Here is a 280,149-nt window from a genome sequence, read left to right as displayed (position 1 = left end):
TTACGATAAGAAATTAAAAATTATTTATATCTATGATGTTATAAGAAAATATAAATAAACTGATTTGAAAATAAATCTTGTGTCTAAATATGCAAATAGAAATAAAGTATGTACTTGATCATTTATTCGATATATCATCTAGAAGGAAGAAGACAAATGTATCAAAATGATATATTTTTTTGTAGGTACAATCTTCGACTATGATGAACTAGATTTTTTTTTGTTCGTGCTGTGTGTTGAAATATAATTATAAAGGTCACTTTCCCTAAAAAGGCCATAAAAAGGTCACTTAGGTCATGATTACTAATTTTTTTGTTGTTGTTAAATTAAATGTAGCTACAAATTTTCATGTGTATCAGTCAATGAATTGGGTTGTAGTAGGCTAAAGAAATAAAAAAAGGCTCATGAGCTAAATTTTAATCAACTTCAATTGACGTTATTTTGAACATATATATATTATCTTTTTTGGAATCGTTATTAATTATCTTTTATTGTAAATTTAGTAAGCTAAATTTATTGTTTTTACAAAAAAAAAACCACTTTAATTTTAGGCATATGGACAGTATTTAAGCAAATAATCAGTTTTTTCTTCAAAAAATGTAAATTTTCAAAACTTTCGGCCCGTTAAGCTACCTCTAAATATTTTGTGGTCCCCCTAATGCAGGACTGACCTGGACCGACTATGGCAATTTGAAGAATTTTTGGGAGGAGAGTAGCTTAGCTGTTAAGCTGTGTGTAGCTGTGAAGTCGTTTCATAAAATCAGCTACAATCATCTGTAACAAAAATAAACAAGGACATTGGCAAGAATGAGTCCGATGTCTATCCTCAATTCTACTCTGAGATCAATAAGGACTTGCAATTTTTACTTGGATGGAGTAGGAAAGGACTTAATTTTTTTTATTGCACACATCCCTTCTTTTAGTATAACTTATTACTTCATTTACTTATGGAAAAAATTAAATAGCCATGGCGTATCAAGTAAGACAATGGAATCATCGACAGATTACAACAAAATACAGAGGGTATTTGTGTGCTAGCAAGGTAATGCCGTGACAAATGAATTTTCCCCACATGTTTTCTGTTTAGAAGTTTCTTAATTGACTCAAATTTAATTCTAGTTATTTTTTCCTGCCCCTTCTGTGCTCCACTTTGCAAGTAAAAGAAAATTTCTCTTTATTTATTTAGAGTAATTTAGTGTTTTTTCTCTGCCATTTTTTGTCCCTTGGCCCTTTTATTTTAAGGATTTGGAGCTGGAGAGTGTTGCATACACTTTTAATAGCTACCAATTCTTCCTCCGTTGAAATTTATTTGTCAAACAATGTTTGAAAATTTTTTCGACACTGACTAATTATATATTTTTGGGACAAAGATGTGCCGGTAGTAAGTCTTCATCTTTGAGTCCAAATTAATAGCTTTGGAGCAGATGAATGGCTTTAATTGAATATTTTGGAGAGGAAAGTCGAAGGATTCTACGGTCGCATGAGGTTTTCTTTTAGTCACATTTTGGCTAATGAACTTTTTATAATCCTGATCATTCATTCTTGCAATTGTAGGGATCATAACATGTGTATTGGGTTAACCAGTCAAGTTCTATATTGCACTAGGACTAATTAAATTTAAGTAAATTCCCAATTGTATCTTTTTGAGATTAAATTTTACTTAAGGTTTAAAATTATATGGATCTCTAATCGACCCAATTCTACTCTGAATCCATCAAGTACTTAATAATAAAACACCCCGAAACATGATTAGTATGATTTTATGGGCATAAGCATTTTATAATTTTATACTTTCCAGAATAGCTAGAGTTCTTTAAGATATGATATTTTTTTCTAGTTGATTTTATTTAACAAAGCTAACAATCCACATATGAGTCATCAGGGGCGTCTTTTTTTTGGGGGGCTGAATTTTTTTGGAAAAAAATTCAAAGATTTAATTTCTTTGTATTTTTTTTTAAAATCCAAAGCTATACATAAAAAATTTCAAAAATTAAATTTTTTGGAAAAAATTTCAAATATTTAATTTTTTCGAAAAAAATTCAAAATCTTTTTTTAGCTATTAACAAAACAAAAATTTCCAAAATCCACAGCTGTTTAAAAAAATTAATTTTTTGGAAAAAAGTTCAAAAACTAAATTTCAACTATGAAATTTATTGGAAAAAATTTCAAAAATCTACATTTATTTATAAAAATTCAAAGCAATTCCAAGAAAATTATCCTCTGCTGCATAATTCGTACGAATGATATTTTTTTAAGAAAATAAATATTTTAAACCTTATAACTCTATGGATGGGATCTTTCCTGGTAAATGATGTAAGTATGTAGCAAATAGAATGAGAACCCCTAATTTAAAATAATCTGTCATGAAAATAGACGGTATATCAGTTGAACAAACATTTTTTTTTGTAATTTCTTCTTGAGTAAATCAAATTATTTCTGTTTTTTTTTCTAGTACATAATATAATTTTTTCATCAAAATAGATTTTTTATAAAAATCATAATTTATAGAGCATTTCATAAAAATTGAAATAGTAAACTTTCATAAGCATAGAAACTTATAATAATAAAAAGTTCAAATAAACATTTCTTAGCAAGCCATCTGCTTGTAAAACAATTTGTATCCAATCACACCAGATGGATCTAACTTTGTTTCCTTAACGTTTGCACCTCCAGCGGCCCTGCAATTTAAATTATGTAGGGTTTTTCTTTTAAAAAGTACTTTAGTCAAATACTTACAGTGCCTCAGTGGTGTCCGTAACGAATCTGAATCTGAAGGGCAATGAAAATGAACAAACCGTTGTGGTTGCTTTTAAATTTCGTTTAGTATTAAGGAAACGACCACAGTTTCGGAAAGCCGTATTGGCAGGAAGAGTTGCCAACGTTAGATCCGTTTCTCTAACTCCAGCTGGAATCTAAAAGATCAAATTAGGATGTGAGTATACTATTTGTGCATAGGGCGAACTAAGTAAAAGTTATTGTCTGTCTTACTTCAATGAAATCTGTTGAACAATCCGTATTGGTTCCACTTTTTGCTTGGGCAGCGTCTGTGGAAATACTCAAACCAAATGTTTCAATATCCACACCTTCATTCACGGTAGAGTAACAGATCCTACAATTTCCAGGAGCTCTTCTGAAGCACACGTTGTAATCCTGATCTGCTAAGTGCACTGCGGTTGCTGAAAAAGAGAAGGAAATCAAATCAATGGTTAAATGGGAGCTCTGATATAAGCCCTAGAAATGTTAATGAGGATGTCGTACTTCTTGTGTTGTAGTTAAAGCTCTGTACGAAGCCTGAAGTACTTGTCAGATATTGAAGACATCCTGGTGGTCCACCAAATTCATCTCCACATTCATATTGAGTTACATTAATGCTCCAAGTCCTTGTGACACCTGCAGTATTGTCTCCAATGTTAAAGAATGCTGTGTTACATGTATCTTGAGCTTCGACAATCACTGAAAAAATATGCTTAAGTTTATTGACATATAGCTTTATATTTTTCCTTATACTCACTATGTTGCCCAGTATTAAATCCACAGATAACTGGAGAACCTCCTTGATTTCCAGAGACTGTAAAGCTATCAGTATTACAGTTACCATAGGAATTTGGGTTGTCATCAGCCATTTCAGGACCATTAATTACAAAATTCTAGGTAAAGCGAAAATAAATTACTAATAGGAGATGGATTCAACTGTTGGGCCCTTACCAAGAAGTCCAATCGAATTCGACAAACGTTTGTACTACATCTACAAATTGTGTAAGCACAATCAGTGGTTCGGGAAGTGACTTCCAAATATGTTGAATTTTCGGATGTAGTTCCTCCACAACCAAGTGAGACTTTATGTGAGAAAAAAAGACTCATATTAAGTATTTTACAAAATTATAGATCTTTCAGGATATAGTCTTACAGACGCAGCATGTTCCATATCCTGAAGCACAGGATCCTCCGGCTGTTCCTCCTCTTGAAGAGCATTCCTCACTAGGTTTATTGTCGCATATTAATATTACAAGATTTGGGGACTATGAGGATTATATGAGGGTTCTTACCTTGTATAGCAGGTTCCAACCATGCTACCTGTTCCACAAGGGTCATTCTCAAACTTGATAATATTGAAAATCAACCGAGCTGAATTGAGTAACGGAAAATGCATGTGATAAAAGAATATATGTATTTGTAAAAAAACACCATAAAGGATGATTACCTCTATTAGGTGGTGAAAGGTCCACCTCATTTGGAAGAGCCTCAAGCCCTGGGATATCTGCCATGGTCCCAATGTACAAAATCAAAACCAGGATTCCTAAAAGGAAATTACAGAGACAAATATTTCATGTTCAGTAAGAAATTTGAAAAGCTACCTTCTCTCATCTTGTATGCCATTCACAAGTCTGCAGCTTGACTAATAATTTCCAACTAACCTTCAATCCTGGGAGTTATACCTACTTTATTAAATCATTCCTTAAAAATTTGACATTATTATTATTATTTTTTTTTTTTTTGATTACATTGCTTTTTTACATACAATACAGTTTCTCTATTTCATTGGGAATATTTATGTATGTATGTTAACTCAAACCAGTTTGGGCCTATAAAACTGCTGTGTAACTTTTTCCTCGTCATTTTGTCGGTTCCAATGGATACAAAAAAAAGAAGAAGAATAAAACCAAAAATTTCATTTTTTGTAATATCAAAATAAGGACAATTTCATTCAAAATGCTAAGATGCATCCAACTAATATATGAGTATGTACGGAATAACAGCGTAATAATTCAAGGACAAATTTTTACAAAATTAAAGATTAAATATAATTTCACTTTTAAATAGAAATAGATGCTCTGAGAACCTAGGCTGACAGTGACCTTTTCAACAAAACCCCAGACGTAGCAAATATAAAATTTAAGGCTACAAGAATATAAAAAATAATGAGTTATTTTTTTTCCAGTTGAGCACCTTTTTAAAAATTACAGGGAATGCCCCACTTCAGTTTCCATCGGAGCCTTCATTGCCTCGTTATTTTCTGTCTTTTCTCATATAAATCTTGATAATATTTATATATTAATAAGTAAAGGTGGATTGGGCTAGAAAATATGGGGCTTTGGACTAAGTCAGGCTACAAGGTGTCAGTTTTCAGGCCATCTTCCCGGCAAAAATATGAGAATCCACATATACAATTAAAGTATTCCAATATATACTTATAAGAACTAAATATATTTAAAACATTAGAATGTAATAACTAATTGATGAAGGCAAATATCACAAAACAGGGGCGTCCGGTGGGTTATATTTGGGGTAGGAGCTTGCTTAAAATTTTCTGCCCTGTTGCAAAATTCAGTTTCGTAAGAAAATTAATCCATAAAATATTTTTTTCATTCATATATTCTCATTAAATTTAGATAATGAGCTACCTTCCAAAGAGTGGTCCTGAGATTATAAATTGTAATTCTGTGGGAGTGCCGCACAGCAACCACAAGAAGACAATACTTGACTTCTTCTATCAAGAGTAATGCAATATATACAAAAAAGATCAAATTTGAACGTGAAAGCATGAGAATAATGGTTCAAGCTTACACTGGTCACTGGCCTTTTTTGGCCCACCTCTGCAAACGGAAGAATACTAGTCATAGGTGCGTTGTTTATGTCGAAGAGCCACAAAGTGCAGACCACCCCATCAATAGATGTTCCACTTTCTCGTATGAAAGACGATCAAACAATGCAAAAAGAAGACGAAGAATTTCGTATTATAAAATTTATGAAATGTGCAAGGATAAAAAAATTATTGAAAATAACTATAGCATCAAATAAGTTTAAGAAACTGCTATAGTAGCTTCCCATCTTTGTGCGGTCCTGATCATTGCCTTATGCTTGTATTGTTTTATTACAGTGCGTATGTAGCTCTGTGGTAAACAGCAATCAATTATTTAACTAACTATTTATCATTAATTTTTGTCTTCCAAACGAAAAAATATTCTATTACAAAACAAAAAACTCTTCCAGCTTGATAAAATGAGGTTCGAATTGCGGTGGGTCGGGCTCGGGCGGAGACAGAATCTCTCCATTACTAGAGATTTTTATATTACGTCACTTTGTTACTTTTCTGAAAGAGATAGACGGGGATATTGTTTAATGAGGGATGATTGATGAAGCACGCCTTACACTCTATTATTGCTACGAGGAAATAAGAAATTATGTTATTCTTTAATTTTTCATTTTTTGAAGATCCCACCAAGGAGAAGAGGAGTTTTCCGCTACATATTTATGATTTATTACTTGTTATTATAATAATTAATAGTATAATTATACATGTATAATTTAAGATACAATGGTCAATTATTGTGAGAGGGGGAAGTTGGACTCCATAGTTTAATTATAAAATATATATGTTTTTACAATAATCATATATGAAAAAATAACGCAGAATAAACATCATCAACTTTGATCTCGAATAAATATACTAGTGGATTAACAAAACTCTATATTGTAAAAATATTCTCTAGCTATGCTAAAGCCCTCTTCCAGACCTCAAATGAGCATCTTCTAAAAAGTAAAATGTAGTAGATACCATCATCCTAACTCCTAATTATATCTGCAAATAATGACTAAACAGTACATTTTTCAGCTATGGATCACGTGGGTCCTTGTTTCACTACTTGGTTTAAGGCTTTAGTCGTTATATATTCAAAATTAATTCATGTTTCTTACTTTAAAAGATAAAGTTATAATTGAATATCCATTGGTTGGTTTTTGTTTAAGTGATACGTTGGGCATCATTTTATGATAACGCATGGTATTTGAACTGAAGGATAAATAGGTAAAATCTTTATCTCAAGTGTATTCAACTTTTCATCGACAGAATTAAATAGAGGTGTCTTATATTATGAAATAGTCAACTGATATGTTTACCCGGGAATATTTTTTCCTCGGCAATTTTTCGTAGATATAAAATCCTGAGAAATCAATCCCGTGAGAGAAACACTACTAAAACAAATAAACCCTCGATAAAAATGATATTGATCAATTATTAATTTAATATAATGGGTACTTAGAGTTTTAAGGGGTAATTTTTTCGTCTGTAGCAACACATATTTTATTGAGAGTAGAGTTGGATGATCGGTTCTAAGACTGTTTCCCTTATGAGTCTCTTTTTTCTTCCTCTTTATTTGGCTCTTGTAATTGCTATAAATAACCAATAAGGACAGGCCTTTATGACTGCCAAATTTTATAAGGACTGGACTGATAAAATTGCAGTCTTTTCAGTTTTTTTTATTAGACTGATCCAACACTAATTGGGATGATCGAAAGAAAAAAATATTTTTAAAATTACAAACCAATTTAAAAGATATAGTTCCGATTTCAAAATGAAAATATAAGCATTTTGGATAAATATTGACCATTCGTCAGAGCATTAGTTCGCTCAATAAATCCTGAGCGCCCTTCCTCTTATTTTTTAGGTGCATTTAAATTTGACAACTCTTTATGATTGCAATTAAACTCAACATATTGCATGTTCAAGTGTGCCGCACGATTTGTGACAACCATACATTAGTTGCAACGGCTTATAATAATCCAAATGAATGAATGAATTAAATATTCTTTGTGAAGGAATTTTTATTTGTCTTTTGGGAACCATTGTCTTACGAGGTTTCGTGCTGCACTTTCACTCAGTTAAGCCTCATAATTAGATTGAACTTGAACAAAGGCTTCTCAAGTTTTTGAACTTATCCTTCAGTTTGAGATCATATGTCAATTATCTTCATAAAATATAAGGAAATTGTATTTCAGTTTAGAAAGTTGGTTTAGAAAGAATAAAGATTTTGGTATCTACAGACAAAAAGCAGCCGAGTATATTTCTGAGGGAATCGATATCTGAGTCTTCTTAGAGTGGCCAGCTACATGAAGGCAAACTCATCAACCGAAACAGCCGAGAGTCACAGATACATCATTGGAACTGTATATTCTTGCAAGCTTTAAAATTGTTATGTATCTCTCAAATTTAAATTATCTTATTTCATAGGACTTAGACAACAGAAAATGTAATGCAAACTTACATAAAGGAGCGATTTTAACGCTCTTTTAAAGTGATGAGCGTGCTCCCACGCGTTATTTAAAACAATGAGCGCGCTCCCCTCGTTATTCAAAACAATGGGCGTGATTCTACTCGCGAATTTATAAAGATCAAACTTTGTAGTCTGTAATGTTGAATCAAAATTCACAAAATATTAAAATAAGATCTACCATTTGTATGGATGGAATTCTCTAAAGCTGTTTGAATGATCTGAAGGTTTATATTTATAGATCAATTTTTTGTTTTGCTATTCTGTAATGGTTCAATGAATCTAAAAAAAAGTGGAGATCGATTAGCACGTGAAAATACTTATTTTAAAATGTCGGCTAGGGGCATTAAGGGCATCTTGAATTAATCTATAACTAACAAAGCAACCCCAAAATAAATTCAGTGATGGGTACATTTAATTTTAAGTGACGTCAGTGAATATGTCGAGAATAATTTTTTTACATCACCAACTCAATTTGAACAGCGTAGTTGGCGTTTTGTTTAAGAAAAGTAGGGCAAATAAGCTTCTGAACATACATTTTTCAGAAATCCTGATTCATCGAATTTCTCATAAATTGACGGTGCCAAATGAAAAAAAAAAAACACAAAAAAAACAAACCTTTAATATCTGTAACAGATAATACTGATCTCATAATCAATTATTATAAGTATTCCTAGTAAAAAGGTAAGGATATGAGCATAGAATGGGTCTGAATAGCTTATAATTAGGGATACAGTTTTTGTAAAGAAAAAACTACGTTTAGAAATTAGAAAAGAAAAAACTTCTCCCCGATCTTTGGTCTAAACTGATTTAAAAATGGATACTATAATATACGTTATTTAATTATAATTACAATATATTCCCTACACTAAAGCTATCCTAAATGTAGAAGGTTCATCTCTTTAAAGCAGTAATTCATTTTCTCCTCCTTAAATCATATAACAGCCACCTGATACTAACAAAAATCTTAATTCAGGTGTATCTTATGTCTCGCTCTCGCCTTTTCCTCAATCAATTCCAAAAAGTGACATCCCCAGTTTTAATATGTCTTTGGTTGGTGAGAAGAGATCATTGAGTAACTCTTCAATGCAATAATCGTAAAAACCTGACATAATAATGATGGAATTACCTTTACCTTACCGTGTTACAAAATGTATATTAGGACCTTTTCAAAATATTCAATTTATCGGCCTGTACTGTACATTTGTACTTTATATTTATCCATACACCCAGTTTACCCATACACATATCAGAAACCTGTAAGCGAAAGCTCAAGCGCACCTGCTACAAATGGGGTAGAATAACTGAGAATTTCCTCCTTCAGCAACTCCCTCATAGGCCTCTCTGGAACTTCCAGCTCTCTTGATAGCCTCCCGGTTGACTGCAAAGAGTTTTCTTTAATCAGAGTTGGGCCTCCTTAATCTTGGCTATCTCGACGAGGATAGATTATAAATAAATTCATGCAATTCTGAAAAATTTCAAGTATGTATCTTAACTCAAAACCAAGCTATGAGTAGGTAAAGTCATATCCGCCGAATTTTCATGCACCCTGCAGTTATGGCGAATATTGCCATGCCACCTAATTAAAAATGGGTACTTGAGACAGATTTGTACCATTAATTGTTTATGTAATCAGGCATATAAGCGTTTAGCTATTTAGGGGTTCTGTTCAACTTTCTATTTCGTTCAGCGTTCCCTCATTATTTCTGTGCCGCGTTCCAGCCATAATGTAGTACCATATACACTCTACGAGAGCAGATCACAATTTTCACTATGATAGCGTCAGGGATAAATTATTTGAGAAATTGGATTCCAATTTTTATAACAGTTCCCAGCCTCCACGAGGATACTGAGAATCGTTGCATCAGACTGGAAGAGGATGCCCCCGTATTGGTTCCCGAAAGGCCTGAAAATCTGGGCCAAAGAGTACCAGGACGTCCTCAAAGAGGTGGTCTGGCCTTGGGGGGAGTCCGACTATCCAGAGGGGAAACTTTGTGTCCCAGCAGGACTCTTCAGGGCCACACTACCAGGAGCACGTAGAAATGACTAGAGAAGAATTTTTCTGATTTCCAGAAACCCGATTTATGGCCTCCCTCCTCACTCGACATGATTCCTCTCGACTATGGTATCTTGAGCTATGTCGAAAGTAGTGCCAGTGCTGTCCCCATCCAGCGTCGACGCACTAAAGACCTCCGGTGAGATGTCGTGGGATTCCATTTCCGAGAGAGACGTCGTCAAGGTATGCCTCCCCTCTGCTACTGCCCCACAAAAAAATCTCCTAAGCGTTCGTCTTTACTTCAGCATCCCTTTAAATTATATATTTAGAAAATGTGAAAAAAATATTAACTTTGATTTCTTCAATTTTTTGTAAGTTCCATAGGAACAGAAAGCTAAAATTTCACTTTTAGCGTTAAACAAAACAAAAAAACAAACGTTCCATTCAGCGTTCCGTTCACAAGTATATTTTTATCTAAAAGGAACTTAAAATTTTATCACTTCATAATACGTAAAAATATTGTATTTCTGTATTCAAATAAGTTTATATGATATGTTAGATTTTTATAATTTTTTTAAAAATACATATTTTTCTGTGTGCGGGGCACCTACTTTGAGAAAGGATCATTGTAAATCCCAAAAACGGTTTCTATAAACAGAAAATATTTATAGATTAAATCCTTGATAACCGACAAAAAATATATATACCTTTTGAAAGTAATGTGTTTATGGGGCTCGAAACATAAACATCGTTTATCTTCCCCATCCTCATTTTCTTTTAATATTTTTTTTAACTTACTAAAAGTGTGTTCATTTAAACATTGGTTCTACCTTTACTTGTGTATAAGATGTACCTACATAAAAGTACATCCTTCTCCCAACTTTTTTTTCCAAAATTTTGAAAAATTGAGAAGGAAGACTGCTCATTCACCATTTTAATTTTCGTTGAAGGGAAATTTTTCATGGGAAAAAATAAACAAAGTCAAAGTAAAGTGTTTTTACGTGACGTCAAAATTTTACAGGAGGTTGAAGATCAAAACCATTTTTTTCATAAATGCCAAGGAAAATAATTAACCTAATGATGCCAAAATGGAACCAACAAGTTTATTACACTTAAAGAAATGCTCTCAGCTCGAGTTTTGATTGAAATTTTTACAATAATGAGCTTGCAGTATACTCTAATAATCATTTGCAACAGTTTTTATTTATTAATATTGGCTGTATCTTCAAAGACGACAAAGTGGAAGCCAAAATATTTCTTGTGCTGGAAATACTCAGGCGCCGGAAGACCCCAACCAATATTGCCAACGACTTTAGGATCAGCCAAACGGCTGTATAGCATTGAAAATCGATTTGAAACCCAAGGAACAGTCGCCAAAAAGTCTAGACAAGGTTGTAAAGGAACAGTAAGAACAAAGGCCATGATTATGCGTATCAAAAATCGCCTTGCTAGAAATTCTGTGGGGTACAATTTGCGGTATGGACGAGAGGATAAATGTGAGTGAGATTACACTCCATAGGATCATTAAATATGACTTGGGAGAAAAGTTAAGAAACACTTTATTAGTACGGGCAAAAAAAGAGGAAGATGTTGTCCAGAGGCAAGGTTCTTTTGATTGTATTCACGAGCATGTTGCTTCCCAGCTCCTCTGATCTTAATCCTATGGATTATTCCATCCTGGAAAAGATCGTGGGAACTACTTGCAACAAGCCTCACGGATCTGTGAGATCCTTAGAGTCAGACATCAATCCTGCATGGGCTGACTTGGGCAGAAAAATACATTTATAAGGTTTGTGTGGCCTTCAGGGAGAGTGTGGAGACTTTCATTCCATAATGAATAAAACAATATTGATTTCATTTATTATTCACTGGAAATAGACTTAATATTGTTCTCACTGCCTTCAAGAACCAGTTTTTAATAAAGTTTGAAAAATAATCTCCAGTGTAAAATTAAATATGACGCTTTGAGTACAAAGGCTAAATCCCTTACGGTCTATAATTTTTTATCGATCAATTCCCTTGTTTTATTATGTATATATCCCTGAATGAAATGTTTCAAAAATATGTTATTACATCGTTATACAATCTTATTCCCTGGGTGTGTTCACATCTCCCTCTAAAAGAAGAATATTCGCCTATTTTTGTTGTAAATTGATTTAAAAATGCCTCATAAGATAAATATATATGAATTTAAATATAGTTTTAATTTTTTTCCGTGCGCAAATGCTATTTGAAATGTAGAAATTTCTCCTCTTTAAAGCATTAATTCAGTCTCTCCCCTAAAATCATAAAACAGGCATCTGATATATTAACAATGGAATGGTCTGAATTTTGTGGTACCATACGTCTCGTTTGTATATTCTCTTCCCCTCTTGCATAAATCCCATATCTACATATACATTAAGAATATTTCCTTACCTGGGAATAACCAAAATGCAAACCTACGCACAGAGTTCAAAGGAATAATTTCTTCCAAGTGTGTTGTCCATTGAGCTACGTCACTCCATTTCCATTTCTTTAAATCAATTCAATCTCTTTTTATAAAAGAACTTTACAATCCTGATTATTCATAGTAGCATCTACACTTACGTCCTTCAATTTAAAAGGATGTTTCATAAAGGAGATTAGAGACATTTTATCTTGAGACCATACAATATAATTTGAATTTTCAGTGGGTTAATAAAATTTGACTGAACTGCGTGAAACATCTGTTCTTCTGCGAAAAATCTACTAACTGTCGTAAAAAAGTCTTTAAACAGTAAAATGATTCAACTGTATACAGTGCTCCTGGATTCATATACCAATAAAGTAAAATAAGGGAGTATAATATACAAGGAACAATGGATAAAATAAATTTAATCTCGTAGGCGTTCAATTATTAGTAAAAAAGAAGAAAAAAAAAACGGAAGTACTTTATATAGATTAAAAAAAAAATGAATATGACTTCAGGTGAGGGTTAGAAACGACCTAAACTACTACCTGGCTCATCAAATCATATGTATAATTTTTTTTTCAATCTGTTATTCTTATTATTATTGAGGAGATAATGTCTAAGTATTGAGTGAGTAGCTAAGTGTGAGTGTGTTCATAAAAAAACAGAAGGTAGCACCAAGGATTTGTTGGGAATTCATTTGATAACAAAGAAAAATCAAAAATGAATACATTGTTTTTTTCCGTTAACCACTTTAGAGTCTTCAATTAAAAAAAAAAGTATGTTTTTAAAAATACATTATCATTTTTAGGCCCCTTCTATTATGACTTATATATACAATGACTCCATCAAAGTAGGAGTATCTAAAGTTTTCTCATCGAAAAAAGTAAAAAAAAAACAAAGTTTTTTTCATCTACACTACTTAACTTAAGTTTCAGAGCAAAATAAGTCCTATGCCTTCTTATTATTTATGAATAAACTAATGTCTTTCAAAAATGAAATAAAAACTCGGGGGAAAAATTATAATTTATTATAAACTAAAACCATTATGGAACTACAGTTATAATCCTTGTTTACACTCACACAACACACACGAACACACTTAGGTATATACATGTGTAAAACATGATATTTCTGTCAAAATGTAGGAATGTACGTACCTTACTTTATTTCTTATCAGGTAAATTCCAGAAGTACTCTTAGAAATTTATATGAAAAGTTGACTTTACAAAATGTGTTTTTTTTTTCCCCTTAAATAAAAGCATTTAATTTTTATTCTTTACAAGAAAAGTATATAAAATATATTTACTTCATAAATATTTCTTTATAGAGAAATATTTACTTAGTCCAGTGAATTTCTTTACAAAGAAATATTTATTAAATACACATATTTTGAATCAATGATTTGAATCCCAGGGGCGTCTACAGTGGGTGGGCTAGAGGGGATGTAGTTCTCTCCAAATTAAGGAATGTTTTCTTTTTATTAGAAAATTTAATATAATTTTTCTACAAAAAAAAAAAAATAATAATTTTTCAAAATTATTTCCACAAAATTTTCTTTTCTGTAAATCGCTATGGATTTTTGAACTTCTCCTTGCAAGAATAAAATATTTAGAAACAAATTTCAAAAATTTATATAATTGATATTTAATCTTTAAAATATTTTACAAAAAGTTTATTTTTTATGAATAGCTGTGGATATTTGAAATTTGTTTCCAAAAATTTTAACTTTTTTTGAAAAGGTCTGGATTTTTGTTATTTTTTATCGAAATTTTTTATTTTTTGAAAATATTTATGAATTTTTGAAATTTTTATCCCAAAAATTTAATTATTCATTTTTTTCCAAAAAATTTTATATATAAAATCTATAATATATATCAATTCTTAAGAATATATAAATTGAAAAATTTATATTCATCCCTGAAAAGATTTATACGATACCATCATTATGTCCAAACTTTATCATTTTACGGCCTATCTAATAGTAACTGGATTTCTTTTCATTAATTCCTTCACTTTTGAAGGTTAAATATAAGACACATTGTTATCTTTACAAGTCCTATAGTCGTTAAATTAGCCACTAGCCAATAAGGCTTGTCATTTTTTTCTAATAGGCCTGTGAAAAAACTACTATCCCAGAATACTTCAAATTGTTGATCATTTTTAGACTAGTATAGAAGTATTTATCTTATAAAATTTTTTAAGTTTTAGAAGTACAAAAAGAAAGTAATATATTTTCTGCGAAACATAATTTATAATTGATAAAAAGTACAACTACAAATTGCCCATTTGTCCAATCCAAAACTAAGAAAGCAAACACTCTAACCAAACAGGTTAAAGAAAAACCCGCCAACACTTTAAAAAGCATGTAGGCCCCCTCCAAATACTTCAAAATGAACTCAGAGGAAATGGGTCGTATAAGACTACGGCAGGGGGCACTATTTACGTTGAAAAACTCCACCACCACCACTTTTCAAAGCATTTAGACCCCTTTCAAAAGCTTTAAAATAAACCCTGGACCCATGGGTTGATTAAGACTACGACAAAGAGCTGGTTAAAAAAAACCCCGCTAACACTTCAAAATGCATTAAGATTCCCTCCAAATACACCCAAGTGAAATGAAGGTTCATGGTTCTAACCTACTTGATTTCTTTGCTGTAGCCTTTATCAAAACATTGGCCTGGGTTTATTTTGAAGAATTTGGAGAGGGGGTTTAATGATTTGTCATGTATTGGTGTTGACTTTTAACCTGCTTGGGGGCACTGACATAGTCTTAATGAGCCCATGGGCCGAAGTCTTAAACAACCTCTAGCCTTTGGGTTCATTTGGAAGTATTTGGAGGGAGCTTAAAGGCTTTGTGAAGTGGCAACATTTGTTTTTAACCTACTTTGTGTCTCTGCCGTTGAACAAAACAATTTTTGGGTCAAGATATTTTGATATTGTTTGTAAACGAGGGGAATTTTTTCCAGTGAACATTTTCTATGTCTATTTGACGTAGAAGACGTTGCCACAAGTTGTACTTATGAATGATTTGAACCCAAAATTGTCTTATTATATAAGGTACGCTATTACGCAGCCAAAAGGGGTAGATATAGGCCACCCTGAAATATCCCAACTGTTTTTTTACTATCCACAGACTAGTGTGTCTATCATACCCTGCCTTATTGTACTTATCAACTGGTGTTGTGACTCGGTCAGCACCGAATTGTTTTTTTCCGTCTGGTCTTAAGTGATTTTTTCTAGACGGATTTTTCGATTTCACTTTATGTACTATTACCATCTCTGATTACTATGTTCAAAATTAATTTAACATATGAAAGGTGATGCAATAATATTTTACTTATTATCAAAATCATGGTAAATAATCTACTTTGCTGTGTTGAGGAGAAAAAAAATGCCTATGGGGCTCTTTTATTATTTTTTTTTTACTCTAACAAATCTTATGATCGTACTTCTTGTATAATAAATTATGTAATTATAAATAAGTATAGTAGAAGAAATCAATTATAATATTGGACTCTCTAATAAAAACATAATATGACTCCGTCACAGGAATTTTGAAAAAAACAATTATCCATGATGTGCACGGAATCAAAAAGTTCAAACTTTAAAATGTAAATATTCATTGGTAAGGTATATAAGTGTTTATTCAATAAACACGTGGGCCTTTTTTCATATAACTATAATCTCGCCCATTCCCTCCATGTGGATTTAGGTGTTTTTTTACTTCTCTCATTCTCAAAAGCCACGTGTTTTTTTTTGTTACCACATATAAATATTTATTTTTAAACTGACCTTTTTTGTTCTTTGGCATATCGGCCCAGTGTTCGTATATAGGGACCTTCATGGCATGATGTTTTCATGGCTATGAGCAAATGCCCTGGAATCTAAACGTAGCCAGAAGGCGTTATGGAGATGGCATCGGGTGAATACGGGTTTATATTTCTTTTGGACAGATATCGATGTTATTGCTCAACCATTATTGAGCAGCTTTGGAAATGTAAACAAGAGTTTTAATATTTTTGCAGGACGACATTTTATCACATGGGAAGTCAACCCGGGCCTACGGAAGGAAGTAAACCTTCAGATTTCATTTCCTGCATCAATAAGCGTGCGTATCTACATACATGGGAGAATCAAGTTCAGACATATATTCTTAGTAATTGTTTAGGTTAAAAACCACCATCACTACTTTTCAAAGCATTTAGACCCTTTTCAAAAGCTTTAAAATAGACCCTTGGCCCATGGGTTGATTAATTCTACGGCAATGAGCTGGTTAAAAAAAACTGCCAAGACTTCAATATGCATTTTTACATTTAGAAAATGTTTATTTGTGAATCATTATCCACCTTATTATTGATCGAATATCTCGAAAAGATTTAAAATATCCTAATTTTGAAAAATATTATATGATTTATTTAGTGTTCGGAGCTATGTTTTTATGACGGCTAAGGTATTTGTTTGTGTATGTTGTTCTATCCTTTTATTAAATCATATTGTATATTTGATAAAGCAATAGTCTGCTATAAGGTATTTTTTATCAGTTTGGGAAATGATATTTACCCAGTATACTTGTATATACATAAATTAAAAATAATAGTTATATTGCAGTCAATAGCTATACTTAGGGATGCCCTTTTTGCAAAGAAAGAGTGAGTGGAAGTAGTCACTGATGCATAATTTATATCCCGCCGGTATGTAAAAATAAAATAAACCCAAAATGGACATAGCCAATTTTGAAACATGTTTGGGAGGTGAGCGGCATAGCTGTTATGACGTTTTTTCAGATAAGCTGCAAGCAACCGTGAGAGGAAGGCAATAAACACTCTCCATTATATCAAGGATATTTAGGTTTGAATGACTCCGATGTCGATTTTCAATTATACTCCGAGTCCCACAAAGGCTTAGACTTATAACATAGTTACTCATCACGATCATAAGGACTAGTTATTGCCAGAGTTGACGTTTTTGTAAGAAAAAAATAAAAAAAAACAGCATGAGGGAAGTCTAAACTGTTCTAGTAATGTAAAATCGTGTGTATTTCTTAGCGTCCCGTTTTTTTTTTATTTAGAATTGTTAGTCTGAATAATGAATTTTCTTTTCCTTAGCTGTTGTCATTATTATTTAACTCCTGAGTAGTGAACATCCTTACCTACTACATTACATTATATTCAAAATCTGATTGAACATTCGTCTGTGCTCACAAATGACAAAGAATAATCTTTTAGATCTCTTGTAGATTTATAATAGTAAATCCTTGTTAAACACAGAGTAGAGTTGAGGATCGAGATCAGAGTCTTTCTTACCAATGCCCTGGTTTATTTCCTTCTCCCCTCCTCCCTCACCACAGCTGCTTGTAGCTAAAAAAAAACAATTACAAATTTACTGCAAAAGTATTCAAGGATAGCTTCTTCTGATTTCTGATAAGGCGGAAATGATTACTTGATTTTGGTAGTGAGTGTGATGTATCTCGGGTATAGCGGACTTCAAGATAGAGCCGTTGTAGTTTTATACTCCCTTCTATGTCAGCTCGGAGATATTTGTCTATTGGATCAACCAAAGTAAACAGACGGCCATATTTGTTTTGCGAGCTACTCTAACATTCGCAATTTCTTTATCTAGCCTTCTTTGATTTTTATGTTTGTTTTCTTCTAATGTTAGCATAACTGTGGATATTCACCCGCCTTTCATGGCCAGCATTCTATAGTTCCTAAAAGACCCAAACGATCTTTTATCAATTAAATCTGCTGATATGGTCTTGACTTGTGATGATGATACATCATCTATGTTGCTTAGCTTCGCGTCTGTAAAGTTCATAGTAGATTAAGTTTATGCTGCATTCTACCCTTAAACTACAGGTCCTTTTTCTAAATTTTGTGGTTCATAGTAATGAATGTGTGTTTAGCAGACTCGTCATATTCACAAAAGCCATAAATGTCACCTTTCTTCTTTTAAAATCTCTTGGCAATGATACAATAAGTATCATCTAAAGTAGTTTAAGCTTAAATGCACTTGCTAAGTCAAGTAAAGTATTGCAACTTTCTTCTTAATATTTTCAGTTATGGAACCTTTCCTAGGAAACAAACTTGAATGTGGGTTCCTCTGGTTGTAGTAAAAGTTATGAATTTATATCATTTCATAATTCCTTTTGTATGTTTTGGAGTTGTTACATGCAATGATAGTCAAAGAAATGAAAGGCTCAACCAGATTTAGTCCAATGAGACAAAACAGCCTGCACAAAACAAACCCGTCAGGAATTCTAAGTTGATAAAGCAGGTATGATTATTGGTGACATCTCCATACTTAAGAAGAAAATATGCAATATCTTCTATATGGTACAGAGCAATAGCACATGCCAATGTCAGATGATTGAATTGTTCATCCTTGAGACTAACTAAGATATTTAATTATGGTCAAATTTGGATATCAAATTATTAAGACTTGTGATTAAAAACCATATTTATTAAGCAAACTAAATATTGTAAGACACGTTCATTGGCATTTGATGTTGTCTCATTAAATAATAAATAGGAATATATTGAACCTCTACCAAGCGATCTATCTATCTCAGGGTCACATTCTGATCTTAAACAATTGGCTACCGATTCATCCATATTGAAGTTGAGAGCTGTCTGATCTTTTAAGACAAATTCAAATTTGTGAAATAGTAATTTGATTCCTCCCATGTAATACCTAAATGTACAGAAGAGGTTAGAGGCCAGGAGGGGCTGTAGATCCCCCTTTAAATATAATCCTGTGGATACCCCTGGGTTGGGAGAGGGAAATATATTAGAAGAAAAGTATAGGCTGAGAAATCAACTGTAATTGAAAAAAGATTTGGGAGAGGCAAAACTTGGGAGGGCATGTCGATCCAAAAAAAAAATTACATATTTACAAGCACAGGTCATATTTTATGGGGAACCTGAGCTGTCAAAATGAAATTTTGTGAAATAATACCCCCTATACCGTAGGAGACGGTAAGGAAAAGGAAAAATTACGCACTTCCCTACCATATGATATACTTAGTAATACTAGGGCAACTAATTTGCTATATATTATGTCATTATAATGTTTTTTTACCTGCCAAATAATTTTCCAAGGTTAATATCAATACATGGTTATACCAAAATGCTTTGACGATATGATAATTAAAACTCTGTATATTCATTCAATCCAATTAGGAATGATAATCCGGCTTCAATTTCAATAATTTGTCACACAAATAGTAATGTAGATTCCATTGTGAGGGTTTAACCCAAAAGTTAATTAATTTGTTGAATAAATATGAATACTTATTTAATGAGTACAGAAACGGCTCTAAAAAAATTATTAAACACTTCATCCTATTACTTAATTTGGTTAATTGCGTTATGTATGATTGGGAACCACTCTCTGAAAAGGTTCCAGAGTCCAGACTCTTGAAGATCTCAAGTGTTTTTATTATTCTTAAAGGTATTGTATTTAAGACGTTGGGTTTCCTTACTCAAGCAACTGTGAAACTCTTTTATCTATCTAAGTACCTTTCAATTACTGAAAATACAATCTTGTTATTTATATTGATCATGAGCAATACTATTCCATTTCTGCTGATATGGAGCATCCCAAAAAATTATCAAAAACCCTTAAAATGTCGTTTTATCAATAAAATGATTACATCATATATTTATTTATGGGATCTGGACGTTCAAAAAAGTATGATGTCACTTTTTAAATGTCAAATTTGGGAATGTACCCCTGCTTTAGGATAAACCAAGGGTGTCCACAAGGGGTGTGCTGTAGGGGCGGTAGCCCCTCCCCCAATTAAGGAATTTTTGCTTTTTACTAGAAAATGTAATATTTGAAATATAGTTTAATTTTTCAATTTTTATTACTATAAAATTTAATTTTTCAATTTTTTTGAAAAAATTTAAATTTATGAGAAAATCTTTGGATTTTGAAATTTTTTTTTCAAAAAATTTAATATTTGAAATTTAATTTTTTAATTTGTTTCCAAAAAAATTCAATTTTTTTGACCAGCTGGGATTTTTGATTTTTTTTCTCCAAAAAAATTTAATATTTGAAATTTGATTTTTCATTTTATTTCCAAAAAAATTGATTTTCTTTAAAAAGCTATGGGTTTTTTAAATTTCTTTCTAAAAAATTTAATATTTTCAAATTTTTTTCCCAAAATTTTTTTTTTTGAACAGATATGAATTTTTGAATTTTTTTTCGGGATAGCTGTGGATTTTTGAGTCAAAAAAATAATAATATTCGAAATTTAAGCTTAAATTAATTCTAAATTTGATTTTTTTTGCATATATAGTAGATTCGCTACCAACATTTGACTGTTATTAGGGGTGTATTTTTTAAAGCACATTTACAGGTTTTTGATTAATAATATTCTAAATTTACTAATTCGTACTTTGGATCGAATTTAATTTAACTGTCTACTCAATTTAACTTATTTATTGAATATTTACAATTGCAGATTTCTAAATGGTGTGATTTCACACTCAAATACCTATATGCAAAACATGTTGAGGGTTCAAACCTACATTGTACATTTAGATTTTTTGAATATTATACAGATTTGTGAGAATTATTTCTTAAAAGTCTTGCTGGCAGAATTTCAAGACTAGGCTCTTTATATCAAATTAAGAATACTTTAAAATAACTTATAAATTATTAAGAGTCATTATGACTTTTGCAAGAGAAATGTTAAAAACTCAGTTACATGCAATAAGATTATACAGGGTCAACCAGATAAAATGGGAAAATATTTAAAGGCTTGTAACGAGTGAAGTAGCAACCTCGTGCGGATTAACGGTATGGATGGAGTAACCAAAGAAAGAAATTACACCTTCCAACAAGAAGGCACACCGCCCTACAAGTCCAAAAAATTGCAGGATGTCTTCACCATAAAATGTCCCCACTTTTGGAGCTCGTATTTTTGGCCTGAAAACATCCCAAATTTTTGGACTGTAAACAGTCCGGACCGTAACCCATACAATTTCTTTTGGAGGAGGGGGATTTTACAAAAGGCTTCAAGTCTGTCTTTGAGATCAACTTACATTATCATTGACATAGATGAAAATAAAATTATCCGCCTGTATGTTAATAAAACAAACAAAAAACCTACAAATTAACATGGTGAGTAGCCGCACTGACAATTTGATTAATGTTTGGTAGAGGACATTATTGCTATGATTGCATTTCATAAAATTTGTAGCGAGCGGCTATGAGATGAGCGAAATAAAAATATTCAAGTCAAACAATTACTTATACTTATAACTTATCAAAAAAGTATGAGTGTTTCATTTTTCCTTTACTCAAAAGTGATTACATGATACAGATATTTAAATCAAATTTCAGTAAAATAATCTAGAAATGCTCCATCATAAGTTTTTATAAACTTATTATTTAGACTCCGTAGCACCAGGCATTATCCGGAGTTATTAGGCGCCGACGAAGAGACAAACATGGCTTTAATTTATATATAATATACTCTCCAAGAAATTATCAACTATTATTCTCCATTTTTCGTGAGCACCCTCACATATATTTACTCATTAGATGTTCTCACCTTAAGAATAATAATAACAGCTTGAAATATTTTTTTAAATATGAATTGATGACTCAAGAAGTACTTTAGTCTCTATAGCCCTCTCTGGCAGAACTTTAGCTACACAAGATTGTTTCTAGCGCTAAGCTAAAGTAATATTTATTAATCATTGCTTTTTCCTTCTTCGTTAATTTGATCTATAGCTATCTCCGCTCATAGTTAAAAATGTGATGTAAATGCAGTAAATTTTTTAGCTGGTTTAGAGGTTGCGAGATACAATAAAGGCAACTACGTTACATACAAAGGGTTGATGTTATAGATATATTATTGTGATGTAGATTGTACATATAAAGTAAATGTATATATTTAGTGGGGAAATAGTTTTTTTATTTTTATAGTTGATAAGAAAAAGTAAAAACACATTTAAAGATACGACCATCCAGGTAAAACAAGTGAAAACAAAGAAAACATAAATACAATTAAGAACAATTTATAGTGAGAGTCAAATATAGGTAAAACGCTCATGCCCAATGTATATACTTTAATCAGAGAGAAAGGCAGAAAACAAATTTTCAAGGTCATATTAATGAGTACATTTATTAAATCATATTAATGCACATTAAAAATAGGTAGAGCATATTTATAATGAGTAGGTTGTCCCCGGTTCAGATTCAACTGTTCTATCTGTCTTGGTTCTTTCATTTCAACAGTTTTGGTCTAGGTTCTTGTTTATACAGGCTCAATTTCGTAAGAGGGACTTAAAACAAGGGGGTCGCTAAAAAAATTCGGGCCCAGAAAAAACTGAAGTTGCTCAAGACAATGGGTTTGAGAGTGGGGGCAATGAGACGAAACGTTTTTTCAGTTTCTTTTTGGTGGAACGGTTGCGTGATAATATAAAGGTAACGACGTGTTTCATTTACATAAAATTTTGTAGATGGAACATTAAAAAGTTATAAATATACCAAAAAATACATCAAACAAAAATAAGCACAAGAACCGGGACCGATATGAGCAATATATTGCTGGCTTGGTTCGACTTTGGTGGTTGAATCGCTTGAACCGTTAGAACTGCTAAACCGATAAAGGCACAACCTTGATAATGACATTCATAAATAAAGTTAAAATATTTATCTCCCCAAGAATGAAATGAAATAGAGAAGACCATTTAAACTAAAACATATTTATAAGACATTTGGAAAAACCAAATCAATCTTTATTAGCTGCTTCCACTACTCCGCGAATCGAAATAGAAGACTAAGTAAATACATATCAAAGAGGAATGAAGATTTTCTCATAGATGCCGTAACAAAACTAATATCATTGCTCCGAAAATCCTCTCTTTATTTATGAGAAATTAATATGTTACAGAAAAGAGGGATCATGTTAAACAAAGTGACTTTGATAAGAAAGAGTATGGTAACTGACCAAACAATCATATCAAAATTGAACGCTACATTGTAGTATATTAAATATCAGGCTAATATTATTTAATAAAATATTTTCCATGAATGTTATTTTGTCAGGTTTTTTTCTGTCATTTATATTTCAAAAATACTTATCCACCTTCTTATTGATCTAGTTTCTCCAAAAGTTTTCATAATATCCCAATTTCGTAAAAAACTGTACCATTTATTTAATGCACTATGACGACCAAAGCATTATTGAGCGGCGCTCAACATTCTTGAGCGAGAGTGGGAATGCACTCGTTGTTTTGGATAACGATAGGGAGCGGATTCGCCATTTTAGAAGAACGATAAAATCGCTCTAATTTTTGATTATTGATATAAATATTTATTTCTTTTTCTGTTTCTACCTCATGCGGCACAAAATCAAACTAAGAAAAAGAAAAGAGAGTGGAAGAATAATTATATCAATTTAATAATTGTTATCAAAAGTAATTTGAATATTTGGTCGAATTGCCGTTAGATCTAGTCAAGCAAGAATGTTATCGACTAATTTTACACTACTGTGCTCAGCTACCGTTGAGACAGTATTTTCAAAAGGTAGTCAATTACACTATCCAACAAAATCACATTTTTTTTAATACACAAGAACAACATATGCTCAACGTAGTCCCAATTTGATCGCCTGATTCCAAATATGGCCTAATGTCTTCTCTCATAGCCTCGTGGCCTTCAGGAAAAGCCATATATTTTTTGTTATTTTGGGCTAAATTTAAGGTTCAAAGCTGTTTTACGCCCTCGGTGTTGAAGATAAGGATGAATTATGGAAATAACCGAATTCGGTAAGCCGAATGTTAAAAATATATTATCACAATTTATCCCTATCTTTAACACCAAGGGCTTAAAACAGCTTGGAACCTTAAAAATAGACAACAAAAAATGTATGGTGTTTTTCTGAAGGCCACCAGGCTATGAGAGAAAAAATAAGGGCATATTTGGAATCAATGGGATCAAATTGTACTAAATTGGGCATATACTGTTTTTGACTATTTTGGCTCTTGGACAGTGTTATTTAAGAATTAATGTCAAAGTTTAAAAGATAAAGCTTTGAAAAAATAAAAATTACTTTTCTCAATGAATCAAATGTTTCATAGTATCCTCTCTTCTCCTCCACCCACCCAAGCAAACAGTAGTGCCCTACGACTCCAGCTCAAAAACGAGAGTCAGGAAGCCTTGGACCTCAAGACTTTTGGGGAAGAAGAGGCACTAACTATTAACGACCCTATGATAAGTTATCACTGGAAACATTACTGTTGGGATTTATACTAATTAAATTCCCGAAATTGGCACTTTTTAAGGTGGAAGCGACTGAAGGCAGAGGCCTTGATATTAAGGCTAGCCTCGAAATGTGAATTTTTCATAGGTATCATACGCTGAGCAATAGTTCAGTCTCCTACTGCCTTACCCCAAAGGCTAATGTTATCAAATCAGTAATTGAAGTAATCAACGTATTTAGGATCAAAGGAGTTCTTGAACAATGAAGAGACTTCTGGGCCTATTGAACAAACTACTTGCATCCTCAAACATGGAACAGATGACATTACTCTTCAAGAAACCTAACAGAAGGAGATTTACACCTTGTCTTCTCTCTGTTTGTCTTACGTACCAAAATGTTAGTACGCCCCTCTATGATCAAATCTTCAAGTCGAATTGCCATACGGTTCCATTTCCCAAATATCTTAGAACTCTGTCTATTGCAGTTAATGTAAAGACTGGACTACCGTCATCTATAGTTAAATAAATTGGAACAAGGATCAAACACCTTAACAGCAGAGAGTTTATAAGGTTATTACGTCAACCTTATAATCGATAAGGTCTACTCAACTAAAACGGTCCTTACATTTATGATCAAATCCGTTGGAGGAAACTACATGGATGTGGTTGCATTTTTACCGGTTGCCAAAGTAAACGCTGAATTCTGTACATCAAATATACTCTAATTATAAAAACCCTCCATCAAATTTGATTTTCGTTGTGGCTGTATTAGTTGATAACCTTCCAATCAACAGGAAGTTCTTTACTCATTTTCTTTGTGGTAGTGAACTCCAGACTTCAATTACTCACCTGCAAAAATATCAACAATAGAAAAGTGCATCTCATCTTCGTCCCTGTCCACAATTTAAAAAATATTTTTGACTACTCCCAAAGGCAAGAATACTTCAGCAATCCCCATGAACCGTCTTAGGAGTTAAATCATCATTACACCCTAACTTTGTTCATATCAAAGAAATTCATCATAAAGAGCTCAGAAACTACAATCGAAGCAATCTGTGTGTGATAAAGGTCAGAAATGGTAAGCAATCTTGGCAAGATTTCACAAATTCACTTGAACGTCATGGACATAAATTTGGTTTCAAATCTAGAAAGGTTACCAAACTTCAATATGATAATGTTAAAGTAATGAACATTAATTTTTCTGGTGTGTCCATATATTTTTGAAATAATTAATGTAAATTATATTGGTGAAATATTGCATTTTATTTAGTCTTTAATTCTTATTAATTGCCCTATTATGTATCGTTTTGAATATTTATAGATCTTAACTCATACAATCTGTATTAATACATTTTTATTAAAAAAATAAAATATTTGTGAAATTCTTCTAAGTCAATCCTTGGAGCACGCATTTTCTAGTGTGTTCTCCAGGTGCTCGAGAAATCCATGCCACAGCCCCATATATATAATTAAAGTTAATAGAAATACAAGGTTAGAACATTATGTAATTGGGCTTGCTAGAAATTTCAATCTGATGTATTCTACCGTATTGTACCGACTGCTGGACAAAACATGTACATTTTGACAAAATACGCAAACACTCATAGTCTTTGACGTCACTATTGCTAGAAATTTCAATTTAATTTATTGTACCAACTGCTGGGTAAGAAAAACAGATATTAAACAAAACATGCAACCACTCATCTACTATGAGTTATGACCTTAATATTAAAAGCGTGGTGGAAGTCAAACATTAGTGGTGCACGCGTTATTGTATAACATTGTATTTCTATTAACCTTGTATATAATCAAAATTATTCGTTTGGTTTATTTGGCTGGAATTTCATCCACTTCCAATTGAACGATCAAGAAAAAAAATACAGATTAAAACTCCCTACAACTTCTGTTTTGAAGCTCAAAAGCAATGCAAGCGAAGCTTGTCTCGTATGATAACTACCAGAGTAGGCTTTAACTAGTAACAAAAATTATTAATTTAGTTAATGCAAAGATTCAAGATTTAAGTTTATTTATTCTTACTCTTTTTGCCGCAAAGGTCAGATATATTTGAGTGATGTCCGGTAGTTTTATTAAATACTTTGTCTCTGTTTTGAATTCAATGCATAGTCAGATTTTGTTAGTGTATCCCAGGGGTCGGCAACCTATGGTATACGGAGGCATATTCACAGGACGTACAAATTAGAACATATTCCTGTAGCTTGTGTGTGTGTTTTACCATTATTGTTGATAATGGCAGACTCATTGATTAGAAATGTTGAAGTTGGCAATCCATGTCTCAAAAGTTGCCTATCCCTGGTGTATGCATTGACATTTTGGGGCATGATTCCATAATTTTCAACGGGGAAAACCATTTTTTAAGCTTTATAGTAATACACATAACATATTTTGATTAAATAATTTCTAAAGGAACATCAATTTGAACCAAAAATAACAAAAACAATCCATAAATCTCATTTATTAATACATAAAGGCGAAATATCCTTATGGCAAAATTACTTAGCGCCATATTTGAGATAGTATAAAAATTATTTTCATACCATCTCAAATGAGAATTGTTAGGTAATGTTTTCTTGGACTCCGCTGAGGTATGCATATTTTATAGAAAGATGAAATGGCAAGAGCAGCACAAAATTGCTTAAATTTGCATACATTAATATATTTTGCATTTTTAATTATTTGTATCATTAAAGAGAGATTATAATTTTCTTTAATTAATCCACTCTGATGCTTATAAATTCATACATATACTTGTATACGTTGAGAGCCATAATTTAATATAATATTATAATTTGTCTACTCACCCAACTCCCATTATTGCTGCTTTTACTCATTATTTCAAGAATAATACATATAAATTATATATACAAATCAATTTAGAAATGTTATATCATGATTCATATATGTATATAAACTATTAAGTAATTGAAATTTGCATTATGTTACTTGGAAAAAACCTTTTCAGAGTGATTCAAACTAATACATTCAATTCATCATTAAAGTAAAAAGTGCATGCAAGCAACTAAGGAACTAATTAATTAAAAAAATTGCATGCGAATATATGCATGATGAGTCATTTTAAGTCAACACCAAAAGGGAAAAGAAAGAGAAATAAATCATTTGATTTCAAACGAAATGAGAAAGTTATTGATTCTAATACGTTAAGAAATAGAAATAACAATGATCTCATCAAAAAAGCATGAGGCTTATGTTCCATGCATCTAGTGGCATATGCAAATGAAACCAAATGAAGACACAAATGCAATTAAAAACTTGCAATATTAATAAATTATAATAGAATGTGACTTATTTTCATATGTATGTTCCTATGATGTAACGGAACATTTCTATAAATATCTAACAAACCTCTCTGAATGAATGATTTCCTTTAGTCACAACGCTCTTTTTGAAATAAACTCAGATAGTGTATTTTTCATTGAGATAAAATCACAATAATAACTGGACACACAAGAAAAGGAGAGTCAACCGTTAGCTGATATTTTATCATATATCTATGTAATAAAAACCCAACATAGAAATAGTATTTATGTTGTAGTCAACAGCTAAAAGATTCTATTCTGTATTCAATAGGTTGTGCTAAAGGACTCTAGGGAATCAGTGGTCAAGGGAAAAATAAACAATTCAATATAAAAACAAGGAAGACTATGTTCCTAACACCGACTTATAAAATTGTGTTATTGTTGTGACGTAGTCGCCCTTATTCTTCTTTTTTCGCTAGGGGGAGACGGCTTGTTCAAACTGGATGCGTGCCTGGAGGAACATGTAACAACTTCTAATTTTAAGCCAATCAGAATCGAGAATTACTAAATCCTATTTTCCTTGCCTTGAGTCCTTTAGGTTCTGCATCCAGTTATTATATAGGTCGGTGAATAAAATACATAGAGTGATTCTCAGAAATATACAAAATAAAACCAATATTTTTTAAATTCCCAGAGTGATGATACTGAACCATAGCAAGGAAAATTATCTGACGAAGCGACAGCAGACGAGAGAAAAAGACCAAAACAATCGAAAACATTGTATTTATAACTATAAGCTCCAACTAATACTATTTTTTATTCTATTAATAAAGCTGTAAGAAAAAATATCGGCTTTAAGAATAAAAAATAAGTATTTCAAAATGTTATGCAGGCATAAAATTATATCCTTGTAGAAAAAAATGAAAGTGAGATGATTCAAGGTACCAAAGTTTAGAGCGTCATCACAATTCTTACTCAATTTAAGAATAATTAATTATTTATTCTTAAATTGGATTATAAGCAGAATAATCTCACAAATCCATCATTAATATTTTTAAAGACTAAATGAGATTATATTTCAATTAAAAAAATGGAATAAATATTAATATATATATTTCATAAAATGATCGTTTTAAAAATACTTTATTAACCTTTTGACATCTCTCTATTATGGTAACACATTGTTAAATTACATTAAACATTGAAAAAATAAAAACATTTGAAGCGTCCTCTATGTTTTTAACAAATGATAGTATAATAATGATTGTTCATCCTCTTTTCGCAAGGTTTTACACAAAAAGGGAAGAATCAATGTTTTGTGACGTGATCGAAATGGTAAATTTTGTTCATTTAATATAATATCCATGTGCACGGACAATGTGCAAAATGCCCAACAGAGCGGGCAATGTGCAAAATGCCATGGCAATTTGATCATTACGGATTTAACTGAGAGCCAATTTCATTGCAAGCAATTTGATAATCTAGTGAATTTTCATTTAAATTTATATTGTATTTAGATAATCAAACTATTGTATGATAAGAAATTGTCAAAAGAGACTCCATTTTATTTTACAAGATATATCAAGGCCAACAGGTTGTGCAGGTGTATAGCTGGTTCCTCAAGGGGATCAAAACGTATCGGCACCATTATCTTGAGTATCAAGGACCCATTCTAATATATTATAATACACCCCAGCCTTCGGTTACGCAAGTGAACCATTTGTCCACAAGGGGGATCCAAACATATCGCCGCCGTCGCTATCCTCAGTATCAAGAACCCCTTCTAATATCCTATGATACAATCCGGTCCTCGGGTTGTGCAAGTGAACCACTGGTCCAAAGTGTAGATAATTACACATTATCACCGCTTCCCTGAGCATCAAGGACCCCTTTGATATCCTATAATTAAGGGTGATAATTTTGGTAAGAATAGAAAAGCGTGCGAGGAGAAGAGAAGAAATACTTATGGCATCATTGATTAAATAATATACATCTTCTTCTATCTATCATGAACGTTATCATTCCGCCTTTATTATTCAATATTAATGTAATAATATTAGATGGGGATAGTCGATAGAGAACTGAATAAAATAACGTCGCCTTCTGTCTGGATTTCTGAAAATGGAGGCCTAGGAATTTGGAAAATACTTACTGGATGAGAAACAGATGGTTTGTCAGATTTGTCGATATAAATGTGCCTTTAGTCCCCTGTCTAGAATTACACGCCACTCATTATCCTCATCTCATAACAAGAGTATGGATATTCATCTATAAAATCAATTTAACGATGAATACATCAAGTCAGACTTTAACTTTGATCTCACAACGATGCTTATTGCATGTAATATAACCTTATCCATTGCTAATCATCTACGTTCAAAAAATTTATGGAGAAATACAAGGGTAAACATATCCCTTCCCGAGGAACCATCATTAAATTAATGGAGGTTGTTGTTACTGATGTCATTTATAGAAATACATATAAAATGTTTTGAGTCATCCACACCAAATGACGATCAAGTTATCAGTAAAAAGTATTTACGAATATCGAAATGGAACTCTGAATTTTGTACTATCTCACAGTAAGTATTCAATTTTTTTTAAATCTAGCCATAAAATATGATTCTATTTTAGCTAAACATATCAAGAATTATGAAACACAACTCAGTAAAGGGCAAAAACAACTGCTTAAATGGTCACAACAACGGGGGTAGTAGCTTTGGATGGTTTGCAACTAGTTTGTCTGAGACTACTTACTTCGCTTTAAGACTTGGGTATGATAATTAGGTTTTCCAATATTACATAGTCAATAAATATTACTTTTTTATCACTAAAGGCTTAGCTATGGTTGATGGGCTCCAAGAAGTGGTGTTCAGAAAACTCATAAAAGGCAAAAACAACTGTTTAAATGGTCACAACAACGAGGGTAGTTACATTGGGTGTTGCATTATAATTAACAATTGTGTATATCCTTCATGATAACAGTATGTTGTTATATAAGCATACCTAAATAACGGGGGAAAATCTTTTTTGATGCTCTTAATAGGGAGTAATATCGCCGGACATTACTACATAATTAGCTTTTGCTCTAAATCTTTACGATTAATTTATTTCTAACATTTTTTTATTAATATATTTATTGTCTAATTTTATGATTTTGACATTTACTTTATTATTAATAATTAGTTAGATCTCATCGGTAGAGATATATCTATCCTGTGCACAATTGGATATAGAAACTTCCACATGAAGAAGAGGGGTGATTATCTTTTTGATTAAACTCCACGTCTCGCTTGTGTATTGTAGCCTAAAGTTATGACATATTTAACTGAATTCCGATGTTAGAACAAGAAAAAATTATCTGGATCAATCTATTATTTCAATATTCTGTATTTATTATTATTAATAGTTATATGATTTTAATTGTTTAATTTTGTATATTTAACTTAAATGTTTAATGGTTTATTTTTTAGTATGTAGATTATATTTAATTAAATCCTTCTTTTTTAAACTTTGAGCTTCAAATATATTTCAAATACTCTACTTTGTCGTTTCATTAGCTATTATTCTGAGAATAAGGTTCATAATGAATTACAATTTCATGGAGTGTGACGTTTTCAAATCTACTGAAACGGATAAAAAACGTCAAAGTCAATTATACGTAGTATATCTTCATTAAACATTTTGCTAATAAATACATTCGTTATACCCTCAAAAATCATAATAAAGCAGGCAGATGATAATCACATCAGTATTTTAAACAATGATACCATATGTCTTTTTTCCCCCTTCTCCTTGCACGCGTTTTCTCTACAATATTATCAACTATACCTATAATACACCTCAGCCACGGATAGTGTAAAAGAGTCAAAGGTTCAAGAGTATATTACAGGATATTAAAACAAATCTTTAATATCCTATATTACTATAAGTCAGTCAGTCTTTTTATTACAAATTGATCACACAGTCAACTGTAGGATTATGACATTTTCAAAAGTAACTTTCCATTTCTTTACAAAATTCCAAGAATTCTCCTCAGGACTGCAAGATACCTCCTTGAGATCTAGACACAATCCATGAACTTGCATGTACGAGTTGATCAGAATCTAAATATTTTGTCGTTGTACCGAGACTTGGAAATCCTTTATAAAGTTTATTTGCCACAAATCCAGTGATATAAGGGTATGCTTATTTTTCACATTCCTTTGATGGATCCAGTAGTTTATCATTTTGGATTTTTTTACCCTCATCTTCTAAAATATCATCAACGCCCTTATCTTCATTGTCACATAAGTATTAGGTCTTCAGCTATCATTTCACCTTCTTCAAACAGCAATTGTATATCATTTTGTATATCAATATCCTCTTCATCACAGTTATTTTCTCCTAGTTCATCTTCCAGAGAAATTTCATAGAGGGTACTTTTCCAAAATAAAGGAGTCATATGATGCAGTTTCTAACAACGGTGGGTGAAACAGCTAATTGTGATGAATTGGATATAACTAGTATACGAAATCGATCCATAAATGTCACAGAGTTAGGATGCTGGTGAAATCTACCAATTCCTCTCGGATACGTGATAATTTTTTTTGAATGATATCTTGATTACATCGAGCCGAAAAAATATATTCAATGGTGGTATTTTGGGAAGTAAGATCACCATTCAAATTCATAAAATACTTGGATGATATGATAACTACTTTAGATACGGTTTTATTTTGGTTTTGGTTGGCCACGAAAAAACTTTTTTCCTCACAATATTTCACTTTTGAGTTACCAGAGATATCTTGCACCTTGTTATTTTCCTCCCGGTTTATGCAATGATTTCTTCCATTCTCATAATTTACTTTTGAACTCATGGGGGTCCTAGACCATTTTTTTTGTCTTCAATCTATAGACCAATTTTCTCGCCTATTCTGAGCTGCACAAATATTATTTATGGGACACATTTAATTTCATATGACATTCATTTTATTCTAAATTAGCTTGGTCCCATAAAAATCCTGACAGTCTCAAAGAAATATTCCCTTTTCAGACCGACACCCAACTCTAGTAAATATACAATATAATAAGTAATACTATTTGCAACTTTAGAGAGCGTTCTTCTTGAGCGTTACTATACACTTCCTACTTGAAACAGCAGGTATCTCGTCTCTTGAAAGATGTTATGTTGAAAAGTTGAAAGGACATAGTTAGTAATAACGTAATTTCAGCTGTTTTAATTACATTAAATGACCGATAAGAACTGGTTCTAGGACTGACAAATTGTATTTGTAGCCTATTCATAGAACTTCAGTCTTGAATAGGTTTTTGGAGCGATCCAACCTACGTCATATTTTCTATTCACTATTCAATAAATATGTTGAATATTATTCGGTTAATAGGATAGAAGTACGTTATACAACGTGGAATTACAAAAATGTAAGATCCATAAAGTAAAAACCAAAATTATGTACACTAAAACATCAAGCAAGTACTTAAAGGACATCCAGTAATTATATTTTTTGCATCAATAATAATTTATTTCTATAACTATTTAGACAAAAAGTCCCTGATAGTCATGAAACCTATTAGTCTGCTGCTATGAGAAATGTTCAAGGTACCAAACACTATTATAAATATAGCGTTTGTAGATTTTTGTTACTCTCATATACTTATATTTTTATTAAATAATAGTATCATTCAGGCAGTTGTATTATTTTGCAGCAAGACTGTACCGCATTGACAAGTCGGAAATGATTCTTAGCATTCCCCATTTTTCTAAACAGGTAATTTAAACAAGCTACAGAAAACCACACCACTTTGTGGATGATATATATTTTTTAGCTTACTCAGGCCCAATTGTATGACATATAAAATTCCTATCAAGGGATTACCTTTCTAACAACATAAATCAAGACATTTTTGTAATTTACTAGAAAGTTTAACATTTGATTTTTTTAAAATATTTGAAGTGTAATTTAAATTAAATTTTTTAAATTTAAAAAAAATGTCTAATATTTGAAATTTTATTTTTCCATTTTAAAGGAAAAAAAAATAATTTCTGAAATTTTTTGTGAAAAGCCCTGCTTTTTGAATTTTCTTCTAAAAAGTTAAATTTTTTGAGAATAACTATGGATTTTTGAATTTTTTTCAAAAAATTTAATTATTTGTGAATAGCTGTTGTTTTTGGTTTTTTTTTTTCAAAAAACTAATATTTAAAATGTTTTTTCCAAAAAATTAATATTTGTAATAAAAAAAAAAATTATATTTGTAAGTTTTTTTCAAAAATTTAATATTTGTAATATTTTTTCAAATAATTAAATTTTTTGTGGAAAACTGTGGATTTAGAATTTTTTTTCTAAAAAGTTTAATTTTATGATAATAACTATGGATTTTTGATTTTTTTTCCACAAAATTAAATTACTTGTGAATAGCTGTAGATTTTGTATTTTTTTTCTAAAAAATTAATATTTGAAATTTAATTTCTGGATTAAAAAAAATAAATCACAAAAACCAAAAATTTATAATTCTGCGGACGCTCTTGGGGTATTTGGTTGTCAGTTGTCGATGCTTCTGTTTTTTTCTCCTAACCAGTGGTTGACTTTGAATTGGCTTTTATAAAACTAATAACAATTCCAGACAATTATTAAATAGTAATTCCATAGTAGGGAAAAATTGGGCAAATGCTAACTGATTTTGGCCCTATGTTATGCTTCTTTTGGGATGAAAGGTTGCGTGATGTCTTTGGAAATAATCAAATATGTAATTATTATGAACATAAGCTACCTGTGGATGTAGTTTGTATTAAAGGACTCTAGGGAAAGATCGGTCAAGGGAAAAATAAACAATTCAATCTTAAAAGAGGCAAGACGATGTCCCTAACACCGACCAATAATAACGTATTGTTGTTGTGACGTAGTCACCCTTATTATTCTCTTTTCACTAGGAACATGTAGTAGCTTCAAATTTTAAGCTAATCAGAATTGAGAACTACTAAATCCTACCTTCCTTCCATTGAGTCTCCACTCTTTGCCTTGAGTCCTTTAGTTTGTAGTATCCCCTATAACAATAGTCCAATAAGTTATTTGATTAAAACTTATTTAAGATATAACATAAACTTATTGATTTTCTCTTTTTACACCATTAATGAGTAATTTCTGGGATATGTTCAAACTACAAAAAAAAAAAAAAAAAAAAAAAAAATCCCATTTTCACCAATCGTTTGCTCAATACGAGGCCTAAAGGATTTCCAGGCCTTGACCACGTAAGTGGGGAGACTTTGTCTCACTCCTTGATGATGGATGCCTTTTAAGAGTAAATCCAATTTTGTGAATTGGCAGACTCCTAATAAACTCTCTCTAACTCCCCCCTAAAAGATGTAATCCATGGGATTCATATATGGGGAGTTAGAGGCCTAGGTGTGACGGTGTCTCTTCTTTAAGCAAGTTTTGAGTTTTGTTGAAACAGTAAGTCTACACTAATGACCTTAGCTTTCATTTAAGGTATCCTTTGGTTAGACAGGAGTTCACAGTACCTATCGGCGCTCACCCTCTCCTCTGACTCAAAGAAAAAGGGGGCATGCCACTTTCTCCAAATGACCCCAAGGGGCATGATGCTGCCCGGAAACTTGGTTCTAAAGACATGGGGCACAATAGGTCTTATTGTGGCCATCTTCATGTCGTTCTGGATGTTGTGGGATCTGTCGAATGTGCATTGTTTCTCATTCGAATAAAAGATGATATGTCTTTTGTAGAGGTGGTATGACTTCATCTTGAGGGCATTGTTTATTACACTGGAGACTGTTGCACTGCATACTGGGAGCTTTTTGGCAAGAACGTTAATTGGAGTGATAGGATATGCCTTCACGGACCGTTTTAGAACTACGATGAATCTGGAAGTGTGTCATTTATTTTAGCTTGTGGGGGTTTCACATATATCCCCCTCTTCCTTCCAGGGGTTGTAGACGTCATAGTTTGTGCTCTTTGGATAACCTAGCATCTTCTTAATATACACTGGACTGTTTTCCACGCAAGCAAATTTGATGATGGTGTTTCTCCGGTTCTTATACATCGTAAATACTTGTTTTGAATTAAAAGTTGCACTTTAACTTAACGCTAGGGATGAACCACTCACTTTAAACTTAAAATAACCGAGTTAAACGCTTTTCTTACTTCAGGATGTAGTTAAATACGGTCAGTATTTACCTCAACAACCCTGTATTTTTTTTTGAATAAAATCATTTTTCCTAAATAGCGAGAGGACAGCTATAGAGCTTTTTCACGTGACTAACCAAGTTTTAAAATAATGGAAACTCCTTTTTCATTAATATTAAAGAAAATACTTAACCATTGGATGTCAAAATGGGACCAACCAATATAAAGACCTTGTTGTCCATCAAAATTTTATCACTCCATTACCTTATTTATTATATATCCTGCCCTAAAATGTATTAAAAATATCTTACTACATCGTTATACGATGTGATTTCTTTTTTGTAGATATACGTACAAATGAACTTTTATTATAATGGAAAAATAAAATATTTTTCTCTTCCTTTTCTAGATCAAGAATAAAAAAGAAATGACTAATCTAGCCAATTTTAGAAAATTACAGTGAATAGTACTTTGACTTAATTTAAATATCACTGTTTATCATTTGGCAGTAAGTACAGTATTCAATACATGTAGTAAGTCTTTTTTTATTCATAATCCAATAATTCAATATTGGAAAATTTCAACTTTATGTTGTAAAAATATCAACTTTGAGCCCCCGCAATGGCATCTCTTTCAATTATGATGCAATTTATGATGTACATATATGAAAATACTTTAATAACGGATAAGATGATATGAGGGGCTTAAAAAATCAAGTTTGATAGTTATTTTCCGTACATATTACATTGATTTAATTCAAATATCACTGTTTACCATTGACATAAAATAGTTTTCAATTCAAATGCCATGTTATTTTATATTCTTAAAGTCATTTGGTAAAGTGTCATCAATAATTATTGGAAATGAGTCCATTTGATGTAGTAAAAATATCAACTTGGAGTCCCCAAGATGGCGTCTCCTTAAATTATGATGAAGGGAGCCCTAGCCTGTATAATCCTGCAAACGGCCCTGATGAAGCAATTTATGACGTCAGTGAAAATACTCTATATAATTCCATATTCTAAGAAATATGATAAAAAAATTAATGAATACCATTCAATTTTCTGTTTGAATGATTGGAAATTAGTTCTCTCATCTTTTATTTCCTCATTGATAAGAAGACATTATAAAATGTAGTTTAAAAAATGTGTTCAATTTACATAATTCGTCAAAAATATATATAATCTATCTATCAACAATTTCATAGAGTCAACAAAGAAACAAATCAAAGGAATGAACAAACAAACCCCACCCGCGTCCCATACAACATCTTTTCAAAAGATATATGTATCATTCAAATAAATTTTGAATATTTTATTGATATAGATTATATATGAATTTTTATTAGATAATTATATGAGTAATTATCAATTGATAAATAATAATTAGTTAATTAATATTAATGATTAACAACGGAAAAGTAAGAAAGTGTCCTGACACGGCTTGGGTAGAGTTGATGAAGAGTGATGAAACACTTGGGAACGAGCTTTTAAGCTTCATATTCCTCTTCTTCGATGAAGTAGTCCTTGGAAGAGGATATCTTTCCACAGTGAACGACCTGAACTCGTTTATTCGAGGAGTAGTTATATCGCAGATCTGGAGAGTTTTGGGACGAATTGCAAAGGAGTGATGTGCCAAGACTCTCTGAGCGAGCTTCTCGCAGCCTGTTGAGCTGTGATTGTAGCTGAGAGTATTCCTTAAGGAATGTCTTAATTTTGGGGTGACCAATGTCCTCAGTGACAGAATATCGTCGTGGTGAATGATTGCTGTCCTCATTGTAGGAGTTGGATCCTGATGATCGTCTCCCATCTAGAGTGTGGGATCGATGAGGTGATTGGAGATTTCCAAGGAGGTGTTGATCCTCTCCTTCATTTTCAGCCAGCTCAGTTCTGTATGAGAGTAGAGCTCTCTGAGGATATGCCTTTTTTGCCACCACAGTACTCACACCACGTATTTCAGTTTCACGTGCTGTTGCCAAAAGCTCAGATTTCATCACAGGTTCGATTTCAACATAGCAGTCATTGGAAGATTTGGGAAGGGAAGGGTCGAGTAAACTCTTTTCATTGTCCTCATATCCTTCGTTGTACTTAATTAGATCTGGAGATACTCTACAAGACTCATCCTCTTTGGATGATCTTGTTGTTGTGGTAGATGTTTTGAGCATGTTTTGAAGTTCTATGGAGTTGGCCTGTTGTTGCTGCAGTAACGTCTGAGATGTTTTATGAGTGTGACCGTTTGTAGCAGCAGAGCCATTAGTATAGGTCACTGTGGTTTTAGCCATTTCTGGCATAGGTCTTGAGCGTTGATGAACTCCATAGATGCAGCATGCTCCAAAAAGACACACAAAAAGTAATGATCCTACGGACAAAGATACTAAGATAAAATAGAAATTATCTCTTGAAGATCTCTTTCGAAGAGTAGTGACCGGAGTTCCTCCAAGGATGGAATGGGCATCAGTTAAACGAATTGATTCCTCCACATGTCCAGCTGCATTCTTTCCGGAGCAACGATAAGTACCCAGTTCCAAATCTTTGTTGAGTATCGTCAAGTTCGATATTCGAATATATGATTTTGTAGCACTACCCTCTTTGAGGATGTATTTCTTTGAGGTGGATCTGTTGTTTGAAAAGGACCCGGCTAGATCCACGGGACTTCCCTCCCAAAACCAGTTAACGTCTACAAGAGGATCACCACGTATTCGGCATGTTAATGTAACATTATCTGTAAAATAATAATAGATAAATTATTTACATGTGGAAATATACTTATGGGTATCAGATAATGTGATTAGAGGTGTTTGAATTTCAACTTTTTTCGAATTTCGATGACGGCAAGTGGAGAAAATTTGTCATAATTTAAACTGACAAAAGTGCATTGTGCTCAAAGTCATCTTTAGGTCGTATATCTCGATTAAGTTATGAAAAAGGCAAAAACTTTTTACTTAGTTAGTATAGATTCTAAGAAAACATTTTTAGTTATATTGCAAAAATTATTTTGATAGACATTTGTTCAATCTATAAATAGTGCTTTATAAGTTTTTTTCAGAAAATTGTCTTTTCGAACAAAAAAAGAAAAAAAAGTCAGGAAAATTTGAAGATCCACGTTTAAGGATGGATTCAAATTTTTTTTAAATATTATTCTTTTTTTTTGCTCCATAGGATGACTTTTAGAATTACACTTTATAAATATTTTTTTAGGTTATTTTAATGTCTATCATAATTAACAAAATACTGATTAATTATGTATTTTTATCTTAATTGACGAAATAAATAACTTTTGTCTCCTTTCAAACTTTGAAGTGCAACCTAAAGATGCCATCCTAGGAAGATGAAATTTTTTATAGATTATTTTCTTAACATAAAACAACATTTCCTAACTAGCTGTAATCGAAATTCGAAAAATGTTGAAAAACAAACCATCCTACTGTACATATATCTAAGTCTGTTGCCTTGGGAAATAAGGTTATGCATATTTATAAACCATGACTAATGGGTTCAACTCATGTTCCATAATTATGAAAGAAAGCTAAGCCGGGGAAGTTCTTTTCCTTCCTTAGAAATAATCTTGCTAACTAAGCAGTGAAACAAAATTATAATTCATCTTTTGCATATACAATATGAATACATAAATATGTAATGAGGCTACTTGATACTTGTATCAATCAAATGTCTAAGGTAGAAGTACCAACATATGTATGTATACTGCTTATCATATTTAGGATTACAGTTGAGAAATATATGCTCTGCGCATCACGGACGTCAGGGACCTAATGTTTTGTCCCTGGCGTCGGTCTCATTTTCAAAAGGGAAGTCAGAATAAAAAAAAACGAGGAAAAAAAAAAGAAGAAGGAAAAGAGAGAGATATAAATTTTTTTTTTGATTTTATCTGCAACAAAACCGATTCAAATCTAACTGAGTTGTTCTTTTTGTATTTTGAACACATACACTCAGACACAAGTACAAGGAGATTAAAAACTTGTTTTTTTTTATCACTCGGTATATGTATTGTCGGGCTTCAAATAGGCTGTGACGTCCCTAATGTCTGAGCTTTCCCTGTATGCTAAAAAAATATCGGAAAAATAACATGGTCACCCTAATAATTTAATTAATTATTTGAATGGAGAGTAGCTAAGCTGCCATTATGTTGGATTAGATTAGCGACTGGGTCAGATATACATAACGTCCTCCTAAAAATCCCAAAAAATTAGTTCTAGGAAGATTGTCTGTAAACATGTTCGCATTGTATAATAATAACATACTAGAATGGACACTCGGTTGAGCTCAAAATCTCCACCTAAAATCAAACTGAGTTATGTATCTCAATTTTTTTTTTTTTCAAATTTAGGGTCGATTATGACTTTTTTGGAATTGATTTTACACTGAACTTGACCTCTCAAAGTTTAATAACTTCTTACTGTGACCATAAATGTATAATCTTCATACTAAATTTTCATCAAAATCTATCTGTAACTCTGGGCCTTAATCCTGAGAACTAATTAACAAGCAGAAGAAAATACATTTCCACTTGCGAATTCTTCAAAATATTATTTAATGCCATGCCCATGGCACATTAAGATGGTCCCCTTGACTTTGATACAGCTGTGAATGGACTATGGGAGCTGCATAGTAAGCGTTTGGGCCTCTCTATGGGTTGGAAAAGAAAAATAATATCTTCTCTGAGGTGAATAAATGATGATAAAAAGTTTACCGTGCAGTTACAAATCTCCAAAGATTATATTAAATATACTAGGCCGTACAAGGACTGTGTAAAACTATATCATAACACACTTCATGGGTTTGTGGACTTCCCTTCCGTCTATATCCTTAAATATTTTGTATTTATAAATGTAAAAGGGCTGACGAATGGGGAATAAAAATATGTCAGAGGTCTTGTTCTTTTTGGAATTTCAAAGAAGAAGGATGGAGCTTCTGAGGTAACAAGGGGTCTTGATTTTGTAAATCTTAATTGTAAAGCCCTCATCGCCAGCCGACTAACTAACTATCAGCCTATTCGGGAGGATGAGTTGAGAGGTATCATCTTGGCGGCTTTAGTCTGCTATGTCTCTCTTACAATGAAAATTCCTAAATCAGGATGTGAGTCATGGAAATCCGGTACCTTCCATCAACTTCACGGAATCATAAAAGTATTTTAAAAAGGGGTTGAGAAATTTTAACAAATATTTATCATGATTGTTAATTTGCATGTTTTTTCCTGTTTTTTTAAAGATTGATTTTTAGAAAATATTAGTTGAAATTCTATCCCGGAGGATGAAGCATAAACTATAATGTTTATTTATGTACTTTTTATGCAATTAAACTGGTTTATTCATATATGTATATTCTATATAATATATAAACCAAATAAAGAATGTTGAAAAAAAACCAATATAACTTCCGATCAACTTCGTTCACGGAGGTAATAATAGATCTATTCCTGGGTCCCTTTCTATAATAGTTCAACATTTAGTAACAAAATTTTGATAAAATGAAGGCTAGAATATATTCAACTACCCTTGTGGATAGATTTATACCAATGTATGTTTGTTAAGACCTTTAGCATGTGTTTCCCTTTGCCCCGGGAGTTAACTACGTTGCGATCATTGGAGTTGATTATATGTATGAACAAACTCATTTCTTTATAGCACTTATCCATCTTTTTATTAAAGTGAGGATTTTGGATCTTAACGAATGGAAGAAAGACATGATTTCAAGACCCTTTCCAAAAACATCATCTTTATTAGTAATTGATAGGTTTTGATAGCTTAGTATTATTATGTACAGAGTTGATCTTATCTAGAGGTACAGATTTTATTATTTTCAATCCAATTTCAATTTTCAATTTTCGGGACAAGTTTTGCTTTTTTTTAAATGTATAATTATTCATTGTTTATGTCACAGTGAATAAGCAGAGCAAATGCTACCCCACAACCAAACATCCATACAATGCATCAGCTTAGTAAGACATGTCTTCAAAACAAAACATCCAGCCAGGACCTTGGTCTTGAGCGTTACGTAGTCTGCCCTCCCATTTTTGTGGAGAGGAAGGAACGGTTCAATACAGATGCTTACATCGTACTTCTGGATAAGAAAGTGCAACCTTGGTCCAGAGAAAATTTCCGCGACAACCTTGCTTTTACTCAAGACGGATCTCCGTGTGTTCACACTGCTAAAACTTAGGCCTTCCTGAGAGACAACTTTTCCGACTTTTGGGACCACAACATGTGGCGACATCCTGTCCCGAGGCAAACCCCTTGGACTACTCTATCTAGGAGCTACTGGAGGAGAGGGTGTCTGCTATTCCCCACAGGAGTGTCCAGCCTCTAGAGGTTTCCACCAAGAAGGAGTGGACCAAACTCGAGTCTGACTACATAGTCTACAAGGGATTTAGGTCTCGTATTGATGTAATATTAGAGCTGAGTACTCATATAGTGAATAAAAGTTGTGCCAAACACTATTTTCAGATGATTTTATTAAATAAATGTCCTCACAAAACCTCTCGTTTAAATTTTACTCTTGAAAATAATAAAATGTATACCGGTAGATAAGATCAATCCTATATATTCTGTGTACAAGTTGTGATGTCTGTATAAGTTGCAACTTGTATGATTCAATTATGGAATTATCCTCATCCCAAGTACTGTAAATCTTTGATTTTAAATTCTAACTTGTACATTTTCTTTATATAACTTACAACTAGTACAAAATTGCAACTTGTACACTACTACGTATTATACAGAGGAACAATTGGGGGGGGGGATTTGTACAAATGAATTAAAGACAATGATAGAATTTATCTATGAGTGCAGAATCCAAAACTGATTTCTATTTTTCTCTAAATCTGAAATGTCTGGGATTATAGCCTATTTCGAAGTATTATCGTTCAGAGGTATTTTTTACCTTTAAGGCAATCACCAAATTAAAAGTAGGATAAAACAAACTTATGTAAAAGTGTTTTTATGATTATATTTTGCTTTTATTGATTCTGTATCTCGTTCTAAACTCGATATATTTCCACTTATTGGTGGGGAAATTATGAAAACTACACCCTTCTTTAGACCCTTATAACTTATTCATATACATTGTTATGAGAAATATCATAGCTTAAATTATAGAAGATATTCAATGAATCTTTCTTAAAAATAGATCTACTTAAAAAATATGCATGTCCAAAGATCTTTGTTCTATTTTGTACGACAAGAGAAGAATTTATCTGAGAAAAACTACCAAACCTCATAAGGGAGTCTTTTTTTGTGAATGTGAGGTCAGGATTCAAACAAAAAAGCGATAAAATGAGTAGTTGACTTCCAAATATGATCGCTTAAAAAATAAAAAAGTGAAGAAAAATTCTTTGAGCTGCATATTTATCAAATATATCTTTCAAAAAAAATTATAAATTTAACATATTTCTATTATATTTATGTTTTAAGGGTAAAAAATGACTCTGAACGATAATACTCCCGAATTTCTGTAAACCCAGATATTTCAGACTTCAGATGACTGAGAGAAAAACTGAGATCAGTTTTGAATTCATTTGTACAAAATGAGTGTTTCTATTTACTTTCTATCTTTCTTATTTTAGTATATCGATTGTAATGTGTCGATTAAAAAAAGTTGTGAAATCATTCACAAAGCTGATATTATATAAAACCAATAGTTCTTTTTTAGGTATACCATAAAAGTCTAATTTTGTGGGTTCCAATAAATTATATTGATAATCATCATCTTTAAATTATTACAAAAATTGTCATAAGGTAATAATGACAAGGTATTTCAAATCACTTAATTCATGTCAATCTTAAGTATTAAATCAATTGTACAATGAGCATTTTCCTTTTGGTTTAAATTCTTTCAAATCGTGTAGGGTAACAATGACTGCTGAGGACAATGACTGAGATATAAGTCTTATTTAGTGAATAATTAATTATGTAAGTAGATATTCATACATATCTCTTGCTGGCTTTTTGACAAAGAACGAGTTGGTTAATACATATAATCAAGTCAAAAAATCGCAAGATAATTAACTCACGAGGCGCAGGGAAGTGCAAGGGAAGAGTCGATAAAAAATGTACTTTGATACAAATCTACCTACAAACGTAGTTGAATAAATACTTTTTAAGGGGTTAAATTACTATTTGTTAATAACAATAAAGGTGAGTTACCCCACATCTATCATGTGTCTACGCGTCTAAGTGTACAGAGTACGACAGGGAAATTTTCGGTGCCATTATTTTTTTTTGGACTAATTAAGGTTTTAGGTGACATCTCTATCAACATTCTGATATATATATGGATTTTTCTTGCACTTTGTTTTAATTTGGTCAAAATCGGACGAAAAATGAGTGAACAAAAATAAAAAAGGCAAAGGGTTAGGAACATATCTACGCGGATGTTGATCCAAAAAGAATTCTAGACATTGTTGGCGTGACCGTGAGGACAGTTTTGAACATCAGGGTGGACAAGAAAAATGGGAAAGGAGTCAAAAGGAAGCGGAATAAATGGTTTGAAGTGAGATCAAACATTATTCAAATCCCTGGAGTCCAAGATCAACGAAAATCCACCAGCATCAATACGCTGCTTGGTTGAAAAGTTCAACGTGGACAACATCACCACCAGGACAACATTTCATGATGACTTTGACCTTAAGAGCTTTACCAGGACTCCAAGACATCTCCTCACCGGCAGGATGAAGTTTTAGCTTTAGGGCTTGAGAGATGCAAAAAAGTACTTAATTACTTGAGCAGTTATCCATTGACTGTGAGTCCTAAAACTGATAAAGTTCTTTTTGAATCAGTACTGACAGTTCAAACGACAAACGGTTTACCTATGGACTGATCCCAAGGACTAATGGGATCGACCCTAAGACTGGCCTGGACCAAATAAATAAGGACTGACAGAGCAATAGTCCTATATGTATTACCGTAAGTTGTATTTATAGGATGAAAATAGGAACAGATCCTACTCAGCATTTAGAAAGGACATAAAATTAAAATTAAAACTTTCCAAAAAATCATGAGTGTTACTCTATGTCATTCATGAGCAGATGCTCTATTTATTATTTTAGACTTAAATGATCTATCCTGAAAAACAATAATAATAGCGTTTGAAAGCAAAAAACAAAAAAAGCACTATGAAGATGGGCAACTATTAAAATTTTTACACACAAATAAGGCCATATATTTTATAACTCTACGTATAATCCCTTACCTGATCTAGATGATGCAAGCAACACAATAACTGGCGAGCAGGCAAAGTCCCGCTCACGTAAGGAACTCCATGATTTGTGTCTGAGTCGTGATGGAGAAGCACACACCGGCGGAATACTTGGAGGTACATTAGCTGTCCGAATCCACTCAAGCGTGGGTCGAAGAGCACAGGAACAGTTCCATGGATTAGAGTGCAAATCAATTCCATAGAGAGAATTTCTAAGAGGATACCAAACAGCGGGATTCAACTCTGCCAACCGATTTCCATCTATCTTGAGTCGACGTAGGGTCTCAAGTCCATTGAACGCGTAAGGTTCAATCCAAGTAAGCTGACAGTCGCTGATCTCCAACTTGACGAGCTGACTCAACGCAGAGAATGCATAGTTTTTGATTTTTCGTATAGGATTCCCTGAGATGGAGAGCTCCCGAAGTTGCGTTACACTATTGAGGGATTTCTCTGGTACAGAAACAATAGAGTTTTTGCTTAGATCCAAACGAACAAGATTAATCAAATCTCTGAAAGCATTCGGCTCTATCTTTCCTATTGAGCATGAGGATAAGTACAGTTCTTGAAGATTTAGGAGATTTTTATCAATAAAGATATCGTTTCGGAGGATTTTGAGGGGATTTCCTGGAAAATCCAAAACCTAGGAAGACCATAGAAAAGGAAAAGATGAAAAAGATTTATGATATTGAATCAAATACAATAAACTAATTTATGAATGATTAATATTTATGTGAAATAGACCTGAAAGGCTTGGCCAATATCAGATTGTCATCTTGACACATACCTATTTTTGCCATATAAAGATATTAACTAATTTAATAATATATGTATATATTAATAGATCTGATTTTAAATACTCGGGAAACCGGGATTGATTGTTATATTCATAAATATATTGTTCATTTGTAGGTATATGCTAAAAATGTCACTGCTTAGTTCAAAAATTGATTTGATGAACATATGTACAAGTACATTATACACCAATAAAATCACTCAAATGTTCTTTAGTTGATGTAAATATTTGTGAGATAAAACGTGATACGTATACTCTCAAAGTTTATTAGTTTTATATATTTGTTATTTATATGAAATAAGAATTAATCAATTATTTTTCCTCCTTTATCATCCAATGAAGAGTATATAGATTTGATTAACTTCAATAGTGATACTCCTGAGAATAATGCAGATTAATTAATGTATATTAGTATGGGGTTGAGTCTAATAGAAAGTAATGCCCCATAAATTATATTCAAATATAGGTGTTTTAATCCTATGTATTTTTAGACTCTAACATAAAGGGTGGTTCATCTGAACGTTCGCAAGCCGAGGAAAAAAAAAATCAAAACACTTCTGTGACTTTATTTCTAAAGCGATCTTATACAAAATTTCACAAAAATCAACATTATATTATAAATTTGACAGTAAGTAAATATACTAGCCGTTAGCAAGGACCACATGGGCACAACGTACCCAGAAAGGTGCCACTCCTTTCTTGAACGTCCCACTGGGGTAAGGCCTGAAGTTTTCCTTATCCCAGCTCTCAGGGATCTTGTGATGCTCTCGACAATTAAATTGTAAACCAGTTCGACATTTTCTAAGACAAATGAGTCTAAACGGCTCCATTCCCGCGAGTTAAGAGGCCAATAACTCGACAGGACGTACCTCACATTCTCAGAATCAATAAAATCGAGTGTTCTTTTGCTTGTGTGACAGGGTGCCCCATCTTGCTGCCAGATCCAAGGTTGGTCTTTCATGATGCTGCAGATCTAGGGAAAAACTTTGGTACGCAGAATGATGTTGACCTTCAGGTACTGCTTGAAGATGAAGGGTGTCATAACGTCACCTTCGCTGCTAATAACGGTAAGAACCACAACTTGATATATCCACCTCGCTTCACAATCCTAGGAACGTTATAAGGACTTTTTGCCAACCATATATTGTTCTTTGAGTTATACTTTGGGGGTTTGACAGACATGTTTCTCATCTGAGAAGAAACAGACGAGATCTTTTACGGGAGGCTTATTTATTAACTTGATTAAAGCCAAGGTTCGGGTGACCCTTTTCTCCCTGTTTGACAGTGTTGGAAGCTGTCCACTTGCAATGCTTATAGCTGTGGCACCGTAAGTCTTCATTCATGACAACATTGACAGTTGAACGGGATGCTATGTCGATATTATCAGTCATCGTACACATCGATTGGCCGGGATTTCTTATTTATTTTCCGCAACTGAGAAGGGCTTCGGAAGATTTTGGCCGCTTTATGGTTACAATGCTTTAGGAAAATCATTGGCAGTGGATCCTCACCCTCCTGCTACAGACGTTTTCTCAATTTTTGGACGAACCGAGTTTTGTACAGGACTGCTTTAGCCCAAAATGAGTTGTCTATTTTACCATTAAAATAGCACAAATATACAAAAGTGCACAACGTTTTTGTTCTTGATTAAAAGAAGACGGGGTATGTTGTTGTATGGATGTATAATGAGCAACTAATGTGGTAATGGGACATTCGTACCTGACTTATTTTCTATTAGTGTATGCTTGTAATAAAAGCAGGTTATAGGATGATGGGATGAGGCATAAGAAAAGTGCAAACATTTAAAAGAACTACCCTTTATATGACATCATTTCTTGGTGAGAGTCAGAGCACCTGAATAAACAGAACACATTTTATATATTTGTAGTAATTACTTGAATGTTGACAAAACCATTTTGTCAAAGCTTAGAATGAGGTAAAAGGTGTTTGAATAAAAGGATATTTAATGTATGTATATGTGTTATATAAAAGCTTTCCTCACGACATTTTCTTTTGAGAAAAATATATTTTGCAATGTTGCTAATGTAACAAAACAACTACAGAAGTATGATTGGGCTGAATTGGCGCAATGGTTGAGGAATTATGGAGCAAATGGTTTATGACATTAAAAGGTAAATTAGTTATCATCGTAATTAATAGATGTTTGAGGCGGATTGTAAATCATGATCCATGAATCAAATTTATATTCATTAAGTATTTTTTGACGAATTTTGTTCTGCCTAAATATAATTTTGAAAATTGTTTGCGTAGAATAATAAAAATGTTTAACATGTGGATCTTACGCCCCAAGTAATTTATATCTATATTAAACTTTGCAAGACATTAGTTTGGCCTGAGGGCAGTCTTCTATGAAATTCAAGAAATTCACTTTTCCAAGGAAATTAATTACCTTTAAAGTTTAAAAAAAGTTGATATTTTTCCTTTTAAAAATAGAATAATATTAGTGTTCGATTCTTCTGACTTCTGACAAATTTAATAACTTCATTTATTATTTGAACAACTCTGGTAATGAGTAATTATTAAAGATGTACCGATACTAAAATTTCAACCGATTCCGATACCATCTGTATGAACAATTCGGATTCCTTTTACGTGTAAAGGAATTATATAAACAAATAAGAAAATAATTTACTTTTTTTAATGTTTAACTTTTTAATTTAATTAATTGAGGCTTGACAAAAAAAGACAAATATATAAATCATCTTTATATTTATTTTTTGTTGATAATTGTAAATTAATTTTTTTAAAGTTAGTTCATCTTTTGCCCAGGAGTCAATTTATTCCTGGTTGGCTCATATATATTGCCCACACTTCTGAATAGTTTTTCCTTTTCACCTTAATTTTGTTATACATGTCATTTATTCCTGCGGTTGTTATATATTAAAAGTAAAGAAAAAATGATTTTATCTGGGCCCCCTACAGGTAAGAGCCCATAGTATTAAATCTAAGTTAGTATATACTATGATCCTTACTTCTTTTTATAGATTGACCATTTGAAATAATCAAATTATTGTTTTTTGCTTAATAATGTGTATAGTAAGCACAAGTATAGATGGAATCGACATTATTGACCCAATAACCGATTGCAATACTTTAAAAAAGGCATATTCTTGCGAATTACGATACCAATTCCAATGCATCTGGTACACTCCTACTTATTATATATATTATTTTGAAAAAATAACCCTAATTATATAAAATAGGAATCATAAACATTGAGAGGCCACTTTTCAGAATAATGCGCCTTATCACTTTTATAGAGTAATGAAGTTGGTGTAAACCAATTCTATAAATCAAATTGCGAAACTAATACAATGTGATCAATATTTATTCAAACAATGACAAAACTCTCTGAAAGTTTTTTAAGTACAAAATATTATCCTTCTAGCACCCCCTAGCGTAAACCGATTGCACTTATTTAACGCAAGATACACATTACTGAAGCCATCTACTGGAAATATAATGGATTTCATTTTACTGCACATATTGCAAAAGGAACATGTATCATTAGGAAATTTCCATTGCATCATTAAAATGTAAAAAAAAGAAGAAGAAGATAATTCAACAGAACCTCTCTTTATCATGTAAATACATGTATGCATGTTATATTTAATTAATTCCCCGTTTATTCTTTATTATTATTTTATTTTACGTTATCAAATGTAAATTTAATTACACTTTCTAATGGGTCCTCATTAACTAGATGGAATATAAACCTCTTTTTTCTCCTTATCAGCTATAAAAAATAATTATTTGTAATATTTTTACAGCCTCCAACGTGTGTAGTTATGTACATTGTGTGCATAGTATATACACACTTAAAGGCATCTAAAAAAAGACCACGCCAATGAATCACAAATCATATTTGATAAAAAAATCCAAATATTAAATTTTTTTCGTCAATTTATAATATAAGTTTTTTCCCTCCATTTTTCTTTGTCTTGAATATCATTATGATTATACATACACAGCATATTTTTCTAACAATAACAAAAAGAATATTAATTTTTATTCTATTCTTTTCTGGTCAAATTGGTTTGCCCTTCATTTTGTGAACATTCATTATAAATTTTCTCTGAGGAAAGAATATATAAAGAGGTTGATTGTGTGACTGGTCATGTCCTGAAAGATTTTGAATATTCCTTAATTAAATATTGTATTTTAAATACAGGTATAGTGTTGAAAAACTGTGTGTATAGTATGCATGCTAACCCATTCGTAGTAATTTGGGATTTTCTGAACCACAAATATTATAAAATGGCTCTGAACCTTAAAAAAAAAAAAAAGATGCTATAGGTAACTTTTTAGTATTAATCCGAAACATTTTTTAGAATTAAAAGTATTTTCTTGAAAGTATTCCTCAATTTTTGATTTACTGAGTGGTCCATTAAAGTCGGAACACTTTGAATTTTAAACTTCAACAAGATATAACTTATTAATTAACAATATAATTTGAACAAAATTAATAATATAAAAATGTGTTTATGAGCTCTCTGAATAATAAATGTAGCCACCCTTAGCTTAATGAGGGTTTTGGAGAGGCAGCACAAGGCCTGGTACATGCAAACGATATATTCATTGGTCACGGCGTCCTGAGTGTCCTAGCTGACAGTGGCTTTAAGGCCCTCAGTGTTTGGATTACGGACACTGAAGGCGTAGTCAAAGGGGTTGGTATCAGAGCTATAGTGGGCCCAAAAGTGTAAAAAAAGGGGCCAGAAGACTCATTCGAAGAAGCCTTGCAACGGAAGAGATGGTCACTTTCATTGCTGGTTTCAAAAGTGGCCTCTACGACCCTCAAAAGCCCCATTTCACTGATTTTTTTTATAGTTCTCTGGACTGTCTGGTGTGAAACTCTAAGATCTCCTGTATGGACCCCTATGGACTTGAGGGGGATTAGCATGGGCTCTTTCGGGTCTAGTTTGGCCTTTTTTACAGAATTATTCTTCCACTTTGTCGTTTCGGACTTGCTCAAATTTCTTTTTCCCCAATCTTACATTTTACCCAATTGATGTAAAAACTCTCTTTGCCACCTTTTCTAAGTCATTTTAATATCCAATTTCGTTGTGCTTTTAATTTTTTTAGAGTTCCTATCACAAACTTTTGTTATAAATATATATGTTTGTTATATTTTTACATCCATCATAAAAAAAGGAAAGAAACATATAGAATTATATTTTTTATGTAGCCTATTCCATCGCGTTTATAGCATGACATAGTAACTTTTTTGTCTGTGGTATTATCATTATTTCAAGAGCATGAATCTGAATGAAGCATGTAGCTCTAATTAACTCTCTACAGATTGTTGCTCTCAAGCATATCAATAAATTATGTACATTTACAATGTATGTATTATAACAAAGGAAAAATAAAGAAATTTAGCATAAAAGCTTAAAAAAAGGAAAAATAAAGCCACGGCTTTTTGGATTTTTATGAAGGGATATATACTGTGGGCTGTCTAGGATTCAATCGACCATAAAAGTGGAAAATTTTATGTGAAAGGAATATACTTTTGGATATATATATATATAAATTGATTAATAATATATCTTTTGACAATATATCATATTTATTTGTAGATGTAACACACATACAGGGTGTTTCATAGAATGGAAGACACTTTTAGTGACTTTTATTACTTAAGATTGTGTAAACAAATTTCAATGCTTGAAATTGCACCAAAAATTACTGGGTCTATGTTTGTTTTCCTGAATCACATGTCACTCTAGCAGTAAAAAAAAAGCTAAGAAAAAGACGCTGGGGTTAGAGGTGAACTTTGTAAGACCCGAGCCCGAAAATATGTGGCCCGAACATTACAGCCCGACGTTTATTTATATTGTAAAATAATTCCTTTACTACTAATGGATGACGTTATTTTCGATTTGATTATACAAATAAAGAACTTTGGTTTTGTACTAGAATATTTTTCGTTTGGAAAAAAACATTTCATAAGAAATTTTTGTAAGGATTTATTTAAAAAAAAACAACCAAAATACTGCGAACAAAAAAAAAATCAAGGAAACCCTCCGCCCCTACATAACAAAATAAAAATGAATAAATATTTAATACGTGTCTATAATTCCTGCAGACACCCCTATTGTGTGATATTTGACTTCATCAATTGGTTATTATATTTATTTCTCATTAGTATATATTGGACTATTTTTATCGTAGCGATTATCATATTTTGGGGCCAAATTCCACAAGTTTGCCCTAAAACCCACACCTTGTAGCCCGTCGTAGCCCGATCTACCTCTATTTATGATCAAGATCTCTGCACTTCTCGTGTGGGAATAGCTACCTCAGTTATTTTTGACCAACTAAATGTCTTCAGACACAAAGTCTACATCGTCACAAGCGGCTTGCTTTGCCACCGCAAAAAAAATGCATAAGTCAAAACAGGAACAAACAGGACTTCTAACTCTAGTGAATGTGACCACCTACAACCCTGATTTGAATTCGCTTGAATATAGCCTCTGACCCCACATTGATTCAAGGGCTGCAATATATGCCATCCAAACATCCCCACCTGAAGTCCTACGTCAATGAGCAATGGGAGATCATGAGCAAGGAGACTATCTGTAACGAGTATTTTAGCCTTTATTCGCCACCTGAAGGCTATGGTCATCGCCAAGGGTGACTGCATGGAGAAGGAACTATTCTCGAGGAGTGCGTGAAGAAAATTAAAAAATAAATAATGATATAGTTGAACCTATTTATTACAGAAATAAATGTTATAGAAATTCAAATTGTATGATGTCTTAATTTCCATGCAACACCCGGTATTGAAATAATATGGTCATCCCACGTTTAGGCAGATAATATATCGACACAAATTGCTACCTTATTTCTGTTTTATGTACAATAATATTTATTGTTATTTGAAAAAAATTATATAATATAAAACAAATAATCGAAATAAACTGTTTGTCAGGTGGTTCTTCTTTTTTCTTCATAGTCTCTAATTTTAAATTTCTTTTATGGCGAACTAGGCTGTCCACCGCATTAGGAACTATGAATGAAGTTGGTCACATTGGAAGTACAATTGAAAACAAGGGCATCCGGAAAATTGGTTATAGATATATTTTTTCAGGATGGGGCTGGGTTCTTGGAATTTTTTTGAGAATTCCAAAGTTATAACTTCTTGAAAAAATTTAAAAAATTTAATTTTGAAATATTACATTTTTTGGACAAAAATTACAAAAATTACAGCCAGAAGAACAATTTTTTGGAAAAAAATTAAAATTTTGTCTGTTTTTAGAAAAAAAAGTCAAAATCAATAATTTTTCTCAAAAATAAATTTTTTTTTTCAAAAATTTGGATAATCCATAATTAATCACAAAAAAAAAAATTTTGGAAAAAATTTTCAAAAAACCTCAGGTATTCACAAAAAATCATTTTTGAAAAAAACTTTTAAAAATAAAAAAGTAACAATTTGTTTATTCCTTAATATATTGAAGTATGAATTCATTTCAACTACTCAACCTTCATTAATTAATAATTAATTCGATTTCAATGGACCACCCGTAACTATTATCTGATAAACCGTCGACGATCCCTTTATCTTATGTATCATTGAAACTGTTTTTGGCGTATTAAACGTTAAACCCACTGGTCGACCCTTTGGTAGAGTATCTTTTGAGTCATCATATCTTCGAGATATGCAAAGAAATCAATTTTCTTTTAGTTCAATTCATAAAAAAATTATGCACGTTCTTTAGAATAAACTTTTACCATGAATCAACATCTGAACTTCTTTGGTGGAGGCCTATGAAAACCCCTGTGTGGTCTGTTCAAGAAACAACATTGTTATTTTTTTTTTTGGTGAGGTTAAATGAGCACAATTTTTTAATTCTATAGTAAAGTAGCTAAATAGCTGAAATCCACTTCCTTTTAACCACTGTCATTAGACCTTTTTTTCTTTTTAAATGAATAAACTTTCTTAGAGTCATAAACAAACAGAAAAAAGAAAAGAAAACCTTTTTATTTCTTTACATAAGTGCTGTAAAGAGTACATGAAAGCAAAGAGGCAAAAAAATACACTCTTAATTCTCAGCAGACCACACATAATAGACGAAAATCATGAACTTACATACTAAGGACTTTTTCTTTATTTAAAAAGTAGAAAAATGAAAAGAAAATCCTTCCTCGTTTAACCTCTATCCCTGATTTATTTTATATTTTTTTAAAGAATAAATTTAATTACTCTTTTATCAATGCCAATTTTATGTATCAGAGACCTAATTCCTTACTGCCTTGCATTCTTATCTATCTCGATGGATTAATTTAAAGAAATAGAGTATAGGAACTTACATCAATATGTCAACTTATTATGTCGATTTTTGTAGGATCAATGGACAAAGTAACACTTTGCTTTATTCCCCTACGGAACCTTTCTAAATGTCCATATCGTTGAGTCTTTAGCTCGACTGTTGGTGGAGTAAAGAGGCAAAGTAGAACTAAAAAATTAAACTCCTCATAATCGACGAATAACTTTACAGGCTATAGGGAAGGGTTCATATGTCAATTAAGGCAACTTTGCTTGTTGTTACACCAAAAATCGACCTATTATCTTATAGAAACATTATATAGAATATTTTGCAAAATAAATGTAGAATCCTTAGGCAACGGATTTCTTGTGCTTATAAATTAAGGCTCAATTTAAACTTTAAATAGAAAAAAAAAATCTCAATCACTTGGTTTATTGTATTAAACTATTTGAGTACAGTCGAATCACTCTTTAGTTCAACCAAAAGTAAATATATATTCGAACATCCTATATTTAAGCCCTCTGACTATATCCTAGATTGAGACTGAAAGCTTAAAGCCAACCCTATATATCTTTTCCTCTGTCTAATCTACAAATTGACTTCATGTTTTCGCCCACTGAAAAGTTTCTTTGTTATTGTTTTATCTTCGAAACAACATTTGATTGACTTTTTTAAACGTTACCTGAGTTCCCGAATGTTTTTCCATCCTTGGAATGATACTAAAGTTATCGTTCGGACATGACACTGTTTCCTTCCCTTTTTTCCACTTGCATTCACAAGGTGAAGGACATGCCTCTCGTGAAGTAACGGAGACAGAGCGGATCAGAAAGGCAAAGAGAACAAGTGCACGAAATCCCAGGAGCATTCTAAGATATTCTGACTGAGGAAAAACCCTAAACAAAATCCATCAATCCGTCCTCCTTGACCCATAGTAGTTCGTCTGAATGAGAAACGTTTCAATTTGCATTGTCATCCTCGTTCTCCATGTTTGTATTTGTAGTAGTAGTAGTAGTAGTAGTAGTTCTCAGGGGCTTTGAAAGTGTGAGGATTCTGAAACAAAGGAGATAAAGATATCGTTATTTTGTATGCGTAAAAGTTTCATAGTCATATTTTTATATAACAGTTGACCATTTTAAAGTTTCTTTTCCATAAACTTTACATATTTATACTATATGATATTATACATATATATATATACAGAAATGGACAGAAAACCAAAGTTATACAAATATATGTAATATACATGTACATAATTTTGTTAGAAAAGGGAAACATGTATTTTAAAAGTGCAAATATAACTAGAATTTATAGGTCTCTTTTTACTCACAGATTATGCCTCAAAGCAAAGTATACAGATATTTAGATATACATATATATGAAAATATTTTTTTATAATGTTATTTCTTAAATTACAAATATCTACATATGTAAATATATGAATATACATTGAGGAGTGTTCAAAGAGCGTCTGTTTGATACACATTAGATCAAAAAGAAATCATGGAGTTAAAAAATAAATTTCCAAGAGAAGGAATTTATTGAGCTATAAAATATTACTTCAAATTTGATAGGAAATCTAATGATAATAAATGCCCCCCCCCCCTCTTCCCCACTTTTCAAATAGGTATATGCATTGGGCTGTAAATTCTAAGCATTTTGGGTTTGTAAAAAAAGAGAAAAATAATATGGTAACCCTGACAATTTGATAAATGTTTGAGGGAAGAACAGCTTAGGTAAAGTGGATAATCCCTGAGTATGAAATAACGGAGTTTTTTCCAATTAAAGGTTTCGAAAAACCAGAATGAGTAATTCGGGTTTACTTAAGACATGTGCAAAATGTATTAAACTGGTCATTTAGCTAAAAGCTGTCCCAATATGTATTAGAAGTGATCTGATTTCCTGAAGCATAAAGATGTTTCTCACGAAAATGATACAAGTAATAACATTAATGAACCAAAAAGCAGTGACGAGAAAGTTCAGTTTAAAAAAATTCCTAACAACATCTGCAGCAAAGGAAAGGACTGAAATTCTCGACATACAATCCATGCCTCTCTTAGCCCAGGATTCTATGGATGCACAAAGTGATGAAAATAGAATAGAGTAGAAAGGGGGCTCTTCATTTGAACTGGAGTGTTGGTTTAAGGAAACAAAGCTTAGAGGTGCTTCATTATCAAAGTGGGTGGGTGGTATTAAATTTGTTGGATTTTATTTTTAATAATCCACAGCCATTAAAAAAAAAATAATAATTAAAAAACCCACAGCTGTCCACATAAAGTTAAATTGCGATAATAATTTCTATTTAAAAAATATTATTTACGGAATACAACATTATTTTTAAATAGTACTAAAAAAAATGAAGATTAAAGAACATATTTAAAAAGAAAAAACAAACATTATATCAATAAAATATTTGCTGAGATACTATGTACTATATGCCTTCTAGTCATATAAAGGTTTTGTAACTTGTATTATTTTTTAGTCTCGCAATTTAATGGTTTTAAAATATACCAAGGGACTTTGTTCAATTTTAATAGTAATTTTTTTTTCCATAAAAAATATAAGTGGATAACTTTTTTAGTATTATTATTTTAATCATTCCTTTTTTTAGAAGTAAAAAGGTTTTAAAATCACAATCACCAACACTGGTGATGGCGGGGTTGTTGTATCAAAAGGAGAAAAAATGCCTCAAATTTAGTTTCCTTTTGGATACTGGTTACCTGCGGCCGACTACTTGATGGCATTGAAGAAAAATGTGATAACCAAGACTATGAGAATGTCCAACAAGGACACGTACGTATTTTAGTAGGACAGGGCTCCAGCCCATACTGCTAATATTGTACAAGAGCGGGCGGGTAGCAACATGAACTTCTTGTCCTAGAACCTTTGGCCACCTCAGAGATCATATCTGAATTCACTGGATTACTCAATTTACTGCCAAATTGAAAAGAAGGCCTGCAAAGTCCGCCACCTGGATATTGATGCCCTGAAGACCTCAGTAAACCAGCAGTGGAGGATCATGAAAAAGGACTACATTGCCAATGTGGGAAAGGGATTCCGGAGGCGGGCGGAGGCTGTTATTGAGGCTGATGGTGGCCAAATTTTTTAATTAATAGGCATTGTTATAGTAAAAAATATTATAATATAAAATTTTCCATCTACATCATCATCCTGATCAATTATGAGTATTTTAATGACTACTTAAAGGCAGATCTCAGTACTTTTTCCACACCTGGTATATATATATAATCTTGCAGACGCCCCTGAGTTAAATATTTTGTGAGTTCTTATAGGCTAATAATATTCAAGAGATAATGAGGAGTTGATAAAATTTAGAGATTATAGTAATGAGATCATTCAAGAAAAGAAAAGCTCTTTACCTATTTCTGTATTTTTTTTATCTCCCTTTTGATTGGCTAGGATTTTTATTTATTTAAAAGAAAATCAATTTAAATTAGACTCAATTGACTGGAAGGAAAGTAAAACGAAAAAATGTATTAAATTGAAAGGTTTAAGCCCTTTTGCTATTTTTATCTTTCGTTTTATCATCTCCTGCATGATCTTGAGTAATTTCACAATATATATAATGGAATATAATGATAGTGTGTACTGCCTTTGTCTATTATGCTATGTACATAAATTATGAGTCAAAATTCTGTAAATTATATATATATATTTTAGTATTTAGCTTATCAGTAAAAATATTGTGTACCTTGTTTTTAACAATTTAAGGGGTCTAAATTAGACTGAAGTCCTATCCGCCCGGTCCTAATAAAATGTGTCAGTCATAGGACAGGTCCTTATTGGTATTTTATGATAAATATATATATTTGAAATAAAGACAACATCGCTGGAAAAGCTCTAGGCCTGCACCTAAAAGTGCTTATGAGAAGTGATTGAGGATTGGAAAAAGTGTAGGCACAAGTGTATTGTATCTGAGGGGATTATTTTGAAGGGGACAACATAAAAATTGATGAATAAAAAAAAAAATAGTACAAATTCACCTTACTTTTTGAATATACCTTGTACGTTCAAGAAATCATTCAATATTTTCTTCATTTTTATATTTTTCAATCCTCCCAGATAAGAGTGAAGAAAATGAAACGATACCTGAGACTGTAGGTTGGACTCATTGGTCCTCAGTCCTGAAAAGGGGGTAGGGATACTTAGGAAATGGTCCTAGGACCAATCCTAAAAATATGTGCTCAATGATTTGCTGTTTCTTCTCTTATAAAACATAACACAGAAAAATTGAACTCCCTAGTTGAAGTGATAGCTGTTGAACAAAAAAAAAAACCAAACATTACCTTTGCTCAATATGGAAACTGTAAATCATTAGCAGATCTGATAGTTACACCCCTTAAATTATTTAATATAATATGCAACATATTTGACTGGAAACTAAATAATAAAAAAAAATAACTAAAAGTACAACTTTTAACTCATATTTGGACTCGTCCAAGAGGCTTAAAAATGACCTGAGAGGCCTCAAATTTTCGATGAGGAAGTCTTTTGATTGTCCACAGCAGAATAAGCTCCTGTGAAAAGAAAAAAAAATCCCCCAAAAGCAGAATAACATATCGAGTTCTAGATTAGACGTGCACATTACTTTTTGTAGCTACAATCTGAAAGGTGTTTTCTTTGCTCCTGAAGCTTTTATCATTATTATTTTTGAAGAGATAACATCTAAATATAAAGTAAAGGAAGAGTAGCACTAATTCTGTGCATTATAAGTTGTTGAACTTAGAGAAGAATATAAGATCGACAATTTGGTGAAACTCAAGCCATTTACCTGGCAAAGATATGGAGTGAGATTTGTGCCTCTCTCATCGTATTTGCTTGTAGTTAATCTAATGAAACGTCCATTAAAAAAATTGTATGGCTTTTATTGCGGAGAAACTGTGACAGTTGGAACCTACAAATGTGGGAGAGTTAAGAAGGATTTTCATTCCTGCGGCTGCACGCTATACTCTAAAAAGATAGAGACCGTCATTTGCTTGTGTTTTCGTTATTTGGTCTCTATGCAATTTTATTGTTGTTTTTCAATTTCTATGAGCTTCTTGTTTCTCATAATTGTAATCGTTTTCGAGACGTTTGTTTAAGTGCATTCAAGTATTTTGTTGTCCTTTTTTCTAAGAAAGTAATTATAAACGAAAATGAGTATTCATATATTTAAGATCCAACTTTTTCTTGATAAATAAAGAGGGGAAAAAAGAAACGTCAAGACAACGAAGCTGATTTCCCCCAAAATATTCTTCAAATTGTTTGGATTTCCATGTTGATTTTTGTTATTTTTTAAAGCTTGCCGGTTGGTCATAATTTCTAGAACGCTCATTCTAACAATAACATAATAAAACCATACCATGAATCGCCTTTTTACAATGTACAAATTATCTCTATACAATTTTCCTCTATATTATCCTTGAAATTCGACCATTTTGGACTTGAGCCAATTTCACAAATTATTATTTATTATTATCTATTTATATATATTTTAACCATACGGCTTCAATTCAATATTCTACCATATTATTGTTTCTTTCTTCAAACGTTCTCCCCTTTTTTTCCCTGCTGGATATATATATATATATTTTTTTTGTGTGTGTAGCATAACTTTCTCAATGATATCTTTTAAATATATATTTTACATGTATACATAGATATTTTTCATATATATTGCAAAATATGTAGGGATTTCAGTTACCTAAATTGAAAGGCTGAGATTGAGTTTCTGAGGCATATACTTATATAATTATTTTTTGCTGAATGAGGGAGATTAATAATATATGTGTCGTCCAGAAAGGGATTTAATTTAATGAAAATAAATAATAAACCCTGGTGTGTGTGTGTGAGAGAGAGATTTAGTTAGATATTAGTAGTATTTTCACTCAGAAATATAAAAAAAAAGTTTTGATTAAAGCGGATAGAAAAACTTTTGATAGGAACTCTACCTCTAAAAACATTTGTAAAGAAAATCAAAATACCAGTAAAATGATACTTATAAAAAAAAAGTAGTAGATTGTTTTCATTTATCCTTAAGTATGGAAAGGTTTAGTAATGTAATGATGATGGTCTCTAATGCTCCCTACTTCAATAAGAATTTGCTTTAAAATATACAAAAATTAGAGATGTATCTCTCCCAAAAAATTTTAATAAACCGTTAGGAATCGTTCTAATTCTTAACAAAACGTTCAAATCAGACATAAAAAAAGTACCATGACACAACCTTTGCCAAATAATGTCATCATCAATCTACCTTGGTTTTAAGAGATTATAAGAGTGATAAAATTTTTGAATAAGGCTTTTGATGGACTGATAAGAGGGACAACACTGATTTTAAAAGCCATATTAAAAATATAATACGACAAAAAGTTTAATTTTTATGTTGATTTAAGTGTCAAATTTATATTCTTACATTCTGAAAGTTGCAATTTTGGACAACTTCATTGGCTGAATTCCCTAAAAACACATCTGGATCTCTGGTAGTTTTAATGGCCAATTGCTTCTTATATTTTATTCTTATTTTCTCTTGTTTCCGTTCTTTTTAGAAGCGTGTATCCGTCTTCCGAATTCTGTATATTGAGGGATTTTATTTAAGTGTTTTTGATTTGTAATATGTGTATAATGATAATTAGATAAATTCTATTGAGAGAAGGATAATTATAAACTAATATGTTTATTTATGTATAATATTTTTTTACTACGTGATCTTTCTTCTTTTATTTATTTAATATGTCATTTGTCAGTGAAAACCACAAGAAAAAAAAAATCCAGAATTTAAATGGTAATTATTCTAATTTTTAACAAATATTCGATATATTTATTTTCGAAGGAACTTTCTTTTCTTACTAATCCAATGTATGATATTGAATGAAAACACAAATACCCCGCTACTACTCCTTGAGCATGAATGCCATGCATGACAAATAAAGAAGTTATGTTCCTGCACCCTGTACAATATGTATATTTAAATCTCTTGAAGTCTCCATGAGTTCTACTTACTTATATTTAGTGCAAGATACTAATTTATCTCGAGTGCGTTGTCCCTTGATCTACTAATATATACAAGGTCTATTTTATATAGTGGTAGACTTAATTTAAATCTTAACAAATCAGAAATTTACACGCCGATAGGTTTTGTGACTAAAGATTCCTGAAGTAAAGTTTCGACTCAATAAAAACAAAACAAATGAGAATGAGTAAAATGGGGCAAGAAAGGAGTGAAATTTTGAAGCTTCTCTCTCGCAGCATGCCCCTCATGCCATATCTTAGGAGCTCGGGTGCAACCTTACCACTGTTTATCGTGCCAGGGGCTTATTCACTACCACCATGGTCTGTGGCTAGCACAGGCAAAGCCTGCTCTCCCATTTTTGTAGAGAGGAAGGAGTGGCTCAATGCAGATGCTGAACTTCTGGATAAGAAATTGCTCCCTGGGACCAGAGAAAAGTTCGTGGACAACTTTATTTTCACTCCACAAAGACACATGCATTCCTGAGAGGCAACTTTACGGACTTTTGGTACCTCAACACGTGGTCACCCTCCTCTCCAGATCCAAAACCCATGGACTACTTTATATAGGCAGGTCTTTAGGAGATGGTGTATGCTACGTCTCACATTAGTATCAAGTCTTTAGTGGCTTCTATCAAGAAGGAGTGGACCAAGTTCGAGTCTGACTACATAGTTAGGGCCTTCAAGGGATATAGGGCTCATACTGAGGCAATTATTATAGCTGAGGGCTTACATATTGAATAAAAGTTTGCCAATCACTATTTTCAGATCATGTTGTTAAATAAATATCCTCACAAACCTTTGATTTAAATTTTATTCTTGAAAATTGAAGAAAATATAATGTGTATCATAAGATAGGATCACCCCCGTATTTTATATTTGTAAGTAGACAGGCCTGACAATATTAAAATAAATGAGTTTTGGCCTGATAAAATAAAATAAACACTTAAAAAATACTTTCTATGTGAACAAAATAATAAGACATTCTGTGATTAAACCAACAAGGGTTTGTAAAGATATATGACAGTTGTATTAAATTATTCAGTGTCTAAAATCCTAATATATGTATGTACATACGTGGAATAGCAAATAGTCAGATGTGTACATAAAAACGTTGCCTTAAGATATTTGTCTACCTACAAGAGTGGGTAGTAGTTTTTCAAGGACCAGTGAATTAATAAAGGGCTCAATAGATAAGGTTATATATTGAATGGGAAAACAATGTACATATTGTAGTATACAAAATTAACATTTGACAAATATTAAAAAAAAAACGACTACAAAATCAATATAAATATCAATACGAATGGTTATTTTTATTTAACACTTGGAGAGGTACCAAATTATTAGACTTAAAAATTGTTTCAAAACTTTTTCACAAACTGGTATATATATTTGAAGAAAAACTAAAATAAATGAGACTTTAAGAAGTTAGAAGACTCTGTTTCTGTCTTAATACTTCATATTTTTTCATTGTTTTTTTCTTTGGTTATAAACTTGAGCTGACTTTATTTTCAAGTATACCTACGTAGTTCTTATCTATTATTTTATATGTACATAAGTACATATACTTATATATATATATGTATTAGTAAGTAAGTAGTTTCTAGTTTATTTATTTAAAGATATTTTTTTTGGCTCTCGAATGTATTTTGTTAATTCGAATTCAAGGCCCTGAAGGTCTTTCAATATCGAAAATACAAAGATGAAAGGAAATTAGAAAGCCAAATGTTAGAAAAATATAAAAAAATAAAAGTACTAGGAGCTAAATCTTGCTGTAAATAAATATTTAGTTGTATCTTCTTCGTCAATTACTTATTCTTCCACTCTGAAAGAAGAACGTCAAAGTCATTAAAATGTTGGACTACATTAGGGAAGTAATAAGCAGGGTGAATGGGTTATTTAAAATTCATCTAAATGGTTGGCTTGCAAATGTGAATGATTAATAAACTTTAATTTTTTCATGAATATAGGAAGGTTTAGTGATTATTTTGACAGTCTGGTTCAGTCATTTCTATGTGTATAAACAAACTAATTTAAACATTTCGTCATCTCGTTATCATGAATGAGCAGAAGACCAAAAAACAGGGCATCTCAGATATCTTAGATGCTGAAATTGAGGTGTCTAGGATTATGGACATTGTGAAGTGCTCCAGGAGCCTGGTTTTCCTGGAAGGATGATGAAAAAGATCTTTCCAGGAATTGCCACGATAACAACTGTTTCGTGGATGATAAGACCATTAAGAGACCGTGAAGGGCGTTTCCGGATTTTCCTCATTTCCAAGTACCTCACATTTGCAAAAAGTATTTATAAAACAACCTCTGGAATCCATGTTTTTCGGCCAAACCTTGTACATACTAAGTCATATGCAATATGTTGATTACAACTGAACTTTAGGGGCTTTTTATTGTAGAAGTACGCCCTTTATTTAGGTTTGTTATAAATCAACAGTTATTCAGTTTTAGTCAATGCAACCATTCAATTTTGATTTTGATTAATAGGTCAAGAAACAAAGGGAATATGAATACATTCTGACTTTCCTCTAAAATACCCTCAAAATAACGTTTAGGACTCACCTACTAACAACTGAAGTTTATGGGCATTTATTTACTAAAATACTGGACTATAAAGTTTTTTTTATAAAATAAATGTCTGGTGAATCAAATTGGAAAAAATCCTATTAAGTTTGACAACCTGATTCTCAAAAATTACAAAAGCTAGGTTAATAACTCTTCTTGCAAGAGATTAACAGTTGTAGACAAAGTTTATTTTTCAAAATGCTCCCCTCTGCAGACAACATTGTCTCTACACGGCGCCTGGACATCTGGCACAATGAAATCACAATTTTTTTTATCCCTCTATCTCTCAACTGTAGCCATAAGATCTGTCCCACTTTTGTGAGGGATTTCTCACAAGCCTTCATCTTAATACCATATTTCAGAGGTGAAAGGTCAGCTGATATTTTTTTAAATCTTAAACACCTCAGATCTCATAGTTAGATTGAGTTACAGATCCTATATTAGAGTTGCAAGTAGGAATACGATCAATAATAGCGCATACTAAATTTGAGTCAAATCCGTTGCTTCGTATGAATTCGTAGAAGGATCATAGAACATATTCAACTCGATTGTTTATCTATTATTCTTTGAACTTATTTTCCCCTGTTTTTAAAGAATTTTACAATTATCTCGGAATATTGAACATTACAGCACTAAGCCTAAATAATTGTCTGTTTAAAAAAACAAAAACAGTAAAAAAAATAGGACACATATTTAGTGATGAAAATCAGCATGGCCTGACAATTTGAAGAATGTTTTGGAGGAGAGCAGATACAAGGGAAAAGCAGGAAAAGGAAATTGGCAAGAATTACTCCAATGACAATCTTCAATTCTACTCAGAGTCCAAATTACAATTATAAATCTGCAAAAATTTTCAAGGTTACTTTCCGTCTATTATGAGCATACACTATTAATTCAATGAGTTTAAAATTAATTGGTAATATCAATCTAGTAGGAAATGAAGTTCACTACTCAGGAATTAAATTATAATAACAACTCCTTAGGAAAAGAAAATTAATTTTTCTAATTACGAATTCCAAAAGACCTATTGGCTCAAAAAAATATAGTAGATTTACACCAATAACAATATTTTTACTGAATTTGACCTTTTAGAAAATGAATTGTTTTAAAACGCCTAAATGTCATCATCATATCTCACAATATTATAGTATATTTAACCTGATGTATTTTAAATACTATTTCAGGAGCGTCCGTAGGATATTTTTTTGTAGCTTTGTTTTTTGGATTTATTTTTCAAAAAAAATCAATTTTTTTTTGTAAAAAATTATTAACTATTCACAATAAATTAAATTCTTTAAAAATTTTCAAAATCAAAAGTAAGTTTTTTGAAAAAAATATTAAAAATTTATTTTTTTTCCAAAAAAATATCAAAACTCATAATTATTCATAAAAAATTAATTTTTTTTGAAAAAAAATCCAAAAATATTTTTTTTTAAAAAAACCAATAGCTATTTACAAAAAATTAAATTTTTTTCAAAAATTTAACTTTAAATAGTAAATGTTTTGAAAACAAAAAATCAAATATTATTTTTCTGGAAAAAAATATCAAAAATCCGTAATTATTCATAGAAAGTTAAATTTTCTTTTCCAAAAAATTAATTTTTTGGAAAAGAAATAAAAATTTAATGTACATTTAAAAAAAATTGAAAAATTTATTATTTTTGAGTAGGTTTTGAAAAATTTAATTTTAAATATTAATTGGTTTGATAAAAAAATAAAAATGTATGGATAAAGATTTTAAAAATTAAATTTTGTGACAAAAAAATTCCGAAATCCGTAGCTATTTGGAAAAAATATACTTTTCGAAAAAAACATATTTTTTAAATTGTGTTCTCTGCTGCATTATTTACCCTAATGATTAAATTTTTTTCTAGTAAAATAGCAAAAATTCATTAAAATCGGCTACAACTCTCTATCCAACCCCATGCTTACGCTCCTATATATATCTACATAAACAATCTTCTATTTAAAATTTCATCGTAATTGCATTGTATAACATTTTAATATAGAAATTAGGATTACAAATAAAAAATTGGTAAAAATAAAACATAAATTATAAATGAAAATTTGTCTTATTTTGATGTGTCATACATATATTCATGCAAAGTGAGTTTTCATACTTCTATTAAAATTTAATTAGAACAACAATGCACAAGTCAGTTATTCATTAGAAGCTTCTTGTCACTTTTTGCATATGATAAATTAACATGACAAATTAGATGTGTACATACAAACATACGAATATGCATTTATATTCATTTCTTGAACATTCAGGGAGCGGGGATCAAATTGTCGCCAAAATATTTTTCTACAAAAAACAACACAAAATATACATTTTTTAACTTTTTTATTGAAAATTAAAACTATGACGAGCATATAGGTATATAGTAGCCATTCATTCGATATAATCACCGTTGGCATCAATAACGGCCTCAATACAGCCTCTGAACCGGCCGCAGGCTCTTCTGACCATCTCATTATCCATGTTGCCGAATACCTCCTTGATGGACTCCATCAGGCTGACCTTTGTGCTATGGGGATGTCTGTTGGTATGTCTCTCGACATAGCCCCAGACAAAATAGTCCAAAGGATTAAGGTCGGGAGAGTTAGGAGGCCACAAATCCTTGGTCACGACGTAATAACAGTTCTCGGTTAACCACTGCATGGAGATTTAGGACACATGGCAGTGTGCTGAGTCCTGTCGCCACACCCAGAGCCTGTCTCCAGCCACCCCTTGGACATTCATGGACCTGGTAGGGTCATCCTCAACCATCTTCTTCACCTTGTCGACAAAGTAGGTGTCCCTGACCTTCCTGTCAGCGCCCTCCTCCTTGGGTGCCCTCTTTATGGTGGCATCAATATCCCAGGTGTCCTCTAGCTTCTTACGAATACGCTGAACAGTCCGTAAATTCACTCCTAAGGTTGAAGCAATCGTTGAATTGGAGATTTCACCTCCATTATTAACCAATGCCATGACTACGGCGGACCTCGAAAGCTCCTCGTTCAACTTATTTATAGCTCTTTATCTCCTCATATGATGACGGCATGATGCTAACTGAACTACATTTTGTCAGCTGACGAGAATAGCTTTGCTATTTGGTAACCGGTTTTTTATTTGATAATATCGTCTTCAAGTTATCAATGTTTAAAGTAGGCGACAATCTGATCCCCGCTCCCTGTATATATATATATGTATAATAAAATTAAATAAAAATGGGGCTGATTACATTATTATCTATACGAGGACTCGGCAATCTTTTACTTTCAAGGAATCATTGAACCCCTTACCACGGAAAAGAAGAAAACATTGAGAGCTACAAATATTTTTTGATATCTAAAATGAAGTGTACACTGTATATATAAGTTTAAATATTCTTTTTATTTTAACTTACGATTTACGCAGAAAACTCACAAAAAACTAATAAAAACGCCAAGTTAAAGATCTTGTTCAAATGAATTAAAAAATTGTGCTTCAATGCTAAATCTACACGTGGCAAATAAATGATGCGGTTAGCTGTAATTTGTGCCTTTGGTCATTTTGAGACTAGCATTTACCTGAATTTAAAAAAATCTATACTTTCACAAAGTTTTTTCCAAAAAAAACATGGGAAAAGGCCCAAAATCAGTTGATAATAGCCAATTCTTTCCTTCACTATGTCATTATTATTCAATAATTGTGGATTAACAGCTTAACAAGATTTACATAATTTGAGTTTAACTAATTGATATTGAGAATATGGATAATGAGGGGGAGGGGAACTGAAAAACTACAGTTGTCATTCTGATATAGGTTAAATAAGAAAGATAACGTCGTTTGACACAAGAAAATAATACTTTTAGTACAGATTTGATCTTTGTTGTATCTTTGAACCTTTCCTGTCAAAAGATAAGGATAAAAGACTTGAAATCCGTGGATTATCGGTAAATTCTCGGTGGATAATAGTTTTTGTCAGTTCTTATTTACTTGTTCCTATCCAGTCCAGTTTTAGGACTAGTCCTTAAGGCCGTCGGTCCTCTGGACTCTCAGTTCAAAAACTGATTTAGAAAAAGAAGAGGAAATAAAGATGAGTGACGTGGAAAAATTTAAAAGTTTTAGTACTGATATGTAGTACTAAACTAGACCAGACGGAGACTGAAGTGGGCGGTATTGCAGTCTTCCGCATTAAATAAGGATCCACACAATTTTAGTTGGTAGTGAGTAGGGACGAATATTATCAATATCAATATAGTTGCATAATATCAATATTGAATGAAGGATATCATTATGAATACCTAAGAACCTATAACGATAATGGATGTAAAATGATGGGCCGTATATTTATTAGGGGTGGGATGGTACACTAAGCCCATGGTTCTGGTCGAACTGCAATACACCTTTCACAGCCCTCTTTATGTACTGTATAAAAGTTAAATGATGAAAAAAAAATAGAATTAAAAAAAAAAAAATAGTTTACGCTATTCTGAACAGGAGGAATGATGGCTTCTTGGCTGAAGAAAAGCTGAGATCGAGGGAACCTTCAGGAAAACATCCAGCTCAGGTCATAGTCCTCGGCACGGTGGCGTCCGCTGCAGCAAGATGCCTCCCTACTTCTTCAAGGCCAATGAGAAAATCAACAAGGACATCTACTACAAGGTCTACAGGTACCATGTCTTGCCATGGTTGAAGATAACGTTCTTCAGAGACAACTATCTATCTAAACAAGACGGCACCCCGGAACACCCGTCCAAGAAGGTGCAGCATTTCTGCATGACTGCCTTCTGGCAGGTAGACTTCTGCACTTCGTCTTCACCCGAAGTGAGCCCCTGGACTTTACTGTTTAGTGCTTTTTTGAGAGAAAAATGAACAAGATTTCTCCCTCGAATTTCGATGCCCTGAAGGCCGTGATCACGGAGGAGTGGAACAATTAGTGCTCAGACTTAATCCAGGCCAGCTGTGCTTCTGTTTGCCCCCGTATTGAAACCATCATTCAGAATGGAGGGGGACATATTGAATAAAAAGTGTAGAAAATTGTTGAATTACCAACATCAAAAGTTTGCCTTAAAAATGGCATAAATTAAAAAGATAAAAAAGTGAAACGGCTTTCAAAGTTTTCTAATTTTTGATTCCTCACCTTGTAATTATAAATGCTTGACATGGTTCGATTAAAAATGTAAGATAAATACAAACGAATACTTTCAAATGGACCAGTGAAAAATTTCAAGGAACTATTCACATAGAGAGCTCTTCATTTTATCTATCAACGTTTCTTCCAAAAAGAAGTGAAAATACCTTTCTAAATTAGTTTATAGCTTACCCCAACTGCTGGACTATTCCTTATTTAATAATTGTAGATAATTGTTTTTTTTTTTTTGCTTATTGAAGGCGATTCGAGTTCAATAAAACCAAGATTTAGAGTACCAATATAATACTAAATAACAAGAAAATCGACAGTTGATACTAAAAATCAGTGTAATTGTTGATGTAGGAGAGTAATTGATTTTTTCAAATTGTTTATATATATAAATGTTACACAATTTGGTAACTTTTTGACAATTAAAGATATTATATATACAATATTGTAAATTTGATTTAATGTAAGACCTTGCGTGCTTATATGAAAATAAATATATATATTAAAGAACCGACTTTCAAATTTAGAGAGGCTGGACTACTTTGTTTTACTAACAAAAAAGTATTGAGTTTTAAAAATTTCTTTTATTGTACACTTTTGAATATTGTTTCTGATGACCAAACAAAAATGGTTTTACCACTAAATAAAATACATTAAAAATGGTTTGAAGAGGGACAAAAAGAAATGAAAAAGAAAGCGGGAGAAATAAAGTTGAATAATCTTATTCTCCATCAAGAAGAAAAAAATACATACATATGTATAAATGTTGAGATTTTCATATCTAATAAATATCAAAAATAAATTCGTAAAAAGGATAAGATGAACATTTAATATGACATTTTTATATATGTATATACCATTTCATCTTAAAAAAAAAGAAAAAAAGTGACATCTTGAATGTCTGATTTTGAAGACAATGCTGCTGTTCTGATTTTCGGATTTAGAGGCATGATTGCATTAGAATAAAAAGCCAACAGCAAATTAAATAAATCACATTTAACGGTGCACGAATTATTTGATAAGAGATCTTAATGTATGAATATCTCAATTTATTTTGAGCATAGTAACTATTTTTAGGTGACATTTTAGCAAAATCAAAATAAGTTTATATGGGTTAATTAAGGTACTAAGTGAATTTTAAACTTCAACATGATATCATTTATTAATTAGCAATAGAGTTTCAACAAAATTAATCATTAGATGTGTATCTCAGCTCTCTTAATAATTAATGTAGCCGCCCATAGAGGCAATGATTGTGGAAGGCCTGGAACCAGCTACGGATCTAATCCTCTGTCGTGGTATCCCATTGCTATCTGATAGTGACTTTGAGGGCCACGGTGTTTGGATGAAGAACACCGCAGGCCTTCCCCTCTACATGCACCCAAAAAGAGTAGTCAAGAGTGTTAGCATCAAGGCTGTAGGGGGTCCAAAGTGTCAAAAAAGAGTTCAAAAGAACAGGAAAGACTCATTCAAACAAGTTTTGTGACGGCAGAGAGTTTTTTTTTATATTGTTGGTGTCAAGGCACATTTTTTAGATAGCTCTCTGGACATTCTTCTGTTAAACCTCAATATCTTTTGCATAGGCCCTCATGGACTTGAGGATATTGACATGAACAGTCTTCTTTCACATCTCCAGGTACAGTTTGGCCTTTTTGACAGATCCCTTCTTACTATATAACGTTTGGACTTGCTGAAGGTAGATCTGGAGACCCCCAACTACTTGGAGTGCGCGAATGGAAGTTTTTTGATCACGTTCAGATGTGATTTTCTCGACTAGAGAGCTATTTTATTTTTTATTTTGTAACTAATTGCTCATGCTTTAATATATCGAAATATAAATGAATTTCAATAACTCAACTTTTATTCATTACTGAATTAATATGTGTTCAGATTTCAATAACAACCCAGTATAACAAACTGAAATTTGAAAATGATGTTTCTATTTTTCAATTTCAGAACAATCTTCACACATGCGACTTGCTGCTTATTAAACAACAATCTAAGGATCCAATTATCTTTTTAAAAAGTAGGATAAGCGGTAGCAAACATTGACAGGTTTATTTTACTCGTAATGAATCTCCACCAGAGAAGGACAGTCAATTCTGACCTAAAAAAATACAAGATAAATGACGTTGTTGAATAAATATAAAATAGGATTTTATGACACTTGAGCATGAAAAAATGTAACCAAAAGTGGCTTGAGATCTTCTATAACACATCCCTTTTTTTTTAAATATACAGAAATGTCCTAAGGACTGTCAATCTCCAAAATTGTGATTGATAATTTAACTTTAAATTAATTAGAAGTTCGAATAAATGAAGCTTCTTTAAAAATTATCTTACGTGTAGCATTTTCTTCCAAATTGCATAGGTAAAAGTGGGGCAATAAAAACCATTGAGTACAAACAGTATCTGATCATTCATGTCGATGGAATTTTTATAAATACCTTTCCATGCCTGATGATATTCCCAAAGATCTTATGGAAAGCTAATAAATGTTGAACTATCTACTCTAATATCACCAAGGTGTCATTGAAAAAGATGATGCATTGATGCTTCCAAGCCAATGTTTTCTACTCTAATTTGCATAAAAATTTTACGCAACGTTATTGGATGAGATATAGTTAAGACAACATCATTGTAAGAGTGATGTAAGAGCATTGTTTTAGTAGATTGCAAACCTTCAGTAACCAAAAAGCACTATTTTTTTTATAACAATACAAATATTTGATGCACATAGCAACCACATAACTTTTTGCCAGCATCTAGACATTACTTAAAGACACTCTCATACACAGATTGGAAAGGCAATTAATAACTACTTCAAATATTGAATTACTAGCCCTTTCGATTATTTAATCAGGGCGCATTTGATGGCAATTGCTAATGATACTAAATTAAAGATACGACAAGTGTATCCATGTGGGATTTTTAGGGCGTACACCATTATTTTACATTAACACGTTATTAAACTGATAATAATAAAAACAAATAAAGCTAGTAAAATTTAAATAAACATTTGTATAACACAAATTTATTATTTAAATAATTAGTAGGACCAATGAATACGCAAACTTAAAGGAAGAGAAGTCTTGTTAAAGGAGATACGATATGGCGTAGCTGCTACTATAACACAACTTTGTTGTGTTGTATCTAATTGTGCATTGAAGTAGATCTTAATAAATTTATGAGTTGATTAAATATCAATAATAATATTAGGCAATATAATTAAATAAGTGAAATTGTTATGAATGCTTAAGAACATTATCAATATTTCTAATAAAATATTATCATTTGTACACCTACCATGTAATGTTTGAGTCCTTTTTGACTCTCAAGTTTGAATTTTAATAAAAGTTTTTCTTTATGATCATTTACTTGAGAAACTAAATATTTTACCATGCAGTTGAAAATTCAACTGGCTATCAGTGGTATATAAAAATCAAAACAATGTTTTTTATCACATTCATGGAAGTATAGATCTTCTGCTATTAGTTTTACAATTATTTATGAAAATATCTTTTTGGATTTTATGTTGAAGATATGTATAGTTGTCATGAATATAAGGCTGTTGATTTTAATTTATGAAAATATTTAATAAAAAAAACGTACAAACTAAGAAAATGAAGTGCTACAGTGGATGATTTCCTTGTCTTGTAACCGCTATGGCATTCTGAAAGGAATTATTTTGCAACACATTGATGGATTTTTATGTGTGGTACTTAAGAATAAATATAAGACTAACGACAGAAGGCGTGCAAGATAAATTCATTTGATTACTATATATCGTAAATAATTGTAGATCGTATTCAATTAATCAATAACACTACCAAACAAAATTTCCCTTTTTTTATGCACAAGAACAGCATAGTACAAATACGATAAATTGGAACTACTTTAAACTTCATCCAGATCCATAATGTCGATATTCGGGGGTAAATCAAACTAATCTAAAAGGTTGCGTGAACAATACACTATAACTTCCACCACAATTGTTTTGACAACAAACAATAGTCAACATGGAACAAGCAAAGAGAGACGCCATCCTCGAATTGGCTCGCGCGAGACACAAGCCCTCTGCTATCTACAAGCTTCTTAACTACCCCAAGACCACGGTGTACCGGGTCTTCAATGCCTGGGAGGTTGAGGGGAAGGTCTGCCGCAAGTCCCACAACATGAGAAGTGATCTAATCCGCACTCCCCGCTTCCTTGAAGGCCTCCGGAAGTCCATCAAGGCTTTGCCGGGGACTTCCTTGTCCAGGTTGGCCAAGAACCGTGGAGTGAGCAAGCAGCTGGTCTCCAAGGCTGTGAATGAGGACTTCGGGTACAGGTCATATCGAATGGCCAAACAACACATCCTCATGGCATCCGTGAAGGCCACCAGGCTCACCAAAGTGTAAGTGTCTCCTCAATGACCTGAAGAGCCATAGAGGAAGAATCATCTTCTTCTCCGACGAGAAGAACTGGACTGTCAACAGAAGCTACAACGTCCAGAATGATAGGTGGCTTGCCAAGGAGAAAGAAGAGGTCCCTACGGTCTTCCCCACAAAGTTACCGGGCTCCATTACGAGGGAGTGGAATGCTGTCGATTCCGCGGAAGTCATCAAGGTATGCAAATCCTTTAGGGGCAGGATGGAGAAGATGGTGGCTGCTGAGGGAGGACATGTTGAATAAATTTATTGTTTAATATCATGTCTAACTTTTTCATATTAACAAATACACTCCAAATTCCACTTTTATCAAGCTGGTTGAATTTTAAGATAGTTCCAATTTATCGTATGGCCTTATTTCTTCTTAAAAATACAAAACATTTTTTGTCATTTTTGGCTATTTTTAAAGTTCAAAGTTGTTTAAAGCCCTCAGTGTTGAAGATAAAGATAAATTATGTTAATATATTTCAAATTCGAATGTTAAAAAAATTATAAAACCATTTTTAAAATATCTGCTTCATACAATTTGTCTTGAAGCTATGAGCCTCTGAATAAAAAAACACCTCTTTTCCACTGTAAACAAAGATAACTTGAGTTAAAGGTAGATTGCAGACATTTTAAAAATGGTTTTAGAATTTTTAAACATTTGGCTTTAAAATATATAAAAAATAATTTATACCTATCTTCAACACCGAGGGTTTAAAACAGCTTTGGAGTATTTTTTTTCGGCTTTTTGATAAAGATTGCTAGTAGAGAGAATCAATCTATCTTTCATAGTTTCAGATTTGTTTCTTGAAGTGTCTCAAACTACAATAACAATTCCTCCTTATAAATAGATTCTGTATTATAGATATGAGTTGTTTGTTGGTCATGTTCATCAATGACAGTAAAGGACTCAAATCAATGAAATATTTTTTGTTTTAGAATAGGATAGCAAATATACTTAGGAAACAATAGATTTCAAGAGTTTGAAAGAAGGAACTGTGGATAAAGAATGAAATATTTCTTTGTTCCTCACTGGGGTATTTCGTTGAAGTATTTTTCTTTTTATCAAACTTCTAAGTTTTTACAGAAGTATACAATGATCTTATACAAGATATAAAGCGTTTGATGTGTATTTGAGCCAATGGTTGATAAAGAAATAGATTTGGATGTTTAAAGGATATCTGCACAATGAATAATTATTCCATTAAAGGGGATAATATCCATCGAGTGAGGTACTTTTTCAAAAGAGATGGATATACCAATGCCCCAGACAGATATCAACTCCATGAATCATGAGTGGACTCTGGTCCATATATCCGGTTTCTATGTAGAACAAATCCATCTACATCATCCTAATTGTTTTCTAAATCATTGATTTGGTGTATATTGAAATATTATGACTAGAGTTTATCACACCAACTATTTTCACCAAACATGGTAAATCAATTATAATTCCTATACAACATAATGCCATTTCAATATAACAAGTTTTGCTCTGATTCATATTTTCTCTTGTTTGAGTATGACACTATAAATAAATAAATAAAAAATCCGTTAATTTACTTAAAATACTAAATAGTTAAGATTCAGAGTAAGTTAGTGGTTCCTAATTTCTAGATAATATATTGTACCTCAGTTATAATTACATTTTTTTCTTCATTTTTTGTAGTAAATGAAAATGAGTTCCTGTTTAACCATCTGGTAGTTAAATTTTTTTCCTCGAGATTACAAATTTTTATAGTTGTGGGATAATATTTAGAGTTTGTCATTTCTATTTTCCTATTACAAAAGAAACTGTTAGTTCGACTCTGGGGGTAAAAAAATGTATCACCTTGAATTCTAACGGTTTTAAAGGGGTTCACTGCTCTAAGTTCATTGCTTGTCTCTTGCCAATATAAGGGATGTTATTTTTGTAGATAAAAATAACAACTTTATTCTCTCCGTGCTTTACAAAAGTATAATTAAGGTTGCCAATCGTAAGCATTGTTGCTATGTAAAAAAAACATCGAAGATTAACATGAAAATATGCGGGAAATACTCAGCGTTTGATCCTCGATTCTACTATGAGGCCAACCAGGACGTACACTTCAGCGTTACTCTCCATCATTCATGTGCAATAAAATTAATGGTTACACTTTACACTTAGATGTTCTCTCCTCAAAAATGAAATATAATAATAACAGCTCTAGAAAATAAAAATAAACACCGTTCAAGTTCCGAATAACAAACATCTTGTACGCAAAGAACGCTTAAGATTTACAACTCCAACTATGATTCACTAGTATTTTTGATCGAGAAGGAGTAAACTTAATTCACATAGTTACATGTGTTTTTTTTGTTTCATTATTATTTCAAACGTCTTGTTGCCACTTTTTGAGAGTTTTTATAAAGAAATAATCACTTCAGTATGCCATGATTTCTAAGAAGGAAAAGGCACATACATATTATAGAGTAAAACTTATTGAATTAATTAAGTAATGCGTAATTCTAGGAAAAATAATTATCTTATCGGAGTAAATAATAAGAGCATTTAAAGAAAATCCTTTTATTAAACAATTCTATGAATTAATTGGGCTTCATAACTTGGATATAAAAGATTACAAAACTACCATTCTGAAAGAATTATTATGTAATAGTCAAACCAAATGTATTTTTTTCTCAACACCTCTTTTTTGAAAAAAAATAATACAAGATCTTATAAACAGAGTTAGTTACATCTAATGCCGAGTGGTGTAGTATAATATGATCACTTTGGATTTTATACTTCAACCATGTATAATTTATGAATTAACCATAGAATTTCAACAAAATTTATACAATAAATAGATGTGTTTCGGAGCTCTCTTAATAAATTAATGTAGCCGTCCTTAGACGTATTAATAGCTTCCATGCGACTGTACAAGACTTGTCACCTGTTGCAGATGTAGTCCTCTGTTTTGGCGTTCCACTTCTGGCTGACAGTAGCTTTGAGGGCCTCTGTGTTTAGGTAACGAAAACTACAAGCCTTTCTCTTGACATGTACACAAAAAGTGAAGTCGAGGGGGCTGTAGGGTGTCCAAAAGAGTCTTGCAAAAGATGAGATGGGGTTCCGTCATTGCTGATGTCAAAAGTGGCCTTTCTTGTATAGGCGCTCATGACCTTGAGAGGATTGCCCTGGGCTGTTTTCTTTTACTCCTCTGGGTATAGTTGTGTCTTATTGACAGAGCCTTTCTTCCTCTCCAACGTTTTGGACTTGCTGACGCATAGGCAGTTGTCCTGGAGATTTCAAACTGCTTAGAATGCGCGAATGGAATATCGTCGATCTGTTCATGGTTCATTTTCTCTACTTTTACGTCAGATAGAGAGCCCAGGTTTCTTTTGTTCTGTAACTAATTGAGTGTGTGTGTGTTTTTTTTGTTCAGTCCAGCACTTTTCTACCATGGGTTATTATATAAAGGAATGATTTAAAAAAGAAAAATACCAGCAATGCCGTCACGAGGAAAATTGGATCTTGACTGTATTGGATGGGACCAGTCTGGACTGGAAAGCTGTGCTTGGTCCTAAATAAAAACACACGCAATTATGATTGGGACTTTAGACAAACACTATATACCATCAATGCTGATAAAGTAAAGATCCATTCCAGAATATATATAGATATATAAATAGATAGTAAATATCTATACTCTGCTCAGTTCCAACTATTATTGCCCACGTACAAAAAACACCCCTTGGTTTTAACATAAAATAATAGTAATTTCGATATTCCTTATCTTCAAAAATCCCGGAGAAAAATTAGATTTAAATATGAAAATGGTTAAACACATTTAATAGATCATCACGAAAGGCCTTACTTTTATTATTCTGCTTCTTTTCTCTCCCTCGTCTTCTATTATATTCTTTCGTTTTTACTTTTATCAAATCCTGGAAATACACATATATTTTTATATTTTTTTCTCCATAAGCTTAAGATTTATGACTTTTTGAATATCTTTAGGCTTCTTCCTTCTATGATCATGGAAGAGTTTTATTTTTATTTTTATGTAACCCTTGTTCCTTCATATTCCTTGAAATAAAATATACATTATCCAGAAGCTTTAACTCTTTGAAATTGTATGAAATATCTATTATTTTCTCACCCAACCTTCTCTTTATTACTTTAAAAGAACAATTCTCATTTTTAGGTCATATCATAGCGTGTTTTTATATTTTTTATACAATCCTTTAATAAATGGGAGATTTTGCGAGAATAAAAGTTGTTTGTTTACGCAAAAAAAAAAAAAAAAAAAAAAAACTTATCAAAAGAAAAAAAACTTTTGAAAGAATATGTTCTTCATCGACAAGTTTTACTTTTTAAGCAATTATTTTTTAAACAATTAAATTTTTCTTTCAGGAAAACCTTTTTAATATATATACAAAACGAAGAAAATTTGATTTAATAGATCAAAATATAAAAAGTTCCTTCAATAATATCCTTGATGTATTTTCAAAAGTTACTACACGACGTTCAAAATAGTTTGTACAAGTTTTTATATGAACGTTATTTCTGTTTCGAGCAATACTTTTCCAACGAAAATAAACTACTTTTCAATATCCACACGTCCAATAAATTTATAAAAACACATATGAAAACAAGCACTCAGTTAGGAAGTTACTGTATTTGAAATTCAAGTGGATACATTTATGAGTGTGCCATGAGTCAACCTTCATTATAAAATAGACTCAATGTGTCATCTATTTTAATCTTAACTAATATTTTTAGTTAGATGTAAACATTTGTATAATGGGATTGAATCCCATGCAATTGTCATATGGTCCCACTGTACGCGGAACATGAACTCTATTTAAGGCTTGTTTTTTAGGGTTGAAGATTCATGAAATGGCAGAGATAAATTAATAATTATTTGTTTTATTCACTGTACATTAATATGTTAATACATAAAACCGAAGCTAATGCGTAAAGACAAATACATGAATACACATTATGTTTAAATTTTTAGTTTCCGGATTGAACTTACATCAAAATACGAGGTTATGTAGATTTAAATACATTTAAAATTAAAATTGGGATAAATACAAAAGTCAAGTAGTTTGTAAAAATAGAATATAATTCATATCACAATGTAAAATTGAAATTTTGGAGAGACATGAAAAAAAAAAAAAAAAAAAAATAACAACCAACTAGTCGAAAACATAAAACGGACTAAATAGGTTTGTTAATTGAAAAAGAAAAAATCCTTCTAATTTTACTGTATTGCCAAGAGAGAGTTGGAAAGTATTTTGTGTTTCTCCGAGCCATTGTCCAAGAATTGCCGTTTCCGAGTGAAGGTATTTTCAGGGATAAGGCATTATATCTTACTGCAACTGCCAGTAAAAACAAAAACAAAATCAACTAAACAATCGCGTAATGAATGTCTCCAGAAAATTAATATATATTTTTAGTTAATCTATTTATTTAATATCAATAGATCAATAATAACTATTATATAGTAATTTCAATTCGTAAAGACAATAACTATACGATTGTTTTAATTCAATTCTCTTTTTCATTTCTTCTAATACAAAAATACCCATAAGTTAGCAAAAAAAAAAAAAAAAATTAGTATGTACTCCATGTTTAGTGTATGCGTAGCTTTTGAAAGCTAGTTTCTTGATATACTTCCGGTATGACTTGAAGTTATTTGATATCGACACACACACACACAAAAAATACTATAATCTAATAACATAAATATGAACTCCCCTTTTCTTTTCTTTTTGAATATGACACGCTGAGCCTTTTTTTCCTGATAATCCTTTAATTGGTTGGATGGAGTTCATCTAATTCAGTATAAGTAAACATTGTAGTATTAAATATACCCCGTCTGACTTAGGAATGGTCAGTGAATTCCATAAACACAATATATATTTCATTTATATAGGACTGAGTGATGCTCGAACCTAGGGCATATTGAGTTCAAAAGAATAATTTCTCTGCGTGCATTGCCCATTGGCTCTGACGCTCCATATTTACCTACACACTCTCCTTGCAAGACTTTTATTTTTCAGATAAAATATTCACGCAGTTATAAGTTGCACACGCAAAAATTATGCTTCTCTAGACAAAAAGGCAAACTTTGCTTTATTAATACGGATGTTTACCAGTTTTCAAATACTGATCCTAAAACTACTTTCTATCCGCTAGCTTTTGAATGACAAACATATTATAAAACAATTTAAACGAGTTGTCCATTAAAATCTAAACACTACAAGATATAATTTATCAATGAGCAATATAATTTCAACAAAATTAATACAATAAATAGATGTGTGTATGAGCTCTCTTAATAATTAATGTAGCTGTCCTTAGCGGTAATGGTGGCTTCCAGGTGGTGGCAGAAGGCCTGTCACCCTCTGTGTGTCAAAAAAAGTTCCAAATAACTCAGAAGACTCATGCAAAAGTCTAGTAATGGCAGAGATAGATTTATTTCATTGCTAGTGTCAAAAGTGGTCTCTCCACAAAAGCCTCTTTCTACACCCTTTTTAGTAGCTCTTGGGACAGTCTGATGTAAAACCGCAAATTCGATTGCATGAACCCTCATGGACTTGAAGGAATTAGCCGGATCTGTTTTCTTTAACTCCTCTGGCTCCAGTTGGGCCTTTTTGACAGATGCCTTTTCCTCTCCAACGTTTTGGACTTGCGAACGTCCTGAAGACGCCTAACTGCTTGAAGTGCACGGATAAAAATTCGTCGATCACGTTCAAGTGTCATTTCCTAGACTTGAACGTAAGCTCAAAAGATCAGGTTTGTTTTATTTTGTAACTAATGGTTTATGATTTAATATATCGAAATATGAAACAAATGTCAATTACTCCACCTTCATTTATTATTGAATCTGTAAGTGTTCATATTTCAATGAACCATTCTCTAATGCTAAGTAAATATATTTCAATTCCGATTCAGTGATCGAAAGATTCTTTTTCTTCTAAATAAATATAGGGTATTATATAGTGTAATGTTATTCAAAAAGCCCCCTCTGACTTTGATGATTCATTAAGTCCTGAGGGTCTCTTCCTAAGGAGATGTTATTTTTGACGATAATCAAGTTTGAGATACTTAATATTCTATCTATGAGTTTCTTTTACGTTCTAATTTTTTCAAAAAGGAAAAAGATTTCTTCAATCTTTTTTTTCTCCATCCTCTTTTTTCTTCTTTATTCTTTAAAAAAATGTATTATAAATATTTCTGTAAAAGACATCTACAAGATAACACGCTCTGTTTCATTCTTTATTCCATCCGCTCTTTCTTTAATTCGAGTCCTTCATCTCCACTGACTGTTATTGGCAAATAAGTATACCTACCCATAAATATCATTCTAATTAATTAATTATTACTCATAACTAAAAGTTTATATGAAAAATAAGTATAACCTATTACATTTAACAAATAGGTTGAAAAGTCCTGAACTGGCAATTCTTCAGTTCATGGGCATGGAATAAGTGCTCACATGCCCGTCCAACCCGACATTTTCCATTATTTTATCGACATTTTCGAGGTCCATATTACCAGAACAGAATCGTTAGAACCACTGCTTTGCTGTTGCGTTCGATACTGTACTGTGTACTTAAGCAGCACATTTTTTGGACGCCTAGCCGCCTTTTATCTTGGTCGTAGTGACAGAAAAGAACTTTGACTTTGATAAAAAAGTTACTTGTTAATAAAAGTAACTAATTTCATATAGAAAGCACACACACGAATCTTAATCAAATATAAATTCCCCAATAGAATAATGAAAACTTTAAAATCATTTAGTAATAGTACAGTACTACACTTTTAATTGTATAAACATTTTGCAAGCCTTGAGTTGTTGTAAAATTATTGCAGCTTCAACGTATTTTTTTGGCTTTATGTCTTAATGGAAAATATCACATAAAATACCGGTTTCCTCAAAAAAGGCCCGATAAATGTAGACATCAAAGAGTATCTAACAGCATTCAAAAAATTTTGGAAACGATTTTGACAAAATAAAAAAGTTTTTACATGTGTGCCATGCGTATATAATATTTTATTAAAGAAGTCAAAAATTGCACATTTTTAAGAGTGTGAAGATGCAAAAGTATATAAATTAGAACTTGTACCATTGTATCGTCGCACATTTAAAAATGTACCCATTTTTACTTTTCCCTTTTCTATAATTTAAAAAAAAAACCAACACAAAAATATTCATAAATATACAGAGTTATGCAAGGTATATATGGCGTGCTACTTTGGCGTGCTTTGTTGTTCTAACCTGTACCAGAAATGGAATCAATTGACAAATTGGTTGTCCCAAATATTTGAAAAGGTACAGAGCCCCTTTTGGAATCCACTCCGGGGGTGGCGACAATATAACAATTCATCGAAATCTGAGACTCTATTTCACGTTTGTTTGCAAGGCTAGGAGGACATTTGAGACCTTTAAAAGACTCAGCTCCATGCCCCACCAAAAAACAATCAAGAAGAAATTCCAGGAGTTACCAATGTACCATGTGGTGAAGGCCTGCTCGTCCTTTCCGTCTCGTATAGAGACTGCAATTAAGGCTGGAGTTGATTTTATTCAATAAATTATGTCAGAATCGATCAAGATTAAAGAATCGGGGTTTTATTTTAATCATTTGATTGATTGTTGTAGAGAAAATGGGGTGGTTTTTTTAAACCTTTCCTGGCACAGATAGCTTGTGTACCTTGTATTCAGTCTTTATCCATCTATATTTATAGTGTTGTCTCAGTCCTTATTTATGCAGTCCAGTCTTAAGATCTGCCCTTCGGTGTCTCAGTAATAGAGCGGATTAAAAAAAAATCAATAGAGTGGATTGGACAAAACTTTATAAGTTTTTTGACGTGTAATACTCAAATATTATACGTACTAGGTATCTTTATTTCTTTTCTTTGTCGTTATATTCTTCAATCCTAACTGCGAGTGAAAAATAAAAAAATAAAAAAAATAGTTTAAGAGTGAAGGACCAACGAATCTATCCTTATGACAATTGAATGGTTAAAAAGGGTGGACCGATAAAAATAAAGACTGCAAGGGCGGAGGGGCGAATATTGATTTGTAAACCCATCCTAGGACCAAACCAAAAGCATACTATTTTTGAGCAAAATCCAATGATTGCCTCTGTAAGTGAATTTGAATTTTCCTTTAATTATATTTTTGTTATATACATGTTTGTCGAAAAAGTCGTCAAAAGGACTAAAAGGTACAGAAATATCAGTACTTTGAATAAACTATTAGTAAAATTAACAATTTTATGACCGAATAAAGTTCCAAGGATTCAGAAGTCTTTTACTAATAAAAAAATACAATTTAATTTAATTTGATCCTTTTTTAATGGACTGAAATGATTTTCTTTAGAAAGAAAATGAATAGAAAGAATGGAAGGGGGGGGTACCCCACAAGGACACCTAATCCTATCTTATTCATTCAATGTTTGATGGGCAACATGATTCCTTTTGCTCCCTCCTTTCCTTGTTAGTAGTTCTTTTATTTCTATTGAATATCCTATTTTCCAGAAAGATATATATATTTATATGTTAAATGTTTCATTGTTTAAGTGTATATATATATATAATCTATTTATTTTTACGACAAATGGAAAAAAAAAAGAAGAAGATTTTTTTCCCTTTCTTCTTGTACTGTCTTGAGGGATAAAAATAGGCAAATGGGTTTCAAGATTAATACGTCAAAAAAAGAAGAAGAAATAAAATAAAATAAAATAAAAATCGTGTTTTAAGAGATACACTTAATGGTATAGAAAATAATGAAAAAATAAATGAACCATGGAATATGCATGAATTACCAATCAGAGAGAAGATTGTAAGCCTACTGTGATTGATATGATGTATTGAAGCTGCATATATATGTGTGATCTACATTGAGGCTCCTCCGTGTGAAATGCAACACTTTTTAAAAATTACAAAAAGTATAAAATATTTCAAAAAATGTAAACAAATTTGGAAAATTTAATTAATAAATAGAATCAAGGACAATCTTATTTACCTTGTCAATCAATATAACTGCTTTTTTGCCTTAATGACCAGTTCCAGTCTGGTGCAGAACTTTATATAGGATATCTTTAGAGAGCTCAAGAAGTGAAAATGGTGAACTTTTGGCCAAAATATCAAAGTTAAGAGGAAAATCGATATTAGGGTGGCTTCCACAAAACCTCTCAAAATAAGTTATGTGAGTACTATTGCATAACATACATACATAAAAAAACTTCATATCTTCTACTTTCAAACTTTTATGCTTCGTGTAAGAAGCATATAATTTAAGTTTTTATAATTAAATATGTTCAATAAAGAGGATTTAATTTAAAGGATCTACGTATACAAAGAGAAAAGATTAAAAAAAACTGTACATAAATTTTACATGGGAAGGTAGGAACATCGTTAACAAATCTACTCATCTTTTTTTAAATATGATAATATGAAGTTTTATATATAAAAAGTGGAGATTTATATCCCTCAAAGTCAACCCTAAAAACACCACATGAGTTGGGTACAGAGTCAAAGAGAGAGAGAGAGGAAGAGGTAAGTATTCATAATTATGTATAATCAAGAATTTTAACTCAAAAAGAGATATGAGTCTTAAAAGGGGAAAGAAAAAAAGAAATCTTTATTATCCTTTCCTAGAAATTTTAACATGGATATGCGTGTTAAATGATACAGAAAAACCATTTTTTTTTTACTACACACCTAAATTTTCTTTAGGGAGAAATTTAATTGACTAAGAAATAATTTTCTTTTTCCTTTTTATGAATATAAAAAATCCCATTTACATTCATACATAAATTCGTAATCAAAAGACCCTTATATACACTATGATGAGATTGTGTGTATTGGGCTATTTCCAGTGACGTCATTTTTTTTGGAAGAAGGTATTAATAACTAAACTTAAATAACGGTTTTCAAATGGAAAGTTGACTATGTCGAGATTTTTCTTAAATCTGAAATATATAAGAAGCTTTTCATGTGAATTCTTTATTTTTCTGCATTCCTATGAAGTTTAATTGCCAATAGATGGAAGAAATAGTTGATTTTATGTAGATTTCTTACTTGATGTTTCTTCTATGCGAATTATTTTATGTACTAAAAACTTGGTATCCAAGAGAGCAATTACTATTTTTGTTCCTAATATCGCTGTATATCATAACCCTTCAGTTTTCTCACTTTTAAAGCCATTACATAAGGGACTTGTACACCTCCATTATGTAATTCAAAATATCAATAGGTAAGGATTTTCAATTTATCCAAGACTATTTTTCATTTTTAATAATATAAAAAAGTGACTTTCAATGATGTTTTTAAGCAAGATCTACATAAATATCCATCACGTAGTAAAGAATCACTGCATTTAATAAAGTTTCATTTAGTTGTTTCTGTTTTTGGAAAAATTGTCCATCAAATGTCATTACATTGTCATACCAGGGACAAAGACGTACGAGAGCTCTGACATTAGGTACGTAACATCCTATTTGAAGTCCGGCAATACATATACCGGTTGATTAAAAAACAATTTTTTTAAATCAACCGGTATATGTGTCTGTTTGGAATATTAGGAATTTTTTTTGAAAATCCATAGCTATTTCTAAAAAATTCTAAAATTAAATTTCAAATATTCTATTTTTTGAAAATAAATTTCAAAAATCCATAGCTATTGACAACAACTGAATTTTTAATTAGAAAACTTTGAAAGCCGTTTTCACTTCTTTATCTTTTTAATTTTTTCCATTTTTATGGCAAACTTTTGAGGCAAATGTTGGTAATTCAACACTTTTTTACACTTTTTATTCAATATGTCCCCCTCCATTCTGAATGATGGTTTCAATACGGGGACAAACAGAAGCACAGCTGGACTGGATTAAGTCTGAGCACTAATTGTTCCACTCCTCCGTGATCACGGCCTTCAGGGCATCGAAATTCGAGGGAGTAATCTTGTTCATTTTTCTCTCAAAAAAGCACTAAACAGTAAAGTCCAGGGGCTCACTTCGGGTGAAGACGAAGTGCAGAAGTCTACCTGCCAGAAGGCAGTCATGCAGAAATGCTGCACCTTCTTGGACGGGTGTTTCGGGGTGCCGTCTTGGATAGATAGATAGTTGTCTCTGAAGAACGTTATGTTCAACCATGGCAAGACATGGTACCTGTAGACCTTTTAGAGACGTCCCTGTTGACTTTCTCGTTGGCCTTGAAGAAGTAGGTAGGTATCTTACTGCGGGCAGACGCCCCGACGCCATGGACTATGCCCTGAGCTGGATGTTTCGTTCAGAAAGTTCCCTCGACCTGATCTTTTCTTCAGCCGAGAAGCCATCATTCCTACTGTTCAGAATAGCGTCAACTGTGAAGATCTTATTGTTAGAGATCGACTTGCGCCCGGAGGAGATCGTAAACCCTCTGCCGTTTTGCTTGTTGTTCGGACTTTTTTGATTGCACAAAAAACTAAACAAGCATCAAATTGTAGCTTTTTGTCAGCGTTTTCGAACGGCGTCAAGTACTTTTATAACTGAGTCTAGACGGCCTCGATTTCGACGGTAAGATTTTAATTCTATTTTTTTTTAATCATTTAACTTTTATACAGTACAGAATTGCAGTTCGTCCCAAACCGTGGGCTTAGCGTACCATCCCACAGCTAATATATATACGCCCTATCATCTTACATCCATTTTCGATATTAGGCAAGGCCTCCCTCTATAGCCAGCCCTAAACAAACATTACTAACTAGTTTAGAAACGTAAACCGTATGACGTCACTAAATATCCCTCTTCAAAAGAGGAATGAAATGTCTGATCAATTGGGGGGGGGGAAATCCGCTTAAATTTGGACTTGACTTTATTAAAAATCTCGTTCTGTGCTATGTTCATTTTTTTCTGCTCCATCTTCTTTTTTTTTTTGTCGTCTCGTAGTTAGATATTTTATTTTTGTATAGAACAGTTACAATTTCAATCCCTTTTTGCTTTTTAAAAGCAACATATCAAACCATTGTTTTCAATTATTTAATTGAGATAATGTTAATAAATAAACATTTTTTTGTTTCATAATTAATTCAGCCGTCTGGTTGACTCTTTTTACAGTCTCTCTAGCGGGATAAATTTACAGATTATGAGTATAATTTGTAGGAATGCAAATATGGTCATGATGGAAAAATTGCCTTCGACTTATTTGCTTAGCTTTTGAAGTAACACCATTTAGTCTTCATCCTGTCCGAATAGAATATAATGGATTTTAAACTCTGATCGATTTTGGAAGATACCTTCTGCGAGCGTGACCTTCTGCGTTCATTTCTGCCTTTTTAGTGCAAGTAATTTTATTCCCTGTAAAATTAATCACCAGATATTTTATTCCCCTTTTGAACAGGGATATTTAGTGACGTCATACGGGTTACGTTTCTAAACTAGCTAGTAATGTTTGTGTAGGGCTATAGAGGGAGGGCTGGGCTGTGAACTAGTAGGAATTAAAAGACATGTAATGAAATGACTGGGAATTAAATATCCTAGCACCGTTTGTGAGAAAGCTATTCCTAATTTGGATGTATTGAGAGTCTTCCTCATTAAGGAATAATGCCACATTCCCAAAGAAGTGGCCCCTGCCTACTGTGATTCCTTGCCTAATAGACTTAAAGTTGTACTTTCTATACAAGGTGATCATTTGGACTAATTGTTTTTGTCATCAATGGTAGGATTTTAAGTAGTATTTATTCAATCTTTCCGGTTACTAATGAAAAAAAAAAAATATATTTATAGGCGATTATTCATTTTACAGTATTTAGCGTCTACCCTGTACAAGACAAGCGCAAAGAGATTATAGGCTAACACAGTGTTAATGTTGAAGGGATATTGTTAAAAAGTTAATAAAAAATTATCATTTATAAGTCGGCAATTTTTTAACAATTTATTTTCTTACTTGTTATAGTCCCCCTACTCAATAAAAACAAAAATGCTCAAATCTGCACATATTTATCTAAATGATAATTTAGAAATGTATAAATTATGCAAATTAACTATTCATTTTTAATGCAGCGTTTTTTGAATGGTCTTTGATTAATATCTTCATCTCAATTAGTACATACCTATGAATGAGTTAAGTCTTTGGGTACCTAAGGCTCCGTAGATGAAAGAATGAAGTGGGAGAAGATCAAAAATGAATACATACGTAGAATAAAAGAGCTATGAACCTGAATAAGTTCTACTTACTTTTTCCCATTAAAAAACTTTTTACATACTTTACAAAATCGACGTTTCTTAGTTAATTAGTTTTTTGCTTATGAAGAGTGCGTAAGCTATCTATGCCACCCCTTTGGCACACTCTCTTGGGTAAACGCGAGGCACTTAAACAGCCGATTGTTTTATTTTTTTTATTGTGCTTTTATTAAAATTTAATAAAATAATATAAAGATTAAAATGATAATAAAATACATTAAGAGAGATTACGGTAAAATTAATCATAAATAAACGTAATAGTTTACAATTAACCCCCTAGATCAATTATTAACAATTTATGTTTATTACAGACTTATATAAAAATATATTAATGCCTACCGCTACAAAATATGAGTACATAAATATGAAAATGATTTAATTAAAACAGACAAATAAAAAACAATTATGCCCTCGATGTTGATTTCCTAATCATCAAGTATCTTCTTTCAAAACGTTTAAGGGTTGAGTAGAACTTATTTTACCATTGTGGGAAAAATCGAACAATGTATGCAGTGTAATTCCATTCCCTATCCTCGTAGCGGGGGATCCTTAAGGAAAAGGCTGCGTATTTTGCTGCAGATTCAATGAAAATTTTCCGGAGAGAGTGAAACCTTATTGGACGCCCAAAAATGAGGCAGCTAGCTATGTATGTTTTAGCACTAACTAGAACAAAGCAGACATCCCATTTCCTGGATTTTTTTGTTAGATAGCTTGTTCAAACTTGCACCATTTAGAAAATATGGAATCAATTGACGAATTCGTTGTCCCAAAAATTTGAAAAGAACGGAGCCCTCTTTGGAATCTACGCCGGGAGCGACAACATAACACTTCCTCAAACTCTGAGACTTAATAAGACGTACTTTAACAAGATTAGGAGGACATTTGAACGCCGCAATTCGAGCTCAAAATCCATGTATTCTCCCCTCAGGATCAGCATTGATGCCTACCTGGACGTGTTAGACACAAAAGTATCCTTACATGTGGCAGCAGAACTCAAGTCCCTACTCCCCCTCTAAAAAAAGTACCGAAAAGTAGACTATTTTGACGACTTCATCTCGCCAAACATTTGGCCTCCAAACAGGCCGTATCTGAATCTGATGGACTTTTTCTGTATGTGGAGCGATCGAATTACAAACCAATTGAATCTCCTTCCACACCAAAGACGAAACTATCAATCTTATGAAAAAGGAGTTCTATCATTTGCCAGCTGACCAAGTGCCGAAGGCATGATAACGCTTTCAGCCACTTATAGTGACGGTAATTAAGGTTGGTTGCGATTTCATCTAATGAAATAAATCAGAAACTATCAAGCTTTCAGTATCTGCTTTTATTTTTTTATTCATAGATACATTACAACTTGGAAACAACATATACAAAACCGGATTGCAGCTTTGTGTCTGCACATAAAGGCAGAGAGTAACCCTGAGGATTTGTTGCATAGTTATAGTTGTAAGTTGTTGGACTCGATTAGAATTGAGGATGGACATCAAAGTATCTCTTGCCTATGTCCTTGTTTATTTCCTTTTCCCTATGGTAACAACTGCTTGTAGCCGAACTAATGAAACGACACTACATATTACCTGCTCTCCTCTAAAACATTCTTAAAAGGTTCATGGTAATTTTTTTTTTAAATGTTAATCTTCTTGGCAATCAAAACAGTGCTTACATGTGGGTCGGACTCAACCATTTCCAATGCTTTATACACATTTTTTTCATTAAGCCTACCAGAGTACATCAGTGACATCAAAATTACCGCGCTACAAAGAATCTTGAGTCAATTAATCACAAAACCGTCTTAAAAAGTTTTTTTAATGAAATCTTATCTTTCTAACACCCTCTAGCGTAAACCGAATGTACTGTTACAAAACAAGATACACATCTAATGGAAACATAATGCATTTATATTTATTACACCTACTTTATGGTAACGTAAGAATCCATTTAATGCCATATACTATACATGTTGGTACGTAAGTAATATACTAATTACGTTAAAAAGAATAATTGATATTGCATTTAAACCTCTTATAAGAACGAAATTACATAACAAGTGAAATATTCTTAAAAGGAAGTGTATGTTGAATTTAGAGTGCCTTATACCTATTTCTAAATGATTGGCTTATCAAGATAAGTACATTAGACTGTCACTTAAATTCATTATGATTTTTTTTTTCCAAATGTGTGCTTGTTCAAAAAACTCTTTTTTGTTAAAGAAAAGATTTCACTGTTCACCTTAAAAACACCTTTCAAAAAAGATATTATGTTAGACTCAAAAACCAATAAAAGCTCACACTCCTTATTTCTGCAAAAATATAAGAAATTTAGTAACTTCAAGGGCAATGCGCAATCTCTAAACTTTGATTGATACCACTTAGAACAGGATTGTCCAACCTGTGGCCCGGTTGATGTTGCAATGAGGTCAACTACTCATACTCAACACATGTAGTATTTTTTTAAGCAAAATTGTGGCAATATCATACGCTTAAAACGCACATAATACGTGTAAACCTAAAAAATATTTCAGAAATAAATGAATTTTTGAAAAATTATAGCTCTGGGGGAAAAAATATAATTTTTTTTATATTTGGCTTAAATTTGAAATAAATATGTATTCAATAATTTTGTTTTCTGTAACCATTTTTCATGAAATTTAATTAAATAAGTTCTATGGACCGTTTTAATATTTCAAGTGACTATGCGCCCAATTATATTTAAAGGCTGGGTATCCCTGAATGATTATGGATAAAACATGTCCTGCTGGTATGTAAAAAAAAAAGAAGGGTAGCTTTATCTAGCTTGCTTGGCTACGTAATCCTTAACCCATTAGTGCTGATAATGTGATAAAACACATCAGTATAAGTAAACATTAAATATCTGCATGAAAATATATTTTCTTAACAATTTTTTTTGCCAAGGAGGCTCATGATAATTTATATATGCATTTATTAATTATGTAAGTAAATTTTGAGAGGTTAAGTGTCATTTTTTTTTACAATGTAATTAGCTATCTATTGCTAAGAAATATATTGACCTAGTCACCACATGAACACACAGTACGAGAAAAAGATTGAGATCCTCAGCTCGGCATTGTCCAAGAAGGCCATCCGGGATCAAACTGGGGCCACGAGGAAGACGATTTACAAAGTATCAATGCAGTTAAAGGTCGAGTAGGACAACATATACTCTCCAGGAGCAGGCAGGAAACACTCTGTATCCGTCAACTGCCTGAAGTTGGCCTTTAAGAAAAAGTCAACCTCTTGAATTGTACTTGCAGGCAAAATAATTTTGGGCACCATACAGCTCAGACATCAACGCCTACACTATTCCAACTTGTCTCACGTGGAGTTCAATAACTGGAAGAGATGCCACAAAAGTGGACGTGCCCTGAAGGCCATGTCAACGATGCCTGGGCCCCATGATCTTCTGGTACATTCAGAGGTCTACAACAGCTTCCATCAACGACTAAAACATGTTTTTTGGGTTTCAATTAATAACAAATAGTTCGTAAACTTATTTTTTAATTCACCAAGGATCCTGCAATGAACTTTAATACATTGTGTGTTAAATTGGTTAAATAATAAGCCCGTGATGACTCAAATAATTCAATACATGAAGCGGCATTGAATCATACTTTTTAACCATTTCGTTTGTACTCACCCTTATTTTTAAGGATATAAAATTTTCAAAAACCTCGTGAATATATTAGAGTTCTCATTAGAGCTCTTGATATTTATTCTTTCTCCTTTTTTGAAAGTTCTAAAGTATTAGGGAGTTCGGAGCACTATAGTTTTAATAATGATCGTCAGTGATGCATAAATCCTGCCGCTCTATAAAAATATAAGAAACCGAAAAAGGAAGAGGTAACCTGACAATTTGAAGAATGTTTGGGAGGAGAGAAAGTTAGCTGTCGTGGCATTTTTTAGGCCATGCTGGGGCTATATTGGGGCTTGTTAAAAATCAGTTGGGCTTTTGCAGGGTAGCCTGTATCTAGCTCGCTTGGCTACGTAATCCTTAACCCATTAGTGATTGTATATATTTTCTTAACAATTTTTTTTTTGCCAACGAGACTCATTATAATTTAAATATGCAGTACTTTTAACATTGATTTATTCATGGGATTTAATTAATAATTACTTGATCTGAACGTGTAAAAAATACTATATATTTTTTTGTACATTTTAAATTACATGTATGCTTAGAAAATTATTGATACATTATTATTCTGTGTCTTTCATGAGCATAGGGACTAATTATTACTTTATACTTAGATGCTCTCATCTCCAAAATTAAATAATAATCGTAGCGGCTTTGGAAAATAAAAAAAAACCTTCTTCAGATTGGCTACTTTGCAAAAACCGCTCCAGTTTTGTAGGGCATATTTAATACAACCCTTATACTTCTTCATTTTTTTTACAAAAAACAAATAAAACATTTTTTTAACTATGCCGTAACAATATTTTTAACAAGAAAATACATTTATGTACCAGTCTAACATATATATTGAAGAAATACTTCTTTTATGTTGGTAGTCGTATAAACTTAAAGACAATAAAAAAACATTTTCATGCCTGGAATATCAAAGAAAATGCTTAAGGATATATTTATATTGTTTATTGACCCATATGTTAGAGATGTATGTTATTTGGTAGTTACTATTTACAAGAAAATAATAAGTAGAAAACCTACGTTAGGTGCGTACATTATATTATGTCTAAAAATAAGTAGTACTTACTCTCCAGTTTTACTGGGATCTTTTGACTTCTCTGACCTTTTTCAGGATATATTAGGTATATAAAAATTATGGAAATGAATAAATAATAATACATATCTCTTATGCCTACTGGCAAGCAAACTTTTAACATTGTGTTCCACATAAAAAAAGTATGCAGATCTCTGAATATCAACATTATTTTAAATGTTTAAAACTTGGCTGATAAATTATGACTGACTTTAACTGAATCCACACCAATAAAGAGAGTATGTATATATCATTTTAATATACCATTTGAGAGGTTATGTTATCATCTTTTGTTTGAGACAATAATAAACGATTATAATTGTCAAACTCACTAACGCGGGGAACGACTCTCTTATTATAATGAAGGTGACTGGCTAACCTAACTTTACTGTTTACCGGATGTACAAGGCCGGGAAGGAGGAGGACAAGGTCCAGAGAAAGGCCCGCAGTCCTAGATGTAATCGAAAGAGAACCACGAGGTTTGTGACAGGGCTGAAGAAGTCAGTGGAGGGATCTCCTAAGGCAGTGATACCCCTATTTTTCTTTAATTCGAGGGAAGGGGTCAGATCAGATAGATTCTATGAAGTTTTGAAGACTATTGTAATTCCCTGGATGATCCAAAAGGCCTGTGGAACCCAGTTCGTGTTTCAGAAAGACTCTGCTCCTGCACAGACGACCCAAAAGTTTCAATACCTTCTTAATAACAATAAAGTTCCTATCAAAAGGTTTAGTGATTATTTTTTGATATTCTGTTTCTATCGTCCTTTTTACACAGACAAACTATACAAATCCTTTTTTCATTTCATCATCATGAGCGAGAAACAAGCAAAAAGGCGGTGCATCAAAGATCTCGCCCACCTTTCCCCCTCTCACACCTCCATCAAGTGTCATAAGATCTGCACAGATGACATGGTTCGATTATATTCCAAAGAGATATAGCCCCCTTCCTCACCAGATTTGAACCCAATTTTCTAACTGGGGGACTTTGGAGAAGGAAACAAACAGGACCTCACACCCGAGTGTGGACTTACTGAAGTCCTCCATAGTGGCTGCAATCACATGAGATCCATTCCATAGCATTTCAGAATGCCTTTTGCATTAAATTATAAGGAGGAAGCAGACGAAATCTGCGATAAGTTCTTTAAAAAATTGGACTTGCCCATATCGTGGAAGAAGAGAATCAGGAGTTCAATTTCTAAAGTAAAAGATGGAAAGGAATTGACTTCGCAATTGCAAATATCTTCAAGATGTATATTCTTCTACCCATATGATTCGAAAGATAATGCGACGTTTCTTGGCTGTCTAATACACATCTTCAGACAGCTTAAAATGGTTTTTGCATCCAATGATTAAATGTTGTTATTTTTGTCTCCATCCTCCTTTTTTTAGCCGTATAATTTTCATAATTTTTATTCATTTTACTAATTTTTTTGAAGATTTTTTATGAAATATGATAAACTACCACAAAGTAATTTTATTATTTTTTGACTCAATTTACTGATTCACTGTTGTATTGACTTTTGTTTAGGAATTTAATTTGTAAACTGAAATGCTTATTTATATATATAACTATTCCAAACGAATCAACTCTTTATGTAAAAAAAAAATAAGATACCTTAATATTGAAAAAAAACCAAAAAAACTCTCCAAGGTGCAAATCCATATCAACAAGGAAAATCCCTTTAAAAGTAACAAATAAACAACATAAATGAGACCCATGGTATTTAATACACTCAGGAGATTAAAGCCCTTTCCTACATTTGTTTACAGAAAGCAAATCAGAAAATATTTCCGTATACTTAAAAAATGTTATTTTCACCAATGAAGGCAATAAATTTTTTTTTTTTAACAAAACCAATTTCAAATTCTTTTTAGGCTATGTGAAAACGAAATAAAATTTTTTCTAGGTATTTGTTTATCAGTATGAACAAGTCATAAATGTATTAGTTGATTATATCTGGACCTTTTTATAATTCTTGATAGTTAAACAACATTTACCAATTATTAACGATGTATTTAATAAGTAAAAAATGAATATTCTATACGATTTTTTTTGGAGCACAATCAGAGTGGGGACTCAAAACTTTTTTTAAATAGGATTAAATTACGACAAACATGATTGAAATGGAATCAAGGAAGGACAGCTCAAAGCTCGTTTGTGATATATTTTATTCAATATGTCCTCATTCACATGCAATAACTACCTCGACACGCTGACCCACAGATTGGGACCTTTTGACGATGAATTCATGGTCTTTTCTATTCTTGCTCCGAAAGGTATACACTCATCGACAAGGAATAAAAACACAACTTGTTTATTTTTGTATCAACTGTCGTTTGGTTCCCTAATGAAACCTAAAAATTGCGTAAAAACGTAGTGCCTTCCGGTCAGAGCCTTGAAAGGATCCCTGGAGGACGTGAACACTGCAATCACCAGAAATCTGGGCAAGTCGATGAGTTTGAATGCCAAGGCTTTCCAATGTCAGTGATTGGACTGAGAGTGGGTATGTGAAGGATTGTAGTAAAACTTCTATTGTACAATGATATATTGAATTGCTTTCAACAGCAACTAATGTAAACTGGGTAAAGAGAGGTCAGAAATTTTTGACTTGGTTTAAGCATAACGGGTCTTATCCCCAGTCTGTTCACTCCTGGACTAGACTATTTAAATTGTAGTCGAGAAGAAAGCCTCTGCTACTCCTCACCGAAATTTGCATTACTTTGAGGCCTTTGTCAAGCATCAATGAGTGTCCATGCCCGTGTCTTTCATTCAAAAGGGATGCAACACCTTTAGACCCTGGTTGGAGGCTATGGTAGCAGTCAAAGGAAATCATTTTGTTAAATACAAAGATAATAGGTTAAAAAAAAATTATAAACGTTTTTCACTAGATGCCTTTAGTGAGCTATATCCCACGATTAACAAATTAACAAATAAAAACAACAACTTTAAGTTAAGCGTACATTAAAAAAAAGTTTATTTACAGTTTTGTGTTGGGTGAAGGCAGTTGTGTGTTACCACGTTCCAAAATAGAAGTAAAATAAGAGAAAATTCAAAAGATTATTTAGTATCACTACAACCCAGGTGAAAAGGCCACCAAAAAAATTGTGCAGTATCAATGACACAACAAAGCTGTGATTCCAACGATTCCGTTCTGGTAATATGGACGTTGAAGTTGTCGATAAAATAATGTTGGACCAGCATGTGAGCACTTATTCCATTGCTTAGGAACTGAAAATTAGATAAGAAAAAAGTTTGGATAATCCTATCAATGTTAATATTAAATATTATCAAAATGAAGCAAAAATGCTCAGAACTTTTTGACTTGCCATATTATACCAAAAGAGAAGTTGTTAGTAAAGCCTCAATGTTGTACATTTGGATTTTCGGGATTTGTTAAAAAGATTGATACATTTGGATTTTCTGGATTTGTTAAAAAAGATTGATTTTGTTTGAAAGCATATTTTTGCATACCTTGGACTAATAAAAATATTTATGTAGGTATACAATATATGTATGTCAATTCCAGCAAAAAAATGTATACCTTTATAACATACTACAAATAATATTGTAAAAAATAGAAAAATTGAATATTTTTACGTAAAAGAAAATGAATTAAGTAAAAAACAAAACAAGAAAATAGTCAAGATTAATTCTTAATTTCAAAAGTAGTTTAAAGTAATTTATTTTCATTTTTTTGCCTCATATACTTCTTGGAAAGCCAGGTTTGGGTATGTAGGAAGAAAAAAAAAGAGAGAGAGAGAAAAATAGAGAGAAGAAGCAGGGTAAAGAAAGAGGGATTTAAAAACTACAATTATCATTAAAATTACTACTACAATAAAAAATATATATAACAGTAATTAGTTTTTGATGAAATTTTCATAAATATAAAATGCACCGTTTTAATTGTATTTGTCAAAGTTTAAATTAAGTGTCTTGGGAGATGGGAGGTCCTATGAGGATTCATCCAAAAAGAAATGAGGAATACACATATACAATTTCGGGACATATGTGTTACGTCAACATAAAACAATTACTAATAAAACTCACGAAAAGGAGACAATCCCAATTTATACATATTCTTCATTTATATGGTTCAATATTTCATAAGTTGTTGACTTTGTATTAAAATTTGAGGGATAAACTAAGATACTCAAGAATTTTAACTATGGTTTACAATATTTATTTGATTTAAGAGACTTTTATTGATGCCGATATGTCCTTCCAAATATAATTTGTCAAATTCTCATTACCTTATTGTGATGATCAATTTGGGCTACTTTAATCGCAATTTGCAGCAATCCAAAAGGGTTAATATGAATTATTTATTCATAGAAATTGACGATAATTAATCCACAGTCATTTTAGCTTGTTTTTGTTTGACGGACATAAATATATCAACTGTTGATATACTATTTATAATCAGTGAGGTATAAAATGCTGACATTTTTTAAATAAGGAGCTCAAAATTAACGTGGTCACCCTGACAATTGGAAGAAGAGTAGCTCAGCTGACATGACGTTTTTAGATCATCTGTCATGAGAGGAAGAAGATAAACAAAACCCCACTCCGTATGTAACAAGGACATAGATGTTGAAATTACTCCGATGCCAATCCTCAATTCGACATCAGATCCAAGAAGGACTTACACTTAACACTCCTGAGTAAACCTTCATTGCTATTCTCCGTTTTTCATGAACCCAGGCACTCGTTATTACTTTATGTTTAGATGTTGTGTCTTCAAGAATGAAATAATAATTATATTTTCTTTAGAAAATAAGAAAAACTTTGTATAGATTGCCTACTGGAAGAGGACCTGCCTCCTTTCTAAAATATACTTTATACAACTCTGGTTATGATACACACCACATTTTGACTCTTCGTTTTACCTTCAACAATAAAAAAGATAGCTTCTACTTTTGTAAAAAATAAATACAGCATTTAAAAAAAAATGTCAATGTGATAAGCCTATATGTGTAAATATGTTGTTTTGAGACACTGCTCATCATTATCGACACAGTTAAGCTTAACCCTTTACAACCCAAGAGATCCATACGGTCATCTTTTAAGAAATGATGCACATTTAGTGGTTTATGATATGAAAACTCCGGCTCTGTTCGGTTCAGTCCTTCTTATCAGTCCTAAACCTTATGAAATTTGATTTTTGATGATGTCAACTAACATTAGTAAAAAAAAAAATCAGTTCTATTACTGTCAGTCCGAATGACTTACGGTCTTAAGGACCGGTCTTAAGATTGGACCGAATATATAAGGACTGACACAGCACAAGTGCCTGAATAGGAAGTGATAAATCATCTATATTATCTTTGAACAGTCTGTAGACAACAGAGCTTGGATTGTGATTTATTTTTGATCAACTGTACATTATTAGGAAGTTCTATTTCTCATTTTCAGTTCATATTAATAAGACAGTTATGAATGAAATATAGAAAATATTCAATTTTTATTGTTTTCAAAATTGCTTGGGTGTAAGACCCTACATATATCCTTTTTTATATTGAGTTAACTCTGATTCGACCATATGGTATCCTTTAGTTTTTTTACGTGAAGTAATTATGTATGTTTACATTTTTTAATCATATTTCAGACACTCAGTCAAATCATATTTTAATTTTGTCTAACATATTTAAAATAATCGATTTTTCTCCTAAAGATACCATTAATTACTACTCTAAATACTGTTTCAACTCGAGTCAGCCAAGTCCGGCAGTTGGAAATAATAGATTAACTATTTGAAAAAAAGATTTGAGTGGCTTTTTTCATTTTTTTTGTTATGGAATAGTGTATAGCAAGAATAAAGTAATGCATATATCGGGTGCTCTAAAAATTGTGATAGAATTGGCCAAACAAAATGAAATGGAATCTACTGCATACGATAGAAGCAAAAACCTAGGTGATACTAAAGGACTCAAAGAAAAGAGTGGCCACTCAGCCGAAGAAGAACCTGTTACTTCTTTCTCCTTCATAATTGGCTTATAATTGTCAGCTGGCAAATATTCCTATTTGAAAAGTCATGTAGTCGTTCCACTTAGTGGACATACCACTTAATTTAATTATTTAGTATAATTAGCCTATAATTGCAATATATGTATTTTTCATAATTATTATGAGTAGTGTAAATATTGATTAGCTACGCATAAAAAGTACATAGGCTTCAATGTTTAGCTTTTCGAGAGACATATAACTATAGGTACGTTGTGGATCAATGCCATCAAATCTACGAATTGAACCACATACAACTTGATTATCCTTCTCATTGAATAATTTGAATGTATTCTTTTGATTATTTCGGAATAATATTATTTAATTTTGTTGTATACAATTGATATTTGAAAGAATTTACGTACGTATTTAATATTTAAAGAATAGATTATGTTTTTTCTTTTACCTTGAATGTACTTAATATTAAATATTAACTGCAAACATGAATTCTTAAATATACATAATAAAACAAAATATTAGAAAATAACAATTTAAAGTTATGAATATTAATGACAATCAGTTGATGCAACATAATTATTTCCCTTATATTTTTGTTGTCATTGTCATTTTTTGTCTGTCTACTCTTTCCCTTGAACCATTTAGGATTTTCAACTAATTCTAAATAGAAAGCACGGTTAAAGGGCCTTAAAATTGAATAGTTATAATGGTTGAATTATTACATACGCTGTTTTTCTTTTAACATTTATTTCCACTCTAGTTCATATGAAATAATTGTTTTTCTATTTGATATTTTCTTGCCATTATAAGAGTTTATGACTTTTTCATAGTTGAGCCTAATTTTATTTTGTTCTTGTTAATGAAAAATACAATGAAGATCCAATCTCGTAAATAAACTAAATATTTTTATAATAAAAAGGGACTTCGTATAAGCATAATTTCCCTTTTAGTGTAGCTTGTGACAGTCAAAAAACTTTATTTTTAGCGGTACACCTTCTCTTGATTTAGGCAGACATTTTTACACAAAATTTATTCGTCAATGAAAGATTTTTTCATAACGAATACGAAACAAATCAATTTTTTCTTTTGCATCGTCCGATAAAAGCTATAAACCAGGTAGCGGAACAAAGCCCACGGGATCAATAATCTACAATGTAGTTGTTATTAGACACATTTTTTTTTCTGTCCCCTAGGAATAGTGAATATTACTCTATAGCTAACTGCTTAGTCTCCATTAATTTACCTTTTAACTGAATTCTCAAGGCAAATTCTGTTCAGGGAAGAAAGAAAACACTACGGCCATAAGAGAAAATGATCAAGTTATGTCATCTGTGGTATTATAAAACAGACATCCTGTGTTGGGCAAAAAATATAACAATTTACGAAAATGTATACTCTCAATCCAACAAAACTTTTTTTTTTTTTAATTTACGCTCACCGAAATTTAGCCAATATTTACATCACTACAAATTATAAATATATATTAATAATCTATAAATTTATCCACCCAAAGATATTTTAAAGGAGGAGGCTACAAGACAGCTGAAATAAAAATCAAACAAAAAATATTATCAAAAAAATGTTTATTTATTAACACAATCTTAGTGAAATAATAGAATAACCAAAGTTGGGCATAGGACATTTATTGAGTATGAAGTGAATGGAATTGTAATCTTTCTCTACAAAAGGCCCATAGAAAGTGGATTGGAGATGTTGTAGCCCCTTCTTCCTAAAATTAAGGAATTTATAAAAAAAAAGAAACTTTGCAGGAGAGCTCAAAATTAAATATTTGAAATATTTTTCCAAAAAATTAAATTTTTTGTGAAAAGATGTTGATTTTAGAAATTTTTTTCTAAATGGAATATTTGAAATTTTTTGAAAAAAGATTCTTGATTTTTGAATTTTTTTTCCAAAAATTTAATTTTTCGTGGCTAACTTTGGATTTTTAAGTTTTTGTCCTAAAAATTTAATATTTTAATACAAAATTAATAATTAATTTTTTTATCCAAAAAATTTAATATTTAACTTTTTTTATCCAAAAAATTTAATATTTAATTTTTTTTATACAAAAAATTTAATTTTTATGAATCCCTGTGGGTTTTTGAAATTTAAAAAAAAAAAAATTTTAAATTGGAATTGTTTTTCATAAAAATTTCATTTTTGAAGTAATATTTTATTTTCGGAATATATATTCATTTTTAAATTTTTTTTTCAAAAATTCTCATTGTTGTGAATATATATTGATTTTTGAAATGTTTTCAAATATTAAATATTTAAAAATTTTTTTCCAAAAAATTTAATTATTCATCTTTTGCTCTCAAAAAAAAAAAAAAAAAATTTCAGAAAATAATTACAGGCTTGGAAAAAAATTCAAAATATTTAATATTTGAAAGTAAATTTGGGCATTTTTTTTCTAAAAAAATTAGTTTTGGTAATCAGCTATAGATTTTTGATTCGAAAAATATTAATTCATTTTTTTTTTTTTTTTTTTCAAAAATATCTTTAACCCCCCTCACTACTATAAAAAAACAAACAAATATATATAACCTAGTGGACGCCCCTGAACTAAAGTAGGATACATTATTATTTCTGGTATTATTTTTGTGTGTTTGGCATCCAAAGGAAAGAAAAAGTTGCATACGGCAAAATGAAAATGACAAAGTGAGTTCATATTTTGATCTATAAAAAGGTACCTTTTGCGTAAGAAAAAGATATCATCTTCTTTGCTTTAAAGCTTTACGGTATAATTAATTGTAAGACAAGAAAATTCTCCCCTTGACGAGATAAAGATAGAACTAATACAAAACGTGACAAGACAATATGACGATATACAATGAAAAATGGATGATCATATAAACGTTGCGTATGTACTATACAATAGTTTTTCTTTTTCTAAGACATGTCCTTGTGACGTCTCTAATACATATATTGCAATTCATGTTCGGTCTAAAACCAAACTTTTTTTCGGTTTGGCTTTATGGGATTTTTTTCTGCATCGATTTGGCAATATATTTCGAGTCTAACCTCGATATGAGACCGTAGGTAAAAATTTTATCGTTATTCAATTGTTGAATGATCTTTTCGGTTTCAATCTATGGACCGATTTTATCACATATCCTGATTTATGTGTTGTACAAATATGACTAATGTAACGCATTTACTTCATATGACGTTATTGAACCGATAACAATAAAAAATACAAAGAAATATTAATCCTTCCAGAAAGGAGTTATTTTTGGTCAATCATATAATCAATTCAATTAACTCAGGTGTATATTCAAATGGACGTTTACCTCCCAATGCCAATGCTGATGTTCACAATTTTGAAACACACTTGATGTAATTAACAATTCATCTAATAAGTGGTCCATGAAAATCTAAACACTTTCTAATTCAATAATAACTGAAAGTTGAGCGATTGAAATTAATTCATATTTCGATATATTAAAGCATAAACAATTAATTACAAAACAAAAGAAACATGAACTTTTTAGCATACGTAGAAGTCACGAAAACGCCACTTGAACCGGAACTCCACGCAGTTGGGCATCTCCAGGTATACATGTCCAAAGGTTGGAGAGGAAGAAGGACTCTGTTAAAAAGGCCAAACTGGATCTGGAGGAGTTATAGAAAACACCCCACGCCAATCCCCTCAAGTCCATGAGGACCCACGCTAGAGATATTGGGGTTTAAAATCAGACTGTCCAGAGAGCTATAAAAAAAAGTGGGTGGAAAGAGGCTTGTATGGGCAGAGAGGCCACTTTTGACACCAGAAATGATAGAAACCCATCTCCTCCATTGCAAAACTCAATTGAATTTTTATATTTAGATTTCTTTTGAACACTTTTTAGTCACATTTACCCCCCTACAGCTCAGATGCCGACCCCTCGACTACAACTTTTGGGTGCATGTCAAGTGAGGCCTGTAGTATCCGTCATCCATCCAAACACTGAGGCCACTATATGCCAGTACAAGTACGCCATGACAGCGGCTGCCAGGCCTTTTGCCACCGTCTGGAAACTAAGGGCTCTTAGGGCGTCTACATTAACGATTAAGGTAGCTCATACACGCATTTAATAGTATTAATTTGTTGAAATTCTAATGCTACTTAATATATTATATCTTTTTGAATTTTAAATTTCAAAGTGTTCAGATTTTAATGGACCAATCCGTATAGAACCAGTCTAGATCGAATTTTTAATGAGACTGATAAGGATCGAAATTCTTTTGTGGGGACCGATCTAATACCCTGAAATTTCTTAAAGTACCAAATTAGTTTGATTCACTAATAAGCTTAACAATCTCAGACCGGTCTATAATTTTCAGACCCATATCCAACACCAATTGAAATATGAACACCTAATCACAAAAAATTGATTTTTTCCTTATATTTTCCTTCTTTTTTCTTCCTCTTCCTTCAATACTCAATTATGATTATAATAATCATAATTTAATAAATATTTTATATTTATGGAAAATATTGTAAATTTTTATTATGATTCAATTTGTATTCAAATTGAATCAGAGCATTTTATATTTGTATTACAATGATTATTTTCTTTTTAAAAGTAAGAAAAAAAGAGCCAAATAAATTGTAATACCTTTAAAAATATTCCTTTGTCATTTTTAATTTTTTCTCACATTGTGCATACATGTGAATGCTGTTTTTTCCTATGAAAAAGAAAATGTCAATTTTGTCAATTCCTAAAACTGTGTGTTTGTACAATAATCATTTTTACCAATTTAAGCATAACTGTGTAAATTCTAGGGCAAAATAATTGGAAGGAATTGCAATTTAATTTGTTCTACAAAATGCTTCATTCTAAGAAATCGGAGGTTTTGTCAGGAAAAAAAGGTTACAAATTCATGAAATAAACTATTAGTATATGGAAATTAAGAATTCAAAAAAATCTTTTCTTGACAAAAACTTAATATAATTTGTTGATCAAATACTAAAAAGTATTTTGAAATGTTTTTCTAAGAAAGACAATGCTACTTTACATACAAAAAAAAAATACATATTTTTCTCGAAAAAATTCCAAAAACCAAGTCCGACCAAAAAAATTGATCCTGTGGACGCCCTTGCTAACGGATTTCGCATGTAAAGGAAGTGGAATCAACCCTTAAGTCAACTTTTTTTTTTTGGAGGAATGGGGTTTTTGTGTCTTGAAGACACGTCTATGTACTCATCATAGAATTTGAATATGCTAATATAATGCACCAAAAAATTAGGTTGTTGACTTTGATTGGTTTTTCCCTATGTTATATAAAGCTTAATCGTTGCTTCATGTGTACTTTCAATTTTATTTTTTTCGTGTATTCATTTTTGACAAACTTTCTTTGGAATGATATTTTTGTAAGAGTTGTTTAAAAAGAGATATTTTTATGGCACTCAACTCAAAAATCTTGTCAGACTGGGGATCCAAACTTGTAGTAGACTGAATATATTATGGAAAAAGTAATCTTTATGAAATGATGAAAATACAACTTAAAACCAGTTTGTGACTATATTTTGTTTTCAATATGTCCTCCTTTATAATCAATAACACCTTCGACACGGTGGGGAAAGGACTGGAAGCTCTTGACGTTGAAATCGATTCCATGGCGTAGTATGTTGTCATGATTGCAGCTCTGCGCGAATCTGAAATTTGGAAAAGGGTTGGGAAGAATATTCTTCTCCAAGACGGCTCAAACAGCAAAGACCAGAAGTCTAAAGTCAGGGATGGAGGAGGGCCGAGTGGAAATAGGCGATAAGTCACTCATATTATTGTTGTAGGAGTTTTGGTTCTGCTTGTAATAGACTTCTGTATTTGTGTAAGCTGTCGGTATAGAGATGCTAACTGTCTTTATTTAGAATTTTTGATATTTTCTTTAAAAAATATTAATATCTGAATTTTTTTTCAAATAAATTAATATTTTTTTTTTTCCAAAAAATTTAATTTACGTAAAAAAGCTGTAGTAGGACTTATGAAATTTTTTCCCATAAAATTATTTTTTTTTGAGATGAACTGTGGATTTTCGAAATTTTTTCGCAAAAAACTTAATATTTGTATTTTTTTTTCCAAAAGCTTAAGTTTTTGTGAACAATTGTGAATCTTTGAAATTTTTTTCCAAAAAAGAAAAAAATAGTTTTTCTGAACACTTTTAAATTTTAAAAAAATTACGATATATTTTATATTTGAAATTTTTTTTTCAGAAAATTCAATATTGTAAATTAAGTTTTTAATTTTTTTTTTCAAACACTTAAATTTTTAAAATATTTTATATAGAAGAATGAATTTTTTATTCTTTTTGCACAAGACTAAATTCTGGATTTTTTTTTGGAAAAAAACCCAAAAACCAAGCTCCCAGCCCCCTTCTCAAAAAAAAAAGTTATCAAATGCTATTGCAAGTTTAGGGCCCCCTCCCCACATTTTATGTCGAGATAAAATATTTTTTGTACCTTTTGTCCTTATGATTCAACAGTCGTTGGTGGACATGTCGTTCTCCTGGTTACTACATCTTTTTTGACGTCATCAAGTGGACAATTTTCTTACACACCCAGAATCCACTTTTTCAAATAACTCTGAAATAAATAAAGTATGACATTTAAAACAATATAAATGTACTTTACAATAGACTATCAACTCAAATGCTTCTTCATAAAACTCTATAAAAACTTTTAACATGAATATTTTATAAAAATATTTATATATTATGTATTACACTTATTCACTGTTTAAAATGTTCTCTGCTAATCAAATCTGTTATTTAAGAACTACGAAGGAAATAAAATCAATACTCTCATATATTTTATAATATATTTTGTTCTTTCATAGTTTTGCAATACGTAAAACTTTTATATAGCTATTAAAAATCTTAATACATGGAGGGTAAGGACTCAAAAATTAGAAAGCCGTTTTCTCATTCTACATATTTTGAGGATGAACCTTATCTACAGCGAGATACTGAGGGTTCACGTCGGATGAGGACGAAGGCTAGAAGTCTGCCGGCTAGAAGGTAGCCATGTTCTCCCTGCAGAAATGTTGAACCTTCTTGGACGTGTGTGCCGGGTGCTGTCTTGGGTAAACACATAGTTATCCCTGCAGAAACGTGCTGTTCAACCATTGCAAGAAATGTTACCAGAGGACCTTGTAGTATACGCCTGAGTAGACTTTCTTGTTGGTCTTGAAGAAGTAGAGAGGCATATTGCTGCCTGCTGGACACCACCACGCCAAGGACCACGACCTAAGCTGGATGTTTGTTCCTTAAGATTCCTCGTATCTGAGCTCTTGATTTAGCTAAGAAGCGATCATTTCTCCTGTTCTGAACCGCGCCCACTTGTCGACTTGTGTGCACGTAGGAGATAACACACCCTCCACCGTTTTACGTGTTGCTCGGATATTTTGGATCGCACACATACAAAACAAACATCAAATTGTAGCTTTTTGTTAGCTCTTTCGAATGGCGCCAAGTACAAAATTATCAGGCATTTAAAACTGAGGCTAAACGGCCTTGAAGAGGATTTTAATTTTTGAGTCCTCATCCTGTATTCGGATTTTTTAAGGCTTTCACGCCTTGTAAATACCATGGCATTCTGGAACGAAGCAAATATTCTTCAGAATAAACCTTTGACTAATGATGGATGTCAACAGAAATCTTACGTTTTTACTAGATATTTAGAAGTATATAATTGTAATAAGTGTAAATCATAGTAAATTAATCGGTTATCAAATATATTATAAGACTTTACATCATACTAGTTGTTCTGATATTTTTAAGTGCACCAAAACAAAACCAACATCAAATTGTAGTTTTTTGTCAGTTCTTTTGAATGGGGTCAAGTACAAAATTGTTTGACTTTTAGAACTGAATCCAGAGGTCGTAAATTAGGATTCAGATTTTTTTTTCCCCTCACCCTGTACATTTAATATAATAAACAACTCCATATTTTAGTGCAACATTTTGTATATCATTACAAAAAAGCAAATAAAGAATGCAATACATTTCTATTGTTTGGACTTGTGCTGTATGAGAGAAGAAAAATCCCGTTCTTATCTTTTAAATCCTATTAAATTGAAGAGGAGGGGGTTAAGAAAAGAGTAGAAGTATTTAAGCTATATGCAGTAAGTATTTAGAACTGCATCTTCTACGATAAAAACAATACAAAATCCATAAATAAATAATGGTAAATATACAATACTTTTATTTATGAGTCAGTATTTAAAAATTAAATATATATTGCCAAAGTCGAATGAATTGGAAATAAAGATGGAGGAAAAGTAAGTTAATATATAAATAGGTTACCTAGCTAACTCTCCTTATATTTTTTATTCTTCCCATGAGGAAACTGCAAAAGCAAACAAAATAATAAAATGAAATGAAATAGCCCTTGTGAGATAGGAAAAGAAACTCAACAAACATTTTCAACTCTTTAATTCCTGGCTTTAACTGTGAGTCATTAAATAAATACAGACATACCTCTGATTACGAACAACATATTATTTAATTCTTGAGGAGTGAACTCTCTTTTCTTCTACATACATTCATTATATGAAGATATATAAAAAATTGATCTTATCTAATGGTACACCTTGAATTTTTTTCAATTTTTCAAGTGTAAAATTTAACCCAGAGGTTTTGTGAGGACATTTATTTAAGAAAAATCATCTGAAAATAGAGTACTTGGCACAACTCTTATTCAATATATGACCCCTCGGGTCTAATAATTACCTCGATATGAGGCATAAATCCCTTGGAGACCTTTACTAGGCAGTCATACTCTATGCTTGGTACACTCCTTCTTGGTGGAATCCTTCAGAGACTGGCCAGTAATAGCACACAGTCTCATCCAGACGCGCCTACATAGAGTAGTCCAATGAGTTTGCTTATCGGAAAGTAGTTTTTCTTGAAGGTCTGGGTCTTAGGGGTACGATGACAGGGAGCTCCTTCTTGATTGAAAACAAAGCTGTCCCCGGACTTTTTTCTGTACCAAAGTATCACTTTCTTATGCAGAAGTTGGATGTAAGCGTCTGCATTGAGCTCCTTCCTCTCCACAAAAATGGAAAGGCAGACTCAACAACACACAGGACCATGGTTCTGGCTGGATTTTTTTGCTCTGCTGAGACATTGTCTGGATGTCCGCTTCTGATATAGTGGCTGTTTTGCTTATTTACAGTGGCATCAACATGGATTTTTTTTTCTTCCGAGTAGAGAAAAACTTTACCCAAATTTTTGTTGGCCTTGAGAAAATTTATAATCTTTTTTGCTCTGTCCAACCGTCTGAGCTTGCTCTGTTCATAGATAAGATGTTTTGTTGTCCTCCTACAAGATCAAGCCTGTAAATATGCTATGCACAAGTTGTAACAAATAAATAAATAATTTTAAATGTAGGATTTACAGTACGTTTGATGAATTTAAAGCAATAACTGAATTTTCCATGGATGATCATTAATAGTGTAGTTCTTGGTTATTTAAAACAAATATTTAAATCATATACTATTTTGTGAGACTTTAACCGGGTTGACAGATTGGACTTTTTTAGATTTGGCCTACAGTTGAAATATGCTTTTTTTATGTTACCAGTTTTCATGAAATTTAATTTAATGAATATTACGGTCATTAAAATATTTCGAGTGGCAATGCAGGCCATTATATTAAATGATAGGACATCCATGCTCTAAGGAATATTAATTTATTTACATTCTCTTCATTCCATGTACATTAGGGCGTTTCTTATATTTTATTTTCTTGAAATATCTGGGGCCCTGGGTCAAAATCCGTTCCTACTAATAAAAAATACAATTGGCAAAGTTTAAGCAAAATTGAGGAATATTTAAAGGTAGCTCAACAGTATCAAAGCATTGAAAATTGCCAATTTTTCAAAAAAATTTACTTACTTCTCAAATATCGTGAAAACAGTTCAGAATATAGCTTTTTATATCTTATAACTTTTTAAAAATGACGTACTTTTCTCAAATATATATTAATGATTTTTCGAGAGAAAATTATTTATAATATGAATGAAAATGTAAAATAGTTGAAGAGATAACAAATATTGTTACGTGCAATATTTTTACATCTTTACTATTTTCCTTCTGCAAAACATGATTCTTTGTTTTAATTGGTTTTTATCCTTCATCTGGGATCTTAAATTAGTACCATTTATCGGTCCTGTAAAGGTGTATTAAACGCCCTCTATGAAGCATAATTTCGGATATGCACATCTGGAGTACTTTGGTATACAATTTAAATCCAGTTGACATGTAACTCTACTAGTATTATATTTATACAACGAAAATATTAAGTAGGGAAAAGAACTAGGGTCTACTACTCAATCAAATTTTAAAAGGGGAAGAAACACTTTAATTCCTCCAGAAGTTACATCAGCTCTTGATCGCACTAAAGTGTTTAATCGATTTTTTTTTATATTAGCAGAATCACTCAAGAGTATTGATAAAAACATAAACTTGTAGAATGTGTACCCAGAATAACATTTATATTCTTTTACTAACTAGATTAAATTACAAATTAAGGCTCTTTTTTATTATTATTATTCTTTAGATAGTCCCCCCCCCCCCTTTTCTTTTCTTTCCCGGTCTATGTAAGTATTATTTTACGCAAAGAGACTAACTATTTTTTTTAAATGACTAACCTTTTATGTTATTTATTTTAGCCTTTTCTATTGTTTACTTTTACAACAGTTTTTTTTTCTAATAATTGTTTTCTAGCTTTAAATACTCATTATAAAAGTTATATATATGTATATATACAGAGTGCGACATCTATTTCACAATCCATAGGATTAAAAAATAAAAGATTTTCTCTTAAATTAATCATCCAATTTGTATGAAAATCAATGGTAAATGAAAGCTATATAAAAAAAAATATACATTATTAATAACGGAGTAAGTCTTTCCGAAATAACTCCTGGATCCTGGGCATCAGTTCTGATTTGTGTTGCAGAAGGGTCTTTTGGTGTGTCGCTTAATTACCCCTGCCACAAAAAAGTCCCTTGTGTTAAGGTCAGTTGAGCATGGAGGCCAAACACACCCAGGTCAATGTTTTCTTTGAGTATCACCTATTCTTGTGATCATCACACTGTCTTGTTGATTCATAATCACCTCAAGACTCTAACAGCTCTTTCCTGACTCTTCTGACAAAATAAGTATCCAGGTTGAAGAAGTTTGCAATCTCAGCATTGTCTCGTATGGCGTGAATTGCAACATGGGCTTTCTGCCTTTTCCACAATTGTGAAATAAATATATTGTATATAGATACTATTTTTTTTATCTGGCACGAAACACTATTGGCTTTACGCCAAAAAACAAAAAACGCCCAACCTATCCATGAAGAACTTTTGCAGGCGCTCAAATTTCCTTGTTGAAATACAAGATTGATCTTATCTAGGTACACATTTTATTATTTTTTTTACACTTATATAAAGAAAAATGAACTGAAAATAGTGTTTGGCACAACTTTTATTTAATATGTGAACCCTGAGCTCTAATAATTGTCTCAATACGAGGCATAAAATCCCTTGCAGACCTTAACTATACCCTATGACTCGAGCTTGGACCACTCCATCTTGATGGAAGCCTCTAGAGACTGGGCAATCCTGTGAGGAGTAGATCACACTCTCTTCTCCCGACACAGCGCTATTCAAATTGGTTATATTTAAGTTTAATATCTTTTTTTTGGCATTCAGTCGTGTGTTTTATCTTCAGTTTTTGAACTAAAAATACCAGACATCATCATAAATGACATTTAAAAAAAACTTTAAGGCCGATGAGGCAGGGTATAGTAAATACTTGGATCCCTAAAAAAATGATTTTCGAGCTTCTTACATCTTAAAGCATGGAAAATAAAAACCCCAGGAAACATATCAAAATTCAAAAAAGTACCCTCTTTATGAAATGTTCCATCTCCAAATGGCAAATATGCTGTTGTATGCCCTCAATAGCTTCCCGAATTCCATCTTTGAGGTCTTGAATTAACACTGAGCTGTTGGCGTAGACCTTATCTTTCACATGACCCTAAATGAAGAAGTTGCAAGGTGTTAAATCACAAGATCTCGCTGGCCAATTGCAATCACCTCTTCAGTGATCACACGGTCCAGAAACTTTCCTCGTTAAATATAGTTTCGTTGCTTGTATGGCACAGAGCGCCCTCTTGTTGAAAGTAAATGTTGTGCGGATCAATTCCACCTAATTAGGGGCATAATAATGAATAATCTCTCGATAGGGCAATCAATTAACCGTATCTGTTGCTCCAGTCTCATTTTCTAAAAGGTAGATCCAATGACCTTGCCGGACCATAAACTGCACCAAAAAGTAACATGTTGAAGATATAAAGGGTTTTCAGCAATAAATCTTGCAATTTCCGAGAACCAGATGCGACAGTTTTGCTTGTTGACTTAGCCATCCAAATAGAAATGTGCTTCATCAGTCATGATGATTTTAGAATGGAATTCTGGATCATTTTCTTGCATTACAAGGACACAATCAGCCAAGACACGACGTTGTTGATGATCGCCTGGCTTGAGTTCTTCTGTCTGCGAAACTTTCTAAGCCTTAAAACTCCAAATTTTTATACAAAATACGGTGTAAACACCCGTTTGTTGAATGCCCAATTCCTAAGAACGACGAGGAATGAATAAACCTGGGGGTTATTCAAGACTGTGGGCTACATCAGCAATATTCCCAGTTGTTCTTGAGTAACGTGCACGGATTTTATTCTTGACATCATTAAACAGTCAACCAATTTCTGTATGGCGGTCCGTCAAGGTACTTCAGGACGACCCAAAAATATTTATTTTTCGAACCGTCTCTACCATGTTTTCCCCATTTTTATAGTGAATTTTAATAATTTCATTGCATTGTTGAAGCATGTATCGTTCCATTTTTATTAGCTGGCGTAGTTTATACCTGTCAAATTAGAGCTTCAAAAGTGACATCTACCGAAATAGTGGGCTATTCAAAATATTATTGGAAAACCCTGTTTATAGGTATCACTTGTGTCTCTGCTCATGAATGGAAGACATGAACACTGATGTTTTCTTTAGGAGTTAAAAGTGTAAATCCCCGTTATATTTGCTCTGGGCTAACGAAATCATAGTAAAGTTTGTGAGTTGTTCTCCTTCAAAAGTATTTAATTTTTTTTTGTTTAAAAAAAAAACCCATTTAATAAAATACTTTGAGTTAAGAAATTTCCAAATAAGTTTTTTTATCATTTATTTCAGTCAAATGTATTATTTCTATTTGTAAAGTTTGTCCCAAAAGTTTTATTCTTTTTTTTTTTGTTAAAGAAATAATTGAACTTTTAAGATTATTTTTTTGTATTGAGAGAATTTAACTTTCCAATTATGGAAAGTCTTTTAAATAAAGATAAAATGAAATCAAGTTATTTCAACGTAGGAAAAAGACAATTTCAACTATGAGATGCCTCCCCCCACCCCTATTTTTATAATATAATACCCAAGCTTCAAGGCATTTTCCTTTGTTAATTTAAGATATTAGTTGCCTTAACTCTGTTGCTCTGGAGTTAGATAGTTATTATTATTTGTATGAAAAATAATGCTAAATTATCTCTAAGATACAAATCGTTGACCAAGCGCAAAAATATGCTATATGCTGGACATAAGCTTGAACTGAGATATTGAACACACTACATTTAGGGACTGTATCTTTACTAATTTTGAAGGGAGGAGATTAAATGATCATTCACTAGACACTAGGCTGAAAGATTTTTTAAATGATTAAATATATAAATACCATATCTAAAGTATGTATTTACCAGATAGTACATTTTTGAATACAAAAAATCTTTATATTCAGGGCTCAACTGTATAATCTCCGAGGCGTCCACAGAATTATATTTGGGAGGGCTTTGTTTTTGGAATTGAAAAAATTATAATATGAAAAAAAAATTCAGGATTTTTTTCAAAAATCCAGAGTTGTTCACAAAAAATAAATATATATATATAAAAAGTTCTCAAATCCAGACCTATTCAGATATAATTAATCTTTATTTGAATAACATTTTCTCAATTAATTTTCGAATATTAACAAAAAAAATATCTAAAATTCAAAGCTATTCACAGAAAATTAAATATCTTTGAAAAAAATTTAATTTGACATGAAAATTTTTGCAAAAATTTTCATAAATCCAGTTATTTAGAAAAAATATTTTTTTTTGCGAAAAACATTCTAAAATGACATTTCAAATATTAATTTTCTTGGAATTTTTTTCAAAATTCTGCTTTATGCCCGATGAACTTTTTCTAGGCTAATAAAACCCAAACAAATTCTAGTAAAAACAAAAATTCTTTAATTTTGGTGGGGCTACACCCCCTCCTCCCCACCCAATGTGGAAGCCCCTGTATCTGGATTATATTCATTTTAAGGTAAATAACTATTTTATTGAAGTAAGAAATGAAATACTTTTCTAAAAATGCTACTATATATTAGTATTTGAAGCAAAATATTGTTATATATATATATATTGTTAAAACCTAAATATGGATTGCACATGACGGTAGCTAATAGTCTAAGAGTCAAAATTTCTCTGAAGGAATGTGAATTGCAATATGATAGTTAAAACCACATTGCATGGCTTTGTACTGAGTAGATTTATAGCACATGACAGTTAGCATATTGTAGTTTCTAAAAAAAGGACATTTGGAATAATTTTTTTTTGAAAAATTAAAATTTCCATCGACGGTTTGATCCATAAACTTATTAAACTCTATATTAATGTTTTGCCAGTTCTTATGTCTTCGTGTTGGGCCAAAAAAATACCATATATAGGGGCAGGAAAAACTTATAGACAAACCAGGGGTGTTGCTAGATTTCAAAAATGCTATAAAATGTTATAATGTTATAAATGTTGTAAAAGCAGAAGGAGAGAGAGAGAGAGAGAAAGATTTATTAATAAACAGAGGAGAGGAGATATATAAAAAGAGAAAAGGAAAATAAGATTTTATTGGAGCCCAAAACAGGCTCTTGAATAACTTTAGAGGGCCCAAAAATATCTTAGGAACATGCTCAGTTATTTTATATGTTTAATAGCTATATTTCAGACCAATATCTTCGACCATTTTGGATTATATATGTGATAGCAATTAATACAAATTATATATACAAAAGATATGATATATATTTTGTCTTTTTTTAAAGAGGATAGCGACGCCACTGGCGACAAATAACAGTAAGTAATACCATGAGGGTCGCTCACACCTTCTCCTTGTTTTCTAAGAAATGCCCAAAGAGACTCCACTCTTATTTGAGAAGTAATATTAACTATTAAAAGAATATTACAGTAGATAGTATCTTCAAATGATGTTTAACACCCCTTCATTGTATATATTGTGTATGCAGTGTTAATTTCGTCAGCTATGACTATACCAAGGTCGTACAAAAGAGTTTTTGCATTGCAGAATAACTTTAAATCCTTTCAAATCATATGATGTTTCTCTGAAGAATAAAAATACTGTTTTAAATTACTAGTCATTGAAAATTTCTTATAAAATTTAATAAATTATTTTTTTACGTTGGTTAAAATCCCTTCAAAAATTGCAAGTATAATGCTATATTTGGAGAGTTATTGTTAGAAATGGTATATACAATATATGTGTATTTTGATGTAGAAATATAATTAATTGATAATGTACGAAAAGCATTTGTTTACTTTAAAAGTATAAACGAAAATATACATTAATTGAAAAATAACACTCATTTTCAATTATGTTATATACTTGAATTCCGAATAGCATTTAATTTTTTACATCATATCAAAATCAATTACGTAGAGTGTTTATCTATACATCAGCCAAGTATTGGATTCTAAGGTAGTCCTGATAAATTGGGAACATACTTAAATGCTTGTAAGGAACACACTTGGTAGATGAGGTAAAAACATTAGAAAGCTACATTTAACCCTTTACACCCGTATGTAACTAATTCGTCACATGATAAATAATCTTGTATGTTGATAAAAGTATCTTAATCATTTATTCGGTCTAGTTAATCCAGTCTTAGGACCTCTCCTATTGATCTTTGGGATCAGCCCTTAAGACTGTTGGTCCTTAGAACTGTCAGTACTAGATCTGATTAAGCAAATCAGAAATAAAATTGAGTGACATTCTTTGATGTGCTCATCTCAAGATTGAAATAGAAATATTAGTGGGCTTTGGGAAGAAAAAAAAATATATCCACATTTAAAACTACAATTAATAAAAACTCATGAACAGGGCATATTTTTTACAAGTTTAGTTGTATATTTCCAATTTTTATTTAATTAATCTGAACTGATTTCATCGTATCCCACTTTATTCCCTTAAATGTTAATTCTTTGAGTATGTACATATATTATATTTTATTAATAAAAAAACAACTATTTTCCTTCATTTTAGTAGTCGATATATATATATTTAATACTTTATTCGACCCACTGTTTATTATATTTTTTTGCACTAATTCACTTACTCTATATATATCTTAAATAAATGTGTTTGTTAATTTTGTATACACATATATTAGACTGTACTCTTTTGATTGAATATCACTCTTAACCCTATACAAACATAACAAAAGATAATGTCCAATTTTTTTCAACAACTAATACTTTAACAAGGATTAAATTTTGTTAATCTATATGCTTGATTAAACAGGGAAACCGAAAATCATTGTGCACATCTAAGGGCCCTTAAATGAGTAAAAACAAGGTGTACAATATTTTTTTCTGACAAAATAATTACTTAAAAATATATAAAGTACGACTTTTGACTCACAGCATAATTATATTTAGGCTGTACAAAAATGGTCATTTTTGACTCAAAAATCTTGTTAAAATATAACTTGAGGTACTTCAAACTTTGTTAATGTCAGTGCTTTTATTGTGTCCAGAATTTGGTGGATTTGTGCAGAGGAAAAAGGTTGAACCCCAATAACGAGACAGTCTAATATTTAGAGTTGAGTAACTCCTAATTTAGGACAAAAGTCTGCAGAACCATCCAGTTCACTCTTGGTCCGATTTAGTTCAGTCCTGCATATCAGTTCTAAAAACTTCCAAAGTTCGGTCATAGATGACCTTCATCAACATTATTTCTTTTTTTTTTATATCAATTCTAGTGCTGACATTCTGAAGGACAAACACAGTCTTAAGGATTCCAAGGAATGATAGTAGGCATGTAACAAATTGGCGATTTACGGTGCGAAAAAACTTGCAAATGGCGTGTGCAGAAGTCTAAATATGTTTTGGGGACTTCCATAGAAATACTACGTCATTTTTATTTAATATAGATACATTTTTAATCTTTCTCCCAGAGTTTTTTTTTCAATACGTTGCTTTGTTTAATCGCACCATTTTCTAGAAAATAAGTTATCTCAAAATAGTCTTCAAAATTACAAATGGTGTGTAATGGATCAAACACAAGGTATAATGGACATTAAAAAAAATATATTTCTATAGAATTTTGTAAAGTTTTTAAACAATCTGTAGATAAAAAATATAAAAATTCAACCCGACCTTAGCATCCTCAATCTTTATTACGGTGCAATATAAAAGTACTTTGTCCTATTATTGAATTTTTTTCAATTGCAAGTATGTAAAAGTAACAACTATTGCACATACTATATGTAATTCCTGACAATTTTTTATTCCATTTTCTTGATACTTATGAAAGTTGTGTAATTTAATTCAAATATCATATTAGATCACAGATTTTGGTGTAGGTTATAACATGAACAGTAAAATAAATGATAAATTGGTCATAACTTCTTTAATATTGAAGCTAGATACATGATTTGGGTATCAAAATGTCTTTTTTACCATTATATATATAGCATAAGTTTAAAAGAATTTTTTTTTTTTTTTTTTTTTGTAACATACCTGCTGATAGGACTGGTCATAAGACTAGACTGAACCAAATAAATAAGGACTCATACAAAAATAAAAATATATATTACATATGTATGATTTTTGTAATACAAAATAAAATATCATTTTTTTTTTTCAGTGTAAAAAAAAACAATGAGGAATTTGTATAACCTGGAGACATTAAATAAATTTTTGATTATAATCATGAAATCAAATTTTAATGATATTCAAACAAAAAACTTCACACATCAGTTGCTATTGTTATCCTTATATGATATTCCATATTTTGTACAACCACCAACCAATCATCATCATTACCAAATGTATATACTGTGTGTCCCAACATAATTTCCTTTTTCAAATAGGTTATAAAACAAATGTTATAAATTGGAAAATTGTATTTCTATTTAATAATCATAATAAACATTTAAAGTTTCATTAATCTTATCAAATAAATGAAGTTCCCCATTGGCAATTCACTGAACTTTGATATTTTTATAGCCAGGTATTTTTTTCATTTTTGGTTTCTCTTTAATAAAACTTTTTATTGATATTTTAGAGGGATAATTATTTTATGAAAGAAAGATGCAAAATTTAATAAACAACATGTACTATTTTTGATGGTGTGGAAGATTACTTAATTAAATAATTAGTTATTTGCACTTTTGCAAAAGTCTTAGTGTATCGTTTTTTTCAGGAATAAATCCGTTTCTATAATTTTATTGTTACAAACAATACCAGTTAAAAAAATATTGCAGTACACCTGATCTGACAACCCCGTTTCAGCTCTCTAGCATTATTATATATGAAGCTATTTGTGTTTAAATAGTTATAAATTAGGAAAATGAATTTGTGTTTTGTTGTCGCACATTGTACCGGGTGGTCCATTGAAATCTGGACACATACTACTTCAATAATATATGATGGTTGAGTGATTGAAATTTAATCATATTTCGATATATTAAAGCCTAAACAACTACAAAACAAAGCAAACCTGAGCTCTCTGGCTTACGTACAAGTTAAGAAAATGAACACTTGAACATGTTCCACATATTTCCATTTGGACAATCCAAGCAGATGGGTGTCTTTAGAATCACTGTCTACGTCATCCAAAACGCTGGAAAGGAAGAAGGGCTCTGACATAAAATACCAACTGGACCCGGAGGAGTTAAAAAACAGCGTTGGCCAATTTCTTCGTGTCCATGAGGGTCCATGCAAGAGATCTTGGGGTTTTTCACCAGACTATCAATTGAGCTATCAAAAAACGGGATGGAAATAGCCTTGTGAGGGTAGAAAGGCCACGTTTCACACCAGCAATGAAAGAAACCTATCTCCTTCGTCGCAAGTTTCTTTTGAGTTATTTGGAACTTTTTTTTTTGACACCTTTGGTCTCCTTTACAGCTCTGATGACAACATCTTCGAATATACTTTTTGGGTGCATGTTGAGGGAAGGCCCACAGTGTCGATCATCCAAACACCGAGGCCCTTCAAACAATTGTCAGCCAGCACTGGGACGTTATGACAGACAGAGGACTACCTCCTGTAGGGGTGCCAGGCCTTCCATTGCCGCCTGGAAGCCATCATTGCTGCTAAGGGCGTCTACATTAATGATCAAGAGAGCTCGGACACTCATCTATATGTAGATTTAATTTTCTTTTTTCCATTGTTAATTAATCAATTATATCTTTTTTAATTTTAAAATTCAATGTGTACAGATTTTTTATGTACCACTCGGTATGTAAAATATTTTATTGGTAAGGAAAAAAAATCACTGGTTTTTTTTATTTATAATTATATCCTTTCCCTCCATTGTGAATTTACGTGGTTCTATTCTTTACCATTTCCCAATAATCGCGTGTTTTTTTTTGCAACCCCCTTTTGAAAATAATAATTTTCGTTTACTTAATTTTATGACTTCTAACAGAATAAATTATCTTATATTTGTTTTAACTCACATTTGGACTTTTTGAATAGTTGTTCCATATTTCATTTAACAATAATTTTTCTTAAAAAACATTGTATTATAACGTTATTCAAGCCTACTAAGTATTATGTTTAAAACGATCCAATAATGATAACGACTGATTATTATCTTATTTTTACAATCAATTATATTATATCATTAACTAATAATCAGTTCATTAAATATATAAAGTTATGGTAAATCCCATACCTATAATAATTTTCTTGTACAGTACATACTGCTACAGAGAGCGACGCTCTAACCAGTCTAGTAAACTACCCAAAATCCAAACATCTCCCTTCTTAGTTCAAATTCTTTTGAACTATTTAGGATCTTCGTAATTCCTTGCATTTAGGAATGCCAATCATTTTCTTAGGTTAACTGACTCCATATTTCCTTTTCAAGAACCTCCTGTTTCTCTATAATATTTATCAGACTCTAATCGGACACAGTAGCTTCCAATGACTCCCTTTTCTAAGACTTCACCTACATTTGACCTTCTCCAAGTTCTATAACTTTATACTAATACATTAGTTCCCACATCTAACTCAAGTACGTCTCTTGTACTTAAAATAATAACTTAATTCTTCTTCTCTACGTCTCTCCTCATCACAAATTGAGTCTGGACCGTTTTCCCATCTTGTGGTATACTAAATCGGACTTGATGACCAAATAACATTTTATTAGGTCATTTTCCATCCATCTTTGGAGTATTTCTTAACTCAAGTAATTCAAGAAAAAAATCTTCTGATCCATAATTTCCATTTACCTTTTTCTAATAATGCCTTCATTGCTTTTACTTTACTTTCAGCGTGACCGTTACTTTGAGGATAATGAGGAGGTGATTGCCCTATGTTATGCTCCATCTCTTTAAAAAAACAGATAGTCTATCAGCGTAAAGATGCAATTTCGAACGTTCTTATCACACAAAAATGATTCCTTTGGTAAATATTGCTACATTTCCCGCATGATGGAACTATTTCTTGAATTTCCATATTCATTCTCGTCCAATAAACAATAAACCATTTGTCTGGATCTTCTCTTTGTCCCTTCTATTCCTTGATGTTAATAATGAAGTTTTTCCAAAATCTTTTTCCTTTTACCTTTTGGAATTATCAAACGATGTTTATACATATAAAACAAGTCTTCCTTCAGTGATCAATTCAAGTAAAATTTCCATGTATGGTTTCACTCCATCTTTAATTACATTATTTTCAATAGCATTTACTAGGTCGATATACTCTTGATCTCTTAAAGACTCTTCATAAATATTTTCTACTAATGGATCAACTATTTTCTTTCTTCTTCTGATTGACCCATTCTAATAATTGCAATTCATATTACTGCGTTTCTATGATACCAACTTTTTCTTTAATACTTTCATGAACTTCTGGAGATAACACAGGTTCCCTTGATAATGTGTTCAGTATCTCATAATACTTTCTTTTCCTCCATTCTGCTCTAAATGGATACATGGACAACTTTAGTTTATAACAGATCAATCTCGCATTTTCAACCATTTCCATAATGTAACTATTTAAAATAGGAATAAGATGTTTATGACTAATTATAACTGTCAATATAAGTAATCCAGCAAAAAATATACGTCACTTCTTCTTTTCCAACAAAATTCCAAAGCACACCAATTCGATCATTGTATACCATGTCTCTGCACTAGACAAAAATCCAGATCTGCATCGTATTAACTTCCATCCCTCTTTATGTCTTTGACGAAACACATATTCTAAACTATTAATTTGTGAGGCATTGCATGTTTCTAATTTCGGATCGAATGGTGCATTTCTTTCAATTTATCCATGGATAAGGTATGGTTAGTAGGCCATTTGAATTCTACTTTTGATGATAATAATTCTCTTATCCGCTGCTTCTCTTTATCTTTGATGAAAATGGACTCAGTTGATTAACTAAGCCAATAAAACTCATAAGATCCTTTCTATATTTTGTATTCAGAAATTTAGTAATTGCCCACAATTTGTGAGGATCAACTTCCGTGTCTTCTTTACATATGTAATATCCACAAAATTTTACTTTTGGGTGATCAAATATAAGTTTATTAGTATTTAAAGTAATTTTCTTCTCTCGGTACTTTCCCAAAATCCTTCTGACTTTAAAAGCATGATCTTATGCACGACTCAATAACGTACGATACGTAATTTTGCTTCCTCCCTGAAATTTTATGACAAGGACGAGTCTTTAATGTGTAAGCCACCCTACAACTGTTTGACTATATATGCAAAATAAGTTACAAGCTAGGTATTTAAACATCCAATATTTAAGCTAATTTATCTCCATAAATATTTTATTGTTTTGTTTTTAACTATACTTATGATTCTCTAGATCAGCTGTTTGCAATCTGGGAGGAACAGATTCTATGTGGGGGGGGGGGGGAGGCACTAAACCAGTAAAAAAATTGTAAATACCATAAAAAATAGATAAAAAATGTGGGGGAAGCTCAATAATCTTGGGCATTTCATGGTTTGTGCTTTTCAAAGAGTGAAGGATTATTATTTTTTATCATGGCTTTCTTTACCACATTTTGAACACTCCTACTCTAGTTTATTTTAATCTTTTTGACATATGAAGTACTCTTAAAATGTACTATAGCAGATAGGATTTACTTAAAAATAGCGTGACGGACAACTTTAGGATATTTTACCGACATACTTTTTTATACCACTATATTTTACAATAGTTTTGAAGGAATATTATACAAATTTAAAGGCTTATATACCATTTTTTATTGAAAAAAATGTCTTTTTAATAGAAAAATTTGTTAAACAACTTGTTCAATATTGCAGAGTCTCAGCGTTAATGGCCTTGTATGAATCTAACATTGTGTTTAAATTTTTTATTTATTTATTTATGTTGGCATATTATATAATATTTCAATTCTAAGACATTTACAGAGCCAATAAACCTTGTTGCATATATTATTATCGTACATCCTTGGCATGCCAAGATAATTGTCATGCAAATATCCACTTATGTAGGCCATAGTCATCAATAAAATATCTAAAACAAGGAAGAAATCTAATTGCTTTCCCAAAATATGAAGAGACTCAGAAAACAGAATTGATTAAGAGACAGAATGAAGGGGAAAATATATTATTTTTTATCATATTTTGATGGATCGATGTCAGAGAGCTATCTAAATTGTATTTCTCCAACTTTCTTTCAAAAAGCAAGAAATGAAATGGTAGATATCCAATTTCATCATTTTCTCTAACTATTCGATTACTGCCCCTTTGATAGTAATTTAATTCGAAATAAACAGAAATAATTACCAGTCCTTACTTCTGTTGGTCCAACTGCATAAAGAGTTTAGAGTTTAAAATTTACAGAATTTATAGGATTATAAAAAGATTAAATCATTATATTTATTTAACTGGTAGACTGTGAAGACTGTGCTGTTTGAGAAAATCTTTGATTCTGTCAATGGAAGCCTGACAAAGGAAACTTTATCCAACTTAGTCAAGAGGAGGCTACAACGTCTTGAACCCCTTTCTAATGAAAATGTTGTCCAGGGATCGAGCAAACTCTTCGCAAACCCTTCTCTTCATTATTTACCAATACATCTTTTTAAAGAGAAAGAGATGAAATGTGCCTTGAAGAAAGAAACCTTTTTTCTTTTATTTTACAAGTGTCTGAAAGTAAGCATGACTCTTGGGCTCTTGGAGGCTTCTTTTAAAACATCGATCTCCATGACTGATTGGTTGGTGATGTTATTCCCTTCCTATAAAAAAATCGTACTATTCATTTCAAAAGTCTTACTTGCCCTGTGGTCTCCAAGTTCAAATAAGTCCATGATCCTTATAGGTCACAATAAATCGGAAAAAGGAAGGCTTGATTTGTATACTGAAAGACTCAATAAATGTGATGTGACTAAATTTAAAAACAATTTTTTATAAAATCTTTGAGGTTTGTGGATATCTTTAGGTTTAGTGTTATTCGGTGGAGGGTTTACGATCTTATTTATTCTGTCAACTATTACAAGAGTCGATGTTTGTAGTTTTTAATATTAAAGTAAGGAGTTTGAGGGTAATCATAGAACTGAGAAGAGAAGGAAATTTTATTCCGGCTCATTTACCTATACCTGTTGCCCATTCCCTACTCCTGCTGAGGCTCGGAGATTTTAGCTAGTTCTTATGTATTATAGAATTTTGTTTTATTTTAAACAAACCATCTACAATCGTGTGTTTTTTATGCATTTTGTTCCCTATGCTCCAAGGAATGCCATTTTAAAAGTATTGAAATAAATTATACAATAACTCGTAACTCACTTACAAAAAAATTATCCCTGTAACTTGTTGTCAGCTGTTTATTTTTTACTCTCTCTCCCCTTCGACTATTTGTAACTTTAATTGGTTGAGTTTGAAGTAGCGATTATAAAGCTGTAAACAATTTCTAACAAGTTTCATATAATAATTTTTGTTTGGGAAGAATAAACTAACTCCAAACGAACTTTGGGCCTTTTTCCCCTGTTTCTTTTAGAAGAAAACGCTGTCAGAACACATACGTACAGCACGAGCCGACAAATCGACAGCTCATATATGTACACATACTAAATATCAGCTGTATATATGTAAGTAAGGGCTTGTAAATTTAAAATAAAAGCGTACAACGATTTTTATTATTTGTTAAAACAAAGTTTAATTTAATTTTGACTTTTTTTTTTTTAATTTATGCTTTTTTTTTTAATAAAACATGGGAGCATCTGTTTTTTTTTTAATTTGCTACTTGCTCGACAATGCATTTTGAAACTCTGTAATTTAAAATGTCATTTAATGGTTAATTAAAAACAGAAAAAATAAAAACATGTGCTCCTAAGGAAGCCTAATAAAGAAAAAACAATATTAAAAAAACTGCGATTTTGATGATTTGTTATTTACTGTGCATAAAAAAAGTACGTAAGTTCCTTGGTAAAGAATCCAAGAGGTACGTCTGTCCTAGAACCAAATGAAAAACGTTATGTACTAACCACACCGAAAAATTAATCATTTTTTTAGTTATTTGTTTGAGACAGGTTTTATTTTTTAATGAAACGTGTCCTTGCTAGAACTTTTTGCATTTTCTCCTGTATATTTGATTGTTGTTGTTGATAGTCCATTAACCTAATATTTCATCTAATCATTATAGTATGCAACGCTGGGAGCTGAGTATTTTTTTAAAGTATAGAACAATTAATAAATACGCTTTTGTATGTAAATTAATATTATTTACTTAATGGGTTTTTTAGTCAAGTCATGGTTTTGGATTAACAGTATATAATACTAAAGCAGGTCTTTTAATTACCTTTTTGAAGTCTCTTGTGACTCGTTACATTCTTTTTAATTTTTTTTCATAATTTCCGGAGTCATACTTATTTATAAAGTATCTGACTCATCAAATATCTGATAGGTACGAAAATAGTATTAAAAAAATGCAGGGCTCGGCAGCAAAACGTGGAATCAAGAGATTGCTTTAAAAATACAGCAATGAAATTTTAATTTTCAAAATATTTAAAATAATATTTTTAAATAAAACTTGTAAGCAAGGCTTTTTCAAACTTTTTTAAATTAGTAGGCCTCCATGTCGACAGACTTGTTAATTGTTTTGTAAAGTAGGGGGACATCCTTTTCCCCCATTTGCACCTGAAAACCATGATAAAGGCTTTACATGGTCAATACCTTTCACCTTTTCTCTAAAATGTAGCTATCATTTCTACCGTTGAGAAGCTAGTCTTTTGTGAAAGTTTTCTTGACAGAGAGTGGGAAGGATTTTCGGATTTTGTTCTTGTGAATTCATTTTTTAAGCTATCTGAATGAAACTTGCCGCTAAGAGAGCATACAAACAGCATTACTTATTTTGTATACATTATTTAGCCTGAAAAAAGGGTTGTCAGATACCGTATATAAGCATCCAAGTCATTTAAGTTGATTTCTGGTCACCCTCTATAAAGTATTATTCTTTGGTAAGCTTTTAGCTCAAGAGGACTTCTTTCAAAAGGATGTTGCCCATAATTTACCTTATGAAATTGAAGTAATTTTGTATATCTTCTCAAAATACGTTTTAATACAAACTTTTTTAGTTACATCCCATTACTTGTTTGAAAAGTAGAAAGCGTGTGTTTAGAACAATAAATATAATCTAACACTATGTATTGTACATTCATAGTACATCACTCATAAACTTTTAATTCATGCCTACAAACAAATAGATAAATAAAATACATATACCAGGCTGTCCCATAAAATCTGAATGCTTACTAATTCAATAATTGAAAAAGGTGGAGGGGTTAAAATGAAGTCATATCTCTATATATAGAAACATAAACAATTAGTTACAAAATGATACAAACTTGAACTTGATTGAAGTAGTTGGGTGTCTCCAGGACATCCTTCTACGTCATTAGCAAGTCCAAAATGTTGGAGACGAAAAATGACTTTGCTAAAACGACCATACTGGACCCTGAAGTGTGAAATAAAACAGCCCAGGCCGATCCACAGAAGTCTTTTACGGCCTGTGCAAGATAAGCTGGGGGTTCACACAATACTTCCAGAGAGATATCAAAATAGTGGAGGAAAGAGCCTTATGAGGGTGGAGAGGTCAATTTTTGACAACAGCACTAAAAAGAACCTTCTTCCCCGTACCAAAACTCTTTTGAATGAGTCTCTTGAGTTATTATGAACTCTTTTTTGAAACTTTTGGCCTCCTACAGCCATAATAGAGGACTTCATCCGCTGCGGCTGTAGTCTGCTATCTTCTATTAATTCTATTATTCTATAATTCTATTGTTAATTAATAAATTATATCTTTTGGAAGTATAAAATTCAAAGTCTTCAGATCTTAATTGACCACTCGGTATTTTACGTTTTATTACTTTAAATGTTGTATTTATTTTCTCTGACATTTTTTGTGAAAGGTTCTGACGTTTCTTCCATTTTGCTTTCTCATATTATACTATGTCATAAATATTGTAATTATAGTAATTAAGTAAACATATGTATCAGGAGGAGTAGTAGTAAAGCTACCACTTTTTCCACTAGCAACAACAACAATTAAAACAAAAACTAAAGACAAGGAAGAAAATAATACAAAAACAAAGTCATGCAATATTATATTCACATATAAATAAATAAGAAAATTAGAGAAACCTTTCATTTAGGACCAGTATGTATATATTCAGTGCATTGTTATATCCAGGGTGGGAATGTCAAATCTGTAACAAACTCAAACGCTCCTCCTTTCCCAGAAGGCCATCAGGGAGCTGACTGGGGCCTCTAGGAAGACGATTTACAATGTATCCATGGTATTTTGTGTTAATCCCGTGCAGAGGTGCAATTGGGTGTTGACTGTTGGACTAGTGGAAAACGTTTAAAAGCAATGTGAAATTTTTTGAAGATCGGTAGATGGATGCCACATGAACTGAATGAAAGGCAGCAAAAAAACCGAGTCACCCTTTGTGAAATGCTGCTCGCCCGGTACAAAAGGGAGTCGTTTTTGCATCGAATCCTAACTTGCGATGACAAGTGGGTCTATTTCATGAATCTGAAACGAAAAAGATCATATGTAGATCGTGAGACGGCAAGACCAAACCAACCGCAAGGCCAGATCCCTTCAGAAGAAAGCAATATTTTTTGGAAAGGCATCCATAAATTGCTTGAAAGATGGGGAAAATGTTTGGCTAGCGAAAGTGCATACTTAGAAAATTAAATTTGTTCATTTTTTCACAATAAACGTTCACATTTAAAAAAAAAAAAGTGGCTAATATGCTAGTCAAAACTGGAGCTCTGGATCAATCTCCTATCCTAATTGTTGGAATCTCCTGGTCATCTCTTAGAGTGAAGGTCTCTGCCCATTGCATAGATAAATGGCAGACAAGGGTGTGGTTTAAGAGATGAAGAACCTTATGAATGTAGTTAATTTATGAGTGAGAGGACACAGGGGTTAGACAATATTCTACCTTTTCAAGGACATTTCGTCTCCAACCTCTCCAGATTTTTAATAAATTCTGATGTTGGTGGCCGGCTGAACATTGTACCATCCCTAGAACACGTTCAGGTGTTGCAACATCCAATTTGGGAACCTCTAATCTATAAGATCTGCCTTGACTGAATTTTAAATGAAACGGATCCAAGCTTTTTTTTTAACACCAATTCAGACCGAATTTTTCTTTGAAACCCGTATGAAATTGATATATTTTTCAAATACAAGTCAATTTCCTGTTAAACAAATTCAAATACTTGACTTTTTGTTTTGTTTTTTAAATAACCACACCTGATGTAATGCAAAATCCCTGATTCCTAATAAATAGCATATAAGCTGACAACATTTCAATCTTTTGAGAGTGGGTTGGAGTCATCAATCATCATCAATCTTTTGTGAGAGAAGAATCATGGCAAAATTAAAAAACCATGGATCTTGGATCAGTGGAGGGATAGATGCTCTGGGAAGGTTAAATTTCACAGCAATAAAAGAGTCCCTGAAATTTATAAAATACCATTGGCATCTAAGTCCCATCCATATCTAATTTGTCAGATTTTCAATTCAAAACCAACGATCTTTCTGTGTACTCTAATCCCAGTCTAATTATCATTCTTTTTTAATTGCCTATTTTTTTTTTAGAAGAAGTATTTCGTCCGTGGCAACGAAGTAGAAATTGAAAACGAGATAGTAATATCATGTAAAGGGTTAAAGGACCGAATTAGTTCAATATACTAAAAAAATGTAATGGTCTCATCCCGGTCTAGAATTTTCAGACCAAATCGCAACACTAATATCTATGTTTATTAGGCCTAAGGGAATACATATTCTTATCCCTTCTCATAGTTTTTTTTGTCATATTATACTAATACTACGCATGAAAGGTAATTGGCACATTGCAGCACAATTTACCTTCATTTTTAAATCTTTTTACTTGTAGACAAAACATATATGTAAATAATCCTATTTACTTACCTCCAAAAAAATAACATTGCATTGATCTTTATTTTAATGATAGAAAAACGAATTCATTAAGTCCGTAAATATTTTGTTAATTCCAATTAAAAAAAGGTTTTTAGCTGTAATTAATATAAAGGCTTCTAATGGTTCTTCTAGGAGATTACCTATCATATGAAAATTATCAAATATTTATCCATTTTTAGGGCTCTCAAATTGCTATCAAAATTTTATCGAATATCTTAAATTGAGTAACATTTATATAATTAAAAATATTTTCGATTGATTCTGTTTTGTTTAATAAACATTTTTTTCTTCGAAATTCGATATTGGTCAGCAATATCAGAGTTAGAGTGTACTTAGAGCTTAGTATTCCAACAACATAAACGTTTGACTGTATTTCATTTTAGCTGGTAATCTCAAATTATATAATGCTAAGCTGTGAACAAACTCATTCTACACCCAAGGAATGTTGAGAGATGGGATGAAGTTCTTGATCTTTTGTAGTAAATGAATCCAATGAGAATAGGTTGAAATTCCTATATAATATTTTCTTGATGAAAGCAAAAATTATTAGTATTATTATGATTAGCATCGACTCTAAAATAACAGATATGTAATTATCACCATGGACTAATCAATAAATTTAGTTATGGACATTATTCACTTGGGATGCACCAATAGTATAATGTGATTTAGTAAATCGCATAAAGATCTTTATAGCCAATTTTCGGTAAAAAAAGTAAGTTTCTGAGGTTTTGTATAACAAAAGTTTTAAAGCTTGGAATTTCTGCTTTCAAATGATACTTATTTTCATCAAATCAGACAACAATAAGTCCTATTATATCTAAGCAAGAACATTACGAGTTGCCCAGTGAGATTATCCCTTACGGAACAACAATTGTTTATGAGGTGAAGAAGAAGATCGAGGATGCTTAAAGTCTGGAAAGGAAGCCGGGGAATAGAGGGAAGAATAAAGTTATGACTGATGAGTTTTTGGAGCAATTGGGGGAAACCATGGAGAACAATCCATTAAGGTCAATGCCAAAACTACCAGGGGAGTTGAGTGTCTCGTAAGTCACAGTGCACAGAGCGGTGGGGGAGGGTTACCTTGGTATGACCTCACATGTTAGAAAGAAAAGTTAGCTACTTATTAAATCAGCCAAAATCCAGCAGTGGTGCCGATATAGTCTGGCTGATTTCTGGCCATTTAACTTTTGGCCCCTATACTCCCCTGTGTTTGCTTCCCAAGATTATGCAATTTTGGGCTTATGGAAAATCTGTCAATACCCTTTAAGATTCCTTTGAGAACCAATGGGCTATCATGCCGGGCAGATATGTTGTGAGGGTCTGCTATGTCTTCAGAAGCAGAATTGAGGCCTTGGTTGAAGCAGAAGATGGACATCTTTAGACAAATAATTTTTTTACCCCCATTCCCGCAGCCTTGACAAGATATTGAACTTGGTTTCGCTCACGCCCGCTGTAAAACATGAATTTTATCAGTTAAATAACCTTGATAGGAAATCCTTGATTGTAATTATTTCATTCATTTGAGAAACACTAACAAGTTTTTAGTTAGATTAATACTTAATGAAGAGACGACAAATATCAAAAATGTTTTTGCTAATAAGTTGTTTCTTTATTTTGGTTAAAAGAAAAATATTTGGAAGGGATTAGAAAACAAAAGTTAAAAACAAAAATATAGCTAACGCTAACTTAAAAAAGAAAACTCTGCATAATTTAACATTTTGGCTTTAATCCACAGATAAGTATTAATTATTTATTGTTCTCTTGAGAGTTAATTTTTATTCATGAATTGATAAAAATAAGTCATAGACTTAGAAATTCAGGTTTGATTGATATGAGGTTCGATCTTTGATTGAGTCGTCAATTTTCAACCTCCACTATTTTGATGCCAGTAATGTAATGTTATAATGCTATTCTTCATTTATAAGGGGTAAGGGTTCTACACCTATAGAAAATTCCCGGTAAATCCGGCATATAAGTATTTCATATTTAAAAATTTATTAACCTCGTATTTTAGTTCATTAAATTGAAAGTTAAATACAAATTAAGGAAAAACTCTGTTCAATGTTTTTATGATTATTGATAAGCTAATGATATAGAACAGGCACGGATCCAAAACGGTGCTCCGTGAAGCACCCAAATGTTTTGAATGATAGTACATTACTACAAAAACAACCTTATTTGTACCTACTTCTTTTTTTTTTAACCCTTAGATAGAGTCAGAATAAATACGTGTTATAAATGGGATGTTATATTTCCAATGTCTCATAATTTAAACTTTTTTCCCAAAAAATAAATTTTTATTATGAATGACTATGAATTTTTGAAAAAAAAACATCCAAAAAAATGATATATATAAATATCGTTTTTGAAAACAAAATTCTAATAAATTTAACACCAAAATACAATAATAAAAGTAACTTTAGATGAAGCTTATTAACGAGTGGGCGTAGATAAAGCACAACCAGTAAGCCTTCTAGAGACTAAAATGCTTCCTGGCTCATGATATCCTAATTAAAAATGAAATATCCGTTATTATTATTCTGTAATTAACAATGAGCGAATATCCAAGTATTGAGTAGCTACGTTTGAGTGTACTCATAAAAAAACAGACATTATCACTCTAGAATTCTTAGGGAGATATCTTCGGTATTATAAAAGCAAATTTTGCTTGTTTTTCACACCTTATTACTCTGGATAATGCCAGAATCACCACTAGTTATATATGCTCGTATGAGATGTAATTGCATAAAAATAATTAGTTGGCATAACTGACCACCAAATTTAACTTTAAAAGAACATGATTTTTTAGCTACAGCTTAGTTTTTTTATTTATCTACACGTACTTTACCACCACTTTGTTCAATCATCTAAGGTTCCCTCTTAAAAAGCATTCAATGAAATAAATTGTCACATAAGGATTAAAAAACGTTCAAGCAACTGAACAAACAACAATAATATGAGAACTCCAAGCATATTACTTTACTTTTAGGCCCTTTGGTGAGGACTTATAATGCACAAACAATGAGAAGCCTCGTTCATTATTCTTCTTACATAGCTTCAGTAAATAAATTATGATTTATCTACATATATTTTTTGAGTAAAGTCTATCTTTATGCATGTATTAATCATATTTGAATCAACAAATATTAATGAAATATCTCAGGCGTTTTGTATGTAGGATTGAGCGTCTGGCTCATATTAAAAAAAATAAAAAAAATATGCATGTCTAGAGTAAAAATGTGTCAAAATGAATAGAATCTCCCAAGTGTTTAGGTCATTCAAACTTTATAGAGATTTATACTATAAAATCTAAGTTGAGCACTCAACAGCCAACATGTATAGCTACAGCTCATATTAAATAATTAAAGAAGTACATTACACTTAATAAAAAAATAATGCATGTTACTTTAGATGAGGTAAGTAACGGGCGTGTGTAGTTAAAAGACTCTGCCATGAAATGCCCTAAAGACATCATATTATCTTAAACTCAAGATGTTATTATTTTTTGGTCATTTTTGAAGAGAGGACATAAAAGTATTGAGTGACTAAGAGTCAATGTGCTCATCGAAAACGGAGATAAACACAAAATATTTTTTCTATATAATTAAAGCAAAGTTTGTCAGTCAATGTCGGGTAATACCTTAAGTATGTTGAGAACTTCGAAAACCCTTCAATAGATCTTTTGTCAATCAAAGGTCAAAATCTTTGACCTCAATGCTTGGAAGACCGGAAGTATTAACCACCATGTCAAATTTCTTCGCTCCCTTATAAGTGAGATTCTCCTCACTAATAAGAATAATATTAAAACCCTCATCCGGCAAGAACTTCGAAAACCCTTCAATAGATCTTTTGTCAATCAAAGGTCAAAATCTTTGACCTCAATGCTTGGAAGACCGGAAGTATTAACCACCATGTCAAATTTCTTCGCTCCCTTATAAGTGAGATTCTCCTCACTAATAAGAATAATATTAAAACCCTCATCTGGCAAGAACTTCGAAAACCCTTCAATAGATCTTTTGTCAATCAAAGGTCAAAATCTTTGACCTCAATTCTCGGAAGACCGGAAGTATTAACAACCATGTCAAATTTCTTCGCTCCCTTATAAGTGAGATTCTCCTCACTAATAAGAATAATATTAAAACCCTCATCCGGCAATATTGACAACTTTAAAGCTGAATTATTGGTATGGTAAATCGTCTCTTCCGTTTTAATCGACCCATGTGTTTTTTTGTGTGTGTGGGGGGTACAGGTGTTGAATTGCTTTTGGGGCATTTTTTGAATCCCGTCGGGGTCACCAATGTAAAGTATTTGAGGTTCAAATATCTACAATGTACATTCCATATTAATAATAACGACAAGAACATAAAAAAGTTGAAGTGATCAACTTGATCGAGATCAAACTCCAACACTTATAGAGAAATGAATAAAATACACATTTGAAATGTATAGGTAATTTTCATATATTTTTATTTATTATAAATGTGTCAAGGAGCAGGAGGTGACGGGACAATAATAATAAAAAAAAACATGCACACACACAAAAAAAAAAAAAACGAAGTAAGCCAAGGATTATAACCATATCATAAAATACCCAATTACCATTCTTTTTTATATTATTTTTATGAAAATCACGTTCACTGATTATAACCTATTTAAATTTTGCACTTTTATGTATTTTTATATTTAATGCGGTACTTTCTTAACTGTGTGAGTCTGATTGGCTATCAACTCAGCAATAATAATTGTAAGTAACTTGAGTTATGACCGTTGCCCATACTTTCAAAATAAAAATTCTTATCACAGTGTTATTTTTCCTTGCAATTCTCAAAGCTTGTTCTCCAAAAAAGATAGGAATAAGGTCTGAAATCAGTTGATAGATGCTATATAGTTATTCCCAATCTATACACCAAGTGGAAAACAACGACCACCCGATTAATTTTGTCAAAAGGAAGTTAGCTACGAGAGTACTTTCTGTCTTTTAAGATGGGCGAGGGTGTCATGAATAATAATATAAGGACTGTATACCGCTCGACACTACTTGTCTGTACGCTAAAAATATCGCAACAAAACTCAAACTTAAATTTTAAACGATGATTATGACTAAAAACATTATTAAATGTCAAAAATCCATATAATAGGTTAAGTAAAAAGTTCTGAGCGTTTTGTCGCTTTATTTTGAGAATAAAATATCACATGTATGATTATCTGATTAATATGGCTCTAAGCGGTTTTCTGGCTAATTTTCAGTTCCTGGTCAATAGAATAAGTGCCGTTTCAACTCGACCCTTTCCATTATTTTATCGGCATTTTCGACGTCCATATTACCAGAACCAAATCCTTGGGACCACCGCTTTGCTGTGTCATTGATACTGCACAATTTTTTGACGACCTTTTCACCTTGGTTGTAGTGATACTAAATAATGTATTGAATTTTCTCTTTTTTTACACCTGTTTTTGAACGCTGTAGCACACAAATGACTTCACCAAATACCTAACCGTTAATGAACTTTTTTTAAAAGTGCAAGCTTTACTTTGGGCTTTTGAGTAATTTATTATTCGTAAAATATAGATCACTAACGACGTCAAACGAAAAACACTCAAAAACTTTTTACTCCAACAATGTTTATAACATAACCAAATCGGGTCAGGGAGTTATTAGAATTTTACGACATATATTAGACTTTCTTTTAATGTTTAAGATTTCATCGTATAATGGGCACCCCATTGACCAATCTAGCACACCAAACAGTGCCTATATTACTAACAACAACACTTTCATAAATTTACTCTATTCATTCAATTAACAAGGTCAATACTTCAAAAGTAAAAGAAAGCAAGATCTTGTAGTAAGAAAGTTTTCAAGTAGCCAAGGGTAATATCCTAAAGATAACAGACGCGTTTCACTTTGGTTCGTACCCACTAATTATGAATTTTTATATATCTTGAAAGGGTTTATTTGAGTGCAACCAATCAACATTCAAAACACTAATTCGAGGCATTTTTAGTTATAAATAATCAATAGATTATTAGTAGTAGGTTTGACATTTGTAAAAGGTGAGGAGAAGTCAGAGAATAGTTGATAAAATACCATATTTGAAAATCAGTTTTATGCTTGAGGAGCAAACAAACTATTATTATACTGAGTCGAAAAAATGTCCAACCTTGAAATAGCATTAAATAATATAATAACAGTTTTTTATGCTAGAAATGCTTGATACACTGTGTAGTTCATAAGAGAAACCTTCATACTTTTTAACTCTTTTTTGAGAGAAATATGCTTCCCCCTCCATTAATCTCATATAGACCACCATTATTAATCTTTCTTTCTTTTTATGATAATAAAATTTTAATAATAAAAGTCGAAACGATATTGTTGTTACCTTTATTGCATCACGCAACCTTTCCTACCATTAAAAACGGAAAAGAGGCACAAAATTATTTGGTAGTTAGCCAAATAAGTCAATCATACCAACAGCTACGTATCTCTTTAGTACTCCCAGACTATAATTCTTATATTATTTCTCCGCAATTTTTTTTAATGAATTGAATATATATATATTTATAAATATTAAAATTTTATTCGATACTCGATTAACATGTAATATTTTAGTTAAAACCGCAGCTATTCATTTGTATTTTATTTGATAGCCGAATTTTTTTCATATATATATAATAAAATAGCTAATATATAAAATATAGAGTGGAAGGCTCTGGACTTCACACATGGATGGCGAAATTTTCTTTAATTTACCTCATTTTTAGTTAATTTACGTCATAACTCTTTAAAGAAAGATTGAAGCAACCGAAGGAATATACTTCTAACTTGATGATCTATCACAAGATACATTCGGATTCTGAATTCCACGAGGGGCGACGGGAGAAGAATCCATCCGAGTAAAACTACCAAACCTCATAAAATAATTGAGTGGAGATCTTCGTCGGGAATGAGATACCAGGATCGAAACTTTAAAGCGATCCATTCACAATGAGTAGATAATTTTAATATTTCAAAATGGGATCAATTAAAAAATACAAAATGGAAAAAAAATCTTTGAGATTTATATTTCTTAAGTGAATCTTTAAAAAAAATTATAAATAGAATATTTTTCTATAATATAAATCATCACTATGTATTATGAATAAGTTATAAGGGTCTAAAGAAAAGTGTCGTTTTTCTTCATTTTTCAGCCTAAAAATGGAAATATATCGAGTTCAAAACAAGATACAGAATCAATAAAAACACTTATGAATAAGTTTTATTAATCCTTTTCTTCATTTTGGGATTTTTTAAAGGTACAGAATGACTCTGAACGACCATAGCTCCGAATTAATATAACTCTAGATATTTCTAAATTTAAATGACTGGGAGAAAAAATGAGATTCGTTTTGGATTCTACCCTCAAAGATAAATTCCTTATTTTTTTTAAAATTCATTTGTACAAAATTCCCCTTTGTAATTAAGAAATCAAAGACATTTTTCAATCAGAAAAATAAAAGTGTTGTCTTTGTTAAGCCGGGACTTTTCTGCCCATGTTTTATCTTATATATATATACGACGGGGAATCAACAAGAAGTTATAGTCATGTCCTTTTGGAAACGAATCATAAGTATAAAATAACATATTACTACGTTGATTAATCAGAAGGGATAAAGTATGAAATAGTCATGATGTATGTGACCACGTGAGACGACAGAATCGACTGCTGACAACAAAATACATCAAGTATTTTTGTGTTAGAGAGGTAACAACGAAATATTGAGGTTGAAAAATAATCCTTCCTCTTTTGACATTTTTTTCTACTTTCAATTTGATTGGTTTTTACTTTAAACATCTCACACTTGTTTACAACCCATCTGTTTTTTCAATTACAATAAATATCCCTTGCTAAAACAATTATTTTATGGAGGATATTGACAGGGCCAAGGGAATTAACGCCCTCCCCACAAAATTAACACTCAAATAACTTATAATGTAGAAATCACCACCTTCTATAAGTATGTACTTCTGTGTGCTGCTATGTGCCATACTCTACCTAAGTAGAGGTAATAATATAACATATAATAGGCATACATGGAGATGAAGAAAGAAAAATATTAGCCTGTGCCAATATAAAAATATTAAGAGTGTAACAGATGTCAAAAATTGATTCTTTTTACAACTCCCCTTCACCTATTCTCTATCGTTTTGAAGCCCCCATTCCGCGACATTTATATTATTTGTGAAAAAAAAAGTTGATTCAATTTAATATTAATATCTTATGACAATTTTATTTTACATTCTTTATTTCAACGGAGTACAAGGACTCTAAATACTGTGACGAATATTTAAACTAATATGACTCATATAGTTTTGAGACATCATTGTTAAATGTTTCTAGCTAAATAAGTGGTCAATTGTCAATAAATTTTGTAAAAAGTCTTTTTTTTTTTTGGAGTCCTTCATTTAGGAGCATAGAAGTCTGCTGTCAAGCTTCACTGCTTTGTGGAAGAGCAACCTGGAGATTTTTAAGGCCTTAAAGGTAAGGAAGATTAACAAAACCACGAACAGCACATACTACGAATAACATCAAAATTATACTATAGAGGATTCGGTCAAATCCGAAGGGGATCCTACGTAAAATGGCCAGGGAGCTAGGCATGGACCACAAAGCAATGAACTCATTTTTGAATACCTGAAGATGTTCTTTTGCTATCATTTGAAGAGATAGCCCCTTTTGGTCAAAACCAAAGAAAACAGCGTCAAGCAGATCAAGAAGCTCCACAGTCTGTTTAAGTTAGGCTTGGCTCCTAAAATTATCTTTAGTTATAATAATTTTTTTTTCTGTGGAGATTAAATACATAGCCGTCACAATGATCAGGATTTGGCTATATTAGAAACATACACTCCCCCTAGAAACTATCAGACACAAAAATGACAGTCAGCAGATCATAATTAAAAATGAAACCATTTTAAAAAAATTTGGTCACTTATTTGTAAAACAATGAGTATTATTCATTTAAAATTTTAAATATAGATAATATATATAAAAAAGTTATATCCAAATATTCATTTTAAAGTGTTTAGAGTCGAACCTGTATTGATTATTATTTTAAAAGTATCTATCTATATCTAAGTGTCTAGATACGAGGTAGAAAAATGATATAATGAATCCCTGTGTATGAGGACCTAAAAGTACTTATACGCACATATATGATTTATGGACTGGGGTTTTCAATCTGTGTACTTAGTTTTTTCTGCATGTATATGTATTTACATAGTTAACTGATCAAAAGGAACTCATCCCATTGAAAGACGTTATTTATAGTTTAAAAAAAAGTTCATTAAAAGCAGGTGCTGAATTAAATTAACAGAGGTAATTTAAGAAGATTTATGGAGAAATAGGTAAGTATTTAGATAGAGTGGTGGAATTGATGCAATATTACTTTAATAATAAAGTTTAATTTTAAGTTTGCCGGCACGTCATACTTTCTTTTTTATCTCGAAAAAAACAAAACTGCAGATAATTGAAATGTAATTTTTCTCATAATTTTTTTTTTCTCCAGAGCGATAATTATTCAAAAAATTCCATTATTTGGGAAATATTTTCAATCTTTGGACATATTATTTACTTAATTCACTTATTGATACGTACAAGACAAAGTATCTCTAGGGATAAAAAAGCTGTATGGTTATTTGATTTTTAAGAATAGAGTTTTTATCTAAAATAAGCTTGTTTGAATCAGGAATTTAAAATCACGTATTTCTATATACCTTCACAAAATAAAAACGATAACTCAAAATATAGAAAAAATATTTTTTTTTTCAATAAACAAATTTTCTAATCTTTTTTATTTTGTTTTTTCAGACAAATTTATATAGGGAAAAAGTTTTTAAAAAGCTTTCTTTAACCCCTTCATTTAAAAAGCAAACAAACTATTCCCCCCTCCTCTTATTGAACGATACATTGTATTGAGTAGTATTCCAACCCTTCTTTTAATATGTGTGTCACAATGATATGTTATTTTGTGGACAAATAAATAACCTTATAAATCCTTCCTGCCATCATAATCCTAATTTCATCTCACACAATATATATACAAACACCCCAACCCCCCCACTACATAAATATCCCCTCAGTTACAAAACAATTTTTAACCATGTGCTAATGGTTGAGACTATGCCAGAACATTTGTTGATTATGTAGACTCTCAATTACTTTCACTTTATTAGTCGTTTGTAGCACAACATGGTTCTTAGAGACCATCAGAAGATTGAGGTTTTTATATGTACATACATACTATATATTCGTTGTATATTATCAAAACATAATATTAGTATAGCTACAGGGATCTATCAATGTACGAGCATCACGAACACATGCGCAGGTAAGACGTTGTTTCTTGTTTTTGCAGATAGCCAGAAGTGTTTAGTGTCAGTTACAAAAAATGACATCGATCAAGAAAGTATTTATTCCACAATCGTGGAAAAAGTATAGACAATGTTAGGATTGCAAACTTCTTAACTCTGGAGGAAGCTTTGGTATGGAGAGTCTAGAAGGAACTGTACGAGTCTGGAGGTGATTATGAAAGCAGAACAAAGCCTGCTGATCACAAGATCAGTCAGACTGCCAACCATATTTTCCTCCCAATGGCTCAAGGTTAATGCCAATGATTACATTCATTTAAAGTCCTGGATTGAGGAAATACATTCGTCAGACAAAAAACATCTGCTCCGCGTCACTCAAATATTGACCTGGTTGTCACATACACATATATTTATATACTTGCTTTGTTGGAACCCGTGTTTGGCCTCCAACCTTAGTTAACCTCAACTCCATCGACTTCTATCTGTTTGACATAGTTGAGCAACACAACGTCAGGTCGTCTCGTAACAATATATCTGAGGTGACTTCTAAGATTCGGGAGGAATTCTGGAATCTGCCAAAGGAGACAGATATCAAGACCTGCTCCAGTTTTCGAGGCTGTCAATGATTCCAAATGAGATTATATTAAATACTAATAATGAAAAACTAATTCAACTACCATTTGGCATTGGTTTTATTAAAATCTACCGATTAGTTTAGGAGAAAAAAGTTTATATAAACATTTAAAAAGTATTATATTTTTGTCAGTAAATCTATATAACGAGTTATTTTCTTAACAAAATCTTATTTTTATACGCTTAAATATCCTCCTGCCCTTTAAATATCATTTATGGAGGGAAAAAACCTTTTAGATCGATTATTAATTAATTGAAAGAAAACAAATAGTTGTTAATATTTTATTGATTAAGAAAAAAACAGAAAAACAAAGACCAATTGATTTCAATGTATGTAAGTGTGTTTACTCTTTAGACCTAATTGTCTATCAATATACCATACTTTATAGCACGTATAAAATATGCAATTATACATGTGAGTGTTTATAAATATACCAATAAAAACGTCATTTGGTGCATAATTAAATCAAAATTTGTGGAATAATTATATTTTTATTATTATTTAGTATGAATTAAATATCATATAATCAAAAAAGTATACCCAATTATGCTTATTGGGAGCATTTTGAGCATAATAAAAAAACTTGAAAATCAACATGGTAACCCTGACAATTTGAAGAATGTTTTAGAGTAGAGCAGGTTAGTTCTAATAAAGTTTGATTAAATCAGCTATTAGGTCACAAGGGAACAGGAGGAGGAAATGAAATAAATCAGCACTTAGAAAAGTAGAAAATTAAAGACATCACTATAAAACATTTCGTTTTAAATTATTGACCAATTGTCAACAAAGTTTACTTAAATCATTTGTTTTTTCTTTTGGTTATTCTTGATTTAAAAGTGATAGGAAAATAATGAGAAGAAATAAGTTCCTCACTTAACTAAAGTCTGATTTACTTCTTAACAATGTTTTTTTCTGTTAAGGCTCTATAAAACCTCATAAAATGATCGGTTTTGTTGAGAAAAAGATTTATTGGAGGCAAAAATCAGAATCAGTAATAGTATAGGCTTCCATGAGCCAGTCAAATGCTCCTTATCTTCATACCCTCTGGGTCAAAATTAATACCATTTTGTACGTGAGCACCGCCCTGGAGAAATTTTTTCTGCGATGTGCCTATTCCCCCTTGAAGGAGGCTTCATATACATTTTTAGCATGATGGTGCTTCCGTTCAAACGTCCAATATGATATAAAAGTGATGTGAAACTCATTTCTCAGGCTTTTGGAGTAACAACTTTTAGTCTCTGGATTTGATCCAATAGATATGGGATATGATCAATTTTTAAAAGAAATTGTCTCCAAGAATCCCTATCCTAATTTGGACGTACTGAAAGCCTCCCTAATTAGGGAATGGGGTAACATTTCCAAGGAGGTGGCCGTGCCTTCTGTAGCACCAAGTGATTACCATCTGTTTATCTCTTTGGTCAAAGTGCTTTGGGGCCCCAAATTTGCCCTCCATGGAGGCCTGTGAAAATTAGTTCTACGATAAGTTTAATTATTAAGTTGGAGTATTGTTGGTAACAAGTTATCAAAGAGAACAGGGCATGTCTTGCTGAAATCAGATGATTGTAACAACTCTTATTATGCATTAAAATTAGGGAAAATACAATATTACTTTTGCCCAACGGACAATTAACAAAAACACGAAGAAACCTTTTTGTAAACGCTTTTCCTACTATATATAAAAATCATTGGTAGAATGATAAGTAGCAAAGGAAGAAGACAGGAAATGCCTTCATGCAGAAAATAAATTCGAATCTTCTTTCTTATGTACATGTGCTTTTTTCCCTTTTTCTTCATTGAAGGCTCACATGATGGTGTAAGGCTTTTGGTATACTTGTATGTATGTATATTTTTATGATTTATGAATATCAATTTGCTATCAAGATTCTACATACCTATCTTTTCCCTTCATCATTTCACTTCTTTTCTCTTTTTATTCTTTCATTCATTCTACATATATTGTAACTCAAAACAGTTATTTTATCATATTTTGAATAGAGATTTGAAGACTTTTCTTAGTGTTGTTTATATTATGCTCTAAAAAGAAGAAAGAAAATAACAAAAAAAATCCGTAATACTTTCAAATCTGAAAACAAAAATTTCATGTTGTTTAATCATACTTTTTCGTCTCGAAATAATAATCAAAGTAAAATAGTATGGATGTGTATCAGAATTTGAATTTCCCTTCCTCCTATATATACAGGGAGAGAATTCAAAAATTAGAATCTTCTTCGAGGCCATCTAGCCTCACTTCTAAAAGTCTGACAATTTTGTTTTTGAAATCATTCGAAAGAAGTGATAAAAAGCTACAATTCGTTTTGTTTTTATAAAATCAAAAATATCCGATCAACAAACAAAACGGCAGAGGGTGTGTGATATCTTTCGCAGTTAAGCAGATTTCTGACAAGAAGATCGTCACAGTGGACGCTGTCCTGAACAGAAGAAACGATTGTTTCTTGGCTTAATCAAGAACTCAGGTAGAGAGAACCTTCAGGTCCAAACGTCTAGCTTAGGTCATAGTCTTAGGGTTGTGCCCTCCGATGACAGAAATATACCTCCCTACTAATTCAAATCCAATGAGAAAGTCAACACAGACTTCTACTACCTAGTCCTCAGGTATTATGGATTGCATGGTTGAAGAACACGTTCCCAGGGACAACTACGTGGAAATAAAATAGAAACAAAAATAACAATCATTTTGTATTAATTTCTTCTTGATTACTTTTTTTTTAATTAAAATAAAAGGTGTTTTAATATAAAATATCATGAATTCATGAAAAATAAAATGTTAAAAACTGTTTGGAATTAAAGTAGTTCGGAATCGAGTGGGTCATTCGCAAGAATCATGAGAAAAAGTAAAAAAATATTTACAAAAAGAGGTCAAAAATTGTAATCTCTTTACTAAAATGAGTTTAAATTTTATATTAGAGTAATAACTTTTTTTATTTATTTTTCACAAGTTCGAAAATTGTGCTGTTATATAAACGGATACTTCAGAATGATGCGCACTATACACAGTACACGTACAGCGTCTACATAACTTGTATCCTTTTTTCAATAGGAAGGATCCATTTTTAAGGACAATATGGATATATCAATGACAAATTAAGTCTAGTCCTTTAAAAAATACTTTTTCAAATAGTTCATTCGACTTCCCCGTACTTTATAAAAAATATACTTTCTGTAATAAACTTTTCATTTCGTAAATAGTTTCTCTAATTTTCAATTATGAAAGACTTATTGACGTTCAAACTTATTTTTCTGAAGCCAATAAAAAAATGGCAAATTTGATATGATATATATTTTTTTTTCTCAAAAACAGCTGGATAACTTTTTTTTTTAAATGTTAAAATCGATAAATATCGAAACCCAGGAATATTAAACATCCAAAAAAAATTTCAGAACGATTTTGACACAAAAAATTATGTTTTTACAGGTGTGTCTGCTTTTAATCCTGACTTTACGTGAACTCAGAAATTGGAAGAATCGAACATCACTTGTTCATAGGACTAGCTTGACTCAAATACAACTCTGTCGTTTAATTATAACATCTGTGGTAATATTAATTAATATAGATTAATATTACTAAAGATAGAGAGTAATATACTTGAGGAAGAGCTTGCAAATAATGGATATTGCATTGGGGATATACTCATTGACGAATAAGTATATTTAATACGGATGAATATGTAAAAGATGTAGGTACTACTACAATAATAAAACATCCAAGTACAGGTATTGCTAAAAGGTACTCAGATTATTAAAACTATTCTTCACGCCATATGACTAAAAGTAAATAAAACAATGGTAATAGCTAACATTTCCTTTCATTTTGATCGATTAAAATTGCATACCTGATATTGATTTACATGTAACTGACCCATAGACCTTTGTATAATTATTATATTTCCTCCATTTAAGACAGTTCTTCTCAAACCATTTATAACTAAAATTGTGAGCTGCACTTTCAACTTTTTGATCTGACTTAATTTATATAATACAAACTGAAGGGCAGTTTGGGTATTCTCTCAGGCTACAAGTTTTTAGAAACACTAATCATGGGAATATACAAGTATTGCATTAGCCTTATCACAAGTACCGGGTGGTCTATTGAAATCTAAAGACTTACTAATTCAATAAATAATGAAGGTTGAACGATTGAAATTAATCTATACTTTGATGTATTAAAGTATAACCAATTTGTTAGAAAGCAAAACAAAACTGAGCTCTCTACCTTACATACAAGTCGAGAAAATAACACTTGAACGTGATTGATGAATTTCCATTCGTGCACTAAATGCAGTAGGTCCTCTTCAGGATCAACGTCTTTGCTTTCAGGAAGATGGGCTCTCTCAAAAAGGACAAACTAGACAAGAAGGAGTTAAAGAAAACAGCCCATTCTAGTCCTTGTGGGATCATGCAAGAGATCTCGAGGTTTAACACCAGACTTTCGAGAGAGTTATCAAAAAAGTAGGTGGAAAAAGTCTTATAAAGGGAGAGAGGCCCCTTTTTACAGCAGCAATAAGAAACCCATCTCCTCAGTTGCAAGCCTCTTTTGAATGCATCTTTTAAAGTTGTTTTTGTGACACTTTATGCCCTTTTACAGCCCTGATGCAAACTTCTTCGACGGCAACTTTTGGGTACAAGTCAAGAAGAAGGTCTTTAGTATCCTTCATTCAAAAGTCAACACCCTCAAAACCACCGTCAGGCAGGACTCAGACGCCATAACTGAGGACTGACTCGGCTACAGGTGCCAGGGCTTCGCCACCCCTGAAAGCCATTATTGTCGCTAAGGGCAGCTACATTATGATCATGAAAGGTTAGATACACATCTTTGGATTGTATTAATTTTGTTGATATTCTATTGTTAATTAATTAATTATATCTTGTTGAAGTTTACAATTCAAGGCCTTCAGATTTTAATGTACCATTCAGTACTATAAAGTCTTTATCTCGAATTGGTCATCCAATAATTTAATTGCAACTTGTACAATCTACTTATACAAATGACAGCATGTACACATCATATATAATTAGTATTGAAAATAATGTGTATTTTGGGCATAGTAAAAAAAAGAATCCAAGAATCAAAATAGCTTAGCTCTAATGCCTTTTAATTAGATCAGCTACAATCAGCTGTGATGCAGGAGGAAGGGGAGAAGGAAATAAACAAGGGGCTGGCAAGAATTGCTTGCAATCCAAACACATTTACCTTCCTTTGATAACTAATTCATTATAATACTCACTCAATAATTGATAAAAGGAACAGTCGTTAAAAAATTATTTTCATTCTACGACATAATGCTCTATAAAATAGAAATTAAAGAGACATATATGAAAAATAGAGAATAAATCAATATATATAATATGAGTATCTTTATGAATATTTTGTATATATAATAAAACAATAGAAATAAGTATTAGAGAAACATAAATCATACTTTTATTTCAATAAAATAATGAGAGACTTTTGAAATAAATACAAAAAAATAAGAACACACATCTGTAGCTGAAAGCTAATTTTATGATTAATGTTCTTGACTACAATAATTAAATATTTTAAGGACAATAAGGAAAAAAAAATCCGTTTATACTTTTTGTAAAGTTATAATAATATGTTCGTTCATAAATTCGTAGGTAAACTTTTTTTAGAAACTACACAAACTTTTAGTGTAATATATATTTCTCACGAGACATCCCCTTCTTAAAAGTTTGTCACCGTAACGTAATCGGGTTTTATAAGAATATAAGCCTTGATTCTTTTTCATAAATTGCGATGGATAATTTTTTTGGCGTTAATGCCTTGACATTATAATAAGTGTAAAAAGAAATCAATTATATTTCCAATAGATGACTTAAGTAATGTGTCTTTTGCGTTGTATAAGTGATATCGGTTTACACTCGATAACGTTAGAAAGATAAAGTTTTATACAAAAAAATATATTCAATTTTGTGATTGTTAGACTTATAATTGTTTGAGCGCACAGCAAAGAGAAAACTCACCCTATCTTACAGTTTTTCTTTGATAAAGGGTAAAACGCTAATAACCTTATGTCAGCCAATCAAGTGGTATTTTGGGTTTGTTAATTCCCTTGCCATAATTTTGATGTCAATGATGCACAACAATTGTCGAAAAGGTGGATAATATTATGGAAATCTTCATGTCCAACCGGTCATATATCTAAATACTGTCTTGATATCCATCGAAATAAACATTAATGAAAAAAAATCTATTCATAATGATGGATTTCTTTGAACTTATCCTATTTTTATAGTAAATCTAATAATAAGTAGGGAACTCCAGAAATTTGAACGGTATGTTCTTTATCCTCATATTAATATTTTTTTTTAATGTGTACAATAATAAATAAAAGTAAATAACAATTAAATTTAACATTTCAAAAATGTTAATTTATAAAAATGGATGGGTCTTCCTCATATTTTTCCTTACAAGTTTTAATTTGAACAATTGTGTTTTACAAAAGTTTTAAACAAAAAACTTATTACGTACAAAAGATACCATTGAATCGTATTTCCATTGAATTACCAACGAATGATATATTTAAACACAAATAATGCACGAAGCACTGTAAGTTTATGAAATGTTAAAATAGGAAAGATCTATGACTTAAGTAAAAAAGAAAAAAAACATTGATTGACTTCCATGTATTTAGAATTCCATGCAATAAGTAACGAAGATGTTATCAATTCTCCCGACAACTACTGTTTTTCAATACTTCTTATAGATTTATTAGATAATATCTCAGGTTCATAAATTTGTTTTGATCTTTTTAAATTTAATTTATTCATGTAACACCGTGATCCATTGTGAGGTCAAAAAAATAATCAACGAATCAAATATTAATAAAAAAAGTTAATTGATTGACAGCTATATGATATATATATATGATTTCTTTAATGTAAAATATTTTGGCCTCCAACATCCTCTTTGGGATTATTCAATTATGAAAATAGAGGTAAAATAATTTAATAACCGAGTATTTTATTCTCTTTTTATAAAATTTTTGGTACATTTGTACATAAATAAAGAGGTCCATGAACCGAATTAAATTGATATATTAAGGTTCTATTGCAAAAGAATCCCAAATTTTGATCGACCAGTTTACTAAAACAAATTAAAGTATTCACTTGTTTAGTTTCTTATGGATTGGTTTGTCTGCTTGCAAGCTTATCAAGACAAATGAAACATACACTATTTTTATTAATATAAGTAGATATAGGAAAAAAGGTTTTAGATATATATGTATATTTTCAAAAAAGACATTCAATGGATAATTGAGCTCACATTATTGTTTAATAATTGACATCAAGGGTTGTGGAATTACTCACGGAATCATGGATACGCGGGTTTGCTATGCTTTCTTAGGACTTGGACTTATCTAAATTTAGTATGAGTCCCCATTCCTTCCTTCTGTTTTGTATCATTTGTAAAGTTTATTAAGACCCCTGTCAGTCTGGTGCAAGAGAACTCGTCAAAAATTACAACCTAGCTCAAGAAAAATAGTATTGACCAATATCATCAACGTCGAGAATTAACCTCGACTACGAGGAAAAACGTCAATTAAGAACATAAAACAATATCCCTCCATATATTCCACGGACGTCCGTGCCTTTGTACACACATTAATGTAAATACTATCGCCACATGTAAATGTCGAGGGATTGTTCTCTGATGTGAAACATTTTTGTAAATATACATAATTGAAAAAAAAAACCCAAAAAAACTCCGTTTTTATGAAGATCAAAACTAGATTACTCGAGTTTCTATGTCATATTTTGTAGACCATTTTGCAGATTATGAGTGTGTGTTTTTTTTGTCTTTTTGTCGTAGTGTTCATCAAAATTGATAAACAGAGTGCAATCAATATACGTATACATATATCTATGCAAATATGTGGCTTGACAGAATCGTAATTAAGTTTTTGTCAAACTCAGGACTTGGGTTTGTTCTGAAGTTTCAGGAAGTCCACAATCCTTCTTTTTTTTCCTGTAGGGAATTTTATATCCTTATAAATCTATTCAAAAATGCTTAAATAAAATTGTTTATTTTTGAACCTACTTATTGAGGCACAAATGGGGTTTTGAATATATAGATGTACGTATATTATTTGCGTGGAAATAAATCTCATACTCCACACTAACATTTATATTAATAATATTAATCAATAAGTACAAATGAGCGTTTTAATCTAATTTAATATCTAACATGGTTTTTAAATATATACATATATATATAAAACTATTTAAAAGCATAGATAATATTCACAAATTGAATATTGATGATTTATAGCTCTTATTTTTTGAAAACTCTTTCATATAAATATCTGTGTATAGAACATATAGAAATCTAAATCGTTTGTATATATTATCTTATGACATAATTCATTAGAAGCACATAATTCATAATCACATTTTTTATATGATAATAATTATAATAATCATTTGAGATTTCAAATAAAATAATGCTCCAACATTGAAAAAGACGAAAAAATTGGAGAGAATAAATGCGGCTTTCACCTTTTATTTTATTTAACACTCGTTATCTTTTATTTTCCCTGATTGTTTTTACCCCTCTTATTTTTTTTCTATTTACAAACAAAAAAGATTTGATAGTCCTATTTAGACTATATACCTACTTCTTTTTCTAGCTATTATCGTGTTGTTTTTTTATAAAGTGAGAATAAATTATCTAGGATTATGTTTTCTTCGTGTTTTTATATTTGTTTTCAATATATATATACTGCATGGATTCAAAATTAATTGACAAAATATGTGGATTTTTCTCGGAACTAAAAAAACAACTCTGCACCTGCAAATAACCTAATAGAATCAAAGCGTCCTTCAAAAAATGTCTCACTATACGAAAACATTCATTTATCTTTAGATTTTTTTTTCTCCAAAGTTAATTATAATTAAAAATCACTGTTTTATGATACATAAATAATATTTTTCTTCTGACTGAATGGGATTTTGAACATTAGACAAATTAGATACATACAATAAGGGATACGCGGGAGGGGCTGTAGCTTCCCACCCCCAATTGCAAACTTATGTTCATGTTATATTGAATAACCTGAAAAAAATATCCTGTAAATATGAACGTCCCTGTGATGTACTTAATGATTGGCAGTTTCCTTGTTTTATTGAAGATAATGTTCAACGTCTTTGTTCAGCAATTATTACTTTTTATTTTTCATCCCTTAAATATATTATATTATAATACGTGGTATCAACGCTCTGTTGCCGTCACAACGCAGGAATTCTATTCATTTATTTAATTTAACGTAACAAAGAAGAAACGTCTCGAATTTCTCTCGACTAGAGGGCTCCCTGGCAGTTGGAATGCTCTTTACGAACTCAGCGGGAGGCAACCTCTTTAAAAGTGTCTAAAATGAAGATTTACTTTCATATGTGTAGTTCCAGCCCCATAGGTATTTTGAAATTGCAAGACCTGGGCGTTTTTATCACTAGAAGATTATAACTGGGATTTTCTGTACCCAAAATTTTATAAAATGGCTTCAAATCTAATTAAAATAAATTTTATTGTGGGCAATTTTAGTATTTATTATAAAATGAAGTTTGTAATTTTTTTGGGATAACCTTTTACCCAAGTTCACTAACTTAAAAAAGCATGTTCACTAATACTGGGGTAATACGACAATATTCCATAATTAATAAAATAGTTTTTTTGTATTTTTTGTAAGTTGACGATTTTTATGGTTTCTACTATTCCCCCTTCAAATTATTTTAAACTTTGATTCGCTGAACTTTAGTTCAAGAACGTTACAATGGAGTAGTTTTGTGGGGGTGACCCCCCACCCCATAAAAGAATGGAATATCATTTGTAATTTATTATTATTAAAATAGTTGATTGAAAAAATTGAAATAATGGTTAATTGAAATAATTGTATATTAATTTTTTCAGAAAATGAACTTTATACAAATGGATAGAAATATCACTTTAGAAAAAAAGGAATTATACTAAATATCGACAAAGACTAGGAAAAGTTACCTTTAAGATCATTAAAAAATAATATTTTCTAAGTAAATGTCATTTGATTAAAGCATGAATCAAATATTTATTTAAAAGGGCTTTAATTATTTTTAAGTAAAAATAGAAAAGTCCCAAACATATTTTTTTTTAAATTGCCTTAGAGCAGAGACAGAAAATTGGGAATGTCAGTCGGGAAAATTGAAAAGAAAAAAAGTATTCAAAACACAACCGACCGATAGTTGAGAAAAACTGACTAACTATTTATCAACTGACTTTGAGTGTCCTTTCTTGCCCTTTTTCGAGAAAAATATTGGTGGATGCAATGAATATTACATCGTTATCATATCTGAGCAAAATAGATATCATTTTTGTAAGCTGTCGATTTTTTTTTAAATACTTTCCTTTGTGCTACTAATGTTATATACGCATAGATCTTCCTAAATACCTATTTGGAGTCTGTTCCTCCGAGGGCGCCTTTGAAGCAAACTTTCAAAGAGTCGACTATGAATATCCAAGGATTGAAATGATTTGTACGAACTGTACAAGACCGGATCGCTATAGACAAAGTGTATATACACTTAAGAAACGAATATAAATTGTACATAATATGTTGAAACAACCAATCTACTACTTTTGATAAATATCAGAGGCATGAACCGAACATTGGATGATTATGAAGCTTTATAAGTGGTTTTATAATATTAGATGCACAATTTTTTGGTCGAAGGAACTTGTATACCAAAGAAATGACGACTATCTTAAAACACTTACAATATTACTTTACATATATTTGATTTGTTCCACTAATATAACTTGCATTCTCTCAAAGATCTCAAAGACCAGGAATTAGATCATAAAAAAGGGAATATCGAATTACACCCCATGCAGAACCAAAGATGGAATTTGCAAATGCAAAGTCATCGTTATTTTAAAATCAAGTGGGTGAAGATAGAATTTATTTGTAATCAAACTCTCACATTTTTTGGTCAATATTATTTTGGTCATACTGGTCCCCCTAAAATATATACTTATTATAATACCGATAGCTCTGAATCTTTTTGTTTAAAAGATATCAATCAAATCTTGCAAATGTATGGAACGAAAATTGGTTCAATTTTTTATCATAAAGTATTCCGTAAAGTACTTCCTGAAACTAATGTGGAAACCTATATTCAAGGTAACCCAATTGATGGTGCTGTTCTTACTAGAACTAACAATTATCCTTATTATGGTTGGATCAAATCCACTGCTTCCGAGGATGACTTACCTTACTATCAACTATGCAAATACTATGTCCCCCGAATTATGTCCATTTTTAAGAAAGCCAAACCTCAATCTCTATCTCTCTTTCATGTTTTTCTTTGTACTGCTGTTCTGACATAAGTGACTAGTCATTTGAAATAAAAAAAGAAGTATTAACATAAAAACACAAAAAGTTATAAACACTGAAAGACTTAAATTAAATCTTGTTAAGCTATGTCAGTAATTTCCTTTTTTTTTTAAATAAACAATGTCATAGTTAAGAATAATTGTTGGAGTTGAAAAAAAAAAGAACTAAAACAAACTGATATACTAACATTGATGATTTGAAGAATGTTTGGAAGAAGAGCAGCCTAGGGGATACGGCTTTTTATTAAATTATCTACAAGCAGCTATGGGAGTTGTGCAAAAAACATAAATCCCACTTTATATATAATCCAGGTGCTCTTCCATTATTATAATATGTTTTTCTATGTTTATAACCCCTTAACACATCCTCAGAGTTAATCTGTTAAATTATTGAGTGCATGGACACGTGATTACTTTATGTTCAGACATAATCTCCTCAAGAAGAAAATACTGATGATAACAGCTTTGGAAACAAAAAAAATTAAGTGACAACTACAAAATGTCGACCCCTCATTCATTATCGTATTATTTACCTATGCTTATAACCAGAGATTTAAGTAACATGATTTGCCAGTATACTAATAAAAAACTAACGTGGTCATCACAACAATTTGAAGAATATTTTGAAGGAGAGCAGTTTAGCTTTCATTACGTTTTAATAGATAAGCTGCAAGCAGTCAAAAGATGAAGGAGAATCAACAAAAAAATCTTTCGGTATCTAGCATTCATATAGGATGGAACAGCTCCAATTTCAATCATTAATTCTACTCAAAGTCCAACAAGGGTCTACATTTTCTAACTTACATCATAATCCCTGTGTTACTTTTTGTTTTTCATAAGAATACGCACTGATATGTTTTCTCCTCAAGAATAAAATAAAATATTTATAATAACTTTAGATAATAGAAATGGTTTCAATTGCAAACTACCATTTTTTTACAGGCAAGTAAGGTCCTATTTTTAGCAACTCTAATAACTGGTCAACTGCATAGAAAAATCTAGTGTTGTTTAGTATACCAGTATTATTGTGGTACCCGGGTAAACAGACTAAAAAGGAAAAGAAAGACAAAATGGTTGAAAAAAAAAGTAAACTATATGAGTTATGCTAAGGATTCACGTAACCTCGATCAAAAAGATATAAAGAATACAATTCGTAGATGATTAAGCTTATATGTTTTTATTATAAAACAACTTTTATAATTTTGTAGAGCATACTTAGGATTAAAATGCTATAAACTATGGTTTTAATTAATAGTTTATGTTTTTTTGCTTTATTTAAAATAAAAATACATAACCCTGTTTCAAACATTGACTCCCATTAAATTACTTTAGATAAACCTTGGTCAAAAGACGTGATAACAATGAAAAAAATTATACAAAAAGTAATAATGTCACTTGTGCAAATATTGTTACGATGACAACATTAAATGAAACTGATACAATAATTAAGTGTTAAAGTATTAAAGTTTTTCAATTTATTTTCAATACTTTTATAAAGTATATGAATTTATATATATGTATATTTGAAAATACCTACTTTATGTATAGAAATTGATTTATGCAAAAAAAAAAAAAAATGTCTCTCACAACCCTTGACCAAGCTTATTTTTCTACATTAGTGACAAATCTTTATTTGCAGGGATATATGAGTGAGTAGATGCAAAATGAAAGAAAGCAACAACAAGAAAATAATATATTTGATTATTTTCTGCATATACGTCGTCTTGACTTCCTTTTCACATTCCATATTATGTTGAAATAAAGAAATGAATGATTGTTATAGCAATTTTTCTGTGTGTACTACATCTGTGTAAAAAGTGATATATTATATATCCTTATTACAAAGTTTTAAAAATACTTACTTATGTACAGGGTGGTCCAGATAAATTGGGGAAATCTTGAAAGGGTTATAACGAATGAATTTGGATGAGGGTACAACCATAGTTTTTTTAATTATTTGAATGCTAAGTGACATTCAATTATTTTTATTGAGATCCGCCTCTCTTGATTACTTCGGACACACGGCACCAGAAGCTTTGTCAGGCATGGGTGGCCTTGTGCAAGTCCAGCTTTGGTATTGTACTGTTTCTGGTTTTGTACTTTTATTTTATATTCCCTGGATGGATAGAGTACCCAAGGAAAAAATTATACCTTACAATAACACAGTGCACCAGCCCATAATAAAAAAAAGTAGAGGATGTTTTGGCTAATAAATGCCCCCAATACTCGAGCCCAGATTTTTCGTCTGAAAACAGCCTGGCCCTCCACCTATGCGATTTCTATCCAGATCATTCGTCTGTAGAGGCATTGACGATGCCCATTACCAGCACAATTGAATAGCTGGGCCTGCACGAGGTCGTCCGAAGCTGACAAAACTTTTAGCATTATGTGGTCGGGTTTATCAAGAAAGGTGGTTCTGATTATGCATAATTGAATGTCTTAAAGTGTAGTTTTCAAATAATACATTTATGGTTCGACCCCATCTAGTTCGTTCGTTATAAGCCTTTAAAATTTTCACCAATTTATATGAACCACCCTGTACAATGTACGTATATATTCGTACACAGCTTTCACTCATATAGCAAAAGGTATTTTTAGATGCTTATCATTGGTATGGTTACATATGTTATGTATGTGCAAAGTTGTATATATATACCGGGTGGATCTAATAATTTAGAAGCCTACCAGGTTCAAAAATTATGTGGTTGTTAGTGACTGATTTGAAATTGTATTTATTAAATATACGTTGATTATAATATAACAAAATATGGCATCTGAGACTCATTACCTCCATTAATGGACTAAGAAGATATTTGGCTAATCTTGTATCAAATAATTTTGAAAGGCATCTATTTAAGTAATAAAAAGTGTTTACAAATTGATTGTCTAAACTTGAATTATAAAAGAAAAAAAAAACACTTAGGAAAATTGGATGATCTGCGTTTAGCCTGGAAAGGAAAGATCAACATCTCCTTATGTTATTTTCTCTTTTTCCAACTTTTGGGGCACCAGTCTGTACACACTCAAAAAGTTCAACGTTATGAGTTTGCAACCGACTTTTTTATAAATTCCGACGATACATAGCATCACTGACTTATCCTTTTTTTAAATTACTATACGCCTTTAGGGTACCTAAACGGGTGTGTCACCTCAACATAAATCCTCGAAAACTACAATCAAATACTGCAACTCGTGTAATTATATGTCATTATTGTTTAATTTGTGTTAAATGTCATTACAGTCAGACACAAGACTCTAGGTCACAACTCTAAAGGGTGAGGGTACTTCTGTAACTTATAAAAGTGGCAAGGACGACTGTAAATAATGTAATTTTTTTTTTGGATGAGGATGGAAACATCCAAAAGCATAGATGCTAATTCACTTGATTATTCCTTTTGTTGAGATGTCATATATAAAAATTGCAGAGTTAAAGGCTGACGTGGATCAGTTTAGATCGTAATACATCAGTAAGTTCTGCGTCTGTTTTTGTAAGAGGATTATAGACATATTAGCAGCCGATTGTGACAGTATTGAATAGAAAAATAGCTGACAGTATTAAAAATACAAAGATTTGTAATATTAACGTGACATATATTATAATAAATATATAAAGTATCCAAGACTGATATGCAAACTCTATAAATTCTTAGTATCAACAATGTATATTAATTAAAACATTTTTTAATTTACAGAATATAAGAAACAAGATTTACATTTTTTTGTTTTTCTTAAGATTATTCAAATAGAAATTCCTTCAGATATTTATTTGACAAGGAAAATATTTTTTCCTTTGGTTGAAAGAAATAACGAATTTTAAATTCATAATTTTTTGAAAATGAGATTGTTGGAATGACAAAAGTAGCTCAATTGAAATAATTAGCCACTGTCTAAGGCTCTATAAAAGAAAAATGTTATAGGAAAAAAGGTGAATTAAAAAAAAACACAATTTGAATATTCAATTTTTTTTGGTTGGTCTTTTACAATATATCATTGGTCATCACTGTGTGCAGGTACAACATACTTATCAACACGGAATAGCTTTTGAAATGTCTACATATTCTGTTTAACCAAGTAGTTTTACAAGTATAATCTGTTAACACCTAGAATCAGGATTTATTTGACACTCTTTGACTACAAGTAATATCCCACCGACTTCTCCAGTAAGTCTACCTTAAATAATCTCATCATCATATATCCTCACAATATCAATAAGATAATAATTACAATATATAAACGATGCGTACAATAAATACCACAAATACTCTAAATATTATTTATTTAAGATAATTGTCTAATTATGTTTTCTTTCATTTTCTACTATTTAATCCTTTCAACATCTCTTTCATGTTCATAGTTTTCAAAATATGTACACAATTATACACATTGGCATTTGACTTTGTTGGAAAAAACTACTTTAAAGTAAGACATATTTTCTCTTCTTTAGTTTTTGACCAACTAAAGGCTATCTTTATGAAGTATGATCGTCATATCATACATATATGTGATTTTCTATGTGTGTGTTTTTGGGATTCACGGACAAATCAAAGCACAAATTTTGCTGAAATTTTCATGTAGGTCCTTAAAGCTCAAAAAAAGGTTCTGGTATCAATTTTATGGCCTTTAATACCATTAGGACCTTAAAAAAACATTTTTCTAAAAATAAATTTTTAGACAATTAAAATAAAGGGGTTTTCATTAACAGCGTTTACACTTTTTTTTTTTAAATAAAACGAAAACGGTTTGAGATATCAACGATTTCTTTATTTGCCGTTAAAATACATTCATGTTAATTTATGAATGAAATTCGATGTCTTTTGAATGACCACCCCGTGCACGTTTCACGAAGTCCAATCGTTGAACCCAATTTTCGACTACTTTTCCGCATAAATTGGCTAAAACTGCAGCAATTTCGCTATATAAAAAATATATAAAAAAAATAAAGGTCGTAAAAGTCTTATAATGATTCCTGCTGCATGTTGGTATATATCTTTGCAGACTTCTTTTAAAAGAGATTATAAGGTTTACAGAAGAAAAAAAAGAGGAGACAATAAGACAGAAGATTTTTGACAGTCATATGACAGTTGAGCAAACGACAGATCAAAACATGTATTTTTTCTTCCCTAAGCCTTATAATCTCATTTTAAAAGGAAGTGTGCAAAGATACTAACGCGCAGTAAGAATAATTAAAAAAATGTACGGTCTTTATTTATTGTTTTATATGAAACTGAACAGTTTTATCATTTTAATTTCTTAATGTCCCAGGCAACGCCAGGGAAACCTATTTCGAAAAATAGTTTTAGTAAGTCAAAAAAAGAAGGTATACGTCATTCAATAATAGAGTATTCCTTTCCTAGGCCTACAACTTATATAAAGTATTTTTGAATACAAAATGGTATTCATAAGCCAATATATATTTGCAATCTATTAAGTATATATATGAAGCTTTTCCTGCCTGTGTTTATTAATAAATACATAACGACGTAAATATTTAATGCTAATAATCAATTTGCATGAAAGTAGCTAATTTTCGAGTAACTATTATTTCCATGATTAATTAAAATACAAGGTATTTAAGAATGATAAAAGAAAAATCTAAGCATAGTAAACGAGAATAGGCACTCAATAGAGCCTAAAATCAATTTCCGTAATTGTGGTTGGTATTGCGTTTTGTCCCATGTTTTTGTGACTTTGACTGCTCAAAATTTACTTTGAGTTATTATTTTAATTTTTTTTTCCACAATAAATTTTTATTTTGTGTCAACCGTGCGATAATAATTTAATGCATCAATATAAAACTTTAAACTTCAGAGAATCCTTAGCAAAGTATTAAAAAATAAAAAAACAAAAACAGGAAGTGGATTTGTGTAAAGTAAATAATAAAGTGAGTCAGAGATTTCCATCATTAGTGATGTAAGTCGTGTGAATAATGGGCACGTAAAAAAAGAAATCAAAATGGTAACTTTGACAAAGTAAAGAATGTATTGGAGAAGATTAGTTACAATCAGTAATGACAAGGGATGAGGGGGGATGAAATAAACAAGCACATTGGCAAGGTCTTAATGTGAAATCGCCGTGCTCATGGACAACGCGCTCGGGAAGAAGTTTTTCTCTTGAGCTTAGTGTGTGTAGATTCACGCCCAGGTGATTTACATAAAGAAAAAAATATACTTTATGTAAATGGATTTCACCCAAAGATTCCTAGTTTAGATGGAATAAATATAATACTATAATGTTGAATTATAATAAATCAGTGAAATTCCATCCAACCAAGTAAAGGGCACATAAAAAGATTAAAAAAAAACTTTGATGTTTATCTCAATTCTGACACCAAATAGGACTTACAATTATAACTCGTGAAAAAATCATCAAGGTAACTTTCTGTCTTTTATTAGCACACACGACTGTTCAATCAGGTTTTGAATATAGTTGAATCTATTTAAGAAGAAAAAAAAATATGTTCACTACTCATGAATTAAATAATAAAAGCAACTGCTAAGGAAAAGAAATTTCATTCTTCAGATTACCAATTAAAAACACGGATTAGCTAAAAATTAACAATTTTCATCCCTTGTCATCATGCTAATGTAATTTTCCAATGTTGTTACTGAGGAAAGGCTACTTTATGTTAATAAATTGATAGTAGAAAATCTGTTATTATGCAATCCATATTTCTATCCTCTACGGGGTGCATCATAAACTTAATGAATTGTATGTTTCGATAGACCTCAAAAATACTTTTGTAGACCATACGGAATGGGACTAAGTTTCATCCTTGCAATATAAAGGATCTAATGCTCTTTGGATACGAGACCCTCAATCTTATGTTGAAGATTTATCTCAATTTTTTCAAAAGCCTTCTTTGATATTCATCTCTTAAAATTTAATGGTTTCTAACTGTTAGTATATACAATCTCAATACAAAGATCGGAAAGTAAGTTTTTCCGAAATCCTCCTTAAAAAAACTAACATATAGACAAACAAACTGAGGCCAAACTTAACTTCTGTTTTACTTCATTTGAGGAAGTAACTAGGAAAACAAAAACCAGTCAAAATAATATGTTTTTATAATTTGTTAAATATCTTGTTAAGGATAGAAAGGTTTGGTCCGTATATATTTTTAAACATATATGTGTATATATAACTATGTTAGACTCAGAGGTGAACTTCCCTCAAATATAATTATAATCTTCTAGAATGGGTAATTTAAAAGGTTGGAAAACTTGTATATTTAAATTAAAAATGTGTATATATTTTTTAAATGAGGTCTTTAAAAAATTATGCTTACAACCACAAGATATTAAACACATTTAGAAATACGAGTTTTTTTCTACATACAAAAATACTAAGTCTATGAATGGAGTTTTTAGTAAGTATGGAAGTAATGAAGAGTATTGGTTTCAATATATTAAAATATACTATACATTAAATATACGAATTTTTGGGATACTCCATCCATTGAGGGAATGTAAATTAAAACTTTAAAACCAGGACCAGTACAATGATAAAGCTGGATCTGTAAATCAAATTTTTCTCATTTTTATACAACTGGTTTATTTATGTGTCTTCCTGCACAAATGGAAAGAAATGTGAAGGTTTTATAGATTTTTATGAACAATTTCATTTGTAATTTATTCACAATAAATATTTTATAATTTTTAAAAGAAATATATTACATATTTTGAAAAATAATTTTGTCCAATTGAATCCTCATTGATTGACAAATCAGGAATTATATTATTGATGGTAGAGCATTTTGACTGACGTCATATATTACATCATAATTAAAAGAGACGCTATCTTGGGGCATAACGTTGATATGTAAAATGAACATATTTGCTAATGATAAAACTTCATCAAATGTATTTAAGAATTTAAAAAAAAAAACTTCTCACATACTTTGAATACTACTTGAAACAAATGATAAATACTGATATGAGAATTAAATCAAAGTAACAGGTACTGAAAATCCTACAAAATATCTTACTTAAGGTATACAAAAGTAAGATAATTCAGAGAAAAATATTTTATTCTTTCCATTTAAATTGTTAAATGTTATCTACAATATGAATATTAGATGTACTGGCATATTTTTAATACATTTTAGACTAAAAGATTTATAAAACTAGGCAATAGAAGGATATATCATTATTATTATACAGTAAGGTGAAAGTTTTTAAATTTATTGGTCCACTTCTAATGTGGTACATTATTTGTATATATATAATAGAATTTGTGTATGTGAGTCCTAAAAAGGTGCCCACATTTTTGTTGGGGTTCAAAAAACAACTATACGAATAACAACATTATCTAAATTTATTCAAAATCAAAGACTTATGGGTAAAGTTGCACTTTGTTTTTTTCGGTTGCAAAAAATGGATTTTTAATGAAATATTGGATTCGTAGATAATATAAAGTTACTTGAAATTGTCTGAAAGTTCGTTTGCATATACATTTGATACATAAAAATTGACGTTTCATTGAAATATCTGTCGTTTTCAAAATGATTGTTCCATTCTTTTCATCTTTTTTTTTTTTTTATCAAATGTCATTTTTTCATTTTTAAGAAATTTTTTCAAAAAATAACAGCGTATTTCAGTATTTTTAATTTCCAGAAGATTTTATTTAATTAATTAGTAGAATATTTACAAAAATGAACCTATTATCATACAAAAATGTTGGTATGTTATTTGAACTTTATAACACATTTTTTTAAAATTCATAATAATATATATTAAATACAAAGGCCATATAATGGAATATGTTCCGCTTCTAAAAAATAAATAGAATTCAGGGACTGCTCAGCCTTTATGTCCCGTTTACAAATTGTGATATATGCCGACAGTGATCATAATGAATGATATAACAGCTAATTGTTCAATTTAAATTTTTATATGCTATAAATTTTGTCTTAAAAGGCAATTATATAAACTTACCCGAAGTTATTGTCCGTACACTTCTGCCGAGTCCTATAAATATAAAATATATTTTAATAAAGATATTTAGCCACTTTTAAAGGAGTTATATTTAGATGTAATTGATAAAATAACCCTTTAAAAAACGATAATATATATAAAAAACCAATTGTTTAGTTGAATTATAATATAATCAACAACATTTATGTAAATAGTTGCTTATTGGATATTCAAATATCTCAATCGTAAAAGTGAATAATACCTATACTATAAATATATACATAGAAAAGAAAACAATAGCAAAAAGTATATATAATACATATCTCTATATACATATATGTTGGTATATCAAAAGATATTAAGCCTCTTATATCAATACTAAACCCATATGTATACCTAGAATGTAATATATATTTTTTTGTTGAAAAAACCTTATTTTTTTAGTAAATAAATAGAGGAACAATTATGTTTATTTGTTTTAAACAGACTTGTATCGAACGCTTTCTTAAAATTATATTAAATAAATATTGAATTTTCTTATTTTTGTAAATGTTTCATGTACATTCCTTCCTATATACTACATACAATATTTATGAGGGATACAATAGTTATCACAACTAATCATCCATGATCCGCTTCGGATCGTAGTTGAATTGAACATTTACAATCCGTGGATATGGGCCATTCAAATATGGCCTTTTAAATTTTTGAATAACAAATTTGAGTAAGAAAAAATGCACAATGGATTCAAACTTGAATAAATTCGAATAGAGTGCAATGAAACGTACATTGTTTGAAAGGGCAGTCTTGAGACCAGTCTTTTTCATCAATCAACTTTTGTAAGCAAAGTCTATTTCGTGATGTCGTCTAAAAACGTATAGTGCTTCATTTCCTTTACGCCGGAGTTCCTCTTTGTGAGGTGGTTTAAGTTGTGGGTGTGAACCGGCCAATTGTCTGAGGATCAAGGTGTTTATGACAAATTGCACTTATGAACCGAAATCTGGGAGTGGTAACATCAAGCGATTGGAGGAGTTCATGTGTGCCGTGGGAGATAATATTGAGGGAAATCCTCAAACCTGAATGTGCAAGCTCGAAAAAAGCACAACCCTAGTGAAGGGACGATCAGGAATGTTGTGAAAGGCATGGGCCTAAAAAGCTTCGTCTGTCGACAACACCATCTCATAATAGCAACGTTAAAAGCCACTAGATTGACACCAGACAAAAAGCTCTTGGATTTGATGAAGGGCGATTTCTAGCCATGGATATTGTAGCTTCCCTATTCACTTTATCGAATCCCTCTTGACTATGGAATTTGAGGAACCATTGAAGTCAAGGACTGTGCTGTGTCCCACATAAATACTCTAAAAATAAATATACTATGCTCAGGAGCTTATGAGATTTATATTTATGAATGGGTGGGCGGAGAATCCCAAAATGAAGTTACAGATCTATTATTGGTAGGTCGTAAAAAGCAGATTAAAAATGTACATATAATCATTATTATCCTACTGTGCTGAATATTTCAACGTGTGAAACAAATAAAAGATTTGAACGGATCCTAATGGAAAGAAAAAGAAGATCATAGGTGAAATTAATTCTATAAGATGACTGTAATATAACAAATTTGGATCCTTGAAGAGTCTATGGATCTTTATTTGGACTTTTATTTATATTATTCGTAAGCTTATGTTAAAATAATAATGCCATTTGTATATCCAAATGTAAACATATAAGCTAATATTATAAATTATAAAAACCATTTTATGTGAGACGATTTTGCACAGAAAAAATACTTATTTATTAAATTTTATTCATAATCAATATTAAATAAGTTGCACAGGAGAAAAAAATTGTATTAAGGTTATGACTCCAAAATAAGGTAATATGTAAACAAATAATTTTTAAACTTTTTTCAAATATTTTTACTCTCTATCAATACTTTGTTTATTCAAATTGAATCCCAGGCTTAGTAAAAAAATTGAAAAAAGAAACTTATCAGGAATTATTCATATGTTGATCTAGAATATACTAAATTTCATTGAACTCTGAGGTGGTTCGGTAAACAGTTGTCATTTTTAGGGATTAGATCTGAAATGATCCTAAGCTAAAATATAAAAATGTCAAAAAAAAATTTAAAAATTAAACTTATTTTAAAAATCCAAAGTGTCTCTTTTTCAACCATTTTATTGACTTTGTACTCGCAGTAAATATACCTGACCTATGAATAGTGTCTTGTAAGTAAATATGCATGATATTTATTTCTTTTTCTAAGAGGAAACGTGAATCAAACCTACCTACATTGAGTTGAAAATATAATAATTTAAACCGAGTGTGTAGCCTACTGAGCTCTGTCACTCCATTCATACATGTTAATCTTTTATGTGATGAGTAGAACAATTGGCTTCACCCTAATATGCATACCTATATACATACAATAATAATAAAAAATCCAAATATTGGTTTGATAAAATATATATGTATCTATTCACTCAATCTTTAAACTACATTTATTTTCTTAAAAATGAAAGTATCATTATCCTCCAATGTACTTGAACATTACAATAACTATTTTATTTTATTCACTATCCCCCTCCCCACGCCAATGCATTTTTTGCATGTATGAAACATACCTACAATATATATATATATATATACTTATACGTCTAAAGAAAATAGTAAGGCAATCCTTGATTAAGTAATGCAATCTTCTTCTTAAACAATACAACATTTTGATTAATTGTCTTCCTTTATAGTTACTTATTTGATTATGAATAAATACAACATATGACGATGCATCGATCAATTGGCTAATACTTAACGTACACACACATTAGTTAAGTACGAATAAAGAATGTCAAAGCTGGGAATAATTGGATGTAGCCAACTTTTGAGAAAAGTATTCAAATTCCTTCAAAATAGATGTACAAAGCGGATCCCAAACTATCCCCATTATTCTTAATTCTAAGGCTTCATTACGCAACTAAACGATTGTTGAAAAAAATAAAAAAAGTTTTAGTTATGTATCATGTCTCTAATTGAAAAAATCTCGGAGCAACAGGAAAAAATGCAATGCGTGTGCGATTTCTTCCCTGTCCAAATGTCTTTTGTCCCTTTTTTCCAAATTGGATTCACTCTGCTCTACCATCATGACAGCAGACGCAGCTTTCATCTTTAAAAGCTGCCAATCTATTCGCTGCTATATAGTAGCTGTTAATGATAGTAAAGGAGAAGTATTTTCTTAATTCCATAAAAATCACGTTTGTCGTAATTTAGTCATGCTACAACAAGTTCCAAGTCTCCACTCTGTGCATCATTTGAACAACTCGTATTAGTTTTCACCCAAATTATTAAAACTCGAAAAATATAATAGAGTAATACTTAAAATAGGAAATTTCAATATTTGAATAGAGCTTTCCACATTTGATCCAGCTACGAGATGGTGATGATTATATGTTTAATATTAGATGCACTTGCCTTAAGCCCCTCGCTTGATTGTAAAAAATATATGACCTTCAAAATGACGCAATAAATTTGAACAAAAATGTCATACGACAATAAAAAATAGTCTGCATTAAAAATGGCTTTGCCTATTTCCTTTACTTTTAATTAAAAATAGGGGCCTGAGGGAAATCATTTTCTTCAAAAAGGATTTTTAATTTTAGACAAAAAGAGGAGAAGGAACCATAAATGTATTTTTATATTGTTCTTGCTCATGGTAAAAGTCTTAAATTATCAATTGCTTTTAGTAACTATGTTAACAGTGGGATACTATGAGGGAGCAAATAACAAATCGTTTTGACGTAGGAAATATACCAATTATCCTCCATGCCAAATAACCTTCATTGATTCGGTATTTAAAGTGCATTTAATTTAAATAAAAAATGTTTTCAACTTTTTCAAATATACTCTGTTCGCACAAAATTTATACAACATACATATTATTATTATCTCATTTGTGAAATGCATAAGCTAACCTTCGTAAATACCTCATGAACTTGTTATGTTTTTTACTCAATACAAATTTCACAGTATATCCTTCATCAATCAATGTGTATATTTATTGGATTTATCACATTAAGACTTGGGTGGATAAATCCTTGCTTCCTTTCTCCAAAAGAGAGTTCATCCACCGAATTCTTAAGGTGGTAGGCCCATAAATATACACATCTAGTCTTATTGTCCAATCCAAACTTGGAAATTATTAAAAGAAGCTTCAAAACTCATGACCCATCGTTTATGGTAAAACTTTATATTATACCGTTTTTAATGTACGGATCTGAGATCTGGAATCCTTTGAGAAACTACTTGATTAAGTCCTTATAAAAGTTGTAAGCCATGTTTGTCTCATTTTTTCCATCATTGGGAAATAAAAAGAACTATGAATGCAAAATAAAGGGAGAAGGCCTCATCACTTTGTCTCATAGACGTGACGTACTATTAAAGATATAATTACGCTCCACCGAATTTTAAACAAAAAGATAAACCTATTTGACCCACTCTGGATACTTAATAAAGGCTATTTCTTCCTCAAAACAAGACTCTTCACTCACAATACCATCTTTAAGGATAGCTTATATTACAGATCGACAAGTCTTTGGAATACAATACCTTTTTTCTTTCCCCAGGGAAGTGAGGCTGACCTCAATCAATTTTTAGTTAATTTCTTTTTAGTGTGACCCGTAGTGTGACGTAGCTTACTTTTTTAAATTTTATTTTGTCTTTGTACAGTCAAGTTATTAAAAAAAATATATATTTACATTTTAAATTATTCACTTTTATTAAGAATGATTATTTTTATATTTTATAAGCATTAAATATAAGTCTACCTGTATAGGTTTTTTTATCACCGCTGATCAAAATCCATAATGTACATACTCTTCAAATTTTTCAATAGGGTACAAAATAAAACAAATTAATTTGCCAACATAAAAACAGGCTGGAATTGGCTCTTGTGAAAATCGATACGTAACCTTAGATAATTGATTCAGTTATATTCTTTAAATTATAGTTATGAATGTTTTTGATTCATTGGATGGAAGATTTAAGTGCTACTATATTATTTTTGACCAAAGTTCTATATTAAATAATAAACATAAAAATAGATTGTCTCCTATTAAAAAAACCGCCATTTCTAAGACCTTAACTTTCAAAGGATGAACGTCATAAAAAAGCTCAAAGTTTTACCAACTTATAATAACCCCTTGGTCAAAAATAATATTTTGCTGTTGTTATGAGTGCATAATGATCAATTCATTTGAAGTAAAATAGCTAGAAAAATTAATTTTTTATCACTTATGCTGACACGTGACAAATGTAGTTAACAGATTAATAAGAGAAATGCCTTTAAATTGTTATTTTTTAATTATAATATATTACTCAAATTGCATTTTTAAGACTCTGCAATTAGATTTGTTGACGATTGATTGTAATTGATGAAAATAATAATGATTAATTTTATTCGAAAGTTCATTTTCTTTGTTATATATTATTAATGATTGTATTTCTAAGAAAATACACATAATTTAACTTCAGACTTTAATTAATATTGAAATATATTTTTTTTTGTGAATGAAGCATAGTAATATTGACAGTATAATAGACAATGTATCTTTCTCTTAAAATTGTTGAATATTAGTCGATTAAATTAAATTGGAGATTGGAAAATGGCGTTTCTAATTTAAACATCCTTTGATTTTTTTTTTTGTTCAAATAATTTTATAAATTTCAAATCATAAAATAAAATTGAAAAAAATCGTTCTTTTCTACTATATTAGAAACTAAAGCAATTAAATAATTTTCATCAATTGCACCAATACAAACTCAAGAACTAAATTGCAATTATTTTATAAACTATTATGTCAAACCATTTATTTTGTAAAACCGGGTGATATATATTAAATCTGAACACTTATTAATTCAATAATTGGGGGATTGAAATTGTTCATATTTCGATATATTAAAGGATAAACAATTATTAACAAAAGAAAACATACTTAAGGTCTCTAGCTTACGTACAATTCCATAGAATAACGCTTAAATGGAATCAAACAATTTCAATTTACCCACTCCAATCAGTTGGGCATTTCATCCAAACACGAAGGCTCCAAAATTCACTATCAACCAGCACTGGAACGACAGAGGACTATATCTGTAGCGTATGACAGGCCTTCCAGCGCCGTTTTGATGGCATTATTGCTACTAAGGGTGGCTACATTAATGATTAAGGTATTTGAGACACACATCTATTTAGGGTATTAATTTTAATTTTATTAACATTCTATTGTTAATCAAAAAATTATATTTTGTGAAAGTTTAATATTGAAAGGTTTCAGGTTATTACGGACCACTCGGTATATAATTGGACGGAAAATGCACGTTCCTCACTTTTCCAACAAATGATAACAGCTCGTTTCTAGAATAAACCTTCGTTCACCCAGTTACTTATACTAAAACCTAACTTCCACATTATATCAATGATTTTTTTGTTTGCCACAGCCTTATAATCATTATTATTTGTATTTATTGTAAAAAGGGCACAATCACCGTTTTTTGCTATAAAACATTAGCTTCTAACTATTTTGTTTTTCTTCTTAACAACAACATCAGCAAAAAACAAAAAAAACATCATTTTTTATCTATAAAATATCTCAAATTTGGTACATTTTTATACTTATTTCAACTATTTTATTTACTATAAGTAATCAAAAACTAATGAACCATAAACTCCTTCCAAAAGTAAAAAGAGTGTAATATATGGACATGGCCTCTTGAAAAACACCAAAAACTTTGTTTTTTATAAATACATATGTATATAAACAAAATAAAATTTGAGTAAATCAAGGAATAAGCATAAAAAGTTATTTTTATTATGAGTCTAAACAATTCCAGTAAAAAAATAACTTTTTTTTACAACATCTTACGTATTTTATCTTCAATGATGATGAGAATGGTAATTTATGAAAAACTTTTTATAATTCTTGATATGTACATAACAAAGAAATAACATGGAAAAAGTTTCCTAACTTGGTTTTATTATTATTAAATTTAATGCCAAAAACGTATGCATTTTTTTTTCAGTGAGGAAAATTAAGGATCTAGCACTGGCATTTCGTAATAAATAAAATTATACTTATTTAGGCTGGGTGGAAATGATAAATTCAGAACAAATTTAGGCCTCAATAACTCGGCAACACTGAGATCTATGTTTATGAAAAGTATACTCATCAGATTCAACTGACTAAAATGCTAATATAAATACAAAAATTCTTGAGATTTTCTCTGAATAACAACGCCCTGCAGCCATTATTGTGTGCCTCCGTGCCAGGTGTCCGTCCAAGGACAGAAACAACTCCATAAATACCGATTCTAGAGAGTAATAACGGATATTAACAAATCCGGTGTTAATCTATAATTTTGAATTAGTGCAGTTTATCAAAATTGTGTAATTGGAGTCGGATACTTTCTAGAAAACCAACATTTTTAAGACCTTTATGTTTTGAGCAAAGGAAATGTGGGCTCCTTGCTCGCTGTATCTGAAACCTTTGGACTACCATGCCTGGGATGTCTTGGAGCAAGAGTCCAATAAACATGCAAATATTACTGTTGATTCCTTGCAGGCTTCCCTTTTAGAATGTTCACAAAATAAATCATTTTAACTTTTGGGGGAGACTCTCTCATCGAAAGAGAAATACTTTTTCGAAAAAAAATCTTAACTTTGATTGGATGGTGTTCAATTAACACTTAAACACTGTTAAAGGACAAGACTGCTATGTACTACATAGCCTATTTTGAAATCAGAAGAAATTTTTATGTGCATTGAATCAAAAATATATCTTCATTATTGAAAATTCACAGGCAGTTTTTAAAGATCCAGGCCCTTGGAAGCTATTTGTCTTTTAACAAAGCTCATTTATCATGTTCACTTTCTTGAGCCATAAACAACCTTAAAACAATCTTTGAAAAAAGGGAAAGTACTTTAGAGAAAAATAGCTTCTTTCATTCACAGAAATCTTGATCTTCCCTTTACGCAAAATGTCAAACCTATAATCAGAAGTGATGGAATGCCTCTATCTTACTAAACTCCTCAAGATCTCACCACATTTAAAATTTGTTCCAACTACTAATGTGGTTGTTCAACTGTTTTTAGGTATGCTTCAAACTACCAATACTGTTCGAATGCAAGAATGCAAAGATGAAATCTTTATTTGTCTATGAAATATAGCAAAATTATCAATAAATTTTACAAAATTTAAAATAACACTAATTATTTTAAATTTTAATTAAAAAGCTGTATTTTTCTTTAAATACATTTTGATATCTTTGGTGCTCATTTTTCAAAATATTAATGCTCCTTTTTAAAAAAAATAATTTTGGCCATAAAAATCGCTCACAAATGGTAAGTATAAACAGCTCTTTTAAGCACTACTCAGACGTAGTTACTTTTTACTTTGATTTTCACTTCTCAAGAATGAAATAATAATTATAACTACAGGTATACAAAATATACCCTAGAAAGTGGGAGCAGTTTTTTTAGTTGGTAATCTGAACAAGGGTTTTTATTTTCCAAAACTGTTGGCATTATTATTAAATTCTAAAATACAAAGAATCTAATTATAAAGGAATAACTGATGCGTATGCTCCGAAAAGACATAGAGGTACAAACCGTGTTTACTCTGGGATTATAGTGGAAGTCCTTGTTGCCTTCGAAGAAGGATTGAAGATAGACATCGGTGAAATTCTAGCCTATATTTCGTTGCTACATATATATGAAGTGGGATTTTTGTTCATTTCCTTTCTCTCATTGAGGCTTACAGCTGATTTTTTTTTGTGATATACAAATTTTTTTCTTTCACCTATTTTCATGGGCATACTCTTTAAATTAATTTTAAATTATTTAAAATAGCTGACTACGTATTATGCACTCCAAAAGAGGATAGGATTTTTAGTTTTATATTGATTTATATTTTATCAAGGAATTTCATTTAAAATTCAAGGCCTTTCATACTCAGTCATTTTAACAATTCATTATATATTTAATAATGATTTACTAATTCATAGTTAACAGTTGGCCATGAAAAATATAAAAGGCTACCTAGCATATGTTTTTTTTTCCAAATGTTTCATTTCCCTTTTGACAGTTGAAGTTGAGGGAGAAGTTCGACGTAATTGACGACCACCAAAAGTTTAATATGCGAGTAAATGTTTAGAATGTACAACTCTAGGAATGGAAGACCTATAAGTTGACTGAGTAGAATAATTTTAGTCAATTATCATAATTTGATTAGTCAGAATGATTTTCTATTCTTTTTTGAATCTCCAATATTACTAGGATTATGATTAGATATGCAAATGTAATATTTGAATTGCACTGAAGACCTTTGTACATAAAAACAAACTAAAAAAAATTTGTACACATATTTTCTATTTATAGATTTGTAATAAATATGACTTGACGTTATGTAAGAAACCGAAGAAAGACGACGTTAACCCTCAAACTATCATGATGTTTTATCAGACTATCTAGGAGTCGTTATAAAATGAAGGAAATAAACACAGATTTGTATCAATCTTTTTATATTTTTCAATAGTATATTTTATGAACTATATTCAACATTGCAACAGGAAAATTCTAATTAATGCCAATTGGATTTTAGTGGATCTTATATGTGTTCTTAATTACTGATTCATATAGACAAATTAGCTACTGGTGTTTATAAGGAAAATAGCTTTTCAGTACTCATGATGAAAAATATGTTCAAAAAAAGTTTCCACGTAGTTTATGCTTGACTTTTATACTTTTTTTCTAAATATTAAACATTGCAGTCTTTTAAAAATGAGGGGAAAAAAGCCTAATATCAACATGGTAACCTTGACTGTTTAAATAAAGTTTTGGAAGAGAACCACTTACACAGGAAGAGAAGGGAGTGAAATAAACAAAGGACATAGTTAGCAAAGATTCAGATGTGGATACTTAATTCAACTCTCAGACAAACAAATACATATAATAATTACTCCCTTCAATGTTAATCTTCGTTTTTTTATAAGCACACACATTTTACTTAATACATAGATAATAGCTTTCAGGGGCGTCCAATGAGGGTGGGATGGCGGTTGTAGCCAGTTTAATTTTTTGTATACAGCTGTAATTTTTGAAACTTTTCGAAAATAACTATGGATTTTTTTCCAAAAATTTAATACTTGAAATTTATTTTGTGAACTTTTTTCCATAAAGTTATATATTTTTTTTAAAAGCTGTGGACTTTTGATTTTTTTTTGTTAATAACTATGGATTTTTGAAATTTATAGAAAATTACAATGGATTTTTTTCCAAAAATTTAATATTTAAAATATATTTCTAACTTTTTTTCCAAAGAGTTAAATTTTTTATGAAAAGCTGCGGACTTTTGATTTTTTTGTTAATAACTGTGGATTTTGAAATTTATCGAACATTGCTATGGATTGTTTTCCAAAAATTTAATATTTAAAATTTATTTTATGTACTTTTTTCCAAACAGTTTCTTTTTTTGTGAAAAGCTGTGGACTGTTGAATTTTTTTGTTAATAACAATGAATTTTTGAAATATATCGAAAATTGCTATGGATTTGTTTCCAAAAATTTAATATTAAAAATTTATTATTTGAACTTTTTTTTCAAACAGTTTATTTTTTTGTGAAAAGCTATGAACTTTTTAATTTTTTGTCAATAACTGAATTTTTGAATTTTGTGTTAATAACTGTGGATTCTTGAATTTTTTGTTAATAACTGTGGGTTTTTGAAATTTTTGAAAAATCTATGGATTTTTTTCCAAAAATTTTATATTTGAAATATATTTTTTAACTTTTTTTCCAAAATATTTTTTTTGTGAAAATCATTTACCTTCTTTAATTTTTTGTTAATTACTGTTAATTTTGAAATTTTTTCAAAATAACTATGGATTTTTTTCCAAAAATTCAATATTTTATATATATTTTTTAACTTTTTAAAAAAAAGTTTTTTTTTTTTTTTGAAAAACAATGTACTATTAAATTTTTTGTTAATAACTGTGAATTTTTCCAAAATAGCTGGATTTTTTTCGAAAAATTCAATATTTGAAACTTATTTTTTGAATTTTTATTACACAAAGTCAATTTTTAGGGAAAAACTTTAAACTTTTGAATTTTTTGTTAATAACTCTAGATTTTTGAAAATTTTCGAAAATAACTATGGATTTGTTTCCAAAAATTTAATATTTGAAATTTGTTTTTTGAACTATATGCCAAAAAGTTTATTTTTTTGTAAAAAGCTATGCAGCTTTGCATTTTGTTTTCCAAAAAAAATAATTTGTTATTAATAGGTGTGGATTTTTGAAATTTTTCGAAAAAAACTATGGATTTGTTTTCAATAATTTAATATTTGAAATTTGTTTTTTGAACTTTACTCCAAAAAGTTTATTTTTTTGTGAAAAGCTATGAAGTTTTGCATTTTTTTTTCCCCAAAAAAATCATTTTTTGTTAATAAGTGGGATTTTGAAATTTTTTTCGCAAAAATTTAAGTTTTTCGATTTTTTTACAAAAGCCACGTCACCCCCCAAAAAATGTAATTCTGCAAACGTAAGAAATACCAAGTACAAAAAATAGATCGATAATGTATTGGTCATATTTTATACAACTCTAGGGTTATCCCATAGTATAAAGAAACAGGATGTTTACTCCTACATGCCTATTTACCTACTAAGATGTAGGTAATTTAAAATCGTTTTATAAAATTACTTTTTCCGTCCTTTTTTTTTCTTCAATGTGAAACTGTCAAGACAACCTATCCCTCTTTATCATAATCAATCAAAGGGACCCTGAAATAAGAAGCAACTTTTTTCTGAAGAAGGAACAAAATGGAAGAGGCATCAAACTGTTATGTTTTATGGATAATACAATATTCTAACTCCTATTACCTGTAAAAATCTCAAAAGGCAACTTTGTATATACCATATGCTTTCCCCAAAATTTAATTTGATTTTTTGGGAACATGTTCGATTATTGTAAAGGGGAATACGTTGGTTTTTTCATCTAAACTAAGAACAAGAGGTCAGGAACTTCCGTCTTGCCAACGATTTTTACTACTCTTCCATATGGTTTAAAATGAATACACTTCCGATTCATTAGGAGAAAACTGAAGCTGTTTATCCCCAAGGATCTTCTATTCAATTCATTTGAGCAAAATACAACGATAGCTGTATGCTAAATCCTTTCCCATAATTATACTTGAAATGTTTGTAATTAAGAACTTATCTTGAAAAATGAAAAAGAAAAAACAATTGACGCATGTGCTCTTTCTTTTTATTTTGTTCATCGTTTTTAGATCGTCATGTCGTTAATATCTTCTTCTGAGAATAGCTCAGATCGCCTATCTTTGGTCTAAATTTATTTGAAAAAACATAGTAAAATAAATGAATATTAATATATGTTTCATTTACGATGTCTCCCATGCATGAAAACATTATACATCCTCTTCCTAGAAGGCCAGTCTGCTCCCTGACAGCCTTCTGGGACAAACCCCACGCAGAGGAGCGCTACTATCTAAATCATCTTCTCTCACTTCGTGTACATGATGGCGACTAGGAACATGTTTTTCTTAGCAATCAACAGATAATTATGTGTTCTACAACGTAGTTAATAGAAAAATGCTGAAAAAAAAAAGACTCTTAACCTCTCAAAATTTGCATAAAAGATATGTGTAAATAATAGTGTTGTTGGGCCGGTGTATATTTATTTTTTAATTTTGACAATGTACATTATTAGACATAATGGATTTTTTTAGAGCTAGTATTAAAAATGCTCCGTCCACAAGCCATTCAAAAATGTGTACAAGTCACTGAAGTTTTTGAGAACAAGAAAAATCGGGACTTTTTTTTTTGAGGAAATTATTTTCTATGTCCACTTTTTTACTTTTTTTTTTAGTATGGTTAGGACAACAAATACATTTTATTCATCATAAATTATTTAAAATAATATATGCCAGACAAAATAATTGTAAAATCATTGTAAATTTTAATATTCATCGGGTATTTACTCGATTTATAATCCGTTCATTTCAATACTGTGAAATTTTAATAATCAGAATTAATCATTTTTTATTCTGCATCTTTTTTAATTGCGAGTTGGTATAAGATGAAATAACAAATAATTTTAAGACTACGTATAAATTAAACACAAACAAAACACTCTCTTCCCCTTCTATGGAAAATTGAACACTTCAAATATATGAATATATATGCGTACTATGAATGAACGGATCAACAACTACAAAAATTTTTGTTTACTTCGATTTATACCTTTTTATCATAATATAAAATAAAACACAACATTAAGGGAATAATATACTGCACTCTACCTACGGAGAATAATTACAAACACCATGTATGCGAGTATCTCCTCTCTTACATGGACATACGGTAGTTCTTAATTTTGTATTAATAGTTGGACTCTTATCTCTTCAAGTCTACTTTTACAAAGGAGAGCTTGCAAAAAATGCAAAGTACTTCAGACATCATGAAGATAAGGAAATCTTTATTTATAAATATTTTAAATTACATACCTAGGTAGATATATACTAAGATACTTATGTGTGTATAAAATACACATTAGGTAACGGGTTGTCCATTGAAATCTGAGCACTTACTAATTCAATAATTAATGCAGGTTGAGTGATTGAAATTAATTCATATTTCTGTATATTAAAACATAAACAATTGGTTACAAAACAAAACAAATCTGAACTTTTTAGCTTACGTTCAAGTTGCGAAATGACAGGTTAACTCGATCATATCATTTCTATTAGATCACTCCCAGCAGTTGTGTGTCTCAAGGACCACCGTCTACGCCGTCAACAAGTCTGAAGCATGGAAGAGCAAGAACAGCTCTCTCAAAAAGAACGAAATTGACCATAAGAGTTCAGGAAAACAGCCATTCCAATCCTCGTGGGATCATGCAAGAGATTTCTGGGTTTCTCACCAAACTGGCCAGAGAGGTATACAAAAAGTTGGTGGAAAGATTCTTGTGAGGATGGAGGGACCACTTTTGACACGAGTAATGATCTCCTTCGTTGCACGACTCTTTTGAATGAGTCTCTTGAGTTCTTTTGAACTATTTTTTAACCCTTTCCCTACAGCCCAGTTGCCAAACCCCTTAAATATAACTTTTAGGTGCATTTCTAGTAAAAAGCCTGTTGCGTCAGTCACCCAACATCGATGTCCTCAAATCTACTATCAGCCATCTTAGACATAGTACTATATCAGCATCGGGTCCCAGGACTTCCACCGCCGCCTGGAAGCCATCATTGCTCCTAAGGGCGACTACAGTAATGATTAAGAGTACTCAGACACACATATATTGAAAGTATAAATTTGATTGGAATTCTATTGTTAATTAATAAATTATATCTTGTTGAAGTTTAAAATTGAAAGGGCTCAAAAATTGATTGTGTGAGTATATCAATCATTTGTGCCCGGAGTCATTTGCACTTTGCAAACTCCCGAGTTATACATTTTTTTCAATATTAATAGCAATATTTCCCAAAAAAAGGGAAAAAAATTATTGCAAATTGAAATAAAGATCAACATTAAATGTAATGTTTTTTATACTTGATACATGGAGGGATTTACTTTATTATATCTAAAATGAATTATGTATATTATACATCTATCTAATTTAATATGGAATTACTCATTTTATGCTTCATAACCATACTAAAATAATAATAATTCTTATAAAAAATCATGACTATATAATCTGCCTCTCATTAAAAGTTTAAAAAATAAATAGTTTTCACATTTTACCGGGAGACAGCTACTTGGGATCTTACAAAATAATACATGTAATTGAAAACAAGTAAATACATTAATTTTGAACTTGACTTATTTATAAAGCAATGCCTTTACCATATGTATGTTTTACAGGCCAATTTATTTATTTTTGCTTGTTAGTACGCACATGGGTGAAATGTTTTTGAAGAGTCCTTATCTTAAAGAGTGTATTATCAAATAATTTATTAGTTTGGATATGAAAATCAAGTATATGGAGAAAAATATAATAAAAAAAAGGTGTTGGTAAACAAAACTGTTATTCCGGTTTTTTTTTACATTACATAAGAGCCCGTTAATATAAAAGGAATCTATAATATATTTGTACTCTTTAATTGACTAATAATAAATAGTATAATACTCGGATTAACCTTTTGGAAGTAAATAGTAGAATATGATAGGTTAGTCAAAGTGTGAGATATGCCAAATGTTAGAGAGGAGTATCCTCTATTGTTGATGTTGAAGAATCAATTCCACACATACTTATTCAATCCCAAAAGGAACACCGAAGATGAGCTTTTCAATGGTGCACCATCAAGTATCTAGGACAACTTGTCATATCAAGAGCACACAGACAAATTTGAAGAAGCTGGATACAGAATATATACATGACGTCATTATTTGTTTCAAGACCCAATTAGATATATCATATCTCTTCTCCAGTCTTTTTCACAAAGGGGCTCTTTAAGGACAAGCAGGCATCTGCAAAGAATGTAGCAGGTGGTCCATTCTAATCTGACCACTTACTAATTCAATAATTAATGAAGGTTGAGTAATTGAAATTAATTTGGATGTCTTAAAGTATAAAGAATTAGTTACAAAACAGTACAAACATGAGCTCTACAGTTTATATACATGTCAAGCACTTGGCACTTGAACGTGATCGACGAATTTAAAATTCAGTTGGGCGTCTCAAGGACCGCTGTGTACGCCGTCAGACAGTTTGAAAGGTTAAGGAAGGGCTCTGTCAAAAATGCCAAACTTGATTCGGAGGAGTTAAAGAAAACAGTCAAGGCAAATCCCCTCTTGTCCACAACGGCCCGTGTATTAGATCACGGGGGTTCCACCAGACTATCCAGAGATCTATAAGAATGTTGGTTAGAAGAGTCGTTTAGGGTGGAGATGCAACTTTTGACACCCGCAATTAAAGATACCATCTTCTCCGTTGTAAAACTCTTTTGAGTCCTTTTGAACTCTTTTTTGAGAGTTTTGGCTCCTCTACAGCGCTGATGTCGAGGGGACATGCAGTGTCCGTTATCCAAACACCAAGGGCCTACAAGCCACTTTAAGCCAACACTGCGACACCATGACAGAGGACTATATCTGTATCGCGTGTCAGGCCTTTCACCGTAGCCTGGAAGCCACCATTGTCACTAAAGTACTCCAATATTAATGATTAAGAGAACTCAGACAGATCTGATAAATTATATCCTGTTGAAGTGTAAAACTCAAAGTGTTCAGATTTTAATGGACCACTCGGTAACAAAAACAAACCAGTTTCGATTAAGTTCAGGGACTGTCGCTCCCTGAAGAAAATACCACAAGAAATTAGCCAGGGTGTGGAGTCCATACTGGGAAGGATGCCCTCGAACCATAAAAGTTGTGTCATGATAACTTTGCAAATTTCAGGCGTTGTTTTATGTGGCCTCTGTCTTCATCAGAATACTGCTTCTTGTTCATATGATCTAGAGGAAGGTTTGTACAATGCCCTAAAGGCTGCCGTAGAAGAGGAGTGGTCAGACTTGTCGGATGAATACGTGAAGAAGACAAATACCTATGATCGAGGACATGGCAGAGTACAAGGTTGGTATCCTTTAGATATAATGGCTTATATACATTAAAATCAATAGGTAAACTCTCATAGTCTTACTAATTCTACTTATTGAACATGTGGATAAAGTTCATAATGGAAAATTTCCTTCACGATTCGCAGGGACACACTATAAAAGACAAAGATACACCTACTTGTACTAAATCCCAACTTGTATATATATATATATATATAACATACAAAATATTTATCATATTTAGAAAGCATTTTAAAGTCAAATAAAGAAGCCTTGTAATTGACAACAGAAGCAACCAAAAGGATTAGAGCCGAGTATATTTTAGTACATATAACTTGGCGATGGAAATACATTATAATTTACAGAATAATGAATAATAATTATATCATCAATATTATTACTCTAATTTTTTCGCTTATCCTCCCCTACCTATTGCAAGTTATAATCGATTATATTATTTCTCTTATTATTAAAATTCATTTCTTTACAATTTTTCGATTAACTATTTTTGTGTGTGTGTGTAAGCCCTGATGAAAAAAATAAATAAAAATTCAATTTACGGTTTTGTATTTTATTCTATTTTTTACTTCATGGAATAATTTTTTATTATTATTACTATCTATTTTTTTAAACAAGAAAGAAAGAAAAGATTTATGTATTTCTTTTCTTCAAAAGATTGAAAAACGTTACTGGCTTTCCCATTTTTCTACAAAGAATAGTAGACGGTGTTTTCATATTATACCATATATAACACATCGATAGATATACTTTTTAAAAGAAATTGGACAACTTTTGATTTTTTATCAGTCTGTCTATATTTAGGACAACTCATTTTATTCTATTACATTCTTCTTTTTGTTTTTAAAGTATGTATTATAGATATATTTACTTGAACAGAATAATAATACAGGCCCCTCCGTCTATAATGCAACACTTTTTTTTAATGACGCATATTGGTTCAATTAATTCATTGTTGTAAACAATTGTTAAAAGAAGCTGGGGACTAAAAATAACGAAAGTCAACAGAGAAAAAAGAAAAAAATAATAACCAAAAGAATGGAGCAACGAATAGTTACGACTCTGGAGCTGTGAGCTATAAGCCCGTGGAAAATCACCATCAGCTATCTCTAAAGTGCTGAACTATAACTTGTCTTATGTGTACCGTTGACATTGAGAGGCTCCAAATCATTCCACAGGGACTTATTATTTTTTTAAAGTCCGCACTCGTTTCTAGCATATGTGCTAAAAAGTATATTATTTTTTTTTAATTCACCTCATTTTGAGTTAGTATCAACCTTCAAAAGAAATCTGTAAAAATATATTGTTATATTTTCTTTCACAATCAATGTATCAGAAACAATTTCATATTTTTCAAGCTAAAAAAAAGAGAAGAAATAAGATTTAAATAAATAATATTAATAATTTCAATCAAAGCTTGTTTAGATGGGGAAAAAAAACGTGCTTTCTTTGTTAAGCTGGGGACGTTTCAGGCCATGTGTTATCAGTTCTGAGATAAAATAAAAATAAATACTTTAACCAATTTTTGAAGTCTTTGAAATTTTTTAAACTAAGTAGACTTCAGAAGAAAATAATATATATTTTTTTTTCAATGCAGATTTTTGTTCGAAACTTTTTGTCAAAGTTTATAAGAATGTAAAAAATTCAAGCACATATATTTGTATTTTCGTAGTAGAAGAATGTATAAATATATATTTTTCGTTTGAATATTTTTATTTATATATATTACAGTAGTCAAAAATCATACAAGTTTGTAATCCAAAACAGAAAACAGACTAGATCCACATAATGATTAAACAAACAAAAAATATAATCAAGTGAATGTAAGAATTTCAGGGTATTCACGGATTTCTAACGGTAGTTAGTTCTCGAGCAAGTTCTGACAAACAACCGTTAGAGAGCCAAGAAAGGGGTTCTCGCTTCTTGTGCTTCACAGCGTATTTTATACCTTGCACTTGAGGACGTTACGATGAGCCAATGCGAGGTACTTAGCCTTACATTAAAGTTTATACAGATTTCTTCTTCCATCAACCAAAGGATTGGGGTAATTTGTATACATTGGCAGAATAAATGAAAAGAAGTTTCTATAGACAAAACTTTGCTGATTTGAGGCAATTTCAAGAGTTTCATAGGATTATTTATAAGTAACTTCGTCTGTTCAAAACTAATTAAAAATTATGGTTTTTAGAGACAATATTCCGCATAGGTCAATTTCCCCTAGGGCAATTTTCTTTCAATCAATTTTCCTTCATGCAATTTTCTGCTATTAATTATTAATATTATTAAACAACTTTTTAATTGAATATTTTGTGTAAAGTTAATCCTTATTATAAAGTTTCTCTTCAAAAAACGAACAGTATATTTACTAAAACAGGGTCATTAAATGTCTTTAGGTACAATATGTAGTGTTCTAATCTTTTTTTTAAAAATTATTATTGTTAATGTGACCTCCAATGCACAAAGTCACCTCATACCTTTCCTTCCTAAAAACATTAAAAGAATAGAAAATTATAGTTATAAAAACCTTCATTGCCCTCGAATATTCCTCCTAAGAGAAAATAACCTTCATCAATTGTCACATCTACTGCATGCAATCTTCATAACATGCACTAAATCAAAGTATATTGTATAGTAATTAGACATAGTACCTTTATTTTCAAGCACAGAAAATTTCCATGTAGAAAATTGCCGTGGGGAAAATTACTCTCGAGAAAATTGCCAGTGTGGAAAATTCCCATTGGGAAAATTTCTCGTCATTTACAACAAAATAAGACTACCTCAGTCTATAACATGTTTTGGGCAAAGGGCGAAGCTACAAAGGAAGTTAAAATCCACTTCTGACAATTCACAAGGCATTTGGGGTCATGGGTTTATGCTTTTTGAAGCAGCGTCCGTATTTTTTGATCTGCTTAAAGTGTAGTTCTAAGGAAAGAAAAACAACTCATACGTTAGCAATTATAACATCATGGAGTTAAAACCCCTATATCATAGAAGAATTCCTCCTTACCTTATGTGTATTTTTTTTTGAAAATGCATACTTTCAATATTGTATATATTGAAATGTAACTTTTGTCCTACAATAATAGTAATTTAAATGTAAAAAGTTCATCTTTTTATACCAGTTCTTCATTTACCAAAAAAAAAAAATATATTCTCAAACAGGGAACTGATGTTAAAAAGGATTTTAATTTAGTGATATCATAAGTACCGTTCCAGCTTTTTCCGTGAACTCTTTAAAAATCCCATTTAAACGGATTGTTAATATATAGTGATACAAATCTGGTGTAATTTTTAGCTCAACCGGTTTTTTTTTCTGGAATTGGTAATCCAAAGAATGAATTTTCTTTTTCATTATTATATATCTCCTGAGTACTGAAATTTTTTTCCTAAATAAATTCAATTATATTCAAAACCTGATTAAACATTTATGTTGCTCATAAAAGACGGAGAGTAACCTTAAGGGGTTGTTGTAGAGTTAAAATTGTACGCCCTTGTTGGAATCAAAGTAAAATTAAGGATCCTAGTTTATTTCCTTTTCCCCCTCCTACCTCGTCACAGCTGATTTTAGTTAATTTAATCGAACAAAATAACAGGAAAGCTATTCTCCTCCAAAAGATTTATTAAATTGTTACTATGTTAATTTTTGGTTTCTTTTTTGTAACATCTTCAAAATACACACGATCTTCATCACTAATAATATGTACACTTTATGTTTAAGGAGGAAAATAAAGGAAAACAATCAATTATTCATTTTCTTCAATTTAATGTATTCACTTCAGTATATAAAATATATTGATATATAGTAGATGGATAGACGCACATATATTGAATTTATTTATCAATAGTTGTTTGCATTATATGCACATACATACATATCAAGGCATAAAGAAAATTTCCCTAATTGAGAATCAGCTATAATTGCAATAAGTATATATACAGCATTTGTTGAAAGGTTAAGTGATAGACGTAATGAATGCCCCGAGTTGTACATTTGAAGTATTCTCTGTATGCAAAAAGCGTCGGACCATATGGGCACAAATGACACGGAACGTTCCGGACGCCTTGTTGAGGTTACTACTCCGGAAGTAATTGATAAAATCCATGACACCGGGTGCGGCGAAAAAATATTTTCACTTCTTTTTTGCTGCATATATCAAAGTTTTTGTGAATGAAGGAAAATTGTTCCGGTAAAATACTCAAAAAAAAAGCTTCCTAAGTGTCTTAGAAGTCGAGAAAATGCAATTTGAACGTGACCAACAAATTTCGGTCCGTACAAATATAGATGTTGGCAAGAAAACAGCGGAGATTGCATTGTTACCATGGGTCCAGACCAAATACAATGACATGAACATTGTCTTCCAGTAGGATGGTGCGCCTGCACACACGTCAAAAAAGGCTCGGAAGTTGTTGGAGGTCAATTTGCCTTTCTGGCCAAAGAAACTATTCTATTTCACTATTTGGTCCTTGTTTAGTGCAAGGCTAGCATTGCCCGTCACCCTAAGGTCAACTAGCTGAGGGACACCGTCAGTGTGATGGATAAAATTCATTTTATCAATGTTATCCAATATGAATGTTATTTCGCAGAAATTCGTTCAATTATATAAATTTAATAAGACTACAGAGTTTGCCAAAATGAGTAATGTTTAAACCCTATAATATTGGATCAGATTAGTTTGAAAATGAAGTTGACTATTATTCATTAAAGAATTTCACCTTTCAATTGTATTTTGGTTCATTTTGTTGCATTAAAAGTAAAATTAAAGTCCTTGCAAGCAATTGCTGATCTCTCTATTTGAAGTTCCACCTACAATGTCAAAAGACTTAAGACGGTGTGCATCAGGATACATGAAATCACTAACATTAAAATATAAGCTATATTTTTTGTCGGTTGTCGATTTTTCTACCATTAATGTATTTTATTAGTAGAGATTGGAACGTTGAATTGTTGACTCGAATTAACTCTACCTTATTTAGCTGTGAACGATTCCCTACTATTGTCTGTATACTCAAAAGTACATATATAGACTTATATCAGTAACATTCAAAATACTGGATTTGGAGTCGGGTATTTTATTTACAAACTCTGCAGCCTGTCTTCGAGCTAGCTAAGAATAAAAAGAAAAGCCATTTTATTTAAGACAGATCAAAAGCTCCCTAATATATATTTACTAGGACAGAGATAAAATATTAATAAATATGGAATGGAAACCGATTTTGATTTTAATTGCTAGGGTTTCCTTGATAGCCATATTAATAAAAAAACCATACATATGTATGTCTGCATATATCAATAATAATGGATGGTTCTTTGAAACCTCAAGAGTAATAAATTAAAGAAAAAAAACTATTTCAAGTAGATGGTTGAGGGAAGAGTACGATTATTTATCGCGTATTTTCTGTATCAAAAAATCTAACGCCTTTTTCTCACAAATAAGGAGGAGTTGGAGTTAATATATGGGTACATTACTCCCCCAGGGGCCACAACTTTTGGATAATATCTAGTTGAGTTATGACTATTTGTGTACATATACTCATTTTTGCATATTACCAATCTCCTGAAAATTATTTATGCAGTAAAAAAAAGAAACAACAATTCAATATTGTTATAGTCAATGTAAGCACGTACATTTTCGCATTACCAAAACAAGAAAAATTATGACGTCAAAGTCATAAATAGTACATCAATCATACAAAATAATTTATATGTACCGAATGTAGAAAAAGTACTGAGGCCTGCCTCTAAATAGTTATTAAAATACTCATAATTGATCAGAATGATGTTGTACATAATTTTTTTTTATTTTTTAATATACCAATTCACATTAATTTTGAATCTGGCCAACAACAGCCTCCAACCGCCTCTAGAACCACATTGACAACGTATTTCTTTTTCATGATCCTCCACTATTGGTTAACGTAGTTCTTCTGGGCATCAATATTCAGGTGGCCGAATTTGCAGGCATTCTTCTCAATTGCCACCAAACGTTCTTTGAACAGAAGTTCATGTTCTACCCATCCTTTCTTGTGCAATATTAGCTGCTGAAATACGAATGTGGCCCTGTTGGACTTCTTGATGGTCTTGGTGATCCATGTGACCTCATTTTCTTTCAAAACCATCAAATAGTATTGTTTTTTTGGTTTCTTTTTTTTTGGGTTAAAATTGATGTTTCCTTTCAATTAATAAATCCAAATATATAATGTGTATTACTATCAAATGCATTAAATGGTTATTTTCTTTTGAAATGATGATAGAACTATGCTTTTGTCCCCTATTATGCTTTTTGTCAATCCCTGAGTATTTTCCAATATAAATAATCCATCATGTCTAATTATAATTAAATGATAAGAAAGAAAAAAATAGAACTTCTTCTAGTATTCTGATAGCATGCATGCATTGAAATTTAGGAGCATTATTTGAAAATCTTTACAAAAGAAAACAAGCAATTTATGTTATTTATAGTAATACACATTGCATACTTTGATTAAAAAAATCATAGAAAGTATCAATTCCAACCAAAAAATACATGTAAACTTCATTTATTTATATATTAAGGTAAAATAATTTCAGCCAATTGAAACTGGTGCAACATTTAGGGTTATCGATCCTAAGTATTTTTGAGCTTACAGGTCTTTTCTTGTTGGCAGTTGACCAATACTTTTTATACTCTCAAGTTGATATCAGTATTCTTTCTTTCTGGAGGAGATAAAATTTTATTGAGTAACTACGTGTGAAGGTATTCATGAAAAAAGAAAGTAACACGGATTATTTGTTTGGGAGTTACCTTTGATATTAATAAAACAAATCTATGTATATTAAGGGGTACCACAGGAACCTATCATGGGTATAGGCATCTCATCAGTTGTAAATATGAATCTTTAAATTAAAATAAATTTGCCCAAAACCCTTACTCTGCCCTTTTTTTGTATGGAAAGGTTTATGCATAAAGAAAAAAAATTCCAATTAAGTAAACTTTTTTTGTCATAATTAAAAAAGTTTCATCTTTTAAAAAAATGACTTTTTAATTTTTTTGATATATATCTCAACCTAAATACGTTACTTCTACATAACGATTAATGTTGCACATCTCTGTATTTATTAGGAAAATAGACGTAACAAAATAAAATCACTTATGAAAACGAGAAAATTCAATTTGTTATTTTTAATCCATATTCCTGTGATACGTCCTAATACATATCATTAAAAGAAAGGCTGTCTGGTTATCGGCCCTAATAAATCTGGGAAAAAGCCGGGTTTCTCGCTGGTATAGTAACAGTATAACGGAGGACAATTATAGATGTCTTTGTTGATAATTAAATAAATGGGCGGGAAGGAACCCTTTTATTAAAAATCCTGGGCAGGACGTTGTGTCAGATATGTAATTTTTTTTTTTTTTGTTTTATGTTGGTAAATTTTTCAATGGAAACCTTAATACGATCTATCTCACGGAGTTGGAGACTAAGATAATTCTTAAAAACATATAAGTATGTGGAAGAAAAATTGGACAAAGTGATGGTTGTTTTATAATTCATACTGGTCTGGGAAATTGAAAGATTCTAATATTACACATCCTTGATTCTACTAAAAAAATATGTGATAACATAAAACAACAAACGGGAATTTATTGTCCAAAAGGTCATATAAGGCCGGAATTTTTCATGCATTGTTTCATTTACAGAACCAATACTTTACAATATGGAAAAACATTGGAAAAGAAAACATGTTTTTTCTGTTAATTGGAATAAGAGACCCCCAAAACATTTTTTTTTCAAAATTTATGCGTATTGAAGAGATAAAGAGTCAGTATCAGAGATTTTGTATGAGAGATACAGAGTTACATTAGAAACAATTCATTTTCGTTTAATATTAGCCCCATCAAGATGACATTAATGTTATCAAAATAAAAATAGTCTGCATATCGTATTAATTTAGAAATAAGAAGACTCGTTTATTAGGAGATATTCTAGATTTTGTATTTAATATTCGGTATGTGTATTGAATTTACGATTCCATGATTTAAAAAAGAAAAATTAATAATTTTGTATTAGTTGAAATTTCACAATTAAGAAAAGTTGACGTAGAATAAAATTGTACCTTGGTACAAAAAAAATTAAATATATATACTCAAAAAGTACACATCATCAGGGTAATCAAGTTATATGTTCAAAACAAATAAAAGATATATTTTCCTAGAAATAGAAAGAAAGAGATTAAAGTATAAAAATGTTTACTTTAAGTTCTGTTTTAGAAAGTATTGAAAAAAAAGTTTCATTATGAAATAATAATATGATTGCTTCATTAAAAAAAAAAAACTTTTATTTTCGACGTTTATCTTCATTGAATATGTTTTAGTTTTTTTTTAAATTAAAAAAATCGATGAACAATATATAAATTTTCTTTTCTTTATTACTCTTTTTACCATAGGGTAGTTCCATTATATTTCAACAAATTTTTAAACAATTTTATACCCACTAAAATGAAAATTTATTTCTACCACACTGTTGCATAGAGTATCATTACATATGATCACGTAAAAAATAATTTTTATGTTAAATTAACATAAAATTTGCATGGTTGAATTAAAGTTGAAGGAAGCAACTGACATAAATACATTTTTTAGTAGAATATAAATAAATCTTTTTTTTTTGAAAATTTTGTGCAATCCTTCATCCTGAAATTGGGCGCCAAACATATGCCTCTGGAAACATTGCTTTTTGTTCGTTTTACAATAGTTGTACATCAAATTTAGGCTCCTCACACCAAAAAACAAATAATTTGATTCGAAAGTCATACTTTTATCATAAGTATGAGCTCTAAAATCGGTGATTATAGTTTTTTAATATGGTAACACCACCTAGTGGTTAAGATTTTAAAAAGACCCATATCCCACTAACCGGTCCGCCGATTCTAAAATTATTTTTATGGATGTGTCAGTTTAACAGCATTCATACCCTTTTTAAATGTTTTTCCCATAAATCATCCATGGGTATATTTCATTTGTTAGAATATAATGGAAACACCCTATGCAAAACACAAACATAATTTTAAATCTATACCAGACAAATTTTTCAAAAGTATTTGCTCCTTTTTAGGGGTGGGTGAAACCCCACTTTTATTTAAAAATCCGTCTTTTATCCTGTTTTTTTTCAGCTCTTTTAACTAACATTCCTGATTTATCATTTTATTATTTAGTTTTTTTTCTCATATACCAAATTATTAGAGTAATTCTCATATTGGCTCTTTGTAGTATTTAAACATATCTCTGACTTTTATATCAAAGAAAATATAAATGTTACTTTTTTTGTACAAAGAGGACATTTTATACTAGACCTCATAAATTCTTCATAAATTCATCAAAGTTTGTTTTTCTCTCTATACATATAAATATTTAAAGGCTGTAGCTGACATAATAGCCTGTTATTTTATTAGAAAGACCTGAAAATATAAAACTCAAAAACCTTGTAGTATCATACATATGTGATTTTTTTGCAATATGCACATACATTGATCTGGAATAATTGTTAAGAATAAATTCTTATAAAAATATGAGACAGGGTAATTAAACAAACACAAAAAAAAAACTCTTTTAATTTGAAAAAAAAGTAACATAAGTCTAAATTAAAGATTTAAAATAAGCTTGAACCATCTTGTGGCCTACATCCACCTCTAGTCATGGTTACAATCGTCATTGTATACAATAAACTCAATATTAAATTGCAGAAATGTCAAGCCTGCATGAGCTACGTAAATCATTTACTTGCAGCATCTGAGAAGTATAAGCTGTATGATATTCCTAATTGTTATATCTGTAACTTAGAAAGAGAGAAGCTTCACACCTTCTGTGGGATTGATCAGTTTTAAGACCTGCTTACTTCGCTCTTAGATAGCTGGTAAAGGAATGTATTGGAAACTCAATGAACAAAGAATACTTTTTCACACTAGCTTTCAATGACAAAATATATAATCACGCAGTGATCGGGGAAATTAAATGCTGCAACTAGTAAGTTATACAGACACAGATGGATGGATGCATCATAAATATTTGTTTAAAAAAACAAAAACAGATTGACATTTAAAATATAAGTAAGCATAGTTCTTGTATATTTTATTCATATTTGTGTATTTCTATAGGTTTTTTAACATCCTATTATGACGTAGTTCATGTATTTCAAAATGTTGGAAATACATTCTGATAATCAAAAATAAGAAAAGAAAAAAAAGAGTAATTTAAATACTCGATTCCATTATCTTTCATATGTAGATAATTAGTTATTCCATTCCTACTCTAAAAGTATAAACATTCTAAATATTTCTTTATCCAACTTTATCTTCAGTGAGAGGCTCATCTTATTGAGAATATATTTTGCATAATAAACATTTGAATGAGAAATTTGCAAACATATTCCACATTTAATCATCGATAAGAAAAATATAGAGCCCCTGCTCATTCATCATGGAGGCCATTTATTGTGCAACAACAAAGTATCATTTCTTATTTATTTCTAAGGGATTAAGTCGATGTTCACATAAAAGAAGAGCAAATAAGATACAGGATTTTATTTTGAAAACGAAGCAGAAACTAAGTTGTATCTTAATTAATTTAGACTCTATCTTTTGACTATTTCAGCAAAACTAACTATGAATGTTGCATATATAGGAAATATATGTTTTTTCATTTAAAAATTTGCAACCTCAACAGTGCATATCCTTTTTTTAAGCATTTTAATAAGCTTGTTATATCATGGTTTATTTATCTCATGGATTTTCATTGTTATAGTAAAAGCCTTAGATGGTCATTTTTTTGGCGGGTAGTTTTTTGAGCATTGATTTGTGCCACATACACTTACGAGAAAACCAATAAATTAGATTAAGTTCTAATATTATTTACTTGATGCATATTTTCCTATCCCTTATTTTAACAAGTATCCCTTTTTGAGACAAAAATAACTCAAAGTTGATTTATTACTCCCTGCAAGGTAAAATTGGGGCTTTTTCATAAGAAACACCTAGTGTAATCTTTTGCAATAAAAAAAAAGGAGTAGGCACAGACTTCTTTATGGATATACATGTCTATCTTGGCTGGTAACATGGCCTCGAATCTTGGTCTAAATGCACCACATCACTTATTGATGAAGGTCTCAGACATGGCCTCCCCTGCTTCTCAACAGAGGCCTTAAGATCATTCTTATTTCGGTGAGAGTACATGCTTTCTTCTCGACTACACCTCAATTGCATAGTCGAGGAGGGTGGCCAAACGGGCGTTTATGCTGTAACAAAGTAAAGTATTCATGTCCTCTCTTTGCTTTGGTTGCTGTTGTAAGCAGTTGTCGTCATACATAAGAGGGGTTCCCCATATCCATACCTCCTCACAGCTAAGTCAATGACATGCTACCTCATCGACTTGGTCGGACTTTTGTTGATTGCAGTGTCCACGTTCTCAATTATCCCGACTTTTCGACGTCTACCGGTGCCAGAAAACACTTAAAGATTATGACCTGATGCCACCATGATTTTGATCTTGTAAATAAGCACGGCTTTTATTATTTTCTAGACACTCACTTTGATCTTGCCAAATACGACAACTTTTCCCTCCATTCTGACAACTCTTAATTTTTGAAAGTTTATTGTTTTATTCTTTATTATCGCAGATAGTATCTACTTTTAAAAACGCAACCTATTATTATAAATATAAAATATTGACCCTTAAGTAATCCAAATTGATTTAAAGTCAAGTTGTTCACAATTTTACCTAGCACACGGTTGTTATTCTCATAATCATGCTATTTTAATAATGATCTTGTATGTCATTGGTTAAACTTATTCGATGATGATATGTTTTTTCGGAATCAAAAACTGTGTGTTCACAGTTCCCTTAATTAATAGCATGGACTCCTCTTCCATGATATTAATTAATATCATGTTCACCTTAATGAACATGGACTCCTCTTCCAGTTGAGGCTCATCACTTGCCATATAATATTTTTTTTTGTCACATTGTTGACAAAGAACATTTTTTTAAATCTTCTTTTAAAGGAGGGATGAGGGAGGGTTTAAGAAAAAAAAATGGAAGATGTGGAACTAAATTATTGATCTTATTTATTTATATTTTATAATTTATATGAAGTCTACTTATAATTTCATAATCATACTTGTATTAAGTGGGTAAAATTGTAATTCTGAGGCATACAATGTTTAAATATATATTTTCGGTCAAGCTATTTTTTAGTAATATGTATTTTGACGGCAAACGCACATTTCTTTAATATCCCACGCATTAAAGCAACTGTCTGTATTTTAAAGACAACTTCAACCTATTATCTCTAGAATGGACAACACCAAACCCCTACTGCAACTAATACATCCTGATTTTCACGCACTATAAAAAGCTAATTTTAATTACCGCTACCTGTAAAAATATAATTCAAATAAATTTGTTTGAGCTCAAACTCCTTCACTTAAGCTCAAACATTAAGAACTCATTCAATTAATTTTATTTCTACTCAAAACTAGCTTCTGTTGTTAAAATGGAGGATTGTATGGTCTGTGAAAAGTATGATCAGTAGTAGTAACGTCATCGAAATACAAAGAAAACCTGAAAACTGAATATGTTCTTTCTAAAGTCCAATATGCTGATAAAAATATAGCCATGTCTATTCTACCAAGGCTGGAAGAGTAGGTATGTACTCGATTCCATAGATACTTTAGAAGCTTTTTCCGCCCAGTCAGAGATTACAGGTGTATGAAGTGAAGGGGTCTTGGATTTATCTTCTCATGATTTTTTACCATTTTTAATTATCATATGTGTGTTTGTTTAAATAACACTTTTTCCTTTCCACGATAAACCACACCACTGGTTGTTTGTGGGGGGTAGGAGGAAAAAGAAAGATGATGACTGATGGAGTGATGTACTGCACACTTTCGAAATATTACAATTGATGATAGATTGTTATTTATTAGTTAGTGTTGTATACATTATTTATTATAAGTACCACAACTCTAATATCTATGTATATAAGTATTAATCACCGGTAGGTGATTGTTAAATCAAATAAGGAACTATTATTATTCAAAAAAAAATTAAAAAACAAAACAAAAACGTTTGTCACCAAAATTACCCTTTTTTTTAAAAATAAAGTGGTCCCTTTAAATCTGAACACTTTGAATTTTGAACTTCAACAAAAAATTATTGATTAATTATCAACAATTAATAATATAAATAGATACGTGTCAGATCTCTTTTAATAATTAATGTAGCAACTCTTAGCCTCAATGACGGCTTCCAGGTGGCGGGGGAAGGCCTGACACCTGCTTCAAATGTAGTCTTCTGTGCCAGTGCTGGCTGAATGTGGTTTTGAGGGCCTCGATGTTTGGATGATGACCACTGTAGGGCTTCCCCTCGACATTCACCCAAAAGGTGTAATCGAGGGTAGTCCTTTCTACCCTCACAAGGTTATTTCTAACCCCTTTTTTGATAGCTCTCTGAACAGTCTGGTAAGAAACCCCACGATATCTTCCTTGGAGACTCTTGTACTTGAAAAGTTTCGCCTGGCTATTTTCTTTAACTCCTTCGGGTCCAATTTAGCCTTTTTGACAGAACCATTCTTCCTCTCCAGTTTAATACTTGTATATTATTGAATATAATATTTCTACCATTTAGAGATAAGATTATTTAAACTGTAAGGTATATTCTTTAATAAATACACTGACAACTCCATAGAGGCACAGTATCATTATCAATAAGATGTACCCTTATAAAAAGATTAAGTAAAGAGAGGGCGAAATGTTCCCTAGAGTTGGGGGAAGGGCTACATGGATACTTCAATTTTTTATGAATTTAAATGACGTATTTAATGGAACTTTAAACATACACGGGAATAAATAAAATATACTTATTTCGTGATGGAATACATTTGTACGCCTTCATCACATTGGTAGATGTGGCCACTTGTTCGAATACTCTTCATATATTCTTTCTCACCACAAAACGAGTAAAAATGAACTGTTCACTCTACTTAATTGCCTTGTAGTTGTTAGTGTGCAAAGGCAAAACTCAAACTTATTTCTTTTCCTTCGCCTTCTTTATTTAATGACTATAAATTATATATAAAACATTTTTAATATATATATATATATATATAAGGGATTATATATATTTATTTATATATGTAGACTCTCCTCGTTCCCAAATAATATTTTGTTTTAAATTGTTGTTTTATGATAATGTGCTTTTTCTATTTCCTTTACATTGCTTTCCCTGCTTCCTGATGATTATTTTTATGATACGTACATAAGTGTGTCTCCAATGTTCATTATTTGATTGTTTTAGTATGTACATATGTATATATGGGTGATATGGTGCATGGTAAAATAGGATTATGTATTCAATGTAGATGACTGCTATTGAATTTTTTTTTTTTTTTTTTGAGTCGTACACAAATTGAGAAATAGAGAAAATAAATCAAAATAAATTGTCCTTGGTTTTCATTATTGAAGTATACTTTTTCCTTCTTGAGGCATTAATATACTCTATAGCTAAAATAGAGTTGTATGCTCTAAAAACTTTCACAATGTGGAACCAAAAAAACCTTGAAAATCAATATGGTAAGGCTGACTATTTGAAGAGTCGTCCCACTCAGTTGTACCTTCGTATGACGTGAGCTCAAAGTTTAGTTAATTAATCCAATGAACTAAGTAGAAATGAAATGTGAATGATTCAAGCTTTGAAATCGACTGTATCTTGTGTTAAAGATATGGGTTTTTTTTATATTGTGGTAGAAATAACTAAAAAATTAATATTTAATATGTAATATAATCAAACATTCTCTCAAGAAATTATTCAAGATTGATTTAAGTCCATGATGTTGGATGAACTCAAAGGTTTTTCATCGGAGTTATAACTTAAATTAATAATAAAAAATTATATTATTTTGAGAGAAGAGCGCCTTAGCTGTCATGATGTTTTATTCAATTAATTTTAAGTATTTATGAGAGTAAATAAATAAATAGAAATCCCTCTCTGTATCTAGAAAAAAAAATCCTAGGAATTATTAAGATGACACACCTTATTTCTATTATATTTCCAACAAGGACTTACATGTATAATTCCAACACAAATCCTTTTTGTTACTCTCTGTCGTTTACGTGTACACTCAGACATGGTAATTTACACCTTGATGTTCTTGTCTCAATAGTTAAAGAATATTGATAACAGCTTTGGAGAATAAAATCACTATGCAGATTACTAATAGAAGAAAATGATTTGAAGTTACTTCTAAATTAAGAGTTGGATTAAAAACTTGGAGCAATATTTTTATTGCAATTTTATCCCCTTCATTTTAATTATGAGGGTACATTACACTAATCAATGACAGCTGAAACAAAAATGAAAAAGGTTGGGTTTTATCCTATTTATCTAAGTGTAAAATGTTGGGGTAATAACAAAAAAGGCAACGTGTGTGCGATCTTCGGGGACTCATAACTTGAAATAGCATTTAATTACGATTTTATCCACGTTATTTTTAATGACAAGGTTTCATTACGTAACTAAACGATGGTTGAAACAAAAATAACGCACGTTTTGTTTTTATCCCTTGTCTCTAAGTGTAAAAATAACAGAGCAGCAATAACAAAAGTCAATGTGTGTGCGATCTCTCCAAGGTGGCGTCAGTGATGAGAAAAATGCAGAGAAAATTGTCCGGGTTTTCAATTTGGACATCTTACAACATCAAGAAGTCCATTAAGGATGGAAATAGTGTTGAAATAGGTATTCTGAATCGAATTATCTTATGTAAGCACCATTATAACTGAATTTGGGCATGTGACCCTCATCCAGCACTGAACTCAAACTCCCTGGCCTGTACTGTTAGGTGTGTCTAACAGAATAGCTTTTTCCACACTTCCCATTCAAATGTGGATTCACTCGCATCTGGAATCATGATAGTATGGTACGTGGACACGTCTTTCATCGTCAAAAACTACCAATCCCTTGACGGTGAAGTTTGTTACTGTTTATACTGTTTTACTGTTACATATTGAATACTTAATATACTATTTAAAAATATCATCAATTGGTTTGGAGTTGTCCTTTCAGGATTTACAAAAATGACATTTTTTGTAATTTCGTTACGTTACTGTAACTTTTGGGTCCCCACTCTGTTTGTAGATATCTGCCACTGAAATAATTTAAGTTATCCCCAAATCGAATAATAAAAATGGGCGTGAGAAAGAATAAATCAACACATGTTGTTGTTGTTTTTTTATTATTGAAGTATACTATTATATTCTTGAGGCATTAAGCTAATACCTACATGAGGGGAGTTATATAAATATAGAGAGAGGCAGGACGAAAGGCCTTTCCTTGGATTTATGATTGTGTATATATTTTATAGTTTCTGCCCATGAAAGCTAAACCTTCAATGTTATATAATATTTATTTTTTGTTGACAAAAAAAAGCAATAATATGGTAGCGAGAATAAAAATACACCATGAAATTTGAGCAAAAACTGTCATAGTCTATTTGGTTTCCTACTAAGTTCTACGTAGGGGAACCAACCATTCCCTGAAAATCAATCTCTCCCTTGATTCAATTACATACATATTCAATCATGTACGTATTCATTTTATAATCAAATCCGTTCACGTCTTTAAAAAAAAGTATGTTGATAATATATAGTAGCTTGTAGGTAGTAAGTCGTTCCTTCTGTTTGAAGAGTCAAAAAAAACTTTATATACATATTTATATTTAAAAGTTTTGATGTATGATCAAATATAAATAGACTCATCGCACTTTGTTATTTGTCTTAATGTTTGTAAATATATATCTACTAATAAATTTAGCACTGCAGTCAAAAAATATACAAAAGCAACGCAAAATCATGAACGACGCCCATTTTGTTTTTAATATTATTTAGTTATTTCAAATAAAATACAGATACAAACACGTGAACAGGGTGGATTTTATTACAAGAGTGATCTTATAATGAACCAAGGCCCTCATTCGTACAAGATAAAATACTACAATAACATATATTTGATGTCCCTTTCCCCAGATCAACGTATTACTGTCCCATAATCCCTAGCTGCCCATGGAGGACCTTTCTAATCCTCTATCTTTTTCAACATCTATGTAAGCTATATCTAACAATCGGGATAATTGGATCCATAGATATATGAGGCCGTTCAAGAATGTAGGTAATGAAATATTGGATTATTTTTGCTTAAAGGGTTTGAATTAAACAAATTATACGTTCGCCACATTTGGCCAGATCTAGTTGTTACTAAAAATAATATTACAATTACAAATATTTGTCATATTGCCAACAGATAGCTCTGAACACATCGAGGCCGGACCATTTCAAACGTTGTGTTATTTTTAATTTGCTATAGAACATTTAAACTACAACAATACCCCTAACAGTTACAGTTAATTATTTACATGAACATACCAGACGGTTAGAAAGGGTAAGTCCTTCAACAGTTTATTATGATACTTGGAGGGTAATGAAATTTAAGACCCATTTTACATTCAATGAAATATGCATGTACTATTCGAATCCGGATGGGATGATAACATTTAATCTATTACTACTTTCATCAGCAGACATAAGTTTTTAGATCTACTACTACCCAAATATGTGAAACTATCAATGGAAATCACTCCATGTTTCTTCTTTCTCTATGTCTTGCTAGGTGTAGTCTTTTTTAGAGAGTGTATGGAGTAGGGAGAACGAGGCATATGGTACTAGTTAATAAATACCCTTTTTAATATTAGCTGCTTATAAAATGAGTTTTTGGGAGTGAGGGTGGGAAGAAAATGAACAACTTTCGTCATTCTATTTACCAACTATATATTTACACTTTCATTTCATTTTGACATGTTATTATGGGTAATATAACTTTGGGCATTTGAACTTTATAATGTTCCACATAATACTTATATTTGGGTAATTTTGTATTACAATAGACAAAAATTACACGTCATTAATTTATGACCCATCCATGGGATATTCAATTTATTGCATAATACTCATCTCTAGTATTGTAAATCCTTCCATTAAATTTATTCCATATTACATCCATTTACAAAATTTATCAGTCCCAAACAAAATCTATATATTAGTTCCGTAACATGCATATATATAAAAATATATATATTGAAAAAAACAACCAACATACTCATAGAAGGTCCGCATTATGGCTTTACAAACTGTTCAAATGACTATACGTATTCGGCATTCCTAACTCTCTGCTCAAATAACGTATTACTTTTTTTAACATACATAATAGGTAGGAGAATAAGTAATTTTGTATATTTCAATGGTTTATAAGAAGTGTTATAATGATCACATTTAAGCCTTGTATGCCCTGTTCTATTTGATGACTTGTTGCTAACGAGATCTCTACTTCATAATGCCCTTCTTGTATATGCCCTTGTCTTATTGGCAAAAAAAGAAAAGAAAATCAACAACCATTTTCCAAAGCCCTCTATTGATGCATAAGAACCTCCCATTCGAGCTTTGGTGCTTGCTTCTGGTGCATCATCAAAGATGTGTGTGGCCTGGCGTTGTCTTGATAATGTCTTGATGTCTCTTATTCAACACTGCTGGTCGCTTCTGTTAAATCACCAGCTTCAAACGGTTGAGTTGTTCACAGTTGAGGGAAAATGGAGAGGGGAAAATAAATTGCTCGAACTATGGTTGGACAACACCAAGAAAAAGAGTATAAGCCTGAACTATATTGCAAATTTTCATGCTCGCTTTCAACACATTTTTCCCTTTCAAATAGAAAAATTTCCAAGTAAAATTTTCAAATATTTCGAATTTCTTCCTTTGAGGCCTCCATACTTAGTGACCGATAATTCACGACTGAAAAGATCAAGTACAATATTGTCGTAAAAGCGTTTGTGGGGGGCGTTTCCCCCTTGCTCAACACCATATCGTATGATCCGATCTGACCAAAAATGGACTAGATATATTTAGTCAAAAAAAAAAAAAAAAAAAAAATAGGCATGGAAATATGAAATTTATTTCCTCCAACTTAATATAATATAAAAAGTCTATGAATTATTTCATATATCTACCTACTACACTTTCTCACAAAAAGTATATGTATGTATATAAATATTCCAAGCCACACACGTTTATTCGAAGTCGTTAATGGTTTTTATGCAACTTCTACCTACCTAACTAACAAAATAAAGAGAAAAAAACAATTATTAGAGCATTTTCAAGTGACGTCAGCATTGCTGATCTTAGCCATTTGCAGGGCTTAAATAACCAATTGTTCTACAAATGACACACTCTTTTTAGATTAATATAAAGGAAACTATTGAATGTCAAAATGGTACCAAATAAGTATTTCCAAACATCGACTCTTGTTAAAGATACTAAGTGCAAAGGGAGATTTGGTTTGTATTTTGAAAGGGGCCTCTCCCAACTAGGAGAAAGAATAAGTACCTTTTGACTATATTGATGAATAAACAAGTTTTCCGTTCGTATATCCTTGTGCTGATTTTTCTACAAAGACTGTTATTCAATCTCTTACAGAAATATATCTATGTTCAATAACTTTCAAATATAAGCTTCTATTGCCTAGTTTAATTAAATATTTGATCCGAAAATGTATTAAGAAGGTGTCATAACATCTTTTTATAATCTTTTTTTATACATTGTAGGTAAAAATTAACTAGAACAGTTGAAAAAATAAAATATTTTCGTTTAGTTATCCTATTTTTGCTCCTCATTTATTGATAAAAAAAAATCTTTAAGCTTTGACATTTCATATTTGTTAAAATACGGTCAACTTTGCATAAAGGAAAATGCTATTTTTCAGATCAAAAGTTGACAAAATTCGGATTTTTCTCCGTTAGAGAACATTCTTATGATAAAGTGTTTAGTGAACGAGGTTATCAAAGAAATCCCAAAAATGAAACATATTTAGTTACGTGATAAACATCTGAACGATTATAATAATTACAGCACTTAATTTAATATTATTTTTATAAATAATTATTTCTTTTTAAACTTCAAAATCATCAATTAAAGTGCTAAAATACATCTATAAATGCAAAACATAGTTATAAAATAAATTTTTATTTGAAAATAGTCTTTACAACCTGAGTTCAATATTTCGACAAGATTTAATTTGTTATTCTTACAATAACAACATTACTTTTTTAATTTTTGATGAATATATATATATATAAAATAGACATTACTTTTTACAAATTTTGGAATCTAATTACTACACGACAGTTTTTGATGAGACTGCATGTAAATGATTAAATTAGAGCAACAATATTATCTTTTTTGTGGCTACAACTTGAATATTAAAATGAAAGAATATTAGATAAATAAAAGACTACAAAGGAACAATTTTTAAGAGAAATAGTTAATAAAATTCAGTAAACCTTGATTAAAAATATCTATATATAAAAAAAATCCTAAATATGGCATTTTGAAGATAAAAGAGAGGTGCCTGGTAATTATGCCTTAAACTATTTTGTTGTAACTACTTTATCTTACGACATTTTGCCTCAAGGATATTTCTCCTTAATATATTAACAAATTAGGTTTACTATTTGTATTTATTTTTAGTTGGTTGAAGCTGATGTTCCCTTGGATTTTTTAAATCAAAATATGCAATATTTATTACTTTGAAATCCATTACATGTTTGGTTTCTGTTGAAATAAAGCTGACGTTATGCTTCTACCTTATAATATGCTTCTTCATCGATCAATGAGTCTTTTTTGGCATGAATAATCCATCATGTCTTACAATAATCACAAGTAATTTCGTTTTTCTTATTATAATAATTTTATTTACTACTTTATTTTTGGTTCGAATTCATTACAGAGTGAGATTTTATTAATGTATACATTAAAATTATTGGACATGATTCCATCATTTTTCATGTTTCCTTCAGAAAACAATCATTTAATTACTTTTATTTTTATTACACATAACATATTTTCATTAAAAAGTTCCAAAGGAACATCAATTTTAACATAAAAAACCGTAATATTATTCTGTTTTATTTATATACCAAGGCAAAATTGTTTAAGGTAAAACTACTCTTCTCAAAAAAAAAAAAAAGAAGAAGAAAAGAGTGGAATATATAATTTGATTTAGTGTGTCAGGAGAATACTAAAAAGTAATTGCGATGAAATATAGATTCAATTGAAATAAAAAACATTTTTATCAGTCTCGGGGTAAATAATATCCCAGTTCACTAATGGAGTGTTATTTATTCCTTCACCATCTAACTTAAAAATACAAAGATATAAATGAATTAATTTTGGATCTTTCACAACTATTATAAAATTATAAATTTTCTTTTAAAGGATAAAATAAATGACTTTCATTTTATCTATTATTTATTTATTTCTGAAATTTTTTAAAATCTTTTTGCAGGACAATTTCCAATAAAATGAGAAGCTCTAGAAAAAAAGAAAGGGCTTTTACTTTCTGTATACAACATTTCCATAATTGATGTTCCATTTATAAATTGTTTATACGAAATACATTTTGAAAAGTGAAGGGAGTATCGATTAATGGATTTCTACACTTGAAATCCCCTCTACCTATATAGAAGGAAGGTCAAATAAATATATACAAAGTTACATGTTAATCCAACGTCATTAGTAAAAAGAAAAAAAAGACAAAAAGTATTAGGAGAAAGGTAAGAAGGAATAGAAAGACAAGAGGCACTAAGAAATTTTATGTAGAAGAGCCTCACATGACTTAAATCATTATTCCAACTTTTATTCATGTTACATTACATAAGTAAATTTGTATATCTACAACCTCTTGGCTTGAAAAATGAAAAGCAGACAAAGGTTCAGTAACTCCAAAAAGTGTATGTATAATGAACATATATAAGACTTTAAAAATGATTTTATTGATTCAACATTAATCATGACTATAACTTCAAAAATGCTTTTCTTGAGTCACAACTTATCATTACTGGAATTGTAAATTACATACAATCATTTTCACGCGTGTGAGTTTTTTTTGTAGTTGGTAACATAAAATTTTTGTTGTCCATTTCTTGAAAAGTTATACATATTGTTGTAAAAAATATGACATTTAAGGAGTGTAATACCTTTGTAATTGCAACCTGAGGAAACTTTTTTTAACAGGGTGTGGCTAAAAAATCTTTCACTCTCAATTTTGAACTTTATAAAGATATATTTCAGCAATCTGTTATAATAGGGGTTTCTCAATAAAATAAAAATAACTAATATGATGTCTTGGCTACTATAATCACGAAGGCATTGCACCCATTATGGATGTAGTCCTCAAACATGGCATCCCAGTGCTGGATGACGGTGTCCTTGAGGCTGTTGATATTTGGGTGACGAATGGTGCAGGCATTGGACTCAATATGCAACTGAAAAGTAAAGTCCAATGGGTTTGGTATTTGGTGAGTTAGAGACCACATTTTCTTGGACTAGAAAGGTAAGTTGTCCTCCACACACTTCTGGGACTTTTTGGACGTGTTTGCAGGTGCAATATTCTGCTGGAACACCATTTTCATGTTGAGGTTCATGTTGGAGATTCCCAACTGCGTTGCAATCTCAGTTGGTTTCTTGCCAGGATCCAAAAATGCAAGGAACGAAATTCTTGGTCACTTTCAAATGGCAATTTCCTCTTCTTCAAAGAAACTTAGGAAGATCGAGTGTTTTTTGTTTATTTTGACTAATTGAGCAGAACAATTTTACCACATTCCCAAAAATATTGATTTATGTAACAAAAACGAAAGGTAAATCATTTTTGCCGCATCTGCTATTCTCCAAAGCTGTTATAATTTCTATTTTACTCAGCAAGAGAAAGTATCAACGTACAAATTAATTTCAAGTATATGAAGAACGAAGGGTAACATTGTGGATTTTTTGCTGAATTATTAGTGTAGATCCTTTTGGAAGTAGTTTTTCTTTGTAAAATTAGAGTTGTACATGTGTGGCAGGTAATCACAAAAGTAATTTTCTCAAAATGGAGTGTGAACTATATTTCTAATCTTTATCAATAATTTATATCAATAAATAATTATTATTAGCTATTTGGAAACGCTCCAAATTTCGCGTTAACTAACTAAGATAGATTTGACAATAAAATATTATTATATTGACATATTTTATTTGAAAGAACCCATATTGGGGGGAATTAAAGTCTCTTAAATCAAGTAAAGGTGTTAAATTATAGATAAAACTCTTGAGTATCTGAACTAATCACACAAATTTGAATATAAAAATATTAGTTGACTCAAATATATTGGGCTGTACTTATATTTGAAGTACACCATAGGTAAATCTGAATCTTCTCCTTCTCTTAGTTTGTGTTAAAGATTGGTTTGATGTTGACCCTCAACATGTCCTTGTTTTTTATTTTAAATACGTACATTTTATGTAACAATGTAAAGGTAATACATTCAAACCCATGTGGTCTGTAAGCCAAAATGCAAGCTAGAATTGAGGGTGGATTACATTTGTATTCTTCAGCAAATTTTCGTCGTTTTTTAACAACAAATGATTTTTATTAACATTTTGAAGACTCTGCAAATTACACTTAAAGTAATCAAAAGTTATCGTCGCCATAATAAAATATGAGAAGATGACTGATTTTATTAGAAGGAAGTAATATCGGAGATAATATACGTCTCTTGAGCCAAATCAAGTTTATAAACTGCTGCTAAAATTCTGGGGTATCCTACGTCATCCTAAAAATTTGCATACAATGCCATTAATTGATTCAAATATATCTATGATGTATGGGGCTGTACCATAGACGTAAACGAAAGGATGACAGGAAACCTTTTGTGGTGTCCCAAGAGTCAGTCTCATTTTCAGAAGGGGAAAAAAAAATCTAGTCTACTGTGCAACAGAACAGAAAAATAGTTGCTATAGTAATTAGAACGAATGGTCAGGAAGAAGTCTTTACTGCTACACAAACTTGTCAAATGATGACGGAATCGGTAATATTCTTCAGCAAATATTATTTCCTCTATACCATCAACTTCCTGTTCAGCAGAACAATCATTCCCAGCCCTTTGTCATATAAAAACATATATGAGGAGCCAATTCAATGAATATCATCTCACAGCAGCTGCAATTTTGAACATTGTACATGAAAACACAAACTTTATTGAGGTTAATAAGAGGAACTAGATAATGAACGAATTTGTGCAAAATAAAATGAGGCTCCAAAACATTAGATTCTTGATGCCGTTTGGTTTTAAAAAACTTTGTTGTATGAAAAATGTGTAAAAGATAATAAGATTACAATAAAAAGGATTCATATTTAACGTAGTTATTCTTTTTGTAATTTGAACAGATTAAAACCTGGTATCACTCGGTATATGTATTGTCAAGGTTAAAATGGACTCTCTCAGATTTCAGAGCTCCGGAACGTTTATGATCTGTAGGTTCTTATAAATTACAAAAATAAATCAAGAATTTTTCATTTAGTTAATTTGAGTTCAAAATTGTTTTATTTTTATGTCGAGACACCACATGTCATTGTTTTACTTTATTTTTTTAAACTTCACATTATTTTGTGCTGATGTATATTACACTTTACAACCCATTGGTGGTTTAACGTGTGTATCTATGATTGGAGAAGGCAAAAAAAAAAAAAAAGGAACACAAATTCCAGAAATAACTTTCCTTTTTTTTTTCTCAAAATGTTTTTTAATCAACTGGAATCTGTATGATCATATATACATAAGGAGTAGTGGAAGAGAGAAAAAAAAGGGTTTAACATATTTTTTCCCAACTTTTTCTCCCCCCTTCTCCTTGACGGTGACATTTAATATGTGAATTAATAATGTGAAAAGTATGTATGTACATATATGTTGGAAGATATAAGTATAAAAGTTGAAGAGGTGCAAAACCCATGCGTATACATATTAACTGTAAAAAAAAGAAAGAAAAAGAAGTCAATTGTAATAATAAATGACTAAATTAGAAGAAATTACTCTTTTTAATCCTTTGTTAGTAAACTGGGATTTTTTTTACCCCAACTCTATTGAATTCCTTTTAAGTCTCGTTTTATCAACGTGCCACACTTATTAGTAATATACTCTTGTAACGTTTATTTAGAAACAAGACCAAAATAAAATTTTGATGCGGCTGTAATAATGGCTTTAGGTATAATAATTATCTCGAATGGTTTCGAATACAATATAACAATATAAATTTTTATATTAAGTATCAAATTCAATCTCATTTGAATTGATAAGAACTTTTTTTACTTCCACTTTGTTAAAAAAAAAAAAAAAAAATTTCGTAGAATTTTTTATTAAAAATAAATTAAACAAATAATTTCTTCTTGAGACTCCAAAGAAATACAGATAGGATTACATTATAAAACAGATAATATTTATTGGACATACCTTGAGTTCATACAAATATTTTATTGATTTAGTATTCATTGATTTTGCAAGTTCAAAATGGACGAAATAATTCAATGAATAAAAAATTACAAACTGAAATACTGTAACTTTTGGTTCTATGTCGACTGTGTATAGTGTAATATGTTTGTTTTATTTTTGGAAAATATTTTACCCTAGTTCACAAACTGTGTTTAAAAAAAAAATGTTTTCTAACGTAGAGTCAAACTTCTCGTGAGGTTTTTCCTAATTACATACATTACATAATATGGGAAACAAATCATGTATAGTTAATACTCTAATGTTATCATTAATTAATTACCCTTCAATAAAATAACTGTTATTAAGTACAATTTCCAATAGCTTCATAAGCTCATAGTAAACAATTCAAAAGAATGAAGTTATTATTTAAAAATTTGTATCTCAATTTATTCTAAAGTTATGGTTAATTATGTTATTTTTACATTTTGTGTTGCATTGACCTTAAACTTGGACTTTGAACTCTCAAAATTTGGAATCCTTTTACTTGGACAAAAATGTTTTCATACCAAGTTTGATCAAAATTGATTCGTAACTTTTGGTGTAAAACTGCTTACTTTGTTGGGGGATGTAAAAATACAAATAATTTAACGTGATTTTTATAGGGTTGCGCACTACAATTGCAACAAGCTCTAAGCTCATCCATATCCAGTATGAGTGCATCACGGTCAAGTTTTTTTCTCCCTCTGAATAAAATAGGTTAGTTGTATAATACCATAAATATCTGTTTGTTTTCATTTTTAGATAGAAATACAAAATCACTCATAAAAATAGTGTTTTGCTATTTTGAAACTTTCAGAAATATTTGAATGCAAATAACTCCTTAATTAACTATCTTAAAATGCCTTAATTACTACCATATGATCTCATGCTATTTAGAATTCTAAATTGGTGCAATTGATCCAGATCAACTAATTAAAACTATTTCTGGAGCCGTTTTGTGGAAGATACAATTTTTTCCTTATAAGTAAAATAGTTGCATAGACTTCACAAATTCTAGTCAATACACACGTTGCCATGTACGAGTTAAAATAAGATAAAATGTCTGTAGTCAAATAGTTTTAAATTGTACCAAGTGCCCTAATACAGTTTTGACATTTTTACACATTTTCATAAAATGTATACTCTTTGAAAATGTGCAACATAGAGGAAAATGGAACGCAAGGTCAGATATGTCTTTTTTCATATAAAATATTTCATTAATTAGTTACATTAAAAAAATCTGGTAGATTATGCTAAAAACATAAATTTAGTTATTTAAAATCAATATTATCGACTCTGGAGCCGTTAAAGTAAGATTAATATATTTTTTTATAAATTAAACTGGTATTATGTGGGAGAATTGAAGAGTGATTGAGGCTCTAGGAGGTCATATTGAATATTAATATACTAAATCTATCTTAAAAAAAAAAAAAAAAAAAATCATTGCAATTGTTCAAAATCTTGAAGAGGTCAAAGTTGGTTCCAATTGACACTGTATATAGATAGTAAATACAAAAATATTGATTTCATTAGTATAGACGTCGATTTTAGTCCCAAAAGAATGCATTTTTTCAGTAGGTATCTTCTTTTTTTGTGTTTCCTTTCGCTTTCAATCAAAAACTCAATTCTGCAGTACACAATTGACAGAATTAATTAGTATATTTATAAAAATATAGTTTATAAAAGGATATATATTTCATATTTATCATTTAATAAGTAAAAATAAATGATGACAAAGTCTTTCTCTATAAATTAAAAAAATTACAATTGTAACGAAATAAATTAAACCTTTTACAATAATGACAAATACTTTTTGTTTTCATAAATAAATTTTCTTTAATAAAAAAATTCAATTAATTTCTGCAACTTATAACCTTCACAGTCTAAAAGCTAGTCTATATATTTATAGTCTTAACTTACATATACTAAGAATATTGATTAAATTGTCAAAATTAATTAAATAGTTACAAAAACTATTTTGTCTCATTTTAATATACTGTTGTAGGAGTTTGGCCTTCAAAAGTTACTTATTATTATATGAAGATATACAAATTCGTATGGGGAAACAATAAAAAAAAATGATAGTTAATTTTTTATCCTAGAGACGTTGTCTCTAAAATATGAAGAATTAAAAAAAATATATATATGTTATTTTTAAATTCTAAGTATTATTTATCCAATGAATGGTAAAATATGACATAATAATGATGCATTTTTAGTCACTCTTAAAATCCTCATTTAATTTATTTAGAAAAAAAATATGTAATGTTTTATTATTTCATGATAATGAATAATTCATTACTCATTATATTGACATTATCATGAACATGGTAATCAACATTAACTTATGTATGTACTTTTTGTGAGCTGTTGATTTGCTTAATATTGTCCCTTATGTGTGTCTTAACCATTGATTGGTTGTACTCGAATAAAATCTTTTTATTGTAGAGTAAATCAAAAGTTGGAGAGAGATACTCAATTTTCAAACTAATAATCCCTTTCGAAAATTGGTTATAAGAGTCGATGGAGTTTATACTGCAGTAATTTATTTTGTATTTTATTTCTCATTTCAATCAAAATTGAACAAGAAGTTGAGGGAATCCTTTCATTTTATTTACAGCATTCAAGAGTCTCTTGAACATCTTGAAAAAAAGAAATGTATGACTCCTCTTTGTTCATATTGAAATCAACACATGAAAGACATTATAATGTTCCTTTTTAATTTTCACTTTTGATGGGGATTTTTCCTAACCATTTGTTACTCATTTTTTTACTTAGGAAGTTCAATAACTGTTCAATATTTATCCATATAACCCAAAAAACAACATATAGGTTGGGGAAAAAGTATTTTTATTTATGTTTTTTAACGCTTTAAAAAAAAAAAAAAGAACAAAAAAAAAGTATATTTTGTTCATTATTGGTCACATGGGACCATAAAAAAATGATCAAAAGTTCTGAGTGTATATTACAAACGCTTTTTAAACAGTTTAGCGCTTCGCCAGTTTAATCTTCAATTATGTAGGGTCGAGTATGGACGCCTCAAAGGAAGAAATTTGCCATATTTGGCATTTGACTACTGATGAAAAATGGATCACTTACTTCATTTTCAAGAGACAAACAACGTGAAAAAAAAGCCAACAAATTGGCCCAGATCGTGGCAATGCCAGGATTGACTGCTTTGAAGGCGTTACTATGTGTTTGGTGGGATTGGGAGGGAATAATTTAATAATTCTTCACTCTACGATGAACTACTCAAACGTGTGAAGTTGATGATCGAACAGAAGCGGCCAACATTGATGAATACGAGAGGAATTGTGAATTGCGCCAATCTTCATAGATCTTTTATGAAAGGCCAGAAGCTCATAAAGCTCGCATGGAAAGTTCTTATGCATCCATTCTACAATCTGGATCTGGCACCAAGTGACTATCATCTGTTCCTGTCTATGACCAACGCGCTTGGGGGTACAAATTTTGGCTCAATAGAGGCCTGTGAAAATTGGTTGTCCGTGTTTATTTGCAAATAGGGACAAGGGCTTAAGCACAAAAAGGGCATTAAGAAGTGGGATTCCCATTGGCAGCAAGTTCTCAAACAGAACTGGGCATACAAGGCTTCAATCAGATGAAAGTAACACTTCTTATAAGGAATTGAAATAAAGCAAAAATTACGAAATTGCTTTTTTCCCAATCGATTATTTATTTGGAGAAGTCAATTATAGAATTTAAAATGAACATTGATTTCTTCAAATAACTTACCAAATAAATGCGTTATCATGAGCCTTTACATGTTAACAGCTTACCTATAAATAAATGAACAAATATTAATAAATTTGCATATATAATTATTTTATGATCATTAGAATGGACTAATCAAATGAAGTGTTTTAACGTGACGTCATCATTCTAAAAGTTGGCTATTTTGTAAGAAATATAAAACAACTCATTTTTATAAAGATTTGTAATAAAAAAATCACTTTTTTGCAACTTAAAAAACATTAGATTCCGTAAAAATATTATAGTCGATATTTGTCCATTTTTAAAAAAATCTTATCCATCACTATAACTTTTTGTGAAATTGCGTCACTTTTTAGGCAATTATGAAAATATATCATGTTAGTTAAAATTTTTTATGAACATTGTTTGATAATTAACTACACGACCTCCACGAATTCACCCTTTTAACAGAATGAATAATGTAAATTCTACAAAGGGATGGAAAAACATTGATTATATCAAAAACAATAAAATAACGTGGTATCATTAAAATATAAACTTTCGCTACAACAATATGGCTGTCTTGCATCCTGCGTCCATGGGGCCCTCTTCCACCCCTAACCTCAACCCCTTGTACCTTAGAGTTTGATATGCCTTGGAGACGCATTTCTGCAGCAGCCCCTATACAAATCTAGATTTGTTTCGAACTGCTATCATGAAACCGTTGTACACCTCTGCACACGGCCTTCATCGTCAAAAGCTTCCAATATATTTGAGGGCGTATCGAGGTTGTTATTGCTTGTAAAGGAGGACATATTGAATACAGAATATAGTATTTAAGCATATCACGAATTGGTTTGTAGCTGTATTTTCTTAATTTAAAAAAAAATCCAGTTATTTTCTTATTTAGTCATGGCACTGCAAGTTTTGCTTCCACATACTCCTTGTAATAAAGATTTTTAAATAAAGCTTTTAGTTTAACATAATTACATTTCCCTTGGATAAAAAAAAAACCATACAAAATCCCGGGAAAATGGGATCTCTTATATGTACATAATATAATAAACATCTTTTGCAAAACTTTAATTCAAATTCCATTACCTCAAACTACACAAGCTGTATATTTGTTTGGTTTTTTGAATTTATGCATCTTTTAACTTAAATATATAAAGTGTAAATATATCAAAAGCTTTTTTTTTTGTTCCTTTGATATTATTTAATACTTTGTAAGATCTTTTACCTAATGTAGGTGTATATTTTAAAGAACCTATAACCTATCATATACTCTGTTAAAATAAATAAAAAATATATGCACACAGTTTCAAGACTCTCAGATCTGCATTTTAAAGAATTATCACTTCTATAAATATATAAAAGTTGGTATCTATACACAACTGCAATGATATATAAATATATAATTTAACATATTTTATATGATGATACCTACATTCATAAATAGGTATGTTCACATAATATGGTTAGTGAAACTTGTATTTATTAAACATCAGAGATGTAGTAATTGATATCTAATTTGAGTCATTTTTTCATAGATTTGGACTTGGTACCACTTATTTGAAGTTAAAATTTTTCTCATTTGATCTTTTTAACTCAATGTTGTTTTTTAAATAGCTCTCATTTAACTCATATACAGTGAGTTGAGATAAAACGTAGAACAAATAACTGTCTACGAAAATTGGCAATTCCTATGAAAAACTCAGAAATCAAATACTATTGCATATTTTTGTCAAAAGTAATTAAATTGATCTTTTAATTAATATCATATAAGTTGGGATCAAACTTCTGGTTCCCCTTTGAAATAACGATGTAATTAATTTAGTTTCAGAAAGACATTCAATATTACATTGCTAGCTGTTACCAATTACTAGAACCTATCTGGCTGAAACTTTAGTCGTGAGGGAGAGTGTCAGATGCTATTAATTGCACCATTATTTATCTCTAAAGTCTCATCTTAATGATACTAGGAACAAAAGAGTATTTTGCTTAATATGTTTAAAATGTACTTTATGAAATTGTACAGTTGGCCAGACTGCAACCTGCCACTGAGTACCCTCCTAAATCCAAAAGTTATTTCACTTTGTCTATAAGGGTCTTATCTACGTCTTCAGCCTTTAAAATGTCCTTGAATTTGTTGTCATTGGCCAAGAGACTTGCATCACATTCACGTTTATATCCATATTTGCTTGTAACTAAGCTAAAAAAATGCGATTTCAACATGAAACACCTTGTTGCAAATACATTTACGCTCGCCTGGATTCAATTATTTTTTCACATTAAAACATATTTAGAAGGATCAAATGAGCTTTCAAAGGAATATAATTATTTAAATTTTTTGTCCGGAGATACTAAGGACAAATTAATGAACCATTTTTGAGTAACTAGGATTCGAAAAAGCTTGACTCAAATAGAACTCTGCTACAAATACAAACCGTAGTACGATGATCAATTACATATTTTTGCATTTACCTTTGTTTATTATTAATAATTGTATGGCCATTGTTGAGTTTTTAAATATATTTACGAGTATGTATATAATCCTCATAAAAGAGCATAGTCTCAGCTTAGTTTCTTGGGATGATCCACATTGGTGTAAAATTATTATTATGTATTCCATTAATATCTTATTTAGTACTGAGATCATTTCCCAGCGTGTTGTATAATATTTTTTTATACAGGGTGGACAAGGTAAATCCAGAATAAATGTAACGGCTAATTATGATACTTGTTTAAGGGATAGAAAGATTATTTTTATTCATTGAAAAGCCACATTAAATGTTAAAAGATTATTCATAATGAAAACCTTCGTTTCCGATCACGATCTCTACACGGCGACAGTATACCTTGATACTTCGTGCGGATCCTGATCCTTCATTGAATTGAAGATGGATACTTTCAAGATCCCAATTGAGGCATGGTTATTCTTGTAAGAAAAATCCTCTCCAACCTGTCCCAAAAGAAAAAATCGTATAGATAGAGGCCTGGGAGTTGGTTGGACAATAGAATGGCACCCAAAAATCCGGCACATTTTGTCCTAATAACTGTTGGACAATCTTGGCCTTATGAGCAGGTGCTGAGTCTTGCTAGAATGTATATGGCTTCCCATCAGTTATCTCACTCATCCATGGGACGACCACGTCCTTGAGAACATCCTTTTAGACCTCCTTTGTCCCCTTCTCGCCCTTTTGGAAGAAGTGGTGAAGGTATAACTTGTCCTTCCGTGCTGATGACCGCCAGGACCATAATCGAAGGCAGATTCTTTTTTTTCATTAGTGGTTGGACCTCATCAGGGCCCAAACAGATATATCTATCGTTTTTACAGTTATGGTTGGCGTCAGTGAGGAAAATTTTCTCGCCGAAAAAAAAACCACTCACGCAACCACCTTTGCACTTCATTTGATTTATACGAATTTTAACTTTGCGGATTATGTCTGCCTGATTCTGCTCTGTTAGCAGATACTTTGAGGCTCTGATCCTCGACAAGTAACCCAGGCCAATCTGGTTGTCCATTTGCTCCCGTTACGGTCCTTGGTCAGGTTAGCAATTGGCGTATCTGGATGAGTGTCAATTGATCGTTTCAAGCCGGCTATAAACCTTTTAGTCCGGATTTGATCAGATTTTGTTGAATAAACTGCTCTCTCAGTCATTCCCTCTCATGAAGAAGGAAATTATCTCCTTTGCAGAGTTTCCCGCGAGGCGAGCTTCGATGATGGAAGTTCTCCTGACTTTTTCCCTGCTTGAACAACCAGATACTATGGCATACATATTCTAATATGATGGCATGAGGTCTTCAGGAGGCAACTTCTCCTACAAGTCAATGTTTAAAATAAAGCAAGTTTTGGAGGAATATCCTATTCTGCTATTCGTTCCCTTCAAGGAAGTTTGTTATATGACATAGATTAGAATGGGTGAACAAAATATTCATGTAGTCGATTTCTACAAATCAAACATATCTTTTTATCACTTCCACGAGTCTGCTTGATGCTGTTATCCTTTGTAATAATGTAGACAGTAGACTTGCAACATCCAATTACCTATAAATCTCTGTTTGTGACTTGTATACCTCCAAACGCGTACAGATTTGAATTCGTTTATCCAGTTCAAAAGTCATTTCTCTATTAAAAGAATGAATCTTTTTATTGACATTTTTTTGCTTCCATCATTATTTTTATTATAACTGTAAATACGTCGAATAAAATATTTTTATAATTCTTTGTTTTTATTTCCTTCATACAAAATTGTTTTATTTTTGCTTTATTGTATAGGTTTATAGATAAAATACACTAATGACAAATGATAATTATCTCTCTTTTCATTCTTTTTTTTACCTATAAAGATTACAATAAAAAGATAGAGCAGATTATTATTCTTTTGTTTTGTATTCAGACACATATAAAGAAATGATGATAGGAAGATTATTTCATTTATCAAATACAAAAATATTTATTAAAAAAATGCAAACTGGCTCAATCTAAAGCTTTTTTTTTTAATTAATTTTACTCAAAACAACTTATGTTTTTCTATTAATAAATTTAGTAATTTATTATAAATTGCTTATAACAAACAATGTTATCATGCTGTTGTTCTTTAATCTTCCAACATCACTTGTCAGATAGCTTAGCACTAATTCAGTATAAGTAAACATTATAGTATGACAATTACTCTATCTGACCTAGGAATATTTCTTTAGATTTAATATATTTTTGTTGATTACATTAACGTATGAAATCCTACTAATATAATGCTCAAACTATTTAGATAGAACATTTAAATGTTGGTATAAAATGTTATTTTTGATCATATCAAAAGGACTTTGAGAGAAAAGAGTTGCATATTTTGGTTTGATCTTCATATTTGCCAAATATATATAAAACATAATTACAAATCTTATGCTTATATAATAATTATTATTAAGATTTGGAAATATCTTATTTTTAGTTACTCTTAATAATAGATTTCTTGACTTACAAGCTAATCTGTTTATCTTCTTGCATACATATTAGGTTGATGTCTTAGGGTGGGAAGTTTTTTTTTTTTTTTGCACCCTTTTCTCTGAATATTTATGTTTAACAACCTTTGTATACGAAGTTTGAGTCTAAATATTCGACTACATTCAATAACATTCAAAATTTGATTGTTCATTTTTTTGTTCCCTAAACAGACAGAGAGTAACCTCGAAAATTTGTTTTAAAGTTAAATATGTAAGCCCTTGTTGGACCTTCTCCCCCTCCTCTCTCGTCATAGCTTATGGGAGCTGATCTGCATAATGACAGCTAAGCTTTCCTTTCTTCAAAACATTCTTCAAATTCTCAGGATTACGATATTGATTTTCGAAATCTTTTTTTTATTCCCAAAAATACGCGTGATTTTCATGACTAGGATACACTTTCTGTTTCTCTATGCAGATTTGTAAGATGTGTAAAACTTACACGTTCATCACATAACGCATGCGTGAGAGTTATAATCAGGAACTAATGGATGTCAATGTAAATTTGTTAAAATAAAGGAGAATTCAAGGGTTATACGATATTACAACTGTGTCATATGTCCAAACGAGCGTAGTTTTAATTGATATAAAATCATTTGCTTATTAGTAGGAGCTGTTTTTCATACTATCTAATATTCTTAACCCATTACTTTTTTGATGGAAGTTCTGCTGTAGGCCTATCTCTATTACGGATGATTTTTTTCTGGTACTGCAAATCCATTAATGCTTTTTTCTCTTCATTGTTTGTATAAAATCTTCAATTAAATTAACTTATCTTTCTACTGTATCATATGTAACTTTATATGACAATTATTTTCAGTGCCTTTCAATATGTCCTCCTGTTTTCATACTTGTTTCAAGGAAACTACAAGAGAGACGGATTATTAAAAATAAATAATATATGAATTTACAAAAGATTATAACTGCTTATATTCGATGACGTAGGATCAATCGCAATCCTTACAATTTTAAATTGTTTTTAAGATTCCCTGATATTGTTCTTTGTCTTGGTGGACACATTTAAATTAAATAAAGCAAAAGCCATGAGTTCGTAAAAACCTTCAAAATATGATTTGTATTTTTTTAAGAGTATTTGTTTCTCCATTTGTTTCTGTCTCTTAGTCCTTGATTAAAACTGATCAAAATGTGCAAATCAAGACTTTTCATCAGAATATGGCACAAAAACTTTAGATACACTTGATAGAATGTAACAAATGTCCTCAGTTCTTGATTTAAACTTCTTTTCGAAAATACACATCTTCATAGAATGAATAACATTCACTATTTTGTATACTTTTTTCCGGAATTTGAAACTTCTTTCATAAAACTTGTAAATAATTTAAATAATTACGATATTACAGTTTTTATGAGCAAATATAATTGTTTTTTTTTATTAGCGGTAATTTTGGTAGTTTATTTTTTTGCCATCTTTCACCATTTGAAATGATTTTTCATTCAATTTACTCTAATTTTCTTTAAAACGTTATATATTTGAATATTCAATTGAAATGAGACTATGAATAAGACAGAAACTACTACCTATTCCCAAACAATATTGGAAATATAATTATGACACAAAAACTAAAACACATTTGCTCATTTTTGTTCACTAAATATGTCAATTCCATTTTTAGGCACAGTATTTGAGACAATTTTATCTAAAAACAAAAATTCCTTATTTCGAAAAATTTTACAGACAATAAATTAAGTCTATTCTAATATACCACTTTTCAATTTTAGGGCTGCAATGCCAACAACTACTTCTCTTTTTACATCTTCTAAAGTCAGCTCTCAGATTTTCTAAAATTTTGGTACAAAACTTTTGCATTGCATGTCCAATATATTAGTGTCTTCAAGATCATAGTCTATGTTACTTACAGTAGGAGTCAGAATTAAATAGATTGTTCACCACTGACATTGTGAGGATGAAGAAACGCAAGTAATTGGTTATCTATAATCTCATCTTTTTTTCTTGTAAGCACAGTACTGAAGTCAATGGCTAAATTGAAGGAAATTATTCATCTTTACAGAAATATCGTCTTTGGTATGAAAACAACAACAGAAATAGGATAAATAGTGGAAAGTTACATCACAACAGAATCCTCCATTTATAATTATATTCTCAACAATAAATTGCCAATAGTTTTTTATGCCATAATAAGACAAATTACAGGGCCTTCCATTTTTTTTTCCATAATCTTCATATGTATATATTTATTTCAATTTATTATTCGCCATTATCATATATAATTTTTTTTTCCAATTTTTAATTAATTAAAAGTCTTGCTTGTTATAACACTTTTTCAATGCAAGTGCAGTATAACTATTTACAGATTCGAAGAAAACCTTTAAAGTAATCAAATATACGTTTAGATATGCATATGACTTGAATGAAAATAATAAGGCACGGTAGAGGGACCTTGAAGTATGCAATATGTTGTTTTTTTTTTGTTTTTTTTTCATGTCTAGAGAAATAGTTTGGGAGTAAGTTGTAATTGTACGTGTCGTAAAGGGGTGTTGAATGGATTCAGAGGGCAAGTACTGTTGAACTTTTTGCCAAAAAGTTCAACAGTGTCTTTTAAACTTAAACTTAAGTATATGTTTTTATTGCATATTATAAGGGCGTATCTAAAAAATATATACGAAGGGGGAAAAAGAAAATGAGATATTTTAGAACTCTTGTAACTACTTGATCTAAGAAATAACAGTTTAGCAATTATCTTTATGCTGATCAGTTTGTCGTATTGATCAAGAAGAGGGTAGTTTGGGAAATACTCAATTTTCCGTTTTACCATCAATTAAAAAACAATTTTTTTAACTCTTCATTTAGTGTAAACTGATCTGTCGTCATATATTAATCCTTGATCAAAGACACGAATGTATCTCCCTTCCACAATAGTTTCTTTAAATTAAGCATCATATTATTAGTTGACAGTATTATATGATAGTTAATTGTGATTGAGTATTTACTCTGCATGTCTTTGACTAAAGTTGCATAAAATATGACCTGTAGGTCTTGAAAAACAAAATGAACTGATAAATGATATGCTCACCCTGACAATTTGATTATTGTTGTAGGAAAAATAAACTTGGCTGTCATGTTTTTACCCACTTTATGTGTTGTATGTGATCCGTAACCATCGCCACTATACCTAACATTTGATGTCTATTGTATTTGTGAACTTTTATTCCAATATAAGGATCTACAATAAACTGCTTAAATTAGCAGCAGGTCTCCAATTGTAGCCAAATAGTTCGGCACTCATTCAAAGTGGTTTTTCTGAGAGATTTCTTATAGCCTGACACACTGAATCGGGGACATAGACTATTGTACCCCCTTCTGTACCCTTATTAGCCAAACCATCACTAAATTTGTTCACTGTGCTAAAATTATGACCCTTGATCCATCAAACTGTGATATCAAACTTTGAATTCTCAAGGGCGTTTTTATACAGAGTTATAAGTGAAAGTTAATGCTGAACTCTGAGTAGAATTGATAAATAGTTCCTACCTAGATGCGGAGTTGTATTATTGTCAATCTCAATAATTTAACTCCAGATGAGATAATATCTAAATATATAGTAATCACTAGTCCGTGTGTTCGTGAAAGACGGTGAGTAACACTATGGATTGGTTGTGGAGTTATAAGTTTAAATCCTTGTTAGACTCCGAGTACAACTAAAAAAGGACATCATTGTAATTTCTACCGATATCATTGCTGAATACTGAGTGGTGATCGTGTTTCGTTCCTTCCATGAACCATTTTCAGCTATGCTAGTAATATACTTATTATAGTCTACATACATATATTGCTTTTTTTTTTGCTGGAGTACAATAATATATTTAATTTACATGTATAATAAATAATGTTGGTCGAAAATATAGTTTATAGAACATTAACTTCATTAAAAAGACTCTCTCAAATACTTGTCAAATAAACAACATCTTAATGTAGTAAATATCTACAATTTTACTAGTGGGGCCTTTAAAAAGACTATCCCTTTTAGTAAAAGCGGAAATGCTGTGTGCATGATGTATTTTTAAGCTTTTTAGGCCAACCTGTAAAAAAAACCCTGAATTTAAAGAATGTTCTTATCAATTAGCCTACATAGTTCGATATATAAAATAATCATTAATTATTTTTATAATTTTGATGATCTTTGACTAATCCATTCTTAATAGTCTTTATTATTTTATCATAATTAAAATTTGCAAGAATGGTTCATTTATATTTTACAGAAATTGCACAGGACTTAATCCCTTTAGCTTTAATCAAACCATGAAATTTTCGATTTTTTTATATACATTAAAAGTTTTTTTTTTGGCTTATTATATAAAAAAATAAATATTTTATAAATGTAATTATTCAAAAATAAGTTAAGTCTATATATTTGGTATGCCTATATACAATAAAGTAACTTTTTTACCTTAATGCAAGATCATATGCATGCATATACTTAGACTTACTTTTTTTGTATATCTTGCTCATAGTCATAAAGAATTACATATGCTTTAATAATTATGATACTATATACTTGATTGTCTCAATGCATATACAATACATTCTATATAATTCTTTCATTCTAATATATATATATATATATGTATAAAAAGCAAAGAATAATATAATTTCTCATATAAAGATACGCGTCTATATTGGTAAAAACATAAATATAATCCAGTCGAGCTAAATAATCATAAAATAGAAAGGATATATGTATTTTATATATCTATGAATAAGGGTTTATTTGTTCCTCTCCATTCATGTATGTATGTAGTTACATATTTACAAGAGAAAATGTCTACTTTGTGCTGAGAAGGGACCTTTTACGTACCGTGTGTCCCTGGGAATCGTGAAGGAATTTCCCTTACTTTTAACTTCATCAAGATACTCAAAAAGTACAAGTAGTTAGACAAATAAATTTTATATATTGATTTTAATTTATATAAGCAACTAAATCTCGAAGTGGATATTTTTGGCCTATATCCTAAGCCTTGCAAGTCTTCTTTAAATGTTTCTCCAAAATGTCAGCCCACTTCTTCTTGACGGAAGCCTTTAAGCCTTGCCTTAAAGTCTCAGAAAATAAGAAGAGATCTAATATTTTTAATGTTTGTACGTAATATACTCATTCTCACTTTGAGTGGTATTTGTTAGCAAAATTATCACAATATCATCAAAACCAGTAGAATGAGCATATTACGTACAAACATAAACAATATTAGACCTCATCTTATTTTCTGAGACTTGAAATGACATTTATTGAATCATTTGGGCCTTTTTTTTACATTGGAAGTTTTTGTTTTATTTAGCCATTTTTCATTAATTTTAATTTGATATGTCCTGCGACCCATTATATTAAAGGTTGGACATCCCTGCTTTAAGGTATCCACGTGAACATGCAAAGTTGTATATAACTTCCTTTCAATGGCGCCATAGATCCCATTGTAAATAGGATTGTAGCCTGGTGAGGAGGGAGGCCATATTTACCAGGGCCAATAATTGCCAAGATGCTTTTAAAATACTTTTGAGTTGTTTTGACCACCTGGCTTTCAGGCCTCGTCTTATGGATCTTGTTATTTTCCTTCAGCTTTTAAATCTTTGTAATGAGACCCTTAACGAAGGAAACACTGATCCCCGTGATAACTCATTCTCATTCTGTAGAAAGGTGGAAGCAACAGAGTCCCTACACCTCAGCGTTGAACCACCTCTGCCGGGATAATGATTTTGATAGCCATGAAGAACTCACACATGGTGTTTAGTAGGTGATGAAGTTAGTGAACGAAGAGAAGCTCGCCAGGAAGCTGTGGAAGTTGGAAAACCATGGCTATGACTTTTATCCGAGTCATCGGAGACAATTTGAAATGATTGAGTACTTTTTTTTTTTAATTTTGAATGAAATTTCTTGTCTTACTGGGGTAGTCTCAATCATTTAGGAACAATTTAATATATTCATTGCTTCAAACTGAATATTATAATAAACTACCGCCTAACTATTCTGAACCGCTAAACGAAATTTCTTAGTAGTCTCTTTGTATACAGGGTTGATCTTATCTAGTGGTACACATAATTCAAGTTTTAATAAATCGAAAATCCATTCGTCGATTGTCTTCTAACTTGGTGGAAAATATGTTTGTTGACACAAAATTCATTTTCAAATTTTTCTACTTAATTAAGACAAAACAAACGAAAATGAATAAAATTGAGCAACAAAGGAATGAAAGTTTAAAGCTTCTCTCATGCAGCATGTCTTCAAAATCATCTTGGTCGTTGATGAGTCTGCCCTCCCATTATTGTGGAGAGATAGTAGCAGCCCAATGCAGATGCTTACATCGAACTTTTAGATATCAAAGTGCTACCTCGGGAAGAGAAAAGTTCAGGGACAACTTTGTTTTTACTCAAGACGGAGATCTGTGTCAACTTACCGCCAAGACCACGACAATCCTTGGAGACAACTTTCTGGATATTTACGACATCAGCCACCCTCGTCTCCAGACGCATGTCCCTTGCACTACTCTTTGTATGTGTGTACTTCTCCTCACAGGAGTATCCACTCTCTAGAAGGTTCTATCAAGAAGGAGTTGACCAAGCTCGAGTCCGACATAGTTAAGGGCTGCAAATGATTTAGGTCCTAGTAGAGGCTATTATTAGAACTGAGGGCTCACATTTTTAATAACATTGTGCCCATTACTATTTCCAGATAATTTTGAAAAATATATGTATTCACAAAACCTCTTCTTTAAATTTTACTATTGAAAAATTGAAAATAACAAAATGTGTTACACTATATATTTCCTTATATATTGTTTTATGGTGATAACATCTATCCTGAGCTTAATTTTAAACATTCTTCAAATTGTCAAAGTTACCCTATCAATTTTCCTTTCTTTTTTTAATTTACCGAAAGGAATTTAAATTTATAATTATAGACATTATATGAAAGGAATTTTTTTTTTACACCTTGATTATACAACAATCTAATTCATTCATTTTTAAAGCCAATAGATAAAAGGAATTGTCTATAGCATTTTGTTTTGTGTTTTTTTTTGTGCTATAAAGACATTGTCGAATACATTTATATATATTTATGAATATGGTGATGGTACAGTGTACATTCAAAGTTCAGCATATTCATAGAATAAATGATAATAGTACAATAAATATACGTTATATATATTTGAAAGACTCTATAGGAAAAGACTCATATGATTAAGTATGAGGTTTCTTATTTACCCTGTGTTTATTTTCATGAAAGTGTACTTCTTATTTTTTCTATATCTTTTTTCAAAAAAAGATATATTGATAAAAAAAAAAAGTTTTTTTTTTTTCGATTTGCTTTCCCTCTTTTTCATTCACTCTTAATTTCTTATGTTTCTCCTATAAATTTCTTCATTTATTGGAGTACAACATTTCTCAAAGTTAAGAAAAAGAGTAAAAAAAAAACACATATCGCTTTCACAAACTTTAAAATCAACATTTCAATAAAATAATAGACGCTGAAAAAAAGTGTTGTATACATATACACTCAAAAAAAGCAAAATAAAGATATGAAAAATTCGAAGAATAAAGAAAAACACACATACACATTGAATATGAGTCAATTTGATGAAAGCATTACTTTTTTTATTAAAAAGAAGTTATTCGTATAAAATTAAAATCAGATTGCTGCCGAAACTTTTTTACAGCATGATAAAAGAAGCAACTTTATTTTATCTCTCAATCCTATTCTTTCAGAAATATAAAGAAAGATGGGTTACAAAAATAGTTGGTATTTTTGTCATTGCCGTTACTCGCAATGCCCCAAGGGTGCTACCCTGAAAGTGTGTTTTAAAAACGTGGGGTATATTAGCTTTCTCGTTTTGGATGTTGTGGAATCTGTCGACAGTCCATTTTTTCTCATCCTAATAAAACATGATTCGGTGACCATGAAGTTTCAAATCATTAAGCAATTTTCTTCTGTGGGCAGCCTGAGTGGCCTTCATTTTGTCTGTAAGGATATGTCTTTTGTAGAAGGGGTGTGACTTCATCCCTAGGTCAGTGTTTATGGCCCTGGAGAGTGTTGCACGGCTGACTTTACGCTTTTTGGAAAGAACGTTCATGGAAGTCCAAGAACATGTCTTCAAGGAACGTTTCGGGCCTACGATAAATATGAGAGTTCGCTTTTTATCACTCTGGGACATGTGGGCCCCCTAATTCTTCTAATGGTTGTGCACGTCCTAGACTGTGCTCTTTGGATATTTGAGCATCTTCTTAATGTACAAATTTTGGGTTATGTCCTTTTTATTCGTTGATGGGTTTCTTCCGAGTCTCTTAGATCGTAAATACTTTTTTTGAATTAAAATTTGCTAAATTAACTAAAAGCTATGAGTCCATTTTCTAATTTAAAATTGAAATTATCGATGTCAATGTATTTCCAATTTTTTCTGGACGTAATGACAGATGTTCCAGAGTGTGAGGGCTCAAAAATAAGAAATTTGTAAAAACCGTTTTACTTCTATTTATTCTTATTATATGCCATTTTGATTGAAAACTTTTGAAGAAAAAGTTGATAATTTAACAATTTTCTACACTTTTTATTCAGTATATTACTCTCCATTCTGAATGACGTACGATAGAAGCATAGCTGGCCTTGATGAATTCCGAGGACAAGCTGTTCCACTCCTCCATGATCACGGCCTTCAGTACATCGACATTCGGGTGATCAGTCTTGTTTGCCTTGCCCTCCAATATGTTTCAAACTGCGAAATCCAGGGGGGTTCTTGTCGGCTGAGGACGGAGTCAGCAACAAGGCTGCTAGCCAGAAGGCAGAAATACTCTCACTGCAGAAATGCGGCACTTTCTTGGACGTGTACCGGGCGCCGTCTTGGGTAAACACATAGTTGTCTTCCGAGAACCTGCTCTTCAGCCATGGCAAGACATGGTACTGAGGACCTTGCTGTAGACGTCCGTGTAGATTTTCTCATTGGTCTTAAGAAGTAAGTAGGCATCTCGCTGCCGTCGGACGACGCAACACCGAGGACTATGACCTGAGTTGGATGTTTGGTCCTCCTGAGCTCATAATTCAGCCAAGAAGCAATTATTTTTCCTCTTCAGAACAGCATCCAGAGTGAAGATCTTCTTGTCCAAGATCACCTTTGGGCGTGGAGGAAATGGCACAGCCTCTTCTGTTTTCCTTGTTGTTCCGTTACTTTTGATTTCACAAACACAAAACAAACATTAAACTGTAGCTTTTGATTAGCTGTTTCCATTGGCGTCAAGAACAAAATTCTCAGACTTTTAGAATTGAGGCTAGACGGCCTAAAAGAAGGTTCTAATTTTTGAGTCCTCTCCCTGCCCGTAATATAAAAATATGAAGCTGAAAGTGAAATACATAATATTTTTTTTTATATTAGAAATAAATTCCCTTTATGTAAATATTAAAAAAAATCGATCTACAGCCAAATCATTAATAGAATTGATCAGGTCTCCTCATTTTTTTAAAAGTGAATGAACAAATCAAATTTATCTAGTTACCATATTTATTAATTTTCATATCAAAGTTGTATGTTCATTTACGTCACGTCAATAATAGAATATCATATACCCTTATTTTCATTTCAAATATTTAAATCAATTACTAGTTGTGTACATATTCATAAATAGGTACAATGGATAAAAATTTCTTTTGCAATGTTAATATAATGGATTGTGGTCAAGAAACTTTTATGAACCTCAACTCATCATTATTTGAAGAATCGGCAGTAGAATTTGAAATGATCTTATTTACATATAGTAAATAACTTCAATAAGGACTGTGGAGTGAGTACAAACCATGTTCCACTCTAAATGTCTGAATTTTGAATGTCGCCAACTCCAACCCCACAACTCTGACTCCTTTTATTCATATATTTTATAGCCTTTATAAGAGCTATTGAGTTATTTTAGTCAAGAGAGTTTAATATAAATTAAATTTATGAATATAGTTTGCTATATAGTATATATAGTGAATAATTGTAGCAGGTATAAAGAAAATATTTGTAATATAAGGTATCTAAAAATATGAGCAATAAATTAAATGGGTTAAAATCTATCTATTGCTAATACATTAATAATTTTCAAAACATATTTTATGCACTCATAAGCGAGGAACTACAATTCAAACGTAAATGTGACACTTTACACTGATGGCCTTGACTATTCACAAGACTACGTTATCAACGTCCATAACTACACAACATAATCATTTAGAAGTGTTTTTGAATTGTTATATAGAGCATATTTGAAATTTGTAAAGTAAACTAGAAAAGGAGTTAGTTTTTTTATTTTGTCATTGACCATGTATAAAAACACTGTACGAACACACAATCTAAGCCTTAAATTATTTATAATTATTATATATTTTTTTTTTTTTGCAGGAGTTGGAGTGGTACATAATTTTCCAACTCCTCATCCCTACTCCATCCAAAAAGGTACGAACTCCAACTCTAATTCTGTCGCCCTGGGCTCAAATCACTGTCAACACATGATGTCAACGACAAATAAATAATAACATATTTCGAATATATATAAAGGATTTATAATTTTTTTTTAACTTAAAAAATAACAAAACTTTCTTTCACTGATAAAACTATTTACAACTGAAATAAAACATGAGGTATACATATGTATGACCTTTAAAATTATTTAAATGTATGTGACCTTTAAGTATAATCAGATAAAGGGTATTTTTGTCATTTCACACATTAGAATACAGGAAATCAATTTTGACAAACAAAAAAAGAAGACGTTCTAAATGATCCTACAGGTATACCCTTAATTAATTTTTTCTAGCCTAGGATAAAATGATAACTATTGATTAAAATACTAATAATCATAAGAAAAAACGTGCTTCTACAAAAATATATATAATGAGAAAAAAAAATATCTTATTACATTTTAATTTATAATAATTTATGATGTAACATCCTTTTAAGATTTTTTAATTAATCATTTCTAACCTTACATTTATCAGCATCATCACTAATGTTGAAAGCCTACTAACGCCAAGCTATATATTAATAATGTATATTTCGATAAATTTAATTAAATTCCTTCGGTTCTACTTGCTGCAATATGTAATGACTCTGTACTATGTAGGTATATTACACACATTCTATTTCAACTGCTTTCCATGTACTTTCACACTCACAAGAAGAAAAAAAATCATATATACGTTAGAGTGGGTTGAAAATCTGAATTTGGTAAATCAATAATAATTATAACATGAAAGAATACAAAGTGACCTAACTTGCATTTTTAATCACTTTGTTATTTTTTTAACCTTTTTTGAAAAAACGGGTCGAAATGAAACACAAACAAAATACCTGCTATTGACATTTTTAAGACTATAAACTTTTTGACTTTTCCTAAATTTACCTCAAACATGTAAAAAGTAAAAAAAAAAAATCAATTTTCATCGTTTAATTTTGGCTGAAAATGACTGGTGTTAAAATATTTCTTACAGGTCATTTGCCCCGTGATTATCAATATTTTACTATGAAAAATATGTATGTACATGAACACTACCTAAAAGTAATTTTTAAAAATAAAAATTGCTTTCACTGATAAAACTATTTACCACTAAAATAAAATATGAGGTATATATATGTATGACCTTTAAAATTGTTTATATGTATGTGACCTTTAAGTATAATCAGATAAAGGGTATTTTTCTCATTTCACACATTAGAATACAGGAAATCAATTTTTACAAAAAAAAAGAAGAATTTTTAAATAATCCTACAGGTATATCCTTAATTAATTTTTTCCAGCCTAGGATAAAATGATAATTATTGATTAAAATACTAATAATCATGAGAAGGAACGTGCTTTAAATAGATCCTTGATGAGGAAGAATTGTGAGACTCGGAGTTTGAAGAGGATATATCAGAATAAAATGATGTCGATGAATACTTGACTTATTCGAATATGAAACTAACATTTTTTCTTGAATGTAATATTTTCTTGTCAGAAAATGGTAATATTGAATGATTCTGATTGCCAAAAATTAGAAATGTCGATAGGAATTATTATCATAACACCATAAAAAGTACTCATGAACCCACAAAACATCTCATATACCTTCGGCATATGAAACTTTTCAACAATTTGCCAATTCATCTCTTCAAATATTGAACGAACCATATTCAAAATCACTAATTTGGAAGATTTTTACAAGATATGGCTAGAATTGAATAACCCTTGATAAGATTGACCTTCAAACTTACATTTAGTTACTGACATTAGCAGGTGTCAATGATGAGACTAATTCTAAGCTATTGGGACGCATAGAGTAATTGGATAATTTTTAAGTGGAGAAGGAAAAACTTTCAGACACACTAAATTATATCAATTTTTCACCTCCAAAAATGACTGTTAAACATGTTCTTCATGTACAAAAATACATTTGTAAAGTCAAGCTGAGATTGAGTATTACATTTACTTTATCTGACCATCTTTTTTGAAGTCCATATACATCATTAATGTTTTCTTCTGTAAGAATGATAGGGACATGATTATACGCACATTGGGGTTAAGAGAATAACTTAGTTCAATAAGCACTTCATAGTTTAATTATATATTTTCAATTTTTTTTTCTTTCATATTGTTAATTAATAGATTAAGTAAATATAGAAGACATTTTATTCGACTCAAATCATATCTGGCTCCTTATAAAAATTGTTCATTTCAATTAATTAAGATTTTATTTAAAAAAATAGTTATTATATTGTTATTTCCTCTTAAGGCAAAGGTTTGTATAAAAAGTAGAGACCAGACAATGATTTAATTGCAAGTTTTATTTTGCATTCAAACAACAGGTGAAACAAAAAATAAAAAAAGTTTTGTTTTGGTTCTATGTATCTAAGTGTCAAAATGTAAGAGCATCAACCAAAAAGGCAAAGCGCGTGCGATGATTTCCGTTTGTGTCTGGGGCAGGAACGCTGCAGACACAATTAGTATCCACAGTCATACTGCTTACAACATCAATAAGGTCATTATATCTCCCTACAGTTGACAAGAACCAAAACTATTAGAGCAACAATCTGGCTGACTTCTGGTCTTCCTCCAAATGGGCCTTCTTCAGCCCTGACCTGGACTTTGCAGTTAGAAGCGACTTGGAGGAGAATGTATTCTGCACCTTTAATCTAAATCTGGATTCTGTACGAGTTTCTACAATGACAGCCATGACACGGCCTTGATCGTCAAGAGCTGCCAATCTGTTCGACATTGTGTCAAATATGTTATTACTTGTGAAGTAGCCCAAATATCTAAATATGATATTTGAACACATCAGGAATTGGGTTAAAGTTGTGTATTCTTTATCTGAACAAGTTTTGTTTACCTACTCCATATATCAAACTAAAATTTAAGGACAATTCAACGTACGTTGGAGGTTCCACCATTCAATTGTAACTTTATTTATATGTATTTTGTTACACTTTAAATATGTTTTCCACTTTGCGTAATTAGGGGTCATAAATTTGATTCCTGGAGTAAGTTAACAGGGATTTTACAATCAAACCACATAAATTTTGCTCTTATTAACAATGATATATATCTTCCAAAAATCAAATTTTTGTATTTTTTGTTAAATAGTCTTATTTTCAATTTATGAATAAAAAAGGAAATAATATTACATCAATTTATTTAATCTTAATAACTATTAATAATCATCAATATTTAATCAATATTAGGTATTTTGTTACTCATGTGAATAAGTAGAATAATCTTGCTTCTATAATAGAGTGAATGCAGTGAGTCACCATTACAAAATAAATCAACTATATGAAAAATAAATATTTTAAAAGCCTACCTTTAAGTTTTAGGAAACTTATGAAACCCGATTCCGAAAGGTCATATTTAACACAAATTATTTCTATACTAATGCAAACTTTTTCCGATACCCTCATTTCAAAATTTAAAAAGATGATCATCTAACCCCACCAAAACAATTCATCCTGATATATATACACTGGCAAGAAAAGGTTTGTAAAAAAAAGAAAGGAATTTCACATATTTTTTTAACTACCTATGACTTTATCATCAGGTAACACTGTAATAAGGCTATTAAAATGAACAGAAATTAAGGTAAACATTCAGAGTATTTTGTTTAAATTTCAGCTTGATCAAAACATCCATCTTTGCCGCGATAACTGCGTTACAGACTTTTAGTATTCTTGCTGATATCTTTTCAAGATAGGCAGGTATGATATGATTCCAAGCATTCTCCAAAATGTTCCATAACTAATTCATTCTTGTTTGGCACTTTTCCCGAACTTTTCTGCCTTGGTGTTCCCACAATAGCTCTATTGGGTTCAAATCAGGAGATTGAGCTGGCCAATGCATAATAAATAAGATGTGAGAGGCTTCTTTCTTTTCCAAGAAATTTTTGCAGATCTTGGATGGATGTTTTTGTTTGTTTTCTTGCTGAAAAACATACTTTCTTCAAATTAATATCTGTCCAGAAGGAATGTCTTGCGTCTTCAGGAAAGAATGATAACCATCCTGAAGGTACTAACTACTAATCTCTCATACTTGCCAGAGAGAAACATTACATATCCAATTAAGCCTGGAAAAAATAGATTGTTTTTTCCAGACAAATGATGAAATAACATGCTATGAATCTATTTTTTGCATCGGGTTAAACAAAAAAAATATTGATAAAGTCAAAGACATTGATGAAAACGACAAAAAAGGATTTTCTTCCAAACTTTTTCTTGCCAGTGTACATCTACATGTACATTGTTATGTGATACTTCAAATCCAAATCATTAATGGACCACCAATCTATTAAGGCCCCCTTTCATCGTTTCTAACAAAAACTTAAATTATTTTTTTTAAATTAAATTTATTTTTTTCTTATAAAAGAAATAGTTTTTTATAGCAAAAATGATAAGTATAGAGTAAGACTACATATGTATTACATACCGTGTGTTTATCTTATAAAGAAAACATTCTGTATACTCAAATGGATAATATTGGAGACCCGTAAAGTAGCAAACAATTTTTTTGGGACGAAACAACACTGAACTTTTCCTTTGGACCGATCTAAACTGAACTTTTCCTTGGGACCAATCTAGACCGAATTTTTATATGAGACCGGTCCCGGTCGAGTCTCATATTATATTTTTATTGAACCGAATTAGTTCAAGGGGATTGGGGTCAGAGCTGGAGGAGGACCACACGGAGGCAGGCTAGAAATAAGCTTTACTGTTGCTCAAAAGTCTTGATTCTTCTTGGCTGTATTGAAGTTCGTGAGATTGTATGTAGTGAAGATGGAGATGAAAACAGTCTCTACAGCCTTCTTGGCAAATGATATTCTTCCCCAAGACGCCTTAAAATTGCAAAGTCTGCGGAATTCTTAAATCTACTCATACCAAAATAATCAATAATTCAAATAATATTTGTTACGTGGAAAAAAAGATAAAAAACTTACTTTATTATTACAAAAATATTTTGTTCATTCTAAAAATTACTTTTACCCCTCAAGAACTGTTTTTATCCAATATCTCAAAGAAAAGTTGATAAAAGTTATTGATTTTTTTTTCTATTGTAATCTGTATTATATTATAAAATTGAGATGATAATTTTGTAATTCACATATTGCAAAGTTTTCCAGTCTCCCCTACTAGTTTGATTATTTATAAAAAAGTAAATTCATTTCATGAATTTACTCTCTTTTTATATGTACTATTTTACCCTATAAGTAAAAATGTATTTATACATTATAAAAAATAAAATTATGTTCTTTACTTACTGTTCAAATATAAAGTTATATAAAACAAGAAGAAAAAAAAAAAACCTACACATTTCGAATGAAGAGAAGCATCTTTCTATTAAAAAAGTTACACATTATACAATAGATATGTATACTATATAAGTTATAATACAATTATATTAGGTTGGTGCAAAATATTTCGTATTTCCACCCCTTTGTATAACTAAGTATATGGTGTTCGTCATTGGTCACATCAGATCATACGATGTAGAGTTGTACTGATGTGAGTGTATACTACACACGCTTTTGGATAGTATTTCGCTTGCCAGTTCAGTCGTGAATTGTTGTGCGTCGACTGTGGAGGTTTCAAAAGAAGAAATTCACCATATTTTACATTTTGTACCTGATAGCGAACAAGGATATTTGTGATGTATACAGAGTCAATACTCTTTTTTTGTTCATTTTGCACAACAGTGGTTCGAGTTAATTTTCCCCCTAGATCAATTATGCCCTCTACTTTGAATAACTCAACCGTTTGAAACTAGTAATGAAACAGAAGTGGTCAGCATTGGTGAATAGGAGACAACAAAAAAGTATCATGACAACACTAGGCCGCACACATCTTTGATGGCGCGCTAAAAGCTCCGGTAGCTCAGAAGGGAACCCTACAGTCCAGACCTAGCACCAAGTAACTACCACCAGTTCTTGGTTATTGCCAACACAATTTGGTGTACAAATTTTGTCTCAATAGAGGCATGCAAAAATTGGTTGACCAAGTTTTTGATAATTAGAACAAGGGCTTTTACTAGAAGGGCATTATGAATTTGTATTCTCATAAGCAAAAAGTTCTCGCACAAAACGTATCATACTAGGCTTAAATCAGATGGTAGTAACACTTCTTTTAAAGAATTGAAATAAAGCAAAATAAGATATTACTTTCTCTCCAATTTCTTATAAAATATTTTTTCTGTCATGGGTATTCTGCGTGAAATAAAATTAATTATTGATTTGAAAATAATTGTGAAATGTAAGAAAAACTAAGAAATCAAACAAATAATGACATGACAAAACCTTTAACAAAAAAATATATATATTTTTTAACATGTGAAATGACAACATAAAAGAAGTTTATAGGACCAATGAAGATATTAAGAATTTTTTTTTTTTCTTCATAAGAAAGAATCGTAGGATTTTTAGCAGGCCATTATCCAGTCTTTTATCAGCAAAATATTTTTTTTCTTCATGGAATTTTTTTATTTGAAGCCTTGAGCTTATTCATAATGTTTCGCATTTAAAATTTAAGGCCTCAAAAATACGCGGTTTTTTATACAAAGCAAATTTATATTTATATATAACACCGTAGATTGAATATGGAAAACACGTACAAAAAAAAAAAAAAAATTGTGGCTTTCATCCAAAAAAAAAAAAAAAAAAAAAATCTTATTAAAATTTGAAGCACATAACTCTTCCATTACTTAAGCTGATTAGATTTTCACAAAAAACTATTAGAACTTACTTTTTATGTTGACAAGGCACATTTTTAAAAATGATTCAAAATGGAATTTAATGTAAAACAGCTTATTTTATATAAAACTTGGTTGTTGATCTTTTACAACGAAAAACATCACGGTTACATGAGCTTTGCTTTACCTAAATACTATGATAAGCCTTTGAGATATGGATAAGTATTATCTTTTCTTTGTTTACCGAATACAAAGCTAATAGAATGCACTCCTCTTCATAAAATATATATTAAAGTCATGTTGTTATATATAAAAACCATCATGAAACTGCCAACTAAAAAAAAAAAAAAAATCACACGTGAAAAAAAGGTATATTTCATACAACTCTAATTATGTTAGAGTAAATGTGAATAAATTTACTTCCTTTGTATAAATGGATAACCTGCATGAAAATATTTCATTTTTTGTGTTAATATTTCATTCATTATTGCTTACATATACGTAATTCAAGTAGGTATGTCAAAAACGGTAAATTAATTACTCTATGAAAAGCTTTACCTTTAACATATAATATGTGATATAATACATAAAAAACTTTAAAATATTTACCCTAAAAGTAAAGTGCTCTGTAGCTATGCCTCAATCTTCTTCAACTAATATAAAGAAAAAAAACATTGGTTCATTAAACCCTTTTTTACCTGTGTTTAATGTTCCTTTAATTCCTCAAATAGAGTTGCACTGATATAGTAATTTTAAATATTGTTGTATAACATATTCACCATCTGACCAAGGAATTATCTTTAAGTCCATATAAATTATGTACATATCCTTCTCTAGGAACAACCGTGACACGAACCCACGCACATTGAGTTCAAGAGTTCTGTATTTCTTTGTTAAGAGCATTGTTCATTATGAAAATATCAGAATATAAATAAAAATACATTCATCATTGCATTTAACTCTTAAATATCCTACAATTTAGCAAACGTATATTATCTATCCATGGGACCCATATTTACTCTTTGTATCTTTTTATGTCTTTATCGCAAAATATGGTTCATTAGCAAAGAATAATATATATATCAGAAAAGTTTGTCAATCTGTAGATAACTTATTTTTAACAAAGAGTTATTGTTTAGAATGGCATATTAAATAAAAATAAAAAGTGGAGGATAATTTACATATATACAATAATATATATTCCTTTAGATTATACTAAGTAACAAGCGTTTGCAGCTTAAGGTCAGCACGTCATATAAGAAAGAAAAGAAAGTTTTTAAAAATCTATTTTCTACATATATTTAAGGATGCCATATTTGTAAAGAAAAAAGGCGAAGGTGGATGACTGAAATATACATATTTCAACAGTCTTTCCATTGTTCGTCTAAGGAAATTCATTTTGGCAAAATATGTAGCTTTGTCGTAAATTTACAACCATTCAAGATTCCATAAATGAATTTTAATATTTATTTCATCAAGTTTTTTTGTAGTCTTAGTATTTTTACAGATTCTTAGACCCCTTTTCCATGAACAATTTCTTGTTTGACACATTTATTTGAAATCCTAATAACTTTTCCTTAACATCTCTGTATTTACAATGTGACCTCAAAGATCTTTTTTATTTTATGTAGGTAAATCCCTGACCCTTTCACGTGTACGATGGACAACAAGTGACAATATAAAATAGTGCAGGATCCAATGAATATATCCACTTCAAAAATGATAATTATTAGTTAATAATTAATAAGCATGCAAAAACTAAGACAAAAAAAAAAAAAATAATCATAGAAAAATAGTAACTAGGATTCTATCATTTGACTATCTAAACCACTATCATTTGTATCATAATTAGGAAAAATATGTTAATTGTAATTAGGATGCATATTTGTCTTCTTTTTGTTTTATGTTTCTCGCTTTTTGATGAAAAGCAGGCAACGTCTCAACGTTGCCTGCCTGCTATGATTTTTGAAACTATATAAAACAATACTTTAAATATGTATTAGGATTTTGAATTAAAAATGAAACATGTTTTAAGGCCGTATGGAAAAAGGAAATTATGTTGTCACACCTTTATAAGTATAATCAGTCAAAAATGAACTCGTTTAATGTTTGTAGATAATTTGTGTCACAAATCATATTAAATATTAAAGAGAAAGCAGGTTTTTTTGTGTCCAAACTATTATTCTAGGGTTGAATTATTTATTTTGAGGATAGAAAAATGAATCTGAATGTCAGCGAAAGGAGGATTATAATCAATGACAGCTATTTTTCGAAAGCCCTTACTAGGATTTTATCATACATAAGTGGTATTATATTTATAAGAATAAGTGCGTTTATATACATATATTGGAATATGTCAAAAATACATATATTTATATACATATTATATAGCATTGTAATGAACTTTGAAGACTAAGAACCCCCATTCTCTTATCAAATCCCTCTACTCATAAAATTTATATTCATGTTATGTAAGCATTTAACAGATGGAAATGATATATCGCTGTGCTATTTATGTTAATATGAACATATAACCTACTAATACTAAATATAAAAATATTCCTTCTCATATGAAAATTTCATCGACTCATCTAATAGTGTTTATGTATCTACTATAGGGTGTTCAAGCTATCGATTCTACGATCAATATTTTTTTTCAAACGCAATTTTTTCTCCAACCAGTAATGAAATCGAAAAAATAAAAACCAGATTCTAGAAGCTTGATGGATTTTGATTTCTTTTATATGATAAAATTACATTCATTCTCAATTAAAGTTTATATACGAGGCCGAAAGCGTGAGCAAGCCTTTGCTACTTGTTCCTTTGGTAAATCCTGCAATTCCTTCTTTATTCAACTGATAAGTTCGTCTTTAGTGTTGTAGGGAGCACGGTTGGTTTATCGTTCGATAGCACCTCATACAGATTCAGATACGGCGAGTTTGGAGGCCAAAAGTACGGCGGAATGAATTATATATGATCCATTTGACCTTAGAACAGTTTTCTTCTTGCCTCAAAATTACCTTTAGAGACCTCAAATTCCCTCGTAACCGTGCAAATGAGCATCTCACCGAGTCTCAGAGTTCAATCAATGGTTCAATTGTAGCTCTCAGTCCATATTTCAAGAAAGGCTCTTTGTCAAATTCCTCACTTGATTCTATTTTTTTCCAACTGTTGCAAGTGTAAACAAACTATCTAATAAACATAAAAAACAGCTGCACCATTGCCTGGAGTTGTCCATGCTAGTGGCCCAAAGTGGCGTTATATTTAGCTTCCACAACCTGTATCTACTCTTTCGAGTGTACTCGGCATTTTTCAGAGTTATTTTTGATACTGCATCGCAAAGATATTCACTGTCCTGTTACCCACATTATTTTTATGGTCAATTTGAAAATTTGAAGTTTAAGTCAAAAAATTTATTTAAAAATTAAAGGATATGTGATATATATTTCTACAAAATTAATTAAAGCTCTAAACAAAATACTAAAACACATATTTTTATTACTTCTGTCGCGAGTTCTGGCTTAAGAACCCTTTTTACAATTACTAATCATCCAATGATCATGTTTAAAAAAAAAAAATCTTATATATGATATTTTTTATTATGACGCGATGAGCGTTACACACGCTCATTACAACATTGTTATTTCTAAGATCAAGTAGTCACGCCATTCTAGGATATTAAACAAACACTCAAAATTAGTCTTTCAGAGTACTTATTAAGTGAGATTCGTTTGTAGTAATTTGTCCGTCATTTACGTTAAAAGTCCAAAATACCTGAAAATATTATTTTGATTTTTTGTAGTGAGTTAATTTCTGCTAAACAAAGGCTATCTTTCGGCACCAAGAACCAGGGTGTCAATAATATATCAAAAACTTAGCTTGAGTTTACTTTATCTTACATTTTTTGCACTTTTGTTAAAAACTATTTTAAATAATTGACTCAGTCATATATTGATAGAATAAAACTTAAAGTTTTGAGAATTTAGGGTTGAAAATTGAGATATTTAAAAGGTCTAACAATCAACAATATTTCATCATAGGTTTGTAAGGACAAGTATAGTCAAAATATGTATTTCTCTTGCCGTTTTCAAATGATATAACATAAAAAAAACAGATCTAGTAGAATGTAAAAAAAATATTGTCACCTTTAGGAAAATAATCGTATAGTTTTTTTCCTATTTATTAATGTTTAACGTAGATGGAGTCATTATAGTTTATGTAATTAAATAATTATAATTATATCTTCAATTGGAAGAAAATAATTAAATTAATATTTTATTTCTTCACTCACCATAGTTTAGAAAATACCAATACTTTTAGCATCATACAACTCCTTTAATCTCTAATATAACTTGACGAATCTTTATAATATGTTAGGAAAATAATTTCATACATTAAAAATACGATTAAATTTAGTGTACACTAATTTATTTAACAGTAATAAGAGATTGATTAACCACAATAATCTTTATTTGTGAAGTAGACAATTTAAATGAAATTAAGCTCAAAATTTTAAAGACTAAAAAAGACCCCAATTGATATGGAAAATGCCTCAAGATCAGCAGGAGGGCTTTATATGGGACTAAAAACGATATGAAATCTAAGGAACAGTCCCCATAGAGTCCAAATAAGGAGAGAAAATTATAGTAACAACAAAGGGTATGCTTATGTGTATCAAAAATCGCCTTACTAGAAATCCGGTGAGGACGGTTCGCAGTATGGATAAGAAGAAAAATGTGAGAGAGGTTACGCTTTGAAAGATCGCTAATGATGACTTGGCCGCAAAATCAAGAGCAAAGAGGAAGAAGCATCAAATTACGACATTTTTGGATTATTCAATCTAGGAAAAGGTCGACACCTGCAACAAGCATCACGGGTCTGTGAGATCTTTGGAGTCCGCTATCAAGGGCGTATGGGCTGACTTGTCAGAAGATTACATCGTAAGTTTTGTGCACCCTTCAGAAAAAGGTGTTATTGATACTAAAAGAGATCATATTGATTAAAAAATGTCAATTTTATTTATAATTATTCATAGGAAATGAACTTAATTATGTTCTGACTGTCTTTAAAAACTAGACGTTAATAAAGTCTTCTGTGTACACATAAATATGACGCATGGGGTAGACGAAATAAAAAATAAAGGTCGACTCTTTTTTTTAAATTCAAGATTGTTTTTATATTGGCAGTCCACGTTTACTATTATAAGGAGTTAAGAAGTCTGAAAAGTATAAAAAAAAAATAAACTCAAATTTAATATGTATATAACACATATTTATATAGCCATAAACAATGGAGCCTACAACAACTACAACGTGTGTCTAATAAATAAAGAATATAACACACACATTCGTAAAAAATAATAATAATAAAAAAAATATGTATAATTCATATTTTTTGAATGAATTCTCACACACAATTCTTCATCTTTCATTGTGAATATGTCTCTCACGGGAAAAGCTCTCTTCGGAGCGTGTTTTGGTTGTGTTCTTGTGTGTATATGATTTTTCATCTATTAAAATTATATTATATTATTTCGGAATAAAAATACTCTACCTATCATTGGAGAGAAAATAATGCATATTTAGGTCCATTAACATAAAAGCATTCAGCAAAAATGTTTTTTTTTTTTCATATTAGAACAATTTGTATTATTTATTTTATTAACTTAACATTTAGATAATTAAATAAATACTTTTAGGTAAGGATCGTTTGTATAAGCCATCATGTATCTCATCAATACAAAAGTGAGATGATTCTAGATACAAATTAATTATCCACCATTTCCTTTTATAAATTAGTCTGATTAATCCTTTTAAAGCCATGCAAATTGCACTTATGTGTTGCAAAAAAGATATAATCAAAGATAAATAATTTAATTGATATTGCATCTTTTTTTTCCCTGTTTATAAAGTTACGCAAAGCTACTTTTAATGATCTGAGTAAAGTTGTAAATTGGTGGCATTTTTTGTATGTCAAAAAATTAAGTTATAGACCATACCAAATTGAAGTATGTTTCAGATTGGAGGAGCTGAACTATAATGGTATTTGTTAAAGTTAGCTACAGGCAGTTGTTAGATGAGGGAAAAGTTCACCTTCGTGTTCGATCCTCAATTCTACTCTGAGTCCAAATGGAACTTTCACTTATCCCTCCCAAGAAAACCCCTTACTAATACTTACCGCCTAACTTGAACATAATCACTCCTCTGGAATGAAAGAAAATTGTAATAATATTGGAAAGTAATAATAATAATAATTAAAAAAAAACACTATACAGATTATTATTAATCAATTTATTCTTATAACTCCAGCATTACTCTCTTCATTCATGGGTAAATACGCTCAAGATTACACATTTTACTTAGATGTTCTCTCCTCAAGAATGAAATAATACTAAGAATAGCTATATAAAAGTATAAAAACTGTAAAGATAGCCAACAATAAAACACTTGCACATTAAAAATTCTTATGATTTACAATTCTAGATTTAAGCATTTGCCAACAGTTGGAACAGACTGTACAAATCACATGAGCTATCAAATATCATCATTATTTCCAACGAGTGTTGCCTTTTCGGGTTGAAAATACTAAACCAGTTGGATACTGTTTTGATTTTTAGTTGATCAAACTAATTCGGTCCTCTAAAGAAGTATGGTCATTATCGATTCCAAAGAAAAATTCGCTCTGTATTGTTGTTATTATAAGTTTCGTATACGTTGGTTCTAAAGATGAATTGTTGATGATGTAATGTGTGTGTTTGTGAACATTGGAATAGTAAGTTTATATCAAGTGAAAAAATTAATATCGAGATTGGAATAATTAGTCCAACGTTTGAAAACTATAAAATTTCGATCTACATCCTGAGATCGCGGTTTAGACCAAAATATCAGTTTAAATCAATCTAAAAAAATAACCCTAGCCAAAACCAAACGAAAAATCGGTCTTAGACTGGGGATGTATTGATATTGTCTTTATGGACGATTTCTATTCCTTATATGTAAAAAGCAATTTTTTACATAAATAAAAAAAAATGTTTACTTTTTTTAATGTTTTACTTTTTATTAAGTACGGAGAAGGGAAAAAAATACATAAATGTATCCATCATAATTAGTTGTTAATAAATCTTGATTTATGACAAGTTAATTACCCTTCGTGCTTAAGAGTCAATAAATTTCTGGTTAGCTAATATTAGGGAGTTTGAAGCCCTTCCTTTATTTGATATTGAAAGTCAGCCTCTTCATCCCTTGGCCTGTAATATTATGTCAACTGCCTCACTGACATAAAAAAAATAATTGCCACACTGATAATAGGCTATTTTCTATTATTTTACTGGTTCAGCCCACATGAGATCAAACTGTCTTGAACTGTCTCCAGTTCCTAAATGAGTTTCATATGTTTTCTTTAAGAATTTAAATGTGTATAAATCAGTGCTCAAGTGCTCGTATCTTGATAAACATTTGTGTATATGTAGTTGAAAATAGTATCGTTATATATCATTGTATTCATTTCTTTTCTCCACATTTTCTGTAAGAATATTTTGATGTTGGTACATCACATTTATTGTTAGATCTGTCCGAGGACTGATTCCTTAATCAGTCTCAAAAGCCTGTCAGTCTTTTTCTTTTATCAGTCCGATCTTTTTTACCATTCCACGGTCCTTCAGTCCTACGCTCTAAGCAATCTTTTTACTTTCTTATCTCCTAACTAGGATTGAAAAGTATAAAATGAAGAAAATAATGAATGATAGATTAAGTCATAGATAAAGAAATAGGTTTATAGAGGCAACATGTTGAGAAATATTGATATCTTAAATTCAGCTGTTAACAAACATAGATGCAGTAGAGACAATACAAAGAAAGCGAACGGTCCGAAAACATTAGACAGTGAGGATATTAACGATTTAATCATCTCAATTAGTAGTTAATTAGTTTATTTTCATTTTCGGATATTGTTTTGCCCTGTCACTTAATCAATTCAATCTACTCATCTGTTGTAAAACAAACAAACAAGGAATAGTGTTAACGTAGAAAAGTACAAACTTGTTCTTCAAACCAAATACACCCCTAATTAATCTTCTCTTATAGGAGCAGTTATTCCAAATTGTCCAACTATCATAAAAAACTTGTAGTCTCTTTTTCTTTCTTTCTCTATGGTTCGAACATATATAATATGATTGTTTTCAAATACAAGGTAATGTTATTAAAAATAGGAACTATTCCACCTAAAAAACAATAAAGAAACATTCAAAAATCAACTGTTGTCCGCAAGGAGTTAAAAAAGCAAAGGGCTTTGCTCCACGTCCAATTGAATGTCAAAGATATATTAAAGGTGTTAGGGTCTCCCGGAGTTTTGATACAATATTAAAAGTATAGTGGAATCATGTCAGAGCTTTGAGGGATCGCCTGGCAGTGGTAGTTGCCGTGAAATCGGGATCATGAAGGACATAGACACTGAGATCACCAGAAGTCTGGCCATGTCGATGAGGCAGAATGCCAAGACTCTCTATGTTGGTGATAGGACTGTGAGGAAGTATGTTAAGGATTTGGGTAAAGCCTCTTATGTACGACAAAATCCGGACAACAACTCTTCATCACCTTTGAGCAGAAACCAAGGGCAACTGACCTAGGAGAGGCAGTATAACTTTTATTTACTAATTGTATAAAAGGTAAACAATTTGTATATGTTCACAGACTGTTCCTCCCTCGACTATTCCATTTTTGGCGTAATAGAGAAAGGAGCTTGTACTTCCCACAACCAAATTTGGATGACCTTAAGGCCTTTGTCGAACAGCAGTTGGCAACCATATCCGAGGCCTTCATCAAAATGGGCTGCTTCACCCTTCGGTCCCTGTTGGAGGCCATGGTAGCAGCCAAAGGAAATCATATTAAAAAATAAAAAGATATATCAATAAAAAAGTCTGTGATAAAGCCTCAATGTTTAACTCTTTTTCATTCGTGGAAAAGTTTACCATAGTTGTTCGTTATCAAAAATCTATGTAATATCCACAAAGACGAATACAGGTCCTCGAATTAACAAATATGAATAGGACCAGAATGATTAGACTGTAGTTTTATAGACAGAACCAATACTTATCATATAATATATATTCCATACTCGATTGATAAAAAGTGGGATTACATACGTACATTTATAATAATTGGACGGAAAATGAATAATTATAAATGCATACTGCTGTTCTGTTTTTGATGCGCCAGGTACGTAGTTGTTCTGTTTCTGACATGTCCTTTTGTCATGACAAAATAATGCACGTGTGTGTATTTAGATAATAAGAAGGAAGAAGAAAAAGTTGAGATAGAACCAAAAATATGTAAATGATATATATATCATATTGAAGGAGATGATGCTTTTGTGTATGACTATTATGTTATGAGCACCTTTCATTCGTTCTTATTTATTTCGATTAGCACGGATAGTCAAAACCTATAACCGTCGACATATATTTATTATTTATAATATATAGAAATTATCATTGGTATAAAAAGAAAAACATGTCAGGTAATACTATCAAATTTTAAAATTAGTGTAAAAGTAAAAAAAAATCCCTAAAATTAAATGATCTATACATAATTATGTTAAATAAAGAATCAAGTAAAAATGGATGGATGTAAGCCTCACTTTCCTGACAAAAGCATTGACTTATAGAATTTAAGAGACTATATAGTTGATAATAAAAACTGTGCTTGGAATGTATATATTTGATTTTAAGAGGTAGATGGTGTTCTGATCAGTGAGTCTTGATCTTTAATATCACATATATGCTAGTATTGTATATTAAAATTTAATAATTCAATAAAATGAAAAGTCTATTTATATTTATTCATATAAAAATATTACTTACTAATTTCCCTGTTGCAACCGTCAACGAGTCTCACATAATTACAATTTTGTAGCTGTCCCGGTTTAACAGTAAAAATGTATTTAAAATTAAAAATCTATTACTAATCTAACCAAAATCCACTGCTCCTAATCTTATTTTTCGCCTATTTAACGTTTTATTGTTAACGTGGATGTACCATAGCCCATTAAATACCAAACAGCAGTCAAAAGAGTCAGTTTCTCCTGGTGAACTAGCGCAAAATATGGGTAGGATGGGTTTCTTAGCCAATGAAGTCATAGCAACCCTTTTTTTGTTTTTTATTGTATAATTTATATTGTATTTTTCTTGCTCAAATGGCATACCTGTATTTCATTAAATAATAATGCCAATCGATAAAATCCAAAATCAGTGAAACGTTAAAGGAGAGTCACATCAAAGCAATACACATGTAAACAGGGTTGAGGGGACAGGGGGGGGGGTGTCCTTAAAGTGGATGACTCGACATAAAATAAACAGACACTTTAAATAATTCTAAAAATCTTGAAAAATAGAAACTCAAGTAAACACGCTATTAAAGAAGACAATAAAGTTGTTTTCTTTAAAACTTATTTATTTTCTTCAAATAGTTAATAAAAGAATTTAGGTTAGGTTCTTGGACAGTTATTGTCAGTAATGATGTTTAAGTTACATTCATTATTGATTAAAACATGTGTAATTTATTTTGGGTTAAAGGCAAACCATAGTTTTTGAGTCATGAACAAAATGTATAGCAATTTTTCCCAGTCTCCCCACATAATAAGTTTTATTACTTTTCCCGTCCTTCTTGGATAATAAAATATTGACAGATGTTTTCTTCATTGGCATTTGCAGATACGTACTTACAATGTACATATAAGTGATCCAAGAGTTAGCAATAAAATTGTTATTTCATATTTTATTAGCTTCTTTTACTTAGATGTTCTGCAAATTGCCATCAAGATTTATGTCTTGATTACATGCATAAACTTTTAATAATAAAGTAGGTCTTTGCAATCATTATATGTGTAATAGTAGTCTAATAAAAATCATAATGTTAAGTATGTAGTTGTAATATAAAAAACAAACATCTGTTTACATGGCTATAAACCAGTATTTACATACGTAAGCAAGGCAAATGTTTAATGGCTAAAAAGATGGGAAAAACAAAACAAAATAAAAATAACAGGAACAAATGGTCAACGACACAGAGGTTGTAGATAATATGAGACGCCGGTATGCTAAATAAAAAGTAATCATAAATGAACATAGGTACTAATGGGCGAGGACTTCAAAATTATAAATTTTTAAAAGCCGTTTTCACTTCTACATATTTTTATTTAATGCCATTTTGTATGGCAAACTTTTTTAAACAAAAGTTGGTAATTCAACAGTTTACTACCATATTTCTTCAATATTTTCCCTTCCATTCGGAATGATGGCTTCAATACGGTGACGAACAAAAGCACAACTAGCCTTGATGAAGTCTGAGGACAAGTTGTTCCACTCCTTCCTGATCACAGCTTTCAGGGCATGGAAATTCAGGTGAGAAGTCTTGATTGTCTTGTCCTCCACGACCCTCAAAGCAGCCAAGTCCAGGGATTGCACGTTGGGTGGAGACAAAGGCAAAAAATATGCCGGTAAGAAGGTAGCCATGTTCTCTTTGCAGAAATGCTGGACCTTCTTGGATGTGTGTCTTGAGTAAACACATAGTTGTCCCTGGGAAACGTTCTCTTCAACCATTGCAAGAACCTTATAGTAGACATCCGTGTTGATTTTCTTGCTTGCCATGAAGAAGTAGGGACATTTTTGATCACACACATGCAAAACAAACATCAAATGGTAGGGGTTTCCCCTCTCTTTCCAATGGCGTCAAGTATAAAATTATCAGACTTTTAGAAGTGAAACTAGACTGCCTCGAAAAGGATTCTAATTTTTGAGCCCTCACCCGTTAGATCAGTTTGATTTTAATATTTTTCGAATTTCGATTACAGATAGTGCGGAAAAGTTGCCTTGGGATATGAAAATATCCAGTACAAAAACTGATTGTTCTACAATTTCATCTTCACGTGGCACATTTAGTTCATTCTTTTTTTAAATTGATAATTTTCCCAAACTTTTTGATAAACTTAAACATCAAAAAAACAAAAAAATTATGAAGTAAAACTACTAGATATTAACAAAGACTACAAATATTGTTGTCCTTTTTTCCCCTAAAATGGTTATTTATTCTCGAAAAGGAGGAGAATTAATACCAATTTTGAGGAGTCAAGAATAAAGTGTACTTGTTTTAATGCCTTCTAATAAATAGTTGAAATGTTAATATTTTCAAAAGTTAACTTCATTATATTCATTTGTGAAATTCCAATAGAAAGATAGCTAAATATTTAATTTTAATCAAAAATTTCTTAATGACTTGGAACTAATATACAATAGATTTCAAAGACAACCTTAACGCAACCCCCGTAATCAAAATTAAAAAAAGTTGAAAATCAAAACGGTTTTTATGTGTAACCTGATAATTTTAAAAATATTTTAGAGGGGAAAAATTTAGCTCTCATATCATTTAATGAGATTAACTCCGATCAGCTAGAAGTTAAAAGAAATGAAAACAAATTCCAGTCATTATACACTAAGGATAAATATGCCGAAATTACTCCGATTTCGATGATCAATTCGATTAAGAGTCCAACAAAAACTATGACATTGTTAACTACCGAAAAAACTCCAAGTCCTATTCTATATCTTTTATGAGCACACACACTTACTTGTGATTACTCTAAATATCGATGTTCCCTTCTCAAGAATTAAATAATATTTATGGTAGCCTTGAAAAATAAAATAATAAACTGTTTAAGTTGAAGGAAAAAAAGTTTAACTCACGTCGAAGGTCATATTTTTTACAATACAACTATGAGTTGTATAAAACATTATCTTTAGATGTAAGAGATTTTATTATAGATGGAAATTTATTTTTATTTTCATAACTTCTTATCATTATTCTTCCATTTTGACGAGATAAAAAATAAATATAAAGTGATGACTAGTGTGAGTGCTTATGAAAGGCAGAGATTAACGCAATATATTTGTGTATAAGCCCCTCTTAAACTCAGATTACAATTGAAGATTAATATTGGAGAAATTACCGGGCGTCTCATTACTAAATATGGGGTGGGATTGCGTCCATTTATTTAATCTCACAGCGTTTTGTAGCTAATCTAATCAAATGTAATGACTGTTTAGCAGCTCTACTTCAAAGAATTCTTCAATTGACAGGTTTAACATGCTCTTATGACTGATCATATTTTATACAATTCTAACTTTACATATTTTCCTCATGTATGTAGTTACATATTGTATGTATGTAATAAGAAAAGCTTTGACTATACATCAAGTAAAAAGTTTATTTTGACCCTCAAAACTACATACCTACAATGTACTTTATATGTAAACAATATTGAGTACGTCTTAGCGGTTAGTAACAGGGGCTTTGTGAGTCCATTGTACAAAAAAAAATCATTATTTACATATTGCACTTACCAAGAGCTATAAAGTCTGCCATATTCTTTACTTTATTCCTTGTGAGTTTCTCATCATTAATCAAAAAAAGTATGTACATTGCATGAGGAACACTATATATATGTAGGGATGTTAATCGTGGGTGCTCTTAGTTGGTCCATTTCCTTGGAATTAGTAATCTAATAAATGCATTTTTTTCCTTAGCAGTGGTCATTATTATTTAAACCGCCTTTCCTTTCCGAATATTCTTGTGTGCTCATTTAAGAGGGCGAGTAACACTGAGGATTTTCTTTCGGAGTTATAATTCTAAGACCTTGTTGGACTTTGAGTAGAATTGGGGATCGACATCGTAGTCATTCTTTCTAATGTATTTATTTATTTCCTTCTCCCCCACCTCCGTCCTCCATTGGCACAGTTTATTGTAGCTGATCTCCGCCAAAACATTCGTAAAATTGTGAGGTTGACCATACTTTTTTTTCTTACAGGCCCATTATAGACACGATTTTCATCACTGTATATATTTATGTGCAGTTAGACGTATTTAAAGCTATGAAAAAAATAATGAAAGGACGATTATCGCGTGATCAGTTTGTCTAAGTACAAATACTGCGCGAATAAACAGTTTTTTCGGGAATTGCTCAAAGCTTTAAAGCATAGGGGAAACACGTGCCACTTAGTTTAAAGAGATTTATTTGGCTACTTAAAACTTTTTCCCATATATATTTTTGGAATATTGTAAATTACATTTTGCTTCTCTTAGCATGATTCACCTTCTTAATCCAAATAAAAGAGCAAATTCATGATGACATTGATTAGTTACTTATAGAGTAGTTCAACGCCCCTAGCAGTCAAAAGTTGTTGCGGTGCGTACTATATTTGGAAAAATATTGATTACGTCTCCTTGAAAACTACTCTATTATTAATGATGTAAGTTTGGTGTATTTTTTAGTCGATGAATCTTCTTGCCAACGACATCTCTGTGGCTCCTAAGGCCATCTGGAGAGCTATAAAGCACAATTTGGGATTAGTTTCTTACACTAAGACCCACTACAACTTTTAACACAGGGCGTGAAAGCCAGGAGGCTCGAGAGGTCCAAGAAAATCCTCATATACATCAAGGTAAATGGGTCAATTGTGTAAATGTTATCGAAAAACAAGATGTTCACAATTGATGGATTCCAAAACTGACGGATCGACACTGACTTGCCGGCAAAAAGAAAAAAGAAGAGGTTCTAGGTATTTATCACACCAAATATCCAACCCAAACAATGGTACTCAATGTAATGGCCTACGATGGAAAGAATATACCTCCGCTGTTTTTTAAGGCTGGACAGAAGATCAGCCAAGAGGCCTACCATAAAGACCTTAGGTTCACCATATTCCCATTACTGAAGAACAACTATTCGGAAGGTACTCAGGAATGCAACCCATCTCACACGTCCTAAGGTTCACCATATTGACATTACTGAAGACCAACTATTCGGAAGGTACTCAGGAATGCAACCCATCTCACACGTCCTAAGGTTCACCATATTGACATTACTGAAGACCAACTATTCGGAAGGTACTCAGGAATACAACCCATCTCACACGTCCTCCAAGCGACAAAAGTTCTGCGTCGACAATATGGCTCGATTTTGGTCCAATAAGATATGGCCCCCTTTCCTTACCAGATTTGAAGCCAATGGACTTTTCCTACGGTGCACTTTGGAGAGGGAAACGAACAGGACTTCATACCCAAATGGGGACTCACTGAAGTCCTCCCTAGTAGCTGATTGATAATGAAGGTGGCCATATTGAGATAAAAAAGTTTTGAATAAGTCTTGTCTTTAATTATAATAATATTTATTTAATAACTGTTACAAATTTAATTCGGAATTTAGACAAGCGTTCTTCGACTTGCCAGTACTGTGTAATGACGCATTTAAAAGGGTACAAACATAATAAATTTGTATTCAAACGAGTACTTGCATCGCTATTTATATAAAATATAAACACTTCAACCAATTTTGTCATTGAAACCGGTACCAAAATGTATTATTGTGACAACAATAATTTTAACTTAAGTTAAATTACTCGAAACTTGACTCAGAAATATAAAAAAAACCACTGGAGCCTACAATTGTATATATATACTTAATACTTCAATTACTTATTTTGTCGATTTTGTCTATTATATAACAAATCCAGAAAGCTACATACAACAAATATATAAAACTTTTCCATGAAAAAAGAACAATCAAGTTTGATACATAAAAAAGAAAAAGTATTGATGAGGATATGATGATTTTTATTCAGAGTGGAAATACTATTCTTTTTCCCCTCAACAATAAAAACCCAAGAACGGAATGCTCTTATGTCTAACTTTGAGAGCCCTTAACGAACAAGAATAACTGTTTAAGAATAAGATTATTTAACAAAAGTATATCCCACATATCTTATACATCCCATGTTCCATATTTAAAGCAACACATATTTTAAGTATAATAGTTCATTAAGGGGAAGCAGATTTCGTTATTCGTTTATTTAGTTGCTTGATAATTATGTACCTTAAAGTTTGATTTTATATCAAAAAATTTGTTTATATATAACATGGTCGAAATGGAAGCTAACAGAAAATTTGTGATTGAAATGTCCTCTCTTGGGAAATATCCTATAGGTAGTATTAGGGATTTTACAGTCAATTTACGGAATTTTAGGCCGCTATTAATTTTGTAGAAATTTCCCTAGAATGATCAGCCAACAAAGAACGATGAATATTTGCTGTCAACGATTGGAAAGTAAAAAAAAAAACCCTCACCTTATGATCAGTGGTATGACTAGGAAAATAGGTTTGTAAGTCACAATCATGAATAGAATCATAAAAGGGGACGTAAGACCTAAGTAAAGGGCTAATAGCAAAAAAAAAAACATGTTATTTGATAATGACAGGGCAATAGGGAAAAAAAAAAATTCTCAGATCAAATTGTCTCCTCAAAGTAATGTAAGCAAGCCTATCATTGATTTTGTTCACTGACACAAAGTGGTTTGTGTTGAAATACTCATTAACAGCCGGACAGTTATGTATATAATCCGCAGGATGACTGATGAAGTACTTGACAAGACCAAATTAAGTTAAAAATCAATATGTTTTTTTTAATTATGGTATTTGGGAAAAATTGATTTTAAATTATTCTCGGGAGGAATTTTAACCACAAAATTGATTACTTTTATGTCGACCATATTGTCGATAGAAAATAATATTAAGAGTTAAAAACAAACCTCAATGTACGTCATTATTATGTTATTCCATCCACAACAAAATATATTTCTACTTACTATAACTATTTATGATGTGTCCTTTAACAGCTGAAGGCAATGTTTGCAACACTTAAATTTAATCGTGCATGAGTTGGAAATGAAAAAGACAAAGTTTAGTATATTTTTGAGGAATCAACAAATATACAGTCCTTTAGAGGTGTTGCATTGATTTCATTAAACAAAGTAGATCAAAAGATGTTAATATGGTTAAAATCCTGTTAAATAAAAAAATAAAAAAATTGAGCGACGTAGATCATTGGACAATTTTCTTTAATTCATGGTGCGTTGGTTTAATCGACGATTGCTCCTATAGAAGGGAATATACATTCTGTATATTGACTTCATAAACAATTACTAGGTCTGATGGAGTCATTTAAATTCCGTTATGGCTACTTATACTTGGTAAGTGTAACTCTATCTTACCAATTAAAATAACATTAGAAAAATAATAAAGTTAACACTGATACTTGTAAAATATAAATTGTTCCTTACTGGAATGAAAATTCACGAGTTATTGCAATCGAGAATCATTATATTTATTATAATGTCTGTCAGTAGGATACAAGGAAAACTGCCCTGGCGAAAATTGCACATGGCAGATTGCCCAGATTCCCCGAAATTGCTATGGAGGGAAATTAACAGCTAGAAAAATTGCCCGTATTTTATTCAAACTTAATGATGAATAATAATTCATTATACATTTGTTTAATATTATTTATGATAAATATATCATAATGTTCCATTGGGAAAAAATAAATGAATAAAATGAATACACTACAACATTGAATTCGTAGTGTGGGTTTGTTAAAAACCACCAACAATTCAGCCAATACAAGCAAGGAAACCCTCTAACGCCAAAAAATAGTTTAAGCCCTTGTTTTGCATATTGAAAACTGCATTCTTTTTTGTTTTACACCATTTAACTCTTTTTTCTTAGGGATGCAACGTTACACGCAAATAAATTTATTTGTATGTCAATAGTCATACCAATATTTATTTTTCATTTAATTTTTTAACGGGCATGCTCAATTTTAAATTAACTTTTCGTTCTTTTTTTGGTTTTTTTTTGTAAATAAAATAAAATTTTAATCATTATAATTTTGGAAGTTTGAACAAAATCTAAACAACTTTCCTCCCTGACAATCTTCTATGCACATTGTCAGTGAATATGTTGTTTCTAAAGATTACTATACTTTTCATTGGATTTTATTAGGTGAAGTTTTTACGCTCCTTGGGACGTCGAACTTTTCCACAAATACAATTATAAAACGCACAGATAAAATTAGATTAGGTTTTCACTGTGAAAGTTGGACATTTTGGAGGCATAACAATTATTTAGATCAAAACCCTCGTTTTTTTGATTTTTTTTTTGCTTCAGGAAAGTTATGAATTATTGCTGTGGCATAAAAGGACTAACAAACAAAAGGGTTCAAGCCTTTACCCCTATTAAAATATTTCTCTCTTTAATAAGTATCATACCCTAATATGTATAAAAAATATATTATTAGAACATTATAAATTCACATTTACATTAAGTAGACAATAAATATATTATTATTTCCCCAATTATCAGTTATTTTTATCCAATTATTCTCTTTTTCTTGTCACTAATCTATCTGCATCAAAGTTATAATAAAAAAATTATTTGATTGCAATTTTCACCATATTATATCTTGATTTTATTTCAGCATTCCCATTTTTCTTTGGGTTTTTACGTTTACTTTTATTGCTTTCTTATTCTACATATTTATAAATGAATCACCAAATAAAGTACAAGAAACGCTGAAGGGATTATGCAAAAATTAAAACCACTAAACAATACATATTATATTGAACCCTCAAGAATAAAAGATATAAAAAGCAATACATTAAGAAAAATGAAGTAATTTGTTATTGCTTTTCAATAGACCGTACAGATTCACAGTTCTTTAATGTATATAATGCAAATTCATCTAGAGGTATTAAATAAATTATTCTGAGTTTCATAGTGTCGATCCAAAAATATATTTTTGGATGATATAAAGCTATGCAGGAATAAATATAATTACAAAATTTGATATTCAGAGGCAAGACGTTGTTTGTTGTATTGGTAGGTATTGTAAAGCTTTTATAAAATAAGTCAACCATTATAGGCATTGTTTATCACTGCTGGTCGAAAATAAAAAAATAAAAATACAGGAAAGACCAATGTAAAAGCTTAAATGTAAGCTACACGCCGATGAGAAATTATTCTCTTACACTCAATCTACGTAGGTTCGATTCACGTTCGCTCAGAGAGAAGGACCTATATATTATCAAAATGGACAATTTTAGCTTAGACAAAGTAAGTAATTGTAATACTCTAATGTTTACTTATACTTAATCAGTGCAACCCCATCTCACCAATTAATCGAACATTAAAAAAGTGGAAGATGAACCTACGAAAACATTGTGTATGTAAACATAAGATTAAAATCAACGTAGTTCCAAAAAAGTTGGACAAAAATATTAAATAATCTTAAAAAGGGTATTATCAATTATATAAACAAAATAAGATTGTATAGATTTTTAAAAGAATACAAAAATGTCAAAATAATATCTCAAGCCGGAAACCTTTTTTTCCTCCTCAAATTAAATATATGATATTCAAATAATGAAAAATGTATTTTTATTAAATGATATAAATTATCTCAAAAACAAATATTTTTAAAACTATACTGATAAGGTTCTTGTGTCATATATTGACAAATGTTATTTTGAGTAATTTCCTATTTATTTAAAGATACAATACTTCATTTAATTTTTATTTTAAGAGCAGAATATTGATAATAACTAATCAACACTAACATTCAGTAATGTTTTTGGATAACAAATCTAATAATTGTTTAAGGGCTGATCGATACATACATGTTGGGGTAAATTGATAGATGCTTATTCAAATAACTAATAAATATTTTATATATAAAAAAATCAAATTTATATTAATACATGTATTGATTCTTTGACGTGGTTTTTCTATTAAGTAAAGTTTAGTATGATTAGTCCATTATCTGTTACATGTAAGAATTTAATTACCATAGAAGGTATAGAATGTATATTTTTTTAGATTAATTGTTACATTCCGAAGTACTCCAATAATTACATTTCTATTCTATTATTATGTATATTTGATACAAAAAATACCAACATTATAATTGATACTCTAAGCAAATAGACATTAATTTTTAGCTCAATTATCCAGATTGGTTTGACTTAGACACAACCAAATTTAACATAAATTATGCACATCTGGTAGCTACTGTTTGAATTTACAATATGATATTTGTACGTAGTTTATTAACAAATTACATCATCACTTCCCATTCCTTCAGCAGACATATATCTTTGTTTTTTGCAAAAATGATCTTAAAGTATTTTTTTCCTCTTCTATCACCACTTGTATACTTTTTTGTACTTTTATAAATCTGATTCAATCCCTTCCATTTATTCCATCCAGCAAATAAGTCCTGTCCAGCTGGTTTTACACTCTCCTTTAGATTTCCTAGGACGTCATCTTCTTGTATGAGCTTCTTATTAAACTTCTATCTATTAATCTTCTTCATGGAGTTTTTCTCCTCAAATATGGGTTAGAGAAAGAATGTGTTCAACAGTCAATATTTTATCTTCAAAGCCGAAATTGGATCTTATACGTATACTGGGCTAAGCGTTTGTATTTACTCACCTTTATTTTGCAAATTTTAAGGGTCTTTTTTTAGAATTTTACTACGAGCAATGTTGTAGAACACATGATTATCTGTTGATTTCTAGGAAAAAATTGCCCTATAGGTCAACATGTGCACACAATGATAAAAGAGAATTAAGCTGGAAGCGCTTCCTTATGCGCTATTGATCTTAGAAGGCCATCGGGGAGCTGACTACAGACTCTAAGAAGTTAATTGATGGTGTCTGCCATGCATGGTATTTGAAAAACTCAAGAAATACATTTTTTTTTATTTTTTTTTCATTGACTTAAAAAGCTCCCTTGAGAAGGGAAGGCAAAGTCAATTAAAGTACACCACTGTTCAACCTCCGTCCTTTTGCCATGTTTTATGAGTCCTTTATAGTTTTAGAGGACATTATCGCTCGTAAAATAAATAAATAATTGGATTTGGCAGGTAAATGAATGCTTTGCTATCTTTCAATTTGTTCCAATTTATTACTCTTCGAATAAAACTACTCATTTGTAAATATCGCTATTTCAAGGTGAGTCATATACCACAAGCTGCAATTTATACTAACTGACCCTACCTCTATACAGATTATAATTGCTCACCATTAGATAGGTAGTTTATAAGAACGTGTAAATTAGTTATATGTACATAGGATAACCCCAGTCAAAAAGAAAAATTAGAAAGAAAAAATCTTTTATTTGATCTAGTGGTAATTGTGTTAAAAAAGTTTTTGTCACGTAGAACATAACTCAATCATATTTACTTCATCAATTATATAAAAAAATAATAAATATAAAATAAAATAATATGAAGTTGGTGATGGTGAAGTAAAAAAGGAAAGTGAGCAAATTTGGATAAAAAAATATATAGGAATATATATTATCTTTTCTTTTTATCCATTAAGTGCTTGACTTTAGCTCATGCCTTGATTATCTTTCAACTCCTAAAGGCAAACATTGACTCCTTTTCTTTCTGTTTATTTAAAAAAAAAAAACAATATAAATAAAATGAATGAAAAACATTAAAAATTCCATTATCATAAATTTCATATCCAAACTTTATTAGAAATTTTTTTTATTTAGAAAATCTCTTTTTGCAATATCTATTTATCCATATATTAATATTATTTATATTTAAATATATGTAGAAGAAACCGGATCAACTACTTATTTAGAGTTTAAATTGCTTTTGACACATTTCATGCAATTACGAAAATAATACATTTACTTTCAAAATACTCCTCTTATTCTAAAGAAAGCACGGCGTTACCTTTCACAAAAATACTCCATGGGTTTTGTTGTCAGCTGCCGATTGCCTCATCCGGCTTGTTACGTTATGGCTATCTCATAATGTATTTTTTTTATAAATAGACAAAGTAATAAGTTATTCAATACTTATTGTTCATTTCTAGAAGGACAGGAATACAATTTCTTTTTGATACTTTGTCCTTAATTTAATATGTAGTATATTTGGGTATTTTATTATTTCTAAAAAGAAGTTTTGGCTATCATACAAAAATATAATGCATAATTACTCTTTTAATAAAATATTAAGAAGCAATATTATAATATAGTATCGAATACAAATACTATCTAGATTTAAATTATATATAATTCATTTAAAAAATCGTGAAGAAATAACCAGACAGTGATAGTCTGGAAGTAAATGGCAGTTGGAGTGGTTGACTTATTTGGCTAAACACGAAATTATTTAGGGCCTTTTCTCTGTTTCTTTTCGGGGGGAAATTTCTGGATACAATAAAGATAACGACGTGAAAGGGCTTTTACTTATACGAAATTTATTCTAAATTGGTATAATATATTAGATAAAGTAAAAACAAATCCATTATTTTAATGAAATTTTTTTCACTTAATGTTATCTCCATGGAAAACAAAAAAAACTGTATTGTACATGATGGACTGACTCGACGATTTCCATTGTTTTATCCACATTTTCGATAATTATCCGTTCAATATTAGACATAAAAATTCCCGAACGTCTTCTACAAAGGCAAAATTGCACTTGATATGGCGTATTTTCTATTTGCTGGTGTCCGGTTTTCAGGAACATAATTGGGTAGAGTGCATACTTTATATTCTCATTGATGACAACAGTTTTAGATAACCAAAAAATATGGAAATATTTTAAAACGTTCATTTTGTTAAGGAGACTAAATTTGTCCCTCGTATAGTCTTTCAAATAAAATTTATAAATTCCAAAGGACATATATCGTTGTTCAATATGACGATTCATATTATATAATAGATTTCTTAATTTTTGATGAATTTTTATAAACTATATAAGTTTTTATAAAATTTTAAAACTTTGTTTTATTTTTAATTATTTCGTTGTTTTTCAAGATTATTTATTGTTTATATTTTAAGACTAATTTTGTAATCCTATAATCATTTTGTTTTTGGAGAGTAATTTTATACTATTACGTTTGCAATATTTTTTATTTAATGTAGTTTTCCAATTTCTAATGATGGTTTTATATATATTAATAAATAAATATTCATAAAAAAATTATCAATTTGTAATTATTTTATTTTGATTATGAATTTTCACTATTTTATGTTCAATATACGGCGTTTCAAAGAAATAAATCAAAATCACTTGCTGATTACAGTGGGCATTAATTTGTTGAAGAAAACCATCAATTTTGTATATATTTTATTTTTTCTGTTTAGGTAGGGAGAAAAAAGATGAAAAGCTTATTTGACTGAAGTTATATAGAATAAAAATGTATAAGTTAATCAGGTTTTTATGAATATCTATACATTAAGATAAACTCTGCAACGAATCCTGAGGTATATTCTAATGCTAAATCAAGCTTAGAATATAATAGAATGCAGTAGAAAAGGAAGTCAACACAGCATCTGGGGCCATTCACTCATCATTTTACCAGCTTCTAAAGAAAAGTCGAGAAATTAAGACCACGCTAAAAAGTCGAGCAATTGAAGTCACCCTATTTTCATCACTTTGAATCCCAGAATCATTGAATGAAGAAACATATTATAAAGTATGTCTCTATAAGATATAATTTTTAATTGATGGTTATGTAAAGAAATGATTAAGGGGAATAGTATAATTGGTTAAGTAGGCATTTCATTAGTTTAATGTGACCTCGTTTTTTTTTAAGAAAAAGGATCAAAAATATTTATTAAAAAAAGGGAGAAAAAAACACAAATTGCACATTTTGTATGTATAATGCAAGTATGAAAAGGGAGGAAGGAAAAATGCCGTTGTATATATGTAGAATCTATACAAATAATTATCTGCAAAGATAAGGTGCCTTTGCATAAATTGTATATTATAACTTTCTATTCCGATCCAGCGGTTTTCAAGCTCGAAGGAGCGCCTCCCTAGACACTGTTAACCAACAAAAGAAGAAAAAAGTTCAAATTGTGGTACAATTTGTACAAAAGAAAAGGTAAAGGTCAGGGGTGCCAATCAAAAGATTGAATGTATATTCACATCATACATTAATGAAAACATAATTAAAAATCACTTTAAATTATGATTGCCCATCAAAGAGTATTTATGTTGTTCATTTGATCTTATAGCTGATCCCTGCTAGTTGAATAGTACAAACGGACAGCTATCCTCGAAAATATTCTGGTACATAAGTTTATTTGCATCTAAATATAGTTATCTTCTATATTTTTGAATATAAACTTTCTCCTGGTACGTGTAAAATAATTATACACTCATTCGTTGGTAATCTGCCTTACTCCTTCAGTCAAGGAGTTTAAATCATTGGCACTGCCGGAAGATATACAAATATAAAAGGCAAAAATGTCAACAAATTGATTTTTAGGCCGTCTTTTCCTTTCCTTTTTGTCAATGGTACTACTCAAGAACATAACGAGGAGGACTTAGGTGTGCTGCCCACTTTAAAGATATTGTCGTTTTCTTATTGGCTGTAAGTTGAGCAATGAAATAACAGGAACAACGAATAAGAAAAAAGTACCTCATAACATTTTTCTACAATAATCAGGCTGCCAGCTGATATTACAAATATTAAGATAGACTTACCGGGATGTAGTTTTTCATTTTTACATAACCAAATGTATTAATGACTCCATGTTTTTACGAGAAGTTCAGCTTCATCACATATTGAACTGCATAAGCTCTTTTTTTATTATACGTTATAAGTCATAAAAATGTAGGTTTTTTCGGGGAAATCTCTGGCCTTCAGGTCATCTAAATTCCTGATTAGGATATTCTAATCCGTTCATTTGGCTATGTACTCATCCCAACATAATCATGGACTTACTGGCGTCAAAGATCAAGTAGACTCTGGTAGGACAATCATCCAAAATGTCAATAAAATAATGGACATCGTCATGTTGGACCGGTATGTGAACTCTTATTCACTTTTTCAGGAAGTCAAAACTAGTTACAAAATCGTTTGGATACATCTAAATTGGATAATTGTAACTATGTTAATTCTATTGTCAAAATATAGCGAAAAAACGCTCATAACTTTTTACTACACCTATTATTATTTTCATCTATACTTATCTTCTATATTATTAAATCAAATTTTGTCGGTTGGTCGACATCTAATTACTCTGGGAAATGCTGGGAACTACTATATGTACGTTTTTTCACAAATGATATTATATATGTTGGTAACGGTAATCAAACCGCACAAACATTGAGAGATGATTTTTGTATGTAATTGTTTGCTGTTCAAATCGAAAATCGATAATAATCCCTTGAAGAAGAAGAAGAAGAAAAAATAAATGTTATTCTCAATGAGGATTTTACATGTACTTGTATATACTTATATATAAACCCACTTTGGTTATTCCATTACAATTTTCATGGAAAATCAGTCTATAATATTCGTGCTTGTAATTAACAACAAACCTACTACTAATGACCTTCAGAAAGATTGAGTATTGTAATAATCATTATGTTACTGTTCTCATATTTTTGAATATAGTGTTTTATCGTGTTGTACATAATATGCCCTGTCGTTGTGTAAAACAAACAATCAAGAAACTGAAAATTTACTAATTTAATTCCCTTGGTAAAAATTTAAGGATCTTAAATACCCGATAAGAGTTTGAATAGTCTATTTTTAGGATTTAGGATTTTGATTCACTAAACTGTAAAGTCTTAATAGCATACATTATAACAAAATATGAATTGTTACATCCTCAAAAGCTGAGAGAAAGGTAATTCCTGCAGAAGTAGTATATCCTGAAAATTCCATTAAAGTACGTCATTAGGGAATAATTCTTGGACTTTGGCTGAAAAATAAACAATGTTCCTTCTTTCAACTTGAAGTCGCCATTTTAAGACTTTCAAAAGGATTTTATGATAATCTAAAATTAAAACATGAGACTTGCTTTTGGTATTTGCATCAAGTATCTTAGTTTTATTTACCTCTGGTGATATTGATTTTATCAATATTACAAATTTTTTTTTTTTTGGAAAGTTTAATAACATCCCGACGTAATCTTACCCCGAAGCTTTGAATTTAAACTAAATTTTCTATTTATGTTAGATATTTTTACGTAATTGCTTCGGAATTTAATTGTAAGAACGAAATAAAAAACATTGTATTGAATATTCTTATATACATTGTATCCTTGATGGTATATATAGATTTATTATGACGTCACAGGCTGGTACACAATAAAAAGGACGCGTCAAGTAATGCAATGCACTGTTAATACATTTATTTCAATGAAAAATCGTCAAATATATCAATCACAGCTTCAACACCATCATAGAATAAAAACATTGAATTTTTTAGTTTGATTTGGGTTACGCTTCTTCCTGATGACTGCCTTAAGCAAGTCAAGGTTCGGTTGGGGAGTAGTAAAAACCTTTTTCTCTAGGAAGCTCAACAATTTTTTTTTAAATGGAATGAAATTACTACTGTAGACTGTATTTTGAGTGAAAGACCATAACTTCTTTGCGGTTTACATTTCCTTCAGCCTCTGGGGTTCTGTAATAAGTAGGTGTTGCTGTATACTGTAATATTTCTAGGTCATGTCCTTCAAAATTTGTCTTATGGAAATTTGGGGTTGGTACAGATCCTGGTCTATAAACTCCTTTAAAATCTTCTTTGCTAACATAAATGTTTTGCCAATAGTAACCTTCAATCCTAAATGTTACCTTTGCCAACTCTTTTGCTTTCGGCAATATGCTCCAAAGTTCGAATTTTTACTCAGAATAGTTCTAAAATTGGAAGAAAAGCACTAACTTTGGTTTTTTTTCAAGCACATTTTATTTCGACCTCGTATTGTCTAATACTGTATAATTTTTATTAGTCTTATTCTGGACTCTGATGATAAGGATGATTAATCATGAAGTTTCTTAATAAATATGAATTAACTAATTAATTCATCCTTACATTTAAAGTCAAGTTATAGAGTAGGCAATCCATCAAATTTATTAAAAAAAAGGATTTAATATAATAATTTCATTAAATGACTAAGCAATAAAAAAATGGATCTACTAAAAATTAATTTGTTATTCAATATTCATGTTGTTTACTTGTGAAGTATTTAATATGGCAGAAATTTATACAAAATTTATTTTTTCCCCATTCGTGCATCTGTCTTCCTCATATCCTAATTGTAACGGGAATAAGTGTTTGTGTATGTTTGTAGGTTTACGAATTAGGTATTATCTGGTCGGTTAAAGAGATCAAAACTAATAACTGCACAATGTTCTCTTCCAAACCCTTTTTTTTTTGATATAATGAACGCTTATATTTTCAATTGAATATTATCCTCTTCGATTCGCTCGACAATACAGACGTATCTGACTAAATTCAATTTTTCTTTTAGTTTGAGTAATTTGATTTGGGAGAGTAACTTTGAATAGTAGCTAGACTCCGTGATTTGTCCATGTGAGAGTCTTCCATTTTTTATTTGTAAGTGCCGTTTTTATTTATTTTTATTAATTAAGCCTTTCTTCCGGATTTTATTTTCTTGGTGACAAGGACACATCAGCTAGCTAACAGGTGCGTTTAAATACTTTACATTATATCTTTGGCAAGGGCTAAGCCCTAGCCGTGTATTACGGCATGATAATGGCTTCTGCATGTATGCAAAACATATGTGAAGAGTTATCATGACAAGAACTGTTTGAACTGCTTTCGTAAAAATCGTTCAGTAACATAAAAAAATCTATTTATTTATGTGCTTTAAATTATGTAACATACTTTTATTCTTTGTGTTGAAGCCGCATCATTTAATTGCTGCCCAAAATGCAATATTCGTAAAATTTTGAATATACAAAATAGATTGACTTTAATTGAAATAACACCAAATTATACAGCCTTGAATTTTAAATGAGCAGTATCATAAAAACTCACAATATTACCTATAATTACACCCTTACTCAAAAATAATTTTTTTGGTGATTATGATCATGTAAAAAGTTTTAAGATCCTTTCTTTAAAGGAAAAGTAGACAAAAAAGGAAAAATCTATTTTTCTCGATTTCTTTTTACTATTCCAGCCTTCTTTTATGTTGACACGTCACATATGACAGTGAAAGTTTGATGATGTATCTAAAGGCACACTATATGTTACGACCAAAATGTTATGTCCATTAGTTTTAAGTCAGTGTGTAGGAAGGCCACATACACATGTAACAAGTTCAATGTAAACATTTCTCTGACTTTTCCTACTGGTTTTGACCTGAGAGCTTCCACTTTATTCTTTCTGGTGTCAATCCGCTGCTAGACAAAGTCAGCTGCGTTCTTCTACACCTTGATCTGGTCATAAATATTTATGGAGGTTATTCCCGCGTCGGGAGTAGTGCAAAGATTGATCTGAACGTCTCTTCCTGATATCATTTTTACCAGGAGAGTGCAGATGCAAAACATAACAAAAAAAACACATAACTCAGCCATTTCGAACGCAATGTCATGCATTGAAATGCGTTCACACAACTTCACGTTACTACAGGAGTAAACAAAAGTGTACAATTTCCATGCAACACCCGTTACAGTTTCTACAAATTTTTATATTGTATTGATGTGTGCCACCTTTGTTAGATATAATATTATTTTAAGGTTTGATACTTTTAATAGGATTTGTTATCATAGAATTGTTTGTTTGTTTTATAAATATGTACATATACTATTAAAGAATGTCAACAAACTACTCCATGTATGTAAGTTACAGACTCTTTTTGATCACAAATGAAGAAAAAGGTAGTTTATTTATATAGGTACATACATGCCAATCTTCAAAGACATATTTGAGTCCATTTTAAGCTGTGTAAGCAAAATTGTGGAATTAGTTACGATAGCCTATATTTTTAGCTATTGTTGAAACCCTTTATTTTATAAAAGATGCTTATATTGGCCTTGATATGGCCTTTCGAAAAAAGGCGTTCATTTCTGAATAATTTTGCGAGACAATTTATTTTTGACAAGTATAAGCGGGATTTCCAAAGGGTAATACGAATAATTTTATCTTATATATACCAAAATAAACTTTTAAATTTTCCTCCTCCTCCGTTTTTTCTACCTAGGAATATTTTTATTCTACACTCTAATATTAAAAATTTGAAGGAGGAGGGGAGATGGCATCAGCTAGTTAATTCGTTGTAGATTGCTGCAATTCAAATGAACACTAATGCCAATTTTATCTGTTTAATAAAGCCAAATGATTATATTGTATAATTAATATTTTGAAGTACCTATGGCCCATAAACATTCTATTGAAGCATTGGATATTACGTAGGATACTAATTTATTTGAAGTAAAGTAATTTTAAAGTTGTTTAGTAGTTGGTGCATGTATTAAGCAATCATCACTTTAGGCAATTTATGAGACAATTAGTTAATTGATTTCACATCACACTTTCATTATTATCCCCAATGCATCCATGGAACGGACAGGCTCATACGAGTAAAAATACAAATGTAATCCACATTCAATTTTGAAAAATCATTCCATCTCACTTGTGCGGGTTAATGAGCCACATTTGATGAATACACGCGTCATGTGTATGTACATTCTACATAGTTATAACATACACCATATAAGAAAAATTTAAGGCTTCCTCTCACTTCATCAATATTCAAAAAAACATTCAACCTTGTACAGTATACAGGTTTCCTAACTTCTAAATATACTCACATAACTTTATACAGGGTGGGTCAAAATAATACTCCAATTACGTTTAACGTCATCTAGGGTATATTACTGTGTAGAGGAGTCTGCAAGATTATATACAAATATATATTTTTTTTTTTTGGGGGGGTGTAGGGGGGAGGTTGTTTTTAATTTTTGCAATTTAAAAAAATCAAAAATCCATAGCTATTTACAAAAATTCAAACAGAAAATTAATTTTTTGAAAAAAAATTTTTAATGATTAAATTTTTTGGAAAACAATTTCAAGAATTAAATTTAAAAAAAAGGGAGTACAAGTACACACTTATAGTCCTGCAGTGCTTTAATCCTTATGTCGCGGGCTTAGCAAAAGACTTGCCTCTAAGTAGTTATTAAAATACTCATAATTGATCAGGATGATGTTCTACATAGAAAACTATACTTTACAATATTTATTACAATAACAATGCACATTAATTAAGAATCAGACCACCATCAGTCTCAATGACAGCCTTCAACCTCCTCCGGAGTCCCTTGTACACATTTGAAACGCAGTCATTTTTCAGTATGCTCCACTGCCGTTAAAAGGAGGTCTTCAAGGCATCAATATTCGGGTGGCGGACATTGCAGGCCTTCTTTTCAATTTGCCACCAAATGAAGTAATAGAGTGGATTAAGATATGGGCTCTGAGGGGGTCATATATTCATGGACCAGAAGTTCATGTTGCTAATACTCTTGGAATTCTTCAAGGTCTTGGTAATCTATGTGACCACATTTTCCTTAAACACCATCAAGTAGTCGGCTGTCGGTTGCCTGTATCCAACAGGAAACCAAATTGGTGGCATGTATTTTCTCCAGTTCATGCCTAAACCCCCAACACCATCTCAGAGGTCGGATGTTTCGACTTGGTGACTATCCTGATGTTGTTGTTAGCCTTGCTAAAGCATACTACCCGATAATTTGGCTTGTTGTAGACGGGGTCAACGGTAAAGTTATTTTCATCAGAGAAAAAAAATTACCTGGTTGCTATTTTCTTTCAGATCATTCAAGATTTGTTGACGTCGCCTGAAGAGGGAGTTCTTTCTTATGTTTGGACCGGAGTGGCCTCTCAGTTCTTCTAAGTGACCTTTCTCCAGCCTTTCGGATGGCCTTACCAACAGTAGAACGATGTACCTTTTTCTTCTTGGGGTACTCTAACATCTTCATCGTTGACTTGACCTTAAAGGCATCCAGGATTTCTTGAGGCTTCCCTTTAGTGGGTCACTCACTCATGTGTTTATCGTTGAGGTTGTCCTCATCTCCCAAACAATTTCTGAACTGTGGCCTTGATAAAGTGTAAGGTCTTCATGATGTCTGAGATGGTCTTCCAGGTGCAGATTAAATTGACTATGATGGCTCTTCTTACCTCCATAACGATGTTTACGAAAAAAAGACAATATTGTACTTCAATTGAAGGCTTAGAATCTAAACTCTTATAAATATAATCGTAATATTTAGTTTTAATCAACAATAATTATACAAAACTGTATTTTAGATGGTCTCATTGCTTTTTCCACAGCCGGTATATTTAAACCAAATACTTAAAATTTCATAGCCTGAATTATAATTCCAAATTGGTAGAAATAAAAATAATAAAAATTGATTGATACTGACAATGTACTTGGTTGTTCTAATAACATGTTGGCGGATACATCATAACGAAATAAAGAAACCAATATTTTATTTTGGCAAAATTATTATTTTCGTATCTGTATCTTATTTTTAGAAATTTCGATATTATATATGATACAATCAGGAAATATGAAGGAATGGATAAAATTGTTGTTCTATATTTGTAGCTTTCATACACTGAGTAATCAAATTTAACGGTTGGTCTATTGAAACCTGAACACTTACTAATTCAATAATGAATGAATGTTGAATGATATAAATTAGTTCATATTTCGATATATTAACGCTTAACAAATAATTTAAAATCAAAACATATCTCAGCTCTCTAGCTTACATACAAGTCAAGAAAAAGACTTTTGAACATAATCGACGAATTTCTGTTAGCACACGTCAATCATTTGGGCATCTCCAGAACCACCGTCTACGCCGTCAGCAAGTCCAAAACGAAGGAGAGGAAGAAGGGGTCGTACAAAAAGGTGAAGATGGAACGAGATGAGTTAAAGAAAACACACCTGGTCTATGGGGGCCCATACAAGATATCTTGGATTTTCACATTAGATTGTTCACAGAGCAATAAACAATGTGAATGGAAAGAGACTCGTGAGGGTGGAGAGGCCACTTTTGATACCAGCAATGAAAAAAATCAATCTACTCCGTTGCAAGGCTCTTTTGAACTCTTATTGACACTTTTGGCCTCCCTCAAGCCCTGATGATAACCCTCATGATGACACCTTTTGGGTTCATGTCGAAGGAAAGGATTTCAGTATCTGCAGCAGATACCAGGCCTTCTGATTCTGCCTAGAAGCAGTCATTGTCACTATTTGCGTCTAAATAAATGGATTTGTTAAGTCTTATGAAATTATAAAAAAGACTTCGATATAAATTTTCTCACCCTGTCTATTACAAAACATAAAAAATTGCTGTCGTTACTATATTGGGATCAAATTTGATTAATCCTTACTGTGTGTCCAAAGTATTTTTGATTTAAAAAAAATTGTATATCAATAGCCAGTCTTTCTTTGATCAATTAAAGTAGTAAACAGTAAATTCACTATTGCATTATTTGAACCGATTGCGACGAAATCAATTCAATGTTGTTAGGGATATGGGCACATCAAATAATTTGTAAAATCTTGGATCCAAATACATCTTGATTTCAATGCATGTTTATTAATAATAACCAGTAAATTTTATACTGGAGTTTAATATGTTAAAAAGTTGTTTATTTTATTTTCAGCATTATTGACTATCTAAATAATGTTTCCCCACTTACACAAATCAATAACTGCCAGCATAGCTTGTTATAACAATAAATAATTTATATAAATATAAATAAATCCCTTATTTTGACTTGATTATTTTTTAATTTTTTTTTTTTGTATTAATGTGTATTTCCTTGGCAGTTAAAAAATCCTTACATGATGGTCGAACCGACAATTTCCATTATTTTATCAACATTTTAACAATTGACCTTCCAGAGCGTGGTCTATATTAAACTAAATTGTCTGCAAATGGCTGCTACATTATCAGGACTAAAAACACTATTCTCATTTTCTGCTGCCTGGCTTTCATATTTGACTTTACAGAAGAAAAATAGTCAAATATGCCATATTTTCTCTTTGCTATATTCCACCTAGGACACACACTCAAACAATACTTGCAGTGTCCGTCATCCAAACGCCAAGGCTTTTAAAGCCACAGATTACCAGCACTTGGACGCACCTTACAGAAGACTAAATCTGCAGCAGATTTCAGGCCTTCTACCACCAGGAAGACGTCATTTCCAATAATGGCGTCTACATTAACAATGAATAGAGCTCAAACACACATCTAAAACCAATTGTGACAAAACAATACAAATAATAGAATAACCATTAATGGCTGTTACATTATCAGGGCCATAAACACTATTCTTATTTTCAGCTGCATGGCTTTCATTTTTGAATTTATTGAAGAAAAACTGTAAAATATGGCAAATTTTCTCTTCGCAGGTCTCCAGCTTTGACGTGCGCTCAAACGATACTTGATTGTACAGTCATGAAGGTGCCTAAAAAAGGTTTTCTTAGAACGAAATCTTATCTTTCTAACACCAAGAGAGCGTAAACCTATACAGCACAAGATAAGCATTACAAATATGGTTATAATATGGTTGTGTTTAAAAAGGTTAGAAATGGGTCAGTTTTATTATGAAAGAGGCAACAATCAGACCCTTAATCAAATTTCCCAAAATAATGTGTAAAGTGTTTTTTTTGGTCACAAAAGCTATTTTTAGAAACGGAACTCCCTCGTCATGATCACTTTTTTCAAAAATCCCTTCCAGAACAAGGGCGAGCCTATTGAAGGTCACTTGTAGAAAATTATTAAACATGTAAAAAATAATTACTGGATATTATGTTACAAACCATGATCTGTGATTAATTTAACTCTATTTCAGAACTACAGTGGTACGTGTGTAACTACACTGGTAGATGTGTAATACACAATTTGTAGAAATATAATAATTTTATAATAGATAATGAAATACACCACATATTCAATAAACGTAATATTTTACCTTTGAGGTTGTATCTTCATATTTAAGTAAACGCCTTAACTTGTTGACATTTAAACATATGTTTGTAAAACTATATACATATTTATTAACAGGAAAGTTTTTTTCATTTAAAATTTAAATATATCGATTGCACAAAAAAGTTGCTATATTGATTAAAATGATTAATTTTTTGACACATGATATTCTTCACCCATATCTATTTATGGCCTGCTCTTTAATGTATTGTATTTTATGGATTAGCCATTAGATTCCTTACCTCTTTTAATGTATGCATACTTTAAGTACTTCATAATTATATTTGACCTAGGTAATATAATTCGATTAGTGATTTGCATGGCCAAGTGTGTTCTCAAATCTAATTTTATACCTCCAGTAAAATTTCAAAATTTTCATCGACTCCCCCTATTTTTAAATTAGAGGGGAATAAACACTAGTAAAGCCCAAATACATCTATCAAATAAAGTAACCAAACTTCCCTAATAGCTTGAGGAAACTTCCGCATGATGACACTCTTTATGTACTACAGATGACGTTACTTAATAATTATTTCTTGTGGCGTACATATTTTTTTCCCCCTTTGTGGATATTACATAGTTAATTCATTGAAAATGGGGATATCTTAGAGGTGAAGTAGTTTGTTATATACATAGTAATTCATTGCGACCTTAACACCCCTGGAGTACAGAAAAGTATTCTCGTAGCCTATTAAGTTTGGGTAAAAGTTGATCACGTAGTTGACGTTTCGTCAATTGTTTTGATAGTTTGGATAAAGTTAATATTCACTATAATTTATACTGATAATTCAGAGTCTCATGACTGATGTGGCACAGATGCCCATTTTTTTTATTATCGCTATTCACATTCATTTTCACTTATTTTCCTTCACGTTAATCAAATGCAAATAAAATTATTATGATCAAGACTACGTCATCTGAGAACAATGCGTCACCAAGGTTTTGAGGTATCGAAAAAAGAGTTTAAAATTGATCTTGCTTTTACGGTTGGTTAAATTAAAAATTATATATATATATCGTTTTTGATCTTTATCATGACAATGGAACCTATTTAACAATAAGATTTTAGAGGGTCCAGACTATTGGGAAATTAAAACGGTCTACCATGCCATTTTCAGTTCCAAATGACTAGTACAGAATAATTTTCATTTAGGTACAGATTGATAATTTTTCACATGTCCATAACTTTTGGCAATTTTACATGTATCAATTGATAAAAATATTAAAGATGGATATTAAAAAATCCCTGTTTGAGAAAAAATATATTCACAAGAGATCATTATTTATTTGCAAAGCTCGTTAATAATTCCAAAGTATATAAAATGTATAATTTAATGCCATAAAAAATGCTAAACCAATAACCAACAAAATAAAACAATATCTTCATTATTAATTTTGTGAAAAATAGGTCATTGTATCATATTGGTAATCTTTTTAGTGATCAATAGTCTTATATGACTTATAGTCTGCAATATGTTGCAGAAAAACAAAATATCTAACTAAAGACTTGTACGTTCCTGACGTCATAAAGTTAATCTTTTTTCTTACCATGTGACGGAAATTTCATCATCTATATTTATATAACCAAAATTGCCGGTGTTTTTATATATATATATATATTTAATTGGTTAATTGGTTTAATTGGCATTGATTAATCATAAGTAAAGATTATAGTAATACAATTACTCCATCTAACCTAGGATTCGTTTTGGTAAAATACATATTCATAAAGTATTTCTCTAGGAATAACCGGGGAGCAAACGTACACACATCAAGTTCAAGATAATAACTCCCGAGCGTGCTGTCCATGAGCTATGAAGATTCATTTGTCTGTTTATAACATAACTGTATGAAAAATAACTTATTTTTGTCAAGGAGCGTGTACTCTCTTCACCTCCTACGTTTTGGACTTGATGATGGCGTAGACGGTGGTCCTGGACACGCTCAACTCCTTGGAGTGCACTAATGAAAATTTGTGGACCACGTTCAAGTGTCATTTTCTCGACTTGTAGCTTAGCTAGCGAGCTCAAGCTTGTTTTGTTTTGTAACTATTTTTGTATACTGTAATATATCGAAATATGAATTAACCTCAACCACTGAACCTTCATTGATTATTAAATTAGTAAGTGTTAAGATTTTTTTTTGTAAGCTGATGAATGGATTTTATTTTCTATATCTGTTATTATTATACATTTATTTTTGAGGAGAGAACCTATAAGTATCAAGTAGGTGTGTATGCGTGTGTTTAATCATGAAAAACGTAAAGTAACTCTGATCATTTGTTGACAAACTATTCGATGTTTTATTAGAAAGCATATTCTGTTTATTTGCCGACCCTTAATTATTCTGGGTAATGCCAGGTAATACTGATATGATGATATTTGATTACTTTAAATGAAAAAGAGGCAAAAGAACTTAAGGAGTATATTCAAAGTGTTCAAAGCCTGATGCTGTATGTTATGTACAGAAAGCTTTTTATTTCCATAATTTATTTCATTTTTGATATTAGTTAATTTCTTTTTTCATTTTTCTTTTTCTTTTTCCTGAAACTACTTGCTACATCTTTTTTTCAAGAAAATTATCGTCTTCCATATAATGATAAAAGTACGAACAACAACAAAATTGTACGAGATGAAGGAAATTCAATTTTCTGTATAAATAATATAAAAAAAGGAAAATGGCTACCGGATCTACAAAGTATATTACTTAAATAGCAAAACAACATTATTTATTTATCTACATACTTGAGTCCTTCAGATCTCCTTTTCTTTTCTGTAGAGTCTATTATACTATACAATGGTATGTAGTTGTATCTTCATTCTTAGGTACTTAGTACGCAGAGTCCTTCCTACTAGTTTAATAGATTCTTCTACAGGGTGGTTCGGGAAAAAATCCGATTAATTTACTAGATTTTAACAACAAAAACAGTTGGTACGATTCGATTCCAATGCCATTATGGGAATCCTTGGATTTTAATCTTTCAAAAGAGGTGTGACACATTGCAGTTGCCCTAAAGATATAGAAGCAAGAACACCAAAGGCAACGAACTGTTAAGTGTCTCTAAGTCGATCTGGGTTTACCTAACACGAAAATTATCAGAGTGACCAAAAGGACTGCCCAGAAATGTCGAGAAAGTAAAAATTTACAGATGGAGAAGTAGTTTGGACCGAGATTTCAGCCTTAGCCATAGTTTTATATTAAATTATTGCCATCATATTTGCTTTTATTATCTGTAGAACAAAAAAAAACTTATCCTTTGAATAAAACCCAATTTCAACAATTGATGGAATTCAATCTTGTTGTGGTTTCCAGTTGCTAACAATATTTGACAAATTTATTAAAAAAATAAGTGTACATAGAGAAAAACCTTTAATCCAGGAAGAATTCACATTAGCCCTTCATATTTTCGGAGTTAAAATTTTACCTCAGTGCAGGTCGAACAAAGGTTCCAAATCATACCTTTGTAAATTACTATAAAAATGAAGTTTCTGCATTGATAAGATAGTTTAGTGGGTTTAAATCATTGTATGGATGTATTCCAAGCTTTTCTTTATTTTTTGGCTGATGTACTATTCTTGATGGTACAAAAAAAGTTCAAATGAAGCATATAGAAGACACTTTTGGAATAAAAATAGCAATTTCAGCATTAAAATGGATTATTGAAAACGGTTTAATCTGTTTTAAGTTATTTCTTATACAATAAATATACTATTAGCTCGATTGAACTGTTTTTTGTTTTTCTTTCAGAACGAACGTGTGTCTTTTTTTAGGGTTTTAACGTTCAGAATTCAAAATTTTACCTAAAGTGTAGGTATAAAAAGCACTAATACACTATTATTTATCTGCCGATATTGTTATTTCCTTAACTCAGGAGTCCATTAAGAAAACAGTAAAAAATTTCCTACATTTTTGGACTGATTTATGTATTCACATATGACGTTTATTGGAGCATGAATTTCGTTAGTAAAATGATTAAGCAACATCAGTACCTAAATAATTTATGTAGACAAAAAGCTATAGACCACAATTCTAAATATATGTGACTTTATTTCCCATATTTAGTCAGCAATCGGAAAAACCAACCATGTTTGACTACCTTATAAATTAGTGAAAGCCATCATTTAACAACTTTTTTTATCATTATTTTCCATTTCAAAGTAAATACCCTGGTACAAAAATAAATAGTGATCTCTCTCATACATAGATTTATTGAAATTCTATATATTTACATTTACACACTTTCATTTATATATAGTTGTAAAAGCTGGTGAATATATATATATATATATACATATAACTTTTCTTTGAAATGCATTATGTCGCATTAAAAAAAAGTCTCTTAAAGTAAAGAAAAATATAGGCTGAATCAATCTCGATATCATGATATGTCCCGATGATTAATGATTAAGGAGTGTAAAAAAGGAATTCTAAAGGACTTTATTTTCCATTTCTTTTCCGTCCTCCAAGGTAATCCAATGGATTCACTAAGTAGCACACTAAATCCACACTTCCGTTTACATTTGAAGAACGGATTCTGTTCATTGTTTTGATTTACTTTACAGAAAAAATGATGATAAAAATAACTATTACTGAGGAGAGACAACAAAGGGATATATGTTATCGTTCTTTCAGGCCGGAAATGACTTGAAGTAGGATTAGGAAGATTTACAATAGAAAAAAGTTGTGACGTAGTTCTACTCAGTATTTATAACATATATCAATCAAAAATTGAATTCTACTACTAGTTCAAGTCTATTTTTTCAGTCTATTTGTGTTGGAATTGAGTCAAAAATTTGAGATCTGCATCGAATTGAGTTTGTGTTAGTACAATATACTAATTTTCAAGTTCTCTTGAATTCGATTGTTAAAAACTTTCATATAATATGTTATAATTTAGTGAAGAAAAGAGTGTCTGCAGTTTTTTATTGTCTTTTGAATTATATATGAAATTTGACTAATCTCTAGTTAAATGTTGAATGTCGAATTTTCAAAAAAAAAAAAAATCTATGTCAAGTTTGATTAATTTTTTGGAGAAAATTGTATACTTTAGTAAAGTCGATTTTTTATTCAATTTTGAGCAATACTCGAATCAACCACAATTATCAAAAAGCCTTGAATTGATTTAATTATACTAGTCAGCAAAATTTTAATCAAGAATGGATTTAATTTGAATAACCATAACTTTTATAAATTCAAATTTCTGCTTCTTTTAACGACAAAAGAGTAGTATTTTTTTTATATTATTTTTTAAACATCCACATTATACATAGACTTAAAAACCATGGGCTTCACATATAGATGCACTTTTTATTTTGATTCACCTCATTTTGAGTTACTTACAATCTACAAAAAGACAGCTTTTTAAATTTTATAAAATCTGTTCTTTTGTTTATGAGTTATTGTAGCGCGACTTCTTGTTGATAGGAAATATAACATTCAACCCAAACAATACTAGAAAAACGTCATGGGCCTCTGGCCCATAAAAAAATAATAATAAAACAATTTTGAACGAAAAAAACGTGTTTTCTTAGTTAAGGACGGAACTTCTCAGAACATGTTATTATATATATAAAATTATTCATAAATAAACCATGGTTGTTGTTTTTTTCATTGTGATTTATTTTGCTCCTCAACTTGACATTTAAAAGTGAATTTATTTTTCTTCTTTTTGAAAAAAAATAACATGGAAAATGACATAAAAGGGCTTTTAGGCATCTTTTTTTATTATCACGTTTGTATATATTATTATTCAATAGTCTTTGATCAAACATGTAAAATACTTTTAAAAAATTATAAAAGAAGTATGTAACTACTCCAAATAAAAAAATAGCATTAGCCAACAATTATTGAGATATCTTTGGATGAAAGAAAAATCAAATATTGACGTACTCTAAGTGTAAACAGACCCATTAATCATACCAAATAAAGACAATGTATATATAATTGAAAGATAATGTATGTATTTAACGAAATAAGTCATATAATGTTTTAATGATTTAAACCCTTTGTTATTTCCATTCAAATCCTTAGTCAAGAGCTTCCCTTTGTTTCTTAACCACCCAACATAAAAAATGAAAATGAAAAAAACATCAGGTAGTTAATTGCATACTTTTTTTACCAATATATTTTTTCTAAGTAGTATTTGGAGAAATCATTTTAGACTTTGTATACTGCAAAGCATAGTTTCTAACCTGTGGGCTGTGACCAACTAGTGCCTTCTTAAAAGTACTGTCAACTAAACTAAAACTTATTTTGTAAAATTTTGGATTGCCCCTGAAAATTCAAGGGACATTTATTAAGAAAACAAAAATATAGTCAGGATTAAAAAAAAAGGATTCATTTTTATAGTTGAAAAGGAATTTAAAAACCACTTTGTGTCATTCGCAACGAAATTATTTCAGCTGGATACATGAATCCTCTCCCCCCAAAAAAAAAAAAAAAATGATACACTTTTTTTACACTAAATATTTTAATATTACGGACAAGGATGTCCATTATTTTCAGAAAAAAACAAAAAAATAGGATAGTTTTCGGCGGTAAGTACCAACAGCAAAATATAGAAGTCATTGAAACTACATATTTAGTGACTCTCTGAATCTCCAAAGACAAGTAACATTACACCATTGCCAAGGAGTTGCTGCTGTTAACAACCAAAGACATTGTTCTAGTTACGCTTGGAGTTGAATATGTTAACAAATTGAATACAGGATTTTTGTCGAAATAGACCGTCAGTAAAAGAATAGACGATAAGTTTGTTGATATTATGGAGCAATTAATACAGGAAAGGAAATAAGCTCCACTTGGACTATATAGTATTTAGCTTGATTATCAACAGATGTGGAAAACTGCTCTCAGTTGCTGGTTTTAGTGAGGTATATTTATGTAGAAGATCAGATCTGACGAGAAAGTGAAGCAAAAACGCCCTTCTCACTGACGCTTTATGATTTTTGCAATTCGAAATTTTTTGTTACTAAAATATAGAAAAAAAGTTGTGTTGGTAAAATTTTTATGATTCAATTTATGAAAAGACAATGAATCTCTGGGATTATTGTAACACAAAATTCTTACCATGGGGTCACGGCACTAGAAATGTTAGGAACCCCTGGTGTAAAGGATACATTTTTTCTTTAATCACAAATTATTATATAATCAGCCATGCTGGATAAAGAATAAGTAATATCCTACACCACCTTTTTTTATATCCATCGTGAACCCTTCGTTATTGAACTGTGATCTTTTGTATCCCGAACTATAGTTAACATAGGTAACTTCTTCAGATATGTATAACATTGATTTTATTCAAAGAATTTATTATGACCATACATCCAAATTTTTGCGGTTGTAAAAATATATTTTGTTATAATTACTCAAACATTTTGCAACTTTTGATGAAAAGGAAGTTATTATAACCATAAATCAAAATTTTTGCTATTGTAAAAATATACTTTGTTAGAAATATTCGTTAGTTTTGCAACTTTTGATGAACGTCTAGTGAATTTTATTACTGTATTTGCTTTTAAGTTTTTTTTTTCTATTAATGTTATGTACCTTGCTACGGATTTAATGTCAGCTGTTATTCGATATATCACACTCAACTTCATTAAAATGAATAAATACAACTTTGGTACTTCAAATTTGTTAAAAATAATAAATATTTCATAAACATTTTAATTAAAAAGGAAATAATATTGTTTTAACTATAATAATCACAAATTATATTATGTTATTAAGATTAATTAAAAAAATATATATATTGAAGCATTTTATATGATATTTACGAGTGCAAAATTGATAAATTGGTAAGGAAATATTAAAAATTAAATTACTTAATTTTGGGTTCTACATATGTCGATTGTGTATCATGTAAGAAACTTCTTTTAATATTTGAATACGTTTTACTCCAGTTCAATAAATATGAAAGAAAATCATTTTTCATTAATGGTGACTTAAGGTATATAAATAATAGGAAACACCAAAAAACCTCACTGATTTATTCCAAAATAAATTAATGACTATAAAGCTATTACAGAAAAAATATTGGATAAAGTAAGTTTTTTATCAATCAAGAATTTGCATGGCAGACAACGAGTGCGTTTGAAATCAGTGCACGTGAGTTCGATTATTTGTACCTCATATACCAAAGATAATCTAATAGATTATATGTTGACTTCAACTTCCTAGATTATTCACAAGTGTATTAAAATATCTAGTTATACTCTGCAACTTCATCTGACCAATAAGTTGTGTGGGATAATTTAATTGGGAAGTGGGGCAAAAATATGATATCCTCATTTAAATAAGGCAAATTTTTTTTTCGGGACGCTAGCCAGTATCTCATTTTTGAGTGTTACAATTAAATCTAAGAAATAAAATTTAGCAATGGCCATATGAAGGTCAAAGTATCATATTAAAATGTATTGATATTTGTAAATACTTAGTATTCTTAATGTACAAAGTGTCTGATTTTTGGCAACCAGAATACGTTATTTTTCACCTTTAAGTCTGTTATCAGCCCTTATCATTTTGATGGTCAAGGAAGAACATTAAGTATAAAGTGTAAGCACGAGTGTGTATGCTAATAAAAAAGAAAGAGTATATCGGTGGACGTATCAGAGGTCGGTTAACTTATATTAACTCAACACAATAGAACTTGTAGTAAAATTAATTTATCCCTAACCTTGTGCAGAAGCATTGGAAGGATTATAATTGGGGGATTGGTATTTTTTTTTGTTTATTTCATTTAACGCTAGGAATTTGTATTCCCATGTCCACTAAAATGTTCTACATCACCCCATTTGGGGTAATTTAACCCTGTTCCCCGACCATTGTTCTATATTAATGTATCAATATTTTTCAGTTCGTGGAAGGCTAATCACTCTGGATTGGTAACAGAAGAGTCGACGAATTTAAGGAGGGGCTTTGTAAAGGAAGCATATACTGGGGGTTATGGATCTTTGATTATCGGATAATTACTTTCCCCTTTTTTTTTTGGGGGGGGGAGGTGGGTACATTCAAAATGATTATAATACCTGTATCATAAAGCTCATACATACCAACATAAGAATGTAACCTACAAAAATTCTTTTATTATTGAATATTTGCTGTCTTTTGTTTTTCCTTATGTATCATATATCTACATATATATATATATGTTTGTAATTAAATAAAAAAACCATTGGACCATATAATTTTATAGCTGAAAAAATATATTAATGATATATAATATACGAAAAACAACAACAGCAAAAAAATAAAAATAGCAAAAAAATAGGTAAGAGCCTTCATTATATAATGTCAACGCAGCATAAAAAGTATTAATTGTCCTTTCATCCATAAAGCTTACGGTTTAAAAATAAATAATGATCATATCCCTAAAAAATGTATTATTCAACTTTAAAGGGCCTTACCTCGTTTATGTATATGACTTAAATAGTTCTATATGTATATATGACTACTTTTTATAAGTCTTCTTCCTTATAGGAAGTTGAGTAGAGAATATGGATATAAAACACACACTTGAGCTGCTATGAAAAAAATCACTCACGTTTCGTAATTTTGTATATTCTGTATATAGATTTGATATAAGAAACGGATCTAGAGTAGTTCACACTGTTGTAGGTGATTATTATTACTGAAGAAAAAAAGTAGTCAAAAAGAAAACGCTTCACCCTTGATTCCCCCCTTCCTCTTGCTTTTCCCTCAGAGCGCCGGTCTCAGGATACCATTGCTATGTATGTAAGGAGAAGAATAGAATGGAATGGGAGAAAAAACTCCGTCCGGCTTTTACTTTTTATTCTTCTTCTTTGAAAACAAAAAACAAAAAAAGAACAAAATTATTTGAATTTTTATAACAATGGTGGTTGTATTAAATGAAAGAAGAACAGCAGAAGGTATTCTTTCATACAAAGATAGTCAACCATGATTAGTGATGTATATCGTATGCATTTTTTGGGTAACTCATTTTCTTGGAATTGGTAATATGAACAATCAATTTTCTTTTCTTTTACACTTGTCATTATTAATTATCTCTTGAGATGTGAATTTTACTCCTAAATAGATTCAATTATATTCAAAAGCCTGTTGAAGACTCGTGTGTGCTCATAAAAAGTCTGGTAATTCAAAGGATTTTTTGGAGAGTGTTAATTGTAAGCCCTTGTTGTACTCAGCGTATAATTGTGGGTATACAATGGAGTAAATCTAGCCATTGTCTTTATTTATTTAATTTTTCTCCTTGGTCAGAGCTCATTATAGCTGATCACCTTTTAAAAGATTTCTCAAATTGTCAGGGTTACCATGTTGATTTTCATCACTACCTATCATAAAACCCATTACATATGCAGTATATTATGAATTTGCAAAACTTTATATATATAATTATACTCAAATTTAGTACTAATACTTATTTATGGTTAGAGAGAGCCTACCTTTATGCAATAAAATATTAATAATTAAATGGCTAAAATATAGTTTTCATGAGTTTCACGATGTGCATAAAATATTTCTCATATTGTAAATTTAAACTTTTTTTATACTTACTCATTTCTAGAGTAAAAATAAGACGTATTTTATCCTCCTAAAGCATACATAATCGGGCCCTGATATATAATAATAAACTTTAAAGATCAATAGTGGTTGTCTCGCTCCTTCTCTCTCCTCACACTCACCATATGCCCAGCCCTAACTATTATTTATATATTTGCTATTTTTTGCACCTATTTCATATCATCGTTGATGGTATTTTTAGCTGTAATATCAATTTTGGTGTCGTCCTTTTTTGTGTTCACTTGTCTTCTTGATGAACTAAGAAAGTCCAGCGACGTCATTTTGTTTTCCTTTTCCCTCACTTACGTCATAGATCCTTCTTTTGATATACAAGGATGTGTTCAAAAGTAAAAGAACAAAAAAAGTCACATTGAGGCTTCTAATAATTTAACATTATTAGAAGTTTCTGAATAAACATGGAGGACACAAGTCTCATGCCCAAAATGTTTGAATAAAAGTTATAACAGGAGCCAATCGATATTTTAATATCCAGAGTGGGGGGCCTATTTTTCTCTTTAAAATAAAAAAAATGACTCATTTGAAAAAAGTAAAAATGTCTTTATTCTAGACGTCTAGAGTTCCATGGATGAACGTAGTTAAGTCAGATCTAGGTCATGTTGTTACAGTAAGAGCTATCAATAATTAATTTAAGAAAGAAATTAGTATTTATTGGTATGACTTATACAATATTTATCTGATGAGTAATACAAATATGAATGTCTGTGTTTGTGCAAATCTTTATACCCCCCCCCGATTGAACGTCCTTAGAACATCACTGACCTTGGCCGTCTGCAGGATTATATATAATATAAAATATTTTTTGGAATTTTAAATAAAAAGTACAAAATTATAATATTTGCTATGTTTCTTACTTTGGTAGAATAAAATTTCTTTTTTGAAAGAGACTGTCAATATGAATAATTTTAACTTCTATTTTCTGATAACTGTTTTCTTAGTATAAAGCCAAAATTCCTTTTATTTGGAAGGAAGGGATATACATCCCTTCCAGCCCCCAACTTTCAGACGTCCTTGTCAATACACTAGATATTGAAAAGGTTTTGTTGATAAGTAAAAAGTGATCAGTTCTCAATGTAGTGGACTACGAAATATCCCATTTCCCTCCCTCCCCCTTGAAATTTTTTAAATCTGTACCGTCCTCCTTCCTGTCAACTGTACATTGTAGAAGAATGAAGCCTGACCCCCAAAAATTAATATTTGATAGGTGATTCTCATATAATTTCCAAACATTTCTACATTTGTAGTTAAATACCTTTTCTCTATTCGCAACACATTAGAAAACGAAAATAATAATATATTTAATATATTTATATAATTAGCTACAGATTGCTCAAAAAAACATTGCCATGTTCGCGACTATGAGCTCACAGTATGAGAAGAGAATTTAAATGGCAGCATTCCTCTATCCGGGATTGTTCCACAAGCCGATTTACCTTCATATCTCAAAATTTATTGAGTTATATTTTTCAATTTTATTGAAAAGTTATAAACAATTTCGGCCTTTTAAAATTTAACATAAATTTATCCTTTACCCCTCAAATTTTAACTGACAACCTCTTTCTGTTATCATATATATAACCTCCCTAGAAAATTTGATTAAAATTGACAGAGAGTCAGACAAAACAACGCTTAAATATGCCAATTGACACTTGGCAAGGTATATTTAAATAATAGGTGATTATATCAAACCTGTAAGTATTAATTTCTATAAAGGGTACACTCCGTGTTTTGTTAGCAAAGAAACTGGGTTTTAAATTCAAAGAAATGACATTTTCTTTTCTCTATCCCTTGCAGAAGAAGCAAACATTATTTTGCTGAAAAACTACCTCATCCGTAGAGATGTGAAATTGGTTAAGGTGATATAGCATGACTGAAACTGCTTTCTGGTTCCTGACGTTCATTCAATCCGCTACTTGCCATAGATTGTTCTCCTTGACGACTCAAAATACATCATAATTTAAACTAAGAACATCTTGGGGTCCGGTATAAAATAAAATTACTAAATAAAACTAGTACATGACGAGTGGTATATTCATATCCGAACACTTTAAACTTAATAATATAATTTCAACAAAATTAATACTATAAATAGATATGTGTCTGAGCTCCTTGAATTATTACTGGAACTGCCATTAGTTGCAATTATGGCTTCCAGGGTGCTGCTAATGTCCTGGAAACAACTACAGATGTAATTGCTTAGTCACTGCATCCCAGTTATGGCCGACAGTAGCTTTGATATTTGTATTTGGATATAGGCCTTCCCCTCGACATGTACAACAAGGTGGAAGGTGTAGTCAAGGAGGCTGACATAAAGGTCGTAGGAAGGTTAAAAGAGTAAAAAAAGAGTTCAAAAGTCTCATTTAAAGCTCCTTCAGAATGGTTTTGTAACAAAGGAAATTGGGTTCTTTCATTCCTAGTGTCAACAGAGGACACTTTACTCAAACAAGGCTCATTCTACACACTTTCTTGATAGCATTCTGGATAGTCTGGTGTGAAACCTTGAGATCTATTACATGGACCCTCATCGACTTCAGGGCATTGACCTGGTCAATTTTTTTAAACTCAACCTTCATTAATTAGTGAATTAGTAGTGTTCCGATCTCAATGGACACGCCCGTATTCAATAAACCTAAATTAAACTTCATAAAATATTTTCAAAAAGAAAAAATATATGCCTATGGGGGATTTATATGTTTTTTAGCTAAATTTCCTTCAATTTTGAAGGTACAGCACGTCATGAACTTTATTGGATCATTCGAAAAGAAACTGAAAAAAAGGTGAAAAATCAATTTTATAGTCAAAGCTTCCCAGCTATTGAAATATTATTCAATAATTGTTGAGAAGTGTTGACATCTTAACAAAACCTAATTCTAACTTAGCCAATCCACGTTCAAAATACTGACTACGTGAAAAGAAACAGAAACATCGACTGCAGAGAAAAAAATACCCTCTATATTTTTGTGTGTTACAAACGTCATCAGCCGATAGTTGAACTGTCTCTCAAGTTAACCACATTTTTTTATAAAGCCATCTGAGGAATTCTTTTTTTAAACCGACCTTGGTTCCTTTTATTTTCAAATCGTACTGGTCTAATTAAATATAACACATGTACCAAATCAGGAATATAAGGATTCATTAGACGCCTATTTCAATTCATGCCAGTATCACGACTATCAAGACTTTTAGCCACTTTCTGTGTACTTGCATAAAGTCCTTTTATGAGATTGTTTTTTTTCAATATGATATTTTGTGAAAGAGTCAAGGACATTTGTAAGTTCATTAAAAAAAAAGCCTTAAAAATAGACTATAATTTGATTGATATTTTTTTATATTTGCAATTAGAGTAATTGCAAAAAACTAAGAGCTAGACGAAATAGAAATAAATAATGGGAGAATCAAGAGAGAGCGCCAGGCTTACTTTTTAAGTTTATTTTTTAATAGAATTTAACATTATTATTATAGAATATGATTGGCTATATAAATAATAATGATAGCTGGTATGATGATGACGAATATTACTTTTATAGCTATAAAAAAATTATGAATCAATTGATTCCCTTGTCGTTGTAAATTGACTCTTTTAAATGCATATAAAAATCTTTTTTTTTTAAATTTAATAGCTTTTATTTGTAATAAAAATTAAATGCTTTAAAAAAATCGTCAAAAACTTGGCTCATTTTAAAAATACAATTAATGAATATGGGTTGATAAAAAAACAAAAAATAAAATGGTAGTGAGGTAAGAAATGTGTGGCTTTTATGATTAAGTAATCAACTGTGTATTTAATGATGCAATTAATTAAAGTTGGGGAAATTGCTGAATTATAAGCCCATGTACAACTTGCAGTAGCATTTAATTACTATTAAACCCCCATTATTTTAATTACAAAGTTTAATTACGCAACCAAACAACAGGTGATATAAAAATACACAAGTTTTTTAAATACCAGGATGTAAGTATAATAATATCCTTATTACCAGTGTCAGTGAAGAGATGGCTGAAGAAAATTTATATTGTTGACCTTCATCAATAGTTAATCAATCGATTAAAATGAAAGCAACTGGGTGTTTTTAATACGTGGAACTCTGAAAAATAGCTATTCCTATAACACTTCATTTCTGCTAATATGCTGTCGAATCTTACATTGAATCAAAAAGTTTTAATTATTTCGCTGTTTCATCCCCAAGGATCTTCGATTAAGTTTACGTGTGCATATTGCAATGATATGATAAATCATTTCGTACAATACTTGGACTTATTATGAAGTGACACAGCTAGACCCATTGATAATTATGAGGAACCCTCTCACTGATTCACAACAGAAATGGTTGCTGTATAAAATTGCCACATGTTCTCTTTATATAAGTAAATCATTGGTGTGAATCGGACCTAGAGACGTCGTTCCATCTTCTCTTTTAATGCCTTAAAGTACTTCCCCTCATTCCAATGGTGAAGGATATGAATCTTGGAGATTATAATGTGGTCCTGAGCCCCTGTGACCTGCTCATTACAATTTCCTCCAAGAACCATGTGGCTTTTAAAATTGAGTTTATAACTGCAAAAGTCCAGGGAATTATATTCGTAGTGAAGGTTAGTGAATTCTATCATGCCTAGAGTCTCTCGTGTCCCACAAGATAGATATACTAAAACACTTCAAGGAAACCAGGTTTTGTCGGGACCTTTCAAATAGTAATTATAATTTTGCCTTTCCTTTTTCATTCTTTTTTTTTTGTCTTCTTTTAATATTTTTCATTATGCAGTAATTCTCTCAGTATGTATGTTTATGTGGTATGTTGTGTAAAATGATAAGTGAGGTCAAATAGTCCATGGAGTGCTTTAGAACGCTCCCTGAATAGTCTACAGGAGTGAAAAAGAGAATATGAATAAGTGAAATATTTGGTGTCATGGCTTAGGCCTGTGGACCTTCTCAGCTCTCCTATTGCATGACCGTCTGGTCTTCCCTCTTGCTATTTTTCCCCGTCTTATAAAATATATATGTACATCCAGGTTAATAGAAATACAAGGTCATACCATAACGCATGTACCATTGATGTTTGACTTCCACCATGCTTTATATATTGACGTCATAGTAGATGAGTGATTGGGTGTTTTGTCAAAATCGGTTTTATTGCCCAACAGTCGGTATAATACAATAAATTAAAAATTCTAACAGTAGTGACGTCATAGGCTATGAGTGGTTGTATTTTATGTCAAAGTCTGCTGGTCTTGCCCACCAGTGGGTACAATACATCAGATTGAATATTCTGGTCAGCCCAATTACACGATGGTCTAACCTTGTATTTTATTAACCTTGATGTACATTAGAACTTAAAAAAAATAAAAATATTTGAATGACTTTAATTAATAATGGAAATTTAATATTTTATAAAACCATAAAATCTTAGAATTAGTTTAATGTAAATGGACATAATAATAAAAATAGTAAAAGACGTACCAGTTTGTTCGCTAGCGTGTTGAGGCTAATATTGCTTGTAAAGAACATATTAAATATTAAATAAAGCTATATATAGTATTTAAACATATCACAATTATGTTTTGAGAGTTATTTTCTTGATTCTATAAAAATTACATTTTTCGTAATTTTTTCATAGTCTGAAAGTTTTGGGTCTTACTCTATTATAAAATATGGTAACTCTGAAAAATAACATATTTGCTCACAATGATAATAGTTTTTCTCTTTGCCTCCTGATTAAGTTTGAATTTTCAAAAGAGAAATGATAGTTAAATAAAAACATTTTTAATTTAAGATTACCAACATACATTTTTTTTAAATATATGCTTGTTGGATTTTTAGTAATTTTTCAACTCTATTTTAACGAATGTTTATGTGTTGATAACTATGTAGTTGTAAGTACCTTGCTACTTTGATGTTTCTCCAACAGGAGTTGTGGTCAAACAATGCAATTGCTTGTTGAGAATCCCTCTTTTTCCCCATCTATAATTAAGAATCAGAAATAAGACAAAAGTAAAATTTTAAGTAAAAAAGGTTGTACTCTGAAGAACATTTGTATTTGCATAAGTTTAGTTAAAAATTCAGAATAAATACTCAATTTTAAAGCTCTATGTTTATTTAAACAACAATCTTATCAAAAAAGTTAATTAAACTATAACAATAATTATCAGTTCCTATAATCGATCCAAAATCTATATTTCACCTAATTTTCACATACTTACTTTAAAAAATGAAGAAGTATAAGTGACGATATGTGTAGAAAAATTAGGATATTTTATGATTAGAAAAATACTCTTTCTACATATTTTGTTGTTGAAATTGTATGTATTATTTGTTAGATGTTTGTGAATGATGAAAACACATCCCTGTAAAAGCAAAATTACATATTTGAATTACCGCTAACCTTTGTAGTAAACTTATTATATTATCTTTAATTGGGGCATGACATCCACACTAGCCTGATATTCCATTTCAACAAATAAATCATTCAGACAAGTGCAGAAGTAGCCCGTACCTATCTCCCTTGCTCTGGAATACCGTACTTTAATTACTAAGTGCCGATGAGGTATTTAAATACCTTAGTATTCAAACTAGTTTCTACATTATATATAAATATTAAATTCTTTTTGATTTTTGAATCTTTTGGATCAAGATAGTATTGTCTTCTAATCTTCTTTAGATATTAAGTACTTCTAACAAGGATATTAGTAGTTTTATTCCTGAGATTTGTTTTATTAAAGATGTGACTGAAAGAGTAGAGTATCAATTTTTTTGGAAATAAATAATAGTTGTTATATTACAAGTTTAATTTCTAATTGTATTTTTTATTAATTATCCTTATATTTCACAGAAAATACACTATTTTATATTTCTACTCCAGATACTCACCTTATTTATATCTTTATATTTCTCGTACCTTTATTTTTAACAATTCTTTATTGGTCACATCGGATCATACGATTAAGCATTGCGAAAGTGTGAGTCTAGTCTACACAAACTTTTTTGATAGTATTGCACTTGGCTGGTTTAGTCGTGAATTATAGTGGGTCAATTATGAAGTCTTAGAGGAAGAAATTCGCCATATTTGAAATATTTACTATTTTAAAGGGAAAAGCGCTTCCAAAGCAGAAGCAAATTTGCCGGAAGCTCAAAGAGTTCGTTTCGCACAACGTTGTTGGAGAAATCCCCCCCCGCTTAATTATGCCCTTTACTGTGACAACTCAACCTTTAGAAGCTGACCATCGAACAGAAGCAGACATAATTAGTGAATAGGGGACAACAAGACATCATTAAGATACGCTGGACCACACACATCTATGATGATGCGCCAGAAGCATCAGCAGCTCTGATGGGAAGTTTTTATGCATCCAACCTACAGTCCGGGCATGGCACTAAGTGACTATCTCCTGTTAATGTCTATGTAAAACACGCTTTGGGGTACAATTTAAGCTCAATAAATGCCTTCGAAAATTGGTTGTACGAGTTTTTTGCCAATACCGACGAATGATTCTACAAGATGGGCATTATGAATTTGTATTCTCGCTGGGAACCAATTGTCGAACAAAACGGGGGGGGGCGTACTTGGCTTAAATGAGATGATTGTAACGCTTCTGATAAAGAATTGAAATAACTCAAAAAATATGAAATATATCTTTCCCTTACCTATTATATGAAAGCCTTACCTTTTAGATTAGATAAAAAGCGTTATTTGTATATTAAAATGCCATAACTATTCATTTATTAAAAAATCATGGATTAAAATTTTAATAAGCGATTAAAATTAATCACTTTTATATAAAAGATTGAGAAAATTAAATAAAACAGCCACAACTAGTAAACGTTCAAATGTATAGAATGTATGGCTTCTTAGACAAAGGCATGCACAGGGTGTAGCAACATAAATTCTTTTTTTCCAAAAGGCAATTTAACAAGTTTTAAAATATTTTTTTTATTTCATAAAAGGTGCACATATTGAAGGTTTTGTTTTGAATATTTTTGAAAATCAGACAAATAGGTAACTAAATAAATCAAACTGGGGTTTTTTAAGTTTTTTTTTTTTTCTTATAAGTCTTCATTAATGAAATGGGATTTTTTGCACCCCACATTTGATAAAATGGCTTTAAATCCGTTTAAAATAGATTTTAATTCTGAAAAAAGTATTAATATCACCCTGAAATATTTATCAGAATAAATGCAACATATCTATGTTTTTGCAAAAATATATTGTCTTGGAACTATTTGCAATTTTGAATACAAATTTTGATGAATAAGATTAATTTGTTTACCTTTTAGTTGTTCTTTTTGCTTTTGTCTATTTTTTTTTTTTTTTCGTGTATAAGGCAAACACGTTGATATAAATATCATATGAGTCGTGAATCCATACATCATACTCAATCTCATCAATGATAATATTTTTTATGCACAAATCTAATATTGTTATGATTAATTAGATTCATTTTGAGACTATTTTAACCGTGTATTAAGAAATAAAATTCTCTGAATATTTGGGCTAACGTTTGACCCATGTTCATTAAATACTTTCAAAAAAGGAAGTTTACTTACAGAAGTTTAAATATTTTTTCATTAAAAGATCTCATTTTTTTGAAGGATTACTTTTTAATAAAAAAAAATGGAAAATTAAATTGACAATAGATCTCATTTTTAATAGTGTATGATTGTGATGGAGTGAACGCAAGAGTATTAAAAAAAATAGAATATAATTTAATTTGGCATTACTTTGAGGGGCATCAAAACTTCAATAATAATGAATATACATATTTTTTACGAGTCTCTTTAGAATCATTATAAAAAGTATTTCCAAAAAAGGAAGATCAATAATAGTATAACTAAATACAATTATTTTACCACTAGAGATAATCATCTGTCGACTGACATGGAACAAGCATCTATTGAATTATCATCAGACCAAACAACAAAAAACAGATCTTGATTCTAAAACACAAGAATAAATAATAGTTTTTCTGTAATAAATGAGTACCCATTGCTCGATAAAGCAGTTTTAGATTTACTTATGCCATTTGGCTCTACCTACCCATGTGATAAGAACCCTTCCATATTAACTTATATCAAAAATAAATACAGATTGCTGCTTAACGTAGAGAGGGACATTCGAGTTACAGTATCCAAAATTAAACCTAGAATAACAGTACTTTGTTCTAGGCACAGTGCACATCCGTCACATAAAGACCTTATTTAACATATTTAAGGGTCAAAGTCGAAAAAGTTTGGGAACCACTGGTATATACGAACTATCTACCTGGATATATATTAATCATATCAAAGAGCACGTTAATATATCACTAGGTATATTAAAAATGCAAAATATATTAAGCGTTTTAACCTAAGAGCCATGGATTCTCTTCCCACGTTATTTACATAAAGAGTTCAAAGCTAGGTAATGTTCAAATAACCTAATTTATTCTTAGAGGAATATATATATATCATTTAATAATTAGCAGAAAAAGATAAAA

The 280,149-nt window shown here is 30.8% G+C and overlaps 2 protein-coding genes and 1 long non-coding RNA gene across 3 annotated transcripts; 1 reads left to right on the top strand and 2 right to left on the bottom strand.

Annotated features, from left to right (window-relative positions):
• Positions 1–2,464: 2,464 nt before the first annotated feature.
• LOC121123370 (uncharacterized) lies at positions 2,465–4,460 on the bottom strand. Its single transcript, XM_040718491.2, has 10 exons — positions 4,356–4,460; positions 4,202–4,297; positions 4,047–4,125; positions 3,908–3,978; positions 3,706–3,836; positions 3,512–3,647; positions 3,259–3,453; positions 2,989–3,176; positions 2,737–2,912; positions 2,465–2,678 (listed from the first exon to the last, which is right to left on the bottom strand). Exons 1-10 carry the CDS (start codon positions 4,375–4,377, stop codon positions 2,588–2,590), a joined length of 1,185 nt encoding a protein of 394 aa, XP_040574425.1. The 5' UTR covers positions 4,378–4,460; the 3' UTR covers positions 2,465–2,587.
• Positions 4,461–29,895: 25,435 nt separating this feature from the next.
• On the top strand, positions 29,896–31,512 carry LOC139906208 (uncharacterized). The gene is made up of 3 exons (XR_011781571.1): positions 29,896–30,551; positions 30,604–30,743; positions 30,806–31,512. It is a non-coding gene; the product is annotated as an uncharacterized lncRNA (long non-coding RNA).
• Positions 31,513–37,187: 5,675 nt separating this feature from the next.
• LOC121123371 (uncharacterized) lies at positions 37,188–269,757 on the bottom strand. The gene is made up of 6 exons (XM_040718492.2): positions 269,532–269,757; positions 158,498–158,530; positions 104,838–104,960; positions 55,077–55,444; positions 45,308–45,953; positions 37,188–38,825 (listed from the first exon to the last, which is right to left on the bottom strand). Exons 4-6 carry the CDS (start codon positions 55,257–55,259, stop codon positions 37,594–37,596), a joined length of 2,061 nt encoding a protein of 686 aa, XP_040574426.1. The 5' UTR covers positions 55,260–55,444; positions 104,838–104,960; positions 158,498–158,530; positions 269,532–269,757; the 3' UTR covers positions 37,188–37,593.
• Positions 269,758–280,149: the final 10,392 nt, after the last annotated feature.

The sequence above is a fragment of the Lepeophtheirus salmonis genome, chromosome 8 (genome assembly GCF_016086655.4).
Source record: "Lepeophtheirus salmonis chromosome 8, UVic_Lsal_1.4, whole genome shotgun sequence".
NCBI lineage: Eukaryota > Metazoa > Arthropoda > Copepoda > Siphonostomatoida > Caligidae > Lepeophtheirus > Lepeophtheirus salmonis.
The sequence above is the reverse complement of the archived record's forward strand: the minus strand, read 5'-3'. Positions and strand labels throughout refer to the sequence as shown.

Coding starts and splice junctions, on each gene's coding strand:
- LOC121123370 (XM_040718491.2), bottom strand. CDS start 4,377: ATGGCATACAAGATGAGAGAAG. Junction 3,979..4,046: donor GTTGGAACCTGCTATACAAG/GTAAGAACCCTC, acceptor CAATAAACCTAG/TGAGGAATGCTCTTCAAGAG. Junction 3,454..3,511: donor ATTTAATACTGGGCAACATA/GTGAGTATAAGG, acceptor ATATTTTTTCAG/TGATTGTCGAAGCTCAAGAT.
- LOC121123371 (XM_040718492.2), bottom strand. CDS start 55,259: ATGCTCCTGGGATTTCGTGCACTTGTTCTCTTTGCCTTTCTGATCCGC. Junction 45,954..55,076: donor AAAAACATTCGGGAACTCAG/GTAACGTTTAAA, acceptor TGGTCTTCCTAG/GTTTTGGATTTTCCAGGAAA. Junction 38,826..45,307: donor GCTTGCATCATCTAGATCAG/GTAAGGGATTAT, acceptor ATTATTTTACAG/ATAATGTTACATTAACATGC.